At 35.2% G+C, this 262637-nt stretch overlaps 1 protein-coding gene across 8 annotated transcripts; it reads right to left on the bottom strand.

The window, feature by feature from the left end:
* Positions 1-111417: 111417 nt before the first annotated feature.
* On the bottom strand, positions 111418-261669 carry SLITRK3 (SLIT and NTRK like family member 3). Of its 8 annotated transcripts, XR_009222282.1 has the most exons (5): positions 261525-261662; positions 205886-206009; positions 171683-171742; positions 167089-167185; positions 166648-166777 (listed from the first exon to the last, which is right to left on the bottom strand). XR_009222282.1 is itself a non-coding variant. In XM_058556414.1 (2 exons), exon 2 carries the CDS (start codon positions 114867-114869, stop codon positions 111927-111929), a length of 2943 nt encoding a protein of 980 aa, XP_058412397.1. In that variant the 5' UTR covers positions 114870-114887; positions 261525-261669; the 3' UTR covers positions 111418-111926. The 8 variants fall into 8 exon arrangements, 3 of the variants coding, with proteins under 3 accessions (XP_058412397.1, XP_058412398.1, XP_058412399.1); XR_009222280.1 differs by lacking the exon at positions 205886-206009 and having other exon boundaries at positions 261525-261652; XR_009222281.1 differs by lacking the exons at positions 171683-171742; positions 205886-206009 and having other exon boundaries at positions 261525-261647.
* Between the last annotated feature and the right edge of the window lie 968 nt (positions 261670-262637).

The following is a 262637-nucleotide window of genomic DNA, read 5'->3' as shown; positions in this document are numbered from 1 at the left end:
GAAACCATGGGCAAATTTGTTAATTTCTTTAAGCCTAAGTCTCTTTATCTACAAAATGGTAACAAAAATACCTATGCATAGGGACATTGTGAGAATTATATGAGCTAACATACTCTATTATCATTATCGCAGCTCTTCTATCACAAAGAGAGTACAGTTTGACTCTGAAATGGTTAGTATCTGAGTTCTGCACACAGTCTGGGAATTACCATTTCAAAGAAATATGTAATAAAATAATGTGGTCACACAGAGAGGGGTAACTAGTTTTTTGAGGCAACTTGAATATGAGTTTAAAGCAAAACAGTAAAAGAAGTGTATGTATAGATTACTGTAAGACTCAGAGGAGATATAAAGGAGAACTTCCAGTAACAAAGTGCAGTGATATGGAGATAAGATGAGAATCATTCTAGAATGGTCTCAATGGGCAGAACTAAGTCCAATGTAACAGAAATTGAGTGATTTACTCTCTATTCCCAGAGTACATAATGACATATATGGAAAATCTTATTAAATCAATGCAAATCTCATAGAACCAAGGTGTGAGTTTAGCAAGGTCACAGGATACAAGGTTAATATACAAAAGTCAACCATGTCCCCACATAACAACAATGAATAATTGGAAACTGAAACTAACATGTATACACATATCCAGTTAGCATATATCTATAGATATAAATGGATAGAGAGATAATTTATGATAGCATGAAAAATGAGTACTTGAGTATAAATCTAACAAAATACATGCAGAATTTCTATTCTGAAAACAACAAGATGTTGATGAAAGAAGTCAAAGGAGATCTAAATATATGGAGAGATAAACCATATTCACGGATTAGAAAACTCAACATTGTTAAGCTGTTGATTCTTCACAATTAGATTTATATATTCAATATAATCCCAAACCTCAATAAAATATTAGCAAATTGAATACAACAATACATTAAAAGGATCATACAGCACAATTAAGTGGCATTTATTCCATGGATACAAGGATAGTTCAACATCCATAAATCAATCAATGTGATACACCATATTAACAAAATGAAGAATAAAAATCACATGGTCATCTCAATAGATGCAGAGACAGCATGCGACAAGATACAGCATCCATTTATGGTAAAATCTCTGAGTAAAATGGGTATAGAAAGAAAGTACTTCATAAAAGTACTTTTATGTACTGTATGGTTAAGAATAATCAGTAAAAATTGCATAGGACTCTGTGCTTAACAAATTTCCAATTCTAATTCTGTAAAGGTTTTAACAATGATAGTAAGTTCTCAATGAAACACGGACTAAACACTTCAGTTTCTTATATCTTCACCCATGTAACTTAATTCACAAAATATTTATTAACTGACAATTATTAAAAGAGGCCATATGTGACAAACCCACAGCTAATATCATACTAAATCATGAAAAACTGAAAGCTATCCCTTAAAGAACAGGAACCAGACAAAGATGCCCACTTTTACCACTCTTATTTAACATAGTATTGGAAGTCCTAGCCAGACCAATCAGGCAAGAAAAAAAAAGTAAAGGGATCCAAATTGGAAGGGAAGAAGTAAAACTGACACTATTTGCAGATGACATGATTTTATATGTAGAAACACCTAAAGAATCCACCAAAAAAACTATTAGATATAATAAACAAATACAGTAAAGTTGCAGGATACAAAATCAACATACAAAAATCAGTTGTGTTTCTCCACACTAACAAAGAAATAGCAGAAAGAGAGATTAAGAATACAATCTCATGGGCCGGCCCTGGTGACCTAGTGGTTAAGTCCGGCATACTCTGCTTTGGTGGCCCAGGTTTGGTTCCGGGGTGTGGACCTAAACCACTTGTCTATCAGTGGCCATGCTGTGACGGCAGCTCACATGCAAAATAGAGGAAGATTGGCAACAGATGTTAGCTCAGGGTGAATCTTCCTCAGCAAAAAGAGGAAGACTGGCAACAGATGTTTGCTCAGGGTGACTCTTCCTCAGAAAAAAACAAAAAAGAAATAATACAATCTTATTTACAATCAAACAAAAAGAATAAAATACCTAGGAATAAATTTAACCAAAGAGGTGAAAGACCTGTACACTGAAAACTATAAAACATTGTTGAAAGAAATTGAATAAAACACAAAGAAATGGAAAGATATTCCTTTCTCCTGGATTGGAAGAATTAACATAGTTATAATGTCCATACTGCCTAAAGCGATCTACAGATTCAATGCAATCCCTATCAAACACCCAAAGACATTTTTCATGGAGATAGAACAAAGAACCCTAAAATTTATATGGAACAACAAAAAAACCTGAATAGCCAAAGCAATACTGAGAAAAAAGAACAGAGCTAAAGGTATCACTCTCTCTGATTTCAAAATCTACTACAAAGAGATAGTAATCAAAATAGCATGATAGTGGCACAAAAACAGACACATAGATCAATGGAATAGAAGTGAGAGCCCAGAAATAAATCCATGTATTTATGGACAGTTAATTTTTGACAGGAGCCAAGAACACACAATGGAGAAAGGAAAGTCTCTTCAATAAAAGGTGTTGGGAAAACTGGACAGCCACATGCAAAAGAATGAAAGTAGACCACTATCTTACATCATACACAAAAATTAACTCAAAATGGATTAAAGACTTGAATGTAAGATCTGAAAACGTAAAACTTCTGGAAGAAAACATGGGCAGTACTCTCTTTGACATTGGTCTTAGCAGTGTCTTTTTGAATATCATGTCTCACCAGGCAAGTGAACCAAAAGAAAAAATAAACAAATGGGACTGCATCAAACTAAAAAGCTTCTGCACAGCAAAGGAACCCATCAACAAAACGAAAGGACAACTTAACAATTGGAAGAAGATATTTGCGAATCATATATCTGATAAGGGGTTAATATCAAAATATATAAAAAACTCATACAACTGGACAACAAGCAAACAAACAACCCAATTACAAAATGAGCAAAAGATCTGAACAGGCATTTTTCTAAAGAAGATACATAGATGGCCAACAGGCACATGAAAAGATGTTCAACATCACTAATTACTAGGGAAATGAAAGGTAAATGCAAATCAAAACTACAACGAGATATCACCTAATGCCCCCTCAGAATAGCTATAATTAACCAGAGAAGAAATAACAAGTGTTCGAGAGGGTATGGAGAAAAGGGAACTCTCATACACTGCTGGTGGGAATGTAAAGTGGTGCAGCCACTATGAAAAACAGTATGGTGATTCCTCAAAAGATTAAGAATAAAGGGGCCAGCCTTGTGGCATAGTGGTTGAGTTCACCTGCTCTGTTTTGGTTGCTCAGGGTTCGCAGGTTCGGATCCTAGGCGTGGACCTACACACTGCTCGTCAAGCCATGCTATGGCAGCATCCCATATACAAAAAATGGAGGAGGATGGGCACAATATTAGCTCAGGGCTAATCTTCCTCAGCAAAAAGAGGAGGATTGGCAATGGATGTTAGCTCAGAGTCTATCTTCCTCACACAAAAAGAAATTATTAAGAACTACCTTGTGATTCAGTTACTCCACTTCTGGGTATTTATCCCAAGAACACATAAACATGAATATGTAAAGACACATGCCCCCCTATATTCATTGCAGCATTATGCACAATGGTCAAGACTTGGAAACAGCCTAAGTGCTCATCAATGGATAAATGGAGAAAGAAGACGTGGTATATATATATATATACAATGGACTACTATTCAGCCATAATAAACGAGGAAATCTTGCCATTTCCGACAACACGGATAGACTTTGAGGGTATTATGCTAAGTGAAATAAGTCAGACGGAGAAAGCCAAATACTATATGATTTCACTCATATGTAAAAGATAAAAAAGAACAAACAAAAAAACTTATAGATACAGAGAATAAATTACTGGTTACCAGAGGGAAAGGGGGTGGAGAGAGTACAAAAGGGACAAAGGGGCACATGTGTATGGTGATGGGTGGTAACTAGACTTTTGGTGGCAAACATGATGCAGTCTATAGAGAAGTTGAAATATAATGATGTACATCTGATTTAAATATATATATATAATCCCAATAAATATCCCAGTAAGTATATATAGATCAGTTGATTATAAATTTTCTACATCAATGTAGGTAGCAAATTTATTTATAATTTCCCCAAACTGGAAACAACTCAGGTGTCCATCAACACCTGGCATTTGCAGACAATGGCATACCGCTCAGCAATGAAAACTTAAGAATATTGTTTCATGCAACAACATAGATCAACCCTAAAATTTGAGTTAGTTGTTTTCTCTGCAATTTTAGTTTTCTGATTGATTGGTTCAAAATAAAGTAATTAATTAATTAGCAGTTTGTCCTCCTTTTTTTCCCTTCTTTTAAGAGTGAGAGCAAACCCTCTTTCCAGCTTCACACATCTTTGAACTAAAACTAAATCTCTGTCAAATTTTAATTAGTCATCTTTTAGATTCTTTTATGTGTAGACATATTTTAAGTAACAGTTTTTGTCCTCTCTATTTAAAAAGCTTTATGTGATTTGAAATTTTCATACCTTCTATTTCATATCCAGAATTCCCTGCCTAGTGCCACAAGCTGGCCATTGTTTTGAGTCATTTCTTTTGTTCCCTTTGTTCCATATCTTCTCCCACCCTAGTTTTGGTTCCATTCATCAACCTCAACCAATAGGGGAGCAATGTGTTCATGAATTACTTAGAAGGTAAATTCAGACAAAAGCACATTATAAACATACTCAATTATAGACGTAAGGAAATTATATACAGTAATGAAAGAAGGCCTTTTAACCTAAAATACGTTGTTTTTACTTAGAAGCAATTATGAGTTTTAAAACTTTTGCTTATTAATATACAGATTGTACAAAAAACTAAAACTGCATGCAGTAAAATAACACAAAAATTGAGTTGGGTAGACAATAGGCAAAAAAAGTTGTAAACTCCAAGAATGAAATTGAACCATACCTAGAGATTGACACTTTTAGTAATCAGAACAGATTAGTACTCAACTACTTTTTATGGACTTTGCTGGACTTCGACTTTATAATTTGCATTTCAGAATTTCAAACATGTGGTGGTTAAATCATGTATATCAAACATACACTTTAGGTTAAAAACTATATGATTGAATATGTGAGTCTCATGTGTTGCTGGCCACCAGAATGCAATAGAAGAGGAAAATCTAATTTTCAAAATATGATGCACAGATGATGCAGAAGTACTTCAAAACATTAATCACCAAGAATGTCCTATTTCTCTCAGAGACCTGTGAAAAATCTAGAAAGAAAATGGACATGTGAGGAAGGGAGAAGGGATAGAAAGAGGCACTAGGAATTGTTGGATTTATTTAAGTTGTTTCCTCTGGAAGCCAGAAGCAGATGTAGTAGATAAAAATACAAAGAGAGAAGCCAAGGCTCTTGCCTTAGGACACCTTTAAAATATTGGATGCATAGGAATTTAGAAGAAGACAAAGTAAGGAGCTAGAGGCCAGCGCCATTACTGAGACCAAGAGATGGGGAACTATGTGAAGAGACACAGAAAATAGGACACAGACAAGTGCTAGTATCCCACTCTTATCATTCACTGACAAACAGCACAACTTACTCCCCAGTTTTTATATCTAGATCTGACTATTCTCAAAAGCTTCAGACCTGAATTTCCAGATAACTCATCTTAAGCAGATCCAAAACAGAACTCATTACCATTTCCATCAAAGCCATTCTTTCTCTCTCTCTCTCAATATTTCCTCTTTTCTCATGCAGGCTCAAAATTTTCAACTCCTTTTTGTTCAGCATCATATGTAGACACTTAATTCTGCATGGGCTCGCCTTCAATATCTTATATGCAATCCTTTCTTTACTGCTACTGCTCTAATTTATAACTTCAAGCCTACATTACTGTAATTGTTTCCTAACTGCTCTTCCAGACTCTAATTATTCTAATTCTCTCTCTTTCCCCTAAAGTATCCACCTGCCTCTACCTAAGAAAATAATGCAACTTGTTTTATTCCCAACACGGTATTCCAATAGCATCTACTGCCTAGAGGTAAAGACCTAAACTTCTTAACCTTATATTTAAAACTCTACATTTTGTGTTTGCCATTTTATCTTACATCCCACAATCAACCCACTCTCCTGCCAAATCCATCTGCTAACCTCTTCTACTTTCTTAAGCTCACACCTATGCTTATTTGGTCCAAGAGCTGGATTGCTTTTCCTTAATACAAATTGTATTCATTTACATTAATGCTCAAGAGTATTAATTTCTCCCTTTTCCCCTTCCATAACAATGTATTTTATACTTGTATTGCAGTACTGTCTTAGCTTGTCTCATATTAAAGCTATCCGTGCTTGCTTCTATTGCCCAAAGGAGGTTGAAAACACTTAGAAAGCAAGGAAAACGCCTTCCTCACCTTTACTTAATTTACAATACCACACACAATGTTGTTCAGGAGCAGGACATAGCAGTGACCACCAATAGAATACCTATATCAATTCTGCTTTGTCAAAGCTCATGGAAGCTCAGCCAAAGACCACCAGGAACACAACTGTAGTCAAACAAAGAACAGGTTGTCTCAGCTAGACAAAGTTGGAAGGGGTTTATTATAGGATTTGGACTTGTGCTAAGTGACTATGAAGAGAAATTAGAGAAGGGAGGAACTAGGTCTGAATTGGATAATTTCCAGAAGCAAGCGCAATTCAACAATTGGGTATCATAATCCTTGTTCAGGAGGTGGAAGGAACAAAATGGTGCTAGGGATGTCATTGGTAATAAAACAGCAACACACTCAAAAGTCAATTTTTGCAACAACAGTATGGTCTACTTAAAAACATTGTTTATCACAGACTCATCCAGCAGAAAGCCAATTTTTCATTTTCTCTCCTTTCTTCCTTTTAGTGGCAGAATCCCCTATATTTAATGGTTAGTTATCGAGGGGTTCTTGATCTAGACTATGTTTTTCAGTCTCTCGTGATGCTAATTTTGTCTATGTAACTAAATTCTAGTCAGTGGAGTGAAACAAAAATTCATGAATTCAACTTCCATGTTACATTTCTAAGAAGCAACTGCTTGCCCTCCACATCCTCTATTTAATTCTTTCTATGAGCCAAACACACACATGGTTCTGTAAGTCAGCTTTGACCACGTATCCCCCAGGGGATAGTGGAATAACAAGTTGAAGAGTCTCAGATTCCTGGATCACCGTGTGGACCAGAGCTATCTATCTACCCTAGATCATTAACCTTCCTCTGAACTATTAAATGAGAGAGAAATAATCTATCTTCTTTGAGCCAGTGAACATTTGAGTCCCTTTATTAGAGCACTTTATACTCATCAAATACAGATGGTAAGAATAGATATTGGCTATTGAACTATGAAGTCTAATGATGGAATGTTAAGTGTGCCCACTATGGATCAAGAGGTTGATAGTTGGATTATGCGTATTATCCATTACCTCCTCTGGCCTGCCATTATGTAGCTTGACAAGTAATTCCACAAAGCAGAAAACTATATGTGCACACATACTGCATAAACATCTAAGAGTAATAAGAAATAATAAAAACTTTAAAAGGACTAATAGCATCACTATAAATTATTGTAAAACAAAATGTAAAATGAAAAGAGGTCCCACACATGCTTTGCTATTTTATGGGAAAGATTTTATTTGTTTTTGTCAAATCTGCATTCTTGAATGTAAACTGTGGACTGGATGGAGAAGGGCTGTTTCATTTCAAATACAAGTTCTCAGACAACTCCTAATACCTTAATTTTCAATTAATCATCACTGGAACAAACAGACAAAATAGATTGCTACCTATTAAATTTCAATCATATGATATATATAAAAAAATTTGTCTGTGTAGTACTATCAGTGCTATGAAGTTCACATAAAATGGAACAACTAATAAAAATGAATGTCTGAGAATATTCTTTATAATTATAATTGCAAGTGTTGTAAATATCATTGAAAATGATATCTCATTCCTGAAAACAGTCCTTAAATTTCCAACTTGTTAATAATCTTCTTTACCCTATTTCCATATTTTGATTCTAGCGGGTTTGTTGTAGAAAAAACCACTTTTTGAGTATGAAATATTCATTCACATATTGGAAATAGCCAATAAAAAAAGACTGACTAAGGAACTTAAAGTAAACAGACCATGATTTCTCTGGAATGGCTATTTAATGTATACATTCCTGAAGCAGAAGTTTCATAAATAATAGTACAGAAAAATAAAAATAAAGTGGCTAGAGGCTGTTCTAAAATTAATCTGATCCCCCTAACACTGAGATTTACCTACTTTTAATTAAACATTTACTAGAGGCTTAAAGCCATATTTCTTTGGCAAATAAGCTAAGAACACTGAAGCCAGCTGAGAAACTTGCTTTCTAAATTCTTCTGAGGCTGGGCCGGCCCCGTGGCTTGGTGGTTAGGTGCACGCGCTCCACTGCTGGCGGCCGGGGTTCGGATCCCCAGCGCGCACCGACACACTGCTGCTCCCGCCATGCTGAGGCCGCGTCCCACATACAGCAACTGGAAGGATGTGCAGCTATGACATACAACTATCTACTGGGGCTTTGGGGGAGAAATAAATAAATAAAATTAAATTCTTCTGAGGCAATTTCTGTATGGTTAAGAATAATCAGTAAAAATTGCATAGGACTCTGTGCTTAACAAATTTCCAATTCTAATTCTGTAAAGGTTTTAACAATGATAGTAAGTTCTCAATGAAACACGGACTAAACACTTCAGTTTCTTATATCTTCACCCATGTAACTTAATTCACAAAATATTTATTAACTGACAATTATTAAAAGTTAATTTTAAATCAGTTTAAATATAAATTATTTGAAGGTAATGAAGTATTCCCTATGAGTGAGCATCTCCAAGATGTAACCTTTTTAAACCTTCAATTAAGATTACATCAGATATTTTCCAATATTCATTTTTGTGTTCACCGATATCAGAAATAGTTTCATGAAACATAATTTTTTTGGAGGAAAATATAGGCTGAAAGCTCATTTAACTCATAAGTTTTCCAAGCCAATGAACAACCATTGAACTAAGAAACTGCCCAGCTCCAATGCTCACATTCACTACATTTTGAGATTTTTATGACCATTCTAACCTATTGATATGTTACCAAATGCCAACTCTGCATTCAGGAGGCTAAAGAGATGAATGGTACTCCTATTTCTACAATCACTGCCTCATAAAGTATGTGAGACCTTGCACTGGGTGCAAGTCTAAAGTTATTAAACTCTTTATGACACAAAAGAAAAATTGTCCAATTAAAATGGGAACACAGGCCATAGTGATACCATTTTATGTTATTAGCAAACTTCCCTGATGTTTTCAGAACATACAAAACAAAGGTTCCAATACTAATATTGTAATTATTTTCCCAAGAATATCTGAGAGTCTATAGCTACAATATAAAGTCAGATTAATAGTTGGGGTTAATTTTAGGTTTGGACTACATTATTCAAATTATATTAAAAGAAATACTAATCCAGGAAAAGTCCATGTGTTGCATGTCACCTATAATATACATGTCTAAATAACTGTTTCTCTCTCCCAGCTAACCGAGGAAAACATCTCAGAAAACATCTAATGCAGTGCTTTGGATAGCCACTAGGCTGCCAGCACACAGCTGAAAACTCCTTGCACCAAGACATGTGTTGGAGGGAATAATACAACAGCTTCTTCCACAAACACTGAGTTATTAAGAATTTCTACTTTTTGATAGGTCAATTTTGGTAACATCATTTCTCAAAAAGTAGTTCATTTTACTCACGCCTCAAAATGTGGAGAGTCTGGCTTCTGCCTGGAATATAGAAATCTGGAAACATCATAATGCTACCACTTTTACAACAACAACAAGAGATTGAATAATCTGCAAAAACACAACTTTTCTTGAGGTCAATAGGCAGTTGAAACTTACTCACTTGTGATGAAATAATGAAAATCAGTAGGATATATTGGAGTATACGAGGAAGCCATTTGGTTTAAAACTAATTTGGCCTGACCTTGTTTTTCCAGAAAGGCATGAAGTGGTCTTTCATGCGTTGAAATGAAGTTGAGCATGCGTTGAACACCTGCTTTAAACATTTACAATGTTCCAAAGCCAAGAATGATGTCCTTAAAGATAGGGATGTTGCTTCCTACCATATCAGCATTCCTTTAAGGACAAGCATCTCTTCCCAGAAACTAAGGATTAATTATCACCCTGCTGTGTTCACCTTGTGACCACTGACCCGCTGCGCCAGCAAAGCATCTTGTGACTATTGTAAAAGGGATATTCCTATCATATGTGATGTATGCTCTTTGTTCCAAGATGGTATATAACCACCATATACATCCCACTTCTTCAGAGTGCTTCCTTGAAGGAAGCCCGGGGCTATAGTCCTCAAACTGGCTCATATAATAAACTCACCTCAATTTTGATTTATAGATTGATTATGGATTATTTGCATGGACACTTGAAATCTAAGTTAAATTAGAAGAATGCGAGGAAACACAGGACACGAACATTTGCTTACCTGGATTATATGGACACCAATGCCATACAAGCAAGCAAGGAGAATTCAGCTAAAATTTGTAATGAATTGCTAAAGGCTGAGTGTGGGTTATCATGAGGGTAACCCTGGGAGCCAAAGGCATAAAGGAATTTGTGCCTACTCACAAGCTCTTTGCATGCATAGGATTTGGGACTGGGTGGAGACTCTTTTTTTTTTTTTTTTTTTTTGTGAGGAAATCAGCCCTGTGCTAACATCTGCCAATCCTCCTCCCTTTTTGCCGAGGAAGACGGGCCCTGGGCTAACATCCGTGCCCATCTTCCTCCACTTTATATGGGACGCCGCCACATCATGGCTTGCCAAGCAGTGCGTCGGTGTGCGCCCAGGATCTGAGCCAGCGAACCCTGGGCCACCGCAGCGGAGTGAGTGCACTCAACCGCTTGCGCCACCGAGCAGGCCCCCAGGTGGAGGCTCTTAAGAAATCCTTCCTGGTGAGGCAGGTATAGTAGAAGGAGATGGCTGCCACTGCAAGAAAGGCACAATATTTCCCCTTCTCCCATAACTCCTCCACAAAGCAAAGGCCTTAAGACCCTGGGAAAAGGTAGTAAATCCTGGTGTCTTCAAGCATAGGTGAGGAAGACCTATTAAAGCTGGGAGAAGGGGCAGGAATATGTCTTGGATTCAGACCATTAGAAGTTTCTCCCTGCAGCTGGGTATGGGGCAGAATCACTGAGAAGGCCAGGCCTTGAGACCCAGGGACAGAGCATCTGCCTAACACAGAGGCTGAACTAGAACAGCAGAGAACATCCCCTGCCACCAACCTAGCTAAAGAGCATTGAGAAGCAGGAAACAGAGCTTACTGCTAACAGAAGTCGAGAGCATGGAGAGAGACACTTCAGAGGGAAAGACAAGACCTAAAGCTGAAAGTGGAGCAGGCGTTGAGAACACATTCTGTAACCCAGTGCTTCCCCTCTCTTCTTTTGAAGTGAGGACACTTCATACATAAGGTAACTCAAGAGAAATCTGAAGCTTCTTGGTGCAATTGGGCACTCACAGCAACAACAAAATCCAAACTCGGTTTACCTCCTGACTTGATTGACACAACATTCCACAATGAAAGCCTAGCAAGAGCAAAGCTGTATCCATTTCCAGGCTTAAATACTGTCTATCTTAGTCTCTACTATCCAACAAAAGACATCCCAGTTTACTTTTAGTATTGGATTCACAATTAATTGTGCAAATAATGCTTAATAATATACTTCCAGTAGATCATGGATGGTGTCTTATCCTCCTTTATTTACCTATTTAATAAATATATCGTTAATAATATACTTACTGATTAAAATGTTGTATGGAAGCAAAAAGTTTTAGTGATGCACCCAGAGATATGTAGATTTTATGAAGTTTGTATACCAGAAGGTTTCTATGGGAAAAATGTTAGCCCATGCCTATATATATTGAAGGAATTAAAATTCTCCATAAATTTTTTTTTTAATTTTTATTTATTTATTTATTTATTTTGTGAGGAAGATCAGCCCTGAGCTAACATCCATGCTAATCCTCCTCTTTTTGCTGAGGAAGACCGGCTCTGAGCTAACATCTATTGCCAACCCTCCTCCTTTTATTTTTTCTCCAAAGCCCCAGTAGATAGTTGTATGTCATAGTTGCACATCCTTCCAGTCGCTGCATGTGGGACACCACCCCAGCATGGCCGGAGAAGCAGTGCATCAGTGCGCGCCCGGGAGTCCGGGATCCGAACCCGGGCCGCCAGCAGCAGAGCGCACGCACCCAACCGCTAAGTCACGGGACCAGCCCTCCATAAATTATTTTTAATGAAGACAATAAGAAAAAAGTGAATATTTATCTAAAAGAAAAACAAAAAATGAAACAATATGACTCATAAGAAGCCTGTTGATAAAATAAAAACTTTAAAGAGCATGAACCAGGTATAAAGATTTGCTCTAGCAGAGTGCTATTACTGGTCTCTACTAATTTCCAACTAAAATAAAATGTTTTTGAAAACATTAAGAAAAAGGATAAATATCCCCACCCACAAATACCAAGAACTTAACCTGAACTATTATTGGAATTCAGGTCATAATAAGGCCAATATTGTTTTGAGAAACAAAATTTATCCAACTTTATCACAGTAAAAATAATTGTTTTGACAATCCACCATAAAATTGAGACTTTTAACCCATTTTTCTATGTACTTCTCTACCTCTCAAATTTGCTATCTTGGTTTGAACTTTTAATACCTTGTTCTTTTATTAATTAATATACACATCTTTTTAAAAGGATACTGTTATGGTTGTCTTTGGTTTTTATACTGGCAAATTTAAATCAGAGGATACAAAAGGTAAATTGAGATGCTTTTCTGGAATTCATAGAGAAGAGACAAAGACATAAAACTGAGAGAGTAAATATTATATAGAAACAGCAGAGATTAAAATCATGCTTTATAGATATAAATTTAAAACTTCAAATCCAAGGGACGTACAACTTAGCATGATAAGGCCACAAAGAAAAGTAAGTGTGTGTGTATATATATAGATTAAAAAATATATAAATATATATAATTACATGTAAGTGTATAGATATTTACTTTTATATATTATATGTAATGTTATAACAATATCAAATATATTTAATAATTATATATTAATTTTATAATCAGTTATATAAATATACACCTGTATAATATATTCACATAAGTAATTACAAATAAATAAATTTACACATTTAAGACATATATTTACATAGCTGATTATATATGGATCATATGAGTGATCATATAGCTAACATAATACATATATAATGTGATTATAATTCTAATGCATATATTATAGATGATTAAGTATAATCTTATTTTATTAGGTATGCAATTTGCAAATATTTTTTAATGATCTGTGGCTTGATTACTCTTTCCTTTAACAATGTCTTTTGAAGAGCAATTGTTCTTAATTTTTCTGTTTTTTTTGGTGAGGAAGATCAGCCCTGAGCTAACATCCATGCCAATCCTCCTCTTTTTGCTGAGGAAGACTGGCCCTGAGCTAACATCTATTGCCAATCTTCCTCCTTTTTTTCCCTTTTTCTCCCCAAAGCTCCAGTAGATAATTGTATGTCATAGTTGCACATCCTTCTAGTTGCTCTTATGTGGGATGCCTCCTCAGCATGGCCCAACAAGCGGTGCATCGGTGTGCGCTCGGATCCTAACCCAGGCTGCCAGTAGCTGAGCGCACACTTAACCACTAAGCCACGGGACCAGCCCCCTGTTCTTAAATTTTTAAAGTCCAATATTTATTTATTTTGTAATTGGTTCATTCTTTTGGTGTCACATGTTAGAAATCTTTGACTAACCCAAGGTCATAGAGATTTTCTCCTATCTTTTTACTGGAAATTTTATAACTTTAAGTTTTATAATTTTATGACCATATTCCTTGTTGACTTAATTTTTTTATGCTGTGCAAGTTCTGGTAAAGTTTAATTGTTTTGCGCATGATATCTATTTGTCCCAACAATATTTGTTAAAAAATAAACTATCCTTTCTCCTTTAAATACTTTTTGCACTTTTGTTGAAAATTAATTGCTCATATACATGTGGGTCCATTTCTGGACTCTCTATTCTATTCCAATGATCTACATATATGTCTAGTGTGTCTCAAATACCACACTGTCTACTGTTTCACAGTTATTCTGTAAATCTTGTAAATGAGTCTTCCAGATTTGTTGTTTTTCAAAATTGCTTTGCCTATTCTAGTTCCCTTTTTCCATGTACATTTTAGAATAAGTTTGTCAATTTCTACCAAATTTCCAGCTGGAATTTTACTTGGGATTGCATTGAATCTATAAATTAGTGTGGAGAGATTTTATACCTTAACAATATTGAGTCTTCCAATTAATTAACATGGTACATCTTCATATTTATTTCGGCCTTCTTTGATTTCTTTTATCAGAAGTTTTCAGCATGCATATCTTGTCCATATTTTTAAGATTTATACCTGTGTCACATTTTGTGGTACTAGTTTAAATATTTTCTTATTGCAAATGCAAATGTTCATCATTAAAATATAGAAAAATGGTTGAATTGTGTATATATACCTCGTATCCTGTAATTTTGCTAAATATACATACTAGTACCATTTTGTAGAAACATTGAAATTTTTACATAGATGACCAATGTCATCTGCTTATTGAGAAAATTTTATTCTTTATTTTCAATCCATTTGCCTACTATTTTTCTTTCCTTCCCTTACTGCACTGTCTAGGACTTACCAGTAAAATCTTAAAGGGGCAATGTGAGCAGTCATCTTTGCCTTGTTCTTCATCAGCAAGAGAAACGTTCAATATTTCACCAGTAAGAATAATGTTTGTGGGGCCGGCCCCATGGCTTAGCATTTAAGTGCATGCGCCCTGCTACTGGTGGCCCGGGGTTCGTATCTCAGGTGCGCACCGGCGCACCACTTGTCCAGCCACGCTGAGGCGGTGTCCCGCATGCAGCAACTAAAAGGATGTGCAACTATGACATACAACTCTCTACTGGGGCTTTGGGGAGAAAAAGGGAAAAAAAAGGAGGAGAATTGGCAATAGATATTAGCTTAGGGCCGGTCTTCCTCAGCAAAAAGAGGAGGATTGGCATGGATGTTAGCTCAGGGCTGATCTTCCTCAAAAAAAAAAAAAAAGAAGAAGACTGTTTTTAGGGTTCTTTTGGTAGGTGCTCTTCATCAGGTTGAAGAAATTACTTTCTTTTTCTAGTTTGCTGAAATGGGTATTGAATTTTCTTAAAAGCTTTTTCAGCATTTATTCAGATGGCCAAATGAAAATTCTTGTTTGGTCCATGAAACTAGTGAATTTCCTTGACTGTTTTACAAATATTGAAAAAGTCTTGTGTTCTCAGAATAAATCTTACGTGGTCATAATGTATTATTTTTTAAAATAACGTTTGTTTCATTTGCTTGTATTTTCTTGAGGCTTTTTCTGTCTATCTTCATGAGGATATTGGTCTTTTTCTTTTTATTTCCTCTAGTTTATTTGTTTGATTTTGGTATCTGGGTGATGCTGGACTCATTAAATGAAGTAGGAAGTGCTTCCTGATCTTACATATTCTGAAAAATTTTATGTGTTATTAGAATTATTTCCTCCTCAAATGTTTGATAGAATTTTCCAGTGAAACAAGCTGGTCCTAGAGATTTTATTATAGAACGTTTTTACATACAAATTAAATTCCTTCCAGAGATGTTATAGTCTGTTAGCTATATGGTCTGATTTACAACGGTATTTCAAATGTCATCACCTAATGTAATGTAAAAGATAAGAGACCTGAGTCTACTAAATTCTGAGTGGATTTTTTACTCATCTAAATGGTTTATACTCATTAAAGAACATGTATCCATGGAATTCGAGCAGTAGAAATGAACTGACCAAGTTTTTTTTATCAACTAATCATCACAATTTAAAGTAAATGTGCATAATAAATTAATTACATTATTCATAAAGAGATACTAAAATTATTTACAGGAATATAAAACAAACACCATCAATTCTTTGTTTTCCTCATAAATGGAAGAGTCATTCAAAATTACTGCTTTGTTATTTTGTTTTATATTGTTCGATTTTGTGGTTGTAAATTTACGTTTGTTTTTTCCTAGGTAAATATCATTCAATGGGAGATGGAAGGTGCCCAAAAATGATAGAGAAAGCAAACCTAGAATTAAACATTTTCCGTTTAAAAAAAAGAACAGTCAAATAAATACTAGACAGATAATTTAGTTCTAGGTAACTAGGTTGGAGGAACTACATGACTATCAAGTTACTTAAAATATTTTATCAGATCAGTTTTTCTTCAAGGAAAAGTGAAATCACCTTGATTTCAACCATTAAATAAATAGAGAAGTCCTAGAAAATCTGTTTATATCACACTTCTCTTTCTTAACAGTTTACTCGGCACTTGCCCTATTAATGGTAGTACAAAGCCCTACATAAACTTCAAGTGTGTTTAACTTTACCCTTTATTCTTCTGAATTAGAATGAATAAATATTCAATAAATTCATGAGGTGAAGGAGAAAAATCAGTAAAATGAATTTGCCAAGTAAAATATTTTATATATTAAGCGTATTTTTTATCACAAATACATTTGTTAAAATATAACCTGAGATCTCAGATTTTTCCAGGCTATTTTCTGTAAAATAATTATGACATATATTTTGTGTTTAAATTTTTAAAATATAAATGGCAATTATTCAGCAATTTCCCTGTATCAGGCACTGTTCTAGGCACAAGGATTATAATAATAAAAGACAACGCATCGCGTTACACAACTTAGTGAGAGAGAGAGAAACAAGTAAACAGTAATTTAAAACAGGGTAATATTTATCTCTAACATTCTAAAGACTCAGGAGTAAACATTTTAAGTCCAGTTATCCCCTACGTCTCTCTCTGTTTTATTTGTTTGTTTATGATTTTGGTTTTTGTTAGAATAGTCAATATGTAAAAAGGAATTTGTTAAAGATTTTTAAATTAATATAGTTTTCATTCCCATTTTAAATATTAGAAGTAAACCAATATAAATAATTATTGTATGTTTAGTTAAATTTCATCTTTGTGTGAATAGTTCATTGAGTAAGCCACAAATGTAGTTCATCATATCCCAAGATTATGTTTCCTTGTCTTTTATTTTAGCCTAAATATAAGTGGCTATTTTCTTCTTTTTCCTTTTTTTAATAGACATTTTTTAGAGCACTTTTAGTTTTACAGCAAAATTGCACAGAATGTATAGAGATGTCCCATGTATCTCCTGCTCTCATCCATGTACTGCCTCCCTCATTATCAGCATCCTCTACCAAACTGGTATATTCGTTACAATTCATGAACGTACATTGACACATCATTATCAACCAGAGTCCATAATTTGCGTTAGGGTTTACTCTTGGTGTTGTACATTCTATGCGTCTGGACAAATGTATCATGACAGGTATTTACCATTATAGCATCATACAGAGAAGTTTCACTGACCCAAAAATCCTCTGTGCTCTGCCTATTTATCACTCCTTTCCCCCAACTCCTGGAAACCACTAATATTTTTACTATCTCCATAGTTTTGCCCTTTTCAGAACGTCTATAGTTGGAAATCACACAGTATGTAGCCTTTTCAGATAGCTTCTTTTACTTAGCAATATGCGTTTAAGGTTCTACCGTGTTTTTCGTGGCTTGACAGTGCATTTCATTTTAGCACTGAATAATACTCCATTTTCAGGCTGTACCACAGTTTATTTATCCATTTAACTACTGAAGGATATCTTGGTTGCTTCCAAGTTTTGAAATTATGAGTAAAATTGCTATAAACATCTGTGTGCCCGTTTTGTGTGGACATAAGTTTTCAATTCCATTGGGTTGAAGAATCACTTTGTAAGAGTATCTTTTATAAGAAACTGCCAAACAGTCTCCCAACGTGGCTGTAATATTTTGCATTCTTACCAGCAATGAAGGAGAGTCCTTCATTGCCTTTTGGTGTTGGCCAGTGTTCTGGATTTTGGGCATTCTAATAAGTGTGTAATGGTATCTCATTATTGTTTTAATTTGCACTTCCCTAATGACATATGATGTGGAGTATCTTTTTATATGCTTATTTGCCATCTGTGTGTCTTCTTTGGTGAGGTGTCTATTATGAGCTTTGACCCACTTTTTAAGTAGGTTGTTTGTTTTCTTATTGTTGAGTTTTAAGTGTTCTTTGTTTATCTTGGATAATGGTCCTTTATCACCGTGTCTTTTGAAAATGTTTTCTTCCAGTCTGTGGCTTGTTTTCTCATTCTCCTGAAATTGTCTTATGCAGAGCAGAAGTTTTCGGTTTTATTGAAGTCCAGCTTATCAATTTTTCTTTTACAGATCCTGTCCTTGGTGCTATATTTAAAAAATCATTGCCATAATCAAAGTCATCTAGATTTTATCCTATGTTATCTTCTAGGAGTTTTATAGTCTTGTGTTTTACATTTAGATAATTTAAATACTACAAAGCACTACATGTTTTACATTTTTGTGAAGGGTGTAAGGTCTGTGTCTAGATTTATTTTTTGCATTTGGATGTCCAGTCGTTCCAGCACCATATGCTGAAAAGACTTTCTTTTCTCCATTGTATTGCCTTTGCTGTTTTTCAAAGACCAGCTGACTGTATCTATGTGGTTCTATTTCTGGGCTCTCTCTTTGTCCACTGATCCATTTGTCCATTCTTTCACCAACAGCACACCCTCTTGATTACTATCACTTTATAGTACTTCTGGAAGTCAGGTAGTGTCAGTCCTCCAACTTTGTTCTTCTCTTTTAATATAGAATTGGACTTTCTGAGTTTTATGCCTCTCCACATAAACTTTAGATCAGTTTACAGATATCCACAAAATAATTTGCTGGGAATTTGGTTGGGATTGCATTTAATCTATAGATCCAGTTGGGAAGAACTGACATCTTGAAAATATACAGTCGTCTTATCCAAAACAGCATAACTCTCCATTTATTTAGTTCTTCATTGATTTCATTCACCAGTTTTGCAGTTTTTCTCAGATAGGTTTTGTACATATTTTGCTAGATTTATACTTATGTATTTCATTTTCGGAGGTGTTAATGTAAATGGTATTGTGTTTTTAATTTCAAGTTCCACTTGTTTGTTGCTGGCATATAAGAAAACAATTGACTTTTGTGTACTAACCTTGTATTTTGCAACTTTGCTATAATTGTTTATTTAGTTCCAGGGTTTTTGTTTTTTTTCCAATTCTTTCAGATATTCTACATAGACAATTGTGTCATCTGTGAACAAAGGCAGTTTTAATTTTTCCTTCACAATCTATAATTTTTATTTCCTTTTATTGTTTTATTGCATTAGTTGGGGCTTCCAGTACAATGTTGGAAGGGAGGATTGAGAGAGATCATCCTTATCTTGTTCCTGATTTTAGTGGGAAAGCTTTGAGTTTCTCACCATTAAGTATGATTTTAGCTATAGGGTTTCTTGTAGATGTTCTTTATCAAGATGAGGAATTTCTCCTTTATTCCTAGTTTGCTGCGAGTTTTATCATGAATGGGTGTTGGATTTTGTCAAATGCTTTTTCTGCATCTATTGTTACGACCACGTGATTTTTCTTCTTTAGCTTATGGATGTGATAGATTACATTGATTTTCAAATGTTGAACCAGCCATTCCTATCTGTGATAAATCCCACTTGGTCATGGCATATAATTCTTTTTACGCATTTTAAGATTTGTTTTGCTAATATTTTGTTGAGGATTTTTGCATCTATGTTCATGAGAGTTACTGGTCTGTAGTTTTTTTCTTTTCTTGTAATAGCTCTGGTTTGGCATTAAGGTTTGGTATGGTGGCCTCATAGAATGAGTCAGGAAGTAATCTCTCTGCTTTTATCTTCTCAAAGAGATTGCTGAGATTTGGTATAATTTCTTCCTTAAATGTTTGACAGAATTCACAGGTGAAAGCCTCTGGGATTGGTGCTCTTTGTTTTGGCAAGTTATTAATCACTGATTTAATTTCTTTAATAGATATATGCCTATTTAGTTATCCTAATCTGTAGTGATGCCCCCTCTTTCACTTCCGATGTTAGTAATTTGTGTTCTGTTTCTTTTTTCCTTGTAAGCCTAGCTAGAGGCTTATCAATTTTATTGACCTTTTCAAAGAATCATCTTTCTGTTTTTTGATTTTCTTTATTAATTTCTTATTTTCAATTTCATTGATCTCTGTTCTCATTTTTATTATTTCTTTTCTTCTGCTTACTTTGGAATTAATTTTCTCTTCTTATTCTAGTTTCTTAAGATGGAAGCTTAGGTGATTTATTTTAGATCTTTCTTCTTTGTAATATAGGCATTCAATGCTATAAAATTTCCTCTAAGCACTGCTTTTGTTGCATGTAAAAACTTTTGATAAGTGTATTTTCATTTTCATTTAGTTCTATTTTTTAAATTTCTCTTGAGATTTCTTCTTTGACCCATGTGTTATTTAAAAGTAGTACTTATGGGGGCCGGCCCGGTGGCGCAAGTGGTTAAGTGCGCGCGCTCCGCTGCGGCGGCCCGGGGTTCGCTGGTTCGGATCCCAGGCGCGCACCGACGCACTGCTTGGTAAGCCATGCTGTGGAGGCGTCCCATATAAAGTGGAGGAAGATAGGCACAGATGTTGGCCCAGGGCCGTCTTCCTCGGCAAAAAAAAAAAAAAAGAGGAGGATTGGCGGATGTTAGCTCAGGGCTGATCTCCTCACAAAAAAAAAAAAAAAAAAAAAAAAAGTAGTACTTAATCTCCATGTATTTTGGAATTTACCAGATATCTATCTATTACTGATTTTTAGTTTAATTCCATCGTGGTCTGAGTTGTATGATTTCTGTTCTTTTAAATTTGATAAGGTGTGTCTTATGGCCCCAAATGTGGTCTAACTCTGCAAAGGTTCCCTGTGAGCATGAGAAGAATGTGTATTCAGCTATTGTTGGATAAAGTATTGTATTGATGTCCATTACAATTATCAGTTGATAGACAGTGGTGTTGAGTTCAGCTATGTCCTTACTGATCTTCTGCCTTCTAAATCTGTCCATTTCTGATAGATGGGTGTTGAAGTCTCCAACTATAACAGAGAATTCATCTTTTTTCCTTGCAGCTCTATCAGTTTTTGCCTCATATATATATATTTGTGAGGAAGATCAGCCCTGAGCTAACATCCATGCCAATCCTCCTCTTTTTCTGAGGAAGACCGGCCCTGAGCTAACATCTATTGCCAATCCTCCTCCTTTTTTTCCCCTTTTTTCTCCCCAAGGCCCCAGTAGATAGTTGTATGCCATAGTTGCACATCCTTCTAGTTGCTGTATGTGGGATGCCGCCTCAGCATCGCCAGACAAGTGGTGCATTGGTGCGCGCCTGGGATCTGAACCCGGGCTGCCAGTAGCAGAGCGCGCACACTTAACCATTAAGCCACGGGGCCGGCCTCCAGCCTCATATATTTTGACACGCTGTTGTAGGAGCATACACATTAAGAATAGTTATGTCTTCTTGAAGAATTGACCCCTTTATCATTATATTATGCCCCTTGTTATCCCTAATAACTTTCCTTGGTCTAATGTCAACTCTGTCTTAAATTAATATAGCTACTCCTGCTTTCTTTTTGTTTTTGTTTTTGTTTTTTTTTTTTTTGGTGAGGAAGATTGGCCCTGAGCTAACATCTGTACCCATCTTCATCCATTTTGTATATGGGACGCTGCCACAGCATGGCTTGACAAGCAGTGTATAGGTCCACACCCGGGATCTGAACCTGCAAACTGTGGACCGCCAAAGCAGAGCATGCAAACTTAACCACTACGCCACTGGGCTGGCTCTGACTCCTGCTTTCTTTTGATTATTGTTAGCATGGTATGTTTTTCTCCATCCATTTTCTTTCAATCTATATGTGTCTTTTAAGTTTCTTGTGGACAACATATAGTTGTGTCCTGTTTCTTGATCTACTGTGACAATGTCTATCTATTAATTGATGCATTTAGATCACTGATATTCAAAGTGATTATTGATATTGTTGGACTAATATCTACCATATTTGTTATTGCCTTCTATTTGTTGCCCTCATTCTTTGTTCCCATTTTTGCCTTCTACTCTTTTTCTGCCTTTTATGGTTTTAAATGAGCATTTTTATGAGATTCCACTTTCTCTCTTTTTATTAGCATAGTAGTTATACTATGTTTTAAACGTTTTTTGTGGTTGCCCTAGAGTCTGCAATATACATTTACAACTAATCCAAGTCTACTTTCAAATAACACTCTACCACTTCACAGCTAGTGTGAATATCTTATAATAACAAAATAATCCTAATTCCTTCCTCCCATCCTTTGTATCATTACTCTCATTCATTTTGCTTATATATAAGCATACATAGCACATATATATGTAAACATACATAATCACATACATTGTTGCTATTATTATTTTGAACACTGTTATCTGTTATATCAATTAAGAATAAGAAAAATAGAATTTTTTATTTTACCTTCACCTATTCCTTCTCAAATGCTTTTTTTCTTTATGTAGATTTGAGTTTCTGACCTTTATCATTTTCCTTCTTTCTAAAGAATTTCTTTAATATTTCTTGCAAGGCAGGTCTACTGGCAACACATTCCATCAATTTTTGTTTGGCTGAGAAAGCCTTTATTTTTCTTTCACTTTTGAAGGATAATTTTACAGGGTACAGAATTCTAAGTCAGTGATTTCTTTTCTCGTAACACTTTAAATATTTCACTCCACTCTCTTTTTGCTTCCATCGTTTCTGAGGAGAAGTTGGCTGTAATTCTTGTCTTTGCTCCTCTAAAGGTAAAGTGTCTTTATTCTCTGGCTTCTCTCAAGACATATTTTTTAATCTTTGATGTTCTGTAGTTTGAAAACGATATGCCTATGTGTGGTTTTTTTTTTTTTTTTTTTTTTTTTTGTGAGGAGATCAGCCCTGAGCTAACATCCGCCAATCCTCCTCCTTTTTTGCTGAGGAAGACGGCCCTGGGCTAACATCGGTGCCTATCTTCCTCCACTTTATATGGGACGCCGCCACAGCATGGCTTACCAAGCAGTGCGTCAGTGCACGCCCGGGATCCGAACCAGCGAACCCCGGGCCGCCGCAGCAGAGCGCGCGCACTTAACCGCTTGCACCACCGGGCCGGCCTCATGTGTGGTTTTTTTGAGACTTATCCTGCCCAGAGTTCTCTGACCTTCCTAGATCTGTGGTTTGGAATCTGACATTAATTTGGGGAAATTCCCGGTCATTATTGCTTCAAATATTTCTTCTGTTCTTCTTTTTTTTTCTCCTTCTAGAATTCACATTATCAGTGTGTTACACCTTTGTAGTTGTCCCACAGTTCTTGGATACTCTGTTCTGTTTTTTAGGTTTTTTTTCCAGTCTCTTTCTTTTTGCCTTTCAGTTTTGGTGATTTCTATAGGGATATCCTAAAGCTAAGAGATTCTTTCCTCAGGCATGTAGCATCTACCAATAAGCCCATCAAAGGCATTCTTTATTTCCGTTACAATGTTTTTGACATCTAGCATTTATTTTGGGTTCTTCCTTGGACTTTCCATCTCTCTTCTAAAATTGCCCATCTCTTCTTGCTTTCTGCTTTATCCATTAAAGCCTTTAGCATCTTAATCATGTTTGTTTTATATTCCTGGTCTGATAATTCCAACACCCATGCCATATCTGACTCTGGTTCTGATGCTTGCTCTGTTTCTTCAAACTGTATTTCTTAGTAAGTCTTGTCATTTTTTCTTGATGTCTGGATATGATGTATCAGGTAGAAAGGACTACTGTAAAGAGTAATCTGTTGATAAAGTATAGAGAGAGGGGAAGAATTCTATAGTTCTATGAGTAGGTTTCAGGCTTTTAGTGAGCCTGTACCTCTGGACTGAACTGCACACGTGCTTCTTAGTTTTTTACCTTCCCCACCATAGGTAGGACAGGATGGCTAGAGGGGGCTGGAGTTGGGTATTTCCCTTTCTCCCTGTGAAAAGTTAGAACCAGCTGGAGTTAGGTATTTCCCTTCCCCTAGGTCAGTTATGTTTTGGTAATAGTTTTTCCTGAGGGCAGAGGTCGTTAAGAAGAACAGAATGCTCCGGAGTATTTCAAATGGTTTATTTTCCCTTCTTCCTGCCAAAGCATCATTTTTCTGTGATATTCACCTTGAGAACCTAGCCAAGCTCCTGGAGGTAAAATTCACAAAAGTGTAGGAGCCTGAAGACCAGGTCCCCTAGAAGTTTTTCTCTCTCAGACTTGTCTACACTGAATCTCCAGCAATTCATCAGTTATAATTCAGCTTTCCCTACCTTGGCACTGGTTCCCATAGAGTTTTGTGCTCCTGGGTTTCTGTTCCATCAAGCAATGATTCCCTGCATTGCCTGTCAGTCTCTCTAATTTGGGGAGTAGTGGTTTGCCCTGTGATCCCATGTCTCTGTCAGATACAAGAAGAGTTGATTTTTCAGTTTGTGCAGCTTTTTATTTTTTGTCAGGATGGATTAGTAAGAACTTCCAGCTTCTTACATACCTGACTGGAAACTATATTTTCTTTTCAAATATTAATTTTAATCAACCTCCACATTACTATAATAATAAAATAGAGAGTGTGTCAATGGTTGAGTGTGATAGGAGAAAATCTATTGAGACTCTTCTCTCTGGCAGTACTGTGCCACTTCCTCAGAGCAACGCTAAGTCTTCTAATACATCTTGGAAGTGTAATGAAATTGCCATGGGTATGCACTTTACTTTGAAAGTCTTCATTGAAAATTTCAAATTAAGGTAAAATCATATATACTTGAAGCCACTTCAGTGAACCATCAAGTTTTGCTTATCTTTATTTTAGAAAAAAACAAAAGTAAGAGTAATACTTGTAAGTTGATTTAACATTTCTTTTACCATTTAGAAGAAGAACTAACTTCTACAACTACAATGTAATCCATTAAAGTGTCCCTTATTTAATATGAACATGTTTTAAAATAAGAAACAGAGTGACTTTCCGTGTCTTTTTTTCAACAAGAAATAAATATGTAATTTGAATTAGAAGGAAAACAGGTAGAAGCTTTTTAATTACAGTACAAAAAATAAAAAAAAAATCAAAAATGTAGAGCTATTTGAAGTAAAAAGAATAAAATAGATGGAAGAGGAAAGCAGGAAGTATTGTTATTGAGTTCAATAATTTTTTCCAAAACATAACATTAAAATCATTGCCAGATAAAATTTGTAGTACATTGTAACAAAACAAAAATAAACAAAATTTAGCTTAAGTGGTAAAGATTATATGATCCAGGCAATTGTAGTAGATTCTGACACATTGTAAAAAAAAAAAAAAAAAGCAACAAAAGCAAGAAAATTTACTTATAAAAAACTGAAAGTGAAAATCAATCATGATTAAAAAAGTATTCCAGTGCAAAGCCTATGACAACATAATTTAAGAAGTGAAGTGCTTGAACATCAAATAGCATAGGGTCTGATTATCATTGGCTATCACAGTGCTATAGATTTCAAGGATGAGTCTTCACTTTGCAGATGGTTTTTGTTTGCTTGCTTTTTGATTTCTTGATTTAATACGTTATACTCTTAATTTCTGATATCTGATGTTCTGTATCAAAAATATAAGAAATCAATTGATACTTCTTATTTTCTACTTATTTTGTAATTTTACCTATTTTGTTTTTTTAACTGTAATGGAATAATATTATGGGGTTTTGTATTTGGAGTTTTGGCCCCTTGTATGTTTTGTCTATTAATTTGTGTTTGATTTATTTAAATTATTTTAATAGAAATGTTTCTTTAGGACAATGAACATGAAATAGTATGTAATTTACAGTGTGGTTATTTTTGTTCATTTTTATTATTTTTGCATCTTCCATAGTGTAGAGCACCATGTCTGGCACAAAAGAAGAAATCAATAAATTTTAAACAAAGTTAATTAATAAATTCAACTAAACCTAATACAAGACCCCAAAGAAAAAAATCATTTATTCTCTCTGCTGTTGTTGGGAAGGTTATCCTGCCAAAATCTGTAAGAAGAAATTTATTTCTCTTATTTAGCTTATTAAATTTAGACAGGCTGCTTGCTACCTGTAAGGAATGTGAGTTAAAATTTTTAGAAGTAAACTCACTTCATATTTACAAAAATTATATTCCATACAGTACAGTCCTGATATTTAAATCCTACCACTCCTTAGAGCTCAGGTCTGATGTTCTCACTACTATGAAGACTTTTTTCAACTTTTCCACACCTCTTGTCTACCCTACCTGTTAGCAATTTCTATCATCTCTGAAAGTCCTCATGGTACACTAGATTCTCTCATGTCTTCCTTTTCTAATTTGTTTTATAAATACTTGTGTATATTTGCCAACTGTCTTACTAATAATCTTTCAGTGTTCCAAACCACTTAGCATATGGCCAAATACTAGTTAGCTTGTGGCCTATCAAATAGTAAATACTCAGTAAATATTACTGAATGCATTAGCAAATAGCCCTATTTATTTGTTCACATGTAACTCTCTCAGTGACAATAAAAAGAACTCAAGAGAGCTTATATCAATCTATACAACATCGTAAAATATAATATTTAAAATGAGTGAATGAGAAAAGCAAGAGAGTGAGAGATTAGAATAAACATAATTAGAAGAAACTAAGATTGATAATAATACAAAAATTGATGACACAATTCCCTGAATATTCAAGAACGATGACCATAAATTTTGTTCTATGCTCTTTAGTAGCCTATGGCAAGTGCAAGTCAGAATCATTTATGTAATTCCTAGTGTTCAATAGTTAAAATCAAGCCTGTTGTTCAGGAAGTTTACACCAATTCCTTGTACTGAGAGTATAAATATATTTATCTCATTTACCTTTGTGTGTAGAACTCAGAAAAGTAATCAACATCTCATCACCTTGTTTACAGTAGCTAAAGCAATGAGCTTCTTTGATTTGTCCTTTCTACCACCCCTCAGAATTAACCCAAAAGAAAATGCCAAAGGAAAGTTCAGTATAACTCATATCAATTCATATTTAATAAAAATATGACATTTTAGGACTAAATTTTTGCTTATCTGGCTTAATCCATGTATAGATTTTAGAATGCCCAACTTTACCATTTTCAATTTTAATTCACTTGCACTTTTTCATATATATTGACACCCCAAACCACCTTTGTATTCCAATCTACACTTCTGGGCATCGCCAGAAGAAAAAATATTCTGAGTAATCATAAACTGAGATACCCAACGCTACCTGACAATAACTTATAATTTAGTTTGAGCAGCTTTGTTATTTTTGTCTGTAGAGCCATGTTTGTGCAACTACTGCATTTGGGTATTTTCTTGAATTTTGCCCATACTTTTAAATAAAAATAGCAGAAAATGAAAAAAAAAAGCAAATTCTGTTACTAGTGACAACAAAATATAGGTTTCATATAATTAGGACATCCAATTAGGATAGTGCAATTAGAACTATCCAAAAAAGAAAATATCCTTAGGTGTGATTAAACTTGCAAAAATTTTCCTCATCTGATGCTCAATGAATTTAGTGAAACAATTATGTTTTCAAATGTGAAGATGTGTAAAATCCCAGAAATAAATATTATTGTATCTAAAAAGCAAAGTGTAATTCAGGATCATTTAATATATTTAGCTCTCTGGAAACAGAAAACATTAAAACCAGAAAACTGACTTTAGGACACATTATCAGGACTACATTATTAGTATTAAAACAGATACTCTCTATATTTATTAGAATGGAGAAATTGTATACATTCTCTTGAGTGTCACTGTCTCTCTAAATTGACTATTTGATAAGAACTAATTGTCAATGACTTTGGTTATACTCCCCAAGAGGTACCCCGAGTGCTATTCACTGTTGCAGGCACTTGAATGGTCAGCTGAACAGAGGGTATATTTGACATCTTCCTGCAAGAGTAAAGGAACCTGACAAGAATATACCTGAATTTCACTCTCCTGTGTATTTCTAGCTCTCTAGTCTTAAAAGTGAAGGATAGATGAGATTGAGTGGCAATAATTCAACCATATAACCCAATAAATTCTGTGTGAGTGTGTGTTCAAAATGAATGCAAGTACTCAGAATCTAAATCTAAATATTATCCGTTTTCCTTTTCTTCTTATACATCATTTTTTTCTTCTCTTCTAAAACAGGCATTTTGGGGGCCTGGCCCCGTGGCATAGTGGTTAAGTTGCCATGCTCTGCTTTGGTGGCCTGGGGTTCGCTGGTTCGGATCCTGAACTTGATGAGCTTGACTGCTCATCAAGCCATCAAGCCATGCTGTGGTGGCATCCCACATAGAAAATAGAGGAAGATTGGCAACAGATGTTAGTTCAGAGCCAATCTTCCTTACCAATAAAATAAAATAAAATAAAATAAAAACACGCATTTTGAGAGAATATGAGGAAAGGATACTAGAAAACAAATGCATTAAAATGTATACACTCAGTTTATGAGATGAGAAAGATACCTAAAATATTACATTGAGTCAAGTATCTTCAATACAAGAAAAAGTAATATTTGACAATTTGGGTTAAACTAGAAAATAGTCAAAGATATTTTTAGACGTGACAAAATTTTTAAAAATAAATGATTAGTCCCCTAATCTTAAAATTATTTGTGCAACTTAAAAAAAATAATCAATCATGAGTGAAGCATTTGATTATATTAATCTTCATGATATCCACATCTCAAAGACACAATTTGTCCTAATGAGCAAGTGCTAGATTAAAACATAGCTGTCCCTAATCATAACTGACTGCTAAATAAAAATCTTCATAAGAAAATGGAATCATCTGTGTTCAACATAACTTTTTATCAAAAATTGGCAATGAAAACAATAAATTTATTTTCAGTTATAATTCAGGGTCATAGAAAGAAATACCTTCTCTTTAAAGTTTACCTAGGACTTTTTTTAGAAAGTACACATTACTGAAAAATAAAGATACTTTCTTGTTCCTCATATATTTCCTATACCAAAGGGATACAGTATTTTGGGGGGAAAAATGTCCTGTTAGACAAAAAAGAGTTCCTATCTGACCTATAAGTGAAATATTTTTTTGTACCAGTATATTAGTTAAAATATAATTAGATTTGCATCTTTGTTTTTCAGATATGCTTTTAAGGAGCACAATATTCACTTTCTGAAAGTGTCATTTTCATATTTTTCATGATTGTCAAGGTAATATTGAGCTAGATCATAAAAGAGCAGCAAAAAAATAATATGTTTTATTGACTTTCAAAATCACTTTGGAGCTGTGTTCTTTCTCAGCATCCTATCCCTCAGAGAACTCATCCTTCAATTGTCACTTCTATACTGAAAACTAGTAAATTTGTTTTTCTAGTTTATCTTCTCACCTAAATTCCAGTATGCCTAACTTTCTATTGTAGATTTTTCTTGTTAATCTTCTCGCCTAAACTGCAATATATCTTACATTCTACTGAACATTTTTACTTGAATGAACTTATATCCTTCAAAGTCAACAGTTCTGAAATCAAATTTAGCATTTTTCTTGTAAAATTTCTCCTAAAATGTTTCTTTCAGTGCCACCATTAATACAGTAATCGTCCTCAAAGTTTACCCATCATTTTTCATGTCTCAGTTCTTGCATGAAACATTTTGATCGTCTCAGCTCTTATGGGTTTTCCTCTTACCAGAATTTCTATAACCTTTTAAAAATACATTTAAGATTACATACATCTTATTTTGCTCCCTAGTGGTTTCAAGTGTGCAGGACTTAGCTATGAATATTATGTGCTGAATGACTTAACTAGACAATCTTCATCCTTACCAAAACTTGCTAAGTAGAATTTATAATTCCCATTTTATAGATGGTTCATTGAGACTGAGAATAATGTTTACCCTAAAATCACACAGCAAAATCTGGGTTCAATTCTACTTTGATTTATAATTTGAAAAACTTTCTACATCATATTTTTCTCCCTGTGTATCTAGGAACGTTTCATTTTTCTTTAAACTCTACTCCACTCTGAAAACAGAGCAGATGCTTAATAAATAACTAACTGTTGGTTGACTGGTAAGTAAAGACTCATGGTAACATGAGTCTCAGAAAAATGAAACTTTTCTATTTGTTGATAAGTAATGCAATGCCAGCTTGCAGGGATAATAAAATCATTGTGCATATGTAAGTACATTCTAGGTTATTTATAGTTACAATTAAAACCCACCTAATCATAGATAATATGCACAGAGTAATAAAATCTGAAATCCAAAGACAGGTTGCCAAATGTCAACATTTGAAAACTATATAAAAAAATATTGGAGCGGGTGTTCAAAAAGGACATTATTGATTAATTTTAAATTGTGTATAATGCCTCTTTTATAATATCATTACTTAATGTTATCATTTTAGCAAAGCGTCAAACTCGGGAAACACGGACGGTGATTCAATGTAATCACTTTTACCTTAAATAGAGATTGACTAAAAGAAAAGCATAGTAATAACATCTCAAAACCCTTCTTATTAGAGGGAAGACCCCAAGACACAGGAATTAAGGACTGTCCCTCAGGATAAAAGGAGCAGATAGTCTCTTTCCCCGCTCTACCCTGCTCTACATGAACTACCAGAGAGGAGTCACTGGCAAGCAGCAAAGCACTGGGTCTAACAGTGCCGACAGCATCCTAAGCAGATCATTCCTACGCTTTATCACGGCTGTTTCCTAGTGCTACTTAGCATCCTTTGGTTTTTCATCCATTTTCTGAACTTTCCATTGATACTTCCACTGCGCTTGATTTTTAAAGTCATACAAAAATTGGGTTAATAATCTTAGTAAGCATCCATATATCCTGAATACAAACAATTAGGAAAATAAAATATTACTAGAATTTCTGCTCAAAATATTGGACAATGAAAATTTATTTAATCCATATGATGATAACCCAGATGTGCTCCAACTTCTCAAAGTGTCTTCAGAAGAACTAATAGAAAATGTTACATGATGATCAGCATTTATTATGTATTAATTTATATTTATAATATATACATATTTTTTTTGTGTGAGCAGAACTAGCCCTGAGCTAACATCTGATGCCAATCCTCCTCTTTTTGCTGAGGAAGACTGGCCCTGGGCTAACATCCGTGCCCATCTTCCTCCACTTTATATGGGACATTGCCACAGCATGGCTTAACAAGTAGTGCGTCGGTGCATGCCCGGGATCCGAACCTGCGAACCCCCGGCTGCCGCAGCAGAGTGTGCGCACTTAACAACTGCGCCACCAGGCGGCCCCTATATTTATAATATTTTAAATTGGTAATCTATATAGGTAACCAATCCTTTACTCAACATTTAATTAAACAGGACAGTTGGTTCTCAGGCCATTTCCAGTGACTGTCTCCAGTTGCCTGAGCAACTTTAGTTACTAAAAGCTCACTTAGAGACCATTAAACCACGATGGGATCAAGGGGCCTTGAATGGCTTTGGCTTTTAACCTTGCAGGTCAGCAGAAGCTCAGAGCAGCATCAGTCAATACAAATTTCCCTCTGTTGAGGAGGAGGCTTACAAATAATAAACATTACAATTCAGTATCAAGGTTTCAGGAATTTGGAGGGATTAGCAGATCCATATACAGCTCATTTCACACCATTGCCATGTCCCTTCAGTCCGCTTCTCAATCCCCTGCCTCCCTTCCTTCTTTCCACCTAAAAGTGCTACTACCTAAGCCATACAGTGTTTTTTCTTAAATCTGTAAAATAGAAATTATTTTATTAGGCCTCAGAATATAGATAGCAATTTACAAGTTTGTCTCTCAAGCTAGATTACAACTTAATTTCAGAATGAGAACTACATATTAATGTGAACTAATTATCTTTGTGTTTCTAAAGTGTCGTGTACATTGTAAGCATCCAAAGGAAGTGTGTTCAAGTCACACAACTTTAAAACTAAATCTATTGATAAAAAATGTATTTCTTAAAATTACAAATTAACTTTAAATTGAAGAAATACAATAGTTAAAATGTAAAGTGACTTCATCATCACACTAATGACACTTCAATGTAATGACCAGTTTATTTGGTTGCATCCTCAATTATAATCTAATTGTTTACTTATCTAATTTCTAATCAATTAGAATCTCTATGTGAGCGCAGTCCATTGTATCTGCCTTATTCTTTGTGGTACTCCTCAATAACAACACATTACATAAACATTTTAAAATTAATAATGAAATCACTCATTCAACAGGACAATCGTACTTTCATTAAAGAGCAAATTTTCATATGTTTAATGTGAAATTTCAATTGAATTTTTCTTTGAGATATACAGAGAAATGAAATTTAAAATCAAAATGAGTTTTCTAAAGGCCTTTTTTGTTAGTTTTATCAGACAGCTTATGAAAACAATCACTTTATCCTGCTTTATTGGTATGCAAATGTTATTTTGAGGGGATTGGGAATTCAAGGTATACAACAGAAGAAAAAATTATTTACTCTTTGTTATAGCTCACTGGATTTTAAACTATTATTCAATAGTTTCTGTTTCATTCCTGAAAACTAAAACAATTTTCTGTTTCCGTCTTGCTAAATAAGAAAAAATAAAATGGGGAGAAAAGAAAAAAAAAGGAAAAGAAAGAAAAGGAGACCAATATCACATTTAGATGGGTCTTTTCTATCTAATGAAATGGAGTTCCCATCAAATTATTTAAGCTAATGAGTTCTTCAAATAATTAACTCAAACTTCCCCCCAAAGCTTTAAGGAGTGATATTCTACATCTTTGAAGCACAAAGCCCTCTATTGCCCCCAAATTGCAAGAAAATTAATCAGCTGAAATTATATTCAAATAACTATACTAACTTTCTTCTGAAAATATTCTTATTTGCATGAAAAGTAAGCATCTGATTTTGATCAGATGCAATTGTTTCACCTCATTTACAGAAAAATTAAGAATAATAAATGACTATATATAGTCTTTCATGCCATTAACTTGTTGATTCCATTCAGGATGCTCTGAATAAGATAATTCAATACTGTTGGGAATATCTCATAGGCATAATTTCAACATAGAAATCAAATAATATTGCTGAAGAGTAAAAGGAGAAAAGAAAGAGAGTGACTGCAAGGACTGCCTCAAAAAATTTTATAAAACATATATATAAATGATAGAATAGAGGGTAAAACCAAAGAGAAGTACATGAGTCATATGAATCATTAAGATAAATATCTGACTCACAATGTCCTAAATGAGAAGCTTGTGAAAATCACTAGGGTCCACAAACTATATTTGGACTGAAAAATAAATAAAGAAAATCCTGCTCCTTTTGACAAATAGTTTAATAGTATTGCACGACAGACACCAGAACTACTTTAATCCTTATGTGGAGGAACATCTTCTCTGGGAAATAAAATGACCTTCACACTAAAATAGAACTATGAAAGAATAAATCCCAACATAGGTGAAGACAGAAAATAGCATGTAGCTTCTATAGTATGAAATTAAATTTCTACTGGATTAATATTATCTAAGACTACTTTTTAATTATAGAGAAATGCTAAACATTTATTACTATATATAAGGAATAATGAAAGATGAAGAGATGGTGTTATCAAAATGGGCAAATATTTCTTATTTCAAAGGACTATAACTGAATCTGTGAATTAAATACTATTAAGTTTACATACTGATTCAGGGGAAAATTCTACAACTAATTATTTGGTGAGCATTTCAATAATTCTTGTTTAAACATTAGTCAAAGGCAAAACTCTACATTATCTTGGAGACATTAAAATAATTTTCTCTGGGGCCGGCCCGGTGGCCCAAGCGGTTAAGTGCGCGCGCTCCGCTGCGGCGGCCCGGGGTTCGCTGGTTCGGATCCCGGGCGCGCACCGACGCACTGCTTGGTAAGCCATGCTGTGGCGGCGTCCCATATAAAGTGGAGGAAGATAGGCACAGATGTTAGCCCAGGGCCGTCTTCCTCAGCAAAAAAAGAGGAGGATTGGCGGATGTTAGCTCAGGGCTGATCTCCTCACAAAAAAAAAAAAATAAAAAAAAATAAAATAAAATAAAATAAAATAATTTTCTGAAAACATCGGAAAAATCATCTTTGGTGGATTCATTGAGTCATATATGAATAAGCTCAATTTCATTTTGACAGGGTTCTTAAATGGGTTGAATGGAATTAGGAAGAGCCCAAGTGACCTTGTATTATAAGCAATTAAAAAATGTCCCTAGGACATCAGCAGGATGATGGAATAGGAAGCCTCAAATCTCCTTCCCTCAATGGAGACACTGACTCAACAACAATAAACAGACAAGTGACCTTTCTGAGAAATCCCAAAACTAGTTAAAAGGCATCTGCACTCCAAGCCAGTGCAAAACCAGCCAATAGGAAAATCTGTGGCACTCACTTGCCATAGTGGCCCTTACTCACCCTCCTGACCAGCATAGTGTAATGGGATCAGGAGGAAACTCTCAGCAATCAGCTTCTCCCTGGGGAGTGATAAAGAAGTCTAAACTGTATATCTAATGTTCTCCCCTTTGGGGTAGCCTGCCTGAAGGACAGGCTTCTGTCTCGCCTGAATATAAGAACTGACAAGAGAGGGTCCCATGTTAGGGACCAATAAGAACAAATGCAAAGAATTGGACTAACACACACTCACTTATCATAGTTCCTCCTGCCACCTCAGCATGGAATATGCAAGAGAAAACCTCCAACTCCCGGATGCTGCCCAGAGAGGGAAAGAGTTGGAGCATATATCTAACATTCCAGCTTTTCAGGGGGCTGCTCAAAGGACTGGTTTCTTTCTCACCCAACTCAGACACTGACAAGAGCCAGCATACTCTAGAAGCTCAGTAGCTGCTGAGATAAAAAGAGAGCTGAACCATGTGTGGCTGCTCCAGAGAACTTGCAGTACCAGAGAAAGATACAAAATGGAGAAAAAGATTATGAGCTCCTGAAAAAAACTGGCAAGTCCCTTTAATTGGGAATTTATGCACACAAGCCCAGAGAAAACATATCCATAGAAAAGTTTTGAGAGGGCCTTAGAATCTCCAGCTAGACTGATTGGAGAATCCTGTATTACCCTGTATGAAGCTTGTCTGAAAATACTAGGAGAGGTGGTTGTTTACTCAAATGTGTGGAACTCAACACAAAGTTACAAGGCACGTGAAGAAACAAGGAAACATAGCCCAATCAAAGAAACAAAATAAATCTCCAGAAACTGACCCTGAAGAAGTGGAGGTATATGGCTGGCTACAAAGAGTTAAAAATAACTGTTATAAAGATGCTCGAGGAGCTCAGGAAAAATATGCATGAACAGATGAGAATATAAACAAAGAGATAGAAAATATAAAAAAGAACCAAATAGAAACTTTAGAGCTGAAGAATACAATAATTCCATTAAAAATTGCGCTAGGAAGCTTCAACAATAGACTACTAAGCAGAAGAAAGAATAAATGAACTTGAAGACAAGTCATTTGAAATTATACAGTCAGAAGAACAAAAAGAAAGGAGAATGAACAAAAAGTGAAGAAAGCCTAAGGGACTATGGGAACTGCCAAGGAGGCCAATATATGCATTATGGGAGTCCCAGAGAGAGAAAAGAGAATGAAAGGATCAGAGACTTTATTTGAAGAAATAATGGTTGAAAACGTCTCAAAACTAAAAGGAAGGAAATAGATATCCAGATTCAAGAATTCCAATGACCTCCAACTAGAATGAACCAAAAAAATTCACACTGAAATAAATTATAATAAAATTATCAAAATTCAAAGATAAAGAGAGAATTTTGAAAGCCACAAGAAAAAAAAGCAACTCTTCACCTATGGGGAGCCCTCATAAGACTACCAGTGGTTTCTAAGCAGAAATCTTGCAAGTCAGAAGGGAATGGAATGATATATTTAAAGGGTTGAAAGAAAAAAACTACCAACCAAGAATACTATACCTTGAAAAACTGTCCTTCAAAAATGAAGGAGAAATGAAGAATTTCCTAGATAAACAAAAGCTGAAGGATTTCATTATCACTCAACCAGCTATACAAGAAATACTTAAGGCAGTCATTCAAGTAGAAAGAAAAGGACACTAGACAGCAACATGAAAACATATGGAATATAAAGTTTGCTGCTAAAGACAAATACAGAAGTGTAACAATGGTGCATAACTTCTGGTATAGAAGTTAGTAGACAAAAGTATAAAAAGTAACTATAACTTTAAAAATATGATAATAGAAAGATATGCCATGTTCATGGATTGAAAGACTTAATATGTTTAAAATGTCCATGTTATCCAAAGTGATCTCCAGAGCCAATGCAATCTCTATCAAAATCCCAGGGGAATTTTTATGCAGAAATGGATAAAACAATCATAAAATTCATATGGAATAAGAAAAGACACCAAATAGCAAAAAAAATTTGAGAAAGAAAATCAAAGCTGGAGTCCTCACACTTCCTGACTTCAAAACATATTACAAAGCTACAGTAATTGAACAGTGTGGAACTGGCATAAGCGCAGACATATAGACCAATGGAATAGGATAGAGAGCCCAGAAATAAACCTACACATATACAATCAAATAATCTTCAATTGGAGTTCCAAGAGTACACAACGCAGAAAGGACCGACTCTTCAACAAATGGTGTTGAGAAAACTAGATATCCACATGCAAAAGAATGAAATTTGGGGGGCCAGCCCCATGGCTTAGTGGTTAAGTGTGCACACTTCGCTACTGGTGGCCCAGGTTCAGATCCTGGGCACGCACAGATGCATAGCTTCTCTGGCCATGCTGAAGTGGCAACCCACGTAGAGCAACTAGAAGGATGTGCAACTTTGACATGCAACTATCTACTGCGGCTTTGGGGGGAAAAAAAGGAGGAGGATTGGCAATAGATGTTAGCTCAGAGCCGGTCTTCCTCAGCAAAAAAAAGAGGAGGATTGGCATGGATGTTAGCTCAGGGCTGATTTTCCTCACCAAAAAAAAAAAAGAATGAAATTGGGCACTTCTCTTACGTCATACACAAAATTTAATTTAAAACTGATTAAAACTTCAATGTAAGACATTATAAAATCCCTAGAAGAACACATAGAGGGAAATCTTCATAACGCTGAATTTGGCAATGATTTCTTGGAAATCACACCAAAATCACAGGCAACAAAATTAAAAATAGATAAACTGGACTACATGAAAATTTTTATAAATCTGTGGATTAAACAAATATTGCCCCCCTCCCTCTCCTCCAAGCCCCCGGCATCCATACTGTAGCATGTTTCAGAATTCCTTTCTTTTTCAAAGCTGAATAATACCCCATTGTATGTATATACCACATTTTGTTTATCCATTCATCCATCAAGGGACACTTAGGTTGCTTGCACCTTTTGAATATTGTGAATAATAATGTTATGAACATAAGCATAAAAATACCTCTTTGAGACCCTTTAAATTCTTCTGTATATACACAGAAATGGAATTGCTGCATCATGTAGTAATCTATTTTTAAATTTTTTGAGGAAGCATCACAGTTTTTCACAGTGCTACACCATTTTATGTTCCCACCAACAGTGCATAAGGGTTCCAATTTATCCACTTCCTCACTAATACTTGTAAATTTCTGGGTATTTTTTCTTTTTTTTAATAGAAGGGATCCTAATGGATGTGAGATGGTAACTCAATGTGGTTTTGATTTGCATTTCCCTAATGATTAGTGATATTGAACATCTTTTAAGGTGCTTATTGGCCATTTGTAAATCTTCTTTGGAGAAATATCTATTCAAGTCCTGTGCCCATTTTTTAATTATTTGTTTGTTTGGTTTTTGTTATTGAACTGTGGGAGTTTTTAAAATATATATGTTCAGGATATTTATCCCTTAGCTAATATATGATTTGCAAATAATTCCTCCCATTTTGTATGTTAACTTTTCACTTTGTTGTTTGTGTTCTTTGATGTACAGATGTTTTTAATTTTTATATAGTCTAATTTATCTATTTTTACTTTTGTTCCCTGTGCTTTTGGTGTCATATCTAAAAAATAATTGCCAAATTGAATGTTATGAAGATTTTCCCTTGTTTTCTTGTAAGAGTTTTATATTTTTAGCTGTTATTATTAGGTCTTTAATCAATTTTGAGTTAATTTTTGTATATAGTGTAAAGTAAGTGTCCAACTTGATTGTTTTGCATGTGGATACTTGGTTTTCCCAACATCAATTGCTGAAGAGATTATCTTTTCCCCATTTAATGGTCCACATCCTTGGCATCCTTGCTGAAAATCATTTGACCATATGTGCAAGGGTTTATTTCTGGGCTCACTATTCTATTCCACTGGTCTATACATCTGTCTTTATGTCAGTACCACACTTTTTTGATTACTGTATTTTTGCAATACATTTTAAAATCATGAAGTGTGAGAATTCCAGCTGTGTTCATTTTCAGGATTCTTTTGGCTATTCAGGTTCCCTTGAGATTCCATCTGAATTTTAGGATGTATTTTTCTATCTTTGCAATAAAATACAATGGAGATTTCGATAGGGATTGTTTTAATCTTAGATAGTTTGGGGTACTATTGACATCTTAATAATATTAAGCTTTTCAATCCATGAACATGGGATGTCTTTCCATTTATTTGTCTTCCTTAATTTCAGCAATGTTTTGTATTTTTCAACGTACAAATCTTTTGTCTTCTTAGTTAAGTTTATTTCTAAGTATTTTGTTCTTTTTGATGCTATTATAAGTAGAATCTTTTTCTTAATTTTCTTTTCAGATTGTTTGTTGTTAGAGTATAGAAACACAATTGATTTTTGTACATTGATTTTATATCTTACAACTTGGCTGAATTCATTTATTAGTTCTAATAGTTTTTGCGTGTGTGGAATTTTAGGGTTTTCTACATATAAAGTCATGTCATTTGCAGAGATGACTTTACTTCTTCCTCTCGAATTTGGATGACTTTTAGTTATTTTTTTTGCCTAATTGCTTTAGCTAGGACTTCCAGTACTATGTTAAATAGAAATGGTGAAAATGAGCATCTGTGTCTCATTTCTGATCTTAGATGAAAACTTTCATCAGTCTTTCACCATTGAGTATGATGTTAGCTGTGAGCTTTTCATAATGGCCTTTATTATCTTGAGATAATTTCCTTTTATTCCTTGTTTATTGACTGTTTTTATCATGACAGGATGTTGAGTTTTGTTAAATGATTTTTCTGCATCTATTGAAGTGATATTGTGATTTGAATCCTTCATTCTGTTATTATGGTATATAACATGGAATGATTTTCATATGTTGAACCATCCTTACATCCCTGGAATAAATCCTATTTGGTCATGGTGTTTAATCTTTTTAATGTGCAATTTAATTTTGCTTGTTAGTATTTTTTTGAGGACTTTTGCATCAATATTCATTGATATTACACTGTGGTTTTCTTTTCTTGTAGTGTCTTTGATGTTGGTGTCAGGCTAATACTAGCTTCATTGAATGAGTTTGGAAGTTTTACTTCTTCAGTTTTGGGGAAGAGTTTAGGAAGAATTGGTGTTAATTCTTCTCTAAATGTTTGGTAGAATTTACTGGTAAATCCATCTGATCCTGGGTTTTTCTTTGATGGGAAGTTTTTAAATTGTTATTGGGAGGTTTCTGATCAGTGGTTTAATATCCTTGCTAGTTAGATGTCTGTTCAGATTTTCTATTTCTTCATGATTCAGTTTGGGCTGGTTGTTTTTTCCTAGGAATTTATCCATTTTATCCAGGTTATTGAATTTTTTGGTGTACAATTGTTCATAGTACCTTTTATTTATAATATTTGTATGTTTGTAAAATCAGTTGTAATGTCTCCTCTTTCATTTCTGATTTTAGTTATTCAAGTACTCTCTTTTCTTATTCAATCTACCCAAAAGTTCATCATTTTTTCTCATTTTTTAAAAAAACTAACTCACTTTCATTGACTTTCTCTATTATTTTTCTATTCATTTATTCTATTCATTTATTCTCTGCTCTCATCATGATTATCTAATTTCTTCTGCTAGCTTTGCATTTGTTCTCTTCTTCTTTTAGTTCCTTAATGTGTAAAGTTAGGTTGCTATTTTAGATCTTTCTTTTTTTTAATGTAAGTATTTACAGCTATACATTTCCCTGTTAGCACTGCTTTTGGGGCATCCCATAGGGTTTGGTATGTTGTGTTTTCATTTTTTATGTCTCAAGATTTTCTGCAATTCCTCTTTCTTTTTTTTCTTTGATCCATTTTTTTTAAAAGTGTGTTATTTAATTTTCATATACTTGTGTATTTTCCAGTTTTCCTTCTACTATCGATTTCAAGTTTCATTCCTTTGTGACTGGAAAAGATATTTTGTATGATTGCAGTCTTTTAAAACTTATTAAGACTTGTTTCGTGACCTAACATATGGCTTATTCCAGATAATGCTCTATGTGTACTTGAGCAAAATGTGTATGTAGCTGTCATTGGGTGGAGTGTTCTGCATACATCTGTTAAATCCAGTTGGTCAATAGTGTTCTTCAAGTTCTCTTTATCCCTATTCATCTTCTATCTGGTATTCCATTTATTATTGAAAGTTGAGTATTAAAGGCTTCTAATATTATTGTAGAGCTATTTATCCCTTTAATTCTCTCCATATTTGTTTCATATATTTAGTAGCCTGGATGTTTAGTGCAAATATATTTACAATTATTATATCTTTTCTGTGAATTGATCTATTAATAATCACATAATGTCCTTTTTATTGTCTCTTGTAACAGTTTTTGACTTAGAGTTTACTTTGATATTAGTATGGCCACATTGTTCTCTTTTAGTTACTATTTGCATGGAATATCTTTTTCCATCCTTTCACTTTCAACCTACCTGTATCATTAAATCTCAATTAAGTCTCTTATAGACAGCATATACCTAGATCCTATTTTTATCCATTCTACTAATCTGTGTCTTTTGATTGAAGAGTTTAATCTGTTTACATTTAAGGTAATTACTGATAGGGAAGTACTTATGATTGTTATTTTGTTAATTGTTTTTTGTATGTCTCATAGCTTTTTTCTTGTCTCCCATTTCCTCCTTTATTGCTTTCCTTTGTGTTTAGTTGATTTCCTGTAGTGACCCATTTTGATCCCCTTCTCATTTCCTTTTGTGTGTATTCTATCGATATATTCTTCGTAATTAGCATGAGGATAACAGAAAACGTCCTAAAGTTATAACAATCTATTTTAAACTGATAATAACTTAAATCATATGCAAACATGCTACTTCTCCACAGCTCTGCCTCTACCTTGTTTATGATATTGATGCCAAAAATTATATCTTTATATATTGTGGACATTTAACATAGAATTATAGTCATTTTTATGCTTCCCTATTTTAAATCTTATAAAATAATTAAAAGTAAATTTACAAATAAAAATTAAATAATACTGGTTTTTATATTTGTCCATATATGTACCTTTCCTGAGAGCTTTATATTTTCATAAAGCTTTGAGTTACTATGTAGTGTACTTTCATTTCATTTTGAATGATTCTTTTTAGCATTTCTTGCAGGGCAGAAATCGTACCATTTCTACTGGTAATGAACTCCCTCAGCTTTTGTTTACCTGGAAATGTCTTAATTCTCCCTCATTTTTGAAGAAGGGTTTTTATCAGATATAGTATTCTCAGCTGGCAGTTTTTTTCTTTCAGCACTTTAAATATGTTATTCCACTGTCTTCTGGCTTGCAAGGTTTCCACTGAGGAATATACTCATTATCTTTTAGAGATGCCTTTGTATGTGACCAGTCACTTTTCTCTTGCTGCTATGAAAGATGACATGAGTGGAGCCATATTAAAATAGAGCCAGAGCAGCATTTCAGAGGAATTGACTTGCACATCTTGTTTTCTTTATCTTCCAAACTGGACCAAACCACCAACATCCCAAGAAATCAGTAAGGACAAGAATATCTTGTTTATCAGGACTGATGAAATTCGACTTTGCTGTTAACTGAATCACTAACAAATCAATGAAGTACAAGTTTAGCCTTTGGCCTGATGACCTACTCTCAAGTCAATCTATGAAGTCCGAACCTAGCCTTACCTCATCTTGCACCAATGAACTCTTTCTTAATATAACTTACTTCATCTTCCTCCCTTTTTCCCATAAAAACCATGAGCCCCTCTCTTGTAATTGGGACACTATTTAGGTTTCTACCTGAATCTGGGCTCCCTGAATTGCAATTCTTTGATCCCAAATAAAAACTTTGCCTCTTAAAATGGTTAAAGGTTGACACCACTTTCAAGATTTTCTCTTTGCCTTTGCTTTTGACTTTTTAATTATAATATGTCTTGTTGTGGATCTCTTTGGTTTATCATACTTGGAGTTTGTTGAGCTTCTTATATTTATATACCCATTTCTTCCCTCAAATTTGGGAAGTTTCAAATAAGCTTTATGCTCCTTTCTTTCTTTCTTCTCCTTTTGAGACTCCCATAATGCATATATTGGTCCATTATATGGTATTCCATGGTCCTATAGTTCTCTTCATTTTTCCTTATTCTTTTTACTTTTTCCTCCTCAGACTCAACAATTTCAAAGGAATTGTTTTCAATTGTTACTGATTCTTTTTTCTGGCTGTTTGAGTCTGCTGTTGAACCCTCTAGTAAAGTTTTCAATTCAGTTTCTGTGTTTTTCAGCTCCAGAATTGTTTTTTAGTTCTTTTTTCAAATATAATTTCTAGCTCTTTGCTGATATTCTCATTTTGTTCATATATCATTCTCTGATTTTGTTTAGTTGTCTGTCTGTACTTTTCTTTAGTTTACTGAGCATATTTAAGGCAATTGTTTTAAAGTTTTTGTTAAGGAATTTGAGGTCTATTTTCTTTATGTTACTTTCTGGAGTTTATTTTGCTTCTTTAAATGGGCCATGTTTTCTTGTTTCTTTTTATGCCTTGTGATCTTTTGTTGAAAACTGGACATTTAAAAAACCGCTACCTCTCCTAGTCTTTGCACACTAGCTCCTTGCAAGTGAATACCTTCACTGATCAGCCCAGCATAAAGGCTTAGAGTCTCTTCAAATAAACAAACTTTGAACTTAATATTTGATCCTTGATCAAATCATCATTTAACTGTGAGTTAATAAAAAAATATTTTCAGATAGACAGGTCTTCAAATTGCTGCCACAAAACCATTTTTAATATACTTGGCAAAATATTCAAAGATAAATAAACAGAAAAATGTTACAAGAAACGGGAAGTAGTGATGATAAAATATAAACCCATCACAACCCAAAACTAAAATTCTAGACAACAGAAACATAATGCTAGAGAGTAGGGAGACAAAAGAGAAAAGAAAGCATATTAAAGAACTAGAAAATTTAAAAAGAAAAAGAGGGATAAATAAACATGAATGTGGGTTTTATATCAAGGGCAACCACTGAAAAAATAAAAACAAAATGTAAGTGTAAAGCAATTAGAAAAAATATCTAAACTCATAGAAAAAATCTATTCAATTGAAATCTAGAATAGAGAAAAAAATACAGAAAATGAAAATATGAGTAAGGTGTAAGAAATAAATTCTAAGATAATAGAAATTAACATATATGATATAAACTTATCAATTAAAACTAGAGAATCTCAGAAACAGTATGTATTCAAAAGACACTCTTAAAATACAAAGATGCAGAGAGTTTGACAATAAAATAATATATTGGTAAATATTTGGTAATATGTGGTATTAATTAATATGGGTATTGGTAAATATTTGGTAACATCTGATAAATAATTGATAAATATTAATGAAACAGAAGTTGGGGTAACAATCTTACTAACTTGAAAAATTAGCATTCAATGCAAAAAGTATCAAAAGGAGAAAAAAAATCTATGCTGTGTAAGAGAAAAATTAACAATAGGGCAAGAAGGTATAACCATAATGAACTTTTATGCATCTAACAAAGTGTTCAAGAACATCTAATGCAAATTGGCAGTATAGTAAATAGACATAGATAAAAACATTAACTCTAAGGAGTGGTACTAGAGATTGAGTATGTGGAAAAGTAATTTTATTTTACTTTACTTGTGTGTATGTAAAGACATTTTCCTTATGTTTTATCATATTATTTTGCCTTATTCTGTGCAATTCACCATAAGAGTGTCAAAGAAATATTGGAACACGTTCAGATGAGAATAACTGGGATAACAAATGGACTCAAAACAATGTAACAGTCATAGCTAGTATTTATTTTAGCACTTACTATGTGCCACTTTGTATGTAATTGTAATTGTATGTAATTTTAAAATGTAGTTCTCACAACAATTTTTATTATATGAAAGTCATAGGATCATACAGTTAAGACCAGAACTTATGCTTTTAACTATATTTTATAAATTTTTGTTACTCTTTTGATAAAAGTGTTTAGAAGAACTGGTGACACTTAGTTGGAAGAAGAGATAATTTAATAGGGAATATAATAGCTAAACTCAAATGTGTGAAAAATCATCATGTAAAAACAATTAGACTGTTATTTATATTCTCAAGGGGTCATAAATTAGTTAATATAAGTTACAGTGAGAAATAATTTAATATAGACACTACTCCATAAGCTGCTTTGCAAAAGAGTGAATTATTCAACTCTGATAATAGAAAAATGAAGAAAATATGTGTTGGCAAAATTATTATAGAAGAAGACAATCATCAGTTATGTGGTTGGAATAGAAGATGAAATTTAAAGACCCTTTCAACACTGAGTTTTATAGTGCTTCCACAAGCCAAGTTCTATTATCTTGGACAAATGCTAGACTGTAAATGTTTCTTCTAAGCCTGTAACATTACTAAAATCAGTATAAGAACGTAATTTCATAGGTCAAATTACAATTCTAAATTGGAAATATCAAACTGTATTCTAAACCTTCCTTTAATTTACCGTGGGTGTTCTCTAAGCCTTCTTTTAACTTGCCATATGTTTAAGTAAAGTGATGGGAAGAAGGTACATGTTCACATGTCATAGCATTCTCCTCTTGACTAATAACCTAGGAATTACATGTAAAAAGCAGTTGATCTATTGCTTTATTACCGTCAGAAAGTTTAACTTAACATCAGTTATGCTGAAATAAAAATACTGTCATGTGTCAATTAATGACGGGGATATTTCCTGAGAAATGTGTCATTTGGCCGTTTCCTCGTTGTGCAAACATCATAGAGTGTACTGAGGGGGAACAAAATTTGCCACACTGAAATGTGTCTTTTTAACATGAGAATTTTTTTAGGCTGATTATTATTATTATTTTTCTTTATAGTAAACATCCTTGTTTTTTTTTTAATTATCTTCTTTTTTGGGGGGAAAGATTGGCCCTGAGCTAACATCTGTTGCCAATTTTCCTCCTTTTTTCCTTTTCTCTCCCCAAAGCCCCAGTAGATAGTTGTATGTCATAGTTGTACATCCTTCTAGTTGCTCTATGTGGGATGCCGCCTCAGCATGGCTTGATGAGCAGAATGTAGGTCCGCACCCAGGATCCAAACCTGCAAACCCTGGGCTGCCAAAGTGGAGTGCACGAACTTGACTGCTATGCCACCAGGCTGGCCCCTAGGCAGACTATTTATAAGAAACAAAAGACTCAGAAAGTTTTTCTTGTTACCTCCCACTTAACTGCCTAAAAGAATTAAGATTTAAAAAAGTCTCAGGAAGAGAGCTATCACCTTAGCATAACATGAACTAGGTGGTAGACAGGTAGGAACCTGGAAAAGCTTATTTCCTAGGCTCCCCTCTGTGTTCTTATGTTACTGTGCAGCCAAACAAACACTCATTTTCCAAGTGTTTGCTCCTTTTCACCTACCTGTGAATTGCTTTCGTTCTCTTTGAAGTCCCTGACTCTCCCCACCCCAACATCTGCCTTTGTCTTTAGCTAAGGATGATATTTAAGGTGAGGGCTCTGCCATTTTGGTGAGTTATTCAGTTTTTTGGGGTTTCTTCCACATATACGTTGTGAAACTTTTGTTTGTTTTTCTCCTGTTAATCTAGCTCATGTCAATATCATTCTTAGACCAGCTAGAAAAACCTAGAAGGGTAGAGGAAATTTCTTCCCCCTCTACAGTACTTACACAAACCTAGATGTTATAGCCTACTAACACCTAAGCTACATGGTACTAATCTTATGGGACCACTGTCACATATGCGGTCCGTTGTTGACTGAAACGTTATGTGACGCATGACTGTAGTTGTATTTAACAGATATCTTTCAATGTCAATACATTCAACTCCTTCAGGAAATATTTTGCTGCTAATTTCTTTTTGCCAACTCACCAAGATTAACTACAACTAACCATCAAACATCTTCAAGGCGTCAATTATATCTGAAGTAAAATAAATAAGTAAAATTCATAAAACTCTTCAAGTCAAAACCATTTCTTTACTGCTTTAAAATTCAGAATCCTGGCTTCTAAGCTAAGTACTAATTCCAATTCTTGATATGTTCTTTTGGATTAATAGTTTAACTCAGGGGGAAGAAACTACTGAAGTCCTCCTCAATGCAAACGTAGGATATTTCTCCATCTAGGAAAGGGTATGCCAATTCCTTTATTATTAGACCTGTTCTTCTCCTTCCTTAACATATGGAATGTTATGCTATATGGATATATATATCTGTATGTGTGTGTACACACTGATAAAAATACACAGATATATATAGATGTACAGATTATCTGTATGTACACAGATTATCAACTTTTCACACAGTTAGTTGAGAATTCAAATATGAATTAATGAATCCAGACTTTCAAGAGGTTCATTTGAGAATATTTATTGAGTCCCTACTTTGTACCAGATCCATTACAAAGATTTACATGAATCACTTAATGTAAATATTACATCATTGTCTGAGTTACGCTCTATTATTATCTTCAAATGACAGAAACCAAAATTTATGTTGGAAAAGATTAGGTAATTTAGGTTTACAGTTTTTTCCATATGCATTTTCCTAATCTGCTATGCTCTCTTTTCGTATTAGCTAGACCAGTGGTTCTCCAATGTTTTACTTTTAGGACGCCTTTACCCTCTCAAAAGGTACTGAAGTTCCCAAAGGGCTTTTGATTATGTGGGTTTTATCTATGAATATTTGCCACATTTGATATTAAAAATGATAAGTAAAAATATCAAATCATTTAAAAATATTGGTAATAAGCCATCACATGTTAACATAAAAAAAAAATATTTTCTGGAAAAATATATTGTCCCAAACAAAAAATAATGAGGAAAGTATTGTTTTACATTTTTGCAAATCTTTTTAATGTTTAGCTTAATAAGAGACAGCTGGAATATCATCTCTGCTTCTGTTGTCAACCTGTTATGATATTACTTTTTGCATACACTTGAGAGAAACTGAAAATTAAAAAGGCATACAATGTCTTTGTATTATTGTGAAAACAGTTTTGAATTTATGGAGCCCCTCATTGGTCCTGGGGCCCCCGGGGATCCCTGGGTCACGCTTACAGAACCACTGTACTGAAGTATCAGAAATATCTAGGATACATCTGAATACATCCACCTTTCACACACAATTTTAATTTATTCCAGTTATAAAGAAACATTGAAAAATATACTTTAAATAGTTTATGAACAGAATCTTAGCTAAGAAATCATGCAAAGAGAGAGATTTCACAATGCCTGACACATTGTGATCCTTTAATAAAAGTAGTTATTATTAATATTTTATTATCAGTATTAACATATTGTTCTTACATTGTCCTTACATGTCGTTAATATGATCACAAAACACGCTTTAGAAATAAAGCCAAAGGAAGCTATTTAATAATGAATGTATATATTGCATTTTCTTTTATACAGCAAACATTTGTTATATAATAAGCCCTGTGCCAGGTGTGAGAGATAGCAAGACATCCCAGTCTGTTAAAAAATATTAATAAACATTTCCAAGAAAGTTGGAAAAAAATTAGAGCTGAGTAGCTAAAACTGTCTGGTAGAATCAGAGAGGGAGAACTTTCTATACCACACTAACCTCTTAAAAAAGTGAAATATAATGCTACTTAGTAGCAAACTATGTTTTCCTGATAATGACCAATAGATTTAACCAAACATTTTACTACCTGTAGAGTAAATGACAAATGTGCAACATGCTTTAGGTATGAAGAACAAAAGTATCTTTTTTCTGTTCTTCAATATTGAAGGAATGGAAACTATAAAGAAAATTTTTGCAGTGAGCCTAAAACCACTCATTAGACCCAGATTTAGTTACAACCGGCAACACACTGTTTATAGGAAAGAAATATTTTGAACACGATAATGTGTTTTCTCCTTTGTCTATTAAATTTTATTAAAATTTGAAATATTTCCATTTATAATTAAGAAAATTAAGTGCATCTATGAGAAAAAATGTATAATTATATAGCTATAATTGTTGGTACACTATATTACAATGAAATATTTTAAATTTAATGCATTTTGATAAAATAAAGAATTAAAAGAAAACATTAATTTTTATAATAATTAACTGCACACTACAGAGGATACAAACATAAAATACAGTTGATTAACAACACAAAGTTCACTGTGATAATAGGATCAAAGTACAACAACTCTTCCTTCTCCATTAAATTATCTATTTTATTGCAATTACATTTGATGAAAATATTTGAACAGAAAGTACTACTTATCAGTGAACTATCATTATGCACATGTCCTTTGAATCAAAATGGGAATATTTAAACATACTTTTACTATATTCTAAAATGCTTTCATTCATTCATTTGATTGATATTTATTGAGAACCTACTATCTGTAATGCATCGTTCATGCACTGGGCCTAAATCAGTAGAAAAAAGAAAAGATAAAATCCCTATCGTTATATATTGGAGCTTACCTAGTAAGCTAGTGGCTAAGTAACAGACAATAAACAATTAACATGCTAAATAAGTATATTATATAGTGTATTAGAACATGATAAGAGCTATGTGGTGGAAATGAGTAGAAAGTGATTTTGTGTGCCAGAGGATAACATTGATAAAATGCTTTATATTTCTTCTTTTTTAAATTAGCACACAGTAAAATTGCCTTTTACTGGTGTACACTTTTATGAGTTTTAACATATGCGTCAATTCGTGTAACCACAATCAGGGTAAAGAACAGTTCCATCAATCCCCAAAACTCCTTTCTGCTGCCCCTTTGTAGTCAAACCTTCCTCCATCCCTAAACTTTGGCGAGTACTCCATCTCTGTAGCTTTGCACTTTTATGAATGTCATATAAATGGAATCACACATTGTGTATCCCTTTACAACAGTCTTCTTTCACCTAGCATAATGCCTTTGAGATTCATCCAAATTGTTGCATATGTTAATGCTCTGTTCCTTTTTATTGATGAGTAGTATTCCATTGTATGAATGTACCACAGTTTGTTTACCCATTCACCTGTTGAAGGATATTTGAATTGTTTCCAGATTTTGGTGATATAAATAGAATTTCTATAAATACTTGTATACAAGCTTTTTGGGTAAACATAAGTTTTCATTTGTTTAGGGTAAATGCCCAGGAGTGGAATTACTGGGTTATATGGTAAGTGTATGTATCAATTTATAGGAAATTGTCAAATTATTTTCCAGAGTTGCTGTACCATTTTGCATTCCCACTAGCAATTTCCCTCTGCCTATTCCTATGAATTTTAGAATTAATTTGTTTATATCAACAAAAAATCTCTTTGGAATACTAACTGGAACTGCACTGTACCCATAGATCAATTTGGAAGATTTGACATATTTATTATGCTTAGTGTCCTGATCCATAAACACAGTATGTCTCTCCAAGTATTTAGGTCTTCTTGGATTTCCTTCATCACCATTTTATAGTTTCTGAATATACATGCTTTACATGTTTTGTTAGATTTGTACCTTAGTATTTCATCTTTTGGAGTTATTGTAAGTGGTACTGAATTTTAAATTTTGGTTTCCAAATTTTCATTGCTAGTATATAAAAATACAATTAATTTTTGGTGTTGACCTTGTATGCTGTCTTTGCTAAACTCATTCATTCATAAGGAGTTTTGTTTGTTTGTTTTTAGATTCTGTATCAGTCAGAGTTTTCCACAAAAACAGAAAAAGTAGGATATATATATTTCAAGGAATTGACTCCCGCAATTGTGGAAGCTGGTAAGTCTAAAATTTGTAGGGCAGGCTAACAGCTTGGAAATTCCCGGGGTAAGAGTTGATGCTGTGGCTTGAGGCAGAATTTCTTTGTCCTCAGGGAAACTTCAGTTTTGCTTTAAGGCTTTCTAATTGATTAAATGAGGCCCATTCACATTATAAAGAATAATCATCTTTATTTAAAATCGACTGATGGTAGATGTTAATCACATCTATAAAATATCTTCATTGCAACACCTATAATAGTGTTGGATTGAATGACGGTATATTATAGCCTAGACAAGTTTACACATAAAACTAACCATCACAAATTCCTTGGGATTTTCTAAGTAGACAATCATATCATCAAAGAATAAGGAAATTATATTTCTTCCTTTCCAATCTGCATGACTCTTATTTCTTTTTCTTATCATATTGTACTGGCTAGAACTTGCAGAAAAATGTTGAATAGGAATGATAAGAGTGCATGTCCTTATCCTGTCCCTGATGTTACAGGAAAAACATTCAACCTTTCAACATTAAGGATGATGTTAGTGGTAGGTATTTTGCATATGCCTTCTATCAGATGGAGGAAGTTTCTTTAAATCCAAGTTTGTTGAGAGTTCCTATCATGAATAGACGTTGAATTTTGTCAAACATATCATTGATACAATCATGTCATGGATTATTGATGTTTGAATATTGAATCAGTCTTGCACTCTTGAGATAAACCCCACTTTGACTTAGTGTTTGTGTTTTGTTTTCAACATATTGCTAGATTCAACTTGCCAACATTTTGTTGAGGATTTTTGCCTCTGTTCAAGACAGATACAGGTCTGTAGTTTCTTTTCTTATACCATATTTTTCTGGTTTTAGTATTAAAATTATGCTGGCTTCATAAAAAATACTTAGGAAGTATTCTTTCTTTGATTTTTCTGGACTATATTCTATAGAATTGATGTTATTTCTTCTTTAAACAGTTGGGTGAATTCACCAGTTTAAACATCTTGGTATATAAACTTTTTAAAAAGATGTTTTAATTATAATTTTAATACTTTAAATAGTTATAGAAATATTTAGGTTATGTATTTCACCTGGATGAGCTTTAGTAGTTTCTGGTTTGTGAGAAATTGATGCATTTAATTTGTGTAATTTATATATATATATACAGTTGCTCATAGCATTCCCTTATTATCCTTTTACTGTCTGTGGGATACATAGTGATATCCTCTCTTCCATTTCTGATATTCTCATTCTCTCTCTCTTGTTTGGAGATTTATTTACTGATCTTTTCACTGAATCAGCTTTCAGTTCATTGCTTTTCTCTACTATTTTTCCTGTTTTACATTTAAAGTAATATTGATAGAATTGGATTAAGACGTATTATATTATTTGCTTTCTTTTTGTTCCTTCAATTTGTCATTTACTTGTTTACTATTTCCTGCCCTTTTTTTTTTTTTTTACTATTTTAACATTTTGGCATTCTATTTTAATTATATATTGTGTTTTTGAGTATATTTCTTTGTATAGTTTTTTAAGTGGGTTTTCTGCGTATTAGTCCAGCATGTAATGGGCTTGGAAGTCATTACTCCATTCTAACAACAAGTAAAAAGCTAAACAAAGTAAAAAAATCAACAACTCTTCTTTGATGTGGCAGAGAAGTGAGGTCACAGGGTAAATTGCTGCTGCCAAAATTGGAGAGAAAGACAGACAAATACAGAGAAGCACAACTTGCTCGGGCAGAAACCTCCCCAGGAACCAGCGATGGGATAGGAAAACCTGAACTATAACCTGATGAATCAATGGAGATTCACTGTGGATAAATCTGAAAGATATGACTCAAGGGGACCCAGTCATCAGGTTCCCCCAACCTTTTAGTGAGTTTTACTTCCAGAAGCTCAAACAGGTTCTCACGGTGACAACTGGGGAAAAATCCACTTGTACTTCTGGCAGGCGGAGGGAAAAAAAAAACTATTTTGAAATAGGCAAGAGTATTATGTTTTTTTTAGCAGCGCCTGATCTCAGGAGAAGCAATTTTACATTTAGGGAAGAAATTTTACCAATTCTCTACAATCTTTTTGAGAAGATAGAAGCTGACGGAACACTTCCTAACTCATTCTACGAGGCCAGCATTACTATAATACCAAAACCAGACAAGGATATCACAAGAAAAGAAAACTACAGACCAATATCTCTCATGAATTTTGGTGTAAAAATCCCCAACAAAATGTTAGTAAATCAAATTCAACAATGTATAAAGAGAATTATATAACATGACCAAGTGGGATTTGTCCCAGGTATATTAGGGTTCTCCAGAAAAACGAACCAATAGGATACAAGATAGATGATACATAGATACATAGATATAGGAGGATATTTATTAAAGGAATTGGCTCACACACTTATGGAGGCTGAGAAATCCCACAGTCAGCCATCCACAAGTTGGAAAAGCAGGAAAGCCAGTTGTATAATTCAGTCTGAATCTGAAGGCCTGAGAAAAAAGGGGCTGATGGTGTAATTCCCAGTCCGAGGCAGAAAGTCTAAGAACTGGGGGGTGCTGCTAGTGTAAGTCTTAGAGTTGGAAGGTCTGAGAACCAGAAGCTCTGATGTTGAAGAGCAGGAGAAGATGGATGCCCCACCTCAAGAAGAGGGAAAGAGAATGTTCCCTCCCCCTGTCTTTTTGTTCCATTTAGGCCCTCAATGGATTGGATGATGGCTGCTCACATTGGTGAAGGCAGATCCTCTTTACTCAGTCTACTTGATTAAAACGTTAATCTCTTCCAAAAACACTCTCACAGACACACTCAGAAATAATGTTTTACCAGCTATCTGGGGATCCCTTAGCCCAGTCAAGTTGACACATAAAATTAACTATCACACCAGGTATGCAAGGCTGTTATCAACATTCGAAAATCAATCAATGTAATCCATTACATTGACATGCTAAAGAGGAAAAATCATATGATTTTATAAAATAGATGCATGAATAGATGTCAAAATCCAACACCATTTATGATAAAAAAAACTCTCAGCAAACTAGGAATAGAGGGCGACTTCCTCAACCTGATAAAGAATATTTACAAAAACCTACAGTTAAAATCATACCTAATGGTGAGCAACTAACAGCTTTCCTACAAAGATCAGGAACAGGAAAGGATGTCCCCTCTCATCACTCATTTTCAACATCATACTGGAAGTCTTATCTAATGCAATAAAACAAGAAAAGAAAAGAAAAGAAAAGAAAAGGTATACAGGTTGTGAAGAAAGAAATAAAACTCTTTATTCACAGATAATATGATTGTCCATGAAGAAAATCCAAAAGAATCAACATATAGTCTGTTACAACTACATGATTATAGCAAGTTTGCAGCATACAAGGTTAAAATTCAAAAGCCAATTGTTTTCTCATACTGTATAATAGCAATGAGCAAGTGGAAATTGAAATTAAAAATATAATACCATTTACATTAACACCCCTCAAAAATGAAATACTTAGGTATAAATCTAACAAAATATGTACAAGATCTATATGAGGAAAACTACAAAACTCTGATGAAAGAAATCAAAGAAGAACTAAATAAATGAAGAGATATTCCATATTCATGGATAGGAAGACTCAATATTATCAAAATATTATTTTGTCCCAACATGATCTGTATATTCAATATATCCTAATCAAAATCCCAGCAAATTATTGTGTGGATATCGACAAACTGATTCTCAAGTTTACACGGAGAGGCAAAAGACTCAGAATAGCCAGGTCAATATTGAAAGAGAAAAACAAAGTTAGACGAATGGCACAACTCAACTTCAAGACTTACTATAAAACTACAGTAATGAAGACAGTGGAATATTGTCAAAAGAACAGACAATTATATCAAGGATACAGAATAAAGAGACCAGAAATAGACCCCTGTGAATATAGTCACAGGAGTAAATGCAATGCAATGGAGAAAAGAAAGTCTTTTCAACAATTGGTGCTGGAATAACTGTACACTCACATGGGAAAAACTGCATCTAGACACAGACTTCACATTCTTAACAAAAATTAACTCAAAATGAATCACAGACCTAACGTAAAACCCAAAACTATAAAACTCCTAGAAGATAACATAGGAGAAAACCTAGATGACCTTGGGTATGGTCATGACTTTAAACACAATACCAAAGGCATGATTTATGAAGAAAAGAATTGATAATTTAGGCTTCACTAAACTAAAAACTTCTGCTCTGTGAAAGACACTCTTAGGAGAAGAAAAAGACAAACTACAGACTGGGAGAACATATTTTTTAAAAGACATATGTGATAAAAGACTGTTATTCAAAATATACAAAGAACTCAAAACTCAACAATAAGAAAAAGAACAACCCAGTTAAAAAATGAGCAAAAGACCTGAACAGACATATCACCAAAGAAGATATACAGATGGCAAATAAGCATATGAAAATATGGTCACATCATATGTCATTAGGGAATTAAATTAAATTAAAACAATGAGATACCACTCACTATACACCTAATAGAATGGCCAAAATCCAAAACACTAACAACATCGAACACTGGTGAGGATGTTAAGTAAGAGGAACTTTCACTCATTGCCATTGGGAATGCAAAATGGTACATCAACTTTGGAAGGCCGTTTGGTAGTTTCTTACAAAATTAAACACAATCATATCATACAATCTAGGAATCATGCTTCTTGGTATTTACTCAACCTGAAAACTTATGTCCAGAATAGGCAGAGCACAGAGCTTTTTTAGTGCAATGAAACTACTTTGCATGCTACTATAATGGTGAACACATATCATTATATACTTGTCCAAACCCGTAGAATGTACAACACCAAGAGTGAACTGCAATGTAAACAACTATAAACTTTGCATGATAATGACATGTTAATGTGCAGTCATCAATTGTAACAAATGTATCACTCTGGTGTGGGATTTTGATAGTGATGAAGGCTGTGTGCATGTGGGGACAGGGATTATATGGGCAATCTCTGTGTCTTCCTCTCAGTTTTGCTGTGAACCTAAAACTGCTCTAAAATATAAACTCTATTAAAAGAAAAAATACATGTACCAAACATTTTACAAACTACTTAGGATCAATATTTTACCACCTCAAGTGGCTTGAAGAAACCATTCCACCTGCAGGTCTCTTTGTCCTCCCCTGCTTTATGTTGTAGTTACCTTATATACTTCCATATACATTGAAAACTCCATGAGAAAAAGTTATAATTTTTGCTTTCAACCAGCAAACATATTTTAAATAACTCAAGAGAAGAAGAGACATTAGGTTTACCCAGATGTTTACCATTTCAGCTCTTCCCTTATTCCTTACATTCCACATTTCTGTCTGATATTATTTTGATGTCATCTAAGGAGCATCATTTAGCATTGTTTTAGATATATCAGCTGACAATAAATTTTTTTTGTTTTCCTTCATCAGAGAATGTCTTTAACTTTTACTCCTTAAAGTTATTTTGATGGATATAGAATTCTGGGTTGACAATACTTTTCTTGCAGCACTTAAAACATGTTCTTCTACTTCTTTCTAGTATGTATGGTTTCTGATGGGGTATCTGCATTCATTTAAATATTGTTCCTCTATAAGTAAAACATCGGTTTTCTCTGGATGCTTTCAAGATTTTTTTCCTTTGCATTTTAGTTTTTAGCAGTTGGATTATGATATGTCGGTGAGGATTTTTTTGGTTATCCTATTTGTGCTTCACTGAATTTCTTGCATCTGGAGGTTTATGAATTTCATCAAGTCTGGGAAATATTTAGCCATTATTTCTTTCAATATTTTTCTGCACCAATATCCTTCTCCACTCCTACTGGAACTACAATGGTGCAAATGTTAATCTTTTGGTACTGTCCCACGGGTCCCTGAGGCTCCATCCAATTTTTTTTCAACCTGTTATTCTCTGATGTTCCGATGGGATAATTTCTGTCGATGTAGTCTCAAGTTCACTTAATTTTTACCCTGTCATCTTCATTCCATCATTGAACTCATCCAGTGAGTTTTCATTTTCTTATTTCTATGATTTTATTTTTCAGTTATAAAATTTCCATTTGGTTTTTCTTTATACCTTCTCTGAAAAACTCTTTTTTTGTTTGTTTAAACTCTCTTTCCTTGGACCAGCCCCGTGGCTTAGCAGTTAAGTGCATGCACTCCGCTACTGGCAGCCCGGGTTCAGATCCTGGGTGCGCAACTGATGCACCACTTCTCCGGCCGTGCTGAGGCAGCATCCCACATACAGCAACTAGAAGGATGTGCAGCTATGACATATAACTATCTACTGGGGATTTGGGGGAAAAAAAGGAGGAGGATTGGCAATAGATATTAATTCAGAGCCAGTCTTCCTCAGCAAAAAGAGGAGGATTAGCACGGATGTTAGCCCAAGGCTGATCTTCCTCACAAAAACAAAACAAAACAAAAACACTCTCTTTCCATTCATTTCAAGAATATTCACTCTTACTTTTTGGAGCATTTTATAATGTTCCGTTAAAGTCTTTGTGGGATAATTCTAACATATGTGACATATTGGTATTGTTTGTTGATAATCTTTCCTAATGAGAGTAGAGATTTTCCTGAGTAATTTTGAATTGTAAACTGGACATTTTGAATACTACATTATTAGACTTTGGATCCTGTTTAAATCTTACGAAGAATGTTGATATTTTATTTAAGTGGACAACTGACACAGTTGGGTTCAGGCTGTAAATTCCAATGAGTCTAATTCTTTTGTGGGTTGTGTTTTCCGTGTCAGTTCCATTATTAAAGCCTTTGCAATGCTATTTGGAACTGGTCCACATGTTGCCACCCAGTGGCCATTCTGGACCCTGGACAGTCATCTATCTCAAAGTTCAGTTCTCAAGGTTTTGGTATGCTGATTACCAAATCACACATATGCATCTTGAGGATGAGTCCGAGGGCCTCCTTCCCCACAATTCCCTAGTTCTCTGTGGTTACTCTTTGCATTGCTCTTTCAGTAAGCTAAGGCTTTAGTCACCTTATTCTGCCATGCACTTCCCATGACTGCACCCATGCCTGGATCCAAACAGCGGGAGGATAGAGAAATTTCAAAAGGCAAAAAAAACTATTTGTCTCACTTTCTTGGGGCATGAGCTCTTCTGATTTTTTATGAGGTTTCCTTTCTTTCAGAGTTTTAGGTGCCTGTAGGCCCCTGCTGCTGCCACTATTGTAGCTACCACCATTACTGCCATAGGATGACCTAAGGCTGGAGCATGAGAGAACAGAAAAAGGAAAAAAAAAAAAAAAGGAAAAGGGGAAATTTCCCTTAGTCTCTCTGAATGTTAAGTGTCTCTTTTCCTTCTCTGCAAGCCAGAACTGGAAGGCTTCTCCTGGATCTCTCTCTCCAGGGAGATAGAGGCAAAAAATGATGATGATAAAAACAAATAAGATTTTGAATATATTTTGAAGGTAGAGACAATCCTGAGTATGTGAGGCGAGAAGTCATGGCCTAAACATCTAGAAGGAGCTGCCATTAGTATGGCATGCTTGAGCAGAGGGGATAAGGGAAGATCTGATGTTTAGTTTTGGTAATGTTAGGTAGCAGTTGGGTATATGAATCTGGAGTTTAGGAGAAAGGTTTAAGTTAGAGATTTAAGCTTGGGTGCCATCAGAGTTCAATTTGAGGCATGGAACTGACTTAAGTCAACAAAAAAGAAAGTATACATATAGAGAGAAGAGGCCCAAAGACCAAGAACTGGGGACTTTCAATATTAGGAGGTAACAAGGAAGAGGAATATCAAAGAAAACTAAGAAGAAATGACCAGAGATTTAGTTGGGGAGGGGGCATGGGAGTGAGAGGTCAAAGAAGACAAATGAAGAAAGTATATTAAGAAGGACTAATCAACTCTGTCAAATGTTGCTGAGAGCTCAAAGATGATGATGACAGAGAAGTGATCATCAGCTTTAGAAATGCATACGTTATTGGTGAATTTTGAAATTCACCTGTTATAAGTGAATTTTGAAATTGAAAAATGAGCATTTTTGTTGAAATGCTGTGGATTACTTCCTGATTTTACTAGGTTTAAGAGAGAAAATAGTGGAATAAAAGAGGATACAATGTTAAATGTTAAATTGTAAATGTTTAAATTGTATCCCCATCTATTTTCTTTCACTATTTAATAAAAACATTAATACATACTCCAATGCTTTATTTAACAGGAATTTTTGGAGAAAAGTGTATCTAAGTAAAGAAAATTTCAGATAATTGAATTGAAGCTTACTTTTAAAATTGCAATTCATTTGCATAAATTATTTCTGAACCATATTTCTCATTTTAATCCTTTGTTAACCTTGTAGAAGGTATATGAAGGTAGCATTTTTTGTGATACAGAGTTACCTTTTAGATCATAAATTATGTCATGCTATAAATCATGTATTTTTCTGTCTTTCATTGCTATTAAAATTGTTATATTCTGGCTTAATAATATGCTTGTCTTTTACATCCAATTTCACTCATCTAATTTGTGGTGTTTAATTTATTGTTGCATGAGAAATAAGATATCCATGTGTATTAGATGAGCATATAACTTAAAATATCTCTGGCTCCAAATAAATTTCTTTAGCCATCTTCCAAAAATATTAAATAAGAACTTCAATGCATCACCATAGAAAATTTTTGTACCTATTTCTTGGTTCTAGGTTTCCCTTAAGAGATGAGCCTGCCAGAATCTCATCTGCTGAATATAAGAGATTATTTTTCTATTCTGCTCATACTATCACTTACCAAACATTCTGGAACAATACACACTATGAATAAAATAACAAATAATCTTTGTATAAAGTCTAACTCACACCCAAATATATATAAAACATTTAAAGTATGGAAAAGTAGACTAATGTTTGACTCTGTATGCCATATCACGTTCATATGCTCTTTAATTGTCACAAAATTATATTAAAGTAGGTTTTATTATCTTTATGTTGAATACAAATAAACGGTGGCTTAGAGAGGGGGTTATATTACTTTCCTAAGATGACATGGCTATAACTTGAAGATATGTGATTTAAAAAACTTAGGAAGTGAGTAGTAGTATCAGATCCATAAACTTATCTAATAGCTCAGGTGAAAAGGGGACTACAAATCAAACCATGCAAATTTTCCTAGAAATTTAAGATTAATTAATCAATTGGAAGAAAGGAAAACAACCAGGAAAGAGTAGACCATAACTATTTTCCTAGTATCTCTGAACTTTCCCCGAATGCAAATGTCTTTTCTGGTTTACTAATCCCTTTCCTTTCCCTCAATTCTATCACCCTACTGATAATAAACCCTCTGATGTCTGCTAACAATCACGTGAAGTTTTGCAGTTAGGATGACAGAAGAGTGCAGGAGGGAACAGACATTGAATAAGATAATTACTATCGTTGAGTACTTCATGGATTATAAAGGCCACAGATGTGCATCAGATGTGACTGGGATAATAACAGAAACGAGGCTTGTACATGCACATTATGACTAGTAGAGAGATCAGAGCTGTTGATAGTGACCAAATAATGAGAGAATTACCTCTTTTCCCTAAAGTATAGCTCCAGAAATCAAGAATGGAAGCCCATCATGCAAAGTAAATTCTATATGCATTTCTTCAAATCATCATTTTCTTGTTTTCAAGGTTATCCTCAGGACACAAAAGAATGCAAGAAAAGAAGCAATAAATAAAGCTGGATGTATGGAGGTGTAAATTTAAATTATATCTCTTTCTACATGTGTTTTGTTGTGATAAATAACATCAAATGTATTTTCTACATTAAGCAAGAAAAAAGGTTTGCAATTAAATCAGATTAAATTTATTTTGAGTATTCTGTGGGTTAATTTGAGCAATAAAGGGGAGAGGACATCCTATTTGTTTGGAGAAAATCTGCTCTATTATTGCAGCAACATCAACACTCAAGTTAATGCCAACAAGCCCAAATGAATTGTTTTTGAAATGTCATGAGCCTATATTTTCTGTTTCAAGACCACTAATAGCAAAATAAATTTAAGAAAAACAGCCAAAAGAAGATAAATCTGCAAAGGCAAATGACTAAAAGTCATGTAACATAGACATAATAGCATTTAAAACATAAAGAAAAATAACTCGAAATCAACAGTCGTTTAACCACTAAAAATGTACAATGTTATGTGATTCTACGCTGCTTTTTATTATAAAAATTAATATACTGATTGAAGTAAAATCAATTACTTGAAATATTTTGGATATTTCAGGTCATGTTATAAAGTTACCTTGCTCTTAAGGAAAGAGGAACCTACATTTACAAACTAGTTTCCACAAGAAATGACTTCAAGGAATGAATATACTTTAAAATGATAAAAATATATTGGGAGAGTAAATATAGCAAATTTTGAAGTAAAATAAAAACATCAAGTGCTATGAAATTAAACTAGTTTCCAGTAAAGGAGAGCAAAGGAAAGGGAGTTCATTGACTAAGCCTTTATAGACAACACTGCACTATGTTTTTCTCATTATTTTATTTTACCCTCAAAAAAAAAAAAAAATTGAGATCAACAGTTGTTCTAGAGTTACAGGTAGGGAAGGCAAGGTTCAATGAACACAATCAGTGGGAAGAGCCAGAGATTTCTATCTCCAAAGGCCATGCTTTTTGCATTACAGCACGAATAACTCTGGAGTTTACCCTATCATATATTTTAAGTATAATACGTTCCTGCACAATGTGGGCATGAACAAGCTCCTTAGCACTATCTGATTTACGTGGGTGAAATCCCAAAGTTCAATGGATTATTTTTATGTATAAGCATATTAGCTTGATTCTGAGAGTATACATGCAGGAATCACGTTATACTAGTGACTAGTTTCCAAAGCAGCACTTTGTCAAGTTAAGCATATTTCATTTTTCTCTCAACCATGGAGACTGAATATGTGGAAAAGGGGTGATAGTTCTGAATTAAGTAGGTAATTAAGAATGCATGCAAAAGATAAATATTGTTGCATATCCAGGGGTTTGTACAGTCAGGGTAAATCTAAAACTTCCCAACCACCTCCAGAAATTCTAAGATAATCTATATTTTAAAAAGCCTGTCAATTTTCAAATAGCATGGCAGCTGTAATGTTTATTTTAATGATTGATTCTTCCTAAGGAGGAGATGACTGTAAGTGTACTGTTGTGATCTTTCAAGATTTTTCATGGACAGGTGTTCCCTCTTGCTGACTTGATTTATTTACCCTTTCTCTTTACCCCTAATCATTACCTAAATCTTGCTTATGGAAGTTGCACTAAAATAAACGTTTAACTAAACAATTAAATATGATCAAAGCAATCCATTACTGCTTCCAAGGTAAATCAAGGACTTACGAAATATTACAACTCCCTGATATGTGCTAAACTTAGATAACAGAGGCAGACACTTTTTTAAATAGCTTATAAAATACTACTAAAAAAAAATTCTGGACCTTAAAGTTCGTGTTTCAAATCTCTGTGGAAATGAAAGATTATTCAATAAATGGTGTTAGAAAAAAAGGGTAATCATCTGGAGAAAAAAAAAATTTGGATTTTTACCTCACCCCTACTCCAAAAGAAGACCCAGATGAATTAAAAATTTTAACATTACAAAAAATAAAGTATAAAAGTACTAGAAGAATACAAGAAGTTCTCTTATTCATTCTCTTCTATTGTTTTTAAAATAAAAATTGAAAAAGAATGCATCTAAGTATATTTCAAAACTCGGAACCTATAAAGAAGAAAGATTGATAAGTCAAGTACATAAATATAAATGATCTTCTTTGCCCAAAACACTCTAAACAAAGAGAAGATTAAAAGACAAATGGAGAAAATTTTGGTAACTCACACCAAAGGCAAAAGTTTACTTTCTGGAATTAACAAAACTTCCTACAAATCCATAAGAAATAGACCAACGGTCCAAGTGAAAAATGGCAAAAGATATGAACTGACATTACCCAGAAAAAAAAATGGCTCTTAGAAAATAAACATGCTCAAAATCACTCATGAGAAGAGGTATAAATATTAAAACTGCCAGATCATGTTTTGCCCTTGAGCAATAAAATAACTGGATAACACTGTGATGGAGAGTGTGTAGGAAACAGTCCTCATACGTGCAGCTGGGTAGGAAATTGGTGCCACCTCGGTAAACAGCAATTTTGGGAATATCTATTAAAATTAAAAATGTATATGTTTGTCGACTCAGCAATTACATCCATAAGTCTTTTTTTAATACGTGTATAAATGCATACATTCAAATGATGTATATTCACTGGAGTTTTGTTTATAATAGCAAAAAAAATGGAATCTATAAGTTCATTATTTTATAACTAGTTAAATAACTTATGGTGCACATATAAAAGACAATATTGTATGACCATTTAAAGGAAAGACAGATATATAGTGACTCATTTGGAAGGATCTTCAAGGGAAAAAACAAGGAGCAAAATAGTGTGCATAATATGCAACATGCACATGTATTACCAAACTTGGGAATAAAAACTAGATCTGCTGAGAACCATATATATCCCATATACACACACTTTTGTAATATATATATTGCGTGCATGTATGCACTATATATATAGTGTGTGTGTGTGTGTATATATATGTATCTATATACACATGCACCCACATGTACATATACCAGGCATTGTTTCTAGAGTATTCTTCTTACTACTGCTGAAATTCATGAAGCATTCACTTTGGTAGGCTGTCTGGTACAGAGGAAAGAACTAGAATCAGAATTAGAAGCTCAGTATGCAAGTCGCAGCTTTTACATTTATTGACCACGGAATCTTGGGTGAATATCCTAACGTCTCTTTGTCTCAGTGTACCTGAAGTATAGAGCAAGATAAAATCTTATTTTCCTGAAAGACAGTGTGTCATAGTAAATCAGGTCACGGGCTTTGGGGCCACAGATCTAAGTCCAAGGTTTTGCTCTGTTATTTCTTGGCTTTGTGTCCTTGACAAGTGACTTAACCCATCTTCACTTAATTTTCATAATTTGTAACATGAGGATAATAGTCTTTATCTCCTAGCAGTGCCAAGGAAGACATTGAAGCTCAGAAAAGTTAAGTGCTTTGGTCAGAGACATAAGATTGTTACAGACAAAAAAGACTAGATCAGTTGTCTGATTAATTTTAATAACCTATTCATAACATTGTACAGTACATTCTCAAACAGAATATCCTTGATAGCAATATAAAAAGATAAGTACACACATAAATTTTCTTAAATCGTTCTTGATTAACATGAACTTTGTAGTTATTATCATATAACTTAGGAGTCAAATACTTTGGGGATTTATAGTATGTTGACTTTAGAGTTTCTTATTAACCTTTAATTGCCTTCAAGCAGTGAAAGCTGAAACACTGAATCATTCATTTTTATGATACGTTTTTCCTGCCTCTTTAATAAAAAGTATTATTTAGCAAAATAATTGAAAATAAAAATGCGTAGGATGTAATTTTGTCTTGGATTCTTGTGAGAGAGGGGGGTTTGGAGGTAAGCTTCAGAATAACTAAAGATAAATGGTACAACATGGACTGGAAATTAGCGACTTGAACATATGTATTAGTTTTGGTCAAGATCATATGTCTCTTTCTATGCATTCCTTAATTTCAACTTGTTTTTGGAATATTTGAAATAACTTTAGTATTTACTTTCCTCAAATCAAAACAGTACAGCAAATGCTGTAAAATAAATATAATCTTTAGAAATGACTCTGGCTGGAGAACATCGGCAATTCACAGTCACTTTGGCTAAGAAACTATACACTAACTCATGCAAATAGTTTTCTTGAACAGCTCACATTTAGAGCATCAATGTATAATGCATCCAGTGCCAAATCCAAATTCAAGGCTACCAAATAGTTTTGTTGTATAAACGTTTGTTTGGTTATGACATTTGTCCCTACTACCAACACACTCAATTAGTAAGTTTATTTTATCAGAGGAAAACTTATGCCTCATTCTTACTACCTAAAAGATACATTGTCACATATATAAACATTGGTCAGAAATCAAAGTTAGGTTATAGAAAGTCATTTGAATGAAGAGAGAAAATGAAAGGGAATAGATGGCAGTGCCCTATGCCTATAATTACTTTAAAAAATTTTTGAAAGCCTAATTGATACACAGAAAACCATAACAGCATTACTAAAGATTAGAATAGAAAAGCAGTCTTAGAAAGTACACTTATAGTGAACTATAAAAAGAATTTTTTCCACTCAGGTAAAAGGTGATTTAAGCAAAATGCTATGAAATAAAATAAACAGCACGTGGTCTAAACTCCACAGTGGTCAATAGACATTTATTTAACAACAAGGTAAATCACTCAAATACATCCCCTACTTCCAAACTTTGCCCAAGATTTAGAAACTTATATTTGAAAAACATTTCAAGATCTACTGAACATTCTTGGTCACTAAGTTAGAACATGTTCTTAATTTTTGAAGCTCTGTAATAATTGATGATAAAATATAGATCGAGATTATCTATTTATTGGATCAAAGAAATTTCATGTTTACTTATATTTGTTAGGCAAATATAAATGAAATAAAGCAGTAAATTACAGGTTTGTTATAAGTGTGTTCTGCTTTTATATACGCTTGCTGGGTAAAGATCTGAATTTGATGATGCTTGATAATTCTGTCTACTCTCTGCTACCTATTCAGTTCATAACACCTAGAATAAACACCTAGAATAAGCATGTCTTGAATATCCTAAATGATTGTGAGGTGCAGGAGTTAACATAATTTTCAGAAATAACAAGGCAAACTACATAGCATTCTATAGTATTGGCAAAAATATTCACAAATTTCTCCAAAAGTAAGAGAAAAGGCATTCTTATTGTGACTTATAAAAATGCTCTCTATAGCATTCTTTAGTTCCTCTGCCAAAATTGTTGGGACTGGTATATGTTTTTCAACATTAGAATAGGATCAAAGTAATTACTGGATGTTATAACTTTCAGTATAATATCTTCAAATGTGGAACTTAAACTCAACACTGAAAGAAGGGCATGTAAGAGCCTGATGGGAAATAATTTGCTTACACCATTGACTAAGCAATCAGATTTGAAGGCATTCATACTATCAAAATAGTCAAACTACTGGAAGATATCAATAGATGTCCCAAGGCACTCTCTGAGGCTTTCATGCTATCAAGGTTTTTTTAATAAAAAATCATATGGAGAATTATTTTCAATTTTGAAAAGAGTAATACATATTTCTTCAAAACATTAATATGTACCAAATATTTCATCACCATAACTGTATAGAGACAAAACTCATTCAAAGGTGCATTTAAAATGGGTACACTTTATTGTATATAACTTATACTCTTAATAAAGTTGAATTTAAAAAGTTTATAGAGACTATGGAAGCACTGTGAATAAGAACCTAAGACTCACCTATATTTGGTGGCCAGGGTCATCAACTCCTCCCAAATTCAGCTGTGAAGACATGCACAAACATGCCCTCACCAAGCTAATCCATCATTAATACTGTTTCAGTGTTTACCAAACTTGTAAGGTCATAAAAAACCTGTGCAATTTTTAAACATATAGATTCCAGGGCCCACCTAAGACCTACCAAATCTGAATGTTTAACAGCTTTACTAGGTGATTCCTACAAGGGGCACATCTGAGAAACAGGGCTTTTGTTTCCCCAGCCCCTCTTAATAATCATTTTTATACTCAGTTTTCCAAGTGGAACTCTTCCAGGTCAAATTTCTATTACTCTTTGAATTGTCCAAAGTTTTATGGACCTCTGCTTTCTAGAATTCCAGATATGGCAGTATGCACTGATGACATCCTAATTAGGAATTCAGAAAAAAAATAAATACAAGAAAAAGACTAAAGATCTCCTACTTTGGTTGATTACATCAGGTAACGGAGTGAAAGAAAAGAAAAATATGGCATTGGCCCTTCCATTGTCACCTTCCTGGGTATAAAATAGCAATAATACTATTATTCCTACCTCCCTACTTATGATGTACTTTGCTTAATAACAAAGAAAAAGCTTCAAGCATTTTGAAAGTGACTTAATATCTTTGAAACAAAACAAGAACAAATACCATCATCAAACAGCACTGTATAATTTCACTACTCATTGGGAAAAACAAATTTACTAATTTACAAAAGGAATTTTAGGATGCCAAGCAGGTGCTGATTTCTGAGTTCAAAGGAATGCTTTAAAATAACCACTTGTTTTGGTTATAAACACTTATTGAGGTTAAATGTACAGTGAACATAGCTCTCATTGAATAATGCGGTCTCAGTAATTTTAACTAACTATTTTTGTTATCTTCACAAATTCTAAATTACTGAATAATTTCAATTATGGTTACAAAAAGTTGTCCAAACAGAGTACAGAAGCTGACAAATGCCTGAAATTTCTGATACCCATTACCAGAGAAGGAGCCCCCTAGCGTGTTATTAGCAAGGCTTACTACCTATGTTTTACTAAAATAGAGGTCCTTAAAGAAGCCACATAGAAATCGCTTGGAATACTTATCAAAGACAGACTCCTGGACCCAGCCCCAGAAATAATGGATCCAAATCTTAAAGGTAGTGCCCAAGAATCTGTATTTCAATAAGATTCTTTGGCAATTCATATGCTGAAACAGTTTGGGGAATCTCTTTATATTTAAGAACTCTAGAACTCACCAAGATAGGATTCTTCCATTATCACTGAAGTCACAGGGACTACGTCATGGCCCAGAAGCACAGATGGATCTGTGTGACAGTGTTATGTTGACTGTCTATAAAAGCATTTCTCTCAAAACTAACAAATGATAAGAGAATCATTAGAAAATTTTCCTCAGAACTATCTGATATTGATTCTTGGCTACTCCTTTAGAGGACTTACTAAGGCCACAAACTGAAAGAAGCAATAATTTTTTCCTTGAATGCCACAATTGCTAAAGCATAGTCACTCACTTTAGCCAATTGCTAAAGTGTGTACATATATATATATATATACACATATATGTATATACATACTCCTTCCTTCCATCCACCCACAGAAACAGTTTTTCAAGAGTATTTCCTGGCTAGCAAAAATGTAACGGGGAGGTAAGAGAAAGAGGGTATTACATATGTAAGAACAGTGATTTAAAATTGAAAAATTCTAATATTGTCATAAACATTGTCACAAATATCGAGGAAACTCGGAAAACAGACCAGATAACTAAAAAGTAACAATACATTATTTTATTGAAATCTTTTTATTCTTTATCTGTTTAGACATAGTCTTCTGTTTCCTGCCTACCATCCTTCTCTTCCTCCTCTTCTCCTGACTCCTGACTTTTCATTCTACTCTACACACTTTCCTCATTCTTGTGTTTCCTAATCCATATGTAACATGATCACTTTATTTTCAGGTGAACAGTTTATTAAGTTTTTACAGTATGTACTTTAAATATTTTGGAGGACAAGATTTGACGTAACACGTGATTCCACTTAATAACAAACTACATTATAACAGCATTTTCCTGAGCTTGTTTTAAATTGATCTTTGTCCAGCACACAAATCCTATGATAATCAGCCATAAAAATGATTAGATAGCACATGCACTCATGGGTCAGGTGGGAAACGTGCTTTTACAAGGCACGTGCATTAATTAAAACAAAAAGACTCAGAATATGTACATTTGTTATATAAATCTATATATCAAACTTACCAAGGGAAAGATAAATATTTCATTCATTTCATTGCTTCAATTTTTTTCTGGTCTTTTAAAAAAAATACTTTTGAGAATGGCTGATAAAGAGGAGCCATCAGCACTGGTTTGCCTAGAAATTGATGCCCTGTGAAGCCATTTACTAAAGAGCACCCTGACAGCCTGAACAAGTCAATGCATCTCATATAGAGAGGCTTCCAGGAACCACAGAGAGGGTCTAGCAGAATATTTATGTGGTGTCATTTTAAAATGGGCTAAATAATTTATTAACATAGCTTCTTTTTTTCACAACATTTTGAAAACAGAATGCTTTTAAAATTGAATAATCATTTTAGCAAGGTGAATCCTTCAGAGATAACAGAAGGAACCTTGAAAAGATGCAATTAAAATTATGACAAAGCATTAATTAAAAATTGAGCACATGTTCCAATATGAATGCTTCTACATAGCTAAGATACAATTCTAGAGAAATTTACATATTGAAGCTGTCATTGCTTAGAGAACATCATTTGATAACATTACATAGACTTTTTATTATCAGGCTTATTTCATTTATTTTTAAATTTTGGATAATGCCTTTTAGCTCTACGTTTATTCATATGTTATTAAAATTATAAAATTACTTTCCCATCCACAATGGTTTTAGTCTCCAATTTTAATTTCCATATTTTAGAAGTTTCCCTTACATCTCAGAAAATATATACATATGTACATTATAAGTAGTAGGTATGTATGTGTGTATATGTAATAGGTATATAGGTATATGTAAGTACATATAGTAATTATATAGGTATGTGTACATACGTGGTAGGCATATACATATGTATATGTATATGTAGGAGGAGTTTGGTGTGTGTGTGTTTGTGTATACGTGTGTGTATGTGCTGATAGGGACTTTGTTTTGACTCCATATCCTAGTATAATGTAGGTTCTCAATTAAGTAGATAATGAGTGAATCATGTTTCAAAATTTAGCATTAAACTTTAACTGTAAAGTCTTTATATGTCCTTGAAAATAAATTATTCAACTTCAAAGTGTTGATGTTTCAGCTATACTCAAATATAAACTTTTCCTTTGAATCTTCTGCTACAGGCTTTATTATTTTATTGGGATAAAGTTTTTCATTTTTTAATACTCTACATTGAAAATTTACTACTCCTTAACAACCCCTAATGAATTTTACTCTGCAATAATTAAAACAGATACCCACCTCCCTCTCATTTATTTTTTTATCCAAATTTTTTATGTATTTTCCTTTAGCTTCAATTGAAAATAATGAGAGTGATATCCTTCAAAGAAGTAAAATCCAGCTTCCTCAACTTAAATGGATTTTCAATTCACTGCACAATGAGATCTACTACCTATTATATAATCTAAGTTGAAATACATCATAATAGGACTTTCCTCTTCTCTAACTTCAAGGCAATCTACCATGAACATTCACCCCTCAAACTGTCCTTCAAAGGTCCTTTTCACAGGATGCTATAAATAGACCATAAGATTGCAAAATTATCACTCAGGTAAATTTCTTTTTTATTTTAGTGCATATAATGGTAATACGATATGAAACTAAAATTATATAAAGTTAATAAATGTGATTCATTTATTCAAAAAAATAAATAGCATGCTCCCACACATTGCTCTAGGAACCAGGAATAACAAATAAGACAGATACGACCCATGTTCTAATGGAAATTAATCTATTATATCAATAATATGACATTATTTACATAATGATACAATACTCTTATCCACATTCCATCTTGAGATAGAGGTGTTTTAAATTAGCAAAACATTCAGAGTTTACCAGGAATGATATAGCTGTAAAGATACTAAGTATACTAAGTATCTACCAAGATATTACCAAGTTATATACTAAGATATTCCTAAAATATCTTCTAGCTTTATCATTTTATGTGTCAGTGATTCTACATGATCTCAAATTCCTGCCCTCAGCATCTGGAGACCAGGCTACTGATCAATACTGACCTCACCATCTCCCCTCCTGCCATCAATCAGAGAATATTATCTTTGCTAAATACCAAGGACTGTTATAAATCCCTCTGAACAACTGCTCTCATACTGCCGTTTCACTTCCCCTTTCATTCTCATTTCATTCCTAATCCTCACAGAGTCTCCCTTTCATGCTAATAAACTTCCAAGTTCCTCAATACTGTTAAACTATTGGCAAAAGAGAAACCCTGGGAGAATCCCATTGACCACTTTCTCTGTTTCTCAATCTGGAATGCTGAAGGCTGCTGGAGAAATTTATCTGTCCAGACTGAATCAGGGCTAACACACACAGTTGCGCACATTGCTCACAAATTCCAAGTGCCCCAAGTCACAATCACCGCCTCTCCCCAAAACCATATTCAAAAGCCCCACTGAAATGGGAATAATTCCATGATCTCCAAGCTTAACTGTGTCCTTAAGAATGCTCCACCATCCTTCTATTTCTCAAATGAGCTTTTTCACTCAATTTCTATGTAATCCTAAGTGCAATGGAAAATATTAAATGGTTTTAGAAAGAGGAGTAATATAATGAAGTTTGCATTTTAGAAAACTCTTTCTAAATGCATGTAAGGGGATACACTGGAGAGTGTCGAGAGTGACGGTTCTTTCGGTAATTCACGTGAAGGACGTTTGCTTGAATGTAGACAGTGACAGTGAGTATGAAGAAAAGAGCCAGATCCGAAGTAGGACACGAAGTCTCCTGCTGTGACCTAAAACCTGAAACTCGTATGGCTAGAGAATTTTTTTTGTTGCCCTTAAGAAGGTTATTTTCTAGCAGAGTGTTACAAGAGATAAAAATATAAAAAACATCTACCTTAGAAAGTGAAGAGGGGTTTGAACAAAGCAAAAATAAACAAGGAGAGCGGCATGGATCGAAAGGGTGGGGATAGCGGTTGTGCAATGAAATAACCTGGTCAGATGAAGCCTCCTTGAGAACCTGTGCTGTGAGCAACACCTGGAAGGCAGTGAGGGAGTGAGCCACGTGCGTATCTGGGGCAAATACCCCCATGCAGAGGGACAGGAGGCACCAGACAACCTAAGCAGGCATTTACCTGACGTGGAGGATGCACGTCGAAGCAAGAGAGCTCTGCAGAGCGACAGTACGTGGGGCTGCTGAGCGCCGCTCTCTGCGCATGCTCCTGCCCGCCCCTGCCCGCCTCCTGCCTGCACGTGTCAGTCCCAGCAGCACCACCTTTGACCTCCATCCGGGTACCCGAGCCCCAAGTTCCCGCCCGGGCCGAGCCACTTCCAGCGCCTGCGGGGCTTGTTTTCCTGCAGTGCTAGGACTTGTGGTGAGGTGAGTCTGCTCCGGCAGATGTGGAGGGAAGGGGTTGGCAGTGTTGGAGGTGGACCTGGGGTCCACGCGGGGTCCCTGCGGTGGGACGGAGCTGAGGGTGGGCAGCGGGGTGCGCGCTCGGGCTCCTCGGGACGGGCGTGGCCCCGGCGGGCGGCGCGAGGAAGTCAGAGGGCGAGGCGGGGCCTGGGCCTGCGGGGCCCTGTAGACTCTTGGAGGATTTCGGCTTGTCGTTGAGACGCATGGGGGCCACTGCAGTTTTGTGCAGAGAAGTAACACGAGCGATCTAACTTCTGTTTAGTGAGCGTCTCTGGCTGTTGTGTGGAGAAGGCGTGGTAAGGTAGGGCTTCTAGAAGTAGGAACCTCTGTTCCAAGAGTTGAGCGGCTTGGTGGTGGTTTGACCCAGCATAGTAGTGATAAAGGTGGTAAGAAGTGGATTCTGGAGATAGATATAGATGTGTTATTTATATTTACATATTATATTATTAAAAATATTATATATTTTTGTAGTGGGCTAGGCAACAGGAAAGAAACAGCCATCTGTTTGTGTGCTTCGTTCTCTTGAAGCCTTCCCTCTCCGCCATCTCTATGTAGCACCAGGTCTCAAGTCGCGTTAGTGTTCCCTGACCACATTCTCTTCTTGTGTGCTTTTGTTGTTCTCCTTATTGTTGATGTTACCCAAAACAAGTACAGTGAAGCCTCAGCTTTGAAGAGAGCGAAATATTTTCGCTTTCTTTTGGCCGCCTTCTCAGTCACAACAGCCAGTTCCAAGCCCCGGGGGACACCAGCAGAGACCTGGATGGCATAAGGTCAAGCATAGCGGGAAGTGTCTGGCTCGGATGGAGGGTGTGTCCCTTCTACATTAGTGTCATATTGACTACGGTGGGTTCAGTCTCTGGGAGGGGCGTTGAAAAAGCATAGTCAAAAGTTATTACTGTTTTGAATCATTTAGTGATTATCATTTATTTTGAAGTTTCCCATAAATAATATTAAAAGGAAAATGTGTGATTTTTAAATGTATCAAAAGTGGCCACAGCTTTATAAAAGACTGAGAAGCACTATATCAGAGGATGATGTATTAATTGGTGTTATCTGATTCTTTTCATGCTTCCATCCCGTGTAAAGATTTGTGATCATAAATGATCAATAGTATGTTTCAATTCTGCTTTTCTCTTTTTAATATAGTGGGAGTAACTTCATTGTTCCACCTGAAAGATGAAATCTTTGGTGATGGAGTATCAGGGGAGGGAAAGAGCTAGAGATTTGATTGTTTAATTAAACTTTTTATTTTGAAATCATTGTAGACTCACATGTAGTTATAAGAAATAATACAGAGATATATCATGTATCTTTTACCAAGTTTCCCTCAATGGGAACATCTTGAAAAAACCGTAGTATGATATCACAACCAAGATAATTGTATTGATACAGTCAAGATGCAGAACATTTCCATAGCCACAGGGATCCCTCATGTTGTCTTTTTATAGCCACACCCACTACACACCCAATCCCCACTTTCTCCTAATTTCCAGCAACCACTCATTTGTTTTCCATTTCTATAATTTTGTCATTTTAAAAATGTTACTTAAATGGAATCAAACAGTTGTTTGTTGAGTTACATGAGTTCTATATGTATTTTGGCTATTAACCTTTTGTCAAGTATATGGTTTGCAAATATCTTCTCCGATTCAGTGGGTTGTCTTTTCATTATTGGTTTCCTTTGCTGTGCAGAAGCTTTTTAGTTTGATGTAGTCCCATTTGTTTTTTTTTTTTCTTTTGTTTCCTTTGCCTGAGGAGACATATCCAAAAAGATATTGCTAAGACTGAGGTCAAAAAGTGTACTGCCTGTGTTTTCTTCTAGGAGTTTTAAGGTTTCAGGTCTTACATTCAAGTTTTTAATCGATTTTGAGTTAATTTTTGTGTATAGTGTGAGATACTGGTCTACTTGCCTTGTTTTGCATGTGGCTGTCCAGTTTTCCCAACACCATTTATTGAGGAGACTTTCCTTTCTCCATTGTATGTTCTTGGTTCCTTTGCCAAAAATTAGCTGCCCATAAATATGTGGATTTATTTCTGGGCTCTCACTTCTGTTCCATTGATCTGTGTGTCTGTTTTTCTGCCAGTTCCATGCTGTTTTGATTACTATAACTCTGTAGTATGCTTTGAAATCAGGGAGTGTGATGCCTCTAGGTTTGTTTTTTTTTCTCAGTATTGCTTTGGCTATTCAGGGTCTTTTGTTGTTCCATATACATTTTAGAATTCTTTGTTTTATTTCTATAAAAAATGTTGTTGGGTCTTTGATAGGGATTTCACTGAATCTGTAGATTGCTTTAGGTGATATGGACAGTTTAGCTATGTTAATTCTCCCGATCCATGAGCAAGGACTATCTTTCCATTTCTTTGTGTTGTCTTGGCTTTCTTTCAACAATGTCTTATAGTTTTCAGTGTACAAGTTTTTCACCTCCTTGGTTAAATTTATTCCTAGGTATTTTATTCTTTTGGTTGCAATTGTAAGTGGAATTGTATTCTTGCATTCTCTTTCTGCTATTTCATTGTTAGTGTATAGAAATGCCACTGATTTTTGTATGTTGATTTTGTACCCTACAACTTTACTGTATTTGTTTGTTATTTCTAATAGCTTTTTGGCAGATTCTTTAGGGTTTTCTATATATAAAATCATGTCATCTACAAATAGTGACAGTTTTACTTCTTCCCTTCCAATTTCAATACTTTTTATTTCTTTTTCTTGCCTGATTGCTCTGGCTAACACTTCCAATACTATGTTGAATTAGAGAGGTGAGATGGGCATTCTTGTCTTGTCCTGTTCTTAGAAGGATAACTTTCAGTTTTTCACTGTTGGGTATGGTGTTAGCTGTGGGTTTGTCATATATGGCATTTATTATGTTGAGATACTTTCCTTCTATACCCATTTTATTCAGAGTTTTTATCATAAATGGATGCTGACTCTTGTCAAATGCTTTCTCTGCATCCATTGAGATAATCATGTGATTTTTATTCTTCATTTTGTTAATGTGGTATATCACATTGATTGATTTGTGGATGTTGAATCTTCCTTGTATCCCTGGAATAAATCCCACTTGATCATAGTGTGTAACCCTTTTAATATATTGTTATGTTCAATATGCTAATATTTTGTTGAGGATTTTTACATCTATGTTCATCAGCGATATTGGCCTGTTAATTTTATTTTCTTGTGTTGTCTTTGTCTAGTTTTGGTACCAGGGTAATATTGGCTTCATAAAATGAGTTAGGAAGTGTCTTGTCTTCTTCAGTTTTTTGGAAGAGTTTGAGAAGGATAGGTATTAAATTTTGAACGTTTGGTAGAATTCACTGGGGAAGCTGTTTGGTCCTGGACTTTTGTTTCTTGATTACTGTTTTAATCTCCTTACTAGTGATTGATCTATTCAGATTCTCTATTTCTTCCTGATTCAGTTTTGGAAGGTTGTATGATTCTAAGAATTTATCCATTTCTTCTAGGTTATCTAATTTGTTGGCATATAGCTTTTCAGAGTGTTCTAGTATAATCCTTTGTATTTTTGTGGTGTTCATTGTAATTTCATGTCTTTCATTTATGATTTTATTTATTTGAGCCTTCTCTCTTTTTTTTCTTAGTGAGTTTAGCTAGAAATTCGTCAACTTTATTTTTTCAAAGAACCAGCTGTTAGTTTCATTAATATTTTCTATTGTCTTTTTAGTTTCTATTTCATTTATTTCTGCTCTGGTTTTTATTCTTTTCTTCTATCGATTTGGGCTTGCTTTGTTCTTCTTTTATAGTTCCTTTAGATACAATGTTAGATTGTTTATTTGAGATTTTTCTTATTTCTTAAAGTAAGCCTGTATGGCTGTAAACTTCCCTTTTAGTACTGCTTTTGCTATATCCCATAGATTTTGGTATGTCATATTTTCATTTTCAGTTGTCTCCAGGTGTTTTTTGATTTCTCCTTTGATGTCTTCATTGACCCAATAGTTGTTCAGTAGCATGTTGTTTAATCTCCACATATTTTTGATTTTTCTTCCTTTCTTCTTGTAGTTGATGTCTAGGTTCATACTATTGTGGTCAAAAAAGATGCTAGCTATAATTTCCATCTTCTTAAATTTATTGAGACTTGTTTGGAGGCCTAACATGATCTATCCTGAAGAATGTAACATGTTCATTTGAAAAGAATTTGTATTCTGCTGTTTTTGGTGGAATATTCTGTGTCTATCAAGTCTAACTGGTCTAATGTGTCCTTTAAGTCCGGTTTTTCCTTATTGATTTTCTGTCTGGATGATCTGTCCATTCATTGTGATTTTAATTTGCATTTCCCAAATGATGTTGAACATGCCTGTGCTTATTTGCCATCTGTATCTCCTCATCAGTGAAATGTCTCTCTTTGTCCTTTGCCCATTTTCTAATTGGATTGTTTTTTTTTTTTATTGTTGAGTTTTGAAACTTCTTTATACATTCTAAATACTTGTGCTTTGTTGGATGTATTGTATACAAATATTTTCTCCCACTCTCTAGCTTGTCTTTCCATCATCTTAACAGGATCTTTCACAGTGCAAGAGTTTTTAATGTTGATGTACAACTCATCAATTTTTTCTCTTATGTATGGTGCTTTTAGGGTTAAATTTAAGAACAGATTGCCTAGCCCTCCATCCTGCAGGTTTTCTTCTATTCTTTTTTTCTTAAAGTTTTATATTTAAGTCTATGATTTATTTTGAGGTAATTTTTGTATAAGATGTGAGAATCTTTTTTTTCCGCCTATCTGTACCCAGTTGCTCCAGGACTATTTTTTGGGAAGGCTGTACTACCTCTATTGGATTGCTTTTCCATCTTTTTCAAAAATCAATTGGGTATCTTTATGTGGGTCTATATCTGTGTTCTCTGTTCTAACCCATTGATCTATGTGTTTGTTCTTTCACCACTACCATACAGTCTTGATTACTGTACCTATATAATAAGTCTTAAAATTGGTGGACTGATTACTCTCACTTTATTCTTTTTGTTCCAAAATTAGTTTAGGTATTCTAGCTCCTTTTTATTTCCATATAAATTTTACAATAATTTTGTCTATATCTACAAACAGATCTTGCTGGGATTTGAGGAGAATTACATTTAACTTATTGTTCATCGCTTTAGGGAGATTTGACATCTTTATTGAGTCTTCAAATAAATGAATACCTCTGATTATTTATTTAGATCATCTTTGATTTCTTTCATCAGCTTTATGTAGTTTTCAGCATACAAGTCCAGTACATGTTTTTTTAGATTTACAACTAAGCATTTCATTTTTTGTGCAGTTGTTATTTTATTTTTTAAATCTTGGTGTCCGTATAGTCATTGCTAGTATAGAATTTTGTATTTTTATCTTATGTCTTTCATCCTTGGTGATCTCACTTATTCTAGTTTTTTTTTGTAGATTCCTTGCATTTCGTATGTAGGCAATCATGTCATGTTCAAATAGGGACAGTTTTATTTTTTCCTTTCTGATCTGTACAACTTTTATTTCCTTTTCTTGCCTCATTGCACTGTCTAGAACATCTGGCATTGTGTTGAATGAAAGTGGTGAGAGTGGACATCCTTGTCTTGTTCTGAATCTGTTGGGGAAAGCATTCAGTCTTTGGCAATTAAATATAATGATAGCTGTAGCTTTTTTGTATATGCTCTCTATCAAGTTTATTTATATTTTTATCACATGTAGGTATTGAAATTTGTCAAAAGCTTTTTCTTTATTGATTGATATGATCATGTGACTTTTCTTCTTTAACCTGTTGATATGGTAGATTACACTGATTGATCTTCAAATATTGAACCTGCTTTGCCTCTCTAGAATAAACCTCACTTGATTATGATATATAATTCTTTTAATATATTACTGAGTTCTACTTACTAATAATTTGTTAAGGACTTTTGTGTCTGTGTTCAACATCTCTGGTTTTCTTTTTTGTGTACAGTCTTTGTCTGATTTTGGTATTTGAGTAATACTAGCTTGATAAAATAAACTGGAAAGTTTTCCCTTCTTTTCTGTTTTCCGAAGGAGATTGTTTTGAATTGGGGTTAACTCTTTAAGTATATGGTAGAATTCTCCAGTGAAACTGTCTGGACCTGGATATTTCTTTTTTGGGATTTTCAAAATTTGTGAACTCAATTTCCTTAAGGATTATAGGGCTATTCAAATTACCTATTTCATATTGCATGACTTGTGATAGTTTGTGTTTTTTGAAGAATTGTTCCATTTCTTCCTTGTGTCAAATTCATGTGCATAAAGTTGTTCATGGTATTCCCATATTCCTGTTATGTCTGTAAGGTCTTGAGTGGTATTCTTTATTTCATTCCTGATATTGGTAATTTGCATCTTTTCTATTATTTTGTTTTTGTTTTTGGTACAGGTTTTTCAAGTTTTATTGATCTCTTCAAAGAACTAGCTCTTTTTTCATTGATTTTTCTGTGTTGTTTTTCTGTTTTCAGTTGAATTTAAATTTCCTGTTATCTTTACTGTGTCCTGCCTTCTGCTTGCTTTGGGTTTATATTGATCTTTTTCTAGGTTTTTGAGGTGAGACTTAGATTATTGATTTGCAATTTTTCTTTTCTAATATATGCACTTAGTGCTATAAGTTTTCCTCTCAGCATTGCTTTAGATGTGTTCTACAAACTTGATATGTTATATTTTCATTTTCAGTCAGTTCAATGTATTTTTTAAAATCTCTCTTGAGACTCCCTCCTTGATACATGGATTATTTAGAATTATGTTTTTTAGTTTCCAAGAGTTTGGAGATTTTCCTGTTATCTTTCTGTTATTGATTTTTGGTTTTACTCCATTGTGGTCGGAGAATACATTCTCTGTAGTTTCAGTTCTTTTAAATTTGTTTTATTGCCCAGAATATGGTCTATCTTGGTATATAATCTGTGGGACATGAAAAGAATGTGTGTTCTGCGGCTGTTGGGTAGTGTTCTGTAAGTTTTGGTTAGATCCTGTTGGTTCATGTTGTTGAGATCTTTTATATCCTTGTTGATTTTCTAATTCTATCAATTGTTGAGAGAAGACTGTTGAAATCTCTACCTATAGTTGTGGATTTGTCTATTTCTCCTTTCAATTTTACCGATTTTTGCTTCACATAGTTTGCAACTTTTTTGTTTGATGCATACTTATTTAGGATTACTGCATCTTCTTGGTGGATTGACCCTTTTATTATTATATAATGTCCTGATTGACCCTATTATTATTATATAATGTTCTTTTCTGTCTCTGGTAACTTTCTTTTCTCTGAAGTGTATTTTATTTGATATACACTTAGCTACTTCTGCTTTCCTTTGATTAATGTTTGTATGATATATATTTTCCACCCTTATACTTCCAACTTGCATGTATTGTTATATATAAAATGAGTTTCTTGTAGACAGCATGTAGTTGGGCCATAGTTTTTAATCCAATCTGCCAATCTCTGTCTTTTAATTGATGTATTTAGACTACTTATACCATTTACATTAAAGTAATTAATGATATGTTAAGGCTTAAGTCTGCCTTTTTCTTCCCTATTTGTGCTCTTTTTCCTTTCTTTGTTTTTGAGTGTGTATTTCTAGTGTTTTTTGAGTGTATCTATGTTTAGTTTTCTTATTAGTTGCTGTATGTATTACATTATATAAATATACTTATTATCACACTCAACTGGGGTCATCATTTTATTAGTTCCTATGAAGGATAGAAAACTCATTTCCCTTTATATCTCTTTGTCTTCTCTCATTTATAGTATAATTGTTTTAAATATTTCCTCCACATGCATTTTTAACTGTTACAATTTTTGCTTTAACCATCACACGTAAATTATAAAACTCAGGAGGAGAAGGAAAACTTTTTGCGTTTACCCATATTTTTGCTTACCATGTATGTTCTTTCTTCCTACCTGTTGTTTCAAGCTTCCTTCTTTTATCATTTCCTTTCTGTTTAGAGAACTTCCTTTAGCCTTTTTTTTAGGGGAGGTCTTCTGGTGACAAATTCTCTCAGTTTTTCTTCATCAGGGAATGTCTTGATTTCCTCTTCATTTCTGAAGGCTATTTTCAGTGAGAATAAGATGCTGGGTGACAGTTCCTTTCTGTTATACCAATTCCTTCTGTCTTGCATGGTTTCTAATAAGAAATATTCTGTCACTTAAATTGTGTTTCCCTTAGAGATATAGTATCATTTTTCTCTAACTGCTTTCAGGGTATTTTCTTTGTCTTTGGTTTTCATCTTAATTATGATGTGTCCTGATGGATTTTCTTGGGTTTCTCCTGTTTTAGTCTGTAGGTTCGTGTCGCTTCATATTTGCAGAGTGTTCAGCTATTATTTCTTCAAGTATTTTTAGGCTGCTCCCTCTCTCCTCTCTTTCCAGGACTCTGATGACAAAAATGTTAGATCTTTTATTATAGTTTAGCAGGTCCCTGATGTTCTGGGTTTTTTTTCCCCAGTCTATTTTTCCTCTCTTTAGGTTTAATAATTTTTATTGTTCCATCTTCCATGTTATTGATTCTTCCTTTGGTATCTTCCATTCTATAATCAAGCTCATTCACTGAGAATTTTATTTTCATTATTATGCTTTTTGGTTATAAAATTTCCATTGAGTGGTTCTTTATATCTTCTGTTTCTTTACCCAAACTTTCTATTTGTTAGAGCTTTCTGTTTTTTCATTTCTTTCAAGAATGATCGTAAATGTTTATTGAAGTATTTTTATCATGGCTGCTTAAAAATCTTTGTCAGATTATTCTAACACCTCTGCCATCTCAGTGTTGTCATCTATTGATTATCTTTTTTCATTTAGGTGGAGATCTTTCTGGTACTTGGTTGATGAGTGGTTTGTGATTGAAACCTGAATATTTTGTATTATATTATGAGACTTTGCATCTTACTTACATCTTTTGTTTTAATTGGCTTATTTTGACAATGCTCCCTCCATCAGGAGAGAAAAGGATATCTTCTCATTACTACCAGGTGAAGGTAGAAGTCCAGGTTTCCCCACTTGGTCTCGTTTGACACATGAGGGAGAAGATTCTCATGTTACCTGCTTGGGGTGGGATTTCTGGCTTCCTAAGTGGTCTCCACTGATGCTGCAGTGGGGGTGACCTCATTTCTGCCAAGTGATGGTGACAGTTCTGACTTCACTAACCCTCATTTGACACTGAGCCAGAGGGGAAGGGAAGAGGCATATGGTTACTCCCCAGTGAGAGTTCAAGTCCAGGCTCTTCATGTGATCTCTACTGAGACCATCCCAGTGGGGGTACAGAGGCACTCTATTATGTACTTGTCAGGGTAGAAGTCTGTGCTCCCCCCTGAGACTTTCTTTGCTAATGTGGGTGGGCTTGAGGTCACAGTTTTTTTGTTTTTGTTTTTTAATTGTAATAGAATGGTTATTGTCTAAAAGGATTTTTGTTTTGTTAGGGTGCATCTTTCTAGGGATACTTTTCTGTCAGCCAAAAGTAAATTGCTTATGGACATGTGATATGAATTGGCTGAATGTCAGTATCTAAAGTTAAGTTAAATAAGATGTTATATTATACTGGGAAGAGAGAATAGGTACACTAAAATGAATTGTAGTGGGGACTGAGATTCAGAAACTCCATTAATCCACAGCTATTATCACCAAGTACTTAAATTCCTGGGGTAGGAGGTGCATGAAAAGTGGTAAGGAAATTAAGAAACCTAAGAAACCTAAGCATGTAGCACAAGTCGTGTTGGACCAATCATTTAAACTTTTCTGATCTCCGTTTTGTTCATCTAAAGAATGAAGGGATAGTATTGATTAATCTTACCAATCTTTTCTAGCAATGTAATTCTACAATTCTTTTATGTGATTCTACACCCAAGAAGAAATTAATAATCCTTTCCTGCTGAGCTCAGTAAAATTAAAAGAAACTTACCAATATTTAGTTGGGCTAAGAACAATGTGATTCAGTAGTTATTCAGTACTAGGCAATGATAAAATTTGAGGATACCTTTTCAATCAATGTAAGTTATAAATAAAATATAAAATTGCTAAAAGTGATGTAATCTGTTAGAGCCAATTAAAACTTGCCTGTTCTACATAACTACATCTTTTATCTAAAAAAAAAAGCTTTTATTATCAATTAGCAAACCATTACCAATCCAATAAATACTGGAGAAGAAAGAACTAAAAATCCAACTCTGTGGAAAGGACAAATTCCACAGATGTTCTTTACGTGATGGAAAACACTCTTCAGTATCAGTAAGATATGATCCATTTAAATTACATATAGCCAAGTACTAAGTTGTTTATGTAGCTTTAACTTTGATACTCACTAGCGTTGTGACCTGCCTGACAACTCACATTTTCTCCACTTCCTCAATTGTAAAATCATGGCAGTTCGGAAAGTCTATCTTAGCTATCTATTTAAGTTTTAAAGGTTTATGATTTTATGATTCAGATCAACTTATTATTGATTTAGTTATTTTTGATAAAATACCAAGGGTCAAACTGCACCACTAAAAGAATGTGTTAATCTCCTTTATCACAGCCGTACCCAGTTATATTTACCCTAATGCTTCACCTTGGTGCCCTTTCTAGCACCTTCATTTTAGTCTCTGGAAGTCCTCTACTCCCAGCATTCATAACTCACATGGACAGTTGCCTCTTTGACCTGGTTATCACTTGGAATAGCTCTATTTGCATGATTTAAACTCAGAATATTTCCTTGCTGCTTTCATATTCCCACCATTCCTTCTCCTCTAATTCCATCGACTTCACATTTTCCTTTCTCATGTTGGTAAGTCCCATGATTCTAAACATTACAGAAAAGTCACCTAATTGCTGATTGAATTCCCTAAAAAGTCAAGTAAACAATTTCAGAGAAGCCCTCAAGTGTACGAGTCAGTCTTATTTATCCACGGTCAAATGTCAGTCCATTATGAAATCTGTAAATGTGGTCACATTTTTAATAATTAATGAAGAAAATCCTTCTTTCTATTCAGCTTCCACTTAAACTTCCATACCACCAAATTTCTTGAATTTACTAGACTGTCATTCAATGCTTCTGTTTCTTATACATTATCATTAAGTTTTTATATTGGATATCTGCTCACATCCGTTCCCTGAAATTGAAATCTCAAAGGTCAGACACTCAATACCTCATAAGTGCCAAATCGAATGACACTTGGTCTGTCATCACAAGACCTTTCAGAGACCTTGCCATTATCAACCACCACGTGCTTCTCAGTTTCAGGATTTCCATTTTCTACCCAGCCAACCATTTTCATCCCTGGAGTTCTGTCCTTTCCTTTTTTCCTTATTGTGCTTAATATCTCTGGGGGATGTCATTAAACAAGAGACTTGAATAACCACCCTGCCAAATTCTTAACTCCAACCAGATTTCTCAGAACTATGTATTTCAACTGCCTACTTGATCTTCACACTTGAATGTCCTACAGGTCTCTTGAGTGCAATACACCCGAATTGAACTTCCTTTCCCGAGTTAGCTCTTCCTCCTGTAATTCCTTTTTTCTGTCACGTCCATCCACCTAGTTATTCTTTAGTTTTCCCATTTTTCACTAAAAAATAGTTCCAAAAAAACCCTTTGAATATACCATCTTAATATTTCAAATCCTACTCTTTGCTTATTGTCATTCCAGAAAAGCAAAACAAACAAAAAAGAAAACAAGCAAAGAAAAAACTATGCGGAGTTGCCCTTAGAGATACAAAGGCATTTGTGACTGAAGGATGTTAGAGAAGCCAGGCAAGAAGAATGAAGTTTAAGGAGATGTAGAGACAGTACATTTTACGCTGGTTTTGAGGACTAGGCTGTTAGTCACATTTAGAAATGAACAACAGATTAAGAAGTAAAGGCAATGAGTGTTGACTATAATATTTAAGGCCATTGGCTAATAGTCATGGGGTTGAGGGAGTAGGAGCAGTGGAATTAAGAGCACGCATGGTAGAATCAGTGCCAAACAGTGGGAGAAACCACCTACTAACAGCCAAAAAGGAGGCAGATATTTATATCAATAATAATTAACAAATAATAATAACTAATAGCTTCTGTTTTAGTGCTTGTTTTGTGCCAAGCCCTATCTTAGGTGCTTTACATATATTCTGCCATTTAATAATTTTTACAAAAATCCTGTGTGATGACCTTTATTATTTATTAGATCATAAACTTGCCTGAAGTTTCCTAAGTGGTGAAATGGAAAATAACTCTAAGTTTCTTTGGGGGTCCATTATAAACAGCTTTGCATTAAAGGTAATGTACTTTATCCATAACAAAACAGAAAGATTTAAAAATCCTGACTTAAAAGTAGTGATGCACTCCAAAAGTAATGTTGAACTCCAAAAAATAATCATTTACAAAGAAAGCTTTCTAAATGTGAAATAGAGGTTAGATTTTAGGAACAGAATATCCTGAATGTGCTAATATATCTCACACAGTATGTTCTTAGGATGTTGCAAAAGTTAGGATTAACATTTTATCAGAGCCAGGACTAGGGTGAGGCAAACAAGAGACATGGTGCAAAATTTAAGGAAGCACTGGCTCTCAGGTTCATGCAAGTGCAGGGTCAGCATTTGTGGTAGAGAATGAGTGCCTCCTTAAATTGTGTGCCGTAGGCTCTTGGCTTGCCTCACCCTGGTCCTGGCCCTACCATTTGTCAAATTTAATAATATGCCCTAAAAACCTTAAAAAAAAATTGACGTGGCATAGAAATTAGAAACTCTTGCTAAGGCATAATAATGGTATTTACTCATAGACTCTAAGACCATTGCTTCATCATGAAATTTTATACAGTATAAATTTAGTTTAAAATATTAATTAGCCCAGGTGAGAACCATTAAATAAATCATAGTGTATATTGTATAGCCATTAAAGGTATATTTAAGTGATTTTACTGATATTGCAAAATTAGTATGTATACTGTTAAGCAAAATAAGGAGGCTCTAAACAGAATTTATTATCTGATCCAAATTATATAATATACATCTATATGGATATATGGGTATGTGTGCATTTTTAAAAAGCCAGAAGAAAATATATGAAAATACAAATATTTAATTTTGGGTTGTAATCTTACTAGTTATTTAAATATTTCACTTTATATTTTTCTATATTTCTACCATTTTAATCATCCTGGATTAAGAAAAAAATTTTAAAAGCATGTGTTCATGTAAACATGTTCCAAATGTTAAGTATTTGGGAATTAAGGATAAATAAAACATAGTCCCTGCCTTCTTCAAATCCCACTGTCTAATAGAGGAGACAAATCACACACACACACACACACACACACACACACACACACACAAAGCGGTTGTGGTGTAATATAGTAGATCCATACCATAGTAAGCAAAACTCTCTATGTGATAGCAAAATAGTATGTTCACTCCTTAACAAAATAATCAGTTGTGTGTGAAAAGCAAATGAGTTGTATGGAAATTTCTAAACCCCAAAGCATATTTCACTCTTTTTCTTCCAAGTCAATTTTTGCTAGAAGCAACTAGGAGCAGTATTCACCTCTAGAAAGTGATCAATTGAAGCCTAAACTTTGATGTGTGCTTCTCTGTGCAGCAATGAATGGTCGATAAAAAAGAGGGAGTAAAGGATTGAACACTTAGTTAATAAATCATTGTAAAGTTATCTCTGCCCATTAAAAGAGTGTAATCTTTGTCCTCTTTTCGTTTCTATGCATGTTTTAAGAGAAGTTATTGATAAATTTTGACATCTTTTGCTGAACACAAATTCACATTTATATGTGAACATTATATCTTTTAGGTTTTCCACGTTATTTACTTTGTTAATAAACTTTATGTCCCCTGCTAATGCTGCAAAAAGCAATAACAGATATTTTCAGTTATTATGAATTCCATTATCCAATTAATTTATCATTGCTTTGATAGGATGATTAATCTGCTTTATTTGACCTCAGTAGTTACTATTTTGTAATTGACATAATAGTTTATGCTTAAATTTTTACTATTTGCCAGCAACAACTATTATTTTACCTTATTCCATATGCAGCCTCAAAAAATGGAAGAATTCTTTGGTCTGACAGTTCTTTTTATACTACTAGTTCCCACATTTAATTATTTCTAAAACTTTCAACAAATACCTGGATGTCACAGTTGAAAGCCAAGTGCTTTTCTTCCCTCTTTCCTTCTGCAGTTGCCCACAGTTATCCAAAGAACTACTTAAAAATTACATTTCACAAGCAAAACAATAGAGATGTTAAAAATATCAGTGGTTGCCAAGGACTCAGGGGGAGGGAGTGAGGGATGAATAGATGAAGCACAGGGCACTTTTAGGCAGTGAAACTATTCTGTATAATACTGTAATGCTGGATATATTAGTTTCCTGGAGCTGCCATAACAAATTACCGAAAACTGAGTGGCTTAGAAGAATGGAAATTTATTGTCTCACATTTCTTGAGGCTAGAACTTTGAGATCAAGGTGTTGGCAGGGTTAGTTCCTTTTGAGGACTATGAGGGAGAATCTGTTCCATGGCTTTCTCCTAGCTTCTGGTGGTTTGCTGGCAGTCTTTGCATTTTTTGGCTTGTATATAGATCACCATGATCTCTACCTCACCTTCACATGGTGTCTCCGTATCCAAATTTCCTCTTTTTATAAAGTCACTAGTCATATTAGATTAGGGCCCACCCTAATGACCTCATTTTACTTATTATCTCTCTAAAGACTCTTATCTCAAATAAGGTCACATTTTGAGGTACAGGGGGGTTAGACTCATATATTTTAGCGATGGGACAAAATTGAACTCAAAACAAGGGACATGATATTATGCATTTGTCAAAACCCATCGAATCTTATAGCACGAAGAGTGAAGTTTAAATATACAATTTTAAAAAATCATTTAGGAAATCAGGAGGTCCTAGGAAAGAATAAGGACTGCGACGAGAGAATCTAACTTTATTACAAGTGTATGAAGTAACTTCACTGAAGGGGGTGGGGCAAAAGGTACTGATCTGTGGAACGTTGGAAATGAATGGAATCTGTAAGACTAAAGGCAAAAGGAACTGCACATAAGCACTGTAATCTGATTGATAAAGTTTTTCCCACAGAGGTACAGATTAGGAATCTGATACTGCTGTGTATGTATACTGGAATTCAATAAGTAAATGAATGATGGATAGTGGGAGCCAGGTTTATTACTGTTGGAATGGGAATTTACAAATTAGCAAGGGGAAAGATGCTAGGATTGTTCATGGGGTGATGGATTAGAGTTGGAGTAATCAGTAAGAACTCACGTTTAACTGAGTTAACTGATGATTACACATAGAAATATTCATAGATATGTGTATATACAGGGGTTAGTATACAAAGATATATTTATTTGCGCTAGCAGTTGAGAGAGCCTAAAAGAAAAGACATCCCAGTAGCGACAAGTGTTACTAGAACCCAGATCTTGGTTTCTAATACCGTTTACCACTGAAAGGAACTGGAGCTTTTTGTAGAAATAACTATTTCTTGGACTAGGACTGTGTAGGAAATATACAAAATAAGCCTCAAGCAGGAGCACCTTGTAGTGCTAAAAGTTAAGAAAGTGCTAAAAAAAAAACCACATTAATGGGGCATATCAAAGGGGTTTAGGAGCCAAGTGAAAAGTTTGAGCAACAAAATAAAGTAGTAGTGAATTGTAACCAAAAGTATAAAATAAATATCTGCTTCCACACTGATGTAAATAAATGAGTGAATAAATTAATTGATAGAGGGAAAAAAGACAAATTTCCTGTGCAGAAGAATTCCAAACAAATGACGTAGAAACTTGACCCTAAAGGAGTGGGAACATAACTCCCCACTTCTTAAGTATGGGCTGCACAAAGCATACAATATGGAAAGGAGGAAATAAAGAGTCACTTTACAGTGGAGAAACCTGACAGTACTTCAGCCAGGTGATCAAGATCAACATCAGTAGTCATAAATCATGTTGACTGTATGTGCCCTTGATGTGATGAGATGAACATGTCACTTGATCTCTGTGATCTTCTCCCCAAAAACCCATTTAAAAATTACATCTCACCTTTCAAGTGTAAGCAAATTCTACTACTCTAATTAATAAAAGTATTAATAACAACAGTTGAAGTGTAAATAAGACTTAGAATGTATTATGGGCTGAATGTACCTCCTCTCTGAGTTCATATGTTGAAGTCCTAACCCTAATCTGATGGTATTTAGAGGTGAAGGCTTGGTAGGTAATTATGTTTAGATGAGGTCATGAGAGGGAGGCTCTCATGATGGAATTAGTGTCCTTCTAAGCAGAGGAAGAGAGATCAGAGCTCTCTATCTCTCTACATTTGAGGACATAGTGAGAAGGCAGCCATCTGCAAGCCAGGAAGAGGGCCCTCACTAGGAAGAGAATCTGCTGGCATCTTGATCTTGGACTTCCTAGACTTCAGAACTGTGAGAAATAAATGTCTGTTGTTTAAGTCATTCAGTCTGTGGTATTTTATTATTGCAGCTGGAGCTGACGAAGAAAGAATGGTTACTGTGCTCCAGGTACTGTTCTAAGCATTTTACTTGTATTTTATATTATAATAAGTCGGTTCATTTAATATTCACAGAATTCCTATGAGGTAGACTTTATTATGATCCTATTAATGATCCCCTGCCCAATGTCTCATAGAAGTTTTTTGGAGCTGGCTTTTGAACCCAGGCAGTCTGATCTCAGAGTCTGTGTGCTTAACAACTATACAGTGCTGCTTCTCAGACCACTTGATGTTACAACATGTCAGGAAAAAAATAATGATAATTATACACTTATGGACGTATGTATAATATATAATAATTATATTTATAATATATATATTCATATTTACATGCACTCTGGGGCAAAAGATAGAGTGTCCCTGAATGATCATCTTAATGAAACTTTGGCTGGTTAGTAGAAAACAGAATTATTGAGTACTCACCAGCAGGAACAAAAATGTTTCAGTGGTCTTCGAAACTCTACAGTTCCTTCACTCTCTAAATCCAAAGATGGATGTCAAAGTGCTCTTTCAGTGAATTTCTGCCACCTCCATAGCAGAGAAGAACTAACTACATTATAATTATTTTGAATATGGAATTCAATTCATTCATACACAATGGATCCTTGTTATTTACAGATCTAGTATTTGTAAATTCACTCACTAAAATTTATTTGTAACCCCCCAGTTAATAATTGAGGCACTTTCTTGGGTAATTGCTAGACATGTGCAGAGCAGCTAAAAATGTACATATTCCCAGTGGAGGTCAAATATGGCCACACACTGCCTAGGTTCAATTCTCGTTCAGAGATGACCAGAGGATGGAGACAGTAGGGGGCGGTGCAGTGTAATGCAAGAAGCTCCAGCTCTGGGGCCAGTTGGGCAGGATTTAGATGCCAGCACTGTTCCCTATTAATGGAGCAGCCTCAGGAATGTCACAACATTGCTGAACCTTGTTTTCTCTTTTGTAAAATAAAATAGAATCTACCAGGATTAGTTGTTTTTAGGATTTACGATTATAATCTATATGAGATATGTATGTATATAGTGTGCATATATATACATGTATATGTATTTCAACTAGGAGCAATATTTGCTAACTCAGGGTTCCCCCAACCTTTATAGAACATAACTACTGGAATAAGAATAGACTGTATTTTTTGACTGTCTTATACACCAGAAAGTCTGCCAGATGTTAAGATGTGCACACCCTCTGATAAGATGTGCATACCCTCTGACCACAAAGATGCTACAGTCAAGTACGAAAAGCTAATATTTTAGTAGGAGAATTTTTTTTTTAATCTCAAGTCAAAGGAGATGGAATCCAGGCCCTATCTAGGACTTCTGAATCACAAGGACTGTTTTTCTTCTGCTTCCCTACTAGGAAGTAAGATCTAGGGGTGGAGCAGTCATATCAGTAATTCCAATTTTATGCTCAACCTTGTTTTACAATTCTCAGTCCAGTTTTCAAAGAAAACCTTTGAAATGTGCCTTCCTCTCCGTTTTATGGCTTCCAAAATTATCCACAGCACAGTTAGTGAGGGTGTGCCTTGTACTTTTACTGACCTGAGGCACTAACTAAAAGAACTTATTTCCTTGTGGCTGGGTGCCTATGATTTTTATATTAACCATACCTCCTTCTTACCTGACATACTTGCATTCCTGTTTTTAGATGCCAGATAACACAAACATCTATAATGCGATCCAAGTTAACTTTCCTGTTATTTTTAATCTCAGTAGATGCTACTGAAAAGCCAGAGAGCCACTACAGTCCTATTAGTGAGCTTAAATGGCTTTTAATTTGTTTTAATGCTAAAATTTTTAAATGAATTGACACTTTATAACTACTCAATAATTAAGAATATGTGAGTTTCTACTCCCTGAAACAGAAATAAGTGCATTAAATTCAGATGACATATTTTTAAGTTAAGGTATTTAGCCTGTTGCATTCCAACACAGATTAATGGAACAATACAGGTTGACAGAATATTAATATACCATGAATACAGATAAAAAAATTTGCAACTTGAAACAGAAAGCATGATATAGGTCAGCTCTAATCTTTCTCTTATTCACCCTAATCACTAAGATTTAAGCATCAATTTATGAATATAATTTACTAAAAAAAAAATAGCTACCCAATTCCAAAGTCCTGTCTCAACTCAATATGTCTCCTTTGAGACTATTGGTTATGTCATTCCATTCAGACCAAGTTTTAAACACCCTCCCGATTCTAATTTTTATTTTAGTCTCATCTCGCTAGTATAATCTCTCTTGTACAGTCTGGGGAGAGCTCTTCCTGTCCCTAGTCTAGCAAAGCTTATTGTCCTATCCCAGCACCTTCCAAACTTTAGTCCAGTCTATCCAAATCTGTAACAAACTGAAAGAAACCATATCAGTGTCCCCAGTTAATTTAGGAAAATTTGCTGCTAACCAACTCCTTGGACTTGGCCCTCCCTCTTTGCCAAGCACCATTTCTTAAGTCTTTTCCAGTTATTCAGACTCTTCCCAGAGGTACTCACTTGGCAGGTAGATGGCTCCTAAAATTGAGAGATAGGCAGCTGTTGGAACAAGGGCCACTTGTTCCAATTTCACTTCCAATAGGTAAAGGCCCTCAAGTTTCTGCTATAGAACTCCTATTTATCTGTCAAGGGCTGGGAATGGCCTGAGTAAACTGACGAAATTTATTAAAGACTTTAAACTATCCCTTCAAGCATTAACTTCTCACAAGTGTCTCTAGACACCTGTTACACTCATGAAAGACACTAACACCAGCTGTTTATATACGATCACAGGATTGGTGCTGTGTATGTTGTATTACTTTTAGTTAGGAATCATTACAACACTAACATTTCTTCAAAACTTCTTTGTAGTTTTTCTTAAGTCTGCATCCTCAACGTATACGCTCCCAAGGAAACAGAATTTATCATAAAATTCATGTCTTCTACCTTTCATGTGAAGAAAGAAAATCCAACTGATTTTACAATCATACATTCTCATATTCTTTGTGGTGGTAAAAGTAACATACATTTTATAGCCAATGGAGGTAAATTATCCCACCAAAATGTAAATTTCCCAGGAATATCATTCAAGTCTGTAACCTTTTGCATTATTTCCATGTAAGCTCTGAAAGTTACATGCATACATTGACAAAAAAGCAAGAAAAGAAACAGACTTTTTAAAAATTTTTTTAGGAAAACCCTTAGTCTGTTAAGACTGGCACATACAGCCCTATATAGCCTAATATCCTTTTTTTATGTCCTCTCCTGGACTTTATTATCATTCCTAAGGCCTGGCTCAAGCAGAAATCATTAAGCCGTTGTTTAATGGAATGATATGAAATGTGCATATTCCATGCCAACCCCTAGCCATTCTGTCTTAGTCCATTTGGATTGCCATAACAAAATACCGTAGACTCCGTGGCTTATAACCAACAGAAATTTATTTCTTACAGTTCTGGAGGCTGGAAAGTCAAAGATCCAGGCATCAGCAGATTTGGTGTCTGGTGAGATCCAACTTCCTTGTTCATAGACCGCAGTCTTCTCACTGTGTCCTCACGTGGTGGAAGGGGCAAGGGAGCTCTTTGGAGTCTCTTTTTGAGGGCACTAGTCCCATTCATGAGGCCTCTACCCTCATGACCTAATCACCTCCCAAAGGCCCCCCTCCTAATACCATCCCATTAGGCGTTAGGATTTAACATAAAAATTTCGGGGGGACACGAACATTCAATCTATTATAGCACATTCATAAAAACAAGGCTAGCCTACCTAGTTGATGTATTCGCAGGCTTAACATAGCAACCCCATCAATATGAACCCTTAAACCCAGCCTTCCACGGTGTACTGCTCACTTTTAGAGTACAAATCCAGAGTGAATCAGTTTTATAAATTTTTGCACTCTTTAGTTATGCTAGATAGTAGTGGTTCATATAGTTTTCATTTAGACTTTTCTTAGAAATAAAAATGTACTGACTTAAAGTTTCTTTTTATACCCAAACAATGCATTGTTAGCAAATTTTCTGAATAAATATTAGACTCTTGTGTTAAAATAGAAGTTTCCCCTTTAAATGCAAGAATAACATACTGACATGTTTAATGACAAAGTATGAAAGACAAAGTACAATTGAGATTACTTTCCCACTAGCATTTCTCCCCCTTAGAAGAACTGTCATATAGTTGAGTATTTCAGTCTTAAAACAAATGAAACACATTTAAAAAGAATTCATGATTTCATCCCACCCTTCCTAACCCATAACGTAATATTTCATAAATGGCTAGTTTGTTAGGAGGGTAAAACCCACAGCTTTAAGACTCCATAGTGTTGAAGCTCTGTTCTACTAAGGCTGAATAATTAATGTAGGTTCCTTAAAAAAAACCTTGACTTAAAAAAAATTCTATTTGAAAGTTTGGGATATTTTATATCATGTAAAAGATTAATTGTGTAAATAGATTTTGTCAGAACTACATTCTGTATTTTTTTCCTCCCATGGGACCTTGGTCAGCAAGAGGCAGATTTTGCTCTCCCATGAACCTCTGAAACCCCATTTTAAATATTAGGAACAGAATTCTCTGAAGCTAAATACTGAATATGACCTTCTGAACATGGTATTAAAATTTTTTTTTTTGAGGAAGGCAAGATGACTGCTTGCTGCGGTCTTACTGAAATGGGAAAAGGGCCTCAGTATGTTTTGATTTTTGCTTTTATAGGTACATGCAGTATCTGTCTCTTCTCCAGTGCCTAATTTTGCCTTAAATTTTTCTATGAAGAGAGAATTCCGTGATACTTAGTTTTCGTTTGCAGTCAACGGAATTGCCTTCCATTATTCATTTGAAATAGATGTTTAAAGACAAGCTACATTAAAAACAAACAAAATGAAACTTCGCAGAGGCTTCGGTGCAACCTGGAATATCAAAGTAATAAATTTAAATTTAAAAATACGATGATTCAGTATAGAAAAACTTTTATAACACAAATGTCTACAGGTAGCTTGAAAGGTGTAACCTCAGATGATAAAATGTAGCATAATGATACACAAATATAAAATTATTAAGCAAAATAAATGCTTTTGACAAAAAAGACAAATATACTCGTGCAAACCCTTAAAAAAACTTGGGACAGAATATTTATGTGAAATTCAAATTTTATAGTTTTCAATTTGGTACCTTTCTTCTCTTGAACACAAACGAACACCTGTCAGTCAAACAGAATTCATTGTTGCCATTTACTACTGTTAAGAATTTAAAGAAGTCCTTGTGGTTTCAGTGAAGTAGGAGCCAGTCCCAGCTTCAGTTGTGGTGAGAATAGACTGTTACTAAGAATTTTCTTTCTCAGGGCCTCTACATATGGGTTCAAGGATTATGCTTTGACTTACAACTGGCAACATTTAGACATGTTGATATTGGTTTGGCATTTCTTTAATCAGTAAATTTGCCTCTAGGTCTGTTTTGTTTTGCTGAAGTGAAATTCATCTTATTCTCTGAGTCTTGGATCTTGGTAAATCTTGTCTATTATTTGCAGCAGTTTCAGGAAGTGAGAAACTTTTATCATAGTTGCAAGGTCACTTTATGTGGTCAACTGCTGTTCTGTACATCATTTTTTGTTTTTGCTGTTATTGGTTTATTCTTATCAGTCAGGTGAATCTTCAGCCTTTGATTTCTGTCAGATATGTTTATTTATTTTATACACACACACACACACACACACACACACACACACAGCCCTGCCATATCTCCAGGCACAGTCTTTTAAAGCTCACTCATTCCTTCTTTTCAGTCCCATTCTAATTGATTCATCACTATAGTTTCAATCAAAAACTCAAAACCAAGGTTTGGCTTAGTTATGTAAAAACTTCTTACTGTGCTGACTTTTGGTTTGCTCCTATGCATTACTGATGACACTTGCTATTCCAATATGCTTTAAACTGTGCTTTACTAGTAAAATATTGACTTGGTATCCTTGCTCTTATAATTTACTGTTTCAATATAGCTACTATTATAGTTTGTCCCAAATGGCCACCTGTCTGCCTAGAATATATGTATAAATAGTATATGTGAACTGAACCATCCTCTTATTCTCTTCACAGTGTTCCTTCTCTTTCCTCTGATGCAGTTTCTATTTTTGAAATCTTAAACTTCTCCATTACATAAATGTTCCACAAATATTGCTCAGAATCTTTCAAAAGAGGTGAACGTCATTCAGTTGTTATTGTACAATCACACACATTAGTAAGTCCAAAACTACGTCACTTTTATTTGATGTGAGCTTTTGCATCAAGACTTCATTTTAATATGAAATAATATCTTTGTTTAAACAGGAATTTTACTTTTCATGTCCCTAAATCACTTTGCTAATTGTCTTCTAGTAAGTTTTATTAGTTCTATTTTACCAAAATAAATTTTTAAAAGGTTAAATAAATTACTCGTGTTCTAACAAGTTAATCTCTGTACTTCATCTTTCTTCCTTCGTATGTAACTAAGCCCATCTGCCAAAACAGTTTGTCCTGGGCAAACAGTGACGGGATAGGCTCTTGATTTTTTTAATCAGAAAGTCTCCCTTATTAAATTATAAAGGCCTATATGATAGGAATTCATTGTCATTTATCTCCAAATTTCTCTTCCTTCACCCCTGCCTTACCTCCTCCCGTGAATGCTTATTACAGTGCTTTGAACATAGGTTATTATATTTAGGGCATTGTTATTACAGTTACAAAGCATTATTTTGTGCCATGAACTGTGATAAACAGCAATGTATACATAAATTCCCATCTAATTTTCACAAGTGGATACTATTATTATTATTCCCATTTTATGGAAAAGGAAACTGATGCTTAAAAATGTGAAGTCACTTGCCTAGGGTCACACAGCTATTAGATGGAGAGTGCTGGGATTCAGTACCAGGCATTCGCACTCCAGAGCCCATCTCTTAATCAACGCACTATCACTCCACATTCTCTGGCCTCTTAGAGAAGTTGAACAGTTTCTAACTGGCATTACTTTTAGATTTACTGTGATGCTGCATTTATGTCCAGTCCTCTGGACTGGACTGGACTATCGGTATCTCTGATGCATGTTATGCTTTAAATGCAGCTGACCCAGCAGCTACAACGTACTGCTTCTGGTACCCACCACTGTAAACAACAGTGCTTGTGGCAGACAGTTTTCCCAGACCACTCTCTGGTTCTACTCAACCTCCTCTCATTTTCATTGCTTTGGCTGTTAAATTCTAGCTTCATATCTTGCATTTGACATCAATTTCTGTCCTATATACTTGAAGTCTCTTCTAGACATTATTTTTTTTGATCCTACTAGAACCTAGATTCTTACTTATATCAGATTGTGCTCGTGCCTTTGATTTCAGGTCCACTGCAGCCTTGAGTGGGTTGCAGTCTTCAAAATCCTGTCTTCTGAGCTGTTCCCCATTGTGTGCACCAGGGGAGAGGTATTTAGATTCGTGAGCTGACTCATATTAACTAAAATAACAAGGGATTGATATATAAACCAGAATATCAATATCTTTATTTACAGTGAGAATTATGTCACAGAGATCAGGATAGTTACATCTGTTTCACAGTGACTTTTCTTCCTGAAAAAATAACAAGCAAATAAGAAATTTAAAAGAGAGTGTTGTTTGGTGAGCATAGAATCAAAGCAAAACTAGTAGCTGTATAATCTTAATGGATAACTTACTCTGAGATATGGAGAGAAATCGTTCCAAAAATATTTGGGATATAAAATCAGTAGGCTATCTTGTTCCTGTCATGGATTCCTGAGACTATACATAACTCATTCTGACCAAATGTGATTATATAAGAAAACTCTTCAACAGAAATAACTGCATGGGTTATTCTGCAGATGGCTAATATTTTTCATTATGAACTGATTGTATCATGCTTACCATTTTTATTTTAAAAGCCTCTTTCTAAGTTCAAAGGAGCAGACTATTGCTGACTCCTATATATTTACTGCAGAAATCAATAATTATTTATTTATATTAGTAGAATATGTGCAGAGTGGTGAGAGCAGTGATTTCAACCTGGAAGATTCTGGAAAAACCTGATCCCCAACAGTGTACAACCACCCTAACCTCACCCATTCTCTCATCGCAGTGTAAATGGGTCCTTTCCTACCGCTCATCAAAGGTTGCATGGAAACAGTGATTTTGAATCAGCCCAGAGATAAAGACGGCAGTACAATCACATTCAAGGAGCTGAAGTTTATTCCATAAAATATGCTTAAATGAATAGTTTAAACCGTGATGATATGAGATTCTTTTTTTCTTGCAAAAGGAGTGCTTAATGATTTCAGATGCAGTTTGAACAAGTCAGCATTTTTCCAAATCTAGAACTCTTTTTAAAAAATTACAGTAGTTTGAATAATTATAACTGTGTCATTAAGTGATTCTGCAGCTAAGGACTTTTAAGTGTAGAATCATGGTCACTCTTTTCCTTCAAATAATTTCCAGACTTTGCTATTCTACACGCTTAATAGCTGATTTGAGCTAATAGAGAAACAGAAATGAGCTGTGACCAGGGAGCTGTGAAGGCTGTGTTCTTCAGCATTTCAGAAGGTCCTTGCTCAGGGCCAACCTGGGTGTTGTGGTTGTCACATTAGATACCACATGACTTTCTGTCAAACAGTAATTTAATTCCTTCTTAATTCCCATTGTGTGTTCTGTCTATACCAATAGTTTTTAATACCTTAAAATAATTTTGCATGTGTAAGTCACATCTCCCAAAACTAGTCTGTCATTTCCTTAAGATCATATAGTTCTGTATTCACAGTGGCTTGCCTTGAAGCAGTAGATGTTCAATAACTATGTGCAAAATATGGTTCTATATATTATTGTCAATACCTCACCAACTTCTTGGTAAGTAACTTTGCATCATTTCTAGAACACACCTGAAAGTCATGTTTTAAGCATCATTTAAGAAGCATCGTGTTATCTCATTTTATTCACAAAATGCCTGCCCCTTTGTTGCCTGTTTTATAGTACTTTAAAATTTAAAATCATAAAATTAAATTCTTCACTTACATTTTTTTTTTTTTTGTGAGGAAGATCAGCCCTGAGCTAACATGCATGCCAATCCTCCTCTTTGCTGAGGAAGACCGGCCCTGAGCTAACATCTATTGCCAATCCTCCTCCTTTTTTTTTTTTTTTTTTTCCCTTTTTCTCCCCAAAGCCCCAGCAGATAGTTGTATGTCATAGTTGCACGTCCTGCTAGTTGCTGTATGTGGGACACCGCCTCACCGTGCCGGAGAAGCGGTGTGTCAGTGTGTGCCCAGGATCTGAACCTGGGCCACCAGTAGCGGAGTACGTGCACTTAACCGCTAAGCCACAGGGCCGGCCCCAAATTCTTCACTTAAAACAAGAAAAGATAAAAATTGGGGAAAAATTACTGGGTGCAGAAACAGAACAAGTGTAACAGAGAAAAATCAGGCAAGAGTATGAGGCAGGAAACACAGACAGCAATATTAAAGGCATTCAAAATTAAGCCTTTAAAAATTATATCTCTTACTTTAAGTAAGAGGCCTATAGAAACTTATCCAGAGAACTTCCAAAGATATTTTAAATGGCATATACATTATTGAAGATTCTTCTCCTATTTCTGTTCTAACAATCTTTAAATTGTGAAAACAATAGATTCTCCACTCAGCACTGTGGTGGCTGCGTCTGCATAGGAAAAGCAGACCAGAGTTGAGACCGTTATTTCAGATAACACCAGCAAGGTTAAATAACCCTGTGAATGAGAAAGAAGTGGGAATGTTTTTAAACATCCACACTCTCATCCTTCATATACCTGTGTGAAGTCGATCTTTATTGGCATTTCGTCTATCCCTAGGGGCTGCAGTTAAAGGACAAAATCTCCTAATGGGATTCATGGCCTGGATTCTACCATGCTAATTCTGAATGAAAACATTCATTTTCTTAATAACGTTCCCTTGTTTGTGAATGCTTTAAACCTTGTTTATTATTCTCTACTGCTTCGCATGCACATGTGCTCAGAGAAGAAAATATAAGCAGATCTAATAAATAAAAAATATATGTAAGGCCCTATAGAAGACAGTAAATATAAGACCATTAATAGAAGGGTAAGTGAAGTAGCTCCAGTACTTTCCTTACCATTTATGTTGGAGAATTTGAATCTCAGGACCTGTGTCAACACGATGAAATAATCCTTAATGGCTATAATGCCCAATAATGCAAGCAATGGGAAAATACGAATGGAGTATGAAAGATTATTCGTAGTTATGAAAGAATCTTTGCTCATTTGTTTGATTTCCTTCTACCAACTTACATGTGCCCACCTTCCATCTAATGAATGGTAGAATAACTCTTAATTTTTAATATTTTAGTATGTATACAACTCATTTTTTGTTTTTACATCCAGCAGCACATTGAAGCTGCCCTTGTGTCCTTCCTTGATGTTCAAGGTACATGCAGAATAAACCCACTACAAATTATACAATATACAAAAGCTATACAATTCAGATCAGAATAGCTTATCATTGGCATAGAGGCTAGATCTATGCTGAAACTTGTAAAATCAGGTAATTGGCAAAGTCTGGGTTATTTGGCTATGTAAACACAAAGTAAGTGTCCTCATAGCATCATGAATAGATACTGTTCTTTCTTAACCTGCAGATGCCTCACTTTTTCGGCTCAGCTAGAATTAACTCCTGTTATTTTGCTCTCGATAAGACTTACGGCAGGATCTAAAATATTTTACCGTCCTACATAGGAAATTAAGGGCAGTCCTTCATTTTTGGCACGTTAGTCTTCTCACTCTCTCTGACATGAAGGGAGTGGTTTACGATGGATAGAGGTAAGACACATCATAATTGAACCTTTACAGCATTCCCGGGCCTTTTCCAGCAGAGGAATCTACTAAATATTTCTTTCAAAAAAAGTGACTCCTTTTGCTAAATTCACCATTCTCATCCTCAAGATACCCATTCTTGCTACTCGGAAGAGCACTGTAGTTAAGAATGGAATGCAGCTAGGAAATCATGTTGCTTATAAGGATTTTTGACATTAGAATTCTGTTATACATTGACGTAGTTTTCCCACTGATAAGGATCTTGAAATTAAAAAGTTATACAATCTCCTCTCTACTGGGTTAAATTCTAAACTCTGTAGTATGCATTTAAGCCCTTCTCACTATGGCCCCAATTTGCCTTACTCATCTCGTCTTTAACCATTCCCTCCAATTCGCCAAAACGCTTTCATTTTTGTAACATTTTATGCCCTTTTATACCCCTATGCTTTGCCCAAGTTGTATAGTACCCTTGCAACTTGGCGTCTTACAGAGGAGCCCCTTGTACTGTAGGGTCCGTTAAGGACTCCAATTCAGGATAGAGAATAGGAATGTTATACATGCATCCTTCGGTAGCCTCAAACAAGGCCTGGCATTTCCAGTTTACACTCCCATTGGATAGATTTCTGAAAACACTCCACAGAGAAAAGTGTGGAACCATCAGCAATGCTGGCACCTTCATAGAAAGTTTCTTTTCAACCTGAAGCAGTAATGAAATTCCTTCCTGATGATAATGATAGTGATGATGATGATAATAATAATAATGATAATGATGATGATGATGAACATCACATAGTGGTCCTCATTTATTGAACACTTACTATGTGGCATTGATCTAAATGTTTTACATACATTATTGCTAATACTCACATCTTAACAAGCCTAAAATGAAACTCATGATTTTCTTTCTAAACTTGTTCTCATCCCACCCTCCAGTCATCCTGTCTCAGTAAAAGTCACCACCATCTACTCAGTTCTTCAAACCACAAATTTTTGCAAATCATTCTTGATTCTTTCCTTTGCTTCATGACTCGTATCCGTTCAGTAACCTAGCCCACTGTCCCTGGCTTCAGCATGTTTCACATCTACTTCCTTCTCTCTTCATTGCTACTACCTAGTCCAGGCCACCAGTGTCTTTAGGCTGGAATGTGGAAAAAAATGAAATAAAAAATAAAAGGAACACTATTAAATGCAAAGTGATATCCTGGGTTGGGTCCTGGAACAGAAAAAGGACATTAATGAAAAAACTGCTGAAATCTAAATACAGCTTGTAGTTTAGCTAATAGTATTGCACCAATGTATTAATTTCTTAGTTTTGACAAAGGTACCATTGTTAAGTCAGATGTTAACATTAGGGGAGCCTGATTGAAGGATATACAGGGAACGCGACTATTTTTGCAACTTTTCTGTTCATCTAAAATTATTGCAAACAAAACTTAAAAAAAAAAACAAAACCCTAACTGTTCTTTAGTCCCCTTCAGTCCATTCCTCACAGCTACTAGAGAGATCTTTTAATAATATAAATCTGACCATGTGACTTAGTTTAAGCAGCTCAGAAAGATTAAAACAACCTGTCCAAGATTATATAGGTGTTAATGGCTGAGCAGGGATTCTCATGCAGATCTGACAGGATCTCTTTTAAGCATTATACTAGTGGGTTCTCTATGTGATGAATTCAGCACTTACCAGGAAGAACACAATGTCCCCCAGTTTTGCACATATCCCATTCATAGTTTAAATTCATTCTGATTCAAAATTCTAAGAAATCCTCATCAATACCAACTAAACGAACAGGCCAGGAGAATCAGAAAGAGTCCTATATGCTTTTCAGCTACAATCCAATTTAAAAGGTTTGAGATAATTCAGGGTCTGAAATTTTCTCAAGGTATGACAAAAGGTCTTCCTGTGAGGTTATTGCAGTAGTCACAATTGCCTTCCGCATGATGGCTTACAGGGACAGACATTCAAAAGAATATACCAGCAGAATGGTCGCTAGCAGAGGTTTCATGTTCCACGGAGAATGGAGTGTCATTCTCCCCTTAATAGTTAGATCATGAAGGCATCCTTCTAAAGTTTAGCCTCATCTCACGTTCTAGAGTATAATGAAGAACTGAAACTATTTAAAAAACTTTCAAGGATTTTCAAGCTGTATTATCATAGCCTACTCATCTTAGTATTAGGACAAAAAGGAGCTCCAATGTCCTAAGAAGAACGTTGTTTTCACAGGGAGAAAGGCATTTAGCAGTGAGACCTATTATCTCTGGTTATCTGTGGGATCCTCTTTAGACTTAGCTTTCCATTAAACCGTAGTAGCTTTACTGGAGAAACTTGGACAAAAGGATGAGATTACAAGCTACAGTAGTCTTTTCTTATCCAGTCATCACTTCACCTGATAATAGCAGGAGGGAGAGGAAATCTAAATCCTTATAGTACTCATTTAACAAAGATTCCTATTGTTAGGTTTTGTTTTTTATATTCTTCGTTTGTTTTTGACACTTTAATCTTTTCAGTTAAGAGCATAATCCGTAATGAAATAATATTGACTCAGAGCAGAATCTACATATTACAGTGATAGGAGATCCTCAACTATTTAAAACAAATCTGATCATATTGCAATTTCAGAAATATAATTAAACAGAAAGTACATTTTAATAGGCAATGTAAAAGGCTTTTTATGTCTTAGATATCAGCACTCTATAAAGCTTAAATAAAACAGTTTGTGAGCATTTTTAAGGCATGGGAAAGCTTTTCCTGGGAGTTATTGTTACCATATCTGCCCTCATTACAACATCATGTTTTTACACAGCTGATTATTCAGAAAAATTCAAGTTGAAATGTTTACTAACTTTTACAGTGAGTCAAGATATGAAACTTAATTCATTCTCATGTGCATAGCTTTTTTAAGTTGTATACTAACTTATGTACTAATATATGATTATATTGTCATAGCATTTTTATTAATGGAAATAGTTATAAAAGTATGTGGAATGTTGGTACACATATCTATATTTATGAATTTTTACTTTAGATTCCCAATACATTAAATAGTCCTAAAATATCATATTTTTAGATTTTAATTTTATATAAGCCTACCTTATGTTTGAAGAATTTATTGTCTCTACATTCCTGATTCTATTGACTAGCAAGATGTTCTTATGTTACATCTTCTAAGACATAGTGGATCACACACCATTTATTTGCTTTGACAGCAGTTTGAAATTCTGCAATCCTTTTGCACAACTACTTCTAAAATACTTGAATTATACTCTAAATGCATTAAAAGATGTAAATGTACAGTTTATGATCATTTTTTCTCTAATAGAATTAGAGTTCAATCACAAGTATATTTCAAGGACAACCTAAAATTCTAATTAGAATATACAGTTTTAACACAAGGTCAAACATCTAAGACAGCTAAGGCGTAGCAACACAGTGGCAAGCTTCCAGATACCCGAAAAGGACTCTGAATTTTATGTGGATATCCATAGCTTTAATGAAAATAAATAAATGTCTGAAGTTTATAAAAAATGTATGTGTTTGTTTGTATTTGCCTTAAATGTTTCTTTTTGGGCTAAATTTACCATCAGTTAAACTCTCATAATTATATCCTTTGGTAAGATAGAGGAGAATATGATCATAGTAGTATTTCAAGATTCAAACTTTAATAAGAACACAGATGATTTTTTTTCTCTTTTAAAAGTTTCACATTACCTAAGTGAAATGTGGTTAGCTATGCATTAAAATTTGGATCTTGCAAGGTAGAAGTATATTTTATATATTCATTCATATGTTCATCCATGCAATTCTGCATTCGTCATCTGATTTTACCTCATCCTTGTCCAAAACAGGATCAAAGACTAAAATATAGGAATAGAGCTAGTATTTTCCTGTCACCATATCTGTGAAATCTTGTACATTTGGCTGGTATAGAAGAGATAAAAGTATATTTTAAATTGCTCATCTCTGTAAAGGAAAGTGGTACATATAATACTTGTATGTATGTCCTGTTTTATTTAATACTCTTGGCTGGATTAACATTTCAGTAGAATTTTCAGTAAAGTGGTAGAACCTTCAGTTAAGCAATTATAACAGAGACAACATCAACAAAGCCTACTAAATTATTGCTCTTATTTGTAAACATTTAAGCAGCTGAGCACAAGCTTCGCTAATACCACATCTGCATACTACTGGGCATGCTCCTTCTCTGCTTTGGCTGCTAATGGATAAAACTAAGTTTTAGTTTTCTTTGTCCTTTTCTTTCTTGTTTTTTTTTTTTTCCATTAGTTTCTCCCTAGAGACATACTCATAGCGCTCAGTTTCCACAATCTATTTTCCTTGAGGTCAATGTATATATTACTAATAAAGAAATCCAAGAAAAGTAAAATAAATTATTACATTTCCCATACTGTGACACTTCTTGTCACCTCTCTCACACTCCAAACTCCTCCATCCTTTTTCATCTTTTCTCTGGGTTACATACCAAAGGACTAACAACTTTTGCAAGAACTTATAGGCTATACATATTTTAAAACTCTGTTCATTCATTTAATTAACAAATATTTACCTAGTGTCTATTGTTATTAAGGCTGTGTCTTAGAAATAATGGGAATAATAAAGGTAGTAATGTGGCTATTCTAGAAACAGGATAGGATCCATGAAACTCAGAAGTTTGATCGGGATATATTTCCCATGCCTGGACAAAATATGGTCCTAGACACTGGGCTACAAAAGACCTTGAAGACAATCTGTGTTCTCAAGTGCTTACAATATAATTTAAAAGCCAGAATTCTTGGCACAGACAGGCAGAGTGACTGAAGGACACTTAGGGTAATATATTCCTGCATACTCAAATCAGCGTAGAGTAAATTGTGTGCATAAGTATATGGGAGAATATTCAAAATTAGCTTACTATATCAATAAAGGCCTATTGGATGAAGGAAATTTGAAACTAAATTTTGATGCCCATGAAAGATATGTATTTTCAGAAAATAAAAGAAGCAGCACAGTGATTTTTACAAAATGGGAATTAGCAAACTGCATATAGTAAAGGGTAATGTATTTGCTTGGTTGCAACTAAAGATGCTTGCTGAGAACAGTAGTTCTCAAAGTGTGGGTTGATGAGTGAGCATATCAGAATTACCTCAGGTGCCTTTTCTAACTGACTGCACGTTGCCTTCTCTCTCTCTTCATTTTCTATTTGCAATATTTCTTTTTGTTATTCTGTGATGCACCTTGCAGTGGAAATAAGAGTGGAGCTGTGCATGTTGCAGTTAGGATAGGCAGAGCGTAGTTTGCAGAAAAGTTCCCCAGTATCATTGTCTCCGCCCTCCCTTCTTTAAAACAGTGATTTATAGTAATACTGACTTCTTTCTTTGAAGTGGAGTGGGCACAGTGAATGCGCTGTCTCCTCAGAACTGGGGAGCTGTGTGTGAATTAACATGAGAGATGATTTACTGTCAAACTCAAGCCTGGGTCATTTAACAAATAAAACATTAGTAGCTAGGTTTTATATATTGTTCAGCATTCCACACTATATCTTACTCCATTTTGAACCTTAAATTAAACCTTTTTTAAATTTCATCTGTGCAGTAATGCATTATGCAAACTGTCACTTATTTGATAAAGGTGTTAGTAAATAAAATCCATGTATATATTCATCTGAGCAATGTTTAGCTATCAGTTATCCACATTTATAAAGAGAGAAGAGTATATGATCCAAATTAAGGAGCAATTTCAATATCATTTATACTACTAAAATTCAAATCATAAACACAAATAGAGGAGAATAATATTGCAGCTAATAAAAAATGTTTTAAACTACATATGTTTGGTTCTGGAATAGTCATAGCTCTGGGATGTATTACATGGTAAATTACAGTCAATTATTTAATAATTAAATTTTCTTAAATAAATATTAATAACTGGATTGTGTTCCTTAAATGAATTCTGGTATGAGGCTCAGGAGAATGTTATGTTATTAACGTGGCCCAAAAATTAACTAGACAGTAACGAAGAATCCTTATTTGTACAGGAAAAACTGCTAATTAAAAAAAGAAAGAAAAAGGAAACTTCGTAATTCATTTTACACATCTATACCATAAATTAAGCTAAATTTTTAATATGCATGTTACTACAGTTTATCCTTGGGATTTCTTCTGCGTTCAAATTTACTTTTAATTATAATTTATTTAGTTACTGTTAAGGTTTGATTTCCTGTCCAATGACTATGTTAACAGATGGTAACTGAAATGGCTTAGAATCATGTTGAAGAGTATAGTGAACTTACTATGGAATTTATCTTTTTTTATTTTATTTTTTTTTTGTGAGGAAGATCAGCCCTGAGCTAACATCTGCCAATCCTCCTCTTTTTGCTGAGGAACACTGGCCCTGAGCTAACATCTGTGCCCATCTTCCTCTACTTGATAGGGGATGCTGCCACAGCATAGCTTGACAAGCGATGCGTCAGTGTGCGCCCCGGATCCGAACCCCGGGCCACCGCAGTGGAGCGTGCGCACTTATCCGCTATGCCACCGGGCTGGCCTAGTACTATGGAATTTAAACTCTTCCAAAGATATAACACCAAAAGGTTAATGTGAAAGTCTAGTTCAAACTTTCTCCATAAAGCCTTTATCAGATGGTCTTCAGAAAGGGGAGAGCGTTTGCCTTTTTTCCCCTTCTCTTTCCATTGTCCTTCTTGTTGAGGAAGGTTTCCTGAAGAAAGAGTGAGAGATTCCTGGGCCTCATAATTCCACAGAGTATTTATATGTGTTAACATTTTCTATACCCATCTCCCTTTTATTACCAGCTAGAAAAGTAAAGCATCTAATGAACTGTTAATTAGAACTAGAGGAACAGATTTCACTTTTGAATCCAAATCTGATGAAGAAGAGCACAAGTAGGAAAAAAAAAAAAATCCCAGCTCAATTTAATACATATAAAATGTCCAATTTAGATAGACTTTAAGGGTTTCTTTTTTTTTTTCCAATTACAGTATATAGTTAATAGTATACATATTGACAGAATTGTTTATATTATAAAGTTAGTTACCACAGACCAAAAAACAAAAAAAAAAAGAAGACATTTTAAGATAAATTGTTTTACCAGAATCCTCTGGAAAAAAACTAATTCCAAGCAACAGTATAACAGCAGAATAATCAGAGAGTTTACACTGTAAATAAGGAAGAACTACTGAAAATGTGTGGATTCCAGTAAGAGGAGGAGGTCTTAATACAAATATTTTATGTTTGTATTTTAATTTTAATTAAACCAATATTTTGGATGCCATGGTGAAGACAAAGGGCATTTCAGAGAAGGAAAAACAAGGCTTTGAAATTTTGAAGATAGGTTACATATTTTTAAAGCGTTTGGTGATTTTCTCTTGATTTCCAGAAGTGGTTCTAGTTTCATTATTATAGGTTCTGACTTTTTTCACCAGACTTGTAAATGGTTTCACAATGAAGGGAGATATGCTGAATTATTTTCTCAGCCTGGGTACAAAGATAAGTGAATTGGACATTTTGTCATTGGGTACGGGGACTCTCATCAATCCCTGATCTTGCTTTGGCACCTAATTTGAGCTCAATGAATGTGCCCTTAGTCACAAGAATATCTTGGTACTGAGTCAGAAACAGAAGTAGAAGCCGGGCTGTCAAGAATAATGAAAGGAATAGGGCCAGGAGGGAGAAGAGAACTTTTTTCCATCCCTCCACACAATTGGATGACATCTTTGTTTCAGCATCTTTTTTCAGAGCTAACTTTGCCACCCCCATGTTAGGAAAGTTATGCTCTTGTTTTAAATGCTACCAAAAATCATTATGTAGTATTCTATCAGCCAAATAAACTCTAAACCTAAAGTTTGTAGTAAAATGTGCAAATGTTCATAGTCAAAAGCACAAAAGCCCTGTATTCACATATAATACAGTATTGGAAATGTGGTACCTATAATCATCAAGAGAACAACCTGCTAATTATTACAGTTGAATTAAAATATTCAGGTTTGTTTGGTCATTAGCACATTTTTTTTGTGTGTGTGTGTGTGAGGAGATCAGCCCTGAGCTAACATCTGCCAATCCTCCTCTTTTTTTTTGCTGAGGAAGACGGCCCTGGGCTAACATCGGTGCCCATCTTCCTCCACTTTATATGGGACGCCGCCACAGCATGGCTTACCAAGCAGTGCGTCGGTGCGCGCCCGGGATCCGAACCAGTGAACCCTGGGCCGCCGCAGCGGAGCGCGCGCACTTAACCGCTTGCGCCACCGGGCCGGCCCCTAGCACATTCTTTTTGATCAAACTTGTTTGATTTTGATACAGTTTAATACACTGCGAACTCTATCAATTCACTGTGCTACTCATTTTATAAACAAGTGAATGGACTAAATATACTAAAGAAACATTTGATTAGGTATGCTGGGCTTTTTTGTCATGGGTGGTAATAAGGAAAGCCTTCCTTTTACTAATGTTCATATGTGTTTTAATGTTTAAAGATATTGTAGGAGTTGGGTCAGCCATAGATAATCCCTCCTTGACTATATATCTTTCAAGTTCACCACAAGTATTATTTTCTGTTAGAATTTTAGAATCATGTGAAAAATCATTTATGTCAATACAATAGAGAGGAAACAATAAATGTTCTCAAATTTATGTATATTATTTTCAGGAGCAAATATTATCAGAATTAGAGAAGCTAGATAGACCATTACCTCTTCATAGTGACAACCCCTGGTGTGCACCTGCTTCCTTGACGTGAGAAGTCTTCCCCTTCGACTCAGATTTTGTAAAAGCATGCTAAAAATGGTTATCTGTGTTGATTATTGTTACGACTACTATTATACATTTTAAATGAGGGATGATATTAAAAGAAGTAAAATAGGATGATGAATGTCTTAGACAGGTCCTTTACTTCTTTTACATCTACCTTCAAGATTTCACTTTTTCTACATACCTAGATAAGTTACAAAAGTCTTGTCAAATTAAGAAAGCTACTGAAGTTGTTTTCACCTGTAAAATTTATTCTATAAATAGAAAAATGAAAAAAAGATCACTTATTTTTCATTTCACTTATGTTATGTATTTATAAGACTGGTTTCTTTACCGTGAGGATTTAACTTAAATCACAATTTGACTGAGATTTGTCCCCTATGACTTAAATAATAAAATGAAACAAATTGGAAGATAAGAGAACTTTTAAATTCATAAATATTAATTACATTGTTACTTTTTACATGTGAATATTCGCAAAGTGAAGACTCATAATTTCATCCAGCTTCATTTGGATGGTAGCTAGACAGAAGCAAGAAACATAAATGCTTAAAACTAAAATTGTTATACATGTGAAAAAAATGTATAATTTACATGTAAGTATAATCCAGCATATATAAACTATATACATGTATATACATAGTATATACATATATAATAGTACTATACACACACACACACACACACACACACACACACACACACGATTGCCCAATTACACGTGTTATTGCTCCTGTTACTTTTAAAAGGCCTATAGTATATTTAAAAAAACACTTATATGGTGAAATTACTGATAGTTTATGTTCTGTTCACCTGAATTTTCACAGTTGAGGATTTTGAGCTAAGTATAAGTTATAAATGTCTAAGCTCAAATTAAACTAGCTCAAATCATTTAAGATGGAGTGTCCTTTTATTACCATTTCCTCTCATATTGTCTTGAATCGTTATAGTAATATATCTCACATTTTGTAAAGCATTTTGTTACTATTTCCTTTGTCATAGCCATTTTACAAAAATGCAACATTTATTGGCTTAGATGACATAATTGCAAAAGGATAGGACTGTATGAACAATGACTTTACATGAAACGTATCAAAATAATGTGTCGCAATGGTTAAAGTCCCTATGTTCTGCAATTGCATTATCAATTTTCATAATGCTAAACACAGATATTCTTTTCAGACATCAAGAGTTTAAAACTAACATTCCTAGGTAAGAAAAAAAAAACAACTTTTGAAGCTCAGTCATTAAACTTTCTTTGTGATCTCTGTCTCTGAACTTGTATTTAAAATATGGTGATCATATTTTTATTTTTTTAGTATTTTGCAATTAGATGAAATAATATAGATTTTTAAATAAAAATATAAAAGCGTCCACATAAGTAATACTGTATGTGATAAATAATATGTTAAAACTATTACTGAATCAAACTAATATTTCACTTTCAATTATTTTCCACTCACTATCTTGTAGTTAAAGGGACATTACAATACATTTTATTATTTTCAAATATTATTACTGTAATATGTAATAAAATAGCAATGAATAATAGCAAATATCTGTCAGATCTGAGTCTGCTTCAGTTGAATTAATCATCACTATGAAGTGAATTAGTAATCTTTTTCTCAAAAATAATCATTTGACTACAGCAAAAACATAGATCAAATCCTAATCATAGTACCTATATTAATACTCATGGTACTTTAAGAAAAAATATCTGGTATTATAAATTAAAGCTAACTTAAGTAATTCTAATGCACAGCTAAAATAAGGGGCCTAGCCACAGGGGTAGAAAACTCCATGGAAGCAAAAAATTCTCTCCTTTAATACAAAATTCCATTCTCATATAAATTTATTTTCACTAAATACAGTTATTCCTCGTTTAAGAGTAAAATTATGACCTATATTTAAGACAAGACAGTCTTTCTGTATTTAATAAATAAAATATAAACATTTTAATTGTTAAGTTATGTTGTAATTTGATATGGTATATGGACACTCATTTTTCAAATGTCAAAAGCACCAGGATTATTAGGGATTGTATTTTAACCTGATTTGTATAATATGCCATGTTATGAATGTGTACATGGTTATTAAGGAAATGATGATTACCGTCAGAAGTATCTGGCTTTGCACTTTTGAGTTTTTATTATGCACATGCTTTCTACTATTCACTAAAATATTTGATTAGGAGGAAAGGGGACATGATAAATCACTAGTTTAGAGGGACTCCCATAGATCAGGTTTTAAAACACTTAAAGGTTAGTACTGACTTTCTGTGCCTTAAAAAAAGACTTCAACTGAAGGAGGGAGAGATGATTAGAAAGAATAAGGAAAGTGAGATAACTATGAAAAGGGTGACTTATGGGAAAGAACAAAGAAAAGGAGAATAAACACAAAAAGGAGGACCCCTGTTTAATAGTGGGTGTGATCCTCTTACATAAGAAGAGCTGCATTTCAATACTGTATGTAGAGAAAAAGTGAATCATGTCCACGGGCTTTTCTTGACTGAAGTAATTCCAAAATATAGCCCTGAAGAGTTGCATTTTTATATTGAATACTTGTCTTTTTGACTTGATGCATACCTGTGTTGATACCCATATATAGTTAATCAAGAGATATGTAAATATGTTCTAGACATTCATGGGACTTTTTTTTTTAAGTACAATGCCTTAGTTTTATATCAGTCTCATAGCTTTAGAAGCTGCTAGTCTTCTTTTTTTATGGAAAGAAAATGTGATGTAAGGCATCAGTGACTTGTGGTGAATTACATTCAACACATAATGATAATTTTCTACTGAGGGCAGCTTGAGGAACCATAACAGAGAACGCAGGCCTCACTGCACAGTTCCGCAGCTACAGGGTCTGTGAATCTCTGGAGCTCTGCTGCCCTCTACTGGCCTAATGAGAGAAGTGCCTGCCTCAAAGCTCTCCGGTTTCTTTGTATTGGTTTAGTTTCCTCCACAAACAAGATACTGGCACCTTAAAAATCCGATTTTCTTTGGTTTCACTCACATGTAAATGGATCATAACTTGAATTATTGTCAGATTACTTTTGCAACATCATTTTAATGTCATACAGAAAGAAAAACTCACTTAGCATCCTCTATCTTAGTTCAAGCATGACTGGGGCCAGTTGCAGTAAGTGGTTGGAAAAATCAGTAGCTAAATATAACAGTGACAACTTTCACAATTAACAGACTCCTGATAGTCAAATTGGCTCCAAGGCCTTAGATTTTGATTGGTTAGTGTGTGTGTGTGTGTGTAATTTTAGTGCACATTTTTTAAAAGAAGAGCAATTTACTTTCCTTTTCCTTTATGTCGTTTACTATCTTCAGACGCATGGATCCTTGATTACCCCCTCCTAATTAATCCTGAACTTCTTAGCAATCTAGTTACTTTATTTTCTCTCAATTGCATACTGCCTAGGAAAAATGGTGCATCATTGGGGTACTAAGTTTGAAATTCATAATCCAAAAGAAGTGAACTATATAAATCAGATTTTTTTAACTCCCAATTATATCCTGGTATAGAATGCAGGTCGTGGGATATAAGATTTATCAACATCACAGTGCATCAAACTTGTTAATAAACTAGCTTTCTGTATAACAAATAAAAGAATTTTTTTAAAAAGTGGGAGCAGGAAAAGCATGGCATAGCTGGGATTTAAGGTTCAAGCTTTGTATCCTCTATATATAATGTATTATGTTTTTCAAAAACTTTTTATTAGGAAAGCTATACCAGACGCATAATCACTATACAATGATTAAACATTACCTTTACAATTTATAATCACTGAAATTACAGAATAAATATATGCACATTTCTTTTGAATCTTTGTGTGTGAGAGAGAAAACATTAAAAGTGCTTCCTACAAAGCTGTTAGTGATATATACCCAGTTGCTTTTTTATTTTTTTTAATATTATATATATATAAGAAAGTGCAGATGTTCTCCAAAAAATCTTGGCATTAGGATGAAGTGTCACAAAGAGAGTGCTCATCCCTAGGGGTGCGCCTCCGGCTGTTCAACTGCCAGGCCTCCACATCAGTAGGATCCAGCCTTGAGTGTGACTTTTCCCAGGGTGGTGGGAGAGATGTCATGAGCTATACACTAGAGGTAAGGGGAAGGTGGCGCTATGGAGAGGAGAGGAATGGATCAAACCCAAACTAATGAGATTAGGTTGAATGGGAGTGGTATGTGTGTGTGTGCGCGCCTGTGCCAGAAAGAAGAGGCTGCAGGTGTAGAGACCTAACTGTGAGCAGGGATTTGTGATTTGCCTGGGGATATGTGTATGAGAGAAAAAAGAGTGGGTGAGAACATTCGAGCAAGACCTGCCCCCTCCCTCCCCATCTTGCAGTTTCCAGGCATGCAGCAAACTGCATTGTTAATACATGTACAGAATCTGTGCCATGATGGGAAGAGGAAAGAAAGCCACAAATGTCAATTTGTTTTCCCCACTCCCTGTCAAACAGAACTACAACTAAAATAAAAAGTTACTGAAAATAAAAAGACACATTGAATTTTACTTAATTAGGATCAGTACAATGATCCCCAATATACCTTATACATGGCACAGTCAAAGTCTCGAGTTTCAGTATAAAAAAATAATGATAACATTTGCTGGCAAAAGTCTGCGAAGGCACTTCATTGATTAATGATCTGAGTATGGCCCTTCCTCCAAATCACATGTGAGAGGGGAGAGCATACATCTGTATTTTCTAGTTATCATGCGGTTTCAGTTCTGTTCAGGGCAGGAAAGTTTGTGAGAATGGACTTACTGGGACAGGTGTAAAGGAGCAGGGATATGTTTCTTTTATTTTCTTTTTCTTTTGAGGGAAAACCACTAATTTATTTTTCTTTTTCTGTTAGAACCTATATGTTGTCTTCTCCAGGACTTCGAGGTAATCTGGCTTGGTTTGAAGTTTGGCCCTTAACTCGAGGTAATCACTTTTTGGGGTTTGGTGGTCTGTGAAGCCCTTTCCAGCCGAGAAGAGAAGGGTTTCTTTGAGCCTGGCGTCCTGCTGTAAGTCTGGGTATTGCATGCCAGGAGGGTGGACGTGCAGTTCCTTTAATTTGGGCACTGTGCCATAGAGACAGTCCACGAATCCCACTGTGCAGGGGGCTGGCTGTGGCCTCTCTCGGTCTAGTAGGATACTGCCACCACCGCAGCCTCCCCCAGGAGGAAACAGCACCACCCCACCATTCTTCTCGTGGTGGCGGAACCCAGCCAAGTCTCCCCCAGTTGCCGCAACTACCCCTGACACCCCACCAACTGCTGGGTGGTGAGGGTGAGGATGATGATGATTCACCGTCACTATGGTGTTGAGCTGGGAGCTGGACACTGCCAGGGCCCACTCCTTTTCTTTTTCCAGCAAGGTCCGGTAGTTGCTGTGGTTGTCCTTGGGTGTCTCAGCAAACTGCTCACTTCCTAGGAGAACCTCACCCATTCCTGGTGCTTGTGTCCCAGGCCCCCCACGTTCTGCACTCCCTGCCTCCTGGACTGATGAAACAGCCACCTCCTCCTCCTCACGAGGCTTGTAGATGGGGTTGTTGCACATCTGAGTAACTGGATGGGGGATGTACTCATATACATGACCCACAGGAGGGGCCTTCTCTGGGGAGGAAAGAGTTGGTCGGCCTCCACCTCCACTTCCACCTCCACCACCTCCACCATCCTCAAAAAGCCGGTGGCACTGCATCTGGATGCCAGTAAGGTCCACACCTTCCTGCCGCTTGCTTCTAAAGGGGAGCTTCTTCCGGCGTCGTCGGAGCACATAGGCAAAGAGGCCTGCAGCAACAAAGACTGCTGAAAAAAACAGAACCAGCAGGCTGAGAATCAACACGGAAAGTGGCACAGGGCCCCCAGGGGGAGAGAACTCATAAGGTGATGCACTTGTTGGACTCCCAGCAAGGTGAGAATCTCCATGCTGGGCTGGGGATGCTCCAGCTGGTGGGATGTGCAGCATCTCTGGGCAGAGAACTTCCAGCTCAATAGTGCGCACATCACGGTGGGTGAGGTTCTCAGGGCTCCCGCAGAGCACATCGCCCACCACACTGACTGAGCTGATGGTTTCTATCCACTGTTTGAAGGGGACCAGGTCACAGGTACAGTCCCAAGGATTCTCATTGAGGTCTATCTGGACAATGGCATTCAAGTGTTCTAGGACACCAGCCACAGGAAGGTAGAGGAAGTAGTTCTTTCTCAAGTTGAGCCGAGCCAGGGATGTGCCTGCAAAGGCATCTGTTGGCAGGGTCCTCAGCAAGTTATTGTTGAGGAATAGCAGCTTCAAGTTGGGCATGAGGCTGAAGGCTGCAGGCTGGATTTCCCGGATGACGTTAAACTCAAAGTACAAGTAGTGCAAACTCTGTAGGCCTCGGAACATGCCTGGTGTCAGCTTCTCGATATCATTGCCATTGAGGAAGAGGCTCTTTAGGTTGGGCAAGTTAATGAAGGCCCCATCCTGGACATAAGAAATACGATTGTTCCCCAGATGCAAGAGATCCAAGGAAGAGAAATTCCAGAAATCAGAACGGTATATTTTCTGAATCAGATTGCTACTCAGGTACAGTTTCTTGGCATTCAATGGCCTTGGAAGGAGTTCAGAAATGTTATTAAATCCTCGCTCTTTGCAGTTGACAGTCAAGCCAAGGTCATTGATGTGCAAATTACAGGTACACCCAGTAGGGCATATAATGGGAATGGGGGGTCTAGTCTGGTAAGGAGCAATGGGAGGTTGATTTGGACCGGGATATAGGGCTTGGGATGTGGAGGGTGGCCTTGGTGTTCGGGGCTGTTTGGTGGGCTTGGGCTGTTTATTTGAGGACCTGTATTCAACAGAGGAAGCAGTAAAATGGACAGAGGACAGCATTGAGGAAGGCTTAGTTGGCCATGCATTCTCCTTGCTTGATGACAAGTGGGGGATCCCCAAACTAGCCTCCACCTCAGAGTCAGACAACAAAGGACAGAGTTCTGTCTTCCTGATTTCTCGAAGGTCCTTTCCATGGAAATGGAAAGGGGTCTCACAGGTGATATCTCCCACCAGGGCAGTGTAAGGAATGCGTTCCAGCCAACTCTTCAGTTGCACAATCTCACATGTACAGTTCCAAGGATTTTCTTCTAGCTGGAGCTCCATCAGGCTTCTGCCAATGTGGTCTAGCATTCCTCGGTAAAAAAGAACCTTTAACCTGTTCCCACGTAGGTCCAAATGAGTTAAGGAGACAGCCTTAAATAAATTGGTTGGAAGCATGGGGATGAGATTATCATTTAAAATCAGAACCCGCAATTTACTTAGGTTCCGAAATGCCCCACTCTCAATACGTTTAATAACATTGTAATCTGCCTGCAGATATTCCAGACTTTCCAAGCCAAGGAAGGTGTCATTTCTGAAGACGTCTAGTTTGTTCTCATGTAGATACAGCCTTTTTAAAATCTTAAGACCATTGAAAGCTCCTGTTTGAATGTCCTGCAATGCATTGTTCCCAAGGTTAATGGACACGGCGTTATTCAAATGAAGAAAACTGTTGGTGTACAATTTCCTCATTGAATTCCTCTGCAGATACAGTTTAAAAGGTCTTGACCAGAACTCAGTAATCTGACTAATATTTGTAAATCCTTTACTGTCACAATGTATATGAAAGAGGCTTTCTTTAACTTCACAGTAGCATGGATCAAAACAGGGCTCGTCTATTTCCTCTGAGTCTTCTATCAGGGGAATCGGGGTAGTCCATCCTAGAGCAATTGTGCTTAGAAGAATTATCCACAACATCCTCCCTCTGTGAAGCATCTCAGCTATGGAAGGTTTCATCATTCGTGGTTGATTACAAAACTGCAACAGAAATAAAGATGCAGATTTTTAGCTTTTAGTCATGCACTATTATAATTGACTCCTATACGTGGGGCTTTTTAAGAGAAATATAGAGACTTTAGTAGTATTGAACTGACACTCAAAACGACCTACCAACATGCTTACTATGTCCTATATTTTAAACTTAGGAGACTCTGAAATATTGTACCATGTGATGATGACATTTTCCTGAACCAAGCCATACTTGGTAAAGGGCATACAACACGAGGCACTCTTCATTGTCTCTTAGAGCAAGCAGGGACCTGGTTTACGGTGATGCCTTTTACATACAAGCAGATTAAGTAATAATGGCAATAATTTGGCGATTACACCTGTTTGTCTGTTAAAACTCATATTGGTATCAGAGGTACCCATTATAGATCTGATTGGAAATCTGATAGAAAAAAAATGTTCTTTAAACTATAGGTTTCTGCTAATAAAAAGACATGGCATACCCCAAAGTTGTTAGATTAAAGAGTATAATAAAGTATGAGCCCATGGCCCAATATCAGATGTTGAGATGTATAAGGTGATTGGTATCTCGGAAAAACTTAAGACTTCTCTTAAGAAATGATAACAACATGCTTAATTATAGTGTATGCTCAGTAACACACTATGCCCCCCACCTCCTTTTCCCAAGCTCAGATTATTAACATCTCCTTTAATTAGATAATTTCTACATATTTGTACCATTTGGCTGTTTAAACCCTTTAGGAGTGATTAGCCTTTCTGAAGAACAAGCCCATGAGATTGTCAGAGCTAAAGATAGTGACAGCTAAAGGCTGCTGAGCCTGGGAGTGTCTGTATTAGACACTTGCAGAGCTTAGTTTGGAATGTGTATCTATGCCTTCAAGATCAACTGAGGAGCCCTGTAAAAAGCTGGAATGGCAGGTGGCTGGTTAGAGGAAAGGTGGGTAGTTAAAGGCAAGAAAAGGTGGAAACCTTGATTCTTACCTGCCGATAAATGATCTGTCACATGAACACATTTCAAGAAAGACATCATTCTTTTCCAGTGAGAAGAACAAATATAGTGCCCTATTCTAATAATACAGAGCCTTCCTCTCTGGCTCTTTCCTTGCCTTATATCATCAGTATATGAAAATGCGTACATAAATAAATTATAATAATGCAGTTTTATTAGATTGCCCTTTCTGAGTCACTGAAATATCGATCAAAATTGAATGGTTGTTTTTAATCAATAAAAATAAACCAGAGTTTTTGGCATATATTTTTCCTCTATACGTAGGTACATACATTAAGGAAATACTTCGTCAACCCTCTAACTTAAAACACAATGATATAATTCAAAGGGAGAGTGAAAAGAATGAATCTTCACATTCAACTTGCATATAATGTACATAGCTGTAAGGAAAGGAGAACCCATGAGAAAGCAACGAGAAATCTGCCTCAGGCATGCAATACTCAATTTTTAGAAACAATTAAATGAAAAAAAGAGAGAAGGCAGATGAGGCTACATTGCAGTATCAGTCTTCCCTGTCTCCCTTATAAAATATTAAAATCTACTTAAGTTCTTTCTTTTTCACCATGCTTTTTTAAAAATGTTTTTCTTGTTTTTGAGGTCCCTGAGATTTAGGCAAGAAAGGCTCCGGATATCTTTGACTTACCTATTTGGCAGGAGATTTTTTTTTTTTTTTAAGCATAGAACATTGAGAGAAAAAAAAAAAAAAGCTTGAGTTGAAGGATTCTCTCTTTCCCCCTCTCTCCCTCCCTTTTACTGAAGCTGAAGCGAAGGGGGATGGGTCGGGGGGCTAAGAGAAAAAAATAAAAGGCAGCAAGCTTGAGACGTGCTGGGAATGCAATAGGCCTTTCAATGGGCTTCTTTAGGATGCAGAACTGCCGCTTGGCACACTCAGTAGAGGAGGGAGGAGAAAGGGCTGCTGCAGGCTTCCAGGTTCGCCGCCGCCGCCGCGGCTGCTCTCTCTGGGTACTGACAGCACATCATTGGGCACTGAGAGGAAGGGCGGGAGGAAGGCAGGGCGAAAGCAGGCTCAATCACAGTGCAGAATCGCGGACTTCTCTGCGCTGGCTTTTTTTTTCTTTTTCTTTTTTAATATATGCTGTAACCCTGGATCCGGCTTTCCACGTCACCAAAATGAACTCCAAGAAGGGGAACGCGCTTAGCATGGGATCGGGCGCGAGCACTAGGAAGCCCTGAATGTACAGTTTGTGTGTGTGTGTGTGTGTGTGTGTGTGTGTGTGTGTTTAAGGGGAGAGAAGAAGTGGAGGGGTCGAGATGACAAATTGTCAAAATAAACGAGAAGGTAGAAGAGACCAACCTAGGGAAAACATTCCTTTGGTGGGGAAGGTGGAAATGGGAGAGGGGAAGGGGGTAGGCTTTTATTTTTTTCTTTTTCTTATTTTTTTTAAACTCTCAAGGAAAGCATCGCCTGACTGGTTTGCTCCTCTAGTTCCCACAGCGCCTCTCTCTAGTGTAGACGGGTTGAAAAGTAAGACTGTTCTTGGGTATTATCCTTTTCACAGCACAGACACTTCCCTGTAAAGATGGGGATAAGGGGAAATTCAGGTCCCCAAAGCAGAAGAGCTGAATCTAGCTGATTCTGCTTGGGTGTCCCAAGTAAGAGCTCAGGTAGCCTGAGCGTCTTGGACCGAGTTTATTCTGCATTTTGCTTCGATCTTTTTGCACCAGGAATCCTTTTGTTGTGCTGCACCTCAAAGCCTTCGATTTCCCCTGGATTTAAAAGCCATGTGTTTGCTTCCACCTTTTAAAAAACAAAGACAAACCAATGCTCTGGAAAGAGATGCAGCCCACTTGGGTAACAATGGCACGTTTCACTTTCTTCCACCGAAGACCTCGCGGGGATAGGGGGCAGCATTTCAAGGTCTAGATTCTTTATTATTTTTCTTTGTTTTCTTTTCCCTTCCTTTTTTTTTTGGGGGGGGCGGGGATCAAATATTTCTTCGTGATATTTTGGGAAAGGAGATGGTAGGGAGTCGTAAGGATGGGGGTGATTGAGGGAAGATGTTGCAGTGAAGAGGGGCCATCAGATCACAGTTCATGGAACCCTCTAAGAGAAAATTTTAAAGGCTCAGCTGACGGTTCCACAGCCCTACCTGCTGGTTGGAAATGCAGCTTAGTGGGGAAACTGGAGAGATGCGAGTGTGCAGCAAGAGTCTAGTTCGCGGAACTGTTCGCGTCGTCGATGCCCCCCGCCCCCCAATCCTGTCATCAGCTCATGGAGAAGGGAGGGGCTTTCTGGTCGCTAAAGAACTGGCCTGAACCTCAGTTGCCCAAGGGCTCAAAGTTAGCCGGTGGAGATGGCATTCCCTTAAAGCGCTTTTTACAAAATCAAATTTTAAAGAAAAACACGGCTTATGTATCAATTTCTTACCATTATAAATATATATAAATCACCTAACTCAACAAAACGTTCCGTAAAAGTCAGTCATAGGTGATATACATGATATTTTGCATTTAAAATGACCGCACCTGTGTCCACTGCTCCACAGTAGCTAAGATTGGAAACAGCGATCAGAGACTAACTAAGCAGGCGGACAGGATTCTCTAACATTCTACACCCTTAACATTCCAGACCTACCGTGTTTTTCAGATGGGTCTCAACCGAAAAGCGGACCAACACCGACAGCCTGAGCTCAGAAGCAGAGCAATCCCATCTCCTTCACCAGCTGCCCCCCACACACCCCCAAGACACACCAGCTTCTGTACCCAGCGTGCAGAGGCGGTGACTGTTTCAGGGATGTTATCAGAACCCATGATGCGATGGAATCGATGGGTAATCAGGCGGCTTCCCGGAGCTTCCCAGTGAAGGTAAATGGCCCTCCCTGCAATCGTTCTCTGTTCTCTCTTGAGCCTACAACTCCCTAAGTTCTTGATTTGGGCCGTGACTTAAAAGCTATTTCCCCTTTTCCTTTGCTTTATCTCAGTATAGCCTGCCTAAGCGATAGGAAGAGCTCCAAAAGTTAGGGGGTGAAGGGCCTTGAGCCCCGGTTTCGTGCGCTTCCTGCTGGGAGCGCCAGGCAACATTTGTTTGTCCACCAGAGGACAAGAAGCTCTTTCTCCACACTGTGCCCCCTTCCCACCTCCCCCTCCCCTTTGCCTGATCTCCAGCCCACTAATCTCTCCATATCTAAGATTAATATTCCAATATGGAAGCAAAACAATCTCCCCTGAACAAATAATTAAAATGCTGCATCATTCATTTTCTGAAGAGCTCTGAGCCTTCTACAGATGCTTTTCTAATCTGCTATCGCCAGGCGAAACGCACAATGGGTCTGTTTAGAAATGGAAAATGATTAAAAGCTCTAGCCGTTTTCCTTCTATCTTTTACAACACGAGTGAGCGATCCACTGGGGGAGGGGCCCTTTGCTCTGCCACCTGCCCTATTTATTGGAGTTACTTACGATTTCCTCCCCCAGAAGAGGGGTCCGAGGGGATGTATGTTAGTCTCCAACATCATTCCTTCTACCATGGTCCTTACAGCTAAATGATCCAGTTCAAAAATGCAACAAACCCCTAGCACCTGTGAGCGTAAAGACACAGCGGCCAAACTCTGTCTGCTTTACAATGCACATCCTACAAGCGAGAAATACTGGTTTCAATTAGGCAAAGTAGGAAAGGATGACGGCGAGTACCTATCCGTGCAGAGTGCTCACGATCTCCGAGGTTTGCTCCGAGGGGCTTCCCAGCGGGAGGTGCAAACTCTGGGAGGCTGAATTGTATCCATTATGCCGTAGCCTTGCAGTTTCTCCTCCTCCGGCCACCAACTTTCAGAAAGGCCACGAAATCACGCTTGTAATCCTTTTAAGTGTTTCCACCTTTGAGACTTGCAGGCAAATGGTCGCTGCATACCAATGGGAGAGCCGGGCGCGCACCTAGCGCGGCGATGCCAGTGACAGGGAGCTCACGACCACAGCTCTATATGCCCTCGATGGCAGACAGACAACGTGAGTGTCCCAGGACTGGGTTCTTTGATTTAAAATCTCGATCCTCTAGATTATGTGGTGAGCTTCGCGGTGCCCGAGAGCCCTGGCTCGGTCTCGGGGTTTTTCTCTCTCTCGCTTCCTGAAAGGTTGTCCACTCGCAGCACAATCCCTGCCCGAGGCCTCCTATCTGAGGAGATGGGACGAGCCCTTGTCTTCTCCGGGTGTCTTTGCTCTTGACTCTGGGTAGGTGGGAGTGGGGTTGGGTGGTGTGTAAATGAGAGAAGAGGGTGGGGAGGGGCGGGAAGGAGGCAGGAAGGGGGCGACTAGATCCTAGATCCCAGCATTGGCCAGACGACGACGGTGGTGGAGTGGGGGGAGAGAGAGAGAATACAAATACAACAGTATGGCTGTACAGACCAAATTCGCCTTGGATCTGGGGGATCTCGGGCAAAGCACGAAGGTGAAGCGATGCTTTTGGCAGCGAGTGAGCCCCCTGACAGCTCACCATTCAAGCACCCTTACTTCTCGAGCGCGAGAGGGTGGGGGGCGGGGAAGGGGACCGCGGACCCTTTCAGGCCAAGGAGACGCTCGCGGCGGCGGCATCTCTTAAGACTGACCTGCTTTAAAAGTGGCACTTTAATGGTCTAGGAAATAACTAAAATCGGATTACACGTTACTTACCAACGTGTGCACCCAAACTGGGAGCGCCAGGTCGGGTACTGGGAGGCAATATACGAAACGTCCGGCTGGAACCCGAATGCAAATCCATCAGCCGCCCCCAAATCGCACACGGAGGGAGCGGCGCTCGGGAGCCCCCAGATCAGCCCATCGCGGGAGCCTCCGCCAGCTTGTCCCCCCCGCACCCCCGGCCCCTCCTCCGCGCCAACTGTGTAAATCAGGCGCCGCAGTCCTCTCGCCGCGCATCGCAGGCAAATCCCTGCTTAGGAAGCAAGGAAGCAAGTGATGTCTCTCTCTCCTCTCTCTCTCTCTTTCTCTTTCTCCTTTATTGGTCACAATCTGGCAGCTCTACAAAGAGAAACCCTGTAAATTAGAGTGACAGGAAGTCAGAATTCTGTATCTGTGGATTGGTTTTAACTTTTATTTGCAAATGAGAGATGGCTGTTTGGAAAATTACAGCCTAGGCCCGAGGGGGGTGGGCAGGCAGGGTGTTCAAATTAAGAGCATCTAAGCCGTGTTGGTGGGCGGTATCGCTAAACGCCTCCTAGAAGCTGTTTCAAAGAGATTTGCTGTAGCCCCACACCTTCATGATACATAGGTGACAGTTAGAAAGTATACATTTCCTCATCTGTTTACACTTGCTAAGAGGGAGGAAAATAAAACTGTAGTGTGAGGGAAGGTGTGAGGGGCACTTGGTTACCGTTTCGTGACAAATTAAATAAGGACACTTGAACAATTATTGCACATATTTGAAAGTATTCTTACAACATTGTATACCCACTGGAGGTGACCATTACCCCCACTGCAGTCATACTAATGCAGTCATTTAATGCTCCGTTCAGTCTGCAGTGTAAACCAACGCAGTTCTTTTTAATAGATCCCTTTCATCAGCGACTGTGTTGGAAAGAGGGCGAGCTTCCACTAACTCCCAAACTGAATAGGGGGTAGTCCGGGAATCAGCTCTTACCTCGTGCCATTTCTTCCCGAAGTGAGTGCAATAAATTGTCCAGGACAAGCGAAGTTGTGTAGCTATTACAATTGTAGACGTAAAATGAGCTCGACCTTATTTTCAAAAGCTTTCAAAGGAACTCTTAACAACCCATGCAAAGAGACAGTACTCTCTTTTAATTTATGTATGAAAACCTTAGAGAAATAGGCCTGGAGATATGATTTTAGCCTTTATTTAATGGACTTTCTATATGCTATGTTATATCATTGTTACTCTATATTATATACATATAATACCATAAGTCTTCCATATTACTCTCCTTAAAAGAGAAAAGGAGATGGAACTGGTCATTGTGAAGAGCAGTGGCCTGTGGAATTTTTGGGATTTTATATATTAGCCAAATTCAGTATAGCAACTGGTTTGGTTATGCATGAAGTGTGAGTTTAGACCGCTTTTTAAAAAATAATATGCTTATGATGTTTCAATTTGTTCTCCAAAATACTCGTGTCCTTTAAGATTATTTAGATTAACAAGGTATCTACAAGGACCTAGAAAGTGATAAAAGCACCACGATATCAAAACCTATTCTTTGAAATATAGTTTTTCACATGTACTGAATGGCATGAATTCTAAATCTCTCTTTGGTGTTTTCTTGGATTATAAATGCTTCCCTGTGAATTTTATATTATGTGAAGACATGGGTATGAAAAGAACATTTGTTTTGGGTTTTTCATTCACTAGGTCTTGAAATGAGTTTTAAAGAGGTATATCCAGGAAAAGTTGCAAAAAAGGTCCATCTCTATAACAAATCAGGCTGATTTAGGAGAAATCAAGCTGCAGCAGTAGGCTGATGAGTCATAGAGATGTTTCTGCCTTTTCAGGTGGTTGCTCAATTTGAGGAGAATCACTCCTGAGTACACCATATTCTATGTGGGCAAGTGTGAAATCACACACATACCCCCGAGCCTCAGGGCTGGAGGATCTTAGAGTAACCCCGAAAGAAATCAGGCAACATCATTCCTAAAATAGCTGAATCTCTTTAACTTTTTGGAACTGTTTTCATTTTATTTTCAACATTATTTGTTAATGAGAAAACTCTGAATATTAATACATTTACTCTGAACAGATGTTGGTATGGCCTGATGGTACTGGGGAGCTACAGAAAATTGAATAGCTAGAATAGGTTGTTAGTGTTAAAGTGAGCACTTCCAACACAGATATTTCAGACCAGATAAAAATGTTGTGGGGTAGGGGCCAGCCCGTGGCATAGCGGTTAAGTGCGCGTGCGCCACTGCTGGCGGCCGGGGTTTGGATCCCCGGCGCGCACTGAGGCATTGCTTGTCAGGCCATGCTGTGGCAGCGTACCATATAAAGTGGAGGAAGATGGGCACACATGTTAGCCCAGGGCCAGTCTTCCTCAGCAAAAAGAGGAGGATTGGCCTGGATATTAGCTCAGGGCTGATCTTCCTCACACACACACAAAATATGTTGTGTGGTAAAGTGATTGTAATGGACCTTTGAGTGATTCTTTATTGTGACTTTTTAGTGCATTCTGTAAAGGTATTTACATAGCCATAGTTTTATGTTAATCAAACAATTTACATTGTGGAAAGGAAGAAATCTCATGAAAAAATTGTTCTTTACTGTTGATGCATAATGGATAAAAGGAAAACAGACATAATATACAGAATGTAATTTTCAGTTCAACAAAAATTAAATATGTTCATATTGCTGATTGACATATGTATTTTTAGTTATAAAGACATTACAGTATTTTATAGTTTCCTTTTAACTACTCTATCATTTTCCAGAGAGGGACAATGGTATTAACAATGAATAGGGGGCCAGCCCAGTGGCATAGTGGTTGGGTTCGTGCAGTCCTCTTCGGCGGCCCAGGGTTTGCAGGTTCAGATCCCGGGCGTGGACCTATGAACTGCTTATCAAGCCATGCTGTGGCAGGCTTCCCACATTAAAGTAGAGGAAGATGGGCATGGATATTAGCCCAGGGCCAATCTTCCTCGGCAAAAAGAGGAGGATTGGCAACAGTGTTAGCTCAGGGCTAATCTTCCTCACCAAAAACAAACAAAAAAAAAATGAGTAAAGTAGCATATTTTTCTTATTGATCATATATTTTACTCACTCTGATTTAAATAAAATAAATACATCTTTTGAAAGATTTAATACTCATTGAAGTAGTACTAGAAAGTTTGTTGTCTAGTGGAGCATTCACCCAAGAAAGTCCAAACTCTGTAGCAATTTATGATTATATATGGCATACCTAAGTCATCTATATATTGTATTCATCTGTTTTTAACTATTTCACAAACATTCATGAAGCCTACATCTTTTTTTTCTTTGTCCATTCCAAATAATTTTTAAGCCAATAAACTACATGTTTAATAATTATCAAAAAGCTAATTGTGTCATCATTTGATTAACTTTTGATACCACTGCTGAAACAATTGAAAATATAGTTACACACACAATTTTGCAAATGGTAATTGAGCAAATAAAAGTGATAAAACATAAATTAAATGTTTTTAGTTTTATTCTGTTTGGGGGCTTGTTAGTGTTTATTGAAAGGGTTCACAGAATGGAACAGTTCAGACTGAGGGTTAAAGAGTCACGTAAATATTTATTTGTATAGATCTTCCTATACCTCCATAGAAGAAACATGTTTGAAACATTTCATATCATGTAGAAAAAGTTCCAAAGCAATTGATAACTTTGTTTTTTCAAAAGCATCTTGTAAAATTTAGTGAGTCAACATAGATTTGTGGGTGATAGCTGCATTATCATTATAACTAACAAGCTATAAATATGGAGAAGTAGTTACAAGATATTCAATTAGACATTGATCTTTTCTCTCCTGTTTCACTAAAACATTTAGAAGAACTTTATAGGCATCCACTAAATGAAACCTCAATTTATTTTTGAAGTAAACACATGTTTTAATCTCAAAGGTTAAGTGAACTATTTTAACATGCCCAGATAATCTACCCAATATGAACAAAGCTTCCAAATTTTATTTGTAGTCTGGATTAAGCCTAGAAACTTATTGTTTCCTTTATAAGAGATTTTCTAGAATTATTTGGAATTAATAGATTGTAGATGTTAAGATTGAAACTACTGAGAGGAAAAACAAAAGCCCTAAAAAACCAAGATAAGGGGAAATTAATCAAATATATTTGTTGAAAAGAATTAAATTGTTGCATAATACATCAGGAAATAAAGAATAGGTGTTATATGTAGTGGAAAGAGGTAAATCACATAAGTTTTAGCAGTGAAGGAAGTTTTTTTTAATAAAAAATGTATGATGAGAAAAAGGAATGAGAATAATTTTATAACATCATAGAATCTCAGAATTGAGGGACTTGAAAGGTTATCTAGTCTGATCAATTATGTGATATTTGAATCCCTGCTTCACTATCCCTTGATAAGTTGTTATCCAGACTGTGCTTTAATATTGCCTGTAATGTGGAGGTTAGCACATTTCAGGGTAGCCCATTTTATTTTTGGACAAATCTCACTGATAAAAAAATTTTTTTAAGCAAACTCAAAAGAATTTTTTCGCTACTTCCTATTAATTTGTCTTAGGTACCCCTTGAGGCTTTGTTTAAAAATCTAAGGCAATGAACTTCCTGCTTATTTGAGTTAGGTTTATATTCATGTAGAGAAACTCACCTGGCAGGTAGAAATGCAGAACCAATCTTCAAGGGATGAATTAGGGCTAGAGATGGAGTCATTTAAATCGATAAGATAATTGAAGCCGTGAAGCTATAGAATTTGTAGTAACTACTAAAGTGACAAAATGTTAGAAGGCATGACAGTGCTTGAAAGTTATTTCTGAAATATATAAACTGTTTTAAATAGTTTTCATGGAAATCCCTTGGGGCCACATTTGAAGTTCTGCATGTGTCCTCTTAATCTACGCATTTAAAATCAACTCCAGCATCATAGAGGAATAGTATTGGCATCAACTAAAGAGGCCAAAAAGCCTAAACGGTGCACGTAGATGTTTATAAATCAAATCGAATTTCCCCTGGTCTTTGAATTTTTGAAAGCTATTTGAGAAGTGAATATGAAATGAATATTTTTATTTATTTATATGTTTTTTATTTTTTTGGTGAGGAAGATTTGCCCTAAGCAAACATCTGTTGCCAATCTTCCTCTTTTTGCTTGAGGAAGATTGTCCGTGAGCTAACATCTGTGCCCATCTTCCTCTATTTTGTATGTGGGACGCTGCCACAGCATGGCTTGATAAGTGGTGTGTAGGTCCACGCCCAGGATCCGAACCCCCGAACCTCGGGCCGCTAAAGCGGAGCTTGTGGACTTAACCACTATGCCACTGGGCTGGCCCTGAAATGAATATTTTTAAATGAGGATGATTTCAATATAAAGCCCAGTGAAAAATTCTTTCCTCACCAACCGTGGGAGAAGAAAAAAGGCTTTAATATGATCCTGTGCTGTAATTCACAGATAATGGAAATCTTAAATACAACCTTGCATTTTAAGGATAGAACAGGAATGTTGTGAAACATTGAGTATGGATCTGAATGTTAGCAATTTCTAAGGCGACTTAAATCCCAAAAGGTAAAGGTTTCTTGAATTGGCTGCCTCCCCTATGTCACTCTGCTGAGTTTCTTAGGCACATAACTTCTTTTACCTTTTATGTTCTGTCTCAGTCTCCCTTCATGTTTCTGTGTTGTTAAACAATTAATGTTGAGTGATTCCCATATCTGTAACTCTGTCTTTTGAGTATTGAAATTGGTGTGTATTTTTTTTCATGTTTGGGCAACTAAAGGAAAATATATGATTCCATGGGTGCCAATTTTTTTCTGTTATAGCCAACAAAATACTCTTCTTTCACAGATGAATGGTCTGATTTTCACTTCCTCTGATGGTAATGTTTTTAGAATATAGTGAGTGGGAAAATGTTTATTACAAATTATTTTTAGCAAATATTTTAGATAATGAGAAGAAAAAATTTTAATAAACATATGTCGGATAGCTAAGATACCATTCACTGTTTTTTAATAATGGCAGAATTATCAAATAATGTGATGCTATCAAATTTATGATGCTATAAATTTACCCCCTTCCAAAAAAATCACAAAATACCTTCTAGAAAGCTTCACCAAAAATATAAATTAAAGATAAAGAATATTTGCATATTTAACAGGTATATGTAATGTTACACTCTTATTATTTTCAAAGGATAATCTGACCTAAAACTAATTTTCTTATTTCTTTGTCTAGGTTGGTATTTTCATTGAAAGGGTAGTGGTGAAATGTCTTATGTCATTAAGACAATGACAGACTGTTTGCTAACTTCCCCCTCCTTCACATTTTGAAACACTTCATAGTTGATTTTGTAATATTTCATTTGAAATGCCATGAAAAGTAGCCAAATTATGCCTTCAGGTATACCAATGTTACATATGTGTATGTCTTTGTATGCCTGTGGGTTGGGAGTATACAAAATTGGAAATTAGTGGATTCCTTACAAAATCTTTGAATTGGTTTGTCTCTAAAATCGTTTTGTCTCTAGAACAGGAGGCACACCTACTATCAAAGATTTTGTAGTATAACAAAGAAAAATTATCCATAAAATATTAAAATCAAATTGTATATCCTAAATACCCTTTTATTGATATTGGATGATAATATTCATTGAGTTGAAAACTCTTGAAACACTCATGTCACTAAGGATCAGATAGATAACTTTAGGAACTCACTTTTTTCTATCAGCTTAAACCAATACCCTGGAAAAATAACTCTGTTCAACAATTTAATAGGCTGACATCAACTCTCTATGTGCAAGCACTTCCTATCATTTCTAAAAAGAGAATATGTTTTTAAAATTCTACTCCCTTTTAGCTCTTATGCCAAAATATATAAAATTCTAAAACATCCAAGTCTTAAATACTTTTAATGTTCCTTAGAGTCTTTGGCAATCTAGTTTAAGAAAAGGGGGATTTTTAAAAAGAGAATTTACAGTGTTATCTCATGGAAATTCAAGGACTGAAACAAGTACAACCAGACCTCATGGGAAACACAATTGGAAATTAGGCCACACTGTGTCTCTCTCAGGGTCCACATGGTCTCCCTGTCACCTCCCTTACTTCCCATCTGTTCTCTACAGCAGCAAGAATGATTCTAAAAATGTAAGTCTGATATTATCTTCTAGTAACTCTCCAGTGGCTTCCCATCTCTCTAGGTAAATGCTAGCATTCTGACAGGTTCACAAGCCCTATATGATCTTCTTGCTCACTCCATATCTGACTTCATACCCTGTCACTCACTGTCTTGCTCCCACCACACCAGACTTATTTCCCCCCTTGCTATTCCTTTGACTCATCCAGCACATACCTATCCCAGAACCTTTGCACCTACTGTGCACTCTGCCCAGAACATCCTTTCCACAAATGTCAGCATGGCTGGCACCTTCACTGCGTTCAGGTTTCTATTCAAAGGACGTATGATCAGAATGATCAAATGGGCATCCCTGACCATGCTCCCCCAAGTAGCAGTTCCCCCATTATTTTTAAACTTCATGACCTGCTTTATTTTTATTCCTACAGTTTTCTCACCTAATGAAATATAATTTATATGCTTGTGCATATTTACTGTCTATCTCCCATTACAAGAATAAGCTTCATGAGAACACAGACTTCGTTTTATTCATTGGGGTATTTCTGGCACCTAGAACAGTGCCCAGTACACAATAGGAACTTCATACTATGTATTAGAGGCATTAAATGAGTCAATGTTCTCTCTAATTTGCACTTCTTTTTGAGTCTGCACCATTTTTTCCTTCTTTCTGCTAAACTGCTTTCTCTGCATCAGCTAGCTCATAGCTCGTAATTGCTACATAGCTTTTCAGCTGCAATATTCTCCACCAACTGGCAACTTCTCTCTTTTACTTTAATTCAAATTCCTGAAAATCTAATTGAACAGGCTTATTTTTTCCAGTAAAGCCACACAAACCATGTTTCTGGCCAGTCTCTGGATGTATTCTTTTTGGTCAGGTATATACTCCTGGTCTAATAAGGCTGAACTACTTCAGAGCGTGGATGATTAGGTGTGAGGGGCTGTGGGCGGGCAGCCAGGCAACACGAACGTGTCTGGTGCATAAAGCCGCTGCAGCCGTATCAGCAGCAATGCTCTTCATTGTTCCAAATCCTGCTCATGAGTCTGACCTCATTCCTCCATTCAGTGCTTCTGCCTTCTGCCTCCATGGTCCTTCCTGAACAAATACCTTCTCTAATTTTTCTTTGTTATATTTCTTTGTTAGATATAACTATGCATCTACAAAACTTCTGTGATAAATATGTCCACATCTCTGCCTTGATCCTAATGACAACAAAATGCCCCTGCACTCCCATTCCCCCTAGGCTGTTTCATTATGCTTTTGAATGCTAAGCAAGAAATCCCATGTGTCTTTACATAGATCCTGTTGTGGACACACCCTAAGGTGATCCTCAGTGTGTCACACCCTTGCATAGTCCCCTCTTCTTTAGTGTGTGTGGAAACTGGGACTTGCTTCTACCCAATAACAAATGGCAAAGGTGAAAGCATTTTGCAGAGGTAAATTAAAGTCCCAAATCAGTTGATTTTGAGTTAATTGAAAGGGAGATTATTCTGGGTCAGCCTGACTTAATCAGGTGAAAGTCCTTAAAAGAAAGACTGGTGCCCTCCCTGAAATAAACACCTGTTCTTCTAATGGCCTTGAAGAAGCCAAGGAAATGAATTCTGCCAACAATCTGATTGAATTAAGAAACACATTCCTCTCCAATTAAGCCTCCAGATAAGAACACAGCCCAAGTGATACCTAGATTGCAGCCTTGTGAGACTTGGAACAGAGGACTCATCTAAGTCATGCCTGGACTGCTCACCTATAGAAACTGAGATAATAGATAGGCTTTGTTTTAATCCACTAAGATTGTGGTAATTTGTTATGTAGTGATAGAATAGACACAGATCCTTCATCCTAGTTCATTGTAAAGGATAGATATTTAGAGTCCTTATGTTATTTTAGTTCATTAGATCCCACCGTGTGATTTGATGTGGATCTTTTTGCTTTCTTTGAGTTTTACCCTAAAACTAGTGTAAAACTGCTAAATTGTGGAAATAGAAATAATTTACTCCACTTCCTTAGGATACTCTTATTTGGGGATTTACTCTTTTCCTATATTTTCTCTTAGTGTATTAAGACTAACTTTAGACCTTCTTTCATGGGACAACACATGTCCATAATACTTTTCTCCCTCCCCTAGCCACATAGTCACCTCTTTTTCATGTAGCATCAACTCCTGTCGTTTTGGTTCTGATAAGTATGGGCACAATGTCTTTGGCTGTGAAATTCACGTCTACTCCTCTACTAAATGCCTCATTTTTTTTTCTGTTCATGCATGTGAATATTTGTTTTTTTCAATAAAAATCATTCTTGAAATTTTGGGGAGTTTTTACTTAAAGAATGGTTTTGTAAGGCCAAAACATTTATGGTGGGAAACTTTATCCCCTAATTTGTCTGTGTGTTACGTTTAAATGTTCATGTATCAAATTTTCCTTGGTAAAAGTTGGACATACCTGTATTTAGTCAGTGTTTATTACTTTATTATTTATAACTATCCAAACGCTATTTATTCTGCTTGCAAACTTAAACTGTATATTTGAGTGTCTTATATTTTTAGAAGTTCTATACAACAATACAAGAAATGAAGCATATAAGTCATATAATTTAGGAAACTAATCAGTAAACTAATATGTTTTCATGTTCCACAATGCTAGGAGTTGAGGGTATAGAGACATGAGGAGTTAACATTCTTTTTAATCCCATCAGCACATAAATTTTCAGACTTTACAAACTCACAGAAATTATGGTTTGAAGATTTGGTACATGCTCTATGTAAAAGAAAAATCTTACTTTTCTTTAGAATATGTTTAATGGTATGTATTGGAAAAACCAATATCTTCCTTTATCATACATATGGAAATAAAAACTTGAGGTGAAATATTGATTAAACAAATTTCTATGTTTATCCTACCAGAAGTTCTGAAACACTGATTTGAAATTGAAGTGATTAAGAATATCTGTTTCCTAAAGGGGCCCCACAGAGTGTATAATCAAGCTCTGGTCCACGTTTGCGTGGAAAAATATACAGTCACTGTAGATGGCTCCCTTATTAAATAGTTTCTAAGTTGAATTTTAGTTTTAAAGGAAAAGTGAAATCACGGATCTCGATGCATGGTGGAAGTAGGAAGAGGGGTAGGGAATGGGGACAGTGATACATGTTCATTTTGATCTGTAGGGAATGATGAAACATCCAATAATCACATTTCTAAATGCATATCACAATAGATAAGGCTTTAAGTGTTTTGTTCAATTAATTAATTAAACTTATCTCTCATTCAGGTATACAGATTATTCTCTTTAAGGGAAAGAAGCTTAGAAAGATATTTAGAGGGAGCTTTTGTTGAAATATTAAAGTCATACGAACACCTTATCACGCTAAGTATAACTGAAACTGTTTTACCATATTATCATACTCAAGTCAGTGTAATGCATTGATAAGGAACACACTAAACATTTCCATAGGTAAGGTTTGTAGTTTTTTAAAGTAGCAGAGCATGTTTAACACACTTGCATTGTGTTAGTTCAGGGGCATAGATTTCTCTTTTCGAAGCTACCTTTGAGTTAAATTAAATACCAAAATCCTGGGAAGTTCTGATAGCAGGTAGTGTTAATTATTTTTCTTTGAGATTAGTCAAGAAGTAGAAAATTAATTTGCCATCTCTTATTTGTACATATATGAGATCACAGTTTTTCCTTTATTGTGAAGTATGAAAGAAATAGAACATTCTTCGTCAACAGAGTGAGGCTTTCTTCCTTTTTTGTGTCTTTTTTTTTAAGTGCACAAAACTGTAAATAAAAACATGCTTATTTAACAAAGAATTTGCTGACCGTTCTTGTTCCACCTGGTTGTTCTAAGTTTGCTGCAGCTGCTTCTAGGCGCCTCCAGATGGCGCCCTGGTGCCCGTTCTCTCCGCCCAGCTGCCGACCAGTTGCCAGCTGCTGGAGAGAATGAGCTTGGAGCGGCAGGGCTTCACCCGGGGCGGCTCCGAGGTGGGTTGCTGAAGGACTCTGGGAGGCAGCTGCAACAGGGCATCACTCAATGTCCGAGTATTTCCATTTCTGAGCGCAAAAGGAAGAACTTAAGCGGCCGTCAGTTGGAGTGTAAATTGCTTTGTAGTATTTAAAAGCAGCATGGATCGTGAGCCGCTGAGCTGGTGCGTGCAAGAGAAACTACTGAATGGAATTGTGCTGGGTAGGAACCCGTCTATCATTCTTTGTGTACCAAACGTTCTGTGTCCTGAATCGTGCCTATGTGTATACACTCATTTCATTTTCACCTGGATCGTGGGGGCTTGAGGTCACAATCTTTCTTTCATTTTCCAACATGATATAATTAAAGCTTTACAGAACACTGTTTATTGATAGAAATATGACCTGAGTAATGGTCTAAAGAAGTACATGATAATAGCACTGTATACTTTTCTTTTATGTTTCTTTGTTAGAGAAAGAAAAAAAGAAAGTAAACCTAAACCATATTACCATGTAGTTTTACCAGATATGACTTTTAAAGACAATAGCCAAAAAAAAAATGTTTAACTACCCTGGACTAGATATTAAGTCACTTTTAGCTGTAGGTGTAGACATAAACACATGTATAAAATATGAATGATTTTCACATCTGTGTGCCAGAAAGAACATTGTGTAGCTATGAAAACACTAATGATGAAAAATACATATCTTGTGTAAATACATTTTGTATGGTCTAATATGCCATGTGAATGTGTGTTGTGTATATGTAGATAATAACATGTATATGTGACCTAGATGCAGAGTTATTTCACAGTTATAAAAATCCATGTGTTGGATATGGATGGATTTTTGCACCTTCACACACAATACTTCTGTGTAGATAACTTAGTATGAAGATTATCTATTGCCAAAATAATAAATCTGAATTTAAAGAATGTACTTGTTTCACCGTTTTTAAATTTCTCAAGTTTCATTCAGTTGTGCACTTAGTTTTCTGTGCTTTTAAATACTGAGGAAAGGTGGCGTTTTATATTTTGAACATAAAATATTGGCCAAAGTGATTAGATGGAAATAAGATGCACAGATGTGTAAATATAGGTTCCCTGGACTTGAGGTTACTATAGCTGGAATCCACAAAAGTTCTGACCGGAAGATTATGTTAAAAACTAGCCAGAAAATTGAAAGATTCAAAAGTTCAGAACTAAATTGGAAATAACAGAGGCTGAGGTTTTACTCTCGGTATTATTACTCTAAAATTAATGTTAGACTACTTATAAGCATGTATGTATTCCCTGGTAACAGATGTGTGCATGAGGCAGACACTGAATTTTATGCCATTGCACATAAGCAAATATAACACAATTCAACATAAGAAATGTGAATTTTTTTGGTATGTTTGCTTTTTGCTTTTTTTTGGTTTTTGAGGAAGATTGGCCCTGAGCTAACATCTGTTGCCAATCTTCCTCCTTGTTTCTCCCCAAAGCCCCAGTAGATAGTTGTATGTCATAGTTGTATATTCTTCTAGCTGCTCTATGTAGAACGCCGCCTCAGCATGGCTCGATGAGTGGCGAGTGGATCCGCGCCCAGAGTCAGAACCGGGGAACCTGGGCTGCCTAAGTGGAACCCACATACTTAACTGCTGTGCCACCAGGCTGGCCCCAAGAAATGTGAATTGAGAGCTAACTATATAAGACAGTATGCTAAATCAAGCCTGAGATACCAAGGAAAGTTAGAAACAGTTCCTGCCCTCAAAAAGTTGCCAGTCAAATGACTAGGATGGGCATATTCATGAATATGAGTAAACAGTAAAATACAAATCAAAATAAATGCTATTAGAGAGGAGTGTACACAAGGTGTATAGCATTTAAATGGAGGAGGAATCTGATTTAGGGGCTTTAGTAAGGGCTTCATATTGGAAGGCACTGCTCTCAAGGGGAGGGTGGAAAGAATGATTTTAGTGAGTAAAGATGATAATGTCCAGTCAGACATTTAGTTTGTGTTGGGTGCTGCCTTCTTCACTGGTCTTAGATGTGAGCGATAAGAAATAATATACAGGTAGGTGGGGCTGTATTGCAGATGCTCTTGAACATCAGGCTGAAAATTTTGGATTTCATCATTAGTTCATTCCCAGTGCCACTAACAGTATAGGCTTTCAGTACTCTTTTAGAAACATTGAGTGCTGTGCATAATAGAGCCGGTATGATGCTTTAAAATAATTTTATAATTTATTTGTTGTATATCTGCCATATTAGAATGAAATTCTAAGACACGGAAGTCTTTTTCAATATTATATCCTCAGAAATTAGAAATTTCTTGTAAAAGATTTATCTAACGTATGAATGAATGAATGGAAAATAGGGATAAGTCCAGGATTCTACATTATTTGTATTTAGTTTTCCTAATCCTCATCAATGATTGACAGCCTGAAAATTTACCAAGTCTTTGGAGCTGTTGTTCCAGCTGATGCTCTTTATGGCTCACTTCCCTAGAATAGCCACTACTGATGTTTAATCTTACTCTATTTTTAACCTCTTACATGAATAGTCTTGCCTTCACATTTTTAAAAGGGTTATTCTAATATTCTAATTCCAAACTACATAATTATTCAGGCAGAATTCACAAGTTCCTTTTCATGTCTCTATGGTAGACATATAGTGGATATATAAGACACGTTAAACAAATAAGTTCAGGGAAACAGTGGGAGAATTTGAGGAATGCCTTTGCACCCTGTAATATATTTTTACCTATTTACATGAATGCTTCAAATATTTGGTTGTCTGCAACTTGGTTTAGGTCAAACTCTCTAGAGCCTCTGTAATTCTGGGAGTGCAAAGTGGTCACTTGAGAGATCCTTTGCCATTTGCTTCCATAGCTTTGGGGGGCAGTGAGGTGGCATTGTTGGGGTCCCAGCCCTCCTGCACAGAGGCAGTCCTTTTCTCTGTCCGTGTGTAATGACATCTATATCTTTTATGGATAGCAACAAGCATATGTGAAGAAATTACTGAAGAAAAAGTTTTTGTCATTTGAAAGGATGATAGTAAATAAAAATAAACAGACATTTTAAAGGAACTTATAAATGTGGTTCACTCAACTAAATTATGAGTGAATGTATAGTGTCTTACAAATAAAAAGGCCAAATAAACAATGTCGTTGAACCAACAACGTTAAAAAAGAAACACACACCTGGAGTTTCCCCTTTTGCCCTTTCTTCTGTAATGATGATTTATATATCTTAATTTACTTTCATATGATTCATCTAAAAATATACAAGGGTGGAATTTCAAAGTTTAAAGATACATGTTGATGGGGTTTTACATGTTGGTTAAACTGAGGATGCAGGGATTTGTTCCACTTGGGCTGATCTGCGCAGAGTCAGGCTTTTTCTCTCATCAGTGTCAGTATGACAAATTTCCACACCAGTCCTGGTCTCCATCCTGCTGGACCTGCTGTGAATGCTTTATTTTAGCCCGTGTGAGAGGAGGTAGTAAGATGTAGTGACTCCAGACTTTCACCTTATTCCAAGCCCTGGGGCATAACTTGGCCTGGGGACTAATGGGTTGGGGAAGCATATCTTCTTCAAATAAAGCTGGGTGTTCAGTTTCCGAGAAATATACTGCAGTGTGTACTGCAGGCTTTTCCCCCTAGTGGTTGACTTAAAGCTGTTGTTTCCTGTAACAATTGAAGTAGACTTTTCTTCATGGATTGGAGCTAGTTTGGTCAAGTTTCTCTAACTTACATTTTTAAATACTTGTTTGAGGAGAGCATATGATTTTCTTTAACTGATCATTTTGGAAGATAAGAGTGTAATGCCTTAGAAAACATGCTGGGGGCTTTTCTTTATTCTTTGGAAGGCTAGGCATTCAAAAATACACAAATGCAAAATATACACAAATAATGGAAATTTTCTACTGCTGGATCACCTATTGTGTTCCTGTTTCTTAGTGCAGAAAAAAGTTTTCTTCTTCCTCTGGTGTCCTGTTGTCACTGTTTTCTATAGTCAGTGTCACTGAATCAGTTTAACATGATTTTTAGCCTTTCCAATCATATTGTAAATTCCTTGAAGGAAACAAATTCTGTGCTTCCTTTGAATCTCCCTGTCATTATAGTAAACACACTGCCAGCCACAAAAAGCACTGAAGTTGGTTGGTTTGTTGACAATTAAAGATTAAATTCTTATTTTTTCACACAAATTCAAATAAGTAGATGTAGTCATATAGCAGTGACTTCTAAGGGGCAAAATGGAAGTCTTTCTAGAAGCTCTGTACATTGGGAACATTACACCTGACATACCACATCAGAAAGAGAAAGTTCTTTCTCCTCAAATCCACTGTTTGAAATGAGACATCTTTTTTAAAAATAATATTTGAAATATGGAGATATCTATAAAGGCACAAAACTTGCCTTCACTTGGTAAAGCTATTTACATCTGGAATAGATACCTTCTGGCATACCTCTGTCTCTGGGGTATTGTGTAACTGCAGGTAGAATATTCCAGAGTCAGAACTGCTGAAAGTTAGGGCAAATCAGAAGAGTTCCTAGCAGCAAGAATTAACCTTAAGGAACCTTAGGGGCATTGATATGCTTTAGAGCTGTTCCTGGAGGGAAAAAATCATATATTTTTTTATAATGAGTATATTTATGAGCATACAACAACCTGCCACCCAGATATATAAAAATGAGAGTTAGTAGCAGCAAACTTTTATTTTAGCAAATGCTAGAAGAAAATAACAAAGGGTCTGTGGCTGTATTATTAACAAGAGTGAAGACCTTCTCTTGTATCTTTGGACCAAAGACTAACAGAAGAGCTCTTGGTTACTGAGATGTATTCTTTTCTGGTCTCAGGCTCATTAACGATAGAAGTAGGAGGGAGTGGGTATAAAGCGGCAGCTGCAGCTGTGGGCACTCAGATCATTTGTCACCTGGCATGAAGTTAGTGTTGGCAGCTCCGAAGTTCCAGCACAGAACACCAGGAAGCAAATGCCAACTGGTTGTTGTTCCTCACCAGCTTGCTGGCTAACTCCGACTCATTCTTCAGATCTCTGCTGCAGTGTTGCTTCCGCCGGGTACTTTGCCCGACCTCTCTAGAATACACTCAGCACCTTTCCCTCCGCTGTTATGGCCTCTTATTCTCATCCTTGCATTCACACTTAAAGACCTGCCTGCCCTCCTCACTAGACTAAAGGCAAGAGCTGAGTCTTGTCCAATATTGCTCAGTGTCTGTGTCTGGCTTACAGTAGGTTTGTGAATATTTATGAATATTGTCTGTTGCATGATGATTTAATAACTGTGCATGGGCTTTGAAGTCAGTAGAAGTTGTGTTTGACTCTTAGTGCCACATATAAGCTGAGAAGTAAATAAACTCTCAGTCTCAGTGTCCTCATCCACTATCTGGGGCAATTAGATACATGCTTCTTAAAGGTAGCTGTTAAGGTTAAAAATAATACCTATTATTATTATTATACTATGATCATTTTCTCATAGGCTTTCTAAATATTAACTGACTTAATCCTCAAAAAAAAAAACCACCTTATCAAGTCAGTACTATTTTCATTCTATTTTAGATAAGAAATAGAGGCACAGAAAGGTTAAGTTACTTGCCTAAAGTCACAGAGAGAACAATGAAAGTAAAAGACCTAGAAGAGGGCCCAGGGGAGAGTAGAGCGGTACCAAATGCGGGGATGGGGGAACTGCAATTTTATTTTGGGAAGGCTGATGCTCATGTAAATGAGAAATTACGCCACACAGTTAAGAACAGTTTGTTCCCTGATTTCAGAGCCTTCTGTTGCAGATATTTTATTTGTAGAATTCCCATGGGAGCCAAATATGGTCAGAGAAAAACTTCTAACGTGTAATCTGAGAGGATCTTTATCTTTCATTGAGCATTTTACAATGTTGGGTATAATAGAAACTGAGGAAACCCTTGTAAGAAATATATTCCTGTTATGGATCTCAGGATAAAAAGAAGCAAATGGGGGCTGACCCTGTGGCTTAGCGGTTAAGTGCTCGCACTCCGCTACTGGGGGCCCTAGGTTCGGATCCTGGATGCGCATCGACGCACCGCTTCTCTGGCCATGCTGAGGCGGCATCCCACATACAGCAACTAGAAGGATGTGCAACTATGACATACAACTATCTACTGGGGCTTTGGGGGAAAAAAAGGAGGAAGATTGGCAATAGATGTTAGCTCAGAGCGGGTCTTCCTCAGGAAAAAGAGGAGGATTGGCATGGATGTTAGCTCAGGGCTGATCTGCCTCACAAAAAAAAAAAAAAAGAAGCAAATGGTAGCATGGCCCATTTTAATACTTTGCAGCATTCTTTGTTTTGTTTCATTTGTAAATGTTTTATTTATAAACTTGATTTTATTTTATTTGATGTTTACTTTTTCTCACTATAAAGATTACACATAATTTTGTAGAAAATGTGTAAAATACAAACTACAAAGAAGAAAACAAAAGTAATACATAATTACTCAACCCAGAGATAACTACTATCAATACTTTGGCACATTTCCTCTCTATCTTTTGATGCAATTGCATGTACATATGTTCATATACACACATGCATTTACACACATATATTTTAAACTGAAATCATATAATAAATGTAATTTCACATCCTGTTTTGTGCCTATTATTTTATTATGTCATTAGCAGTTCTTTAAAAATTATAATTTTTAGTGCCTGCATATTATTACACTGTATAGCTGTATCATAATTTTATTTAATAATTTTGCTTTTGTTTAATATCTCCTAGTTTTGGAAATTCTCCTATTATTTCCAATTTTAGCCTTGGTAAACAGGCTTGATACGGTGCTTTACGTAACAGATGTACCTCCTAAATAATCATATTTAGATGACTAATTAACATCTAATAATAAGGTTGTTAAAAGGTGGGAATGTGTTTCTACTCAGAAGTAAACAGGCCAAAAGAAGCATTTTACAATGGCTTCACGCTTAAGGAAATAACAAGGAAAAAACAGAATTGCAGACGGAAATGGATTAGTATTTCTTGGGTGACCATGATATGCTATGACCTACGAATGTCAGCATTATAATCACCATTTTACTGTGATTAACTGGGGCTCAAAGAGGTTGAATGACAAAACCAGGCTGCTTTAGTGGCACTGCCAAGATTCAAATATGTCTCACTTCTAGGCCCTTTATCTCTTTCATCCCACCATGCAGACTACCCAGCATGCTGGCAGTGCTCATAGCTCTACATGGTACTTAATTTTCTTGAGCCTCAGTTTCCTATTGTGTAAAACAGAAACAGTAATTCTTACTGCATAGGGTTTTTGTGAAGATTAATTTGAATATCATATAGAGACTGAGATCCTAGGGAATATATCCTAGGACTCATGTTGGTGTTGAGGTTGATAGCTTTGTCATTCGCTCACATTGATAGGGCTTGGGAATCCCCTGGGAGTTGAGGGACTGGCAGGAGGCTGGTTAACAGTCCAAATTCCCAGACATGAATCAAGGAGATTCAGATTCAGAATCTGAGGTGGGTCACTGCCTTTGTTTTTAACAAATTCCCTTGGTGATTTTGATGATATATTAAATGACAACCAGAGATACAGGCAACTAGAAAAATGAGGCTGAAGGGAGGGTGAAAAGTTTAAGATAAGACATAGAAATTTGGCAGTCATCGGGTATTGGTTGGAAGCAGACTGAGCCTCTGCCTCCCCTCCCCTCCTCCTGTGGGAGAGCATGGCTGGAAACTACCTAAACTAAAAAATCTGATTTGAATTTTTGATTTGACTTTTTTTTAAGTGCGATATCTTAGGATTAGTTTCTATCTTTGCATTTCTGTTGGATTTTTCCAGCCTTTCATACTGGATATCAGTTGATAAAATTGATCTTGCCTACTACATAAAGAGCCCCTGGAGGACAGGGTTCCTGCCTCATTCAAAGAGAATTCTCAAGAAACAGTTTTTGAGTGAATTACTTTTCAACCCCTATGTTCATTATTTTTAATACTTGACAGAAACATTTTGTAACTTTAAAAAGTTCTCTATGGGGAACATTTACTACTAATTCTTTAAAATGATACCAAAGATTTTAGGATATTTGCTTTTTTATATCTTGAGTATTAGATGTGACTTACTAAAGAGTACATGAAGAAAACATTTCTAATATCTAACACCAATATTCTCCAAAATTGTTTTTTTTTTTCAGGAATTAGTAAACTGCTTGACATTAATTTCTTTAAAATTATTATTGAGTGTATTGAATTCCTTGCTGTATCTTCAGCTATGGAAAAATTTTCAGTTGTGCCAACTAATTTTATGGATCTGTTACTGAATAATAAACTTAATGGAAGCTAGATATTTGACTGATAGGAAAGTGACATTCCTAGTTTATTAATAGGCTTTTTCTGGTTAAATATAACCTATAGGTTCTCTGTAGTTGTATTTTTGAATTGGCCCATAACATATAATCTTAAAATCTTAGAGGCCTAGAGAAGAGCTTGAGAAGTGATTTTCAGGATGAAACGAGAATCTCTACAATCTCAAAGCGCTTTCAAAGAAGCTATGTTATAACTTCTCTTGCTAATCTATTACTATGTGCATTTACCTGCATTGTTGTGAAATTCTTAGTTAAACCCTTTCCGAAATCTCTCCTGCTTCTATGTAAGCCCACGTGTTCTTGCTTGATCTTAGTGGAGACTGAGAAAAGCTGGTCACTGTCCTTTTAATACATGTCATTTAGATACTAGAAGGTTATTATCAAAATCTTCCTCAGCAAACATCATAGACAAGTTACTTCCCTATCCTGTGCACTCCGGGTGATTTCCTTGTGCAGAGGGTCCAGAGCAGGGCACTGCATGCTTCACATGCAGGTAGCTGTCAGAGTGGCTTTTCCAGGCCTCCCTCCCTTCTTATTTCTAGCTTTTCAAATCATTTTCTCTGGTTTTGGTTTTATCTAAATTCTTTTTCAGCTGTCACTTCTTGACCTTCTCCACTTGCCTTCTCACCTTCCACTTTTGACCAGCCACATTCAGAAAATAAAAAAATGGTGACTGAATCCTAAAAAGGCACTTTACAGTATGATTTTATATATTCATGATTTTGTGTGTAAATTTCAAACACCTATCCTTTAGGCATGTAGTATTCATATGCAGAGCTTTGTGCCAAACATTAAGTGGGTTTATAAATAATGCAAAAGAGTAAACCTTGCCCTTGAGGTATGTATGTAACAGTGACAATAACATTACCACCCATTTGTTGTGTATTGAATCCTGATGACAATCCTGATGGTAGGTAGTATTTATGAATACACTGGGAAAAAAAAACCCAAAACCAGGATTGTCTAACTAAATGATCATGCTCATCATTTCACCTGGTTCCTGAGAAATGACTTTTTGTCAAAGTAAGGACCTCTTCTGTCCTTTAGCTTGGAAATTTAACCTATCTCTGTTCTTTTCATATGTCATCTTCAGTAATTTCACCCTAGTTTTGTACCACCCAGTTCTAATTACCAAAATTTCCATGTTTTTTTTTTTTTCACTATTATTTTGCAAGGTACCTTCTATTCTGGCATGCTTATGGGTTTTTCAGTTTGGTAAGGTTGCTAGAGTCTCATTGATTGCCACTTTCTACACGGAATCTTCTAGCCAATGTCAAATGGAGCTTCTTATATGGATATTTCATATACAGGAAATTAGATTCATTACAGACTAGCTTTGTCAAATTTGTACCCATTTATTAAAATTGGGTAAAATTCATTGCAACAAATTATTCTGATGTATGTTTATGATTTCAAAGGTCAATTTCAGAGACGCTTTTCGTATCTATCATTATATTTTTTAGAATACATCTTTTTCAGCTTTGTGAATATATTTTAAAATTATTTCACTGTTCCGTGGTGAAATGTTTCTGTAAAATAAAAGTGGAGAGTCACCCTAGCCTTTGTCAGTACTGAAGATTGGGCAAACTACAAATGGCCAAAGAAGTAATGTATTGAGTTTGTAAGATATGAAAAACTCCACCAATAAGAAAAGGATACTATTTGTCTGATTTGATGATCAATATAACATTGAGATTATTATGAAAAATCTAGGTTTATATAATTATTAGGCTAGAAATCGGAAAATGATGCTTTGCAAATTGCTCTGCAATTTTTAACTTTCATTTACCACTGATAAGCAAACTGCAGAGCTTGAGAAATTACTCTGCTTAATTTTGCCTAAAACTCTACTTAAACAGATCAATTACTGATTTGGGTTTTATTATAAAAAGTATTGTTGAGGAGGAAATTTCCTGTATGGCCTGTGGAGAATGAAGTGTTCCAAAATGTGGTTGTGTAATGGCTTCTTAGGATCTGATAACAAATTAAATTATATTAAAACTAGTTTATTACAAAGGTAAATGTGAAATGCAGGAGACTCATAGAAATAAAAGAATTTCAGCCAATAAAACTCCAGGAAATATGCTTTCTTTAACAGACTTCAGTGATGACACAAATATCTTAATTGATGTCTGAAGCTTCATTTTGATAGAGTAGTCTACTTACTACCCAAAATATCAGCAATGTATACATGAAGGCTCATTTTCAGGTATTAAATCTGAATGGAATACATCAAATTATATGGCTAAAGGCAAGATTAAGGCCTGGGAAGTAGCAGAAGGGCCTTTATCCCCCACCTCATTTTTATTTTATTATTTTGTTTTTATTTCTATACAACACCATCCCCTGTCTTCTCTGCATGTCTGCTCCATCCCACACCTGGAACAGTTTGGAGTAAAGAGATCCCTGAGTAAAGAACTCCAATAAAATTAGAACACTGTGTAAATAAGGTGATGGTGGTGGGATGGGGGCAGCAACTGAAAGGGTATATTTGCGTTCCAAAATACAGGCATCTGCACCTGCAAGAAGACTTTTGCCATCACAGGCAACTCTTTATTATTTAGAGAACTCTCTGCTTTGGGGAGACTTGGCTGTAACTCCAGACTTGCTTCCCTGGAACACCTAACTCTGTTCTTGGCTGCCAGCAGCATGGTCTCCTTAGGAAGGATTCAGCTTCAACACAGAGGAGACTGTGAACATATGTGTGACAGTATAAATGAGTCCAAATTTCAAAGGCAAATATAAAGGGTTCGGGTGCACTGTTTTGTGCACCCAAACACATGCCTCTTAATCCACCATAGTAAGAGATTTTGAGAGTTGTGTACCTTTAATATATTTCAATGCAGTGCATACTTGAATATATTTTATGAAAATCTCCCTTAGCTTCATGTTTAACATTAAACCGTCTGTACGTCCAATCATCTCACCCTGGCTGCATGCATTAGGTAGTCAAATATTTGTTTTCCTTTCAGTGCTACCCTCATAGGACTATTATATTTTTAACCTTCCCTGAAGAAATTTTAATACTCCATAAAAAGAAAATGTAACATACACAACGATCCTCTCACTCCTCCAGTGGGAGAATATAACATGTGCTGGCATTTTGGATTCCTGATCTTTGGAAGTATTTATTCGTAAAATGTAAATATTTAAAAAATATCACAGAGCAAACCATAAATAGCTGCTAGTGTCTTTCTTTTGCTTCCAAACATATAAAACAGCTATAATCACTATAGTAGGGAGGGGACCATTTTACATTTCCTGTTCTGGATATTTTCTCTCTAAGAAGGTCTACTCAAAACCTTATCAGAAACAAGGTAATAGATGTTCATATAAAGTTAGTGATACAGTGGGACATATTTAATGTGAACATTGCTGTGTCTTCCATCCATAAGTGAAAAATATTAGAGCTATGGAATCTCAGTATTTAAAAAGGACATTAAAAGTGTTACAACCTAGCATCCAAGGGGAGGAGGTTGTGGTATGGGCTGAAACTGTTGAGAGAACTTGGGGCCAGACTATTGAGCACCTTCCATGTCAATTCAAAGTTTGAAATTTTATTCACTGGACACCGGAGACTTACCTGTGGTTTCTGCATGGGATAATAGGACTATTGCATTTGTGTTTCAAAAAGATAATCCTGGCAACAATATGAAGGATGAATTAGAAAAAAATCTTGTTGGGATAAAGTGTGAAACTGAGCTAAGTCAGTGGCAGTACTGATGGAAAGAAGGAGCAATTTTAGAAGTAGATCAATAGGTGAGAGAAAGTGAGGAGTTAAGGATGACTCTGAGATTTCTAGCTCATGTGAGTGGGTAGCTAATGATGCCATTAATCATAATAGGGAATAGCAACTAAGCTTTATTGAGAGGACACTTCGGATTTTAAGGGGAAAGTAGGACAGTGGAGTGGAGACAATGAGTTTAGAGTTAGTCATGCTGAGATTGTTACCTGTTGGACAGGCATGTAGAACAGTGTTTCTTAACCTTGGTACTATTGACATTTGGGGCTGGATAATTCTTCGTTGTGAGGGGACTACTCCTTGTGCCTTGTAGGATGTTTTAGCAATATCCCTAGCCTCTACCCACTAGATGCAAATAACACCCCTCTCAATTGTGCCAACCAAAAATGTCTCCAGACATTTCCAAGTGTTCTCTGAGGCAGGGACGAAATCACCCCCCGTTAAGAACCACAGATATAGACACAACAAAGAGAGTGGTGCAATTGTGTGTCTAGAATTTAGGATACAGATGAGACTTGAAATCAATATTTAGAATCATCAATAGTGGCCATTTAAGCAATGTGAGTAGATGAGACTGTGCAGGAGAAGAATGTAGATGATTATATAGTTATCTAATTTTTCCTCGAACAGCTCCGAAGACTGAAAATTCTTAAACTCCAGAGATAGATTGAGGCAGCCCATTCTATTTTTAGATATGTTAAACTGTTTTATATTGTTATTATTTTTATATATTGTTACAAATTGAGCCAAATTCCTTGTATTGAGCCAAAATTAATCTTTTCATCTCTCTCATTCTTTGGTCCTGCAATATTGTGATGTATAAGAAATATATATATATTTGGTCATTCAGATAACCAAAATATATTTCTCATATATATTTGGTCTTCATCCACAGTTCCTGGCTCACAGTTCCCAAAACCCTTGGAATTTCCTGAGCAATAAGAAGAACGGGAGCATCTTTTGTTATAATATTTGGTTGCTTGTCTTCAGTTCCTGAAAATGCTTTAGAGCCATAAAAGTGAAATGGGGGCCCGGCCCCGTGGCTTAGCGGTTAAGTGCGCGTGCTCTGCTGCTGGCCGCCCGGGTTCAGATCCCAGGCGCGCACCGACGCACCTCTTCTCCGGCCCTGCTGAGGCTGTGTCCCACATACAGCAACTAGAAGGATGTGCAGCTGTGACATACAACTATCTACTGGGGCTTTGGGGAACAAAAGGAGGAGGATTGGCAATAGATGTTAGCTCAGAGCCAGTCTTCCTCAGCAAAAAAAGGAGGAGGATTAGCATGGATGTTATCTCAGGGCTGATCTTCTTCACAAAAAAAAAAAAAAAGTGAAATGGGTGTCTTGTTATTCATAACAAACCTGTTTCACCTTAACTGGGTTTATGTTAATGAAAGTGACTTTTGGAAAGCACCTAAGATGGAGGCTGGTTGCCAGGGGAGCCAACCATGAATAGAGGGTTATAACTATTCAGTCCCACTTCCTGCGATTTCCAGGGAGGGGAGAGGGGTTAGAGGTTGAATCAATCACCAATGACCAATGAGTTAATCAATCATGCCAGTGTAATGAAGCCTCCATAAAAACCCAAAAGGAAAGGGTTGGGAGAGCTTCCAAGTTGGAGAACCAGAACACTTCCACGTGCCACAATGCTAGGCCCCAAGCTCTGTGAGGACAGAAGCTCCTTTGGGACCTCGCCACATGTATCTTTCATCCCTCTGTTTATTTGTATCCTTTGTAATAAATTGGTAATCTGGGGAGTAAAAGGGTTTCCTGAGTTCTGTGAGCTCTTCTAGCAAATTACTTGAACCCAGGGTGGGGGTTGTGGGAACCTCTGATTTATAGCCAGTCTGTCAGAAGGACAGATAACAACCTGGACTTGCGATTGACATCCTCAGTTGCAGGGAGTGGTTGGCATCTCCGATTTGTAGCCAGTTGGGTCGGAAGCACAGGTCACTGGGCCTTAAAATTGGCATCTGAAGTGGAGGACAGTCTTGTGGGACTGAGCCCTTAACCTGTGGAATCTAATGCTATCTCCAGGTAGATAGCGTCAGAATTGAGTTGAATTGTAGGGCACCCAGCTGTTCTCCTGAGAATTGGTAGTTGGTATGGGGGAATTTCCTCCTGCCAACACACATTGGAATTGGTACCAGAACCTATTTAGGTCCTAATTTTGCTTTCACGAAACACAAAATAAGTCTATTAGGTTAAGTCAAATTAATTTACCTAAATCCCTCCACATATTTTAATACAGCTGTTGAGTTAATTTCTAGAATTAACTATCATTGTCTCCTGGCCAAATATCCTTAATATCTTCAACTTTCCTTTATGTGTTATATTTTGAGACTTTTTGCAACATGAGCACTCTCTATGAAAAGGCGACCATTTGAAATATCCTTCTTAAGTTATAGAGCAGGGAACTGAACAGACTCCATGTTTGATCTGTCTAGTTTAAATGAAAATCACCCTTCAAGCCACCCTAACTCAAGCATGGAAATTTATATTCATCCTTTTAAAAATGTACTCTTCTTTCTTTTAGCCCATCATTTCAACCTGTCTAATCCTTTTGGATTATGATTTCATCATCCAACATGTTTATTGTTTCTCCCAGTTTCATGCCATCTGCACAGTTTATCAGCATACCCCACAGACACGTTTATCCAAGTCACTAATAAAGATGTGAGTAGGTTAAGTTCAGAGTTAATGGGATTACATAGTGCTGTGGATTTTCTCTTCACTGCTTTTCCACCTATTTTTTATTTAAAGGTCTTTTTATTTTCGTGGAGTACTATAGAAATGAGACTCATATGGATAAACATTATGCTCAACTTTTCCCAGGCAAAACTTTCAAGTGTAATCCTCCTATAAGGAATGGTAAGGTAAATTATGTTCCATCTATAGAACGGAATTGAATATTATCACAGGGAAAAATGATTTTATTAAGTAATAAAATAATGTGATAAAAGCAGAATACAAATTTGAATACAAAAATATGACATCATTAGATATAGATAGATGTAGATATAAGTATAGACCTAGCTCTAGATATAGAGAACACCAGAATCTTAATAGAATCTTAAAGTAGTAACTGTGATTGATGTTTTTTCTTATTACTATTTTGTAGTCTCAGATGTTATATAATGAATTTGTCACCTTTATATGCAGAAAATAAATATTAAAATATACTTCTATATTATATAATTTTGAATCGACAAAACTACAAACAGAATCTAGGGGAAAGTGCATGCATCTCTGATGACCAGGATTTGAGGAAAAGGCTTGACCTTTAGTGATAGGAGAAACCTTTCTAAGGAAGCCACAGGTTTTCAGCGCTCCCTAAGAAGAAGGGAGTTGCACCAGATTTCCCATCACCAACACTCTGCCACTGCTGACAGATCTCTTAAGAGATGATAGATGTGGCTGGATAGGCCAGAAGAAGCTGTCAGATGGGGAGACACTTGCCTGTCTTTCTTAGGAAGATTGTTATAAAGATCAAATGAGATGATAAATGTGAAAATTTGTACATAAAAATGTTAGAAGTCCTATTCAAAGGTAAGTTATTGGTGAAAAAGAGTTTAAGTTGTAGTTACCTTAATTTGAATGAGTATTGTGCTTCATAAATATGTAGTAGAAATATTTGACCACTCTTCATGATAAGTTCCTTGAAGACAGGTACTATGTGGTATTAATCTATGTATCTCCCAACACCTAACACGTTACCTTATATCGATGAGTAAATATCTTATGCATGGATAGAGGATGAATTGCAATACTGGCAATGTTTGAAAAATGGTAATATTTTTTTATTAAGATAAGAGAAATGGAATAATAAATAGTGTTGTTATAAATTATCAAGTACTAACACTTATTCTGCCATCTTGGTGAAGTAGATGATCCATTGATATTATTGCTGAGTGATAAACAGCATTTGACTTCCTCCTCTCTCTGCTTCGTAATTTTAGTCACTCACTGAGATTTTATGCTTGGTCTTATTCTCTCTTTATATCTTTATCATTTTTATTGTATCCATTCATGTAGTCTAAAATATCTTCTCTGTGCTAATGTCTCTTCAGTCAGTCTTGGCTTTTTCCAGTCCTGCATTTCTGACTCTTTGCTAACCATCTTTTCTTGTTATCTTCATATCTACTCAAATTCGACATATATAAAACATAACCAGATTCATAGCCCTGTGCTGACCACCCACCTTCCAAAATACACATGTAACACACCCACTCTTTTTAGATGTTTTTTTCTGTTAAGGATATTAATCTTTCCTAGTCACTTATGCTAGAATCCTTGTTCTTTCTGGTCCCCTTTCTCCATCCTTTATCCCCATCAGAGCAAAAAGTTTTCAAATCTTAATGCTTTCATCTCTAATGATATCTCTAGAATCCATGTTCTTTCTTATTTAGTTCTAAGACCAAGTTCAGGCCTTCATGATCAATCATTTGACCATCACAATACTCTCTTCTAGCTGTCAAATCAGAACAACTCTTGTTTTATTTCTCAGTTCAAAATCCTTTAACAACTACCCCTTTACCTACTAATTTTAATTATATTATTAAGATCCTATGAATATCATTTGAGAGGAAGAGACTTGGGGAAATATTAACTTAATTCTTCAAGATATTCTAAGTCTTAACCTTGTATAGTGTATTTCATAACATAAATCTGGGGTTCCACCCAAAACTTGTGTTTGACTTTCTTTTCCATATAATACTCCTTGAGTATTATACCCACCGAAAGAAGGAAGCAGGTGCTTGTATGAGGGAAGTTGGATTGGGATTTCACACTCTCGGGCACAGAATGGAAGACCCACATCCACCAGTATAGAATGAAGTGGTGGCTTTGCTTCAGTACTCGGGTGTATCAGGTAATCTCTTGAATGGTGTCAAATGACTGCAAGTCTTGGCTTGTTTGTCTATGGTACTGTTCAGGATGGTACTAAGGATGGCCGCTTGAGTCTGCCTTGTATTTATTTTACCTTCTTAACTTTTAATGAAAGTCCCTTGACTTTCATTAAAAAACAAACGAGGAATAAAATGGGATGAGATTAGAAAGATTTAATGGAATAAAAGTCTTGAAGAAAGTCTAAAAAGAGGGAAAAGATACTCTTTCTTAGGTGTAGCAAGAAACTTCTATTCAGAGAGAACAGTATGTTGGGGGACTTCATAGCCAGAAATGGTGAGTCAGGGGCAGGTTGATTGAAGAAGAAGACTTAAGCTGGTCTAAGTGGGATGAAAAGTCTTAATGCCAAGTATAAAGAAGGTTATAAAGCAGCAGATTAGCAGAAAAATAATTTTGCTGTTCATCCAATGACATTAATTTCATGTTACCTATTATATGTCCATTTAAAGGAGGAAAAGCAGTTTGTGAATATGAAAACGGGTTTTCTATTATTAAGTATGTGCAAAGAAGATACTGACAAAAGAAACAAAAAAAGATGTTTTGTTTTTGTTTTCTTTTTTTTTTTTGTAATGAAGCCTGCAAACCTTCAAATAGAATTCAGGGATTAATATTTGATCCAAATTACTGTCCTTGAAAGCCCAAAGTGCTAATACTATTAAATTATTTATCTATGCATTTCTAATTATTTTAAAGAAAAAGTAGCCTGAATCACACATTAAATGTAAAAGCATATTTTCTTCAGAAAAAAAAGTAGATCAAAAATTATCAAAGACATTTTCTTTATAATTTGGAAGGTAGGGGAGATAGATAATGCTAACCGTTAGGTATATTATTGTTGCAAATGAAAAGCTGTTTTATAATGTTTATCTAAAGCAGATACTAGTGAGGTAGATAATTTTAAGCATTCAATTTAGGAGTTGTCTTTGGGATTTTTCTAGACTTTTACTTCATTTAGTCGAAAAATCAGATTCTGGGAATCAGAGATTTTGGCTATATGATATTCTAGCCATCCAGTGCCTTGATCTCAATTTTCTAAGTTATTAAGAAAGTTAAAGTGCCTACCAGTATCTAGTATACAGAGTTGAGTTTAAAATGATTACTCTTTCTTTGATTACTCTTTCTTATTCTACCTCTTATATCCTTTATCCTACTTTTCCATTCTTCAAGAACTAATCCTTATCAAGATATGATCTGAAAATGATTTAACTATAAGCCCTTCAACGTGTAATCTGCATATATAAGGAGACCATGCAGATTTAAAGCCACTTAGAAAATGTACTCAGAAAATGAGCTCTCATTCTCCATGAGACCATTTCTTCAGTAGTAGTCAGTCTCTGGTTTGAAACAAATAGGAGACTCCAGCCAGAGTACATAAGGAAAGAGGTTTTGTAACCCTGAGATGAAGGTCTCACCCAAGGAATTCTCTCTGTGCTCTGCTTGGGGAAAAGGGTTGAAGGGAAGCCTCAGTGATTTAGTTGTCTTAGTTGTCCCAAAGCCCATTTATAAAATTCAACAAATCAAAATTAAATAGAGGTTATTTGTCACTTATTAATTTTGTTTTAATATCCCTGAAATGTTGAGAGAAAACACCAGAAGAGGATTGGACTTTTATAGTGGAGACTATTCTCATTAGTTGATAAATAGAAGATGAAGGGGTGAGCCACAGAGCAGGGATAAGCCGGATAAAAAAGAGATGTGTCCAGAGGTCTCCTGAGTAGAGACCACTGGAGCCTGCTAACACATTGCTGAAAATAATATTAGACAACTTCAGTAACTTCTTTTCTCCTTCTCCTTTTCCTTCTTCCTTTTCTTCTCCTTTCCTTTTTATTTAATTTTTTAACTTTTTTAAAGACATTTTTTAGATGAGTTTTAGGTTCACAGCAAAATTGAGCAGAAGGTACAGAGATTTTTCATAAACCCCTTGCTCTCACTCATGCATAGCCTCCCCACCATTATCAATATCCCCCACTAGAGTGGTACATTTGTTACAGCTGATGAGCTTACATTGCCACATCATAATCACCCAAAGTCCATGGTTTATTCTAGGGCTCACTCTTGGTGTTGTACATTCTATGGGTTTGGGCAAATGCATAATGACATTTATCCTTCATTACAGTATCAGACAGATACTATAGTATCTAGTTTCACTGCTTTAAAAATCCTCTGTGTTCTGCCTATTCATTCCTTCCCGAACACCAAATCCCTGGCAACCACTGATCTTTTTACTGTCTTCATAGTTTTGCCTTTTCCAAAATGTTATATAGTTGGAATCATACAATTTGTAGCCTTTTTGGATTAGCTTCTCTCGCTTAGTAATATGCATGTAAGGTTCCTCTGTGTCTTTTCATGGCTTGATATCTCATTTCTTTTTAGTGCTTATTAATATTCTATTGTCTGTATGTACCACAGTTTATCCATTCACCTACTGAAAGACATCACAGTTGCTTCCAAATTTTGACAGTTATGAATAAAGATGCTATAAATATCCGTGTGCAGGTTTTTGTGTGGACATGAGATTTCAACTCCTTTGGATAAATACCAAGGAGCGCAATTGGTGCATTGTATGGTAACAGTATGTTTAGTTTTCTAAGAAACTGCCAAACTGTCTTCCAAAGTCCTCACCACCATTTGGTATTGTCAGTGTTCTGATTCTGGTCATTCTCATTGTTTTAATTTGCATTTTCCTATGACATATGATGTGGAGTATCTTTTCGTATGCTTATTTGCCATCTATGTGTCTTTGTTGGTGAGGTTAAGATCTTTGGCCTATTTTTTAATTAGTTTGTTTGTTTTCTTATTGTTTAGTTTTAGGAATTTTTTGTATAATTTGGATAACAGTCCTTTATCAGATGTGTCTTTTTCAAATATTTTCTCCCAGCCTGTGGCTTGTTTTCTTATTCTCTTGACATTGTCTTTTGTAAGGTTTCTTACTTTAATGAAGTCCAGCTTATCAAGTATTTCTTTCATGGATTGTGTCTTTGGTGTTGTATCTAAAAAGTCATTGTCACCCCCAAGGTCATGTAGGTTTTCTACTATGTTATTTTCTAGGAGTTTTGTAGTTTTGCATTTCACATTTAGGTCTATGAGTTAATTTTTGTGAAGTGTGTGTGATCTCTGTCTTGATTTATTTTTTTGCATGTGACTGTCCTGTTGTTCCAGCACTGTTTGTTGAAAAGACTATCTTTGCTCCATTGTATTGCCTTTGCTCCTTTGTCAAAGATAAGTTGACTGTATTTATATGGATTTGTTTCTCAGCTCTCTGTTCTATTCCATTGATCTATTTGTCTATGCTTTCACTAATATCACACTGTCTTGATTACTGCAGGTTTGTTGTAAGTCTTGATGTCAAGTAGTGTTAGTCCTCCAACTTTGTTCTTCTCCTTCAATAATGAGTTGGCTATTCTGAGTCTTTTGCCTCTCCATATGAACTTTAGAATTAGTTTATTGATATCCACAAATAACTTGGTGGGATTTTGATTTAGATTGTATTAAATCTATAGATCAAGTTGTGAAGAATTGACATCTTGATAATGTTGAGTCTTCCTGTCCATGAACATGGATATCTCTCCATTTATTTAGTTCTTTGATTTCATTCATCAGAGTTTTATAGTTTCCCTCATGTAGATCTCGTACATGTATTTTGTTAGACTTATACCTAAGTATTTCATTTTGGGTGGTACTAATGTAAGTGGTATTGTATTTTATTTTTATTTTATTTTATTTATTTATTTTTTTGCTGAAGAAAATTGACCCTGAGCTAACATCTGTTGCCAATCTTCCCCTTTTTGCTTGAGGAAGATTTGCCCTGAGCTAACATCTGTGCCAATCTTCTGTTTTGTATGTGGGTTGCTACCACAGCATGGCCACTGAAGAGTGGTGTAGGTCCACACCTGGGAACCGACCCCAGGCCACCAAAGGGGAGTGTGCCGAACTTAACCATTAGGCCACAGGGCTGGCCCTGTAGTATTGTATTTTAAATTTCCAATTCCATTTGTTTATTGTTGGTATATAGGAAAGTGATTGACTTTTGTATATTTACCTTGTGTCCTGCAACCTCTTTATAATTGCTTGTTAGTTCTAGGAGTTTTTTTTCATTCTTTGGGATTTTTTACATAAATGATCATGTCTTCTGTGAACAAAAACAATTTTATTTCTTCTTTCCCAATATGTTTACCTTTTATTTCCTTTTCTTGTTTTATTCTGTTAGCTAGATCTTACAGTACAATTTTGAAAAGAAGTGGTGAGAGGGGACATCCTTGCCTGGTATCTGATTTAGAGAGAAGGCTTTAAGTTTCTCACCATTAAGTATGATGTTAGCTGTAAGTTTTTTGTAAGTATTCTTTATCAAGGTCAGCAAGTTCTCTATTCCTAATTTCCTGAGAGTTTTTATTATGAGCGAGTGTTAAATTTTGTCAAATGCTTTCCTGCATCTATTAATATGATCATGTGATTTTTCTTTTTTAGCCTGTTGATGTGATGGATTATATTAATTGATTTTAGATGTTGAAACAGCCTTGCATACTTGGGATAAATAGCATTTTGTTGTGTTTATAATTTTTTTAATACATTGTTGAATTTTATTTGCTGATATTTTGTTGAGGATTTTTGCATCTATGTTTATGAGAGATATCGGTCTTTAGCTTTCTTTTCTTGTAATGTATTTGTCTGGGTTTGGTATTAGGGTAGCATTGGCCTCATGGAATAAGAAAGTATTCCCTCTGCTTCTATCCTTTGAGATGGATTGAAGGGAATTCGTATAATTTCTTCCTTAAATGTTTGGTAGAATTTACCAGTGAATCCATCTGGGCCAAGTGCTTTCTGTTTTGGAAAAACATTAATTATTTATTCAATGTCTTTTATGGATAAGGCTATTTAGATAGTCTATTTCTTCTTGTGTGAGTTTTGGCAGCTTGTGTCTTTCAAGGAATTAGTCCATTTTATCTAGGTTATCAAATTTGTAGATTATCAAATTGAAGTTGTTCATAGTATTCCTTTATTCTTTTAATTTGCGTGGAATCTGCAGTGATGTCCCCTCTTCATTTCTGATATTAGAAATTTGTGTCCTCTCTCTTTTTTTCTTAGTTAGCCTGGCTGAAGTCTTATTAATTTTATTGATTTTTTTTTTAAAGAACCAGCTTTTGGTTCACTGATTTTCTCTATTGGTTTGCTGTTTTCAATTTATTGATTTCTGCTCTAATTCTTCTTATTTCTTTTCTTCTGCTTACTTTGCATTTAATTCACTCTTTTTTTTCCTAGTGTCTTAAGGTGAAAACTTAGATTGTTTATTTTAGATCTTTCTTCTTTTCTAATATATGCACTCAATGCTATAAATTTCCCTGTAAGCACTGCTTTCTCTGTATCTCACAAATTTTGATAAGTTGTGTTTTCATTTTCATTTAGTTCAAAACATTTAAAAATTTCTCTTGATAATTCTTCTTTGACCCACATGTTATTTAGAAGTGTGTTGTTTAATCTTCACATATTTTGAGATTTTCCAGTTATTTTTCTGTTATTGATTTCTAGTTGAATTCCATTGTGATCTGAGAGCTGACATTATATGTTTTCTATTCTTTTAAATTTGTTGAAGCTCTTTTCCTTTTAAAACTGGCCTTGAACAGGCATGAAATAAACCAGGAATTTTATAATTTATATGATTATATGAAGATATTTCAAGCAGTATAATCTAATTTTGTATATAAAGGCCTACTCCCACATGGCTCCAATGAGTGACAGTTGTGCATGATTTCTATTTTCTCATGTAAAGTCTGAATCCCTGTAATCAGTGAACACCGTTCCTCTTTAATGCCTGAATCTACAGTACTTAAGCAAGGTAAATTAAAAGAAAGAAAATCTGCAATACAATTCCATATCCTTTATTCTGCTTGGTATTTTAACTTTAAAAATCAATTACAGAAATGACTTTCTGAGCAATATTGAATGGATATGAAAGACGGGTTTCAAAGCATTTCATTAATTTTTCTAAAAAATTTTATATATTTTTATTCTTTTTAAATTTCTGTGTTGAATGATTTATTTTGCAAAGTCACTACTGCTTTAAATTACGTCATGGAGCTTTTAAGTACTCTATTTTAAGTGGATGTTCCAGATTTAATACCTTGCGCAATGGTTTCTCAAAGTGAGGTCCCTGTACCAGCAGCATGAACATCACGTGGAAACTTGTTTGAAATGCATATTCTCAGGCTCTTTCCCCAGAGGCACTGTATCTGAACCACATGAGGAGAAGCCCAGCAGTCTCTTTTAATAGCCCTCCTGGTCATTCGGTTGCAGCTGAAATTTGAGAGCCACTAGTTGTAGCATCAGATGAAGGCAATATATATACAGTAACCAAGAGGGCCTTGATTTAAAATAACATGATTTTTTTCTTCTAAATTTCTGTTATTTGAAATTTTTCCAGTCAGTTTTTTATCTTTTCCCATGATTTCTGTTTCTCACATTGCTAAAGTGTCCTGAATTGGAATTTTTAACAAATGATTATTCTCTAGTGTGTTTTCTCTTGTTCTCTCCCTGAAATTATGTTTTTTTCAATAATGGCAAGCCTGAGTTTAAATCTCTGCTATGCCACTAAGTATGTAACTTTTGGAAAATGGCTTGATTATTCTGAGTCTTAGTTGCGTTGTCTGTAAGATGGAGATGATTACTTTGTAGATTTTTTTATGAGAATTAAATGATGTAATTTATGTCAATTAATGAAGTGCCTGGCACATAGTAAGGTCTATGTTAATCTGTCTATCATCTGCCTCTCTTGATATGTGATAATATAAAAAAGTAATTTCAGTCTGTTAGATTGGATACATGTGTTAGTAATTGTCAAAGTTATTGTCATAAAACAATAACTGTAACATTGATATTCAGGGACAATGTGTTTTAATATAATTGAAACATGTCCCTTTATATTTATTTTCTAATGGTTTTGAATTGTCTTAATGGTATTATTATATACAAAATGTTTATTTTGTTAGAGATTTTGGACCTACCTATAATGGTAAATCATTGCATTCCAATGCTACCAAGTCTTTTTAGCATCTTCCCTTTGGTTAAAACACCTTTGTGTCTCAGCCGGAGCATGGTATGTTATATGTATCCTCATTTTTAAACTATTACCTACATTTTCCTTCCTTTGACTCATTCTCCAGTTTCCTTTCTTATCTTATGCCTCAGTAATTACAGCATCCTTAGTTCAGCTAAAATGGGCAAGTATATCATTATGTTTAAAGTGCATAGCAGTACAGACAGCTAGAAGATCATGGGTTATTTTTACTTTGTTTAATAAAAATTCTTCTGGTTGTACTATGGTTCTATGGAACAAAAAAAATAGCACTGAAGACAGTTAGCATTAAATTCCACTTTTAGTTTTAAGTTAACTTGCTTAAGCTGGCAACAAAATTCACAGCTTATTGACTGGGCTTTCTGAAATGATACAACAAAGTGAGAAAAATTCTGAAAAGAGTGACTACTTGAGTTAATAAAAAACAATTCTTAGTTGATGAAAATGATAGAAAAACAAGTAATAATTAGACTAATTTTAGAAGTTAACAGATATGAAAGGTATGCATTTTAACCACTTTAAAAATTGATATCTTCCTTTTGTCTTCACACATAGATATACGTCCTCTGCCTTATAAGTTTTTACCTTGACTTAGTATCCCAGTCTGTTAAGTCTTGATAGCTCATTGCTTTATGGTCACATTGTGCTCTCTACTTCCACTTTCCATTTCTCCTTTTCTTAATTTTGTGAATTCTCATTTCTGTCTCACCCCTCTATAGATCAGTGCTCTTACAAAAGGTCAGTACCTTGCATAGGCAGGACTGATCTTCTTTGCATACTCGCCCTTACCAGCACATTGGGCTATAAACAGTGTGAGAAGGGACCACAGAGACCACTTAGTTAGCGCACTATTTCACAAATGAGGAACCCCAAACCCAGAGAGGCTGAGTGACCTAGTCAAAGTCCCTTAACAAGTTAGTGACTGAGGCAAAGTAGAACACCTGTGCCCTGATTACTAATTCAGTGTAGTCATATGATTAAGAAATAAGTTTCTAGTTCTAGAGGTAGGAATAAAATAGGATCTTTTTCCTGGACAGGAATGGTCTTTACTAATTTTGGTGATAGGTAACATTTCTATGCTTGTTGTGTACCAAATCCTTACTGAATGCTAAATGTCTTGCATGGTTGACCTCATTTAATCCTCACAGCAATTCTACCAGGTCAGGAATGTTATTATCCCTATTTTACAGATGGGGAAAATAAGGCAGATAATAAATAACTTGCCTAATATCAGCCAGAGTCATAAACTCAGACAGACTGAAGAAGCACATCCAGTCCTCTTAGATAAAGGCTGCCTGCCAGTGGCCAGGACATTGAGTGCTTCCTTATCTGATCAAGGATGGGAAGGAACAGGAGTGAGAAAAAGAACATTGGCCTGGTTGGATCTCAGTGGGTGCCTCAGTCTTGGCAAGGATCACATGTGTGTCCTGTAGCCTCAGGGATGTTTCTACTCACCCATACTGCCTTATCATCTTAGTACTAATTCATGCCTGTAATTGCAGTGCATGTACTATTTTATAATAATAATAATAATGTTTAGGTCTCTATTTCCTTTATTAGCCTTTATTAGTGTATTTATTATTATCCTTTATTAACAGAATTAAATTATCATTTAAAATAAATATTGTATCTATTATACAACTATCTATTATACAACAGTGAACAAAACAGACATAGTCACCAAAATACTAAGAACAAGGGGAACAGTCTAACCACTATTGTCCCACAAAGAACCTATGTTCCCTCCCCATACCACCAGAGTCCCCATAATCTAGTGCTACTAATTCAGCCTCCATCTCTGTGTTCCCCACCCATTATTCTTCAACATACTCTTACTGCATTACATCCTGGCAAGTCATCCCAGTATACCAAAATATATGATCATTGCAGCTTTTGTGCCATTCATTTATTGGCCCATTAATTCCACAAACATTCAATGAATACCTACTGTAAGTGAGAGACCTAGCTGAACCAAGGACATAAAAAGAGGAAGATACAGTTCCTATCTTTAATTCTATTAATAAAAGATAATATATAAATATACTAATAAAGGATAATAAAGGAAATAGAGACCTAAACATTATTATTATAAAATAATATTACTGTCCCCTATTAAAATTCCAGACATTTTATATATATATTATAATTACATAATAATGTTTTATATGATCGTGTACTTTATCATGTACCGGGCTCCATGTTTTACACGTTAGTTCAGTAAATCCTGTGAGATGGGTATTGCTAGTTCCATTTTATACAAGAAGCTGAAGCTCATGTGGGCAAATGGTTGTCTAAGGTTGCACAGCAGGTAAGCAGTAGGGACCAGAATCACCAAGAGCAATCCAACACCACAGCCTGTGCTTTTCCTATTTCATCATGGCACCTCTCTGGTGTTGTTGAAACAAACTCAGATTTTAATTAATTCTGCTTGGAGGATTTGGGGATGATTTCAATAGATATCCTATGTAAACAAGGTCTGAAAGATAAGTAGGAATTCAGGAAGTAAGAATGTGTATTTCAATCCAACAAAGGCATAAAGAGTATAGTATGGATGTTTATTGGTCAGCAGCTTTATGGACCTGTTGCTACCCAAGGATTTGGGGCCTTATTCTGCTGTAGCCAATGGAAATAGATCAATAGACTTGGAATTCACAAACATAGTTTCAAAAAAACCACTATTCTATAAATACTATTTGAAATTGTGTGCATATATTGCTTAATAATGAAAATGTAAGTATCTAGAGAACAAGGTCCACATTATTTATCTCTCTCATGGAGTTTAGTACAATAATAATTATTAAGTAAAGGAATAGGCTGGATCATAAAACTAGGAAGTTTTTTGATCTACCTCTACACCAAATAGTAAAAATAATATTACTACTAATAATAATATTATAAAAATGCTAATATGGTTTCGGAGGCTAATGATTCACTTTTTTGAAACATGCTAGTGAGGCCAATAGTGGAGATTCAATCCTGTTAGCTTCATTTTCCTTTCATAGACATACACATTGACCTAGACCATTTCTACACTTTCAAGATGGACCCTCTGAGAGAATATGGATCAGTTACTGCAAATCCATCATCATCAGTTTTAAAAGAAACTAAAGTGCATACTTTCCTGGTAGTGGGTCAGAAAATGTCATCTTTACATTAGAAAGTCAGCAGTATTTTTATGGTTGACCTCACAAATCATGTTACATATAAATCCAACTTGTGTTGTAACTTTATCATTCTTTCTTGGCCTACCATATAAGGAAGGATAGCTTTTAAAATAAATGCCAAAACATATACCAAAGAATATTCTTAAGAAGCTTTGTTCTAAATCTTCTTCTTGCTAGCAGGAGGGCTTATCTTTTGCCTCTCACCTTGGAACACTTATCCAAGTGACCTGTTATTTCATATACAGTGATTTATTTAAATAGAACATGAGGAAATTTAAATCAATGTTGTCTTTCAATTGATTTAAAACCAAAATAAAAAATCCAAACCTAAAAACTAATCTTATGTTTTATATATTGAGGAAAGACCAGAGAGACATACTACTATGTCACAAAAGCTTTGTAGTGGTATTAAAATTGAAGGGCCAGTCTTAATACTAATTTTAAAAATGTTGCTCAGTATAAAATCCAATTTTTAAAAATAGTGTTCCATTTTAATTAGATACAAAATAATATTTTAGTAAGTACATTCCATTGCTCATAATGATTTATAATAATCATTTCATAGAGTAGGTATTGAATCATAGGAGATGCACAATAGCTTTTTAAAGCTTATTATTGTAGGTATATAATTGTGTTGAAATAAAATATTTACAAAATATTCCAAAGATTTTATTAAATTTGCTAGCTCTCTCACAATAAGGAAAATAGAAAGATAATAAACCTGTTTGGGAAAAGTATCTAAACAATATTAAACAATTAGAAAATAATTACTGTTAGTATAAAATGAAATGCTAAATGGTATGATAAAATTTATGTGTGTAGCCAAAACTGAGAGAGGGAGAAAGAATGCTTAATCGAAAAAACAGGCTTAATCATAGGTAGGGGATGAAATGGGAGGTAATGTGTAAATGAAAAGACCTGAATTCTAAATTCATCCTCCACTTATAGGTTATATGACCTTGAGCAAGATACTTAACCTTCTGAGGCCACTAATGGAGGTAACACTTGTCCTGTATACTTTTCAGGATTTTGTGAAAAAAGAATTCTAATAAAAATAATATAAAAGCTTATTTGCAAATTGAATACAATATTAAAGTAGATGATAGTATTTCTGCCTTTTATACTAGGTTGACATCTAGTGTAGTAACTTAAAATTTGATTGCAACTAATTCTAGCTACTCCTTTTATTTGAATTTCAGAAAAATCTATGGGTTAAATTGTGTCACATTAACACATGGCTCCTACATAGAAAAAGGATTAGGATGGGCATTTGTCTTGTCTCCTAGTCTTAATCAGATGTATTTGTTAGAAATTTAGGAATGCATTCAATCACAAAAAGAAATTCTGAATTATTTTTGAAAAATAATTTATGTTTATTTGTGGTATTGAAAAATCATTTAAAACAGTAATTTGAATTAGTACAAATTTTCTTTAACTCTTAGTCGTGTGATATTTTTACTGAGCTTATAGTATTCTGATGTTTTAAAGCAGAGAAAACTTGGGAATCTCAGACCTTATACAAGTAACTGAATGTTCAATTAAACTCTTCCCTCTTCCTTTCTTGCCTCAGTTTATTTTGAGGCATAAAGAAGAAAATAGTACTGTATTGCCATGGCCAAGAACCTGTGACTGACTCACAAGGGGGATAAGGAAAAGACAAGAGAGTAATATGGGGAGAGAAATTTTGAAGAGGATTCCTTTGGAGAGACTTGTGCTATGAATCTCACTTCCAGTTAAATTGGGAGGAAAAGAATGTCTGCCTTTAACCTCAAGCCTAATGAGCAGGATTTCAATGAGATTACTTTGAGAGCTTGATGTGTGTCTTTGGTAATTGAGAGGCTTAGTGGGCTGGTGCTTGAGGCAGGACCAAGAAAGCTAAAGGGATTAGTATCAACGGAGTGAACAAATTTTTTGTGGAAAGAACCTATCCTTGTTTTTTATGAGTCGATGTTCTCTAATGCTATTACGTGTTGCCTTCCCAGGAAGCAGACCCTGGAACAAAGATTGGCTAGCTTGTGAAAAATGTTTTAGTGAGTACTGTTGGGATCAACACCTATGGAAGGGAGGGCTGAGGGAGAAGTTGAGCTTCAATGCTGAACGGCTGTTCAGAGTTTACCTGAGTTAGTACAAGAGGGGCAGGTCCTTTATGTCCCCGTGTCAATCGGTCTTTGCACACTGGCTGCCCATAGAAGGAAGTGCGACCATATGTGAGACATCCCCAAAGAGAGCTGATAGCTGAGGGTAACCCTCCCACTATGTGAGAGATTAAATCCTTCCTTCCTGAAGGAGAATCTGGGTTGTGCATCTTCATAAATCTCAGTTCCAGATGAGGAACCACAGAGGGACTGTCAGCCTGGAGTCTTCTGCCTTCCATTGTGAAAGGACTCTGGCACTCTGGCAGTAAGTGTGATGGGTTGTATCCTTGTGGCACAAACCAAGCGTGTATTTCAAGTAACCAGCTGAAGGAAGAGCACTGCTAGTGCCAAGGAAATTATCAGGAGGCCTAAGAGAGGATTCTCTTAAGTAGCACTATCCATTAGAATTATAATGTGAACCATATATGTAATTTTAAACTTTTTAGTCACCACATTTTAAAAAATGGAAAAGAAATAAGTAAAAATAATTTTAATAATGTTTAGTAGCTTAAATTATTTCCCATTTTTCTAACTTAAAATATAATTATTTTTATTTTAACATAGTCAAAATTAAAAACAATATCAGTGATCTACTTTGCATTATATTTTCATACTAAGCCTTTGAAATCAGCATGTATTTACTCTTACAGTAACCACATTTCAGGTGCTCAGTAGCTTCAAATTGGACCAATACCATATTGGACAGTTCAGCTCTAGAGAACCTAGAGAAATATACCTTGAGAGAAAAAGTCAGCTTTAAATTTCTACCAGACCCAGAGATTGCCAATCCATTACATAATGGGGCAATCATATTAGAACTTATTACACCTCTTCCCTCTCCTCAGTTCTACCCATGAAAGTGTCAAAAACATTAGCTATTGAGTGAGAAAGAAAGAAGCTGACTACATCCTCTTCATCAAAGGCAATCAGCCCTAGCTGTGTTGAGATAGAATCTTATTTCCTTAAATGAAATAAAAGTGCTGAATATATTTGAAGGAAATGGAATGTTTAGAATATTGTGAATGGAAACCAGAAACGCAGCTTAGAATGGTCACCTTTTGTTTCAACAGTTTTATTAAGATATAATTGACATCCAATCAACTGCATATATGTAAAATGTATCATTTATTAAGTTTTAACATATGCACATACCAGTGAAACCATCACTACACTCAAGATAATGAATATGTCCATCACTCCAAAAGTTTTCTCAAGCCTCTTTGTTATCCCTTCATTCTTGGTCCTAGGCAACGTCTGTTCTGCTTTTTGTCACAATAGATTACTTTGCATTTTCTAGAATTTTATGTGAATGGAATCATACAATATGAACTCTGTTTTTGTCTAGTCTTTTTCACTCAGTGAAACTTGTTCATGTTTTGCATGTAGCAACAGTTTATTCCTTTTTTATTGCTAAGTGGTATTCCATTGCATGAGTATACCACACTTTTGTTTATCCATTCACCCATTGATGGCTATTTGGATTGTTTCCATTTGGGGGCTGTTATGAATAAAGATGCTCTGAACACCTGTTTACAAGTCACTGCATTGACATATGCTTAAATTTGGGGGGGGAATATCTAAGAGTAGAATGGCTGGATCACACAGAAAGTGTATGTTTAACTTTTTAGGAAACTGCCAAAATGTTTTCCAAAGTAGTTATACCAATTTACGTTCCTATAAGTAGTGCTTCACCTCATTCATAACACTTGGTATTGTCAGTCTTGTAAATGTTGTCTATTCTAATATGTATATACTGGTATCTCATTGTGGTTTTATTTTGCATTTCCCTAATGACAAATGTTGTTGAGCATCTTTTCATGAGCCTAGCCTCTGTCTGTATATCTTCTTTGTCATATCTTATTTGCTATCTATATATCTACCATGGTAAAGTGTCTGTTCAAATCTTTCACCCATTTCTTTTTAACTTAGGTTGCTTGTTATCTTCTTGAGTTTTGAGAGTTCTTTATGTATTCTGGACACAAGTCCTTTATCACATATATGATATACGAATATTGTCTCCCTGTCTGTGGCTTGTCTTTTCACTTTTAACAGTGTCTTTGAAGAACAGAAGTTAATTGTGATCATGTTCAAATTATCAATTTGATGTTTCCTTGATCCTGGTTTTGGTATTGTATCTAAGAAAACTTTGCACAACTCAAGTGCACAAAGATTTTTGTGAGTTTTGTTTCTAGAAGTTTTATAATTTTAGTTTGTATATTTAAATCATAATCCAATTTGAGTTAATCTTTGCATGTGGTGTTAGTAGGAATTGAGGTTTATTATTTTCTCTTACCTTGTTTGTTCTTGTCTCAAATATCACTGTCCTTCATTGCCTGATGCCTAGTATCTTAAAAATCACTTTTTTATATATTTTTCCCAGTTATTTGTTTGTTTCAGATGGGAAGGTAAGTTCTATTTCTGTTATTCTGTCTTAGCCAGAAGCAGCTATCAAGAAGTTCACTTTTAATTACTGAGCATAGACTGAATTTTGGTGACTCAAAGTGACTTTATATTATGGAGAGTGAAATGAAAACTTTAAGAAACTGCATGAATTTTTATTTAAAGATAGGAGAATGAATACCCCCACAAAAGAAATTTATCAGAGCAGTGAGAGACAAACATCAATATCTGCCCTGAGTCCTCCATGTTACACGTAGGAATCACATAATCTTTAATACTAGAATGCTTATCATTTACACACTTTTTTAAAAAGTTGATATTTGAGGCATTAATTAGTATTTGAAAATGAGGACAAGTTTCCCATCACGATTCTCATAAATAATGGAAATCCTAAGAATGGTCTTTCAAATCCCTCTTTGTTTATCCAAGAAGTTTCAAGAATTCTTCCAGCCAATCATGCCAACATTGGGGAAACTAGAAACATCTAAATATATTCCAATACATCGAAATTGACTTTTACTTCTTTCAAAGTATATAATATTAAAGAAAATGCAAATTCTGATTTCAAATGTCATTGCCAAATTTTATTATGTCATAGGATTGCCTCTTCTGTACTGAATTCCTCCTACTTCTCAAGCCATTTCCTCTCTTTTGTTGAGTCTTTCCACTTTGTTAATTTCTCCCATATTCAAATCACAGATTTATATCTATTTCTAAAAGGCTGTATGAAGATCATCTTGAAAGAAATCCATTTTATCTCTGTCAGTCATTAGATTAACGTACTATTATTTATTTGACCCATCAATAAATTATGAGAAAAGTGAGAGACTAGATTCAGTTGGTTCATAGGCCTCAGGTGAACTTGATGAATATATGTCAGTGTTGGGCACTGACATCAAGGGATGGTCTGTATTATTGTATTTAAAATTGATTCTCCTTTTTATCGTTTGACAGTCTCTCAAAAGGCTTCAGATGAACAGGAGGTCTTTTTGGTTGACCTACATATTAAACTGAAGGAAAGTTCTGAGTTGAAATTTAGTGTGCTAAGCTTTGTGTACACCCTGGTATTATTCACATGAATGAGAAATGAAATACTGGGTACTTTGTAAAGACATGAAAAAGGAAAGAAGTTTGCAAGTATTTCAGAAAGGAAAACAGTAAGCAGTAGATTAAGACTTCCAAAGGCAATGAGTTATAATTTTGCCAAACAGAAAGTAAGATTTTGATGTTTTATAAGAGTTTTTATAAAGTTAGATGAAGATGAAATGTGTGAAATGCAAGACATCAATATTGTTTATTAACCTTTTAAAGAAATAAGAAATCATGTTGTGCTTTTATTAGAGCTACATATTCCTAAATCATCATAGTATTTGTTGCAATTTGTTCTGAGTTGTGATGTCTGTAATAGTGTGCCTGTGTGATACAGAAAATAGGGTTTTGTTATTTTTAACTCTGTTCTTTCCCAAATGTGTTAGAAAAACATAGAAAATCTGTTAATCTGTGTATCTTCAATGTATTATTTTGAATTTTTTACCCAGAGAAACCCAGGAGTGTGTAATGTTTAAAACATCCAAATAATATCTGTAATATGAAAGTGTGTTAATCATAAATATAACCTTCATTCTAGAGTGATGTCTGAAATGTTACAAGACTCAAAACACCATAGGAGAAAATTGGAAACCATTCATTTAACCATGATCTTCAATTAATAGAAAGTAAATGTTCAAATTTAATGTGACCAATTCCCTGACCTGACTATCCGTACTTTAATATTGAAATACTTTATGTAGGTTCAAATCAGTAAGTTAAATTGTAAAGTTAGAATATCAATCTTTAATTCCTTCTGTGGTTCATTTTGTTTCTTTACTCATTCTGAAAATGTGAAGTAAATCTAAGTTTAAAAATAATACATTTTAGTAAAAGTGAGTGTTGATCTTTTACTCATTCCAGAATATTTTCCCAGCTCTGTCAATGTTCTAACACAACAAAAAATAGTAGATAAATAATTTTTTTAAATAGAGGAAGTGATCTTACAAGTCCAGGAACCCCACCACAACATGCTAGAGAACAGAATATATGTGTCTTTGACCGACACAAGAGGTCCAAAGAAATACCAACAATAATGTTTTATAAGGTGATTTCACCAATCAGGGCTACCTGAGGGAACTGAGCCACCAGTAGGTCTTCAACATAGCTTTGAGACTCCTTGTCTCTTTTAAAGCTTTCAGACTTAAGGAATTATAACAGTTGTAGGAAAAAATTGACCATTCTCTAACAGTAGCCTACATAAATCACAACCACGTTTGTCCAGGCCCTTGTGCCTGACCATTTGATATTGCAGTAGAGAATTCTTGAAATTAGTCGTGGCAGCCTTCAGTTTTGTTTTCAAAATGCCTTAATCTTTCTGCTCCTTCTCTTAATATACCTTTACCTTGGTTAGGACATCATCTAAAATTTTGCTCCTCAAAATGTGTCTGCAGACCACCAGCATTGGTATTACCTAGGAGTTTATTAGAAATGCACAATCTGGGGCCCTAGTTTAGACCTACTGAATCGGAATGTATATTTTAACAAGATCACCAGCTGATCCTGTGCACGTTCAAGTGTGAGAAGCACTGGTCTAAAAAATCTTATCCTTAGTCTCTGGGAAACAAATTCCTTCTGACAGCATAAAGGATGTGGCATTTTCTTGTGACTTTCCCTGCTTCTCCCTCTGTCCAGTGAATTTCTCCTCTTTTGGGGATATCATTTTATCCTTTTGACCCTACTGATTCAGGCAAAATTTCAAATAAGGTAAAGTTTTTCTTTACTGTCTTCTATCTCATGTATTCTTACTCTTGCTACCCATCCCTTCTCCAAACAGCAGTAGCTGTGATGTTTTAAAATTTAAATCTCTCTCTCCATTCTCAGTTCATCTTACTCTTCTCATTATTTGCTATAGTGCAGCCACACTAGGCTTCTTCCTATCAGCTGAAAACACTGAACTCTTTCCTGTCTCTGGGCCTTTGCTCTTCTTCTTCCCTCTGCTTACGACACGCTGTCACCTACCTCTCTGTGTGTCTGTATCAGGCCCTTCACTTGTCTGGTCTCAGCTCGAATATGCTGTCCCATGAGGGGCCTTCTTCTTTGTAAACCAGACACTTTCTAAATATTAACTTTATCAGCTTCATAGTTAATATTATGTCAGAGTACATAGCATGATGTGAAATCATTAAATGTGGGTAAGAACCTTGTATATCTTGGTCACCTCTGACTCCTATCACCTGAAACAATGTTTGCTATGGAACTAAGTCCTTCATAATTATTGCTTGAATAAACAAAAAATCTCCTTTTCTTATATCTTTTTTTATTCAGTTCAAGTGATTAAACAAATACTGAGCACACACTGTGTTCCAATCATTTTTCTAGTGATAAGATGAAGAAAATAATAGTCTCAGCTTCCAGGATGTTCATGATCTGTAAGAGAAAGACATGTATAATGATGTGTTATGATACAATGAGTAGGATTTTGATAAGAGAAGAGGTTATTGTAGGCAGGGAAACATGCAAAGGCTGGCTTGAACTTGATATGTTACAGAAATGGTGCCACTCATGGTTCAAGCGTAACTTTACCCACTTTGAATTATTATAATAACAGAAGAAAATCACTGGATATGAGTAGAAACAGGGAAAGACATGAAAATGCAACAGCTTACACATTACTAGAAGGAATATCTAGGAAGAATTTTAGATAATGCAACTCAAATTTGAATGTGCATATGAATAACCTGGAAATCTTGTTAAATGATGAGAGATTGCTCAAGCGTAGTTTGTGAGATTGTCTCATGATCTTCAGAGATTGCTGGGCTCCTCCACTCACCCTGCCTGAATATAAATAAAACAAAACAAACAAAAGCCATGCAAACAAACAAAAAATGAATTAAAAATCCGCTATGAAAAACAAAATGTACGAAACAATTAACAATGTGATTTTATTCTGGCTGTTATAATACGGAGAATGTTCATGGATGAGGAAGTCTCAAAGAAGAAGGAGAAACTAGAGGTTTCATAAAACAAAGGAATCATTGAGGAAGGGTGGAAGTGGGTTTTATTATAGAATTTGTGTGGGCAGGGTGGTCTTTTGCAATTTCTCTGAATACAAATGATTGGGAGGGTGTCTTAACCTTTTCTGTTTTCCAGGAGCATAGGTCTTAGGTAAAGTTCAACATTGTCACCACAACCTTCCCTCCTTTGAAGGATTTACAGGAGTAAAATTTAACCTTCTCATTTTCTTTTGACTCTGTCAAAATGTGTCCTACTGGTATGCATATTTCAGCTACAGCAGTAGGAAGAAGACAAATCAGAATACACAAATCCTGGTGAAGTTGAGAATGAATCAAAACATCTATCATTACCACGAGACTTATATTTTAGAATGTAAAAACACTTAAGCCAAAATAAGTCTTTAATTTTTAGAATATTAAGAAGTTTAAAAACAGTAAAGAATTAGAATTAGTACAGTAGACATTTGTTAGTTTAAAATTAATGTTCTTACTCCCTAAAGTCATGTCATGTCTGATTAAGCCATTATGTAAGTCTGACTCTGTATCTCATATTGAATTGTAATAGGACCAAAAGGGAGAATAGAATTTGCATACTATGGAGCACCCACGTGCTCCATAACTATTTACTAATGACAGCTATAGTGATTTACAATTTAGCTCAAATAATACTACTAGATATTAATACTCTTTCAAGTTTCATTTAAAGTTCATGTCAAAATCTATTTCTTAGAGATGAGTAGGCATATCCATTTAGAAAGGAGTAAATCAATGGTTCTCAACAGGGGGCGATTTTGCTCTCCAAGATACATTTGGCAATGTCGGGAAACATTCTTGATTGTCACCACATGACTTCGGGGGGTGCTACTGGCATCTAGTGGGTAGATGCTAGATATGCTGGTAAACATTCTATAATGCACAAAACACCCCTCAAAACAAAGAATTATTTAGCCCAAAATGTCAATAGTACTGAGGTTGTGAGTCGCTGGACTAAATAAGTTTATATGGGATGGAGTGAATATGTGCTCATGTGCGTAGATATCTCGATAGTGTGTATCAATGTGTGTATTTGTAATTCTCTGGAAATTCTGAAATCCTGCCCTTCCTTTTACTGGTGAGAAAAGCTGTTGCAAGCTATCACTATAGTCTTCTCTGAGAACACCAGTTATTCTCTAATGGAGTAAATATTCTCTAGTTCTAACTAGAATAGAAGAAGAAATAACTTTCATTCTAATATTGGATCCCCAGTCCAAAATAACAACAGAAAATTGATGACAGAATAAAGCTTGACACAGTACAAAGTTAAATCCTAAAGTTCTAGAACATTACTATGTTTGAGTCTTTGACCCTTTGTCAGTGTTGAGGAAGCAATGAAAAGAGAAAAAGACTTTGAAAGTTATATATTTAAATTATTTCTCAGAAATATTTTTCTCCTGGCATATTTGAAAGAGAGTTTGTTCTTCTCTTTCTTAGAGATTCATAGACATAGTCATGTAACCACCTGAAGAGAACATTCTAACTTAAATGAGGGGAGAGGGTGGAGGACAGTAAGTATCTATCATAGGCAATGATCAAAGAAGGTCAAAGAAAATGTAGTCAGTGAGGTTGGAGGCAGCTCAAAACAAAATTAGAATGGCTGGATTCCTGTATTTGACGTATTTTGGATTGTAACAAGAAAGATATTTCAAAAGTTGTAGTCACCAACATCAGAGCATTTGTAAAGACAAAATACACAAAACAAAGTGTCAATCATCTGAAATTTAAGCAAGAACAAAGAAAAAAGGTGACAATATGAGGAACTAATTGCTACTAGGTGTGCACATGTACATGTATAAACTGATTTGTTTAGTCCTTTCTGAATTATAATTTACAAGACATATTGACATTTGGAATTCATAAACTATCTCTACACTCAGGCAGTTTTTTCTAAATTAAAATTTCCTTCCTCCACATATTTTTTTCTTTTCTTTCTTTTTCCCTCCCAGGCATGTTGTCCTTAGTTCTTTTTTTAAAATACTTAGACAGTGTACAGTTACTGTAAGGTTGGTCCCATGGGACTCTGATCGCTTTGTAGAAGGGAGTTTAACAAAGATAAGGTTATCAGGTTGACTTAACAGGGAGAAATCTCTTTACCATCCTCCACTGAATTTAACTTAAATCTGCTTCACCCTATCCCCATCTTCCCACTTAGCGTTAATACCCTCATCAGTGAAACCTGAGCTCCACCTAAGCATAGAGTAACAAGAGCCAGGCAGTTAAAAATGAGTGAAGCCGCCTCCATGAGGACTGTGGTGACCTGAAGAGTGTGAGACCTATAACAAAGGAGCAGTCGTGATGTAGCTTCTGGCTTTCATTCTCATGTATCATGAAGGGTTGCTGCCTAGTGTTGCTAAACATTCCTGTTTTTATTTAAAAAACAAAAAAACAAAAAAAACAGAAATTCACATTTTAAATGGAATCTCCCAAATTAAAAAAAATACCTTTTCTGATTTTTTTTTTTGTCTTTTCCTTTTTCCATTTTCTTTTTGAATATAGTACAGCATACATATCTGGATGCACCGCTTTGAAACGTCTGGCACAGATGATCAAAGTGTTTGATATATTTCAAAAAGGTTACTAAGTAAGAATGTATTAACATTATATTAGAAATCTATTCAAATAGTTGGCAATAGGAATTGATATGCCAAGAATAGCATTTTCATTAAAGAACCAGAATGTCACTCTGAGAAACTGTCTAGCCAAGCAAATAAATCTTGCATAGAATCCCAAAATGCTATTGTTGACTGAGGCAGAGGCTTGTGAGATTTTTATCTGTTAAAGTTGTGCTTCAGTATGTCAGCTGTGGACTTGGGGGAGGATTTAGGTAAGTTTTTTTTTTTTTTTTGAGTTCTGTAATAACTTTATTTGTATTTTATTTTTATTTTTTTAATTTTTTATTTATTGCAGTAACATTGGTTTATAACATTGTATAAATTTCAGGTGTACATCATTATACTTCTATTTCTGTATAGATTACATCATGTTCACCACCCAAATACTTAGGTAAGATATTTGAGGCAATTGTGAAAGATGACATGAGTGGAGCTGTATTAAAATAGAGCTGGAGCAGCCATATCAGAGGAATTGCCTTGCACACCTTGTTTTATATTCCAAACTGGACCAAATCACCAACAATTCAAGAAATCGGTTAGGGCAAGAATATCCTCTTTGTAAGGATTGATAAAACTGGACTTTGCTGATGACTGAATCTCTAACAAATCAACGAAGTACAAGTCTAGCCTTTTGCCAGATGGCTGAATCTCAAGCCAATCTGTGAGATACAAACCTAGCCTTATCTCATCCAGCATCAGTGAACACTTCTTTAATATAACTTACCTTGTCTTCCTCCCTTTCTCCCATAAAAACCCTGAGAAACATTTTGCTCAGATAAAGAATACTAGATTAAGTGTCAGGTGATCTGGCTAGAGCTCAGGTGAGGGCATTTTTAGTAAACCATTTCATCTTTTTGAACCTCCTCACTTGTTAAAAAAAAAAAAAGAGGTTGGACTGCACAATATCTATGGCAAAGAAATACAGGCTCCCCAGATAAGTTAATACTGAGTATCCTCTCAAATTGAAAATATACTTATTCTTTAGAAGAGGATGAGTATTTTATGAGAAAAGGGCAAAGAAGTATAATACTAAGTGAATATTGAGTCTCTCCTTTGTCCAAGCAATTCAATTCAATCCCCAAACTTTAATACTCAGCAAAACAAAAGCCCAGTCAGATCCACTATCCCCTGACTGTAGTTTAGAGATCATTGTTCTTCCATTTGTTATCAACCTATCCTCTCAGAACTGCAAGCTACTTTCTAGAGTGTGTTTTCCAACCTCGGGTCTGCTCCCCCTGAAAGGAGTTTTGGTATTTGTATCTATTAATATGTATTTCTTCATCTCATTAAATTTCCTTTGAGATCTTAGTGCTCCCCAAGTGTTTCCACCTCTTAGCTGCTGGCTGACCCACCCTTTAATTCAGTGTTTATAAATTCTCAAGCAGCTCGAGCATTCTGTGGTCTGTATGCAAACTTGGTAGTAGAGGAACCCTTGACTATAGACTTCAGAGCATATAGCGATGGTTGGGCCAGTGGAGGGAGCTGTCGACTTGAGAGTCACTGACGTTTTTGGTATACGGCAGACAGAAGCATGCTTTTCATTGCTAGTGAAGAGCCTCGTGCTAAAACATTTCTTGCTCTCAGTCAGCGTTTTCACGGAGCTGACCTGCTTGTTTTGCTTTGAATTTGTAAAGAAAATCACCTTGTATCAATGCCTCAAAGGACTGTACCTGCAGTGGCCTTCATGCTAAGTAGAAGGTTGATAGGAGCTGGGCTTGAGAAGAGATGACCTGTGAGACGAGAGGAGAGAAAAGCTATTTGCTGACTGATGTGAATAGTTCCTTAGTTAGTAAATAGTTTGAGAGTGCTTAGTCCTAACTTATATAAGGTACAAATTACAGTTCATAAGAAAAGTAAAAAACAGTTCTTCTGACTAAGTGCATATTTATCTTCAGGGTCACATTTTCTTTGGAGTTCCAGAGTTAATTATTTTAATAAAATGAGTAGATTTAAATTGATTAAATATAGAGTGTTGAATGTTAGGACTGATGAATAGTGCCACTAATCCAAAGAAGACCGTGTGGGAATAAAAAAGGATATTTAATTATGGCTGATAAAAATGAACAATGTAAGCATTACAAAATATGAAATTTACCTTTTAAACTCAAAAGTTTAAAGTTTTGCTATATGTGTCTATGCTTTTCTATGCCATAATATGATTCATGATAGTTCAGAATATCTGATAAACTTGTAATTTATAAATGTTCTCTTTACAGAATTATAAGAATTGTATGCTTATAAGATTACTAACAATGATAAAGACAGCTTAGTTTATAAGATATTCAATAGTTTGTTTCTAATTTCTCCAATTATGTAGATTTTTAGCATAGTTAACATTTAATTTAAAATGGTAGCCCAAAAGAATAGAGAGGAAAAATAGACTGGTAATCAGGAGACTAGGTTCTACAGCTGGCTTCTCCTCTTCTAGCAGTGTGATACTGTAAAAATTATTTAATCTCAGTGGGCTTCAATCTCCTTAATTTAAAAGTATAATATTCCGAGATTGCTGGGAAGATGGCAGTGTGGGAGGACCTTGAACTCACCTCCTTCTGTGGACACAAAAAATCTACAACTACATGTGGAACAATGACTTCTGGGAGAACTGGAAACTGGATAAAAAGAACCTCCACAACAAGGGATAACACTGACAGAGGTGGACAAGGCAGAAATACCTTTGTGCTGAGGAAAAAACCACATTCTAGCCTTGGCCTTTCATGGATGGGAACAATCTTAATTAAGGTATGAAGCTTGTCCTGAAGGAGCAGGGGATCTGAGCAGGAGAGTTATGCCACAATAAACAGCCTTTGAATTCAGCACAACTGAGATGAGTGCCATAATACCTGGCTTTGCTGCCTATTAAAACCAGGAGGGAATACCACCAGAAAAACTATAAGAGAAAGGAAAGCCGTTTCTTAAAGGGCCTGTGCAGAAATTCACTTGTGCTGGAAACCAACACAAAATCACCAGAAAAAAAAGCTCATAGTCCTTTGGTAAAAGAGACTCACTCGATAAGCCCTGAGCACATCTCAGAGAGGCAGGAGGCAACTGGGCCCGCCTCCCCAGGGACTGAGACACTGGCAGCAGCTATTATTGTGACCTAGTTCAGGCAGGCTGACACAGATGCCAGTAGATGCCATTGGATTTCTTCCTCTGACCTATCAGCACATGGGTTTGCCTTGCCTGCTACAGCACTAATTTAATCCAGCTCAGCTAAGACAGTCAGCCCTCCCTAGGGACTGGCCCTGTTGACCAGCAAGCCCACAGGGAACTTAGGCTGAGTGTGTGAGATCTCTGCAGTGGGGCAAGTGGGTCCACCTCGCAGGGCAGGTGCGCAGAGTAGGACTGTGCTGGCAGGGTGTGTGGGCGCACGGGCGGTGAGGTTGTCAGCTGCAGCACTGGCCTTTTCAAAGAGCCACACAGGGGATCTGTCCCACCCTCTGATGCCTGAAACCATTGTGTGCTGCCATGCCTGGAGCTGGCCCCACCCAGCTGCCCTCCTGAGAGAGCTGACAACTGTCTCATAGGCTGGAGGCCTACAACAATTGTGAGCTCCTGAGCCTAACAACCAGTCACGCTGGGGGCCTAACTAAACAGCAAAACAACAGCAGGTTTGTGCTATTAGTCCTTGCAGGCAGCTGTGGTGGGGCTTGCCCAGCCCAATAAAATGACTAAAGTGACCATAGCAGCTATGCACAGCTGAGCCTTACAACCACCCGGCTGGGGGGCAAGCCTAGCCTTCCCATGTGCCCACAGCAAGACCAAACTTGCCACAACAGAAGGGAATATGTAGCCAACACAGGGGACACTCCTGGAATGTTTGGAACTGATGACACGAGGGAAGCACATCGCTGGACCCCATAAGGCATCTCTTACATAAGGCCATATCTCCAAGATCAGGAGATGTAGCTGATCTACCTAATACATAGATATAAGCACAGAGAGGTAGGCAAAATGAGGATATGAAGGAATATGTTTCAAATAACGGAATAGGACAAATTCTCAGAAAAAGAACTAAACAAAACAGAGATAAACAATCTACCTGATAAAGAGTACAAAATAATAGTCATAAAGATGCTCACTGATCTTAGGAGAAGAATAGATGAACACCGTGATAACTTCAACAAAGAATTGGAAAGTATAAAAAAGAACCAATCAGAACTGAAGAATACAATAATAGAAATGAAAAATTCAGTAGTGGGAATAAACAGCAGAGTAGATAACACAGAAGAACAGATCAGCAAACTGGATGAAAGACGAGAGGAAATCACCCAAGCTGAACAGAAAAAAAAAAAAAAGAATTAAAAAGAACAAGGACATGGGGCCAGCCCAGTGGCACAAGCGGTTAAGTCTGTGTGCTCCGCTGCGGCGGCCCGGGGTTTGCCAGTTCGGATCCCGGGCGTGCACTGACACACCGCTTGTTGGGCCATACTATGGCAGCATCCCATATAAAGTAGAGGAAGATGGGCATAGATGTTAGCCCAGGGCCAGTCTTCCTCAGCAAAAAGAGGAGGATTGGCAGATGTTAGCTCAGGGATGATCTTCCTCACACACACACAAAAACAACAAGGACAGTCTAAGGGACCTCTGGGACATCAAGCACACTAACATCTGTATTATACTTGTCCCACAAAGAGAAGAGAGAGACAAAGGGGCAGGGAACTTATTTGAAGAAATAATAGCTGAGAACTTTCCTAGCCTGGGGAAGGAAACAAACATCTAGGTACAGGACTCACAGAAAGTACAAAACAAGATGAACCCAAAGAGGCCCACACCAAGATACATTATAATTAAAATGTCAAGAAATTAAAGAGAGAATCCTAAAAGCCACAAGAGAAAGGCAACAAGTTACATACAAAGGAAGCTCCATAAGGCTATCAGCTGACTTCTCAGCAGAAACCTTACAGACTAGAAGGAAGCAGCACAATATATTCCAAGTGCTGAAAGGAAAAAAACCTACAGCCAAGAATACTCTACCTGGCAATGTTATCATTCAGAATGGCAGGAGAGATAAAGAGTTTTCTAGACAAGGAAAAACTAAAGGAGTTCATCACCACTAAACTGGCTTTACAAGAAATGTTAAAGGGACTTATTTAAGTGGAAAATAAAAGACCACAAATAGGAATAAGAAAATTATCAAAGAAAAAATCACTGGTAAAGGCAAATATACAGTAAAGTTAGCAGTTCAGCCACCTATAAAGTGACTATGAAGGTCAAAAGACAAAAGTACTAAAACTATCTATTTCCATTATAAGAGATTAAGGGATACACACACACACGAAGTTAAATATGATATCAAAAACATAAAATGTGTGGGGGGGGGAGGAGTAAAAGTGTAGGGCTTTTAGTAAGAGGTCAAACTTAAGAGACCATCAACTTAACGTAGATTGCTGTTTACATAGGTTATTATATGTGAACCTCATGGTAATCACAAACCAGAAACTTATAATAAATACACAAAAAATTAAGAGAAACAAACCCAAACATAATATTAAAGAAAGCTATCAAATCACAAGGGAAAAGAGCAAGAGAAGAAAAAACGAACAGAGAAGAACTATTAACACACCCAGAAAAAAAGTAACAAAATGGCAATAAGTACATACTTATCAATAGCTACTTTATGTGTCAATGGACTAAACGCTCCAATCAAAAGACATAGGGTGGGGCCCGGCCCTGTGGCGTAGCAGTTAAGTGCCCATACTCTGCTGCTGGCGGCCTGGATTCAGATCCCAGGCATGCACTGATGCACTGACGCACTGCTTGTCAAGCCGTGCTGTGACAGCGTCCCACATAAAGTGGAGGAAGACAGGCAAGGATGTTAGCTCAGGGCCAGTCTTCCTCGGCAAAAAGAGGAGGATTGGCATGGATGTTAGCTCAGGGCTGATCTTCCTCTCACACACACACACACACAAGACATAGGGTGGCTGAATGGATAGAAACACAAGACTCATATATATACTGCATATAAGAGACACATTTCAGACCTAAAGACACTCACAAACTGAAAGTGAAAGTGAAAGGATGGAAAAGGATACTCCATGCAAATGACAATGAAAATAAAGCTGGTAACAATACTTATATCAGACAAAATAGCCTTTAAACAAAGACTGTAACAGGAGACAAAGAAGGGCACTACATAATGATAAAGAGAACAATCCAACAAGAGGCTATAACAGTCATAAGCATCTATGCACCCAACATAGGAGCACCTAAATATATAAAGCACTTATTAACAGGCATAAAAGGAGAAATAGACAGTAACACAATAATAGTAGGGGAATTTAACACTACAGTTACATCAATGGATAGATTGTCCAAACAGAAGATCACCCACAAAACAAGTCTCAATAAATTTAAGAAGATTGAAATAATAATCTTTTCTGACCACAATGGTATGAAACTAGAAGTCAGCTACAAGAAGAAAGCTGACAAAGCCACAAATATGTGGAGATTAAACAAAATGGTACTGAAGAATGATTGGATCAACAAAGATATCAAAGGAGAAATCAAAAAATACCTGTAGACAAGTGAAAATGAAAATACAACATGCCGAAATTTATAAGATACAGCAAAAGCGGTACTAGAGGGAAGTTTATAGCAATACAAGCCTACCTCAAAAAACAAGAAAAATGTCAAATAAGGAATCTAACAGTTTACCTAAAGGAACTAGGAAAAAAAGACCAAACAAAGCCCCAAATCAGTAGAAGGAAGGAAATAATAAAAACCAGACTGGAAATAAATGAGAGAGAGACTAACAAGACAATAGAACAAAAACTCAATGAAACTAAGAGGTAGTTCTTTGAAAACATACACAAAAATGACAAACATTTAGCTAGACTCACCAAGAAGAAAAGAGAGAAGGCTCAAATAAATAAAATCAGAAAGGAAAGAGGAGAAATTACAATGGACACCTCGGAAACACAAAGATTACAAGAGAATACTACGAAAAGCCATACGCCAAAAGATTGGAAAATCTGGAAGAAATGGATAAATTCTTAGAATCATACAACCTTCCAAAACTGAATCAAGAAGAAATAGAGATTTTGAATAGACCAATTACCAGTAAGGAGATCAAAACAGTAATCAAAAATCTCCCAAAAAACAAAAGTCCACGACCAGATGACTTACTCAGTGAATTCTACCAAACATTGATAGAAGACTTAATACCTATCCTTCTCAAACTCTTCCAAAAAGTCAAAGAGGAGGGGAAGCTTCATAATTCATTCTGTGAAGCTGACATCACCCTGATACCAAAACCAGACAAGGACAATACATAAAAAGAAAATTACAGGCCAATATCACTGATGAACATAGATGCAAAAATCTTCAACAAAATACTAGCCAATCGAATACAACACATTAAAAAAGATCAGACACCACGATCAAGTGGGGTTTATTCCAGGAATGCAAGGATCTTTCAGCATCTGCAATTCAGTCAACATGATACACCACATCAACAAAATGAAGAATAAAAATCACATTATCATCACAATGGATGTAGAGAAAGAATTCAACAAGATACAGCATCCATTTATGATAAAGTGGGTATAGAAGGAAAGTACCTCAACATAGTAAAGGCCATATATGACAAACCTATAGCTAATATCATACTCAATGGAGAAAAACTGAAAGCTATCCCTTTAAGAACAGCAACCAGACAAGGATGTCCACTTTTACCAGACCTATTTAACATAGTATTGGAAGGGTTAGCCAGAGCAATCAGGCAAGAAAAAGCAATAAAAAGGGATCCAAAATTGAAAATAAGAAGTAACCGTCACTATTTGCAGATGACATGATTTTATTATAGAAAACCCTTAAGAATCCACCAAAAAACTTTAAGAATACAATCCCATTTAGCATTGCAACAAAAAGAATGAAATACCTAGGAATAAATTTAACCAAAGAGATGAAATACCTGTACACTGAAAACTATAAGACATTGTTGAAAGAAATTGAAGAAGACACGAAGAAATGGAAAGATATTCCATGCTCTTGGATTGGAATAATTAACATAGTTAAAATGTCCATATTTCCTAAAGCAATCTACAGATTCAATGCAATCCCTACCAAAGTCCTAAAGACATTTTTCACAGAACTATAACAAAGAATCCTAAAATTTATATGGAACAACAGAATACCCCAAATAGCCAAAGGAATCCTGAGAAAAAAGAACAAAGCTAGAAGTATCACACTCACTGATTTCAAAATATACTACAAAGCTATAGTAACCAAAACAGCATGGTACTGGCACAAAAACACATGCAGATCAATGGAACAGAATCGAGAGCTGAAAAATAAACCCACACATCTATAGATAGCTAATCTTCAACAAGGGAACCAAGAACATATAATGGGGAAAGGAAAGTCTCTTCAATAAATGGTATTGGTAAAGCTGGATAGCCAAATGCAAAAGAATGAAGGTAGACCATTATCTTACACCATACACAAAAATTAACTCAAAATGGATTAAAGACTTGAATGTAAGACCTGAAACCATGAAACTTCTTCAAGAAAACATAGGCAGTACACTCTTCGACATCGGTCTTAGCAGCATCTTTTTAAATACCGTGCCTCACCAGGGAAGGGAAACAATAGAAAAAATAAACAAATGGAACTCAAACTTAAAATCTTCTGCACAGCAAAGGAAACCATCAACAAAACGAAAAGACAACCTACCAGGTTGGGGAAAGATATTTGCAAATCATATAGCCAATGAGAGGTTAATATCCAAAATATATAAAAAACTCATACAACTCAACAACAAGAAAACAAACAACCCAGTTAAAAAATGGCCAAAAGATCTGAACAGACACTTTTCCAAAGAAAATATACAGATGGCTAACAGGCACATGAAAAAAATGTTCAACATCACTAATTATTAGGGAAATGCAAATCAAAACCACAATGAAATATCACCTTATGCCCATCAGAATGGCTATTATTAAAAAGACAAGAAATAACAAGCGTTGGAGAGGATGTGGAGAAAAGGGAACTCTCATACGTCACTGGTGGGAATGTAAACTGGTGTAGTCACTATGGAAAACAGTATGGAGATTCCTCAAAAAATTAAAAATAGAACTGCCATATGATCCAGCTATTTCACTGCTAGGTATTTATCCAAAGAACATGAGAACATGAATGTGTAAAGATATATGTACCCCTACGTTCATTGCAGAATTATTCACAATAGCCAAGACTCGGAAACAGCTAAATGCCCATCAATGGATGAATGAATAAAGAAGATGTGGTATATATACAAAATAGAATACTACTCAGCTATAAAAATAGATAAAATCTTTCCATTTGCGACAAAATTGGATGGACCTTGAGGGTATTATGCTAAGTGAAATAAGTCAGACATAGAAAGTCAAATACTGTATGATTTCACTCATAAGTAGAAGATCAAAACAACAACAACAACAACAACAAAGAAACACATGGATACAGAGATTAGGTTTGTGGTTACTAGAGGGGGAAGGGGGGAAGGACAGTAGAAGGAGTGATTAGGCACATGTGTATGGTGATGGATATTGATTAGTCTTTGGGTGGTCAACATGATGTAGTTTATACAAAAATTGAAATATAGTGATGTCCACCTGAAATTTGTGTAATGTTATAAACCAGTGTTATCTCAATAAAAAGTATAGTGTTCAACTTCTAGGCCTCTCCAGTTTTCATATTTTTTATTTTTTCAAATGATTCTTGCTCAGAGTTATGCCTCTTGGTATACCAAAGTAAACTTAAAAACTGAGTGTATTTTAAAACTACATTGTTTCAAAAACAGATTTATCTGTGAAAAATATTCTAAATTTAATATTTTATGGTTAAGAGATACATATATGTTATCTTATAATTTTTGATTGCTTAGTTATTTGAGAATATTAGTAGTGTAATTTCTACTAATATATTTTGTTTAGTTATTAAAATTACTGTTTCCTCATTATTTTCACATGTTACTTTTATAATTTTTACAGTCTCCAAAAAAACTAAAGTCTCCAAGAAAAAATATATGATTAGAATTTTTAAGAGTTAACAATGAAAAGTCAATCTAGGTTTATATAAGAGGATAATGTCAAAGAACTTTATATTATGTATCACATAGTGATAAATTTTATTTTTCAGAAAGAAAGTTCTAAATATGATCATAAAATTATTTTTGGAAACTGAAAGATTAACCACAATTTTAGAAAGCTGACACCAGGTTTTAGAAATCCTACTAATGCCTCTAAAATATTATTATACTACTCTTATTTAGACTAAGAGAGCCTTGTGAACTGTTTTTCAGATTAATCTAGTAGATTAAGCTCTATGAATCCTTCGGTTGAGATTTTTCCATTCATACTTGGCAGGTCTCTGTGATATATATATAAAGCCTTTGCAGGGCAGTCTGTTTGGTTTTGCAAGCCACTCTCTCCCTACTAAAAGATTGGAAATATGACCTATGATTTGCCTCTTTTGCCTAGGGGGACATTACTTCATAATAATATACAGATTATATAGATTTTGAATTGCATTTCGGGCAATCAGAGATGTTAATAAAGACTTTTATGTGTAGGTAAATGAGTAGTTTTTGTTTATAAATCTCATCCCCAAGAAGCATTAATATGGTTTCCTTAAAGTCAAATTTATGAGAAAATATTGGAGAATTATGGGCATAGCCACTTTTCATTGATTATCGTTTTCTTTTATACAAAGAACTCTCTGAAAATATGTTGGATTTATTTAACAGCCTCTTTCTTCTGTGTTTCCTTTTGTTTTTTAAATACGTTAAGTTTTTTGGACTTAGGACTAGAATCTCCTAACTTCTTGTTTAAAGACATTTCAAATCTGTTTGCCATCAATTAATCTTTTATGATTCTTAACAATAAATTCAGAATTATATTCTTAAAACTTCACCTTGGCAGCATACATCCAATTTTACTGTCTCCTTTGCTGGCCTGAAATCACTAATGAGAAGCTGAATGTCATAAGGCAATGAGGATTGCCCATCAGTTGCAGAGCTTAGTCAACTACGTAATGAAGTCTTGTTTGTTTGCTTTCTTTTGTATAGCACTTAGTGAATCTCCGTACATTTTCAGCAGCTTAGTGATATTGCTCATTTCATAAATTCTCCTAAACTTTTTGTGTCATTTTACTATTACTGAACCTTATTTCATTTTATACCTAGTAAAGCAGTGCCAAAATAATTGGCATTAGAGCAGCTAACAGGCACTAAAACAGGATAATAACACTCCTACAAGAGAAAGCATCAAAGATGATGAGAAATCGGAAACTGCATTTATCATATTTCTTGACATATTTTTTAAAGATTTTTAAGACTAAAGTAAAAAAGCAAATACATACTTAGTATTAAAAAATAAATAAATGAATAATGAATAAATGAATAAATAAAAGGATTAGAGAATAACAATTTTTTTCTATATGTTTTCTTTAGATATCTCTCTCATTCCTACTTTTAATAGTCTGGTTTGTTTCCTGGGTGGGCTCAGGGCCAGACTTAATTTGAATTAAAGAAAAAGAAATAAGTTGTCATATATTGCACAGATGAATCCTAGCACCAAAATTTAAATATGTCATATATATTTATAATTATAATATATGATATATTATAATTATAATATAATATATTATATATTTTATATATAATATATAATTTAATATAAATTATAATGAAATATTTTATTGTTTTGATTTCATAGAAATGAGATCATACTTTTTTAAGTCTGCAGAGTGTTCGCTAAGATAAACATACCATATTTTATTTAACCATTCATCACTGATGGACATTTAGTATTTTTCAGTTTTTCATTCTTACCAACAATGCTGTCAATAACATATATTATATATATATTGAGGTATTTCTGTAAGGTGGATTCCTTTCTGGGACAAAGAATATGTACATTTAAAATTGTCCTTCAAAAAGTGTATACCAATGTGCACTAAAACTTACATTGTATGCTATTCCCTTTCTCTAGGATCTCAATTTTTAAAAACTTTTGCCAATATACTGATTGAAACATGTTTATTTTAAACTTAGCCATTATGCTAGAATCTCACATTATTTTTATTATGTATCATTTGTGGATAATATAATATGGCAATATAATATCACATATAATACCAGGAGTAGGGGCTGAATTTGCTCAAATGTTTATTTAGAGGTTGGACTTGTTTGACTACCTTTTCAATTTTATCTAAACTTTTTATTTTATTCAGATATTTTTACCTATATCATCAAATTTGGTAGTTAGGATATAATAAGAAATTGATAATGTAAAATTTCAATGTTATTACCTTAAAGATATACATAGTCTTCCCGAACATTTAAAAATATATACGTATAGTTATGTTCTCTCTTTATTCCTAATTTAGTTTATTATAGTTTATTTTTTAAATTTTAACAAGTCCTAAAAAAGATTCTCTTTTGTTGATATTTCTTAAAGCCCACATTTGATTCTATTGCATGAATTTTTTATTGGTGTCTAACATGGCTACTACAGTTGCTTCTTTATTAATTCATTCTTTTCACTTTCTTTAAGATCTTGATTTTTCCTCTAATTTCTTGAAATAAAATTTTATTTCATTGATTTTCAACCTCAATTTTCATGACATATTTAAGACTAAAATTTTTGAGTTGAGTATCCTTTTGACTAGATTTATGGTTTTTTTAAAAAATTTTTGTTTATTGTGGTAACATTGGTTTATAACATTGTATAAATTTCAGGTGTACATCATTATAGTTCTGTTTCTACATGGATTACATCATGTTCTCATATTCAACACCCAAATACTAATTACAATCCATCACCACACACATGTGCCTAATTATCCCTTTCACCCCCCACTTCCCCTCTGGTAACCACCAATCCATTGTCTCTATGTGTTTGTTTGTTGTTGTTATTATCTACTACTTAATGAGTGAGATCATATGGTATTTGACCTTCTCCCTCTGACTTATTTCACTTTGCATTATACCCTCAATGTCCATCCATGTTGTCACAAATGGCTGGATTTCATCGTTTCTTATGGCTGAGTAGTATTCCGTTGTGTATATATACCACGTCTTCTTTATCCATTCGTCCCTTGATGGGCACATAGGTTGCTTCCAAGTCTTGGCTATTGTGAATAACGCTGCAATGAACACAGGGGTGCATGTATTTTTATGCATGGGTGTTTTCCCGTTTTTGGATAAATACAAGCTGTGGAATAGCTGGATCGTATGGTAGTTCTATCCTTAAATTTTTGAGGAATCTCCATACTGTTTTCCATAGTGGCTGCACCAGTTTGCGCTCCCACCAGCAGTGTATGAGAGTTCTCTTCTCTCCACATCCTCTCCAACAATTGTTGTTTCCCGTCTTGTTAATTATAGCCATTCTGATGGGCATGAGGTGATGTCTCATTGTAGTTTTGATTTACATTTCCCTGATAGTTAATGGTGTTGAACATCTTTTCATGTGTCTGTTGGCCATCTGTATATCTTTGGAGAAATGTCTGTTCAGGTCTTTTGCCCATTTTTTAATTGGGTTGTTAGTTTTTTTGTTGTTGAGATGCATGAGTTCTTTATATATTTTTGAGATTAACCCCATATCAGATGTATGGTTTTCAAATATCTTCTCCCAATTGTTAGGTTGTCTTTTCATTTTGTTGATGGTTTCCTTTGCTGTGCAGAAGCTTTTTAGTTTGATGTAGTGCCATTTGTTTATTTTTTCTATTGTTTCTCTTGCCCAGTCAGACGTGGTGCTTGAAAATATGTTACTAAGACCGATGTTGAAGAAGGTCCTGCCTATGTTTTCTTCTAGAAGTTTCATAGTTTCAGGTCTTACATTCAAGTCTTTACTCCATTTGGAGTTAATTTTTGTGTATGGTGTAAGGTAATGGTCTAGTTTCATTTTTTTGCGTGTGGCTCTCCAGTTTTCCCTACACCATTTCTTGAAGAGACTTTCCTTTCTCCTTTGTATGTTCTTGGCTCCTTTGTTGGATTAGCTGTCCACAGATGTGTGGGTTTGTTTCTGGGCTTTCAATTCTATTCCATTGATCTGTGTGTCTGTGTTTGTGCCAGTACCATGCTGTTTGGGTTACTATAGCTTTGTAGTATATTTTGAAATCAGGGAATGTGATACCTCCAGCTTTGTTCTTTTTTCTCAGGATTTCTTTAGCTATTTGAGGTCTTTTGTTGTTCCATATAAATTTTAGGATTCTTTGTTCTATTTCTGTGAAAAATGTTGTTGGAACTTTGATAGGGATTGTATTGAATCTATAGATGGCTTTAGGAAATATGGACATCTTAACTATGTTAATTCTTCCAATCCAAGAGCACGGAATATCTTTCCATTTCTTTGTGTCTTCTTCAGTTTCTTTCAGCAATGTTTTATAGTTTTCAGTGTACAGATCTTTCACCTCTTTGGTTAAGTTTATTCCTAGGTATTTTATTCTTTTTCTCACAATTGTAAATGGGATTGTATTCTTAATTTCTCTTTCTGCTACTTCGTTGTTAGTGTATAGAAAAGCAACTGATTTTTGTATGTTGATTTTGTATCCTGCACCTTACCGTATTTGTTTATTACTTCTAAAAGTTTTCTGGTGGATTCTTTAGGGTTTTCTATATACAAAATCATGTCATCTGCAAATAGTGACAGTTTCACTTCTTCCTTTCTAATTTGGATCCCTTTTATTTCTTTTTCTTGCCTTATCACTCTGGCTAGGACTGCCAATACTATGTTAAATAGGAGTGGTGAGAGTGGGCATCCTTGTCTTGTTCCTGTTCTTAGAGGGATAGCTTTCAGTTTTTCACCATTGGGGATGATATTAGCTGTGGGTTTGTCATTTATGGCCTTTATTATGTTGAGGTACTTTCCTTCTATACCCATTTTATTCAGAGTTGTTATCATAAATGGATGCTCTATCTTGTCAGATGCTTTCTCTGCATCTATTGAGATGACCATGTGATTCTTATTCTTCACTTTATTAATGTGGTGTATCATGTTGATTGATTTGCGAATGTTGAACCATCCCTGCATCCCTGGAATAAATCCCACCTGTTCATGGTGTATAATCTTTTTAATGTATTGTTGTATGTGATTTGCTAGTATTTTGTTGTGGATTTTTGCATCAATGTTCATCAGTGATATTGGCCTGTAATTTTCTTTTTTTTTGTGTTGTCCTTGTCTGGTTTTGGTATCAGGGTGATGTCGGCTTTGTAGAATGAGGTAGGGAGCTTCCCCCCCTCCTCAATTTTTTGGAAGAGTTTGAGAAGGATAGGTATTAAGTCTTCTTTGAATGTTTGGTAAAATTCACCAGGGAAGCTGTCTGGTCCTGGACTTTTATTTTTGGGGAGGTTTTTGATTGCTGTTTCCATCTCCTTACTGGTGATTGGTCTATTCAAATTCTCTATTTCTTCTTGATCCAGTTTTGGAAGGTTGTATGATTTTAAGACTTTATCCATTTCTTTCAGATTGTCCAATTTGTTGGCATATAGCTTTTCATAGTATTCTCTTATAATCTTTTGTATTTCTGAGGTGTCTGTTGTAATTTCTCCTTTCATTTCTGATTTTACTTATTTGAGCCTTCTCTCTTTTTTTCTTGGTGAGTCTAGCTAAAGGTTTGTCAATTTTGTTTATCTTTTCAAAGAACCAGCTCTTCATTTGATTAACTTTTTCTATTGATTTTTTTAGTCTCTATTTCATTTATTTCTGCTCTGATTTTTATTATTTCCCTTCTTCTACTGATTTTGGGCTTTGTTTTTTCTTCTTTTTCCAGTTCTTTTAGGTGCATTGTTAGATTGTTTATTTGAGATTTTTCTTGTTTGTTGAGATAGGCCTGTATTGCTATAAACTTCCCTCTTAGAACCGCTTTTGCTGTATCCCATAAATTCTGGCTTGTCGTATTTTTGTTTTCATGTGTCTTCAGGTATTTTTTGATTTCTTCATTGACCCAGTCATTGTTCAGTAGCATTTTATTTAATCTCCACATATTTGTGGCTTTTCTGATTTTCTTCGTATAGTTGATTTCTAATTACATACCGTTGTGGTCAGAAAAGATGCTTGGTATTATTTTAATCTTCTTAAATTTATGTAGACTTATTTTGTGGCCTAATATGTGATCAGTCCTGGAGAATGTTCCATGTGCATTTGAAAAGAACGTGTATTCTTCTGTTTTTGGATGGAATGCTCTGTATATATCTACTAGGTCCATCTGTTCTAGTGTGTCATTTAAGGCCAATGTTTCCTGATTGATCTTCTGTTTGGATGATCTATCCGTTGGTGTAAGTGGAGTGTTAAAGTCCCCTACTACTACTGTGTTACTGTCCATTTCTCTTTTTATGTCTGTTAATAATTGCTTTATATATTTAGGTGCTCCTACATTGGGTGCATAGATATTTACAAGTGTTATATCCTCTAGTTGGATTGTTCCCTTGATCATTATGTAATGCCCTTCTTTGTCTCTTTTTACAGTTTTTGTTTTAAAGTCTCTTTTGTCTGATATGAGTATTGCTACTCCACTTTCTTTTCATTGCCATTTGCGTGGAATATCTTTTTCCATCCCTTCACTTTCAGTTTGTGAGTGTCTTTAGGTCTGAAGTGTGTCTCTTGTATGCAGCATGTAGATGGGTCTTGTTTTTTTTATCCAGTCAGCCACCCTATGCCTTTTAATTGGAGCATTTAGTCCATTGACATTTAAAGTAGCTATTGATAAGTATGTAGTTACTGCCATTTTTTAACTTTTTTTTCTCGGTGTTTTAGTAGTCCTTCTCTGTTCCTTTCTTCTTCTCCTGCTCTCTTCCCTTGTGGTTTGATGGCTTTCTTTAGTATTATGTTTGAGTTCCTTTCTCTTAGTTTTTGCATGTTTATTGTAGGTTTCTGGTTTGGGATTACCCTGGAGTCCTTATACAGTAATCTACGTATGTAGGAATCTATATTGTTGATGGTCTCTTTAGTTTGATCTCTTTCTGAAAGTTCTACTCTTTAACTCCCCTCCTCCCACATTTTATGTTTTTGATATCATATCTAACCTCTTTTTTGTGTATTTGTATCCATTATCCTCTTATCATGGGAATAGATAATTTTTCCTATTTGTGGTCTTCTCTTTTCCCCTTAAATAAGTCTCTTTATTATTTCTTGTAGTACTGGTTTCTTGGTGACAAACTCCTTCAATTTTTGCTTGTCTGGGAAACTTTTATCTCTCCTTCTGTTTTGAATGACAACCTTGCCAGGTAGAGTATTCTTGACTGTAGGTTTTTTCCTTTTAACACTTTAAATATATCATGCCACTCTCTTCTAGCCTGTAAGGTTTCTGCTGAGAAGTCAGCTGATAGCCGTATGGGGTTTCCTTTGTATGTAACTTGTCTTTCTCCTTGCGGCTTTTAGAATTCTCTCTTTATCTTTTATTCTGGACATTTTAATTATGATGTGTCTTGGTGTGGGCCTCTTTGGGTTTATCTTGTTTGGGGCTTTCTGTGCTTCCTGTACCTGGATGTCTGTTTCTTTTCTTAGGTTAGGGAATTTTTCAGCTATTATTTCTTCATATAGATTCTTTGCCCCTTTGTCTTGCTCTTCTCCTTCTGGGACACCTATAACACAGATGTTAGTGCCCTTGATGTTGTCCCAGATGTCCCTTAGACTGTCCTCACTCTTTTTAATTCTTTTTTCTTTTACCTGTTCAGCTTGGGTGATTTCTTCTAGCCTTTTGTCCAGCTCGCAGATCCGTTCTTCTGTATCCTCTAGTCTGCTTTTGTGTCCCTCTAGTGAATTTTTCATTTTCAGTATTGTGTTCTTCATTTCTGATTGATTCTTTTTTATGTCTTCCATTTCTTTGTTGACATTCTCACTGAGTTCATCTGTTCTTCTCCCAAGATCAGTGAGCATCCTTAACACTCTTAGTTTGAACTCTCTGTCGGGTAGGTTGCTCAATTCTGTTTCATTTAGTTTCTTTTCTGGGGTTTTATCCTGTTCCCTTACTCGGAATGTATTCCTTTGCTTCCTCATTTTGCCTCTTTCCCTGTGCTTGTGTTTATGTATTGGGTAGGTCAGCTACATCTCCTGCCCTTGGAGAGGGGACCTTATATATGTGATGCCTTATGAGGTCCTGCAGTGTGCTTCCCTCAGTTCTGAATGTTCCAGGAGTGACCCCTATGTGGGCTCCGTGTATCATTCTGTTGTGATGTTGTTGCTCTCCCTGTAGGTGCCCAGGGAGGCTGAGCTATGCCCCTGGCCAGCTGTTGCAATGTTCAGCTGCTTGTAGTTGTTGTGGGCCCTTGAGTCTCTTTATTGGGGATGGGGAGACCCAGCACAGTTGGCTGAAAGTTGTAATAGCACATTTGTGTTGCAGTATTTCTTTTAAGTGAGTAGGCCCCCAGCATGGCTGGTTGTTAGGCTCAGGGGCTTATAATTGCCATAAGCCTCCAGCCTTTAGGTCTCTTTTCATCTCTCTGAAGATTGCAGCTGGCCTGAGCCACAGGAGCACCCAATTGTTTCAGCCTTTGGAAGGTGGGGAAACCCCCTATGTGGGTCTTTGAGAAGCACAAGTCTTCTGCAGCTGAGAAGCCCCACCACCTGCAGGTCCACATACACAGTCAACACAGTCCTGCCCCGTGTGCACACCCCGACCCCCTGAAGTGGACCCCGTCTCTCCAAGGCAGGAGCCCCACCCACTCCACCACTGCCCCACACTCTCCACTGGCTCCTTGCACACGCCCTGCCCAACAGAGGTGGACCCACTTGCCATGCTGTGGAGAATCCAGGTAGCTCACTTAGCAGGCCCACAAGTTGCCTGAGGGCTTGTTGTTGGGTGGGGCCAGTCTCTAGGGTGGGCTGCCTGCCCTGGCTGAGCTGGATTAAATCAGTGCTCTAGTGGGTGGGGCAGACCCTGGGCTAGCAGGCCCCAGGGAGATCTCCAATGGCGTCTGCCAGCGTCTGTGTCAGCACACCCACACCAGGCCCCAACAATGGCTGCCTCCAATGTCCCAGTCCCTGGAGAGGTCTCACCTCTCACCAAGATGCACTCAGAGCCTATCAGGTGAGTCTCTTTTCACCAAAGCACTGTGCACCTTTCTTTCTGGTGATTTTAGGTTGCTTTCTGAAATGGGTGAGTTTGTGCGTGGGCCCTTTAAGAGCCGGTTTTAATTTCTTTGTGACCCAGCTTTTGTGGGGGTGCTCACTAATGTTTTAGTAGCAGGCAAAGTCAAATGTTATGCCACACATATGGATTGTGCTGGGTCCAAAAAATGCCTGCAGCGGGGGCGCTCCCTGGCTCAGGGCCCCGCTCCTCCAGGGAGGGCTGTGGACCTTTGGGCTGCTCCCGAGCGGCCGTGATGCTGGCGGCTTGTGAAGGCAGCATTTCTCCTCTCCAGAAGGGAGTTTCTGCCTCTTCCACCTCAATTAGGATTGTCGTTTGTTGCAGGAGTTCCTCTTATCCAATTTTGAGTTCTCTCTCAGGGGTAATTTTTCCATGAATAGTTGTAATTGGCTGTGTCCCTGGGAGGCGGTGAGTTCAGAGTCTGCCTATGCTGCCATCTTGACTTCTCTCTCGATTCATAGTTTCTTGAGATGGATTATTTTTACTGTCTTTTATTTCTAAATGGTCTGTAATTTCTGTTTTGATTTCTTTAAAACATGAAGAGTATTGTAAAATTTTGCAAGTTTATTGTTCTTTGGACATTTTTGGTAATTTCTATTGACAAATTAATTTATAAATTTGTTAATTTCGAGTTGCATTTTATTTTGATCTAATCATTTCCCAGTATCATTTCCATTTTTTTCTTTATGGAGTAGTTTGAAATTATCTTCACAGCCTAATACATATTCTTTTTTTGTAAAGTCCACGTGACTGTTTAAAAAGAAGTATATTTCTCTATATTAAGTACCAAATATTATGCTCACACGTATCAAGCTTGTTATTTTTAATACTCAAGTTTTTATATAATTTGGTTTTGTTTTGAAAGTCATCTATGTATAAATCTCCAATCTAACTTATGAATAAAATTTGATTTATGGATATATTTTTTCTTCCTATGATTATAAACATTGAAAATATATTTAATAATATATCTTATGACAAAAGTTTATGATTGTTATTTGTTATATATTTTTGGTATTATCTACTTTTCCTTAATATAAACTTTTTTTTCCTGTTGAATGGTTTGGCTTTGAATTCTATTTTCTTAGTATATTTGTGCTTCCTTTTATTTTCAACACTCTAATTTAAATACTTGTATACAGTATCTCAGCATTTGTTAGAAGTATAATCATTGGTATTTATTTTTTTAAGTTCAATAACTATTAATTAGTTCCTAATACATGTACGCACACATACACACACTCGAAATATCTGAAATACAGAGGACTTCCTGCCTGAAAGAGTTCACAATCTACACTTAATAATTTATTTTTTGCTGAGTGTTCATCACATATATCTTTACTGAAAGTAATTATTTTGACACCACTATTTTTAACAATTGTGGAATCATAATTTCTGTAAAAATATTTCTAAGAATTTATTAAGACTGTTTCTGGAATGTCTTGTAACTGTATTGCCAGATATTAGTCAGCAATCTTGGCTGAAAGCTTAAAAAAACAGAATGTGGGTGTTAGAGACTGAAAAGAAATTTATTGAAAGGATATTGAATAGCTCAGAAAAAAAAAAATCACCAAACAGAAAATGGGGAGGAATAAGGGAAGTTAGGAAATACCCAGTCCTGTAGCCAAAATCATTTCAACAAAGCGTTCCTCCCTGCCACTGCTGCGGATCATTGGATGCCACAGCTTTCTCTCCTGCTACTAGCAACACTAGACTCTGGATGTGGCCACTGGTGTCACTGCCACTTCTGTCCCTGGAAAGCACTGCCATCTCCTGCCACCATAATAGATCCTTTGCTGTCTGAATAAGAGCATCTGAGTCCTGTACTTAGGTCACTTGCTCATGCCCTAACAATAAGAGGAGAACTGGGAAGAATTTCTTTCTGGGCTCTTTTGCTTCTAAAATCAGGGATGAGTTCTATCTGTAACTAAGACTCATAGAGTCGGTATGTTCCATTATAGAAAGAGAGTTCATATTCAGAGTAACAAGAAGAAAAAGACAAATATCTACTATTGTATAGAAGAAATTAAAGAGATTGATGAGTTATCTGTTGAATTTTTGGGTGTAAGTAGTCAACATTGGTTCATAAAAATTTAAGCTGTAAGGAACCACAGAAACCATCTAAATTAGCTGCTTCATTTTTTTTTCTATGAGGCAACTGAGTCTGAGTGATTGACTTGTCCATTGAAAACTAGCACATTGTTTATTAATTCATACATTTAGCAATACTTACTGAACACCTAATATGTATTCAACATAATTCTATTGCTAGGGAAATAGAAAATAATAATAATAGAAAAAGGAAGAGGAGGAGAAGGAAGGGGAAGGGGAGAAGGAGAAGGAGAAGGAGAAATTTCCTGTCCTCTTATATCTTATATTCTAATGAAAGGAGACTGATAAGAAGTAGGTAATCAGCTTAGGCAGCATGATATTTTCAGAAAGTGATAATTTATGTATGGGGGAATGACCAAGAAGTGACTGGGAATGAAAGTCAGATTGAGAAGTCAAGTTATACTGAGAAAATGACTTTACAATTGAAACTTGAATGATAAAAAGGCAGCTTGCAAAGACTCAAGGTAACGGCATCCCAAGCACAGGAACCAGCATACTCGAAAGTCCTGATGAATGAAGCAGCTTGGTTTGTAGGAGGTACAGAAAGAAGGCTTGTATGGTTGCAGCAGAAGGGAGCAAGAATAGTGGTATAAGTGAGATTGAAGAGACAAAGTCTAGACTCCAGCTCATGTAGTACATTATAGGTCAAGACTGTAGATGAAAAATCAATTAGTATGATTACTGTTCCTTTGTGTGTATTTTTCTGAAAATTTAGAATTTTCTTTGTATCTTTCTATTCAGTGTTCAACATTTTCACATTTATGTGTTTTTGGGTGATTTTTTTTTGCCATTTGGTGGTACTTTTCAGTCTAAAGGCTCTTTCTTCAGTTCAAAGATATTTTCTTATATTATTTCTTTGATTACTTTTCCTCTCCATCCTAACCATTCTTATGTTCTAGAATACTTTATCAATGGATGTTAGGGAGATATGGATATATATGTCATATGTCTTAGTATTTATTTTTCTTTTTAGAATAATACTTATGCTTGTTCTTCCAAATTATTAATTTTGTGTATAACCCTGGCCCATTTACTCTTTAGTGTGTATATTAAGAATCATGTTTTTTTTGTTTTGTTCTGTGTTGTGTGGGAGGATAGATTAGCATTTTTGAAATCCAGGAAGTGAATTTAAAAAATATTTCATTCTTTTTTATTTCCTAGTGTAACATTTTATCATATGTTTTTTAAAGTTTTGCTTTAATATTTTTATTTACTTATTTTATTTATTTACCTTATGGTTTATTTAGTTATTTTCATATTTTACTTATTTTAATATTAAAATACAAATTCAATAGAAAATAAAAATTATTTCAATATTTTTACTTATTTACTTATTTCATTTGTTTACTTTAAGTTTATTTACCTATTTACTTATTTTAATATTTTAGACTTTTCTTCTATTAACTTTATTTCTTTCATTCATTTTATTTCTTTGGACCCTGGTTAGTTATTCCTTTTTGGTGTTGAAGGTGATTATTTTGTTTATTGTTTTTATTTTGGTAAAAACTTTCCTTAATGTTGTTATTTTCCTGAAATGTTTGATGTTTCCATATTTTCTGTTCCTTTTTGAGTATAAGGATTTAATTTGAACCATATTGGTAGCTGGGAGCTAGACTGTATTTTCTCAGCAAAGTGAGAGCCAAAGATTTTATTTCTAACCAAACTGACTTTCGGTATATAGTCTACAAACTATTAGGAACAGGGAGAATCTCTGGTAATGAATGTAGGTTATGTTTCCTGAAGATTTAGTTTCAGTGGTTGAGAAGTGGTTAAGTTACAGGAAAGCTTTAGGGAATATAGGTAGCTCATTTTCTCTGCATGAGGTTCCAAATCCCTTGCAATAATATATCTCATTACTTGAGGCCACTGTCCTACATCTCTGTTCTCATTAATCGTGAAGAATCTTCAGTGTCAGAACTTATTTAATTTAGCTTCAGCTTTGTGATGCAGGGAATCCTTATTCTACTTCTCTAAGATTTTAAAAAGCTCTTTAATCAATTGCCCAATTAAAATTGATTTAATCACATGGCTGATTGCAATTTTGATTGATTTAATCATACGATTAAAATATTTTTAAAATAGAATTTTGATCAAGTGTAAGAGTAGAAGAAGTACATTTTCAATATGTAAAATCTCAACAATTTATCTGCCATCCTTCCTCAAGGAGCTCCTGGAACATCTGTTCCACAGAAACGGTACAGGAAGCCAACAAAGAGGAAGCCATGGATATGATGCAGGAAGAAGAGTTTTATTTAAAAATACTATGTATTTTTTAACTTTGTAAATTAACTGCTCTAACACAACTTATACATATTAATTTACTTATAAATTATGAGAATAACACCCCTGAGAAGTAGGATTTGAACCCACTTATAATTGGCTTCAAAATCCATGCTAGTAAATCCTACAATATGCTGCTTCTCCCTGTGAAGTACTCGCAAGGAAATTCTCGGAATTATGGAGATGGGATGTTTAAGGCCACAGCTGTGCAGCTTTTGAAAGCTATGTGCCTCTCTGGGTCCTTGGGGGCTAGAGGAGAAACTGATAGAATATGTCATGGTTGACCTCATGGATAAGTGAGTTCACTATTTTACTTCACTTAAAGAAAGATATAAGAAGACAACATTTAATTGAGGGCCTATTGGATGATGTAAGAAGGCTCATTATAAAGGACCAAAGAAAACTAAAAATGTGAAAAAAAGTAGTAATTACAAACTCCATGAAAAACAAAGAAACTTTATCCAAAAATAAAAACAAAATGTTATCAGAGTGCACTTAAACAATATTTAACTACTCCTAATAATGAAACCACCAAATGCTGATTTAACATGATTGTGACATAATTGTATTGGGATTATAGAAGAAGTATAAGAACTAAATCTTTATTTATTCTAATAGGAGGACAATAGTCTATTTGATAAATTCGGAGTTGGTAGCATTTTCCTGTAATTTCAAAATACAAAAGTTAAATGCCAGGATAAACAATTAAAAGAACTTCAAGTCCCCTACTTCTGGGGAGCAGAATTAGAAGGCAGTGGCCTGTTTTAAACAACTTTTAGCTTTTTTCCCTATAATTTGAATTTTTAAAACAAGGACGCAAATCATTTGCTAAAAACAATAAAATATTTTAAATGTAAAAATAGAGGAGAAAGCAGGAGAAATTACTAGACAGAGGAAAGCTCTTCACAAACCAAAGTAGAGGGAAAGAGGGAGATGAGAAAGTCAATTCTGAAGTTATTTGATAGAGTTTATTATTAAATTGGCCTTAGAATTCAAAACGTTATTATAGCTAATTATTTCATTTTAATTTGACGTTTTTGGTAAATTTAATCTCTCCGGATATATCTCATCACCCTTTGTGCCAAATTTATTCTTCTGTGCTCCCATCTAAATTATTTCATCAGTGTCCTCCTCGTGTGTCTCATGTCTCAATTATGACATCCACACCTACCAAGTCATCTCAGCCAGAACCGTGGAGTCATCTTTGGCACCTCTATCCTTTTTATCTCCACAGGTCACAAACTCCTGCCAATTCTATCCAACAACATATCTGTTCCCACCTTTCTGTTCTCCTCATTGTCGCCATGTTTCAAGTCTTCATTGTCTCTTGTCTGGCTTATGGCAACACCTTCTAAACTATAAACTTGAAAGTTATCTCTTTTATTAACATTCTTATTATGAATAATTTCAAACTTTTATGAAAACAGAGAGAAGAGTATAATGGATCCCCACAGCACCTAATATAAAATATTTTTATTTTACTTTAAGTTAATACCAGTAAGGGACTCCGTGAGTTTATTCACTTCTCATCTACTCTCTGTGTTCCTCCCCACCATTTTTTTGATAGTTGTGTTTTTTCAGAGTATATAGACATTATGTACTTTTTAACTTCCTTATAACCATCATTTCATTTTAGGAATAGTTTACACTTCATATTGGCTACAAATCCTTATATTCATGTTTATTCAATATTTTAGTTGTATGAAGCTCTCAGGGAAGGGTTCATTAAGAACAATATTCCCTGTTCATAATAGTTTGTAGCTTATTGACTTGAAAGCAAGTTTGGTTGTAAACAAAATCTTTGTCTCATATTTTCTTTCCTTGAGTTTCATAAATATATTTTTCTATTGTTTTCTAGCACATTAAGGTTGAATAATTGGGTAGCAAGCTGACTGTTTTCCTCTTTAAGTCACTTGGTCTTTTTGCCTATAAGAAAAAAAAGCTCTCTGTTTTTAAAGTCCATTGGCTTTACAAGTATGTGTCTTGTTTTGGCTCTTCTGGGTCAATTTTCCTGGAGACGTAGTCTGGCATTTCAATATGTTATTTCAAGCCTTCTTTTATTTCAGAAAAATGTTTCTTAAATTATAGCTTTTAGTGTTTACTACATTTCATCGTTTTGATTTTATTTGTCTACGTCTCTCAATATCTTTTAAGTACTTTGTATCTATTCATTCTCTTCTTTTTGATTAAAACAATTTCTTCTTTTCTATCTTCTATTTCTCTTCAGAGGAAGTATAAAACTTCTAATTTAGTTTCTATTTCTGAAATGGTTTCTTTTCTTTTCTTCTAATTATTGCTTAAATTATGTAAGATCTCTTGCAATTCTGTCTTCTCCAATCACTCATATATGTTTTTCTAATTCCAAAGCTTATTTTTCTTTCATTGTTCTATCATTTTATTGTTTTCTTAGTTTGTTTTGGAATACTAAGTCAGGTTTTTGTTTTTGTTTTTCTGATGTGCCTTTATTTGCTATAGCTAAGTAATTCTGCTCTTATTTATTCCATGTATAATATATTTATTTGCATAGGCTTTACTACAATCCTTTTCTATTGCTCATGTATAAATGAAATTAGTCTTCCTTGCTGTACTCTTAAAGAAGAAGATACGTCAAGATAGCACTCCTAAGTTCACGGCTCTAGAACTTCTTCTGTTACTTTCATAGAGGTTAAAAAAATATAGCCATGTATTTTTGAAATCTGTTGGCTCTCTTTTCCTTTCCCAATTTTATCTGAAACTTTTCAATTTAATAATATATGACTGTTCTGGAAAGGACATCTGGTTACTGGGTTTCAAGGGTCTATAGGGCCCAGCATCTTCCACTACAGGCTTTAGACAGTCTCCTTACACTTGCCTTTGAATCGAATGTGCACAACCCTGACCCAGTTTTGGCTGCTGTGCTCTGATTAGCTCGCCAAGTTTTTAAGGACTATCATCTATCTGTAGGTGACGTGAAGGTTTTCAGGCTCTCGATTCTATCCAAAGTCCCTTTGCCATTCTCTGCTTCCTTTCTCATAGCTGCTGATACCATGTGGATCTTGGTTTTTTGTTTGGTTTTGTGTTGTGTGCCTTTTATAACAGCTTTATTGAGATATAATTCATATATCATAAAATTCACATTTTAAAATGTACAATTCAGTAGTTTTTAATATATTCATAGAGTTATGCAACTGCAATCATCTAGTATTGGAAAATTTTATCACTTCAAAAAGAAACACTTTAGCAGTCACTCCACATTACCCCTTACTTCCAGTCCCTGGCAATTACTAATCTACTATCTGCTCCACAGATTTGCCTATTCTGGATAGTTCATTAAAATGGAGTCATAAAATGTATGTGTTTTGTTTTTTTGTAACTGGCTTCTTTCACTTAGCATAATGTTTTCAAGGCTCATCCATATTGTAACATCTTTATATTGCTGAATAATATTACATTATATGGATATACCACATGTTGTTTATCCATTCATTAGATGATGAACATTTCGGTGGTTTTATCCAGGTTGTGTTTTTGCTTTCAATATCTCCTTAGAGGATTTTATTGCTCCTGGATCTCTATATTTTCACTGTGCCAAACTCTTAGTCACCTATCAAGTTTTATTTTACCTAAAGAAAGACTATTGTAAATCTATTTAAATATGAAAATTCAGAGAAAAATATAAGTATACATAAAAGTAAATGTGAAAAAGTAAGATTTAAATATATTTCAAAAAGTTGTAATTTAGAAACCATAGTTGGTTATCAGACTCTAATTTGAAGGGGCTGTATTGTGAAGTTATGAGTGTTCCTTCAACAGAAATCTTTAAATAGTTATTGGATGACAATCTCATAGAAATATTACAGAGAGGTTTCCTGCATTAGTCTGGAAGTTAAACAAAATGATCATCAAGATCACACCCAATTTGCTGCTTCTGTGATGTTATGTATCCTAGAAATTATGAAAAAATTTAAATAATCACCAATATTTTATGCTGTCAGTTTTTATATAGAATTAAATTTTTTGATGGGGCATCTATTCACGTAAAATATAGGCATTTCTTTCATCTCACAAGATAGCTATTCCTAAAAGATTTTGAGCTCTTTTGCAAAATCTCATATTGAAAATGACAGACCTCTGTAGTAAATTAAGGATAGGCAAGGCCACTCAGAATCTGTAAAACTTTGCAATTGTAACATTAAAACAAACAAGTAATGACTTCCTTATAAATATACTTGTGCAGTGAAAAAGATATATGAAATTCCTAATAAGTGTGAATATTACAGTTTATATAGGACTTTATTTACCAAAAGGTAAAAAGTTAGTTTTGGAAGGAAGAATAAGGAAGGTTTGAGTTAGTTGCTCTATTATGGAGACAAAATAAAAATTACAAGATGTATTAGTTTCCTAGGGATGCAATAACCGATTACCACAAACTAGGTGGCTTAAAACAACATTTATTCTCTCACACTTCTGAACGCCATAAGTCTAACATCAATGTGTCAGCAGAGCAACGCTCCCTCTAGGGGAAATTCTGTTCCTTGCCTCTTTCAGCTTGTGGTTACACCACTCCAATCTCTGCCTTCATTTTCACACAGCCTCATCCTCTGCATGTCTTCTCTTCTGTCTGTCTCAAATCTCCCTCTGCCTTCCTCTTATAAGGACATTTGTTATTGGACTTAGGGCTCATCTAGATAATCCAAGATGATATCTTCATCTCAGGATCCTTAATTACATCTGCAAAGACCCTTTTTCCAAATAAGGCAATATTCACATGTTGCAAGAATTAGGATGTGGACATATTTTTGGGGGGCTACCATTTCACCCAATGCACAAGTATTACAGCAAACTATGTAATAATCATTTTCAAGTCAGAATACTTTTCCAATATTACCCAAGAGTATGGGATCCGTGGTCACCAGGTAAAATACTATATTCTTTCATGGCTTGCTGCATTCAGCAGTTACTTGGCACAAAGCACTAAAGTGCTAGGGAACATTGGTATGAACCAATGCAATTTCAACATCATATTGACATCATTTCCCTGTTTACCAATTGTACATGACTAATCCATTTTACAGTAAATACACATTGTAGCAGAAAGACTATCTTTCAGAACAAGCCATAACTCAAAGATAAATTAGCTGAAAACTCTGCTCTGGTTCTAAAATTTTAAGTTCCTATCAATTTTAGAATTTTTAGAAAAACAAACTTATGTTTTAGTTATTGAGAAAAACTGACAGAATGGCATTTTACAAATCATTTAACTGGAATTTGAGCAGGGGGAAAATGATATTATATGGCACTAAAAATTATGAGTATAAAATAAAACCTTATTCCTAAAGAAAGTAGTTTTTGGAACCATTTAAGTAGTGATATAAAACAGAAATATGCTGAGAATGGTTCATTTAAAAGTATATACGTCTTTTCAAACACCACATCTGACCAGGCAAGAGAAACAATAGAAAAAATAAACAAATGGGATTACATCAAACTAAAAAGCTTCTGCACACCAAAGGAAACCATCAACAAAACGAAAAGACAACCTAACAATTGGGAGAAGATATTTGCAAACCATACATCTGATAAGGGCTTAATCTCCAAAATATATAAAGAACTCATGCATCTCAACAACAAAAAAACTAACAACCCAATTAAAAAATGGGCAAAAGACCTGAACAGACATTTGTCCAAAGAAGATATACAGATGGCCAACAGACACATGAAAAGATGTTCAAAATCACTAACTATCAGGGAAATGCAAATCAAAACTACAATGAGATATCACCTCACACCCGTCAGAGTGGCTATAATTAACAAGACAGGAAACAACATGTGTTGGAGAGGATGTGGAGAGAAGGGAACTCTCATCCACTGCTGGTGGGAGTGCAAACTGGTGCAGCCACTATGGAAAACAGTATGGAGAGTCCTCAAAAAAGCAAGGATAGAACTACCATATGATCCAGCTATTCCGCTGTTGGGTATTTATCCAAAGAACTTGAAAACACCAATTTGCAAAGGTACATGCACCCCTGTGTTCATTGCAGCCTTATTCACAATAGCCAAGACTTGGAAGCAACCTAAGTGCCCATCAAGGGACGAATGGATAAAGAAGCTGTGGTATATATACACAATGGAATACTACTCAGCCATAAGAAACCATGAAATCCAGCCATTTGTGACAACATGGATGGACATTGAGGGTATAATGCAAAGTGAAATAAGTCAGAGGGAGAAGGTCAAATACCGTATGATTTCCTTCATTAAGTAGTAGATAATAACAGCAATAAACAAACACATAGGGACAGAGATTGGATTGGTGGTTACCAGAGGGGAAGGGGGGAGGGAGGAGGGTGAAAGGGATAATTCGGTACATGTGTGTGGTGATGGGTTGTAATTAGTATTTTGGTAGTGAACATGATGTAATCTATGCAGAAATAGAAGTACAATGATGTACACCTGAAATTTTTACAATGTTATAAACCAATGTTACTGCAATAAACAAAACAATAAATAAATAAATAAAAAATTAATAAATAAAAATAAAAAAAAATAAAAGTATATACAGTCTCTGACTTACAGTGGTTCAACTTAACAATTTTTTAGCTTTACCAAGGTGTGAAAGCAATATGCATTCATTAGAAACTGTACTTCGAATTTTGAATTTTGATCTTTTCCTGAACTAGCGATATGTGATAGGATCCTCCCTCGTGATGCTGAGCAGTGAGTCGCAGCTCCCAGTCAACCCCGCCATCAGGAGGGTAAACAACCGATACACTTCCAACCGCTCTGTACCCAGGCAACCATTCTGTTGTTCATTTTCAGTATGGTATTCAATAAACTACGTGAGATATTCAACACTTTACTATAAAATAGGCGTCGTGTCAGATGATTTTGCCCAACTATAGGCTAATGTAAGAGTTCTGAGCACATTTAAAGTAGGCGAAGCTAAGCTGTGATGTTCAATAGGTTAAGTGTATTAAATGCATTTTCAGCTTACAGTATTTTCAACTTCTAATGGTTTATTGGGACATAACCCCATTGTAAGTCAAGGAAGATCTGTATATATATTTGTACAAAATATATAAATATATGTTTCAAAGAGTATATCGTCAAACTATAGACTTAATAGTATAGAGGGTATCACCAAAATATAGACTTAAAATATATAAATATGTATTGTAAAGAGAGTATTATCAAAATATAGATTTAATGACTATTTTATCAAGTTTTCGAGGTTCACAATGAGCTACTAAAATTTAAACTTTTCTATTGGTTTTTTACCCTTAGACTATTTTTGTCAACTTTAGCAATGTAGAGCATACTGAGATGTATTTCCATTAATACCTTTTGTTGTCTGAGGCTGAAACAGAATCAGATCCACTGCGTGTCTTTGGGGACTAAAAAGGAAATCCTTTCATATTTTATTTCTGTCAGGTATTCTTTTAAAGAGAATATAAACTACCTTACAGGTTAAGCATTATATTTAGAAGAATCTCTGAAGGATTTGATTACCTTATTGAAACCCTGCACTGGTTTCAGTGAAATCATCCTGAGATACACAAATACTTTACAGTGTTTCTTATTTTGAAGTAAATGTAGAGCTATTTTGAGATATGATCATAGTAGAGAGACAGTGCCTGATACTTGCTTCAACAAATTGATAGTAAAGAATACTTTTTTCCTTAATAACTATTAGGCTACATTTCATAATTTCCCTTAGTAACACAGTTGTATTAAATAATGATCCATGCTTATAAAAATCAAGGCATTTCTAGCACGAGAAAGATACACGCTTTGGATTCATAAAAGGATGCATGCTTTGCACATATAATGTAAACAGATTCTCTTTCAGAAGTAAAGTTGGGCTTGCTTTTGAAAAGGGGTATAAATATTTATTTTATTATTTGTAATAATATCATTTTTAATGATTTATTTTATCATTTTTAAGACTAGGAACTTTCAGATGCATAGCCTATACTCTAAAGAAGCGAGGGAATATTGCAGGCAGTCCCCACCATGTATCCTCTTTTGTTTTGCTCCTTTACTCAATCTTAAATCCTTAATTACATTCATCAGTTTACTCATTCATTTGGTGAATCCCAAAAAGTATCATAATATACGTTTAAAACCCTCTCCTATGTATGTCTTTAGCAATTTCTTGATTATTATATTTCAAGTTAATTCAACAAATCCTACAGTTATTGAACACTTAGTGTTCTATATGATGCTGTGTTAGTAACTGTGTGGGTAAGGCGGATAAGATATGGTCCCCACAAATACTGCCTGTAGATCAGTGCAAAGGAGCACCGCAAGTCAGAGGGCCTTAAATAAAAATAAATAAATTTATTAAAGAACACATGGACACTTCTGCTCAGGGCAACTCATAATCTTAAACATTTGCTCTCATGATTAATACTATTCAGATCCCAGGAAAAGCTTCACTACATATTTTGGCATTTGTTCTTGACACAAAAGGTGACTATTCAAATGTTTTGAAGATTTGTGGGCTGCATCATTGCCAATGTCAAAAACTGACATACTGCTTCGGAGTGCAGAAAAAATTTGAGGGGTAGAGCCACTTTAAAAAAAAGACAGACTAATTAACTTTTAAAATCCTTTCTTTCAGCTAACATGAATGTCTTAGGTTCTTGTATAATGAAGTACTGTTTCCTAGGAATGCTGAGTGCCCATTTTCTTGCACTCTGATTTGTGATCTTGGTTCTCCAAGTTGTGATCCTTCGGGTGCTCAGAAATAAGCACGTGTTTTACAACTATCGCACATTCTGACTAAGGAAATTTTTCAGTAGTCAACAATTCATATTACTCTTAAATTTGAATAAATGTAGATCTAGATGTAATATGCATAAGGCATAATATAGTTCTTTACATGAGTAAGTAGATGGACACTGAATGATAGACTTGTGAATAGTTCTACTTTTATAAAAAAATATTTTAAAGAAAAATTTTATAAAATTAAATTCATCTTTATAAAATTAAAAAAATTTAATATCCATTAATGATAATTTATATATTTCTTTTTATTTTACTGGAGTATTTTGAATGTTTTAGAATAATAAATATATGAAAATATTTTTAATTTTTGTATTTAATTTGAATTACATATTTGATTAAAATGTATTGAATTTTTACATACTTTGGAATAACTGCATTTTATTTATTTCTTTAGATCATGTGAAAATCTTTATTATTATCTCCACAATTAGTGATTTTGCTGAAATGAAGGCAAGAAAAATGTTTTATGAAATAGATATGTAATCATTTATGAAATATATATATATAGAGAGAGAGAGAGAGACAGAGAATGTGTGTGTGTGCGCATATGTATTTATGCATCCTAACATCAGCAGGTGTGCATAATGTAGCTACATTTATTAATCTTTGATATATTACTAACTCGATCTTCTGAAAATGATAGCTTGACACATATTTTTTTGATTTTGTCATTAGGAAGGTATATTTGCTAAGGTAAGAGGATAGAATATATATTATTTTTCACTTTATTAGTTTAATTTATAGTTTTAAATATTAAGACATATGATGTGTGGGCCTGCATTTGTCCCCATGTCCCAGGCCCTGTCGACGTCAGGGGCAGGCCAGATTTGCTCTTTTAGGAGATTGCAGTTTGAGAGAGGGAAGGATGTACACAACTGACCCAAGCAAGTGTCTGTGAAAGGGCTCTAAACGGCATGTTCCAAAATGCCGATTATGCCCAGTAATGACGAATAAGTAGACTAACATGACAAGATGTACTGCATTCGTTAGTGCATTTCTTATATTATAAAAATGAATATTCATTATAGAAAATTTGACAAAAATAGAAGGGTATAAAATGTTACAAATAAAAGTACCCATAATGCCAACATCTTGAGAAAACTACTGTTAATATTTTAGCTGCAATTTTTCAATCTTATTTAGTTGTGATTAGTTTCTATATAAAAAATTTTAAAATATTTACCTTTTAGTCTTGTTTTCTATGTGTGAAAACAAAATTTCACTTTGAAAAAATGTGTACATTAAAAATACTAAAAATTGTTTAGAATTTTATGTGATAACAATATTTTTGGTATACTTCTTTTATATACTGTTCTTTTATATGTATATGTATTTATTTTGAATATTACATAGTAACTGAAGGAACATCACTGGTCTTAGATTCAAGAGGACATGAAAAGGGGGCTAAATGACAGATAATATCACATCCTGAGTGATTTATTATTATGTCTCAATTAAAATCAATAACACAGTGGATCAAGTAATTCAATATGAGTTTTAATTATGAAGAAAATCATTAATTAAGTTCGTTAGCTACAAAAATGGCTTTTATGTTTCTCTAAGCAAACTAGTAACTTTGAGAGAGGCAAACAAAACTTTGGTTTAATAATTCACTGAGCCTACTAGCTCAACTGTATAGTTTAGATATTATTAGCAAGTGCCTGAAGAAAAAAACACTATTTCATGTTTTAAGCTTCTATCAACTCAGGAAAAAGATTCCATCTGTACTCTTGATGAAATATGTGTGCTCAAGAGATATTTCCCAGTACAGGGAAAGGAGCAAAAAGGAAACAGCTGAAGGTAATATAACAGGATTAAGCCTCATATTTTAGGCTGCAAAATTGAATTTTGACTCTAGGGTCCAAACAGAATAAGAAGTTCTGTTAATCCATAATATCACAATTTTTTTTTTCATTTTCCAATTGTAAATTATTATTTACCTCCTGATTCTTTGAAGTTAGATTTAATATATTTTTATTTTCAATTTAAGAAAATTTGTTAGTGCCGTTGTTTCTGAGCCCATACATATCTGAGGACATCTTTTAGTTTTCTGCATGAATGGGAAATGAAGGGGCATAAAATTTCTGATTTTTAACATTTTCATTTAAAGTCTTATCACATTACTCCATTGTTTTCTGCAGAGGAGAGATCTGAAACTAACCTGTTGTTCATTCCTTTTTGTATGTGGATGACTCTTAGATTTATTTATCGTTATAAATCAAATATTTGCTAGGCTATGTATAGTTTGTCTCTTTTTATTGATTTTTTTCCTTAGAACGTAGTAGTAGTTTGGATCTGCATTCTCAGTTCTCTTTAAATAATTTTTCATGATTAATATATGATTAGTAGATTATTTCTTCTGCTTCAGTTCATCTCATTTCCTTCTCTGAAATATCTCCCACATTTCCTATGTCTTTTCTTTTCTCTAGGCCACAGAAAATGCAATTCTTTTGTGATCTCGTCTCTACTTAATTTCTCAATTCCTCATAGAATCTACTTTGTCTTTCTTTGGCTGGAGGTGCTTGCTGACTGACTACAGGGATTGACTTTGACTCCTTGCGTCATTTTTACATTCTTTCCGTTACCTAGCATGTATGTCCCATCTATATGCCCCTAATTCCCAGTGGTATATTTCTAAACTGGTCACTTCTCTCTGACTCTCAGTTCCTAAAAGGAAACCAAACTGTTCTTACAGTAGTTTAAACATCCTTCAATATATATTTTGAAAAGATTTTACAGCTATACCAAAAACAATGATAAAATAATCAGAGCCTCTTTCAACAAAATGAGGGTATCGAATATATTTTGTTAGTTAATTTTAGTAATACCAATCAGATGTTTCATAATGTCTTCTGCTCTCTCTACTGTTTGTTACATTATGTATTGGACTTTAAAAAATGTTAGATATCATTATGTTCATCTCCTTCATTTAGAATTACTGAAGCCTAGAGAGATTAAGCTATTTACCTCTATCTCACAGATAGTTTATAGAGGATACGGAACTTCTGTCCCCTGTTCAAGGATTTTTGTACTAAAACATTATCTCATCCTGGGTGAAAGATGTTTAGCAAGTGTATCATTTTTAAAGTCATTGCTTTCCCTTGACTTCCAATTATTTTAGCATATCTTCTAAGAAAACTGGGTAGAGTGTTCTAACAGCAAGGCAGTGGCAAATGTCTGTGGTACTCATTTAACTGGATGTCATAGGACTGGACTTACTTTGGCAAATATTTAATCATCTGTCAGCCTCTTGGTGGTGACTTTGAGCTAATCGATAACCAATCATGCATTTATGCCATCTGTATTCAGTTCAGCTTCAACCATGGGCCTGATTCTATTTAGATTGGCTTTGAATCTATTCTATGCTGCATTCCTGTTATCACTTTTGTGTGTTTCTTATTACTGTAGTTTTCTGAATTCTCTTTGTCTTCCTTTCAGTCTCTCTTCTTCAATGCTAATTCAAGATGCCTTAAAAAAAAAATTTGATCATATCCACAAAGCAAAAGCCTGGTTTCAGAGATGTAAATCACCAATTAAGATTTAGGATTACAGAGTTGAAAAGAACTATAGAGATCTTTTAATCAAAATTTGGGCATCTCTGAGATTCTCTCAGGGATTCTGTGAGGTCAAAACTAAGTACTTACTTTTAAGGTGTTATTTCCTTTTTACTTTCATTCTCACATGAGTATACAGTGAGGTTTTCTAGAGGTTACCTGACTGAATGCCAAAGATGTGTCCAGCTGCCTTTTATTAAGCCAATAAAGAGATCTGCAAAAGTGTAAAATAATGTCAAGCTTATCGATATATTTGGTTATGGAAAGCATAATTTTGTTTTGTTATTACAAATGTTTTTATATTAACATGTAATGACTTTATTTTTGTAATTTTAAAATGAATTAATAAACACATTTTAATAAAATCTTTCAGTTTTAACTTCTAACACACCCTCTTTAAGCCCTGATTTTGATTTCTGACTTTAACATTTACAAGCCATACAACTTAGGACAAGTTAATTAACCATGATAAAACTTCTGTTTTGAAGTAGGGGACCGAAAAAAAGATGAACTAAACATGAAATAAATGCTACTTATTATTAACAAGTAAGAGTTGGAATATTTATGTTGCCATTTCTTTTAGAAATTGTGAAAGCATTTTGTAAATGGTAAAGTTTTATAAGAATATTTTAGCTGATTGTCATTAGCATTCAAGTCTGTAGATGCCCCAAACTAAATCCCAATGAAATAATTTCCAGAATCAGATTTCCAGGTGCAATGTTTTTTTTGTTTTTTTTTTTGTGAGGAAGATCAGCCCTGAGCTAACATCCATGCCAATCCTCCTCTTTTTGCTGAGGAAGACCGGCTCTGAGCTAACATCTATTGCCAATCCTCCTCCTTTTTTCCCCCAAAGCCCCAGTAGATAGTTGTACGTCATAGTTGCACATCCTTCTAGTTGCTGTATGTGGGCCACGGCCTCAGCATGGCCGGAGAAGCGGTGCGTCAGTGTGTGCCCGGGATCTGAACCCCAGGCTGCCAGCAGCGGACCACGCGCACTTAAGTGCTAAGCCACGGGGCCGGCCCTCCAGGTGCAATGTTAAATTGTCCGCTCTTTCTGTGCCTGGAAATAGTACTACTTTATGTTATGGGTCTCCATTTTCTAAACTTGGATCTAGAGTTATGGGAAACCAAATGTCTACCAGCATTCTAAAAAATAATAATATTATTTCTAATACAGAATATCTGCTCAGTCACAGAACTCAAATAAGAAAAGTAATGACATATTGATTCTTTGTATAAAATATTTAAGACAATTCTCCATACTTTCTTTGAAGATTTCTCTTTTTAATACTCTTTCAAAACATCAGATTATAAAGTCTCAATTAGGTGTGGTTTTCTTTAATGACTGTAACTTCTCTGAATCTCTCTTTAAAGAGAGGGATGTATCCTGGGGTATCAACCTGCAGCAACTAATTGCAGTTAAATTGATTAGAACATGGGTTCTGTTCAAAGTCAGGAATCCTGAATACATAATTCAGAAGAATACCTCTTAATAAAGAAAAGATGGAACATAGACTCTTTCAGTTGATGGAGATCCTTTGCTTTGGGCATATCTTATGTATTATAGCTATTCAGAACATATGACAAAAGAATTTAGGTTTTAACTAAAAATAAGTAAACAAAATTTAAGCAATGAGTTACAACTTTGTGGCTTCACTAACTTTTGTATGAAAAGTTCATATAAAAACACTATTTGCTCTAAACCTCTCACCAAATAAGATTGTGTCGGTCGTTGTATTCCTCAGGTTGGTAAAGAGAAAAGGTGATCAATCCTCATGCTGTCTTTCTATTACATTTTGTACAGTGGCATGCTTTTGACTGATGGCTTTTAGGAACAGTTCAAGTCTAGATAGGCAAATGGCAAGTTGGATCTTTTTTTTTGTTTTTTTAATTTTATTTATTTATTTATTTTTCCCCCAAAGCCCCAGTAGATAGTTATACGTCATAGTTGCATATCCTTCTAGTTGCTGTATGTGGGACGCAGCCTCAGCATGGCTGGACAAGCGGTGCGTCGGTGCGCGCCCAGGATCCGAACCCGGGCCGCCAGCAGTGGAGCGCGCGCACTTAACCACTAAGCCACGGGGCCGGCCCAGCAAATTGGATCTTATCGCTAATAGTGCAAGGCTCTAACAAATTTAAGGTGTGGCAGCCTAAAGCACACATTATCCACAGAAATTTAGGGGAAGTAAATGTATATGAAGCAAATCTGTGGATTTTAATTCATTCTGTTCTGTGGGTGTACAGAGGAAAAGTAACTGCTCTGTTTTTGCTGTGTCTAATCTGTGCATATTTCTCCTGAATCCCAACCTTTAAACTGTGTGTGTGGCAGAGGGGAAAAAGGTTGTGACTACCCAAATGGTTCTGTCAAAAAACAATTCAATTGTTTAAAATATCATTTAGTGTTTGTTTATTTTGGGATAAAACTTTTCAATTTCTTGAATTATCTTCTCAACCCTAAAACCACCATCATCGCATGTGAACAACAGAGGTGAGGTTTTTGTGTCTTTGTATGTTGGAGGATAAAGGAACTTTGTGTTGGTCTTTGGGTGCATAAAGGTACCTACTGGTCTCCAGAACAATATTTCTTTTCTACTTGCTCAGGACACATCCTGTAGGTGAATTTGCATTCTAGTTTTTTGGTTTGGGTACTGAAGACCTATCAGCCATCTTCCTATTGCTGACTCACCTTCTCCTCAGCACTTCCAAGCTGCCAACCACTGCTGTCAGCCCACCGTCTGACAGATGTCACCTCCCAACATCATGACAGATGCCATGGGAGATCCTCTGCTCTCAATTTTCTTCCCATCCATACAGGAAGTAAAATCACCCTGAGAAACCTAACTTTCAAAGCTTCTCTCTCCTTGATCACACTTTGCTCTAGGTTATTTATGAAATACCCTGCAAAGTCACCTCCTGCCAGTGGTTGAAATAGGTAGTCTGGGGAGAAATTCCTGCTGCTGATGCTTTTTTCAGCAAAGTATTTCTTCTCTTTTCTACAATTTTTCCAGGATTAAAATGGAGTGAACTTTTGCTTCTTCTAAGACATATTCCCTTTCTTCTTGAGTTGAACTAAAACTTAATGGTGGACACAGAAGGAGAAATTTTTGAGAATGACTCTGCAGGCCTGTCCGTGGTGTGTTACATCAATACTAAAAAAGTCTGGTGAATTATCTTTTAAGACAGTAGCCAGGCTTGCAAATTTATTGTGTATGTATGTATGCATGTGGGAAAAAAGGCATAGCAGAAAGACAAAATAGAAATGTCTCAAGATATTCAACCTTTGGATGAAGACATAATGGGTCACTGTTATTTATGCTATATACTTTTATTTATTTCCCATATTTTGCATTACATTTATCATCAGAAAAAAATGTCCTAAAATGTCCCTTTATTCTTAGAAATACCGCTAAAGTGACTTTTCCCAGCTAACTCCCCCATACCCAAATAACATAGAATAGAAAATAGAGTAAAGGAAAGAGAAGACATGATAGGGATTATTTGGTCATAATTGAGAACTTCTTTAGGGTAAAGCTGTTATAGATGTAATTTATGAACATCAGTATGTGTGAAACTTTAAGCAAAAAACGTGTTATTTTCTTTCTTTCCTCAATATGTTAATGTCTGATTGAAGTACACCACCAGTTAGCTGGCCTTATATAGGAGTGAGATTGTTTAAGTAAAAAAGATATAAGAAACTTATTTAAGTGTACCGAAAAGGATAAACTTTAATCAGAACAAAAGAGATTTTTCAAAAGGCAGCATCTTTCTAAAATCCCTTTTTAATCTCTAAAATAAAAGGGATGGGCAAATGATCTCTGAGGTCCCTTCCTACCACAGTGTTCTCTGATAGCATGAAATCTGACTCCCTAATGAAGGATAATGCTGCATTGAATCAGGCCAAAGAGATTTACTGATAGGAAATAGGAGAAATCCCTATTAATCAGCAGAGTGTAGAAGCCTAGGACTGGCTTATGACTTACTTTTTTCAGCATAACAAAAACAAATGAAGTAGAACTGCATCTGAGTTGAAATAATGATGCTAAAATAATGTCAACATGTGAAACCAAGAGTTTCAGTATTTCAGTTTTTAACGTTGGATTAAATTGCTCATTTAGATAAGATATAGTTTTGATTATATTTATGAAAGTACTTTTTAAATATGATCAATGCTAAAAGCAAAATATTTCATACTTTTATTTTTCCATATCTCTTATAGCACTCATTAGGGTCAACCAGATGGGGTTGATAACATTAATTGATTGCAGTGATTAATTCATTTATCAGGGAGCTCCTTTTCTGGCTCACTCACCTGTCTAAAACCCCAGAAAAATGTAGAAGATTGCCCCAAAGCCACTTAAAATCCATGTCACACTAAAATAAAAGCTTAAAATCAAAGTAAAATGATGGGAACATGAAAAGAAATAGCAGGCTGATAGTAAGGGAAGGGAGAGATAACTGTAAAAAAAAAAGACTGAAAACCTTAGCGATTTGAAGCCATTTAATTCAAGAAAATCATTCTTATATAACTGCCTTCATGTCAAGTGAGGAATCTTCATACTAAGTCTCAGTATAATAATTGAGGCTCATAATGATGCTAATTATTTAAAAAACCAGTGAAGTTTATAATATTTGTGTAAAGAGTTCATCAAAGATTATCAAAGAAATACAACTTTGGCTCTTAGTTCATTTTATTGTAACAAATTATAAATAAAGCTCATAGTGTTTTCCAAGTGTCTTCCGTTTATTCTTCTTTCAGTGGAACGCTCTATTATTTTCCATCGAGTCAGCTAATGTTGGTTTAAAATCTTGCTTTTATATTTTAAATTATTTATTTTATTTTATTATTTTAGTCAGAGAGCAGAAGAGGTAAAGATTCTGAGAATATCTCTTTGGATGGTGTTTGTATTGTGACCTAAAAGACCGTTTTTAAAGCCCTGCTATTTGTAACCTCTTTCTAGATCATATCTACGGTACATTTGTAATCCGTAAGTTATAATAATAGGACAAGTGATGGCTGTAGGACAATTAGGAATGATGTATTACAAAAAATGTTTACTGTAATTATTATACATTTTCTAAATGAGAAAAAAATTATAATATTTACAGAAGTAAAGGGTTCTGTTTAATCCTCTTTCTCTCTTATGTAGAGAGCAATTAGGAACAGGCCTGGTGCCTGAGAAGGGACAGGAACACTTTTATATGAAATTGCATGGAGATGAATGGTAGATCCGGAGATCTTTTCCTTGAGTGTTGCAGACGTTTAAGCTGGTGCAGACAGTAGTAAATAATAGCTAGACAAAGTCTAGGAACCAAGGAATGGAGGTGAACATGGGCAGTGGAGCCAGCAGAATTGAGTAATGAGCAGTAACAGAGAGAGTAAATGGGAAAAATGTCTGAGAAATTTCCAAGGTAGCATGTAGACACCTGAAAAAGTTTTGCAGGGCACTCATGGGACAGCTGGCATGTGTGTGCTGAGTACGTTTAAGGGCTGAGATGGGGTGAAAACTTTCTTCTGAGACCTTTACTTCTGCATACCTAGCAGGATATCTTTGAATAAAAAGTTATGCAATTTAAGTTTTAATACATTTTACTTTGTGCACAAACACTTTTGTAATACCTCTGAAAATGATTCTGATATGTAATATAGTTATATAATGTAGTGTTCTATGGTATTATTAATAAAAATATATTAATGATATCTTCGAATACTCTTTCCTTGGTAGTATTACTGTAAGGCAGTTTGTCATGCCGAAATTAAAAAGACAAACCCTAATTGTTGCAATAAGGACCCATCTAGTATTGGTTGCATTAATTATAAGTAGCATTTTCTTATAATCTGGCAAATTCAGTAATACATTAAAAAAGAGCATTTTAATTTAATTTTACAAATTGCTTTTAATCAAAGAATTACATCCATTCATATAGAATAATGATACTCTTCATTTTTAAGAACATAAGTTTCTATCAATTTTTCAACTTAAACTCCCAAACCTAAATCATACAGACTGCAGTACAGTCACAATAGTAATAACTTGGCTATTGCTGGGACCAGTTCAAAGTTTTCTTCCAGTATCACCATTACCTAGCAATTATCATTGCATGGTCCTTTGATTCATCTATTTCTAATTCTTTGAATAACTAGACTGTAAACTCCACAAAGGCAAGGACCATGTTTGAAAATTCACCACATAGCACAGTGCTTGGCATGTAATAGATATTCATTATATGCCTATCCAGTAATTAAAAGAATGAATGAATGGATGGATTTCCCATTCTTTCCCAATTCATTTGGCTGCAACTTGAGTGCTCTGCCTAATTATATTCATTGTCATTCCTTTCTGGTTCCTGAAAACCAAAGCTGATTGGGTCCAGATGTCCCAGAATAATGACCCCTTATATTTCACCATAATGCTCCACTTCCCTGAGCAATAATCCCAGAACCCCCGTTTTTACAGTTGGGATAACCTGTTTGGTTCCTCAAGTACCCCGAATTATTTCTCCATAGCTGACTTACAATATGTAGAATATAACAAATATCCACTATTTTATAAATATCGATTCATTGGTTCAGATTTTCAAGTATGGTACTGTTTGTTCCCAATGCCTTGTGGGTAGTGGTTATGACTTGGCTTAAGTAATCTTATTTAACACTTTAAACAGTTTCTTATATAAGTTTGATAGTAAATATATTTATTTGTGTTGATTTATTTAAAATTAATCATAATTATTTCTCCTCTTTGAATAACAAACATTTGAGGTTTTTTTGTCATATATGTATCAGATAAAATATAATATCCAGTATATATTATACAGAACTACTATGTTAAAAATATTATTCATTCATTCATTTTCACATACATTTATTCATTCATAAATATTTCCAAATATCCACTCTATACAAGATTCTATGTAAGGTAGAATGGTAAAAGCAGTAATAGCTACAACAATGACAGTGTGGTCTCTGACTAGATGAGTTTACAGTCTAGTAGAGGATGTAAGAAAAATACTTAGTTATAGAACAGAACATAGGAGTCATAAAAGATGTAATGCTGTGGTTATGTCAGAATTCAAAGATCTGGCCTTATTCACCTCTGTCTCCTCAGCTCCTAGCAAAAAGTCTAATGTTTTTATTAAAGTACCAGCTTTCTAAAAATTGTTTTAAATTATTTATGTTGATATTGAAACTGTTATATTTTAAAACACAAAAATATACGTTACCATAACAAATAAGACACGTTATTCAACCTTTTAGAGAAGAAATAGAAGCTTATGGGTTTCCTACCCTTCCTGTTGCTGTTGAAGCCTTTTCTGTTCTCACCCTATTAACTACTACACCAGTTAAACTCGTATATTCTTACACAGCACATTTCTTCTACACATAAATGGAAGGGAGTGTGTTCTAGGGTTTACAGTCTAGGCATGTATGTTAAGGTTGATCGAGGTGTGTATGTTAACGTTGATCACCAGCAGCTCAGTATTGTGCTTTTCTATTGGAGTCTTGACATCAATACATGGATAGTTTCTGCTTTAGTGGTCATGGTCTTTTACTCCTGCTTTGGACTTTTTAAAATCAGACAAGGTTTATTTTCCTAAGGATATGTATCATAATGCACATATATATAAGGGTATATATATCAGAAACTTTCTTTTCCTCTTTAGATCAGACTCATGTCCTCTACATTGAAATCCACTAAATTATCCCATAGCAAATATTTCATCCGCTCAACCTTGGCATGGGAGAAACTGAAGTTATTTACATGAAGCCACCAATACAGAGGTAATAGCAAATGAATGGAACCCTTCTGGTATTTTTTTTTTTTAATGGAGAACGTTGGCATTGGTTTTAGAACCTTGTGATCTCTGATGCCAACTTCAAGCAAAGAATAAAGCACTGTGGGTATAAATGACTTAATATTTAAAGAAATACCCCAGCCTGGTGAAATAGTGGTTAAGTTTGGCGCACTCCACTTCAGCAGCCCAGGGTTCATGGCTTTGGATCCCTGGCACGGACCTATACCACTCATGAAACCATGCTGTGGCAGTGTCCCACATGCAAAATAGAGGAAGATTGGCAGAGATGTTAGCTCAGGGCCAATCTTCCTCAGCACAAACAAACCAAACCAAAACAAAACAAAACAAACACAAATATTCCTATAAACAAATCTAAACCTCCTCCACCCCAAACATAAAGAACCATCAAATTGGTCTAAGATCTAAAACAGCCAGTATTACAAATAGAATCCTCATATAAATAGAATCCTCATATATTTAATCTATGCTAGTAATAATTATAGGAAGGAAAGCATATTGACCTTGGAATGTTGCCCTAAATATTACAGCAACTATTTTTTTGGTCACAAAAGGTGTTTTATAAAATATGGTCATTTCTGTCTTTACTCCATAAATAGAGCTTTTTTTCCTTTCATGTTTTGTTTTTCTTCCCCACTTATACTTTTTTTCCTATTCTTTCTCAATGAGAGACTCACTAATCTGACAGCAAGAAATATTCCAAAATTAATAGAGAAACCAGGTCAGATCAAAAAATGTCAATGGAAGAGATAGAATAGAAACTTTTCTATATTCAAGAAGTTAGAGTCACATTTGTAAACTAAGAAGGCTGCTATAAAAAGAAGCAGAGAACATTAAAAGTTTTTGTGAATTAAAAATACAATTGCCGGGGCCGGCCCCGTGTCTTAGCAGTTAAGTGTGCGCGCTCCACTGCTGGCGGCCCGGGTTCGGATCCTGGGCACGCACCGACACACCGCTTCTCTGGCCATGCTGAGGCCGCCTCCCATGTGCAGCAACTAGAAGGATGTGCAGCTATGACATACAACTATCTACTGTGGCTTTGGGAGGAAAAATAAATAAATAAAATTATAAAAAAAAAAAATACAATTGCCGGGGCCGGCCCGGTGGTGTAGCAGTTAAGTGTTTGCGCTCTGCTTTGGCAGCGTGGGGTTCACAGATTCAGATCCTGGGCACACACTGATGCACCGCTTGTCAAGCCATGCTGTGGTGGGATCCCATATAAAGTAGAGGAAGATGGGCATGGATGTTAGCCCAGGGCCAATCTTCCTCAGCAAAAAGAGGAGAATTGGCATCAGATGCTAGCTCAGGGCTAATCTTCCTCACACACACACACAAAAAATACAATTTCCAAGGGATTGGCCCAGTGGTGTCGTGGTTAAGTTTGTGCACTCTGCTTCGGTGGCCTGGGGTTCGGATCCCAGGTGTAGACCTAAACACTGCTCGGCAAGCCATGCTGTGGTGGTGTCCCACATACAAAATAGAGGAAGATTGGCACAGATGTTAGCTCAGGGACAATCTTCCTCACCAAAAAAAGAAGTTGCGAAAATAAAACAAACATACAACTAATGTAAGGGCTAGATAAGGGAATAAAATCACCAAATGAACAAACTAGTCATCTAGAAAATTGAACCAAAGTATTCTCCCCATCATTTGTTTGTTTTTGTGGTAACCATCGTAAGTTAACTAAAAATACTCACCAATTTAGAATTCATATAAGACATACTCTTCAATCAAATGTAATTGATAAATAGAATAATTGTAAAAATATTAAACCAATTTAGAAAAATTTAAAAAAAACCTTCTAAAATACTCCTGGATGAAAGAGAAAATCAAAACTGAGGTTACAGAATATTTAGAACAAAAATATTTTGAGAATGCAGCTAATCAACACCTACAGAGTAAGGCCTAAACAGGGTTCAGGAGAACACTGTTATCTTTCAACATATTCATTATAGAAGAGACTGAAAAATATGTGAACCAAGCACTCAACAACAATAAAACGCTGTTGTTTTATTGTTGAGAAGAGTGAATAAAATGGAAAGAAGATGTTGGATTAGTATGCAGAAGTCAACAGCTTTCTTATATCTAATGAAAGAAAATGTTATGGTGAAAAAAAGAGAGAGAGAAAGAGAGAGAGAGACTTTCCAATAGTGTTAGAAACTGTAAAATTATTAAACTCTATCCAAATATTCAAGACCTATGTTAAGAAAATTATAATTTCTTTACTAGTCATAATTAAATACCAGAATAAATGGAGGTAAACATCAGGATAAAAAGAACCAATATAGTGAAGTTGTGGACAGTGTGACAGGGTACAGTGTGATGCACCTTCCAGATTCTTCTTCAGTGAAAGAGTTGTTCCCATAACTGTGAAGAGTGCTATCAACAGACAGCCTTTAGCTATTATTCCCTTTAGAAATTGTGTCAGCTGAAGAGAGCCACCTTGCCCAGGGCTATGGCCCTTCCCTGGTCTCTCACACCCGGTGACTGATGGATGAGGAAATTGGGCTATTTTTTCAGCCTAACTTGGGACGACTCTGACAGCCATTCTAACTCCAGAGCTCCCAATGAGTTTGGCTGAGGCTGTTAATGAACTCGTAGCACCTCAGCTTCTCCCTCTGACCATTACTGTTTACTTTGCTTCTCTTTCGCAAGGCTCTTCTTAATAAACATTGTGCATGATCTCTTGGTCTCCAAGTCTCTTTCCCAGTGAACTTAGCCTGTGACAGTTATCCCTTCTTCTCCAATTCATTTGAGGAATTTAACTTCCTCAATTTAACCTATGATCAAAGCAATTGCAATCAAATTCCAAAAGGATTGGTATAGGAGTGGGTTTACACGTTGGTTTTAAGGTTTTTTTAGAAGATTTATATATCAAGCTTTTTTTAAATTTATTGGGGTAGACATAAGGAGTCGCCCTTTGAACTAAATATCAACAATTTTAAAAAATGACCGTAGCTGCTCAGATGCCACAAGTATAGAGTTAGACAGGTAAATGAAAGAAAGAATCCAAAACCTTATCTATGTCTATTTGTGAATATAGTATATGATGACTTTGAATTGATGAGGAAAAGACAGAGTATTCAATAAAAGTGTTGGGGAAAATTGCTATGCTTTGGGAGAGAAAACTTTGGGGTGCCTATCTCAAATCATATCCCAAATGCAGTGCCAGATGGATTAAAGATGTAAGCATTTAAAACAACTATAAAAGATAGAAGAATATTTTTATCATCTTCTCATGGAGAAACCCTCCTTAAAAAAGATAGCATAGTTAGAACTTTAAAGGACAGGATTTAAATTTGAACTAATCAAATTTAAAATTTAGGATTGGCAAAGGACACCATAACCACCACAAGCATTAAGAGAGAAAGCACAGAATCAGAGTATGTTTGCAAAACATGTAAATGGTAAGTGACTGGCATTCTTAAGATAAAAAGCCCTCCGGCAAATTAGTCTACCAACACACTCATTTATTCCTTGTCTGTCATGAGAAATGCACAGCATTTACAACTTTAATTGTAAGTTTAAATCTCCGGTAAATTCACAATGCAAATTTATGATTTCTGTCTATCTTTCCATTTGCATTCCAGATTGGGGTTTCTAATCTTTATTTCCATTCTGATGATCTAACCCTCTGCTGCTTTATTCTTCTCCTCATGCTAAACCTTGGCACTTGGTCTACAGCCCCACTGCTTCCCTCTGTTATTGCCTCACATAACAGAGTAGATTACTCCATTTTTAAATTTTTCCTGGAGGTTAGAGACCTTTATTACCTACTATAAGTTGAGTAACTACTATAAGTTAAGTAATTATTACTACTCAACTACCAGTACTACTCAATTACCACTCAACTAGTAGTTGAGTAACTACCTAATATCAGTTGAGCGGACAACTTGTATTGTGGCTTAGGCATCTGTGTCCCTTAGTTGTTCAAAGAACATTTCTTTGGTGGGTCTGGATACCCCATAGCAGAATCTGAAATACAGTGTCATGTTTGGCCAGTACATAGTGGATTATGTCTCTTTTACCCAAGCCCAGATATCCTAACTTATCCAGGAGCTTCTTGAAGAGATTGCACTAGGACTAGAGTTACTTTTTGCAAGGTATTCTAAATACTGACTGTCAAGAGATAAATTTGACATTCATCTGACAGTTGCTGAAGGCTGCTTTTGGGGAAATTTGAGGCTCTAGTACAGCTTAATGCTAATATGTGAGTTTTGCTAACTCTTCTCCAGGTAGCGATAGCCTTATGGTTATCATAGAAATTGAGGTATCCAGAGATTGAGGCATTTTTAAATAATAGCAGGTTAGTTTTTGTTTACTTTCTGCAAGGGCATGGCCAGCATGCCTTGAAACACATGAGAAAAGCTACATAATTTTTTGAAGTCACATCTTTATGTACATTATTCTGCTCTTTGTGTCTTTGTTGCGCCTTAACCCCACTCCTGAAACTCTGGAATCAACTGAATTCTGGACTATATTCTTATAAAATATCTGCCTACCACACATACTCAAGTATTCCATAATATTTTAGACAGGAGATGGTCTAAAGAGTAGGAATCTAGGCATTTGGTATTAATGCTGCTGACCTGACCCTCACTCGTTATCCTTTGTCATGCCCCCAGTCCAATTTGAAGCCTGTGATTAATAATATGGATAGCTTCTGCTTCTGTTGTCATTGGTTTCTCCCCTTGCCGTTGTCCCTGTAACCTATCCCAATGGTCCTGAATAAAGTCTGCCTTACAATCTTTAACAAGTGTCGTTAAATCTTTTTGTCTTTAGCAGTTTAATTAAATCCAAATATGGAGTATTGATAATCATTTTGATACTGTTTTTTTCCCTTCTTCTTTTTTTGCCTCTTCATTATTATTAATACACTAAAAAATACTGTCTTATTTGAGCTCTTCCCATTCTTTCTTTTCCCAATTTCTTGACTAAGTAGGCTCAGAGATCTTTCAATCCAATTCTTTTTCTTCCCTGCTTTTTGAGTATATGCTAAGGATATATGTTCTATGCCTTTCTTAGAATTAGTTCTTATTATCTTATTTGTCATGAATTCTCCTTTTGAAATATTTATGGAACACTTATATCTTGTTACATTCAATTAAAGCACTGGCTTTCTAATTTTCACTTCGGTAGTGGTTTGTACAGTTTTCCGCTTATACTTTGAAGGACTTCAGAATAGGTGGGAAACCATGTAAATTGGAAAATGGAGTGTTTAACCAAAATTCTCACACTTCATTGCTGTTAATCTTAGAATAAAATAGAACATTAATTTATTTCTGGAAAACATACTAGTTTGAATAGATAGTAGGATAAATCTGAATAAATAATACATATAAAAACGAGGGTGTTGACTATTGTTTCAGTAGATTCACAAATTTCTATATTTCAAAAAGGAGCAATATAAATTAGCTTGTCTGCATTATTGTATTTTTCTTTACGTATAAGGATTATTCTTCCTCTTTGACTCTTGACATTAATCCTGTGCATCTACTTTGCATAATATCGCAAAAATTATTCTTATAACTGCATCTTAAAACCATTTTAGTACATTTGAAAAACATTATTTGCCTTAGTTATTACTTTGAAATTTGATTTTATTTTTAATGTTGATAAAATTGCAGTATACATAAATAAGAGATTCTCTAATTCTGGGTGTATTAAACTATGGCCATTTACTGTTCTCTCATAATAATGAATCCTTTACCTCTTTCTAAGGAAAGTGGAAACAATGTGTTATTCTGGATCTTATCTTGTTCGACCTACTCTCAAATTACACTTTTACTGGTGACTGTGCAATTAAGTGAGTGTTTTTTTTTTTTTTTTTGGTTCTTTCTTTGTTTTTCTTTTTCAGCAGTCACAAGGAAAAGGAACTTGTTTAAAAAGTTGTGTAATTTGATGTAGTCTCATTTGTTTATTTTTTCTTTGTTTCCTTTGCCTGAGGAGATATATCCAAAAAGATATTGCTAAGACCTATCTCAAAGAGTGTATTGCCTATGTTTTCTTCTAAGAGTTTTATGGTTGCAGGTCTTACAGTGAAGTCTTTAATCCATTTTGAGTTACTTTTGATTATCATGTAAGATAGTGGTCTAGTTTCATTCTTTTGCATGTGGCTGTCCAGTTTTCCTAACACCATGTATTGAAGAGACTTTCCTTTTTCCATTGTATATTCTTGGCTCCTTTATTGAAAATTAGCCATCCATAAATGTGTGGGTTTATTTCTGGGCTCTCAATTCTATTTCATTGATCTGTCTGTTTTCTTTCTTTTTTCTTTTTTTTGCCAGTACCGTGCTGTCTTGATTACTGTAGCTTTGTAGTATACTTTGAAATCAGGGAATGTGATTCCTCCAGTTTCATTCTTTATTTTCAGAATTGCTTTGGCTATTCAGGGTCTTTTTTTGTTCTATATAAATTTTAGGATTCTTTGTTCTATTTCTGTGGAAAATGTTTTTGGGATTTTGATAGGGATTGCATTAAATCTGTAGATTGCTTTAGATAATATGAACATTTTAACTATGTTAATTCTTCCAATCCATAAGCATGGAATGTCTTTACATTTCTGTGTGTCTTCTTCAAACCAGAAACTTCCGCACAGCAAAGGAAACCATCAACAAAATGAAAAGACAACCTACTAACTGGGAGAAGATATTTGCAAATAATTTATCCAATAAGGGATTAATATTCAAAATATATAAAAAATGCATACATCTCAACAACAAAAAAACAAACAACCTTATTAAAAAATGGGCAGAGGATCTGGACAGATATTTTTCCAAAAAATGTGGATGGCCAACAGGCACATGAAAAGATGTTCAACATTACTAATTATTAGGGAAATGCAAATCAAAACCACAATGAGATATCACCTCACGCTCATCAGAATGGCTATTATTAAAAAGACAAGAAATAAAAAGTGTTGGAGAGGATGTGGAGAAGAGGGAGCACTCATAAACGGCTGATGGGAATGTAAACTGGTGCAGCCACTATGGAAAACAGTACAGGAACTCCTCAAAAAATTAAAAATAGAACTACCACATGATCCAACTATTCTACTTTTGGGATTTATCCAAAGAACAGGAAAACACTAATTCAAAAAGATGTATGCACTCCTAGGTTCATTTCAACATTATTTACAATAGCCAAGACTTGGAAACAACGTAAGTGGCCATCAGTAGATCAGTAGATAAAGAAAATGTGGTATATATATGCAATGGAATACTACTCAGCCATAAAAAAGATGAAATCTTGCCATTTGTGACAACACGGATAGACCTTGAGGGTATTTTGCTTATCAAAATAAGTCAGAAGGAGAAAGACAAATACCATATGATTTCACTTATATGTGGAAGTTTAAAAAAAAACCAATAATAACAAACACATAAATACAGAGAACAGATTGGTGGTTACCAGAGAGGAATGGGGTTGGGGGGAGGATGAAACGGGTAAAAGGGACATTTGTATGATGACAGATAGAAACTAGATTTTTGGTGGTGAACGTGATGTAGTCTGTACAGAAGTTGAAGTATAATGATGTACATATGAAATTTTTACAATGTTATAGACAAATGTTACCTCAATTAACAAAAACCTTGATGTACATAAAATTTTTTTTGTAATTGTTGCATTTATATTAAGGACTGCATCAAAGAGGAGGAATTAGCATAACTTGAGGATCTACTTAGACGTGAGAGTGATTTGTGTCTGCTTTTCCATTTTTCAGAACTTAGTGATTCATAAGGATTTAATAAATATTTGTAGAATGAAAATTAGATTAGCTTTCCCCTGAATGAGCTCCATGTCATGGGAGAGATCAGTTGACAGACAGGTAGAGAGCAGAATCACCTGAGCCTTTGTTGTCTGCCCCCTCCATCCCTCTACCCTCTGCTGTAATGTGATCAAAAGGATCTTTCTCTTTCATTCACAGCCTTTTGTTTTACAAGTTGTAATAGTTGTATTTGTTGCTTTGCTTATGTTGTGTCTGTCATCCTTTCTGGGATGTAATCTCCAGGTGAGCCAAGGGTCATGTCTACCTTATTCAAATTTTTAGCCTGGTGAATGTGAAGAGAAAGCACTTAGATAAAATGTTTTGATAGAATGTATTAGCTCCTGCATGGGTTCGTTTTGGTTCTACTAGAACAAGGAAAGTGGTTCTACATTAAAAAATCTTTTTCTTGTCTGGTGCATCTATCAGATCTATGCACCGTGAACTCACACTGACCATCAATTTTGCAGTGTGTTTTCAATGACAGTTATGCTCAACACAGCCAGAATATTTGTTTACTAGGATAATAAATTAACCAAATATGTAATGCTGCTGGCATTTATAACTGCCACTCTGGTACTGCTGAAAACTAGTTGCCTAAAAACCATTTGGCACTCAGATATTTTGTTTGGGAAATTCTGCATTCAAGTCTGGATTCTTGTTACCCCTCCTAGCAATTTAAGAATTCCCAAATTGAGGGATCCTAACTTTTTCATCTTCATTGAAATTTTGACAGGAGACAGTATGATAAAGGCATCTAATCTAATTTTCACTAGAGAGAAAGAAGAGTATCTTCTACAGTTGCCAAGGATAATATAGTCAAGAGAAACAATCTCATGATTAACTAGGATTTCTCCAAAGAAGGGAAATTGCCTCTGTTAGGTGCAAACAGCTGCTAGTTGTGCAGAATACCAAGCAGAAAATGCAAAAATGAGAATAATGGGTGTAGAATAGCAAAGGCAAATGGAGATTTCATATTGTCCAAATAACAGTGCTTTATAAACTTCTATGGGGCTCATCAGGTGGCTCTTGAAAGATTTCAGCCATAGAAACACACATAAAACTGGCACTTGTGCTCTTCCTGTCCTTGACAGAGCTGTAACTCAGAAGAGTCTCTCGGGCGTGGCTTTTCTCCACTTTCAGTATCACTGCCAAAGTTAAACTCTCATAATCCCTTCCTGGAGTTTTTATAACTGCTGCCTCTGGTCACTCCCCTTGTTAATCTTCTCCCGCATTAGTTACTACATTACATTAGTTTTAAAAATGTAATTTACACTACCCATTAACTTACACAGGTAAATCAGAATTCCTTAGGCTGGCAAATAGGCCCCTTCCCAGTCTAGTTGATCTTTACCTCTCTCCAGTTCCTTGCTCTCTGTCTTATCCTTTGTCTTCTTCCTTGTAAACATTATGGTATTTACACATTTCTCACTGATTTACAAACACAAGAAGTTTTTTTTCTTAGACTGTGCCTTTTGCCATGCTATTTTTCTTTTTGGAGTCACTTCTCCTCTCTTCACTTGGCAAATTCTGCTTTCGAGTGCCATCTTAAATGCTGTATCTGCTGTAAGGCTGCTTGTGGCTCTTATAGCGACATGGATACTCTGAAGCATTAGATTTATACTTCTGTCATAGTAAGCATCACTTATATTGTAACACATCTGTTTACATGCCAGTCTTCACCACTAGTCTGAGAACTCATTAATAAATTTTCACTGGCAACTGCTTTATCTTTGCAAACCTGGCTTATTTGTTGATCCTTATCAAACTTTTGTTGAATGAACAAATTATCTTGAGAGGCCAGCCCCTCGTAACAGAAAGAAAATGTTCTAGCCTTGTTGGAAGAATTCTTTTGGAAACAGTGGTCTAGGGTATTCAAACCAAATTAAATAGTAAATTGTTGAAATAAAAATCTTACAGCCATCATAGGGAGAATACAATAGTAGAAATAAGAGTGCAGAAGAGGCTTGAAACAATTACTTACAGGTTTCAGAGTTTTATACCGTTTTAGGTAGAAACACTGACACTTTTAAGAGTTTACTGAATGTCCTAGTAAAGAGGTACTAACTCCCCAAGGCTTTAGTTTCCACAGAAGTAACTGCTACTGATAGATTCTTCCAGAATTGGTGTCTGAGAAACTCTAAGTGCATGGATTCAAAGTGAATGTGGATTAATTGGTTGCCAGGGAGATTATATAGATCAATAAACACAGAGGGCTGGAATCAGAAACCTGAATACCAACAATATTTTTGGAATAGTCAAAGGAAAGCCATTTCCTGCACAAACTTATATCTGCTAGAGTGATTGATTGATTGATGCTTCCATCTAGCTGTTCATTTATTTATTTATTTTTAACATTATCTCCTACTATTTACCTGGTTGCACTTGGAATGACATTATAGAAGCATACTTGTCTATGAGATCCTAGCTTCCTATTTAAATTAAGGCACTGAAACATCATCATGTGAAGCTTGCTTTGATCTACCCAGACTCAATACATGCCAACTATTTTTTCCCGCTTGAGTTATATTGGTAGCTTAAACCATTTCTTGGCTGACTCTAAAGCAAAATGACTAAGAGACTTGGAAGATTCCCAGGTTCCAATTGGCAGGGTTATTGGCAGATTGTGCCCTGGAAATGACTCTAGAAAGCCCATAGTTCCCAAATTTAAATTCTAATATTAAATTCTAATACTACAGAGTATTGATTAAGTTGTGCTTTCACGCATGTATTTCCTAGGATACATATGTGCATTCATATTTAATTTGTTATTTTAGAGCATTTTGCCTTTTTTAGCAGGTATCATATCATGTAAGTATTAATTCATTTCTTAATTAAGGACTAGGAAAATATTAAAATAAGTTTCTCTATATGTGGTGATTCTATTCAATTAATGAAATTCTAGATTGTAAACTCTGATAGAGTATCGATGCAGTTGTGTATGTGTTTATTTGGATATGTCAGAATCCACAATTCAACTTATTTATGTTATAATAGTTAATAGAACATATGTTCACAGTTGGAATTTTTTTTAGAATCCCAGAAGATTGAAAATATTCAAAATTAGTGATAGTTTTGGATATTTATTGGACATAGTCTCCAGAGAGTCAGGAAAATAAATCCTTAATGAAGACTTTGATACAAATCTATATCAAATATAAATATTATTATTTATATATAATATGAAAGGAAACAATGTAACATGAAATTATTACAGTACTACAGAGAGAAAACAGAAAGTTATAACAAGACCCAATACGTTTGTATTATGTAAATAGAAAATGCAACCTTGTGGTAACTCTGCTAAAAGCAAGTGTTGCTACTGTATCTACAACAATTCTGTTTAGTTCTGTTGCGCTGTTACTTCTGAGGTAACTTGTTCTTTTACATGCTCCATGGTACAATGTGTGTGGCAGCTGAAGCACCATAATATGATGCGACAGAAAATACGTAGGGAAAATCTATTCACTTATGTGTCTCTGACGCTTACTTTCAGTTTGAATCAGAACCCTGAGTTATGGGTAGAGTTGGCAGGTGGAGGCAAGGGTAAGGCTGCTGGCTCACAGGCCTCTGTACCTTTGGAACACTTCTATTTTTTTTTAATAAACCATTGCTGCACACTGTTTTCTCTCTTTAATATTAATACAATTTGAAGAACTTGCTCTCGTGTATGTATTTCCTAGTAAATTACGTTTCCTTTTATACAAGTTGTAATTTTTGAACATAGTTGGAAGGTTCTGCTGTTGACTCATGAAAGTTCCATTTACCAGGCTCATGCTTCTATAGTGTTAAATATGTGACTGATTAATTCACAGAATCTGACGCTGGGGCATCATAGGATGGCATATGGTGCTGTGTCTTTCAAGAATGTCTGAATGTAAGTTTAATGAAATGTGCTTTATTTCAATGAATTTAAGCTAAGTGCTTTTTTTTTAAAGAGAGATGTTTTAAGGAGATTAAAACAAAGATTTTGTATTTTTGTATTAAGAATATGTTTTATGAAAGAGAATATTCTGTGGTATCTTTATTTATTTATTTTTCTTTGTGAGGAAGACTGGCTCTGAGCTAACATCCATTGCCAATCCTCCTCTTTTTGCTGAGGAAGATTGGCCCTGGGCTAACATCTGTGCCCATCTTCCTCTATTTTATAGGTGGCACCCCTGCCACAGCATGGCTTGATAAGCAGTGTGTAGGTCCATGCCCGGGATCCAAACCTGCGAACCCCGGGCCACCAAAGCGGAGCACGCGAACTTAACCAGTACACCACCTGGCCTGCCCCTGTAGTATCTTTATTTTAACATAGTAACTTTAATAACTGAAATGATAATTTTTTACATTGCTATTAATACTTGGGGCTCTTTCTTATCTAGCAAGGTCAGCAAAACAGAAAGTAAATTCAGTGCTAATGAAATGGAAGTGATGACAGTCCTATCTTAAAATAAGAACAATGTAGTAATATAGAGAGGAGTAGTGATTCCTTTAGTATATGCTCTAGGGGTGCAATTCTGTTATATCATATCCCTGCTAATCACAGATTTGGGGCTGGTAGGAAGCGTAGATGAATGTTTGGAGAACCTTTGTAGGATTAACTCTAGTAAAGGAAAACTCACTACAGTAGTCCCCCCTTATCTGCAGGAGATACATTCCAAGACCCCCAGTGGGTGCCTGAAACCATGGGTAGTACTGAACCCTATATATGCTATGTTTTTCCCTATATATACGTACCTATAATGAAATTTTATTTATAAATTAGGGATAATAAGAGAATATCTGAATTGACAACATCACTACTCTTGTGCTCTGGAGGCATTATTAAGTAAAATAAAGGTCACTTGAACATAGGCACTGTGATACTGTGGCAGTTGATCTGATAACTGAAATGGCTATTAAGTGACTAGCAGGAGGGTAGCATATGTAGCATAGATACACTGGATAAAAGCATGATGCATGTCTCTGGAGGGAGGGAACAGAATGGCACAAGATTTCATCACACTACTCAGAACAGTGTGCAATTGAAAACTTGTGAATTGTTTATTTCTGGAATTTTTCATTTAATATTTCAGACCGTGGTTGACCATGGTAACTGAAACTGCAGAAAGCGAAATCGCTGATAAGGAGGTACTACTGTAACAGCAATGTGTGATAATTGCCACATATATGGTATACACGTGCTATGCATTTTGAATCTTTTAAACATGTAAATACGTTGAATAAATGTTTTAATATTCATAATATTAAAATGTAATATACATTTTAACTGTGAAGTCATATGGCACCTCACTTTTCTCTTCTGCAAAAAGACATGGTAAAAATAAGACCTAACTCATGGAATTATCTTGAGATTAAAATGAGATGATAAAAGTTCATATCACAGTACATGTTCAGTAAACATAGATTATTTTTAAAGATTTCTAATGGATTAGTTTCTATTAATATTTTCTAAATGTAGTTCACATTTATACATCTTTCACAGATTTTAATTAAAATCGTATGTGAAATTTGTGTCTATTAATCCCACATTTTCAATTTCCTTCCACTATCCCTTCAACCATACTTTAAACATATACACCAAAAATATCCTTATTTTCTTTATTGGCATGATAGAGAGTGAAGAATATAGGAAAAAGAGGAATAATATTGAAAATAATAAAAAATAATCCCTGTCCTCGGGAAGAGAACATTTTGCAGTAAAAACAATATTCACTAGATATTAGAAAACAAGTTTCTACTAACTAGGAGATAGTCTTGGGTAAGTCATTTCGTTATAAGCCTTACTTTCATCTTCTGTAAAAATAAGAGGCAATGAACTAGATGGTCTTTAATTGTTATGATTATAAGAATCATACAATGTAAATGGAATAGACAAATATATTACAAAAAAACTTAAGCAAAATTTGCCAAGCAACCTAAAGCAAGCATATTTAAATTATAGAAGCAAATGATTTATGTTTAATCCTTCATAAAGCTTCACACTTTAAAAGAAAGTAGGAATGGTCTTCTTTCCAAAAATGAATGCATTCGTCCTGCAGATGAGTTATAGTTTTGTGACAGCCATCTCATCCACTCTGGCTTCAAAGCCATGTTCTGGGTGTCTTTAGAGAACACAATATTTTGAAATTTATCCCAACTAATTGTCAATGCAAGACCCTGTGGCAAAAACTCAACACAGATGCTTAGATGGATGCTGATCTCATGCTATCTGTGAAATTTCACTACCTCTGGTTTAGCTATTAATAAATGAATGCTTGGGTAGTTTAATACACAGGGATTGAAAGCAAGTAGATGTGATGGCCCCAAGAGATGTCGGGAATGATAAATGCTAAAAACCTGGAAATGTAGTTGTTGATGGTCTGAGATAGTGTTCCAGCACAGAGTCCCAGAAACTGACAGCCAGGTATCAAAGTGAGAAAGATCACTTCTAGATTTTTATGTAACTAGGAAAAAAAGCCTTTGCACAGGGACTACAGATGTCTACAAGCAGTATGTTATGAGAAAGTCATTGTCAAAGGCTACAGGGATTTGTGATTTTTGATAACTATTAATGCACCTTCATGATAGATTTTATGTACCAGAGAAGATGACCCTAGCTGAACATTGCTCTGAGATTAAGAGTTTATAAATTTGTTAACATTCTCCATTTAACCTCATTGTTTTACCTAATTTTTCTCAGTAAATCTCCTTTTTAGATGCTTGTTTGTAAGAGCCTGGAGGACAGAGACCAATGTTCTGTTCTTTCTATCTTTTTGTAGCCTAGGAAATGCCTAGCAGAGTAATTAGTATATGATAGGCCCACAGTAAGAAAGCTTTATGCTTAAAAATGCTCTCAAACACATTTTTATACCTTTTTCTTATTACAGTCTCATAATGAAAACAAGAGAGATATTGTCCATGTTTTACGTAGGGAAAAAAAACGAAGTTCACAGATTTTAAATGACTTGTCTGAGGTCAACAGCTCCTAAATGATAGTGCTAGTACTTAAATCCCATTTTCCTTTTTTTAAACTTAAAGCTTTGGCCATCGTATGACGCTGATTTTCCCCCATTTCAGCAGGTGTGCTAACTTATGCTCAGGAAGCCTGCGTGGTTTCCCTGTGTGACATGACTAACAAGGAGAGCCAGAGTGCAAGCCCACAGCCAGATGAAAGTGCATCATATTATGAGAAGGTTGGGAGTGAGGCTACATTGAAAATAAAAGTATATCATTCTATCGAACATGTTAAACAGGAATCTGGTTTTTCTCTTGGGAGCCTGCCTAAAGAGATTCCTGGCTTAATTTATGTCAGCTTCTTTTGGCATTAAAAAAAGATAATTGTAGAAGGGGAAAATTAGAGAGAGTTGAGGAAAATTAAGTATGAGGAAGACTTGACAGCATGAGAAAAAATGTTCTTTCAGTAACAATAGCAAAAAAATTTTTAAAAATCAGATTGTATTTAAGTGGACTAAGAAATAACCTAGCTTCTGACAGACAGAAGATAAGTTACTTCTTTCTCCTGGATAGATGTCGTGTCCTCCTTTGTAAAATGAATATTGCAATGTGAAATTTCTTCCTGTACTAAGTGGAAAGGTTGACGTGTTTTTAGATATATTTAACCTTTCACATATTGACTCCATATAGGTTAAATAAGACAAAAATAAGCTATTTGGGTATCTTTTTTGCTATTCCTAAAATAATCTCATAATAGTTGGGATAAGCTTAATGATAGTAGACTTGGTTTATATAACTAATACCTCTCGGACGGCGGCTACCGCAATCTGTTCTCTGGGAGTTTCACTCTGTTCTGGCAAACCTCCAAAATACACGAACATTGCTTTGGATCTGGAGAGTTCGCCAAAATTGCTTGCACACTTTCAAATTTACTTACATATTTGGTTCTCTCATCAGAGAGCAAATCTCTGTAATAACTCTAGATAAGAAGTTTAGTACTGAAGCATAAAGTCTGGAAAAATCTACAAAACCCAGAGTTAGGGGCATCTCATTTCTAACTCTAATGATATGCAATATTATAAAAGATATCACAGTTTGTCTTCATCATCTTTCCTTTTGATAAATCTTTCCTTTACTTACTGTACTACCTCCTGGGCTTTCCTGCCACTTCTCTAGAATTCTAGAGCCTTGTCTATGCCTGAATGTCCTTGATTTTCTTTGTTTTTTCTCTATCAGACCTATTATAATGTTAAGATCATAAATGACAGCTTAATTATGAAGTGCTTATGAAAATATTAACTTTATCTTCCCTATCCAAACCTAATTGATGTGTTTCTCTTCCATTGTAAACTAGCAGTTAATTAGAGTATTGGTGAAATAATTCATGCTAAGATCTTTATAGTTATTTCTAAGTGAAGGTATAACCTGTAGGGCAGTACTTGCACTTAAGCAGGGTATTGTTGCCTAAACCCCAACTAATAGTCAAATTTCATATATTAGCACATACTGTGCTTTGGTAGGGGCTGCTTTCATATACTAGCATATATTCTACGCATCCCTCAAGCACACTATCTTGGGTAATCACCTACTCAACCCGCTCTATAAAACCAACCCTTCCTCCAGCTCCGGGATGTCCATTAGAGAGCCCAGCTGCTGTTGGCTTACCAGGCATGCAGCCAGGTGGCTATAAGCCTGCAGGTTTCGGTGCCAGAATGTCACAGGATCCTCTCGAAGTTGTTTGGTAAAGTATAGACTAAGATTACCTACAATATCTCCTTGCTTTTCCCTACAGAAATATGTCATGAGAATAAATGAGATTATTTAGGAGAAACATTTTGAGATCCTAGGAAGAAAATGCATTCTATTTATTCAGGTTATTTTTGTTTTTGGTGTTATTAATAAGTGCTATATTAAAGTTGGCCTGAAGGTAAGGTCTGACACTTTACTATTACTGTATTTGAATATAAAGCTTCTACTAAATTGGTTGCAGTTTGCTTCCAGGCTACCAAGATACGGTGGAATCTCTCATTTTATTGAATTCCAAGTTGTGGAATAGCTTCCCTTTCTAAGTCTGTTTGCAATGTAAACAATTTGCTTTGTAAATAAATGGCATTTTTCGTAGTTGGCGTGTTGTAATTTCCAATAGAAATGTAAGCTAAATTGATGAATTCATTAGATGGCGTATAGTAAGGTGATGCTCATTTATTTTTAATGGATGAATACTACATGAATACCTAGTTTGTTTTTATTTTCATTGCTCTCATACTGTGCAAAACAACAACAAAAAAAACTCAAAAAGCCAAAGGAAAAAAAAATAGGCTAATAGGAGCTTGTGAAATGGAGAGAAAGAAGAAAAGCTTGCTATTGAAAAGACTGTATTAATTTAAATGCAATCTTCCCTTTTTTGTGCATGTACAGAAGGCAGAGCCTTTTCTGCTCTGAGGCCTCACACTCCTGTTTTCTCAGATTAACTCTCCTACTTTCCTGATTGCCCAATTGCCTAAACCCTACAGAGAGATACTAGTCAAGGCTGCTCAACTTCAGAGCGTAAATGCAGGCTCTAAACAGCAGGAGGTCTGAGACATTACTTTAGCCTCATGACAGGCCAAAATTTTTTTCCTTTAATCATCTTCTTCATTCTCATTGGGTCATTTGTATCTGACAGGGAACAGCCTGCCTCCTAGAACAAGAATGTCCTTATTTATCCCTGAACCAGACCCTCCCAGAAGCAGAACTTCCTCTTTAAGAACAAGTTAGGGATCCTGTTTCCCATCTGATAATTCTGGATTGACAAAAGATAGCAAGTTTTCCTCCATTCCTAATTTTCTTTTTCCTGTGAAGAAATAGCTGAGTTCCACAAAGTGTCACAATGTGTTCCTTATTTGAAATGGTAATACATTACAAAAAGAATTATAATGCACCAAAATAATGTCTTAGACAAAATTCATACAATAGAACAAAAACATAATAAAGGTCCTGATATAATCCTTATATAGGTATAATTCTCTTTGAATTGAAATGTATATATCAAATGATACTACCTCAAATATTAGAAAATGATATACATTATCTTTATGAATAGTTATAATGAGAATACCATTGTCATGTCTATATTTAATAGCACTATCAATATAATGTATTCATATTACTAACGTTAGAAATGCTAATTCAAATCTGTATTACTTTACCAGAAAATGTGAAAAGGATGTCAAAATCTGTTTTAAGAAAATGAATCTAAGGCCAAAGACATTTGTTGTTTATATTTCCAAGTATTTGGCAAAAAGTAGAGAAAGAATGTATTATATTTTCTTAAAGAGAAGAGTGCTTTAAAATTGGGGGCAGTTTATTATTATAAGCAATGGAATTTATTTCTCTCTATGCTTGAAATACTTTTTGGCAGGAAATTACTCACCTAGGAAATCATCAGTTCTCTTAGACCACTAGAATCTCTTGGAATACAAGGCTCCCCAAACTTTGGGACATTATTTTATTTCTTCTAAATCACTGCTTTTGGATAGATGCTGTTAGTAATGTTTCTGAACCTGAGATGGGGTGATGAGGGAAGGGTAAGTTGAGGATCTCCTACATGTTCCTCTCTACTGAAAATGACAGCAATCTGCAAAGAAGGAATTTGAGGGTACTCTTTCTTCAAGCTTCCTTTATAGTATGAATAGTTCTATGTTGAGGGCAGAGGGCTGCAGTATCTGTTGACCTATGCTCAAAGTTTACAAATTCTTAAGATTCATTGTTGAAGGATCTTTAATTTAGTGTATTATTTCTGTTTCTGAATAGTGGGGCCATAGGTACTGGAACAGAAACACAGACACATATATTTGTATATATAAATCCCTCTATATATTTAAATATTTATAATTATATAGCAATATTTCATCTATAATTGGACTTTGACCCAAATACATATCTGTTTTTTTTAAAGTAAGAAACATGTATTTAAAGAAATCTATGATTATAGAGCCACTTCTATGAGAGTGTAGGCTTTTCTTCTCAAAAATCTAGGGAGTAACTTTCACATCTTTGTCAATATGAATGATGCCGCTAGTGTAGATAGTGGAACTAACGAAGTTGTCTCTCGTACCACATGGAGCCCCGGGTTTTTGTAGATAAAAGAAAGAGTGACAGAAAGAGTAATAAACATGATTTCAACCATTGGGTAAAAAAGTTTATTTAATTAGGAATTTATTGCTGTGAATTAAAACAAGTAGAAAGCAACTAAAAGCTGAATAAATTCAGGAGAATAAAATGTCAGTGAGAACTTGAGTATATAATGGCGTCCTTGAAGAAAATGATGCATCAGCCTGGCCAGGAAGGATATTTAGGTGTGAATTGGTAAGAAATATTCCAGAAAGAAAGACCATTGTGAAGGGGACAGTGTTAGAAGGAAACATTATGTGCAGAGGGGATGATGAAAATGCTGACTTGACTGGAATTGTGTGTGATATTAGAGAATAACTGCTTATCCAATAGGGTAGGTTAAATTAGATCTTGGCAAGTCTTGAAAGCTAGACAGAAAAGTTTGCACTTGATGTAGTGGGCAATAGGATACTATTGCAGATTATGGAACAAGAAACAATAGCAATACTTTTGGAGGATTAAACTAGTGATAACAATAGAAAGTTTTGAGAAAGAAGATTCTAGAAAGGCAGCCAGATTTCATGTATTGAAAAGATAATGGATGAGTGGATGGCATGAGAAAATAATGGGCATATATCGTGTCTTGAATGGTTTTGTCACTGGTAGAAAACCAGCAAGCAGTGGAAGAGAAAGAAAATTAAAAGCTTTTTTATCCTCTTTCCTTTGTTTTGTTTAAAATTGAAGGACTCCCTCATGTACTTATAGAATGAAATAAAGGAGACCTTGAAGAAAGCCTGATGCAAATGTTAAAGAGGGAATGGGAAGAATTGGGGACTGGATTTCCAGAGACAGTGGGAATTGATGAGTTTAGAATATTAGTAGAAAGCAGGAGAACTGACTAAAAATGAGAAAATAGACTTAGGAACAGTGCTTTCTAGGAATCTATTAAATAGAAATTCCTGGTTATAATGGTTACTGATTTTTTAATGATAACCCAGAGCACTAGAACATCTTGAATAATTTTCAAAATCTTCAATAATTAAGTTGTGCTCAAATTAATTTTAGTGGATATCGATGTGTCCTATATAGATGAGTCCTATATACATACATGAAAACTTTATAGCAACCAGAATATATGAAAATTGAAAACTCCTTTTCCTAATGAGATTTAATAATAGTTTCTTTATCATTGCTCCTGCCAAACAACCATTAGAAATTATATAATTTATTCAATATAATTCTGAAGTGTTTTTTTGTTTTTTTTTTTTTGTAATTTTCTTTGCTGTAAAAGCAATCTTTGACATTTAAACTAACTTGTAAAAGTATTTTGTCCTACATGCTTGGGGGAACATTTTATTCTTTTATAATAAACTTCAAAATTAAAAAAAGTCATTGCTTGATGAACTTGAGAAGAAAATTTATAATGCCACTGGCTTGTATTGTTTCTCTCTTTGAGTTCCATCATAATTTATGCTATTAGGGCTATGTTATTATTAATGTAAATAACTAAATCCATTTTCTTAGGGACAGGGCTAATGTAAGGCCAGGGTCAGGCTATTATCAGATTTATTTCTTATCTGAAATTACTCTATGAGAGACAATAACTTATTAACAGAAGGTGAATGCTTCTCTAAAACCTGTTTTCAATGGGAAAAATTGATATGTGCAATTCAAATATTTGTAATGTACAAACATAATTTATCTTGATAGTTGAGAAGCCTCTGTTTAATTAGATGAGCTTTATTGTTAATGAGTATAAACAGGATCCTAATTAATGAATTGCTGATATTTCAATTTTGCAATTATTTTTCATGATGTGTTTTTGATTCTTAGGTAAACAAAAATTAGAAAGAAGACAGGTTTAGGAGCAATGATAATGACCATTTCAGGATGAGGATGACTAAACTAACATCTGTCACTTCATGAGTGCTTACTTTATGCCAGGCATCATGCTAAGTTCTTTATATACGGTATTTGATTTTTTCAACACCTGAGAAGGATATATAGTATTTTACCCATTTAAATAAAAAAAAAATAACTTTGGGAAGGTTTAATAAATGCCCCTAGGTCACATAGTTACAACATGTCAGAGCCAGTTTTCAAATCTAGACATGAATGATTTTCATAACCATGACCTTAACCTCTTTTCTGTCCTGCCTTTTGATGTCCGGTTCAGAATGAGGAAATGAATTGCCTGAGAGGGCAGTATAAGTGGTCACCTGGTGTTTGTAACCTGGGAGTAAACAAAATTAGCAAGAATACAAAAACTGTATAGAGTCATGGAAATTTAAAGCTGAGGACAAATTTTTTAATTCATTTAGTCCAAACCCTCTAATTGAGAAAACTCAGACTCAAAATCACCAAATGGCATTACAGACAAGTCACATCAAACAGCATTTAATTTATCAGCTGCTTTTATAATCTAACTCTGTGGTGAAAGCCTAAAATGTCATGAGAACAGTCCTTTACTGAAATAAAAAGATAATGGAGGAGGGGAGATTGTGTTGGGGAATGCAAAGTTGGAGAACAGATAATCTAGTCGCCAAGTCCTTCTTCACAGTTACAGCTTTTCAAAGTAAAACAACAACAACAAAAAACTTTGTGGTAATAATTAGGCAAAATTTAATTTCAAATTCAGAAAAAAGTTATTGAGCGTTTTCAATGCACCAAATCCTGTATTAGGTACTTCCACATTTATTATCCTATTTAATCTTCACAACCACATTTAGAGCTGATAACATATACAGTTATGTGGGATTAATATTAAACCCTGTTGACAAACATATTCATTTTAGAATTATCCACTACTTCCACATTCACTGTTAAAAATAAATTGTTAAATCTTAAAAATAAATTGTTAAATCTTAATGGCAGTCTAGTGTGAAGACTAATGCTTTGGCAAACAGAAATGCCTTAAGTTAAATATGCCTTGGTATATCTAAGTACTTCTTAAGCCATAGGGATGTGATTACTATACAAGTTTTTATATCCCACGATGTTGTACTGTAATTTATGGGTGATTTGTGGGAGCTTCAAAGATGATTTTGACTACACCTGATTTTCCCATGGTGACTTTATAACTTAAGCTCCATAGAAGAGGTGACAACTCTATATAGTTATTAGAACAAAAATACTGAATAAATGTGTACATGAACCAGAACCAAAATTTCTAGACCATTGTTTCTGTTGTTGTAGTCCTCGGACAACCTACATCATAGTTACCTAGCTGTTACTGAACATATAGATTCCTGGGTCCATGTCAAACCAACTCAATCAGAATCTCTGAGGGCTTGAGCCATGGATCTGCATTTTTAACAAAGCCGTGGGTGATTTCTCTGCACGCTAAAGTTTAGAAGCCTTGTTGTATATTCTTAGTCCAAAACTTTCCCCCATTGCCACAGAGGGGTTAAGTTAGCAGCTTTATATGGTTTTCCCTGGTTTATTTCTGCTATAATATAATATTGGCGATTCCATCTCCTATGAATGAAGAAGGAACTTGTCTTGAGAGGAAAAATTCTCAATGTTGGAAGCAATTATTTTCTTTCTTTTTTTTGAAGATTGTATATATGTCTACAAATTTGTGCATGTGTGTGTGTATGTCAAATAGGGCAGAAAAACTAAAATGCTTCCCTCACACTCACATGAAGAAAACCTTTGTACAATCAAATTAGGTAAATAACTTCAAGAAGAGATGCCAAATTTTCTGCATTTTGTACTTATTTTTCTTCCCCTATCTACACAGTTCATCTTAGTGAATAATGGACATTCTGTCCTCTTTTGTAAGTCTTGGAATTGCAGTCATGGAAATCATCTGAAAAGGTCCTCTTGTGCTTCCCTTGACCTCCAAGCCTCATATATTTGAAATTCTATTTTTAAAAGATTTCCACAATTGCAATATTCTGAAATCCTTTGGGAACCCATTTAGTGTTGAGCAGCCTTTTCCATTATCAAAAGCTTCTTTCTTCCCTTGTTTTGCTATTAAAATTTATTTTTCTCTGTTATGTTTTCAACAAAACTGAAAAGAGCTGGTCACCACAATCTGAGGAATGATCCTTCATTGAAGACCATTAATAATGACCTTTCAACCAGCTCTTCTCTAGCCTAAATAATATAAATCTTTTTAACCCTTCTTGGAATTCTCGTTTCTAACCCTTCAATTATTTTTCTTCCTTTATCCTGAAATCTCTTCATCCTTCTTAAGTTCTGGGGTGTGAAACTAGGCACAGTAAGATCTCACCAGTGCTGAATATAATAAGAGGATTACCTTGCTGTTCTTATTTACTCTACTCCTATTTATGCATCCTGTAGAACTCTGAGAGGTACAGATAAGATGTAAATGGGTGTCCTGATGCTCATGGTCTTGAATAATTTCATAGTGCTTTTCATAAAGATATGGATGTTATTCCCAGGAACCTGGGTTGTTTGTATCACGGGTAATTACTTTCTGCCTATCTATAGCACTCTAAGTTTCAATTAAATGAATTATTCTTCACTTCCACTAGTAAAGCCATTATTGCAAAAAGTTGTTTGAGCAGAACAGAACAGCTCTGCATTTTAACAGAGGGAGAAAGGACCACTTTATATCCAGCCTGTGAAGAGGCTGGCATTCCTTAGGGGTATGAAATACATGCTACCGAGTCCTGCTTTTCTAACCTAATGCACACAGTCCAACATGCTCTTTATATTTTTATTTTATATCCTTATCTGGTTTAGTTACCTTATATCCTAATGAGAAAATCTACCTTGATAATAGCTTTAATTCACCAATTCTAGTGGAATTTTAAGTAAAAGATGTTTAAAACAGAACATGAAATTGGCATAGCTACTGAGTCAGATATACACTTGTTTCATCAGTTTAACTAAAAATGAAGAGGACTTACTTTTGTTTTTGCTTGTTTTTTGTTGTCTTGTTGCATAAGGGAAATGGCCAATAAAATTATATATTCATTGTTCTATAAAAATATATTGAATACTTATTGTGTCTGTGTGTGCAATCAGTTTAGCTGTTGTCTGAAGGTCTAAAATAGATTAGCACAGTCTGGCTTTCTATATGTTCTCTCTCTTATTTTCTATTGAAATATGATTTTTTTTTTCCTTTTATTTTTAAAAAAGTTGTCTTCAGTGTTATCTCATTTATTTCAACTCTAAGACTTTTCTTTTTGCATTCCCTCTCACCCAGCTCTGAAATTTCAGGTCTTTGTTTTAACTCACTTGGCTCAGTCCAGAGACTCTTGAATGTAGGTGAAAACCAGAGGGCCTGTGCAGCCAGTTTTTGTTGTGCAGAAGGGTAACCTCACTAGCACATCATCATCATCTCATTTCTCAACTTTTTACCTGCCCTTCTACTCAGCTACATTCTTTCCACTCTCAAGTCGGCTTATGGGAATTTAGGGAAGTTACAAAGACATTGAGTGTTAGAGCTGCATCTTAAAAACACAAATGTCATCTTGCCATTCCCATGCCTTTGATAGAACCTACTGCCTCTAGGATAAAATTTACACTCTTTTCTATGCACTTTATAATTTGACCCCATACTATGCCAAAATATCCTCCTTTTCAGTTTCTCTGCCCTCTTCCACACACCCTCCAGTCTGATATTTTCCAGTTTATGCCTGTTGTTCCTCTTTTGCTCTTAAATGTATCCTGGTATGGATGAAAAATTATATAATCATCTCTTTATTAAGGTGCAGTTCATACAGTTAATGCACTTGTGAAGCTTCTCTAAGCATCCATTAGCAGAACATTGTTTCCTTCTTTATGTTCCTATGGCAGTTAAAAAAATGTTTGCTATAACATTTAACACTTTTATTGACATTTTTTGTTTAGTAACATGCCATTTTCTCTAAAAAATGTGCTTTTAGATGCCAAGAATATATAATCATTAATTAATTAATTCATTCATTCAATAAATATTTTATGAAAACATACTAGAAGTCAGGAACTGTTGTGTGATATAATGCTGATGAAGAAAAGAAACAAGGGCCATGTTTTCATGTTGCTTTTATTCTTTTTTTTTTCTTTTTGAGGGGGGAAACAGCAAATAAGTAGATAAATAAATGTTTATTTCAGGTTGTGATACAAAAGAAGACAGAATAATATAATAAAAAGGGATTTCAGATTTGGTTTAAATTAAAGAAACTGTTCAGCAAAAGCATATCTGAAGATGTGATCCTTAAGCTGGAACCTGAATGACGAGACCATGTTAGCTATATGAAGATCTGGGAGAAGAGAGGTCCAGACCGAGGAAGAGCATATGCTGAGGCCCAGACAGCAGGAATGTGCTTGGCAGTTTGAGGAATTGAAAGAGGGCAGTGTGACTAGCATACAGTAAAAGTGGGGGAACATAGTCAGAGGTAACATGGAAGAGGTAGGTAGTCAAGAACCATATGAACTATGTTATTAATAGAAGTTCTACAGTAGATGTGTTTTCAAAATAAATAGTAATTGAAATTGATATTAATTTAATACGTTTTAGTTGTGTAATGAAGTCCACTGGATGAAGAGGAAATGGATGAATAGATTTAGATCTGTTACCTTTAAATATTTCAACCCAATCATGGCCAAAGCACTGTTATATGTAGTATAGTATAGGTTAGGATAGTATAGTGTAGTATACACATCCGAGACAATGTACTTTTTTCACCATAAATACAAAAAAATGTCTGAAGCTATAAAAAGTAATGTTACTGTGGATAGGTTAGTCATGCACACTCTCTTTTGTGATTGTAAAACAAATTGTAAAGAAGAGAATAAAAAGATTTTTCATATCAAAGGAAGAGATACATTAAAGATATGAAAACACATTGGGTAATTTATGAATATTAATCTTTCTATGGATATATTCAAATGTATTAGACTATAATCTCTTAAAGGATAGGAACTATACCTATCTTAGTTTTTGTATAATATTTAATTAATATCTTCTACACAGATATTTAATTAAATAAAAATATGTATCCCAAATTATATTTTAAGTGTTCACCTTTGTTTGCATAAACAATTAAAATGATTTTTAAAAACTTCAAAGATTGAAGTATAACTTTTTGTTTATTAGTCTCTTCATACCAATGTTAAATAATTTCTACTTTTTTCTATAAAATGAGTTTGGATCAACTCCAAAATAATTTCGTGCATTAAAATTTTTTCTTTTATAGGAAATAATCTTTGAGGGTGGCCTATCATAATTAACAAGCAAAAGAATCACAAAATAATATTATAAAGACATAGAAAAATTCTACAGAATTGTTTTCTCTCATGAAGCATTAGGTAGATGGTGGAGATCACTGTGGTTCTTGATGAGTGGGAAGTAAGAACATCTCCATGTCATACCATGGACAAGCATCAGCTGACAAGATGTTTTTAGTGTAAAATTTGATGGAACCTATTATTTCACCTTTATAGTGAAGTGTTTGTGCTCAAATAATCCCCATTTTGAGATTCTCTAATACCTGCTCCATATCAGAGGCAGGGAATTCCCTGCAATATTTCATTAGGCTTGTCAACCAGATTTATTCATAAAGGAGAATAAATGAGCATGTCAGCATAAGTTATCGTGGTAATTTGTGAAACTGTTAATGAGATATTTTCAGAGCTCATAAAAGGGAAGAGCTATGTCATTAAATTACTGCACAATAATTTTATTTTGATACAGTAAGTGAGCTGATATTTTATCAAAAACGACACCCTGATGCATCAGTGAACTGAAGATGAACAATTAAATGTTTCAATGAAAGAAGTCTGATGTCATTTAGAAGTAATTAAGACTTACAAAGGAATGTGGAGTTAAAAAAAATAAGGTGATTATTTTGAATTAATTGGATATTTTTTAAATTTTTTGGAAAGTAATTCATGAATATTAGGAAACAAATCAATAATAAGATTTATCTAAATATATAAAAAAGATACAATCAAACATTTTACAGAGTAACAAGTATGTGGTGCTTGTGCTCTTGAATGTAGACCCAAAGATTCAGGGTTTATAGGATGCTCAAGGGAAAAACAAGTCTTACTAGCGAGTCCACAGGGACAATCAGATAATCATGAGTGTTAAATCTGGGCTCTGCTGTGCTGTGAGGAAAGAAAGAAAAGGGTGTGGACCCAAGAGAAAGAAGAATATGTGAGTTTATCTCAATTTGGGCAGCGTTTAAAAATAAACTGCTAGAAGCAGTTTAGCAGGAAAGGGAGGGTGATGATGTTGCAGATACTGCAGGGCATTCTATCAGAAGGAGGGAAAAAATGGGCCATTGGAATGGAAAACATCTCCACCTGAGTGGAGAAGAGGGAGCACCTGTGGTTTACTAGACACTGACTTTGGCAGTGTAGGGTTTGTGAAGAAACCAGTTCATTAAGTGTGTTCTCTTTAACCCTTTAATGTCGTCTCTGTGGTATCCATAGACCCAGTACAATTTTTGTGATGCTTTTAGAAGCATTAATTAGAGATCACATCATCACGGTTTGCACACCTCAAAGGCAATACACAAAATATTTACAGCCTCTGTGTACAAGGACCTAAGAGTCAAAACAGGACAACATGCATATAGATAGATCTTCACGATACATCATTATAAGTATAGCTCATAAACACTCTTTCTTTTTAACTGTGGTTTCATTTTCTCTCCCTTAATATACCTGGGTAGACAAACACCTTTCTAAAATCTCTCCAACCTATGGCTTTTATTTAACTCAGTAAGAAGATCATTACTGGCTCTCTTCCCTAAATAAAAGCTAGGTCAAACCCATAAGGCTTGGAGTGGACTAATCTTAAACCTGAGTACTAGGGTAATCATCATTGATTTCATAAGAAAATGTCTGTTGGGTGCTTTCTCAGCATAGGGCCTTAGGTAAGAAGCTAGGGATGCACTTAGATATAAGAGATTCCCTGCCCTGTAGAGCCTATAATTTAAGTAGGGAGATAGGAGACACACATAAAAAGAAAAGTGAGTTATTAAATGAGTGCATTAAAAAGTGCCATAATTCTTTAGGAAGGCCACAGATATAGAGGTATGTGATAGTTAAGGAGGCTTTGCGAAGAGGAATGTCTTCAGTTGGGACATTAAGCAAAGGCAGTAATAACTTCAGCATGCTTTATGGTTGTACAAAAATTTTATATGTATTATTTAATTTTCTTGTTACAAGAACCATGATTATTAATTTGCTCATTTTTTAAGCTACTGAACCTCAAGGAGTGCAGTTGGGAGTCAAATTCAGGCATTCTGTTTTGTTGTTATTCTACTTGTGATACAGTGCTATTCAATGAAGGACTTAGACCAGCAAGTAATCAAGTAGACCATTTATGGGAAACTTCATTACAAAAACCATGGAGGTATTGTAATGGTAAACCACCTGGAACCTGGCATTTAGATCCTTTATATATGTGACCTCTGACAAATTACTACACCTCCATTTCATCTATAAATTATGAAAATAATATAACTCACTCATAGAGTTGTTTTGAGGATTAAATGAAACAATACCTGCAAAGTGCTTAGACTAGTATCTAGCATGTCTTAGGCTAATAGTTCTCAAATTTGGGGTTTCAGGGCCCTTTTACAAACTTAAAAATTATTGTGCATCCTAAGGAATTTTTTCTGTGGTTTATAGCTATCAATATTTATCATAAAAGAATTTAAAAATATTTCTTTATAAGTGAATTAAAAATTATAGTAATAAACTCATTATATGCTTAAAATAAATAACATTTTTTTTAGGAAAAATAACTATATTTTCCAAACAAAAATATTTAGTGAAAAGAGTGGCATTGTTACATTGTTATATTTTTACAAGTCTCTACAATTTGCCTCAAAATACAGCAATTTGCCTCAAAATACAGCTGGATTATCTTATCTTCTTCTGTATGCAATCTGCTGTGATATGTTGTTTTTGTAGAAGTATATGAAGAAAATCTGGTCTTACACAGATGTGTAGTTGGAAAACAGAGAAATATTTTCAAAAGCTTTTCATATAATTATAGATATTCTCTTTGATACTACACCAAAACTCAACAAATGGTAGTTTCTTAAAGGTTAATTGCAATGTGAAATCTGAAACCATATCAATGAATTTTTTGAACTGTTACATTGAAGTCCATTGAGCTATATGTGCTTTGAATGGATCTTTTCCTGATGCATAATTTTATAGTATCATGCGTTGGTCATTTGAAAAATGTCGGTTAACTGAATTATGCTGCTCTTCTAAATATCGACACATTTCATTATACAGTATCAGAAAATTACATTCATTACTGTCACCACCAAACACATTAGAAAAGTCTTTAATTATTGGGAAGATCTTAAGCTTATGATGGTAGATGCAAGCTTTTTTATCCTTCTTATTTCTGCTTGATATCTTAAATTTTATTATTAACAAAAAATGCCAGTTGTTTTCCTTGAAGTATAAACTCTCTTTGTTCATTTTTGAGAAAATTTTTGCCAAATAACCATCTGAATAATTGTAGTTTGTCTGTCAGTTTTTCTTTCAAGTAAAAATGGTTTTCCATGTAAAAGGCAGCTAGTACCACTCTCGACTCAAACAATTACACAACTGATTTTTCTGGCAATGACCCTGGTACTTTAGTATGCAGCAGAAGTGCTTATGCAAACTTTCCATTTTATTGCACGGAAGAAGAAAAAAATATATTCAAGGGTTCTGAGTCAATAAAATTAATAATGTTTACTGCTTCATGGATATTCTTAAGTGAATCTGACTTTTTTTTTTTTTTTAACTGTGTGCATTGTGATAAAGGATATAGTGATAATAGCACAGTTTGGTACCACTGACTTGATTTGTGCTGAGACACTAGCAGTTTTCTCCACCATTGCTTTTGCACCTCAGTGCAAATGTCAACACGGTGAAAATGGCAAACAACAGTTGAGTGTTACAAAAATAGTTTTGACCTCATGAATCCCATGAAAGTGTCTTGGGGACCTCCAGGATCCTTGACCACTCTTCAAGAACCACTGCACTAAACATTCATGTAAGCTATTATTTCTATTATGAAGGAAGAGCCAAGGTCTGCGCGAAGAATTAGTCGAGTAGATAAATGTGAATGGCAGATTTATGTAGGAAATATACTTGGAGAAGAGCCAGATTGCAGAGAGTACTGCTGTATAAGCGGCTCTGTGTTAAAAAATTAAACAAAGAAAACAAGATCTAACATTTTACTTGTTTTTCGGGCTGTATCAAGATGTCCGCACGAAGCACAGAGGAATGATTCTATCCAAAAAATGTACAGAAGTCAAATGGTTATAGGGCATATAACTAAATAGTCCACACCATGTTTGTGGATTTGAGTTGTTCACTATTGTTCAAGTGTGTTACTTTTGTGTATCTAGTTTTGTCAGACTAGATGTGCCATGGCACCCAGCCCAAAGGACAAGGTGATTATATATATACTTACTGAACAATTACTGACTACTATGCAAGCCATATTTTTATAGTCAAACTTTGTGTGTGCATCAGTAACACAGAGACAGGAAGAGTGATTGTGTACTTAATAGATGTAATTTTTGAAAGTTATATCTAGGTGGCATTTCTTTTATATGCTTCTAAAAGGGAAGTATTATCCTATCTCCTCTATATGATCTTTCATTTGCAATTACATTTATCTGGAAAGGAAAATTCATTAAGGTATTTACATCCATTACGTTCATTGTACTGAAATCATCTTTAAAACTTAGAATTAATTTATTTATATAGAACTTTGTATTTTACAGTAATTATTTTGGATACATCATTCTCTCATTCAATATTCTTAAGAATCCTGTGAAATCTGAGTCTTATCCTCATTTAACTGTCCTTCCTAAATGACCCTCGGGCCACAAAGCTGAGAATTTAACCTAGATCTTCTGATTTTTGTTTAGTCCTAAAACAATATAGTATAATATAAAACTTTCATTTTATTTAAAAAATATATAATTTATCACACTGTTCTATACAGTAAAATGTTAAAACCTTTCCCCACATATACTTTTTAATGTGACGTAGTCAAATGACCTGGTAAAACTACAGTAGAAATGCCTGCAGCTCAGCCTCTGTTTGCCAGCAGAGGTTGCTCTTAGGTTAGCGATTACCTCGAGATTATATTTTATCAAGAATATTAGGAGCTAAATGAAAGCTATTTTATGATGCAGCTTGCAGAAGTTAGATTTAAATTGAATAATAACTACTTGAGTGACTCTTACACGTGCGTTAATCTCTACATCATCAGAAATTATGTTCTTTACAAAGATATCTTTGTAGTTTCATTTCATTCTTGAAATGAAAACAGTGTATGGTTTGCCAGGAGCTAAGAATTGCTAATTTAGAAAATCAGAAAAAATTTGAAGTTTATCAAGAAGGATTTATAAAATTATACACTTATTCTAATCATAGTATTTTGTTGGTTTGCTGAAAAAATAAGTGGAAATCAGTGTATATCTATTTAAATGAATGTAAAAATACAGGTAATTGCACATATGTGAGAAAATATTTTGTTACAAATATTTTTTAAATTTGAAAAATATCTACTTATAGATAAGCAAAACAGATAAAACTAAGCAGTGATGTAGAATAGACTATTTAATTTTTCCATAGATGCATGAATGTTCCAAGTTCCTTTCACAAAGAACAACTGTAGAGTTTGAATTCTCTTGTGGTAATTCAGATATTTAGAATGTATTAAATCAAATACTTCATTAAAATCATACTTTAAAAGCCTGTTTTCTTTTAGAAGTTTTAAAATGTCAGAGAACATTATGAAATAGAATTTTTATCTTCATTGTTAGGAATTTTAAGGTTTGAAAAAAGAAAACTTCCTACAGTAGTATGTTTTTTTTTTTTTTTTTTGCAAATATGCATTTGAAACCAAGAAGCATTTGAAATACCATTTGAAACCATCTTGTTAGTAACAATAGATTATCTATAACAAGAATCTGTATTGGGTGTCAGCAAACTTTTTCTGTAAAGAGCCAGATAGTAAATATTTTAAGTTTTGCAGGCCATATAGTCTCTTGCATAACTATTTAACTCTGCCTTTGTAGAGCAAAAGCAGCCATAGACCATATACAAAGGAATTAATGCAACTTTGTTCCAATAAAACTTTATTTACAAAACAGCTGGTGGACCACATTTGGCTTGTGGCAGTAGTTTGCCAATCCCTGATTTATATCATAATATTACAGAAAAAACTAAATGATTTTTATCAATAAATTTTTATTTCAACATCAGTTGTCATTGTTTCATAGCATCTATTGAGCATATGACATTTATTGTTCTATTTACAATGTGATTAATGTGTTTCCCTTATCTATATTTACATGTGATGCCATAGATTGTATACTTTTTTTTTGCCTTCCTGTTACTACCTTTTATCAGTAAAAATTATAAATAAAATTTAATTTAATTTTAAAATGTCATATGTGAAAAAAATCACATATGTACTGTAGCTAAAGCTACTAGAAATTACAGCTCTTGTTTTCTTTCTTTTTCCTTTTTGCAGCAATGTTTATTTTCCCATAGATTTATCCAAGATTATTTTTGCTAATTTTTTGTTTTTTAATGCTAATATTTAAAAAATATTAAAATTTGTTTACAAATATTGAGAATATGTACTCTGTCAAATTAGTTTTATATTAGACAGGTAATAGTAGAATTTCAGTGCTAAAATATTCTCTGAGAATATGGATAAGTCAGTTGGGAAATTACGTGGGTCTCCAATATGAATTTGCCTTTTCAAAAACATCTGACTTCCGAGTCCATACACAAATCCTATTTGTTTGCTATTATGATCATATAACTACTGCTTTAAATATATGGCTACTACGTTGCCATGTAATCTGGTATTAAATATATAAATAAAATGGAAATCTGCATATACATTTGTAAGTACTTTTCAACATTGAAGTACATGAAGCACTGACTATCTTCCAAAAAATATTTCTTAAATTTAATATATTTAAGAATACATTTTAATAAATACTTTAGAACCAACAAAATTAAAAGTAAGGTGACCTTCTGAATGGTTTGTTACTAAGCGCTCTATGTATCATGTAAGAATTTTTATATTTCTTGTAAAAAGTAATTGTTAGTTTAGAATTTAATATATGTAAAAAGAGTGCATGTATTTTTCTACCACAAATATTAGTTCACAACAAAAATTTTTAATCCTGAAGTTTTAAATTAATTTTACGTAAATTCAGTTACCAGTATAAATGTAAAAATTTTTTAAATTCAAATTTAACTTGTTGAAAATTGCCCTTTGGTAAACCAAATGAACATTTTATTCAAACCTTTTACATGATTTACATAATTATCCTAAAATATTTCATATGCTTACTATGTAAAAATATTTTCCTATGAGATATTAATACTTTAATCCTGACATGAAAATGAATGTCATTCCATTAAGAAAAATAATGATGTAACTTATTGTCAGAGTGTCTTTGAACTTCCATTTCTTTAGTGGAGAAAACAATGTCACAAATAATTTGAAATAAAATTTTGATAATAATTTGCTTTTCTGCCAAGAAGTTAAAATAAAATATTTCAATTTTATCTTCCTGATATTCATTCAGAATGTGTGTAAAAGATATGTATAAATTCAAAGATATGTAATTTTTTCTTTTTTTGTGAGGAAGATTGGCCCTGAGCTAACATCTGTTGCCGATCTTCCACTTTTTGGCTTCCTCTTTTCTTCCTGAGCTAACCTTGGTGCCCATCTTCCTCTATTTTTTGTATATGGGATGCCACCACAGCATGGCTTGATGAGCAGAGCATAGGTCTTTGCCCAGGATCCAAACCTGTGAACGCCAGGCCGCTGAAGTAGAGCGTGCAGACTTAACCACTACACCACTGGGCCAACCCCCAAACATATGTAATTTTAATCTAAGGGCCCAAGAGCTATGCTTGTTAATATAAGATAGTTTGAATAACAAACCTTGATTTCAAACTATGCACGCTTAAGTAAGTCATGTGTTGCTTAGCGGTGTTTGGTCAACAACAGACCACATATACAATGGTGGTCCCGTAAGATTAGTACTATATATAGCCTGGGTGTGTAGTAGGCTATATCACTTGGGTTTGTGTAAGCACTGTAGGGGAGGAAGAAATTTTCCTCTATTCTTCTAGGTTCTTCTGGCTGGTCTAAGAATTAAATTGACATGAGTCAGATTAACAGGAGAAAAACAAACAAAAGTTTAACAACATGTATACATGAGAGAAACCCAGAAAAACTGAATAACTCATCAAAATGGCTGAAGCCGTCACCTTAAATACCACCCTTAGCTAAAGACAAAAGAAGATGTTGCAGGTGGGGAGAAACAAGTGTTTGGCCACACAGAAACAGAACAACACAGAAGGGAGCCCAACAAACAGGTTTTTCTAGGTTCCTTCCTGTCTATCACCTAGTTCATGTTATGCTAAGGTGATAGCTTGCTCCCTGAGACAGGTTTTTTTCTGAATATTTTTAGGCTTTTATAGAGGTAACAAGAAAAACTTTCTGAGTCTTTTGTTTCTTAAAAAGAATCAGTTTACGGGGCCGGCCCGGTGGCGCAAGCGGTTAAGTGCGCGCGCTCCGCTGCGGCGGCCCGGGGTTCGCTGGTTCGGATCCCGGGCGCGCACCGAAGTACTGCTTGGTAAGCCATGCTGTGGCGGCGTCCCATATAAAGTGGAGGAAGATAGGCACCGATGTTAGCCCAGGGCCGTCTTCCTCAGCAAAAAAAGAGGAGGATTGGCGGATGTTAGCTCAGGGCTGATCTCCTCACAAAAAAAAAAAAAAAAAAAAAAAAAAAAAAAAAAAAAAAAGAATCAGTTTACTATAATCCTTATGTTAAAGAGACACATTTTGGGGTGGCAAATTTTGTTATTCTTCATTATACCCTGATGTTCACACAACAACAAAATTGCTTTAGGCCTTAGGAACCTAGAAAAGCCTGTTTGTTGAGTTCCCTTCTATGTTCTTCTGTTTCTGTGTGGCCAAATAGTTGTTTTCCAAACGTTTGCTCCTTTTCACCTACAAGTGAATTGCCTTCCTTCCCTTTGAAGTCCCTATCTCTCCCTACCCACAACATCATCTTTTGTCTTTAGCTGAGGGTAATATTTAAGGTGAAAGCTTCAGCCATTTTGATGAGTTATTTGGTTTTGCTGGCTTTCTCCCATGTATACATGTTATTAAACTTTTTTTTGTTTTTCTCCTGTTAATCTGTCTCATGTCAATTTAATTCTTAGACCAGCCAGAAGGACCTAGAAGAGTAGAGGAAAATTTCTTCCTCTCCTACAGTACCTACACAAACCTAGATGGTATATAGCCTACGATACACCTAGGTTATATGGTACTAATCTTATGGGACCATTGTCATGTATGTGATCTGTCGTTGACCAAAACATCGTTATATGGTGCATGATTGTGCATGTGACTTGTGTCTATTGAAATGGAGCATTAGTTTTGGTCACATTCAGATGTTACCAGGAGTATACATGGTGTTTGGATCCATCAGAGCTGTCAGTGGTTGTATGTTATTCTGGTTCATTGTGAGGTAGAGTAAAATGGAGTAAACTTGAGCCTGGAGCTAAACTGCCTCCATAAATGAACAGATTTAACTGTATGCTCTAGGATTAAGTCCATGTTTTCAGACAACACTTAGTTCTTAAAAGCCCATCTCAAAATAAAAGTGGACTCCTGATTTGGCTCCCCAATTTACTCGCACAAAATTTAGCATTATAATTTCTTCAGTTAATCTGCAAAATGTGTATATCCAAGCAATATGACTAGACCAGCTTTCTAAACTCTGTCTTATGTGCAGTATTTTACTGAACTGTTAACTAGTGAGAAAATTTTAGAAAATAAATAAAAGAGAAAGAAAGGAAAAAAGAAACAGAGAAATCAATTATTAGGTTTAAAATTTAAATAGTTTGGAATTTTAAGGCTTGGCAGCTGAAGATCTCATACTCGCAGTTGCTTTAATGTACTCTACAGGGCTCAGCACAATAGATATGCAATAAATATTTGTTGAATAAGCAAATGATTGAACAATATAGAATATTGATCCTCCAAACCCTTATAGAGGGTTTCTTGTATTTCTTAAATAATGAATAGGGCATGTTATATGCCAAACAATTTTATAAGTATTTTATAAAAATTAATTTATTTAATCCTCCCCAAAATTTTACTGGGTAGGTACCAGTAATATTTCTATCTTATAATAAGGAAGCTGGGTTACAGGGAGATTTAGTAACTTGCCCAAGATCAAATCTAGACAGACTGCCCGGGGTCTGTGCTAATAGTTAATCATATTACTAACTCTGCTTCACATATATGACCCTGAACTATCTGCCATCCAATTTTCAGCAAAAGTCTAGCTGAGGTTGTGAGATTGTGTGTGTATGTGTGCTTGTGTGTGTCATGGGAAGGGGGTTGGTGTTTGAAGGATATGGCTACTATGCATATCTTGATACTAGTGTTTCTCACCTTTTCTTTTTTTTTTCCTCTAGCATAACTGAATTATATGCTATATCTCATGGGTTATATAGTGCATAGCAGAGATAATACTCTCTTAGTAAGCATTTTATTCTCAGGGGTGAAGAACAGATATAGTTGGAAATCGGTTTCTCCACATCAGGTTCTTCCCAGGTGGAGCATACCTCCCTTTTATTCTTTCTCCGTTCCAATGCAAATCTGTCTTCTATATTCTGGAACTTATTCCTGAATCAAATCATACATTTAGATGGCATTCAGAATTATTTTTATAATAACTCTGCACTATCTCCTCATATTGAAATATTGACAGACATTTGAGAAAACAATTATGTGAAACTCAGTGTAACATTCATTATGCGGAGGTTGTCGAGGATGCATCATTATATCATTTAGCGTCTCCCAAAGAGAGATGTTTCCATCCTAAGTGCCAACAAAGCTATTGCTTTCCTCAAATAATTGGTATGTTTTTATTTTGTAGATAATGTGAACTGTGAGGCAGATTATGTTCTATTTTTTGTTTTGTTTTGACCACTATGATGATATTTCAAGTTTGCATCTCTTTTTTTCCTTCCTTCCCTCTTTCCTTCCTTCCTCTCTTTTTTCTCTTTTTTTCCCTAGTTTGCTGTCTTTCTCCTGCCCCTGTGTGTAGTTAATTCTTTCTCATCTTTTGGATTTCATCTTACATGCCACTTCCTTGATGATGAATTCTTCCTTGACTTCTCAACCTGGATCAGAGCCCTGGCTACGTGCTGTCCGAGCGTGCTGCACTTCTGCTGTGTTAGTCGTGTCTGTAGCCCCAGCAACTAGCAGTCTCGGGCACACAGTCATTCCTCTACAAAGTGTTGTTTAATGAAGAAGTGAATGACTAACAGCAAGGATGATTTCATATTGATTTTCATTAGGTTGAACTAAACATCTCAAATTCTTTCTGGCTAAGGTCAGAAATAGCCTTGGTGGCAGAGTCGTGGCTGAGCAGGTAACGGGGATTCTCATGATTCCAGAGCTATGGGGAGAGGAGACAGGGCATGGTAGATTGCTTCTACATCCACAATGAGACTCCAATTGTAGTAGACCTCAGAGGCGGGGACACCATGATTCTGAACTATGATTTCAACATGCTGTCCTAGCTAAAAGCATTTCAGTAAAACAAACTTGCACAGCTGATGTCTTTAACAGTGTAGATGTATAGGATCCTCCTGAAATCTTGTAGTACTGTTTTACTTTAAAATATAGCAAAGTTATTCCTGGGTGCCCTTTAAATGAGAGAGAGAGAGAGATCGTGGTCATTGAGGATCCCAAGCAATCTTATGATCACCATTTTGTCCTCATCCTCATCACTTCCTTTTGGAAGTTATTCTGTGAAATCCTATGGTTTTGTTGGAACAGAAACGAGTGAAAAAATTTTCATCTTTAAAGGCCATTATGGGTAGGTATGTTGTATTTATTTCTTTGGTATATTTTGTAGTAATTCATGAAATAAGATCAGGACTCCATTTCTTGATTGATACATCCTGTTTCATACAATGAATGATACAACCTGTTGATTTTAAGGAAGACTATCATGTTTTAGTGAACTTGTTTTTATTATAGAAATCAGACAAGCCCATGAAGAAAATTTGGAACTTTAGAACACTAGAGATTACTCCAGCCATCCAAAAACCACTAGAGTTACTTTTCTGGTGTTTTGCCATGTGTCTTTTAAAGTAAAACTCTTAACTTGAAAATACAACCTCAGAAACACCAAAGGATACACAATACAAAGAGTTAAGGCAGCTTACAAAAAGGACCTGATGCTGTGAACTCACTGCTGCCTGGCAAAAGCTGTGAGTCAACCATACAGCTTACAGGAAAGAAAATCTAGTGGGTTAGAAATGAAAAATTTGGTTTACTTAATTTGAATGAACTTTACAATATTTATTTTCAATCAAAAATTGAACTATTTGGTTTACATGGTCACTAGTAAAACTACCACTTCATGTATATACATACATGTGTAAATATAGATGTGCTTACATTTGACACAGATGTCTGCCATCATGGAAACAAAGTTTTAGCATAAATAACACTGAAATTTGAATTGTTTATTATTATAATAAAGTTCTCACTTTTAAAGTTTTTTACATTATTTGCTATCTATTTCCAATATTAAAACTGGAGATTGATCTCAACATCTTTGAGATTATGCCCTGACCCACTTGCGAGAATAAAAGGAACATGTCACTATTTAACCCAATAAGAAAATAATTTGTGCTTTTGTTAAGGAGTGGATATTTCATAATCAGATTACAAGAAAATATAAGATAGTATTTACAATTTCTTATTTGTTGTTTTTGTTTTGTTCTTTTTTTGCTACTGTAAGTGTTCTAGGTAATGGGCAAGGCAAATTTTATATTGCCAATATTATATGCATGTTGCAATACATTCTTAGATATTTGGAATATCTAGAATTTATATTATTGGAATCAGAAACATAACTCACTTACCTTCCACAATCTATTTGCGCCGATCATTTTGACAAACATCTTTCTAAAATGAATAACCCTCTGCCCTGCCTTAGTAAGTAGATGATTCTGAATGTAACTTACACTTCTCTTTATGATTCTAAGTCCTATCTCTCTCCTCGTTTCTAAAGAAAATATCTTCATATATATTGCAAAACGTATTCTATTTCATATCCTTTGAGATTCACTGCTATAATTATTTCCTCCATTGGTAGCAGCGGCAATTGATCCTTATTCTTTTATTCCTAAATATGCTTGTGTCTTCCTCTTTCTAAGTTAATCCTTTGCTTAGATTTGCTACTCTCTTGTAACTATTGTTCTTTTTCTACCTTCCTCATTAAATGCGAAATATCCCCCATATATCACCCAATAGACCTCATGTCTTCTCTAAACAATTTAGAGGGCGTTTCTTTATTCTCTTTCATTTTTATCTCCTCTGCCTGCCCTTATGTTGAATTTTGAATGTCAGTAACAGAACCTAGAAATAGGTATTTTTATACAATACAGTTTATGCTATAAAAAAGCACACCCTCCAAATCAAAGTATTTCATAAAAGTTATTAAAAGCATAAAATGAACAAAGCTATCATTGAATTCATCTATATACTCCTACTGAATGCAGTTTGAAAACAAATCATGAATTTTACATTGTAAGGATCAGGGAAGTTGGAGTACAAGGCTTATGCATCTTAGATATGTAAAAAAAATTTGATAAAGTGGCATATTTCTTATTGTTTGTAACCTCATTTTAATTATGTTTCATAACATTAAAACATGCTTTAAACAAATATAAAGGCGATGTGAAACTTACATGGATACTTTTCCCTCTCTTGCATTTTAATATAATTATTGCAGTACCTCTTTTGGATGTTAAGGTGTTCTTATCACTCTATTCTCAGCTTCCTGCAATTCTGATTGAGAAGAGAATTTTTGGTAGCCTGTTAACTTGCTGTTCAGTTCCTTGGAGAAGAATGATGTGACTATTTCATAGAATTCATATTCCAATTTGGTTATGACTCTGCCTTATGCAGATGTCCTGGAGGACAGACATTCAAAGGTGGTTCTATAGGAAGAGTAATAGTAGTATTGATAGAAACCAGAAAGTTGGGACAGAAGCCTTCTTTAAATTAAGTTTTAGATGTAAGAAATTTAGAAATATAGTGAGATAATTCAATACCAATATCTTGAAAGATGTTGAAGATATATGACAAAAACTCAGAAGAGAAGTCAGAGATAAATTTATTTTTAGCATTCTCAGTATATAGCCATTAAGGAGGATTAAATCAACAAGGGAAGAAATCTAGAGAGAGAACAGCGCTTTTTCGTTGAGCCTCAGGGAATACTTACATTTGGGAGGTTAGTGAGGAGAGAGTGCCGAGTAAAGGGTCTGAAAGTAATGACTAGTCAGGTTAAAGGAACTCTAAGAATATGCAGTGTTAGGCAAAAAGATCTTTTCCAAGAATGAAGAATTGGGCAGTGGTGACAAATATGGCAGTAAGATTTACAAGAACTAAAACCTAGAAGAGCACATTTGATTAGTCAATAGTAAAGTAATTTGAGGTATAAAGCGCCTGTTTATATATATGTGGGTGAATAAGCCCAATTGACGAGATTAAGGAGGGGAAGAGGTTATAATAAAATAAAAGTAGTTGGCACAGAACAGTAAATTGAGAATTTTGTGGAGAAAAGTTTCAATTTTGTCTTTCAATGCTGAGTATCTCATTGACCCTTCACCTGCATTTGTTCTACACACTGTCTTTCCTTTCTTTTCTTATCTTTCTCTTCTTTCATTTCAAGTCAGTGTATCTGATTAGGGAACTGGGTTTACATGCCTGTTTCCTGGCAGCAATGAAGACTGGAATCATAAAGTAGGAAATTCCTTCCAACACATGGAGTGTGTTCAAAAGGTGCTAGATAGCTAAAAAAGCACAGTAAATGTCCACTAAGACATTGTGTGATCACTCCTATTTGGGTGGAGTATAAAGCTCACTTTGAGGAATAGTGTAAAATTGTAAAAATACAGCTGGCCAATTCAGGAGAGTCTTAAGTATCAGACTAATGAATTGAGACTATTTGGTACTGTCAAGGAAGCAAACAATGTAATAGTGCATTGTTTTCAAAAGATTAATATGGCAATAATATATGGAAAAGAGATAAGAGCAGAATCAACTAAACTAGTTAAGAGATTTTTGCAACAGTGAAGTCAAAGTATCTCATGAGTTCTGCCTTTTCAAATCTGGAGGCAGCAGGATTGAAAAGAGGTGGGAGATAGAACGATGATATGTATACTATGCAAATAGATTTTAAAGAACTTGACATCTGACGTGGGGGCAAGTAGAAAAATGATCTAAAAGTTGAAACTAGTTGCCTATGTTAAGTATATGAAAGGAGAAGAGACCAAGGTGATGAATTACATTTTTGTCTTGATAAGGTTTGTGTTGGAACATTCAGGTAGACATTCAGTTTTGGGAAATAGACATAGGTGAGGCAGAGGCTAAGTGTATGATAAAGCAAGCATTTTAAAATATAAATTTTGGGATTCAAATTCAGAAGAGAGACACTTCTTTCTCTGAGACCAAATGATAGAATAAGAGATAAATATGGTAAAAGTAGTTTGCTGAGTTTGGAAGGATATTACCTGAGGAGGTTCATACTGGGAGTTGTTAATAAAGTGTGTGTGAGTTGGAGATTTAAAAAGATATGGGGGGGCCGGCCCCGTGGCTTAGCGGTTAAGTGCACGCGCTCCGCTATGGCGGCCCGGGTTCGGATCCTGGGTGCGCACCGACGCATCGCTTCTCCAGCCATGCTGAGGCCGCGTCCCACATACAGCAACTAGAAGGATGTGCAATTATGACATACAACTATCTACTGGGGCTTTGGGGAACAAAAGGAGGAGGATTGGCAATAGATGTTAGCTCAGACTGGTCTTCCTCAGCAAAAAGAGGAGGATTAGCATGGATGTTAGCTCAGGGCTGATCTTCCTCACACAAAAAAAAAAAAAGATAGGGGGATATTCAAATTTTGGTATTGCTTTCTTGGGCTTGTGCTAGGGAATGAAAAAAAAGTGTGAATTAAATGTTTTGCAATAGTTAGTTCACAGTAAAAGATGAATGCCTTGCTTTTTTTAGGGGAATTTGGCTTCATGTATTTAAATCTTTGATCAAAAATAATTCATGGCCTGGAAGCAGAGTAAAGGCATCCCACTCTGGGGAAATCTGAGATTGGGGATGGGTGCAGTGGTGCAAACAAAGCCCGTGATGAGTTCTGGAGTCAATTATAATTAGAGATTAAAGAACTGAGTAAATTGACAGGGTTGAGTGATAGAAGTTCATACTGAGAATAAGAAGAGCAAATTTAGTGAACCTGAAAGAAAGAAAAGGTAAAAGATTTATAATAATGGAGAGAAAGTACATAATTTGAGATCTTGAAGGTGGAGGAGTTCTGTGTGATATCCATGCTGATGAGAGTATGGTGTGGGGCTTGAAGGACATAACATGAGTGTAGTTTTTCTTTTGATCCCATCTCTTCATTTATTAAACTATATCATCTTTCAGATTATACCATATATAATAGATGCCAAGGAAAGAAGTTAATCGGTAGGAGATAGATTAGCAATAGGAAAAATGGGATTGAAAGAATGATGGGAACGTGGGAAAAGGAGAAAAGTGATCCAGCTGTTCATTTTGTTTTAGCTGACGGAGGCAAATTTCTGAGGAATTCCAGTGGTTAGTAGATGGGACGGGTATGTCGGGGGAAGAAGAAGAATCTCCCTCTGCCTTAAGGTTCTTATGGCTGGCCAAATAATTAACAAGACAGGTTAGCAGGAGAAAATAATACCAAGTTTAATAACATGTATACATGGGAGAAAGCAGGGACACTGCATTTTTTAACACAATAGCAGAAACTCTTGTCTTAAATATCATGTTCAGCCAATGACAAAGGAGGATTTTGGGGGTGGGGGGAGTTAGTTACAGGAGATTACCACTAAAGCACAGTAAACAAGAGTAAGGTTATTATGCAGATTTAAGGCCTCACCTTTTACATTGATAAGCCTCTAGAAATGAGACCATCCCCCCGCTTCCCAAAACAGAGGGAGATACCTTTATAAATGGAGATTTCCCTTATAAATGTAAATGTTTGTCTGGCAACTCCTTGCTGGGCCACCCAGAGAATGTGGCCAGAGAGACAGAACTTCTGATAAGATGGGCTTGTTGGTGCCTTTCTTATTGTAACATTTATTTTACATTATGTTTATAGCCATCATGATAGAAGATCTGTTCCAGGAAGGAGCCACCATGTCAAATTCTTTAGGCAGTTAGTGGGGGAGGTCAAATGTCCCTAGAGAAAACAACCAAGGTAAAGAGATAGATTTCAGGGTGGCCAAATCTTGATCTCCCACAGTCCCGCCTTTGAAACTAAAAGTTTCACAGTCCTTTTGAAACTTAAAGAAGTTTTATAGTCCAGAAGCTGAGTTGGTAGATTGTTTCATCTCACTGAACACATTTCTTAGTCTTGATAATAGATCAGTTCAGTTAAGTTCATTTTGGAAGGTGGTGATGCAGGTGGGCTCTCAAGGTTACGCCTATATTATGGAAGCAAGCAATCAAGTATTTAATAGAAGCATTTCTATGTAAACAAAAGAAAAACAAGGTTAATGGTTGGAGCAAATTGTAAACCAGTTTCTGAGGTCAGAGGACAGCCAGTTAAGATGATTTTTAGATGTCAGCGTCAAAGTATCTTTTGTAGTTTAAAATGTCTCTGATGGTGTCGTCAGGTCATCTCTTAAGTTTATATCAAGTCCATCAGCTTTAGTTTGTAAGGCTTCAGGAAAAAGGGCAGGTTCAGTTTTCAGTGATTTCAAATGAAAATGATGGAAAAAATTAAAAACGTTAGTTTGGACATCTGTAGCCAGATATTTCAGGAGACTAGAAGAAATCAGGATCCAGTCCAGTCAACAGATATAAAACAAAAACCTCAAAAGACAATTAACAAAACTAGGATCTAATATCTGTAAATGTATACTATAGTTTTTACTGAAATATAATTTTTTTTTCTAAAATCACCCTCATTTTTATTAAGATAGCCAAATTAAAACTAACTAGTTTGTAAAATAAGTTTAGTTCTAATAGAGTTGGCCCAATTATTTACATAAGTACAGCAAGAATAGCAATTGATCACATAGGCTCTTTTAAATCTGCTTTGCTGGAACTTTTTATAAGGAATCTCAGATTTAACTTTAAAGGCCTCTCCAGGCACGGAAAGCCAAGCCAAGGATTTTGTCATCAGACTTCGCCTGTAATACCTACAGATTTGGGTGAATTCCTCTCTTCCGAGGTTCCCCCAAAATATTTCCAGGTTCCTTGTGTCTGCCAGATAAGTGACATTTTTACTTATCCTGGTAAGTGCTGCTTGGAACATAAGGTACCAGGCCAATATTTTCAGGTGGCTTTATTCTATAAAGTCCAATCTTCATTTCTCAAAAGCTGTATGGTTATATCGCAAATATGATGTTCTAGTCACAGCCTTGGTAATATAACCAGTGTTTCTAATTGTGTCCTGTTATAAGGAGAACAGATTTTTATTCAACTTATGTAAATAACTATATTGCCATGAAAACTATACTCAATCACTAAGAGTTTCCAAATTTGAGGGATCAGATAGAGAGAAAAAGATAAATATTTTAATTTTACTTATAAAAGTATCATTTACCAAATTGCTATAAGTCATAGCTAGCTCAGGAGAAAAGAGAAAAAGTTTTCCTTAAATCTGAAAAAACAAAACATTAAAAATTCAGCAATACTTCAAATGAAAAATCATAAAAATTATAATCATCCTTATCAGTTTATTCAGTTCTGTGTAATCTATTCTTGATCCCAATCTTTTTGTTAGCAGCTTCATGAAGTCATCAGTTTCTCCATCGGATTTGTGTAATTTTTTTATCAAGTTCAATTTTATGATCAGAAAGTTTGTCAGAAACTTGTATTTTAGAGTAAGTGTTAAAGTCTTTTCCATGAACTTCTCTGAAGATGAAACATATTTTGTAAAAGCATTAGTGCAAAGAAATAAGTCTGTAAACAACAAGATCTCAAAATGGCAATTGACAAGGAAATTTGGTTAATTTTGTGACATACAACACTTTAAAATAATAATAACCAGAATTATGACTGATAACCAGGACAGATCAGAATTTCAGTAATGTTATACAATTTTAAAACACCTATATCAATAACATTAACCCACAAAATACCACCTAAACAGGCTTATCATCACTTGTCTGACAATGTTTTCTATGTAATTTAACATACTGAATAAGCCTAATAAGTTTAGTATCTTTCCCCTTATAGGAAGAGAGCAAATTTCTTTGAGAAGTTTCAGGGCCCTTTGAAAATTCTCAAAGAAAAAAAGACTTATTTTAAGATATGAATTTTGGTGGAGCTTGTCAAAAATATAAACAATCAAAGCAAACACAGCATTAACAGTCTAAAAAGCCTTAATAGAGACCTCAGTCGTTTGAACGTAGGAAATTATTTTAACAGTTTTTTTTTTTTTTTCTGTCTTTTAGGTAGACTTACTCAAAGGTAAAGAAAAATCTTTTGTAACCTCTTTATCAAGTTTAAGAAAATCATCCTTTTAAGAGAAATAAGACCAAATTATAATTTTGCACCAGCTTACTTCTGCTATTAAAACTCATTTACTTAATTAAATTCATTTTAATCTTAGCCAACTTGACTATGCATAAAACTCCTTTTCCAGAATTCCCTCCACAAACCTTCTATAGCTTTCTTTTTACATTCAGAATTTGTCCCATGTCTTTCTTTTCCCTCCTAGTACTTGAAGACAAATTTATCTTGCTTAATCAAACAAAATATTTCCATTCTTTGTTCTTTATACATCTTACTTTTCCTGTACACAGACATATTTTTCTTAATTTTTAGTAGCTTCAATCACATATACTAATTAGAAATTTTAACCTTTAGAAACCTTAATTTGTAAGTAAAAACTAAGTAAGCAATTATAAACTTTCTTTTACATTAGTATCTTGTGGCTTGGAAAATTTATAAACACTTCATAACTTTTAGAAATATGTTACTTTATAGTACAATCTTTTAATAAAACACTTGTTTACCAATAGACCAAAAACACCTTTTAGTTTTCCTGTAATGAAAAGCCAAAAGTAGACAAATGTACATTTAGCAATCAATGTCTAATATCTTATTTGGAAATGATGATACTCAGTGAATTTTTATCATAAAATTTAGGAAAACTCTAAAGTTTTAAGTTACCAAAAAGAGTTTGGAAGCTGTAACCACCATAACATATAATTATTGTTTAAAGTTCACCCAACATTCATCTTTTTCACAGCTGTTTAGTTACTTATTCCCAATAATTATTTAGATTGCCTACAAGACTTCATAAGACTTCAGATAAAATTAGCCATCATTTAAATTACTATTTTTCTTAACCAGTTCTGTAATAGAAATAACATCAGTTTTTTTTTACAAAATTTTATGTAAATTTCATCACCTCTTATACCTTTAAACATAGTTATCATTAAGATTTCTATCAATAGGTCTTGGTCTTCTCTTGGACAAGAGAAGCATTCCCAGTCAGACATTTTAAAACATACTCAGGCAAAGTTGATGTAACCTCTTTATATAAAATTAGCTCAAACATTCCAACCTTTATAATCTTATCAACACTTACACTTTTACATGTTCTCAATTCAATTGTAACCTGAGTCAAGGTCTTAAGGCTAGTCAAATTTTTCCCTTCCTTTTTCTGGCCTTTTTTTAGGTACCAAATAAATAATTATGTGAGAGCTCTCAAAACAATTTTTTTCCCCTAATTTAGAAGGTTTTCCAATTCAAAGGATCCGTCGTCTGGCCATTGACGAGTAGGATTTTCATTTGTATATTTATTCCAATAGTGACTCGAACCAATAAGCCTTTTTAAGGAAAGACCCGGAGGTAACTTTCCACGCTTAGAATAAATCTACCATGGATGCAAGAGGCGTCCCTGGTGAGGGCGCAGATGATGTAGCCCCCATGATCCACAGAATTCACTCCCAAAGACATTCAGAGAAAGTAAAGACCTTCGTTGCACAGGCGGTAAGGATGGTGTAGTGAAAACCGGTGTCTCCGGTCTTCCACAATAGTGTGGGACGCCTCCAGTCACAGACCCGCTAATCTGTGACACCGGGCAGGCGATACTGGAATGGGATTTTTCCAGCACTAACAAGCAACGAAGGTTAAGACGACAAAAGCCCTTATGGACTGGGCCCAAGTACATCTTCCCAAGTACAACTCCCCTGAGAGCTTGGCACAGCCGGACAAAGAGACAGTTCGGAACCCCAGTCTACTCGACTGGCCAGCAAGGTGCACCCCAGTAAATGCACCTTCTGTATGGTGGAGACGAAGGAGAATATTCTCACTGGTCACAAAGCCAAGTTTTCTCAGGACACAGAACAAGACAGAAGGAAAAACCTCATCCGGTTTTTTTTTTCTTACGTGCACAATGACAGCTTTAGCCACGCCTTAGGTCTCTTGGAGCCAGAATAATACCTAGCGGGGGAGGTGCCGCGGGGTTGGGGACTGTGTGCTTTACAGAGTACCTCGTCGTTGCACGGACATTTTCTTGCAGTTGGCGGGGGACCTGTGTCATCTACCCCGTTCCGTGACCCAACTTATCCTGTCACGGGAGTCTTCTGCAAGTGGCGAGCGCCCTAATGGCTCTTAACTGCTCGACCCGTGCCCACCAAATTTGCGGCCTTTTTGGCTTCCAAGATGCCCTTGGCAATGGCCTTCACTTCATGTGCATATTAACCCACAGCAAAGTTTGTAGACTGCGGTCTGGTGAGACCCGCAAACTCACCAGTCTGTGGGGCCGGCCCGGACAGCAGGCTTATAGGGCCTATGCCTGCGTCCTACCCTATGGTATTTCCTTCTTATGACAAAAGACACAGACAAAAGAGAAAAACAGAGACTACCTCTGGGAGGAAAAGGGATCAAGATCAAAACCAAGAGTACTCTACCAAATTTAAACCAAGAGTCACTAAAAGCACAAGAAACTAGTTTCCCAAATATTTTCTCCTGCCAATCTAAATTTAGAAAGAGAAAAAATTCTCACCATTTCCTTCCGCCGGACTCCACAGATAGAGATTCCGGGAGGCTGACATGGTAAGAAGTCTTACCTTTTGCCGGCTTTCGTCAGGCGTTCCCGTATCTCATCATCTGCAGTAGTCCAGGGAGAAGGCAGGTCTTCCAGCCAGAGAAGGCAACTTGCCAGCAGTGTGGCTCCTGGCGACTATGCCAAAACTGTAGGAGGAAGAGGGAGAATCTCCCTCTGCCCTTTTCCTTAAGGTTCTTCTGGCTGGCCAAATAATCAACAAGACAGGTTAGCAGGAGAAAATAATACCAAGTTTAATAACATGTATACATGGGAGAAACTCAGAAATAAGCAACTCGTCCCTCTGTCTAAGCTGCTTGCTTAAGTATTGCAGCTAAAGGCGAGGAGGGTGTTGGGGGTGGGTAGTGGCCTGGGACTTCAGAGGGCAGGAGGACAATTCTTTTTGGGGTCATCTATAGATAATGTGGTCAGGGAGAGACAGAATTTTTTGATAAAAGAGGCTTGGTGCCTTTGCTATTGTAACCTCTATCCTACATTATCTTTATAGCCATCATGATAGAAGATCTGTTCCAGGAAGGAGCCACCATGTCAAATTCTTTAGGCAGTTAGTGGGGGAGGTCAAATGTCCCTAGAGAAAACAACCAAGGTAAAGAGATAGATTCCAGGGTGGCCAAATCTTGATCTCCCACAGGTACAAAACCTCCAGAAGGATTACAACAGCCTGACTTGAATTGGAGGCCTCAGCTTCCAATTGGAAGGCGGAGCTTTCAAGGTTGCAAGCATACACCTTTACAGGAAGTGTTAGAGGTTTAAATAGGATGAAATAGATGGGGTGAATTTTAAGAAGTTATTGTTTTGTAGTTTGGGAATCCACCTTTTCTACCCCCATCCCCTTTAGCAATATGTCTCCTAAATGATATTGGAAGCCAATGGGAAGATGAATTATAAAAATATCATTTTACATTCCTTGTTCTCTTGTTCTAAGAATGTCTATGTATAAAATCAGGCCAACATGCACGTATATATTTACTGAGTAAGGATTTATTCTTAAATTTAGAATATAAGACATTTATATGAATGTATAAATAATAGTTTATCACCTAATCATTTCTTCTACATTCATCACCACCTACTTCTTTAAACATACCTGAATCCTCAATTCTACTGTTTTCAGTTC

The sequence above is a fragment of the Diceros bicornis genome, chromosome 15 (assembly GCF_020826845.1).
Source record: "Diceros bicornis minor isolate mBicDic1 chromosome 15, mDicBic1.mat.cur, whole genome shotgun sequence".
Classification (NCBI taxonomy): domain Eukaryota; kingdom Metazoa; phylum Chordata; class Mammalia; order Perissodactyla; family Rhinocerotidae; genus Diceros; species Diceros bicornis.
This window is presented reverse-complemented; position numbering and strand designations above follow the sequence as displayed.

What these genes read in the sequence shown, in the direction of transcription:
- SLITRK3 (XM_058556414.1), bottom strand. Translation starts at nt 114,869, where the DNA reads ATGATGAAACCTTCCATAGCTGAGATGCTTCACAGAGGGAGGATGTTG.